This window comes from Prionailurus bengalensis, chromosome A3 (assembly GCF_016509475.1).
Source record: "Prionailurus bengalensis isolate Pbe53 chromosome A3, Fcat_Pben_1.1_paternal_pri, whole genome shotgun sequence".
Taxonomy (NCBI): domain Eukaryota; kingdom Metazoa; phylum Chordata; class Mammalia; order Carnivora; family Felidae; genus Prionailurus; species Prionailurus bengalensis.
The window spans coordinates 7,881,081-8,169,438 of record NC_057354.1 but is presented as its reverse complement, the minus strand read 5'-3'; the positions used below and the strand labels follow the sequence as shown (position 1 = coordinate 8,169,438).

Sequence of the window (288,358 nt, the reverse complement as noted above, 5' to 3'; positions counted from 1 at the left end):
AAGCGTCCGACTTCAGCCAGGTCACGATCTCGCGGTCCGTGAGTTCGAGCCCCGCGTCGGGCTCTGGGCTGATGGCTCGGAGCCTGGAGCCTGCTTCCGATTCTGTGTCTCCCTCTCTCTCTGCCCCTCCCCCGTTCATGCTCTGTCTCTCTCTGTCCCAAAAATAAATAAACTTTGAAAAAAAAAATTAAAAAAAAAAAAGATATTTTAAAAACTTACAACTATTTCTACAAACTTCTCTCCAGTTATCTGTAACCAAATAACACTCAAAGGATTTTATTTGTGACGAGGGGAGCTGTGAATCACAAAACAAATATGCGGAAACCTATTAACAGGCCAGTAATTTAGAATAAAAAGAAAGAAATTTTCTACTACTAAAAGAGAGCTCGAATTTACATGCAAATGTGCGGAGGAAGCAAATGTATGGTGGAATTTATTTTTAATAGATAACAGATCTAGGTAAGAGACAAGAGGTAAAACTTGATGGCCTCTCAAGACCACCGCTGGTTAGAACTGCAAAGAAATGGGCCAGTGTCCTTAAGGATGAACTATGTTAATAATAATCTTGCCACTTGAGAACATTAGTATGTAAATTATTCATTAGTGCAACTATCAGAATAAAATGAGAATTTCTAGGTTCATAAATCGTCCGTGCTTCTGTCTTTCTATAGCGTGAGAGATGCTGTATTTTGGAAGAATAGCAACTACTTTAACGAAATATAATTACAGATGGTAGAAAAATAAGGGTGCCGAGTGTTATTATAAATGTGCTCTTAGCAAACCAACTACGTTTAGCTATTTGGGCATTAATAGAGGGGTGGACCTATTGGCTATTTATTTGTGATTTTAAGAAGTTTCCCTGGTGCAGCAGTAATTAGCTGGTGGTTTTGATACTTGCTAATAAGAGAGGTTTTTTCCTTTCATTAACGGGATCTGCTGACCTTCCTTCCCCCAGAAGCTGAAGATCCAGCATTCATTCTGGGCAGTCAGATAATGTCACGTGAATGGGATCAAAAGATTTCTCATCTCTGTCCTTCCTCAGTTTGGCATCACCAACCCTTTATCCATTGACAACTTTAGAGTTTGCTGTCCGTTTAGGAAGAAGCACTTTGGCAGGCAGTATTTTTTTTTAAATATTTTTTTACGTTTATTTTATTTTTGAGAGGCAGAGAGAGAGCACAAGTGGAGGAGGGGCCGAGAGAGAGGGAGACACAGAATCCGAAGCAGGCTCCATCCAGGCTCTGGGCTGTCAGCACAGAGCCCGAAGTGGGGCTCGAACTCACGAACCGTGAGATCATGCGCTGAGCCGAAGTCGGACGCTCAACTGACTGAGCCGCCCAGGCGCCCCACTTTGACAGGCACTGCTGATGAGAGTTTGCAGCGGCTGGGGGATGGTGACCTGACCCGGGGGTAATTTTCACTGAAAATTTCTTGCTTCAAAGCAGGTTCACCTGTCATGGAAAGTTTAGCCCCAGAGCGTTTTCCAACCTGATTACCTCAAAGTAACAAATCAATCTGTTTTCGTCCTTGGAAAAGCAAAATAGCGTTTTGACAAAAGAAGCTTAAGTAATACATCGCTATGGATATATATAGATATAGGCTGTAATCTGTCCTGTGTGCTGTGTCATGTATGCACTTTGTGTGCATTAGATGATGTAAGTCCTTTGTCTGCTATCTGCGACTCATGCTCTTCTCTAACTCAAAACCCTTCCTAACTTCGTATCCCTTTTAGAATCAAACCCAAAGTCCCCACCCTGGCCTTTGAGACATAAGAGGTTTTCCCCCTTGGGGCGCCTGGGTGGCTCAGTCGATTAAGCATCTGACTCTTGATTTCGGCTCAGATCATGATCTTGCAGTTTATGAATTCAAGCCCCCCATAGGGTCAGTGCTGACAAGCTGACAGCATGGAGCCTACTTAGGATTCTCTCTCTCCCTCTCCCTCTGCCTCTCTCTCTCTCTCTCTCTCTCTCTCTCTCTCTCTCTCTCTCTCTCTCAAAATAAATACATTAGCTTAAAAAAAAAAAGAGGGTTTCTTTCCTCTTTGTCTGTCAAATCTTGTGTTCCACTCTAACTTTTACTTGCCTGACCCCAGCCACAGTGGTCTGTTTTCTTGTCCTTAAACTCAACAAACTTGTTCTTGTTTTAGAATTTGCACTCATTGGTGCCTCTGCCTGGAATAATGCTCTCCCTCCTGATCTTTCAATGGCTGCCTCCTTTGTTTTAAATCCAGCTCTTACCTGAAATATTTACCTCCTAGAGAGACAGGTGGTCCTAGAGAGATCTTTGCTTGTCTCTCTCAAGGAGCTGCCCTTGAACTCTGTCTCAGTGGTCCTCAAACCTGATTGTACGTCACGACATCACCCTGACAGCTCATTAGAGACTACCCTAAACCCAGAGTTTCTGATTCAATATGGTCTGGGGTGAAGCACAAGAATTAGCACTTCTCTTTTTTTTTTTATGTTTACTTTTGAGGCAGAGAGAGGGGGACAGAGGATCCAAAGTGGGCTCTGCACGGATAGCAGCGAGCCCGATGTGGGGCTCGAACTCACAAACCACGAGATCATGACCTGAGTCGAAGGTGGACGCTCAACTGACTAAGCCACCGAGAATTAGTGTTTCTAAGAAGTTCCCAGCTGCTTCTGATCTGGAGATCAGTCTATGAGAACTACTGTTCAACCATGTTATCTGATTTTAATTCTCTTCATGACGCCTATCACTATCTGATATTTTTTTCTTGTTCCTGTAAATATTTGTCTGTTGTTTGTCATCCCTACTTGAATGTAGGACCTGAGTTTATTACTATCTCTCCAGTACCTAACACACAGTGGGCACCCAATAAATGTTTGTTGACGCATTCATTCACAAAGCTATTTACGCATATCCATTTTATGCCAGGTTCTGAGTGAGAAGCTGCGGTACCAGGATATTTAATAAGGATGGTCCTCTCTCTGAAGGCTCCGTAAACCGTTGTGGCTTGCCATCACCACCCCCGGCCCCCAGCATTCACATGATTTTGAATATAATTTGATAATTGCCATAACAAACCCCTTGTTACCTGACAACACAGAGGAACCTGGTTAAAGGGTAGTTTTCCAGCATTTGGATGGAAGTGAATGAGTTTATAGAAACATGCCCTAGATTGGTGGTTTCATAACCTTTTTAAGTTGTCTGTGCCTCTAGATATAAACATGGCCTTCATAACTGGGAAATGCTGAAAAGTTACTTGATTGGCAGTCTCTCGACAGAACTCATTAAGAATTTGCTTTTTTAAAATGACTTTGGATGGGGTGCCTGGGTGGCTCAGTCGGTTCAGCGGCTGACTCTTGACTTCAGCTCAGGTCATGATCTCATGGTTTGTGGGCTCCAACCCTGTGTCGGGCTCCAGCCCTGTGTCGGGCTCCATGATGCTTGGGATTCTCTGTCCCTCTCTCTCTCTCTCTGCTCCTGTCCCCTGCTCATGCGCTGTCTCTCTCTCTCTGTCTCTGTCTCAAAATAAATAAATAAACATAAAAAAATAAATAAAATGACTTTGGATAGAAAATAGGGGAAATTTTTCTCTCATTTGCATTTATGAAGCCCTACAAAATCAGGCTTTTGAGTATTGTCAGCATTAGATCTAAGTTAATGAATAAAAAAAAAATAAAAAGAAACCTGATTGAAGTCAAGAAAGGAAAAAGAAAAGGATTTAGAATTTTGCCCTGTCACCCAGGGAAACAGAGATTTTTAGACACAATAAACTTAGAATATCTAGTTGGTTAAGCTTCATCAATTTCAAGGTCAATTTCAGGTCATGAAATTTCAAGGGAGGACTATAAATACCCGGTCAAATCCATATTACTCTTTCTTTCCCTTCACGATCAATTACAATTGAAACCTGGCTCCCTGTCTCCACCGGGTTGGACAGGTCTCTTTATGTTAGCGATTACCTGCTTTCGTCCAGCCTATAAAGAAGCATTTTATTTGCTGCTCAGGAAAGGAAGACCGATCATTTTGTAAACAAGCCAAAAGAAGTCTGACTCTCCAGTTCTCAAATTAAGACTCTGTTTACCGTTAATTTTCATAAAAATAAACAAGTCATAATGTTTTGAGTGCGTCAGAGGTAAATAAAACCGAACCAGATTACAAAATAAATTGGTGGAAAGATGCCTTCGTATTTCACAGCAATTAGCTGCATGATTGGTTATTGTTTTGCCTTGAGTTTTACACTGGAAAATCAAATTTGAAAATTAGGTTGGGAATAACGCAAGGCATTGGCTACATTTATTACCAATTACTTTTAGAAGGCTGTACTTATGCATAAAACTATTTGAATTTTAATGTCGTGAGGAAAATTCCTGACGTGGAAAGTTTCATTTAAAATTTTAACCTGAAGAAGAAATTCATTAGTCGTCTATTACCTGAAGACTTTGGGCTGTTGTAATGAGAAAGTGGCATTAAAAAATTATTTGTCGAGCAATTGCTTTTCTAGGCCTTCGGTGTTTACAAAGCGTAAAAGATGCATATGTTTTATGAAAGATGGTTCGTTGGAGATCAATTTAGGCACTCATATATTCATAGCCTCTGTGTTTTGAAAATTCTAATTGCCAACACCAAATTAAAGTCATCGATGTTTTAAAAAATGTTCCGACATTTTATTATTGCAGTGTTCTGCATATGGGGTTATAAATATTTATATACCTAGGTGGAATTATGTCTCTTAGTGGCTCCATCAGGTAGGTATATAGAAAGAAGAATGTTTTCAGAAAACAGAACAAAACAAAAAATCCCCACCACCGTCAACAGCAAAAAAACAGTACCTTTGAACTCTTTTTACTTTCTAGCATTTTCCCTTCCCAGCTCCGCGAAACCTCCAGAAGGGAAAAGTGGACGAAGCAAATTTCAAGAAAGCAGTAAAACAGAAGTCTTCGACTACCTTGGCTTTCCTCAGCAATAAATTGTGTATAGTGTCACAGAGACCTGATTTGAAAACCCAACTTTCAGAAACATCAAAACGGCTGTTACGCTTTCTGTGTAATTCCTAGGGCTCATATTTCCACTCCTGTAATGATTATCGCTTATGAATGTTGCCTGTTAATTATCTGACTTGAGTCCTTTAATTAAGTGCCTCAGAAGACTGCCAGATTTCCACTTCGGCTTGGGCCAAATCGATCTGTTTGGTGCAAATCTAGGTGATGTAGTTCTGGGGGTGAGGGTATGGGATTCATACACTGGAGAGCTGTTGTTCCGATTCATCCGGGGAAAGGCTCGTCGGGAGGCTTTCTCTCTCGCTGGGACTTGCACAGTAAGTCTCAACAGCAACAGTAATAGCGGTTGGTGCCATTTCTGTGGTGTTCACGTGTGCCGTGTGTCGTCCCACGTCATCTTTGCCTCATCCCGACGTGGCACTACGTTGATGCCCCCAGTTTGGGAATGAGAACATCCGGCTCCGAGAAGCTGTAAAGCTTGTTCCGGTTTCCATAGTTAATTAGTGGTTGTGCCAACATTTCAACACAGGTTTTCGTGTCAGAGCTCAGGCTTTGCACACCATGCAACCTGTGACCTTAAACCACGTCATACCGTCCATTGGTACGAACGAATCATTTACATGTCGGGTCCACTTGACCTGTTCTTGTCTTTGTAAAGGAGGGATTAAACTACCGTGGGATAACTTGGCCTCAACTCGATCATATCTTCATACCTCAGAGGAGCGACAGTACTCAGACGCATGGTAAGGAGTACACACATCACTACCGTATTTGCACTTCTGGCCCCTTTCCGTATATTACGTGTTCCCCGTGCGTGAAGCTGGGTGTGGTGCTGGGCTTGTTTTGGCCAGTGAAATATGAGTGGAAGCAGTAAGAGCCAGTCCACTCCGTATCCTCTTTCCTGACTGCAGTCACCGGGGGACACGTTTTGACAACACGTCCATGGGCTGAAGCAGCCTCTGTCACTGAGCCAGCTCATGGTCCCGCGCTGAGAAATAAACATTGATTGTGTTAATCGCTGTGATTCGGGAGCCGTTTGTTGTATCGGTAGAACTGACTCTAATCCGGCGAATGTAGAAACCATTCACATAATCCAGAACATAATAACTACATTGATGAAGAAAGGGCGTCGCTATTTAAACGAAAACGTGAAATCTAGAAGGTTGCTTGGGAACATTCGCAACATTGCGGTATATCCTTAAGGCTTCCACAGAGTCCTCAGTCTGTAACCATTCTATAGAGTGTTGCTCTATAGTATAGTATATAGTATAGGATAGAGTATTTATAAGAGCAATTCTCTTATAAATAACATTTTCTGACATGCCTGGATATAGTTGCCTTTTTATTTAAAATTCTCAGAGCAGTTATGCTTGGTCCCAGGAAATTGCTTGCTGGTCCTAAATTGATTGGGTCAAAGAAAATCCAATTTCCTGGCTGGCTGCATCAGCCCACTTCACCTAGAAAACCCTTTTGTGTCCAGAACTTCAGAACATGAAGAAACAGCTTCCAGGCACGGAGGGCTCATATTATTCCGTGCTTGAGTTAAGTGTTTGCGGCCAGTACTCCAGTTTGGTGGATCCAGTACCCATGTCAACCCAGTCCTCCGTAGAGGCAGGGAAAGCTAAGTAAGTACCCATATCCATAGCCTTTTCCTGCAGCTGTCTGTGGCCCTGTGATGCAGTCTGGCCCACAAGCCCTAGTCTGAAGTGTAGGTGCGTTCTGCAATAGCCGTTACTTTACTAATAAAAGTGACAGCTTACTGTGGCTGTTCTCCACTTCATCTTGCTGTGAATACAGATGTAATAGCTGGAACCACAGCAGCTGTGGTTGGACCCTGAGGGAAAAACCAAGAGGCCTTCCCCTGTGGAGCCGTTGGAATAATACCGGAATCTGTTCTACTTCCAGACTTTTGTTACCTGCCGCTGACAAACTTCAGATTAGGCTTTCTGTTACTCATAGCTGGATGCAATCGCCACTGAAATTGACATGAATTTCCTCACTGAAACCTCACAGAATGCAGAAATGGTAGTAGTAAGATGATACCCATTCTAGAGGTCACAAAGAATCCGGATAGGTAAGCCAATTTTCCTGTATATTGTCTTCCTAGTAAGTATCACATTCTATAGTTTGTAGTTGAAGCTTGATCAAGAGAAAGCCTTGTTCATCATTGTCTTGTCATAGTTCGCAAAAATTCATCACCATTATATCTGGTGATCTATCTGAAATATTCATAAAAATCTGTTAGATGAATTAATAAACATCATACAGAGTTAAGGAAGAATTCCAGTCTTAGAATACTCCCATGCCCTTAACCCCACCATGCCAATACGAATTCCAGGTTCCCTATCAGAAGCCCACTCTTAATTCCCTTTTTGCCAAAATGAGAGTTGTTATACAGATATATATCATGGGGTTATCCCTTTCAGGAAAAAATACCCCTTAGGAAAAATCTACTCTGCAAAGGCCCTCTCAAAATCACAAAAGCCATCACCAAACACTAAGATACTCTAATTAGCAAATTCCTCGTGGCATCATGCAAACACCCAAAGGAAAGAGAAGAGCCAGAGATGTTTGGAAAATTTTCTTAGGGGAAGAGGTTGGGGAGGAGGAGGAATCTCAGTCTGCTAATTAAAAGAATGAACTTGAGCTAAAGAGCCATGTGGGACTGTTGTCTTAGTAACATGATCCAAGTCAGAAAGCATTTCTCTGAGTTGCTATTCAGAAAAAAAAAATAAATAAATAAAAACCAAAAAAAAAAAAAAAACCAAAAACAAAAAACCCAAAAAACAACCCTCTTGGTCTGGGAAGCGTGGCTTGTGATGCAAGATGCCAAGTTTCCGGCCTAAACTTGGAAGATTTTGTAGCATTTATCCCACGTCAGTCACACTAATCCCCAGAGACAGGGAAGATTGCTTGTAATGTTATGCCAATAATAGCCAGTGGGGAGAGAAACACAAGGTGATTTCCAAGCATCATTTGTTAATGTTATTAAATGCCATTGAAAAGAAAATAACTGGAAAGATCCATTCCAACAGTTCTGTGTTCTCTCATTTCTGTTGAGGAGTTAAGAAAACTTCAGATTTAAGTAAATATGTCCTATTAAATCACTTCATTAGAATGCATTCAATATTATCAGTCATGCAATGTGTGCGTACACATGAGTGTGTACAGTTGGTTACTGCTGTGTAACAAGTCCCCTCCCTCCCATGCAGTGATTTAGTGAGCATTCATGATTGATTACGAGTCTGTGGGTCAGCTTGGTGGTTCTGCTGAGCGTGTGGGATTTGGCTGATCTCAGCCGAGCTTGATGCTGCGTCAGCTACAGAACAGGCGAGGGGCTCTGCTGACGATACGGGCACTTTCAGGTGTGCAGGGGTTTGTTGGCTGTCCGTTGATCCAAAACACCCTTGGCCACAGCAGTTGGGCTCTCTTCCATGGGATCTCTCATCTGTCAGGAGTCTGGTCCAGGCTTGTTCACCTGATGGAGGCAGGGCTCCTAGAAAGAGCAGAGGTGTCTAGGGCCTCTTGAGTTGGTGTTGAGCATTGTTCATCATACAGCTCCTAACCATTCTTCGCTCAGCCTTACAGTTTTGCTGGACCCGTGCCCGGCTTATTATTCCAAAGAGACTAATGGAACTGCTGTGCAAACATCTGGAGTTCTTGTTCTCCCTAGATGCCTCTTTTCTGGAACTCTGTCTGGTACCTTCCAGTACCCTCAGCTCCCTTAACTGCAGTCTCTATCTTCTTCAACCCTGTGAGATCACCGTGCCCTTCTCTGCATTGTCCCCCTTGGGCTTCTGCCTAGAGTGGGCCTGTAAGCATAGAGTTGTGACAATAGGGCTCGTGTTTTTGTGTTTAGGAATCAGTCCTTCCCTGGCTGTTGACAGCATCTGAAACAGTGGTTTCACATATTTTTCTCTGTTTTGTAGTTTATGGATAATTCCAGTGCCACGTACTCCATTACGACCAGAGTTAGATGCCATTTTGGGCCGGAATTCTCATCTAGTGAACTATCTACACTGAGTGTCTTCTTCTGAGATGTTTGTAACCAAACTCCTCTTTAGAATCTCCTCTGTGCAACTAGCCAGATTGTCATAGGAAAAGCATGATCATTTGAATATTTTATTAAGCATATTAAGTACCCAAAACACTATTACAAAAAGAAATCCGAGATCTAACTTCTAAAATGATCACTTCAGGGGCGCCTGGGTGGCTCAGTCGGTTAAGCGTCCGACTTTGGCTCAGGTCACGATCTCGCGGTTCGTGAGTTTGAGCCCCGCATTGGGCTCTGTGCTGACAGCTCAGAGCCTGGAACCTGCTTCTGATTCTGTGTCTCCCTCTCTCTCTGCCCCTCCCCCGTTCATGCTCTGTCTCTCTCTGTCTCAAAAATAAATAAACGTTAAAAAAAATTAAAAAAAAAATAAAATGATCATTTCATTCTGTCACCCTTTGAATCAGATTATTCTTACTGCTCTACTGGCAGAGATGATTGAGATGTGGTTCTTTTCAGGAAATATCCTGGATCAGAATCACATAATCACTCATTTTTGCATCATTGAGAAGTCATAGAAATGCATTGCATTTTTAAAAGTCAAAGTTCACAGTGGTAGAAGCAAATATGTAATTTCATTTTGTTATGGTATTGTTATTACTGTTTTTTTAATGCCTTTTTATTTTGAGAGAGAGAGAGCGAGAGAGAGAGCGCATGAGCCAGGAACGAGCAGAGAGAGAAGGAGAGAGAGAATCCCAAAAAGGCTTCATACTGTCAGCGCAGAGCTCGACGCAGGGCTCGATCACATGAATTCTGAGATCGTGACCTGAGCCAAAATCAAGAGTCGTAACTTACTGAGCCACCCAGGTACCCCTTGTTATTTTTCTTATTGTGTTCCAATTAGGAAAGGAGTTTACCTTAGAAAATTTTTTCCTTATGAATTTTCTTTTATTTGGATTAGAAATATTGTGAGTTTGACCTTTCTTTTGGTGCCTGGATGTCCTTGCCAATTTATTCCTTGTCATGGTGCCTGCTATGGGGATTATACCTCTGAGACATTCCATAATAGTGTGGTGATCATAGTTGTGTGCTCGTATGTCCTAGGTGAGTGCCACACACACACACACACAAAATGTACAAAAAATGTAAAAAAAAACTGCATCTGCTTTTCTTAATTTCATATTTGGATGAAGTCTTTAATAGAAGTCCTTATTCATAAAATTCTCCATGGAAGTCAGCATAAATATTTAGATAAACTTTTTTTTTTCTTAACTCACGGTGGATTTAAAAATAACGTTCATGACCCCAGGCTCAATTTTTATGAACGTTTTTCAATTCTTGGTCCAGTGGAACAGAAATATAAATCATTTACCACACCAGTGCACTAACAAAATGTTACATCACTAACTTGCCCAGAAACAGGCCCGTGCTCACTCATGGAACAGTACACGCGCGCGCGCGTGCGCGCACACACACACACACACACACACACACACTCTACCTGTACACTAAGACAGAAATCTCTAAGCCCAAACCTTGATCTGGTCATATTTCCCCTTTCTGAAGAAGACATCTTGGTCCTTATGGACAAACAAAGCAGGTGACACTTGTGACGGTGGTAGCAATTTCAGATTAATGGCCTACTCGTGTGTGAAGGCTTAAAGAAATGATAGCCGGTTACAAGTATTAATCATTTCTTGACAGCCTGCCCTAATAGCACCATTTTTATAGCTCTGTGGTAAATTCCGTTTTCAGACTGAAATCCTTCAGTTATATATCATCCATGTTTGTAACCGCTCTCCTAGTTTTTGATACAAAATCCGGAACCAGAAAGGTGCTCGGGAGAGAGGAGGTGGCTGGGTGATGCATTTTCAATGAATCGAGAGCTTTCCTGTCCGCTCTGATTTCGAGTTAAATGCAGACACGAGGATATTAAAAACATGACCAAAGAGCATTGCCTTTGAAGTCGGAGATAAGAAGCACATGCAAAATAAGAGATAAGCTCCCTTTCTCAATGATAACGCCTCCTCAATGCTGCGAAATAGAAATACAAATGGGATTTTTGCCCTGTGGCTCGCGTGATCTATAGATAGATTTCTTGATAGCACGTGTTTATTTTAAACACTGTAATAATGGGTTGAAAGCATGAGGGCTCATCGTCCATTAGTGGAAATTGCAAACACACGTTTGGAACCACGAATGGGAATTTCCAACCACAACACCCTTCATTAAAGCATAGTTAATACCTTCCTGTGCGACCCCTCTCAACAAGTTTCTGTCTTTCGTCTCTTCTTTCCACCTTGTCCCCTTCTCACTTGCTCTCAACGCAAGACCGCGCCCTTCTGCCCTGGTCCAAGTCAGGTTGTGCTGCTCTTCTGTTCCAGCCTGCTGTTCCTTCCCATCTTAGAGTGAAAGCCACAAGCCCTGAAGGTAAGGTTTGGCTAGCCACTACCGGGGAGCCGGAGCTAGCCCGCTGCCTATGTTTGCATAGCCAGTGAGCTGAAAAATGCTTTTTACGTTTTTTGAATGGTTGCAAAAAAATGAATAATATTTTGTGTCATCTGGAAATTATGTGAAACTTAAATTTTCGCATCTATATGTAAAGGTTTATTCGAACACATTTTAGTGTCTGTACGTAAAGGTTTATTTGAACACAGCCATGACCATTCACTGCTGCTTTTGTGCGGCTGTAGCAGAGGTTGAGTAGTTGTAACAGAGACTGTGTAGCCCACAAATCCAGAATTATTTACTAGGTGGCCTTTTGCAGAAAAATTTGTGCTGACCTCTGTCCTATATCTGCTTAGGGCCTTTGCGTTACTCCTTCTTTGGCTTCACATGGTTTTTGCCCTTCAAATATCTTCTTGGCTTTCTGGTTCCTTCACTTTGCGTCTGTACGCAAATGTTGCCTTCTCGCTAAGGCCTTACAGAGGCATCCTTTTTTTTAAGTTTATTTATTTATTTTTGAGAGAGAGAGAGAGAGAGCACGCACAAGCTTGGGAGAGGCAGAGAGAAAGAGAGGGAGACAGAGAGTGAGAGGGGGAGGGGCAGAGAGAGAGGGAGACACAGAATCTGAAGCAGGCTCCAGGCTCGGAGCTGTCAGCACAGAACCCAACACGGGGCTCGAACCCATGAACTGTGAGATCATGACCTGAGCCGAAGTCAGATGCTTAACCCCAGGCGCCCCACAGAGGCATCCTTTTTAAGAGGGCTACCCTCCCATCCCCTCTTGTGGTTAATTTGCTTCCAAAACATGTCTCGGTCTGACACTGTCAGATTTTTACCTCATTATTTTGTTTGCTGTGTGTCTGCACACTCTAGCATGTAAGTTCTGTGAAGTCAGAACATTTTTATGGCTTCCTGGACCATAGCAGAAGCTTGTATATATATATGTATATACATACATATACATATATATACATATATATACATATATATATATACACATATATATATGTCATTTTTGTGTCAATGCCTGGATATACATGAAACACACATGCACATATTGTGGTTGTGTCATTTATATATACAGAGAGATTGTTGGTAGATTCTTTCGTGACAGAGGACTTCAGTGTTGAGGATAATGTCTTTGGTGTTAAATTTGCCTTCACAACGATTCTCAGAGATTCTGCCTTTTGAGCAGTTTCCCCTTCCCCTTCTTCCAAGCTCAGAACTACTTCCCACATCGTTTCCATCTGAGGTTTGATCAATCCTGGTGTAGGCAGAGCTTTGGGGCAAAAGCACCTGCAAGTTCTCTAGATAGTGTTCCTTGCGCTGGCCCTCAACTAGGCTCTTCTTTCTCTGGGCTCATAATCCTGAGTGCGGTTCCTTAAAGTCTCTTCACCCCATGACAGCAATCATAAAAACCTACCTTGACTGGATGCTTTTTTGTACCAGGTTGTCTGCACGGTCACAGACTTATTCACTCCTGAGGGAGACAGTGGAGTGAAAGCAGCATCTTTGGGATCAATCCCAGGACGCACAGGACAGTGGAGACAGGAGAGCTGGAAGGCGAGGGCGGATATAAAGTGCGTACTGGAGGCTCGTTACCGCTGTGGGCACCTGGGGCTCCGTCATGCTGGACCCCCGTAGGAGAGCGTGTAGAACACAACCCGGGGCTGTCCTGGAGAGGCGAGGAAGCAGGGATGTTGCTTGATAGTCGATCCTGGGGAGTTTCTCCCAATCCTTCTGATGCTTCTGAGCTTCTGATGTGTCTCGTGCAGGCTAAGCACATCCCTCATCGGCCAAGAGAAGCAAATCAGCTGTAGGTGCGTGTTGCAAAAGCCTCCATGGGCCTGTGGAGTAGCCCAGGTGAGGGCAGGGCATAGATAGCACCTGTTCTGGTACTTTCCATCGTTATCTTCATCTTCCCAGTGACGATCTGAGGTCTGTCTACCGCCCCGTTTCTGTGAACAAAGGCCATGCTGCCAGATGCCCAGCTCTTTAGCCAGCATATCCCTCTGTCGGCACACGCACACAAAGGTCTCCTCCTGCCCCTCGGCCTCTCAGGATCCGTCCCAGATTGCTGGAATCCGTCCTTAGAACAAGTACCATATGGGGACTTTTCTTCCATTTCCTCCTCAAAATGTCCCTTTTCCTCCAAGAATCTGCATGGCTGCCATCTTCCTTTGCTCCAAGTCTTTATCCAGATGTTGCCTTCTCATTAATGCCTTCAGAACATCCTCTCTAAAAGCATGACCCTCTCGCCTCCACCCCTTTGCCCGGAACTCGGGCCAGACGGAGTTTGGACTGAGCATAGGCTTTGGGATTGGAGTCATCTGGGGTTTAGCAGTGCAGACGGCCCCACACCTTCCCCCTGCGCCCCCAGAAGCCCTTACATTGTTTCCTGGGGCCCTGCGTGTCCTTTCTCCCCAAACCCCCACATCTTCAAATCCATCTCTTGCCACAAATTGCGTGACTTCTAAGTGCTTTTCTTTTATTTCTTCTGTGTTATGTGCTCCCTCCTACCACAGGGCCTTTACACGCCCCCTTCCCTCTGTCTCACTACTCTTCCCCTTCTCCACCCTTCCTCAAGGAAATCTTCCCTGACACCTTTGTACCCTCCACTCCTGTTCTGGGTCAGGTTCCATTTTTACAGACTGCTCTTTTTCTTTATGACATTTTTCACTTTGATGCCAAGATTTCATTAATATGATTATCATATCTGTTCTTCTGAAACTGCAAGCTGTCCTCAGCACATTGTTCTCTTCATCGTTGCCACCTTGCCATCCTGGAAGGTGCCCAGCCTGGTGCCCACTTCTCAGTCACTGGTCGTTCAATGGTATCAATGCTGTCAGAACATCCACACACGTATCTTTCACTATAGCTGAGGTCCCCACAGATGTCCATATCCAACCTATGTAAGATTTGTAGACAACTTCTGTTTTGTTTTCCAGTAAGATGTTTTGTCCCTCAGCAGAGTGAAGCTATTTTGTTTGATCATGGCCTCGACCGCACCCATCAATAATTAAGTGAAGTATCTCACAGACTGGAAATCTTTGGATCTTTCTTTTTAATTCCTAGAGGGGGAGACACTTAATGAAACAGTCAAATAAAAGTCACTTATCCTTCAAAGCTGAATTTCAAAGTGACTTTGAACGAGCACCTACAAGATTGCCAAGACAAGTAATGTGTTTGAGGAGGTACAGGGATTGGATTCACCTCCCGGATTGTACATAATGCATTTAACTTCTTACAGAACAAAATAGAAATTGAAAAATAAATTCAACTTTCCTTGTAGGACAGGAGATACTGTCACAAGGTGAATATTTTTTCATCAGGGCTTTCTATGACCTTGCTAAAATAATAGCTGTATTAGTCAAGACAAGGTATGTTATGCTGTCATAACAAATACTCCTCATCCTAAGTCTCAGTGACTTACACGACGGAAGTATGTTACTCATGTTACAGCTGATTGCCAGTCAGGCAGCCTTCCTCCCTCTGGATCATGGGGTCTCCAAGGTTGCTGAGGCAGAGAAAGAGGACGATGGAGGGGTCACACTGGCTCTGACCTTTGTTGGCCTAGCGACTGTGTATATCACTTCTACATTTACCCCAACCCAACTCCAAGGATCCTGCCTTAGGTTTTAAGAGGATCATGCGTACTGCCGTGAGGACAAGATGGACGCAGGTGACTAGCTAGGAAGATACTGCAGTCGTTAAGGCAGAGATGATGGTGATAGAATATTTGATCTGTAATCAGTGCCCCAGACTTTTTGCCGTTGGATGATGACCCTTACCAGGGACACCATTCTCACTTTTTCCTGAGGAAATGCGAATTGCTCTTCTCCGTTGGCCCCATTCCCTGCCTCCTCCCCCAGCCTAGCTCCCAACATATAACTTAGACCATGTATTTATCCCTCCCTGAGAACCTGCCTTGACCATTCCCAGAACAGGTCTTGTTTTGTATCTGCAGAATGGACAGGAAGTACATATCCCACATTTAAATTCAATAGCAGAGATGCTCTCGGCTCTGGATCCGCATTATACGCGTGCACGATGGGTTATGTTACACTGAACGCGTAAGCCGACTGATTTGAAGAGCCGTGTGTTTACATATCATGTCTGAAGTCAAGCTGTTATCATCGTTATTATAGCTCAAAGTGACCCGGCATTCAATCGATCCCCCCGTATGTTTCTGGTAATAAAACTCCCTTGGAATCATGCACTGTTTCGGTTTCACCCGTGTACAGCTCCCGCTGCGGCTGCTGGGCACTGAGAATGAGCGATGTTTCTTGTTTATCTGCGTATGTTCGCTCCCAAAGCAGAAAGCATTGCCTCTCAGCTGCACACCCCGCTGAATGTCCAGCTTTTGTTGGCGTTGAGAGCCAAATCAATAGTTACAACAAGTGATTAAATACAGCATGGAGATGCCAGTCATGGGTCGATTCGTTAAAGAGGGAGCCCCAGAGAAGACAGCGTTAGAATAATACAAAGAAAACATTCATCTGAGAATAAAGACCAGGCTTCCAGTTCTTGTTGTGTGCCTCTGTATCTTACTCTCTCTGCTCCTCCATTTTCTCACCTGCGTTGTATGGAGGTTAATCTGGAAAATTTTAAAGCCCCTTTCATCTCTGAAATCCCGTTCTTATACACTGCTTACAAAACATAATGGGAGATTAACCAGCGCTGCTAATGCATCCTGAAGTAAATGGGTGGACGTACTTTTAATGAAATACTATGTAGCCACCGAAAGAAGTGTTTGAACAGGACAATTAATGGGGGCGCCTGGGTGGCTCCGTCGGTTAGGTGTCCGACTCCTGGTTTTGGCTCAGGTCGTGATCTCAGGGTTGTGGGATTGAGCCCCGTGTCAGGCTCTGTGCTGACAGCGCAGATCCCACTGGGATTTTCTCTCTCTTCCTCTCTCTCTGCCTCTCTCCCGCTCATGCACGTGTGCTCTCTCCCTCTCTCTCTCTCTCTCAAAAATAAGTAAATAAATAAATACTAAAATAAATAAATAAAAGAATAATGGCATATAGGATCATAACTAATAATGAGTTAAAATTGGTCATCATGTAGGAAAGAATTCTAAAAGCCATATACTCCCAACTTTTTAAATTTTTTATTTTTTAAAAGATGTTTATTTTTGAGAGAAAGAGAGAGAGAGAGAGAGAGGCAGAGTGTGAGCAGGGGAGGGGCAGAGAGAGAGAGAGGGAGACACAGAATCCGAAGCAGGCTCCAGGCTCCGAGCTGTCAGCACAGAGCCTGAAGTGGGGCTCTAACTTATGAACGTGAGAGCATGACCTGAGCTGAAGTCGGACACGTAACCGACTGAGCCACCCAGGCGCCCCCCTCCCCAACTTTTTTTTAAAAAAGAGAAAATGTATGTGGGCAGGAAAATAGGGATAAAAAATTTAACAGTGCTTCTTTCTGGATTATTAATTTATGGATTATTTGTGTTTTTTCCCTAACATTTTTTCTGTAGTTTTCAAAATTTCTAAAATCTGTCAGAAATTCTTTGATTTCTTCTCATTGCCTCTCAGATTCGAATCTTTGTCAAGTGTCCAAGCCTTCATCTCACCTACAGTTTGCAGCCTTACAGACCCAAGCCCCTCTTCGTCTTTTTATAGCAAATATTTGTAAAATATTTTTAATTACCATGAAATTAAATTCATGAATAATATGACCTAACTATGCACAGAAGATAAATATAATGCCGTAACTATAATCCAGAAGACATAAGCATGGGGCACCTGGGTGGCTCAGTCGGTTGAACGCCTGACTCTTGATTTTGGCTCAGGTCAGGATCTCACGGTTCATGGGATTGAGCCCCACGTCAGGCTCTCAACTATCAGCGTGGAGCCTGCTTGGGATCCTCTCTCTCTTCCTCTTTGCCCCTCCCCCTGCTCACATGTGTTCTCTCTCTCAAAAATAAGTACGTAAACATTTAGAAAAGGTAAAACGTAAATGCTTGAACTTTACACTGGATGTCACAGTGAAATCTGTAAACGCAGTGCCGCAGATGGGAATGCTGTGGATTTGGCAGCTCCCGGTACGGGCTGATCCAGGTGTATGGATAACAGTTCAAACACTGTGATCCACCCGGCTGTCGAGGATAGGATTTTGCAAAAGAGAAGCAAGTTGACAAAGATCTAACAAAACCAAGTGCAGACGTCCCTGGATTTACATATAGCTTCACATTTGTACAAGTCATTGAAGATTAGGATCCTACAAAAATACATTGTGCTCCTGTGTAAATGGAGTTTACGTTCTGTTCTCAGCTCGTTATGAACAGGTGCTTCATTGTGAATGGTGTTTGAAAGTTAGGCAGAAGGGGAGACAGTTCCTCCTTGGGCAGGACTGTCTTATGTCCTGCAAGACACTTGCGTCTCAAGCTGTCTTCTGTCTCCACTAAATGCTTCTAGAAACCCCATTACCGGAGAACCGAGAAATATCCCGTGTGCTTCTAGTTTTCTTTGGGGAAATGCCATTGCTTGTCGGAAGCCCGATTGTCACCCAGTTCTGCACGTACAGCTTCAGCTCTTGCGACCTTCACCAACCCCCTCAATCGATTCCTGTTCCTTGAGAACAGCGTGCCAGTGCATGCCTCTGCGTTTTTTTGCACACACTGGTTCATCTGTCTGGGGTGTCCCGCCTCCTGAGCTTCCTGCCAAAATGTCATCACACTTCCTCAAATCTGAGATGCCTTTGACATCTAAGACACACCATTATTTACGTGCCACCAGGAAAGAAAGAATGTTGCCGAGACATCGGTGGCCTGCTATTGAACGTAAGATGCATCCTGATTTTGAAACTAAAATGTGAAGAGAAATGTGCATTCAGAATCGATGAAATTGGGTCTTCACTGTTCCAAGTCCGTCTGCCTTAGGAAGGCGGTAAACCTAAGCAAATATTCATCCCGACTCAGAGCCGGCAACCTAGCTCAAGTATTGGCTGAAGCGATGCCCCCCCTTTCTTGATTCTTAAAACGGGGTGGGTTATTGATTAGGTTTGGGGAGAATTAAGCAAGGTAATTCATGTAAAGCACCAAGCTTGGTATCTGGCACATAGTAAGCCCTCAGGGATTGTTGTTATTCATCATCATTAATAACGGACGCTTATAGTGTCACTTTGCCATGACTTTGTCCTGGATTCTCTCAGTCGGAAGTACCCCCTTCCTTTTAGTGAGCCGTTCGAACATTCACAATGAAATTCTCACTTTCTTTGCTTCCTCGCTTGGGTGTGAACACTCCAAGAACAAGGCTGAGGACCAGCCACCCCAGAGACACTGCCTGCTGCGGAGGCTGACACACAGTAGGTGTTCAAAGGCCCTGAGAGGCCTGAGCAGCATTGATCAAGCAGGGAGAAAATACGGACTTCTGATTTTCCAGCTCCCCCGCCCTCTGCCACCTTCTTTTGAAACAAAGAACACTTTTCAAAAGGGATCTTCCAGCAGAAGCCTGGCTTGTAGAAACATAAAAGGGGAGTTGTTTTAGTTGAAGGTCTTTGGAGCCTCACATCCCCAGACAACATCCCCAAACCTTTCTAGCCATTAAGGGGTTCACCAGGGTCCCTAAGAGCATGTTCCAGGCGCATATGGAAAGTAACATTGACATACGCGTGAGCGCCCAATCTCCCTTCTCCCTTGCCCGCTTCCCCAAATAGTGGCTAACGTTTACTAGGGTTGACTCTGGGCCAGGCGCTGTACCATTTCTCCCCAGTGGGAATTCTAGTGACTACTCTCAAAGACCACCATCGCATACTCCTAATTCACGGAAGAAGAAACTTCAGATTAGCTCCTATGGCCGATGTGACAGAACTGGGCTACTGTTACCCGGTCTCTGGTTCTAGAGCCCCGTCTGAATCCACGATCTATCTTTGGCTCGTTAAATCAGTGTCGGAAGCAAGTCCATAATCGGCCAGCTTGTCTTTCAAGTTTGGGCGCCTTCTCCACAATAACCCTCCTGAGAAGGTTTATTTAATCTTTCACGTTCAGGGATTTTAAATACAACAGTATTTGGTCATTTTTTTTTTTTCAGCAGCTTCTAAGTCCTGCACAAAGCAGTGTATGAAAGAAAAGAGGATTTTTTCTCATCTATAATTTCTGGCCCAAATAGTGAGCCAGGTAGAGGAGAGAGAGGGAAAGGAGGTGAGACTTTATTAATGCGTTAAGCCCGGCTCTGTATTGGGATGGATTTCGGAAAAGAAGAGTCAAAAAACATTCTGATAAAGCAAGCATCGTTACAGTAGACATGTGTCTCCTCCCGATAAACAACCCAGCTCTGATTTCCCTCCGAGGAGCAGTACAACAGTGTAGTTTTACATTCAGTGGCTCAAAGTCAGAACACCAAATGCTAGATTTTTTTGGGGGCTTTGTGGATTCAGCCCCTTTATCCTCTTCTCTGCCCGGTGATTCATGGTCCAGAAAACAGAGCAAAGATGATGAAAATTGTAACCAACAGCTCACTAAACATGCAGGTCATTTTTCCTTCTTATTTTCTTTGAAAAGATGGCATTGCAAATTTGCCAACTCATTTTTTTTCTAAGGCAGCGAAAGCAGATCCATGTGTTAAGAAATATGTGAAGCTGCCAGAACCCTGCTAAGCAGCCCCCAACATCTGGGACTCAAACTGCCACAAATGTGGGGAGTAAGAAAGTTATTCTCCCGCTGTTCCTGGAAGATAAAGTAATGCTTATTAAGGCTTAGAGTGATGTCCAGAGATTTAATTTGACTGCTAGGATGACTGTCATCCTGTACAAGTCTTGCCTTGTGTTACTGAAGTTTCATGAAAGAGAGCCAGGCGCTGTCTAAAGTAGGGGGGATGTTTCTCCCTCTTTATGTACTCTCTCAATTAAACGTACTCTTATTTAAACACAGAGCCTTTGATCTACAAGAATTGTTTGCTTGCCCAGAACTCAACCAAACAAAAATTGTTGGTTGGTCCAACAATGGATATTCATGATGATGAGACTGTTGTCTTACAATACCTTGAAGTTTCTTTTACATCATCAAAGAAAGATCAGATTCTGCTAACTGTATTTGTAGTATTCTGCACTTGTACTTGAATTACTTCCTAAATGCTAACGGTCTCAGTCCAGGATGGCAAATGCTACCTTCAAGCATGCTTGTCTGCCCTACACTTGCCCCACTACCCATAACGGCCATCCTTAATTTATGATGGAACTCTTTCCTCCAGAATTCTGGACTAGCCTTAACCATCTAAATCGCTGCTAAGACCTGGGCAACACTGATGCTATGGAATAATATTTATCTGCCTTTAAGTTAACTGGTAAGATTTTGTAAGAAGAACATTCCATTAAGAGTAGATAGATAGGATTCTGTTGATCTTATTGTATTGTGTGGGTTGCATTTAGATATGCTGTTAATACGTCTTTTATGATATTAGGTATTTTCTTCAGCGTGTGTAAAGCTGAGCAAAGTTACGTAGGGTGCTGGTGGACTTAGGCAATATCAGTAATATCCATATATGTCAAAGTTTTTATTTATTTATTTTGAGAGAGAGAGAGAGATAGAGAAAGAGAGAGAGAGAGAGAGAGAGCACAAGCAGGGGAGGGGCAGAGGGAAAGAGAATCCCAAGCAGCATCCATGCTTGGAGCAGAGCCCGATGCAAGACTCAATCCCATGAACCGTGAGATCATGACCTGAACCAAAACTAAGAGTAGGACGCTAAATGGACTGAGCCACCCAGGCGCCTCAACAATCCATATATTTTAAAAGGTTAAAATGTGATAACGTTAACTTGGTGTATAGCAACATATATATAATATACGATGTGTAATGTACATCTATGTGTCTAGTATATATGTAAGTATGTTTTCATTTCTCTTGGGTAAGTATACAGGAGTAGGATTAGTAGGTCAAATGGTAGCTGTATATATAAATTCATATGAAATTTGCACTTTGCCAAAATATTGAACTAATTTTCCTCCCCACTGCCAATTTAGGAGACTTCTAGATGCTCCACGTCCTTGCTGATATTTCATAATGTCAGTTGTTTTGGTTTTAACTATTCTGGAGGGTGTGTGGTAGCATCTCTCTGTACTTATAATTTGTTTCTCTGCTGACTGTTGATAATGAGCAATTTTTCATGTGCTTGTTGGCCATTTACATCTCTCTCTTTTTAGAAGGCTGATGAAATTCTTTCTCATCTTTTCATTGGGTTGATTGTGTTTCTGTTAACGACTTGTAGGAATACGGCTGCATCCTGGATACAGGTCCATTGTTAGGTATAACCTTTGCAGATATCTTCTCCTACTCTGTGGCTTTCCTGTTCATATTCTTTACAGTGCCTTTTAATGAATGGATGTTTTTCATTTTGATAAAGCCTAATCTATGAGTTTTGTATCCTGTCATAGAAATTTTTGCCTACCCCAGGAGGCAAAGACATCATTCTATATTTTCTTCATAAGCCTTTATAGTTTTATTTATCATATGTAGGTATATGATCCATCATGATTGTTTGGTTTAATTTTTGTCTATGGTATGAGGTAAAAATTAAGGTTATCTAGATGTTCCAATCATCATCTATTGAAAATACTTTCTATTTCTTAATGAATTGCTTTGCAATCTTTGCAAAAGTCAGCTGATCATATGTATATGAACCTATTTCTGGAATTTCTATTCTGTTCCAATAATCGATTTGACTATTCTTATGCAAATACCACATTTACTCTGACTTTATAATAAGCCTTAAGATCAGATAGTGTCCATCTTCTCATTTGATTCTTCTTTTTCAAATTTACATTTCTAATTCTAGCAATGGAAAATTGGGAAATGAACTTTAGAATAATAACACCATTTACAAAACATCAAAGAACACGAAATACCAAAGGATAAATTTAATGGCAGATATGCAAGACTTGTATATAAAAACAATACTGAGAGAGGGGCCAGTCGGTTAAACCTCTGACTCTTGATTTCATCTCAGGACATGATCCTGGGGTTGTGGGATGGAGCTCTGAGTTGGGGGCTGCTTGGGATTCTCTCTCTCTCCTTCTCTCTACTGCTCCCCTGCTCATATTCTCTCTCTCTCAAAATAAATAATCATTAAAAATACTCCACAATGCTGAGATAAATTAAAAGTCAAAGAAATAAAGGATGGGTAGGCTATGTTCATGGATAGAAAGAGGAAATACAGATAAGATGAACATTCTCCAAAATTTACCTACAAATTGTGACCTCAATCAACATTCCAGCAGATTTATTTTTGTAGGATTTCACCATCCAATTAGGAACTTTATGTGGAAATACAATGAACCTGGAAAAGCCAAAATGATCGAATCTTCAAATTCTCCTAATCTGGTGGGGTCTCAGGCTGTTCTCCCCAACTGGATGGTGCTGTGGCTGGACTGTGTTGAGGCGGGACTACAGGCGGGGTTTCGTGGGTGGACGGGGCCTCTGTGGTCAGGCCCGATCACAGGCTCTAGCTCCACAGTTGGGCGGGGTCACAGGCTTGGCTTCACGGTCAGGTAAACCACTGCTGATGGTCTGCTATTGGGCAAGTTTGCTGGCTGAGCTCTCCGGTCAGGAGAGGTTCCAGGTATATCCCACAGGTGGGTGGGTTTGGAGACTTTTCTCCACGGTACGGCAGGGTCACAGTCCAGGCCCCCTCATTGGATGGGGCTGTAGACTATGAGCTATGACGGGACAGGGTCACTGCCTGGGCAAGGACTCAGGTTGTGTTCAGTAATTGAGTAGGGCCAGAGGCTGAGCTCTGAGGCTACCCTGCGTCAGTGTTTCGGGTCCCTGGCCAAGTGGGGCCAGAGGCTCTGCTCAGTTGTTAGACGGGGCTGCCGGCTTGTCTCCCTGCCTAAGTGGGCCTGCAAGAAGGGCTCTGCAGCTGCCTGGGTTCTCAGGTGAGGCTTCCTGGCCTGGCTGGACTGGAGGCTATCCTCCACAGTTGAGCCAAGCTGCAGATTTGCTTCCCTGCCTAGATGGGGCAATACAGCCCATTGGTACAGCCCTGGCCACCACAGCCCATTGACTGGGGTCCGGTCAGACAGACGTGCCCACCGAGCTCCCTGGCCAAGTGGGAGCCCCTGCTTTGCCCTGCAGATGTACAGAGGCGTTGGCTGGGATCTCTGCTCAGGCACCACTGCCGGCAGCAACGTGGTCCACCCAGATCTGAGTGTGAGCCCAGCCCCCTTCTCCAGCAGGGTCTGATCCCCAGCGGCTGAGCCTCGCAGATTCCTCCAGTGATTCCTGCACAGAGACCCCGGTGGGCGCCCCAGGAAATACCCCACCATGGGCTTTCCTTTCCCATGAGTGCAGCGCTGTGCCTGCCTTGGGGAGCGGTGATGGGATCGCCATGCAGCCGCTCCTCTTCCCCTGTGTTGTGTTCTCGGTCTCTGTGGGACCAGGTGCTTCCACATCATTCCCCGGTTCTGGGATTTTCACGATGATGTCTCCTCTACGGATAGCTGCTAGAAGCTCTTCTTGCGAAGGGGACTGAAGTCAGGAGCGTCCTGTGTCATCCTGCTATGACACTGCCTCCATCCACGCATGTCACGTCTTTCCCTAGAGTTAACGTTTTGATCATGGTGTCAAACAAAGCCACATGCATTATTTTGTTTTACTGACCCCAGTAATCCTGTGGAACAGCATCAGGAATTTGCATTTCCAGTTTACAAAGATTGAGTCTGAGACACAGAAAGTGACGTCAGCAAGACGACTTTGCCGATCAGAATTCACTGCTTTATTTATATGGCTTAACTTGTTTAAAAGATGAACACAGGTTATTACCAAAGCCCATAAATTTAGGCTTCATGTAATAAAGATCAATTTTAAGGATATCCACATTACAATAGGACTGAAAAAAGAAGTGTAGTTCAAAAATACTAGAATGTCGAAGACAAAATTATAATTATTTTCAGATTTATTCTTTCTCTTCCTAGCAATCCAAGTGAAAAAAAAAGGAACTTCCAATGAGTAAGTTCCAAAAGACAGACAGTAAAATAAATTTGCAGAACATCAATACCTATTTCATGTGCTAAAAATTGTCAGAAAATATGATACAGTATAAGATCCCATTCACTGTAACAACAATAACAATAACAACAACAAAAGGGCTAACACCTGGGAATAAACTTTTTAAAATGCAGGGCCTAAGGGTGCCTGGGTGGCTCAGTCAGTAGAATGGCTGACTCTTGATTTTGGCTCAGGTCATGATCTCACAGTTTGTGGGATCGAGCCCTGAGTCGGGCTCTGGGCCGACAGCCCAGAGCCTGCTTGAGATTCTCTGTCTTTCTCTCTCTCTCTCCCTCCCTCTCTCTCTCTCTCTCTGTCCCTCCCCCACTCACACTCTCTCGCTCTCTCTCAAAATAAATAAATAAACATTAAAAAATGCAGGGCCACGTTTAAAGAAAAAAGCAAAACTTTTCAGGCGGACAAAATAAAACAGGAATAAAGAAGGGCCTTGGCTGGGGAAGTAATGCAGATAGGAACAGAGAGAGCGCTTATCTGGAAGAGGTAACCCATCACCCCATTGCCTCGTACGCATCGGAACCTGAGCTCCAGTTGGCTTGATTGGTCAGTGGCAATTCACCAGGCAGAGTCCCGGGCAATGCACCGACACAGCACGAGCGAGTTTAATAGGCAGGATGTAAGGAAAGATCAGAAGTAGAGAGCACCAGAATGGGTGCTCCTCACAGAGTATGTGGACCTTTATCGTAAGTCTCTCTTCAAGGGATAACTTCCTTAACGGATCTAGACTTTATGGGGTAAGCAGGTTTTCCATGGAGACACAAGGAAAAAAATGAAAAGTTGTTCACTCCAGGCTGTAGGATAACAGTTTTTAAGATCTAGTTTTTTGTTCTCACAAATAGGAAATCCCAAGATCATGCTTGGCAGCTGTCTTGTTGTTGTCACTGTGGCTAAGGGGATGAGTTCATCTCATTGCTCTGTCAGTTTAAGTTTTTCCCCTAATTGCACTATTGGACCAAGCTTCAGTAGCAATGGCGCGAGCATGCCATCTCCGCACGAAGCCACCCCCGGAGGGAGGCAGCAGCTGAGGCACCCTTACCACTTATCTCGGCTTTGAACAGAAGCAAGTGATATTTTTAAACCCAGCATGAGAATGCGGCCACTTTAACTCAAACAATAGCCATCAGCAGCTGTAACAAATTTTGTTAGTCCAAGAAAGACAAAAGGTGATGTCTTCGTTTTTAATTCATCATTGACATTTGATTTCACAAAGTTCTGACTTTTGGTAAGCGGTCTCCTGAGATTTTGAGACCTAACTCTACTCCGTGATTCAGACGAGGGCAGGGCTCACCACACTTTCTGTAAAGAGCCAGAGAGGAAATATTTTGTGCATTGCTAGCCACGTGGCCTTCATTGCAACTTCTCAAATCTGCTGCAGCCATAGACAATGAAAAAATGAACGAGCACGTCGGTGTTCCAATAAAACTTTATTTATGGTCACTGGAATTTCGGTTTAATGTGATTCCATGTGTCAGGTTCCTCTTTAGACTCCCCCCGCTCAACACCCCCAGCCATTTAACGTGTAAAAACCACACTTAGCTCCCGAGCTGTATTAGGTTGCAACCCAGACTTGGCCCACAAGCCATTGTCTGCCAATCCGGTATTATGACATTCACTGATTACCCTTTTCACAAAAATTATTAAGGAGGCCGGATATGGATAGCATTGTGGTCAGAAGCCATGCACTGAAGTCAGATCAGGATTATTGCCTTGCTGTGACCCTTACTAGTTGTGTGGTTTGGGGGTCAGTTATTTAGCTGACCTGACATCAGTCTCACTTGGAAAATGGGGACGTTAACAGTACCGGCCAGCTTGGAGGATTGCTGTGACGATTCGGTAGGCATAATCCATGTAAGAAACAGCACAGCGCCTGGCTCATAGGGAATGTTCATTACGTACCAGCCCCTGGCTACATGTTGAAGTGGAGCTCGGGTGGGAAGGAGGCTTAGTGGAGCTCTTGGGAGATGGGTAAACTGGACTATGGTGTCCACTGGGCCACAGGGGCACCAGAGTAAACGGGTCTGCTGTGTTCAGAAGGTTTCGTTAGAGTGGAGTATCGTCCTGTACCCACTCTCCACACACCTAGTGTGACGACTTAGCTAGAGGGCAGTTGGCTCCAGGAAGACTTGGCAACGGAGGACTCCATGCCCGTGTGTGAGTTCTGTTTGTCTTATGTTGACAAGCATCGCCTGGGCCTTACACGCGGCGAAAGGGTATCCGGAGGAGTGTGCCAGATCACACTTGCTGACGGCAAGGACTCAGGGACGCCGTAAGATGTCGCAGACTCATCTGGCCGCGCACTTGCATCTCAGTGTCGTTACCCATAGCTCTTGACTCACATCCACGAAGCGAAGATGATCACCTGCTTGGGGCTGCAAAGCACGGGAGCGTCGTCCTTCACGCACACCCCGACGACCAGACATGTGCGTGGCCATACCGACACTCAGCTCAAAAGCGGGATCAAACTGTCACCTTTAGCCCAAGGGGATGGGGGCGAGTGGGGGCCTCTAAGGAGCTCCCTCCAGTGGGATTCGCCAAGGAATGCGTCTCAAGGAAGATGTGCAGTGGGCTTCTAAGCAGAGCCATTCGGCACAGTCTCTAAGCCTTAGAAACTCAAGCTCTTGAGGTCAGTCTCCACCTGCAGAATTGCCGCATTCCCACCGCAGATTTCTCCCTCGGGGTCCTAAAGCTCACTGGGGTCTCTCACCGCTCCGCATGATGGCCTTGGCTGTCCTTTCTTGGAAGTAGATGTCGTCCAAAATTTGTTTTGGTTAGCAATTAAAGGTCATGGCAATTTGTGTCCTTCGAGATGGTCTCAGCAGCCTTTTAGGTTTTTAAATTTTCACAAAAGATTTCGGTTTTACAGTGGGACTGCCACAGCTCTCTCACCACAGTGGGCATGGGCTCCTGTCTGTCGGTGGTGGGCACCTCCTACCTTGGCGTACCTGCTTCAATCTCAGTTCAACCGTCATGACCACAAGGAGATCAACTCCAGGGCTTGCCTTCCCTGTGACCACCATGGCCCCAGCCCACAGATAAACTGAGAGATCAGGAGGACTCTGCGTGAGGACTCAGTCCCCGCACTCTGAACACTCGCGCACTCCACAGGGCAGGCCGGGAGGTAGTGCCTCCCATTTGAGGCTTCGGGTCCACATAGCTGTCCTGAGTGCTACTAACCTTATTTTGTGGCTTTATCTCCAAAAGTTTGAGTTTGGGGGAGACTGGTCATTCAGCAAGTTGAATGTTTGTGAACTGATTTTCAGCATAGTGACCCACAGCCGTGGTCATAACACCTGTCGGCCACATACCCCTTCCTCTGTCATTCCGAGTGCTGCCCCTCCCCCCTCCTCTTAAACCTCTTGTCTCCATGCTGGTACCTTGGAGGTCTCTCTGTTCCGCTCCAGGAGTTACCGCATGGAAATACGGAAGAGTCCTCTTTCCAACTGCCGTACCCTTGCGATTAGCATCCAAGTAATACCCTTCAATGCACGATCTGTGCTTGCAACTTTTGTGAAATAGCCACAGTCCCTTGAAACACGCACAGCCTGAGGTGAATTTCAGATCGGCTTTTCTCATTCACCCAGTTCTTTTGAGACCTGGCTTTTCCCACTCGCAGAGTTTGTATTACATGTGTATAATGACCTTGACCAACATTTCCTGCTAGAGAAGTATCCCAAACCCCAAGGCATTCTCCACCTATGCCTGTTTGCAAATCGACTTATTTTTCTCCAGCCATTATAGGATGTTCAACAGGCTCCGGAACAAAGGAAACTGACTTATAAATATATACATAAGCATGAAGACAGATTAACTATGGGGGAGAGGAAACGTGTATGTGTTGCGTAAAAGGCAGAATGCAGGCACAGGGAAAAGGAAACCATTTTAAATCAGGCCTGGAAATATTTCACAGAAGTTGAATTTTGCGGCAATTGAAATTTCATTACACCAATAAGGGGGGCAAATTACCTAGCTCAAGGACCAGCAAATGTTTTCAGTAAAAGGCCAGCTTGTAACTATGTTGGAGCTTACAGGCTACATGATCTCTGACTCAACTATTCTGGTATTGTTGCCGGAAAGCAGCCACAGACAGTGTGTCCAGGAACAAGCCCGGTGGTGTTCCAATAGAACTTTATTTACAAAAGCGTGTTCCAGACCAAATTGTATGGCCGTACTTTGCTGATGTCTGATCTATTTGATTTCCTGTAAAGCAGAATATGCTTTATTTTATCCTACAATCTGAAAAATATATGCCTTTCAATGCTTACCTAGTCTTAGAATTTGATCAGTAGCCTGTATCATCTTTGTGTCTTTAAACATTTTATTAAGAAATAACTGACATACATCACTATATAAGTTTAAGGCATACAATAGGTCGGTTTGATGTACGTATATCGTGAAACGAATGTTACAATAGGTTAGGCTAACATCCATATTCTCATATAGATACTATAAAAAGAGAAGGAAAAATAAAACAAATTCTCCTTGTGATGAGAACTTTTAGGATTTACTGTCTTTTAACAACTCCCCTATATATCATACAGCAGTGTTAGCTATAGTCACGTATATGACAACCCTAGTAATTATCTATCTTATAACTGGAATTTTGTACTCTTGTGACCACCTTCCTCCAGGTACCCCTCTCCCCCATTCTCTGCCTGTGATTACCCACAAGTTTGATCTCTTTTCCTTCGAGTTTGATTTTTTCCCCCTAAATTCCACATGTAAAGTGAGCTTAGATAATACAGTATTTCACTCTCTCCGTCTGACCTATTTCATTTAACATAATGCCTTCAAGGTCTGTAATGTTGCTGCAGATGGTAGGATTTCCTCATATTTTATGGCTGAATAATATTCTATTGTGTATATGTATATACACATACATATATATACATACATATATATACACATATGTATACATATACATACACCACACTCTTCATTCATCCATCAGTGGAAACATGGGTTGTTTCTGTGTCTCAGCTGCTGTCAATAAATAATGCTGTGAACATGGGGGATAAAAGATCATCGTGAGTTAAAAGATCATCTTTTGAAGTAATTCAGCCAGTTGTGCTATTCTGAAATTGCCGAGTTTGCTTTGATATTCCTGGACATGCAATCCTTTTGTATTTCCAAGACCTACCAACATCTCTAAGAAAAATGCTTTAATTAAGACATCAATAATAAAATAGCTAGTAGATACTTATTTGGAAAAATGCAGCAGTGGTATTTATGAAACTTTGCTGAGACATCAAATATTGGAAAGATTAAAACCTTCACTGCAGCAGTGATAATGGTACTATTTATTTTGTGCTCATTATGTGACCGGTTCTGCTAAACTTTTTTACCTTAAGAGAGATCATCCCCATTATAAATTTGAGGGAACTGAGTCCACAAAGTTTGAATATCACACTTAACTCTTGTATGTAGTAATGTAGCTGATGAAAATCAATCACCTAAAGTTTGGGTGGGGGATTTCGTTTAAAAGGAGAAAGCCATGAAAGAAGTGAAGACATTTCATTTAAATCTGAGGATTGGAAACAAAGTCCCAGCTAATGACAAAAATGGACTTGACTAGAAGAATTCATGTGCAGGAAACAATAATAGTTGTGCTAGAGCCAATCTGTGCTGGAGTTTTATGGTTGCAAGCAGTAGAGAGCAAATATGGCAAATGTAAATGAAAGAGAAGGTATTAAAGTGGGGGGTGGGGTGGGGCATAGGGGTTGGAGGACTCACAGAATTAAGAGGGAACCAATATACCAGGTTTGGGGATGACCCAGAATCAAGGATACAGGGAGGTTAGCAACCATATTATATCTGGAACAACCTGGTTTCAGATGCCAGGATCATTTTGTTTTTGCCTTTTTCTCAGTTGTTTAAAAATTAAAATCCTGGGGAGGGGGTGCCCAAGGCAGGGGGGCGCGGGGAGGTTACTCACAAACAAGGCCCCATCCCATGCCAGGGAAAGAAAGTATTTTTCCCTTCCAAGTATCCCTAAGAAGAGGCAATCCTTAAGATTGTCCTATCGCCAAGACTACATACAAATGGGGAGAGAAGATCTCTAAAAGGAAATGGGAACAGAATGGGCAGGCAAAAAAATAAAGTGTTCCCTACTATGAATTCTACCTAAAAACAATCAATTTATAAATGAGTTCATGCTCAGTTCTTGGATTTATTCAGGTAAATGCCAGAGTTTATTGTCAAATGATAACCTGCTTATTCCATTTGGCCAAATCTGATCTTAGATAATTAGCTTTCATGTTTCCAAATTATTCCTAAAATGCAAATTGGATTCCTAATTTCCCTATCCCAAACAGTAGTGAGATATAATTATGTACTATTAAACACCTGCTAAATTAAAATGAGGTAGGTGGGGAAAACGAGGACTATGGAGTGGTTGGATAATGCTGTTGTGGGGACGTGAAATTGATTTTCATTGTATGAAAACCCCAGCCAGAGGTTCTGCCTATGCCTGTATTCCAGCAAAATTAGCAATTGGATGGATGTGACGTAGTAGCAGGTATTTTTATTCTGTCCCCTGTATATGCCTCTATCTCTCTCTTTTTAAAAATGCTTATTCACTTTTGAGGGGGTGGGGAGAGAGAGAGAGGGGAAACCGAGGATCCAAAGCAGGCTCTGTGCTGACAGCAGCATGCCCAAAGCGGGGCTCAAACTCATGAACCATGAGATCATGGCCTGAACCAAAGTCAGACGTTCAGCCGACTGAGTCACCCAAGCACTTCTGCACAGGCCTCTCTAATTGAACTCAGGAAGCTCATTGAATTTAGTGCCATGAAAGTGAGGTACTATTTGATGGTGAATCAAGCACTTCCTCTACTGCTCCTACTTCTAGGTAGAAATCTTCTATTCATTCAACATTTTATGAGTTCCTGCTGTAGTCAAGGGCCACTAACCTTTGGGTGTTACGGGAATGAAAAAAATCATGGTTTCAATACTCGAGAAGAGTGTAGTCTAGTTGGGGAAACAAATTGGCTAAGTGTTATGATGGAAGCACATGCAAAGTGTGTATTAAGTGATATATGGAAACAGAATAGGCTTATAACACAGCTTGGGATTCTGACACAGAGTTTCTGGAAGATAAAACATCATCTTCTGTCACCAAGAATATAGCACAGTGGTTTTCAAAATATGATCCCCTGATTGGCAGCATAACTTGTTATAAATCAGAAAGTCTGGGGAAAGGGACCAGCAGTCTGTGTTCTAATAAGCCCTCCAAGGAGGGCTGGGAAGATGGGGTAGGAGAACCCTAAGCTTGCCTGGTCCCACAGATGCAACTAGATAACGCCCACATCAGAGTAAATAACCCAGAAAACGACCTGAAGATTGGCAGAACAAACTCCACAACTAAACGTAGAGAAGAGGCCACATCAAGGAGAGTAGGGACGGTGGAGATAAGGTGGGCAGCTAAAAGGGCCCTGGACAACCACAGTGGGGAGGAAGGCAGGGGTACAGGGCAGGGCAAGAAACAGACTATCACTCTGGGGAGCCTGCGTGGGAAAGATGAATCTCTATAACATTGGCTTTGAAGGTGAAGAGGGCTGAATTTTGTGAGCTCTTACAACCAGTGGGACTTAAAGTAAAATTTTAAAAATCAGTAGCTTGGCTCTGGGAGAGGAGGCCAAGTCCCTACCCTTAAAGAGACAGCACCACAAACAGCCCATGGAGATCCAGCATAGAAGCAGAAGTTTGAAAAACACCTGGAGATATGAGAGGGAGAGTTATGTGCTCATCTCAGAGCTCACTGAGGGACCTCTCCAGGGACAAATGAGCTGACAGATGCTATTTGCCTCCCCTGCCCTTCAGCATGAGCACATGACCACCTGCAGGCATCAGAAGGACACCAGTGTTCACTACCTCACGTGCTCACACCGTGCCTTGCCCATTCCAGCTGGGCCTGCCTCAGTGCCAGCATTGTTGGTACCCTCTCCCAGAAGACCTGTGCAATCCTTGCCCACACTGTCTTCTGACTGCACCCTTTGCGGAACCACAGTCTTAGCAGTGGTGAGTCGTCACATCCTAGGGAGGATGTGTGCACCTTGTTAAAACTGCACCACCCACCTGTGTGTGCTTTGTGGCGTGGCCCCAGCTGATATGGTCTCTACAGTGGCTGTGTGTCCCCAGTGGAAGAGGAAGAGCACTATGGTGTTAGAAGTATGCACCCTGCCCAGTATTTTCAAGAACAAGAGACATAGTTGACTTTCTTAATACACAGAAACAGACACAGAAAGCTAGACAAAATGAGGAGACAGAGGAATATGTCCCAAATGAAAAACCTGGACAAAACCACAGCAAGAGACCTAAGTAAAGCAGATATAACTACTATGCCTGATAGAGAATTTAAAGTAAGGATCATAAAGATATTCACTGTACTTGAGAAAAGAGTAGAGGACATTAGTGAGACCTTAACAAAGAGATAAGAAAGAGCCACTTAAAGATGAAGAACACAGTAGGGGCACCTCACGGTTTGTGAGTTTGAGCCCCACATTGGGCTCTGTGCTGACAGCTCGGAGCCTGGAGCCTGCTTCAGATTCTGTGTCTCCCTCTCTCTCTGCCCCTCCCCCATTCATGTTTTCTCTCTCTCTCTCTCTCTCTCTCTCTCTCTCTCTCTCTGTCTCTCTCAAATATAAATAAACATTTAAACATTTTTTTTAAAAAAAGATGAAGAACACAATAAATGAAATGAAAAATACGTTGGGTGAAATAAATAGGCTAGGGGAAGCAGAAGAGTGAATCAGCGACCTAGAAGATAATAATGGAAAGTAATCAAGCTGAACATGTGAGAGGGAAAAAATTTTGCAACAGGAGAATAAACTTAGGGAACTCAGTGACTCTGTCAAGTGTAATAACATTCACATTATAGGGATCCCAGAAGAAGCAGAGAAAGGTAGAAAATTAATTTGATAAAATAATAGCTGAAACGTTACTTAATCTGGGGAAGGACACAGACATCCAAATCCAGGAGGTACAGAGATTCCCCAACAAAATCATCCCAAGGAGATCCACACCAAGACACGTGGTAATTCAAATGGCAAAAAGTAGTGATAAAGAATTTTAAAAGCAACAAGAGAAAAGAAGACAGTTGTATACAAGGGGAAACCCCATAAGGCTATCAGCAGATTTTCAGCAGAAACTTTGCAGGCCAAAAGGGAGTGGAATGATATATTCAAAATACTGAAAGGGAAAAATCTGCAGCCAAGAAAACTTCCCCCCTGAGGTCAGAAACAGGACAAGGATGTGCACTCTCACCGTTGTTATTTAACATAGTACTGGAAGTCCTAGCCACAGCAGTCAGACAATAGAAAGAAATAAAATGCATCCAAGTTGGTAAGGAAGAAGCGAAACGTTCACTCTCTGCAGATGACATGATTCTATATATGGAAAACCCTAAAGACTCCACCAAAAAACTACTAGAAGTGATAGATGAATTCTGTAAAGTCACAGGATACAAATTCAATGTACAGAAATCTATAGAATTTCTATACACTAATAATGAAACAGCGGAATGAGAAATTAAGAAACCCATCTCATTTTCAGGTGCACCAAAAATAATAAAATATGCTGAGATAAACTTACCCAAAGAGGCGAAAGACCTGTACTTTGAAAATTATAAAACACTGATGAAATTGAAGAAAACACAAAGAAATGGAAAGACATTCCATGCTTATGGATTGGAAAAACAAATATTGTTAAAATGTCTGTACTACCCAAAGCAATCTACAGATTTAATGCAATTTCTATCAACCGACAGCATTTTTCACAGAACTAGAACAGACAATGCTAAAATTGTGTGGAACCACCACAGACCCCAAATAGCCAAAGCGATCTTGAACAAGAAAAACAAAACTGGAGGTATCACAATTTCAGGCTTCAAGTTATATTACAAAGCTGTGGTAATCAAAACAGTATGGTACTGGACGAGTAGACACATAGATCAATAGAACAGAACAGAAAACCCAGAAATAAACCCACAATTAAATGGTCAGTTAATCTATGGTAAAGGAAATGAGCATATACAATGGGAAAAAGTCTCTTCAACAAATGGTGCTGCTGGGAAAAGTGGACAGCAACATGCAAAAGAATGAAACTGGACCACTTTCTTACACCACATACAAAAATAAATTCAAAGTGGATTAAGGACATGAATGTGAGGCCTGAACCATAAAAAATCACATAAATACATACTTTAAAATTTTTTCCAAGTGACAGGAATGCAAGACCAAAGTTTGCTAAATTCAACCTTCAACTGTTGAACGCCTTCTACATGACAAAACGGTAGGTTGAGAGCAGGAGACATGAATAAGGAAAAGAAAGAAGACGAGAAATAACATGCTTTTGTAATATTGCACACCAGCCACTGAACAGGGAGCTGGAGATTCGAAGAAAGAGTGAAAGGAAATAATGAAGGGAAGGAGAGGGGAAGACGAGGCAAGAGACACAAAGCCTTAGCCAACCGTGTCGTAGACACTCGACAAACATTTCCTCTTTCAGTTCTCATGACAACGCTCCCAAGAGGTTGCTATTAGACCCATTTTAATATAAGAAAACTAAGTTCAGAAATAGCAAGTAATTTCTCAAGGCTCTGAGACTAGTAAGCAGGAAAGGGTCAATGGCTGAACTTAACACTGTCTGCCTTCTGGTTCCTAGACCTTTCCTATGCTTGCTGAAGGCTTGTGTAGCCCAGGGACAGTCCTGTGGGCTCCTGCTTTCAAATCCTACCTCTTGCACTTTGGAACTGTGCAACCATCAGAAGATTACTTAGCCTATCTCTGTCTCAGTTTCCCCCTCTGTAAACCAGTCCCAAATGGCATGTAGATTGATGTAAGACGACTTGACAGAAATAAAGCTTTTAGAGCAGCGTCTGGGCTGTGGTTAAGTGCCAGTGCATTTGCTAGCATAACAAACACGATTTTAAAAATCACAAGACTGTTACAACAGGCCCCTATTATCATAAAAATCACTCAATAAAAGAAGAGATATAAATATAACCAAGTAGACCACAGTGTGGATATTTAACAAAAGTACTGCAGATGAAGTAACAACTGTATATATTGACATGAAAATTTCAAGTATTCCTCTTGTCCTGGAAATCCCACTTTTATGAATCTTTTCTACAAAAGTGAGAAAACTTCAGTGGAAATAACAGTACAATTGACGTGTGTTTCTTGCACCTTGCTTTGGAGGTGGCCACAATAAAAAGAAGAATCAGAAGAAGAAAAGGAGTGGAAGAGAGAGGTGGAAGGAGGAGACAAATTACTGGAGGAAAAACAAAATAACCTGAATACCTACCAGTTATGGGAAAGTTGAATAAAACGTGGTATGCCTGTAAATAGGTTATATAGTTGTTTAAAAAGCTAGATTTCTCCATATGTGCTTAAAGGGATATCCATGATATTACTAAACCAAAACCGAACAAACAAAAACCCAGTTGCCGTGTATGGTATGCAATATGATTCCACTTTGAAAATATACCAAAAAATAGGGTTCCTCAGTGGCTCAGTCTGTTGAGCATCTGACTCTTGATTTTGGCTCAGGTCATGATCCTAGGGTCGTGGGATCAAGCCCTGTGTAAGACTTTGCACTGAGTATGGAGCCTACTTTAGGTTCTCTCTCTCTCTCTCTCTCTCTCTCTCTCTCTCTCTCTCTCTCCCCCCCTCCCTCCCTCCCACTCATGCTCTCTTTCTCTTTAACATAATAATAATAAAAAAGAAATAAAAAGCCTACACAGTTTTGTATACATTTACATAGGCATAAAAAAAATGGTGAGGAAAGGGGCACCTGGGTGGCTCAATTGGTTAAACATCCAACTCTTGATCATGGCTTAGGTCATGATCTCACAGGTTTGTGGGTTTGAGCCCCATGTCGGTATGGATCCCGCTTGGGATTCTCTCTCTCCCTCTCTCCCTGCCCCTCTCCTGCTTGCACTCTCTCTCTCTCTCTCTCTCTCTCTCTCTCTCTCTCTTTCTTTCTCTCTCTCTCAAAATAAATAAACTTAAAAAATTTTTTTAATGTTTGTATTTATTTTTGTGACAGAGACAGAGTATGAGCAGGGGAGGGCAGAGAGAGAGAGGGAGGCACAGCATCTGAAGCAGGCTCCAGGCTCTGAGCTGTCAGCACAGAGCCCGACACGGGGCTTGAACTCACCCACTGCAAGATCATGACCTGAGCTGAAGTCGGACTCCTAACCGACTGAGCCACCCAGGTGCTCCTAAATAAATAAACTTTTAAAAAATGGCGAGGAAGATTCCCATACCAATTTTGTTCACATGATAGCTTCAGTGAGTAGATGGGAATTATTAGCTGTTTATTCATTTGTTTTTATTTTTGTTTCTTAAATAAATGAAAAATAGTGTTTGAGATGATACCCTGGTTTTGATATATTTAACTGTATGTCTCTCCCATCAGATTAGCAGGTTCTGGAGGGCAGAGGTCCCCACACATTCAGTTTTCTACCTTCAGGTGTAACATGGATGGAGGCCCATGGATAATGAGAAATCCTGTTTGTGTTGAGCTAAACTGTTGAGAAATCCCTGAGCAAAAAGTTGATAAGTTGCATGAGGGGAGAAGGGTTGCTTGGTAATTACCACAACCAACAAGTTTAGCTTCCTTTTCTACTTCAGAGTCTTTGATACCCAGTGTTTAAAGAGAAAATCAAAACAGTCTTGATACTTTATATTTTGTGTGTGAGTATCCTGGGGCAAGCTAATCCAACTTTTTGTGCTATGAGGTCTTCATTTGTAAAACGTGATGATTTGGGTCAGGTTTGCCAATCAGTCCTGTCCTTTATCTGGGGACGTTATGGAGATTGATGAGGTTAAGACATGAATGTGCTTGGATTCCTTAGAAGGAAGTACATGCAAATGACACAGGTTGCAGATAAGGTACTGTGATGACATAAATCAAGTGTCGTTATTCAACTGAAATCAGAGTTCAGGAACTTCCAACTGTGCATTTCCTTGAATCTTGCCACTACAAAAACATTTTGCAGTACATATGCTTTGGCAGAAATGTGTCTGTGGTCTGGATCGTGGGCACTTGATGGTTTGATCAGTAATCAACTAGAGTGAAGATGATGTGAGTAACTTATTACAGGGCAATGAAGCATGCTTAGAATTTATTGCCTTATGTCCTAGCAACAGTGAAAAATAGGCTAGCTCATTCTGTACCACCTTGAAATCATTTCAGAGGTAATAGATTGATTAGTCAGCTTCACTTAGCAAGCAAGCAGTGTTGATCATTCGTCATTTGGAGATAGACTTTTCCTTCTCTTTTTCTCATTGTCCTAAGAATGTGGGTGATTTAAGGAGAGACGAGCTTCTGGATTCATTTTCACCCCCACAGACTCTGTACTTTGTCCACAACTGGGATCCAAAGCAATCAGATTTCATTTGCCACAGATGGTGCTTTGGCCATGTTAGCAAAAAGCTGGCTCTACTATCTGTGTGCTAAATCAATATTCCAATCTTGTGTTCTGGCAAAGTTGACTTGACTTGCAGCAGAAATTCAGCAAAAAAATAAAAAATAAAAAATAAAAAATAAAAAATAACGCAAAGGAAAAAATAGAATTGAAGAGTTGGACATGGACTAGATTCACTGAAAACGACCTCGAGACTTACATTTTTTCTTCTTTCTTTCTTTCTTTCTTTCTTTCTTTCTTTCTTTCTTTCTTTCTCTCTTCCTCTTTCTTTCTTTCTTTCTTTCTTTCTTTCTTTCTTTCTTTCTTTCTTTCTTTCTTTCTTTCAAGAGAGCAAACACTTGGGCAGGGAAGAGGAGCAAAGGGAGAGAGAGAGGGAGAGAGAATCTTAAAGCAGGTTCCACACTCAGTGCAGAGCCTGATGTGGGTATTGATCTTGTGACTGTGAGATCATGACCTAAGCTGAAATCAAGAGTTAAATGTTTAACCAACTAAGCCACCCAGGTACCCCAAGACTTTTATTTCCCTTTGAATGTTGATCAAGAATGCAACATGAAAGGAATATAGACGATCTTGTTAGATCTCTTTATAAGAGTACATCTCTGTAAAAAGACTAAGTTGTTAATGGGTCCTCTTGAAAAATCCCTTGGCTCTAGATGAACACCATGATATCCTTGCTTAGAGTACTTAAAGTGAGAATTGTCTGGCCTATTCCTGGAATCCCAAAGCTGGGCCAGTGATAATCAGACAACCATTCTGTATATTTGTGAGTATACTGGAAGTCCCAAAAGACAAAATATGACCCAAACTATCCTCAATAATAATTTATTGACTGATGTATCAGAAAACTTCAGATTAATCTTCAGGCATGGATGCATCCAGGTGCTCAATCTTTGTCATTAGAGATCAACTGATAGCTCTTCTCTTTACTTTCTTCTATTTTAGCTTTAGTCAGGCTTTTGAGGCATTGCAGCAAAATGGCCTCCAGCAGTTCTAGATACACATCCTATTAGAATAGCAGCCTCAACATAGAGTTTTTAAAAATAATGATCGCATTAAAATCTTCAGATTGTGCCTTGTTGGTTTAGCTTGTGTACATTCCTGAGTCATCTGATTACTGCCGGAGCAGTGAGTGGATTCAATCTTCCATAAACTGTATGGACTAAATTGAGGAGGATTTCTTTCCATAGGACAAAAGATGGGCTGTTACTAAAGAACGGAGAATAGGTTATGGGAAGTAAAAATCAACCAACCAACCAACAAAAATGTCTGTCTGTTGGGAATGGAGATAGGAAAACCACTGATGTCAAAAATCATTCACATAGGGGCGCCTGGGTGGCGCAGTCAGTTAAGCGTCCGACTTCAGCCAGGTCACGATCTCGCGGTCCGGGAGTTCGAGCCCCGCGTCGGGCTCTGGGCTGATGGCTCGGAGCCTGGAGCCTGTTTCCGATTCTGTGTCTCCCTCTCTCTCTGCCCCTCCCCCATTCACGCTCTGTCTCTCTCTGTCCCAAAAATAAATAAACGTTGAAAAAAAAAATCATTCACATTCCCGCTGTTTTCTTCTGTGGAGTCTCTACGCCAATAACCAAACCATGACCACTGTATCAAGCCTCCGGAAAGAGTATTATCAAGCCACTTTCCCTTCCCTTCTCCTATTCAATGCCTTCCTTCAGAAGAGGTACCTAAAACTCCCCTCAGTATGCACCTTACATTGAAAAGTATTACAGGTTCCCTGCATTTTATTCTTGATGACAAAATTGAAAGGTACCAGGGACCTCAGCATTCTAAAGGAAAAAAAGAAGTTCCAGGGTTCACATAAAGCATTTTGAAACTAGAAAGGATTGTTTAAAGAGAGCCTGAATATAAGAGTGCTTACATTTTTAAACACCAAATTGGAACAAGGAGAAATGCCTGTATTAAACTTTAATGTTAGGGTAATGGGCTCTGTGAGGAGGTGTAAGGGCTGTAACAGCTTGTCGAGTAATGGGAGTGCATTCAGACTTTCAATCCTTCCTAAATGCCATAGGAACCATTTGACATTAGTCACGTCTAAACTAAAGACCAAGATCATTTAAGTTCAGGAGGAAAACTGTAGCTAGAAGTCATGCCTCCCCCCCCCCCCCCTTGACTCTATATCATACTCGTGAACCTCAGGAACCAAAGGGTTTATCCTGAGGCCGAAAGATTTGCGTCCGTGTCACAGAGCTGGAATTCTAAATCTTTCTCTCGGAAGATGAATACAAAAGTAGGAGAGGTTTGAGAGAGATGAAAAGACCAACTGAGTATCAAAGAAGAAGGTGACCCTAGAATTTAATACCATGGCTCATCTTCTAATTAAATGGGGATCCAGATATGTGCCTGTTGTCAATGAGGACATTTCAAAGAGAGGTGCTTCTCCTCCAAAGCAGGTGAGGTTTAAAAATCTATACTCTCCGTATTCTATGTTCTGCAGTTCATTTGGGGTCTTAAAGGGGGACCCTATATAAAAACGACCCCTCGGTGTTCCCATAGCACTTTCTCCACACTCCTATCATGGAAACTCATTCAGTCCCTCACTCATCTGCTCACCTGCTTGTTAAATAAATATTTGTTGAGTATTAGCTACCTTCTGGGCACTGTGGACTCTTCAGGGAACAAGACAGACAAAGCCAGTGCTGTCCTGGAGCTGACAGCCCGAGACTCAAAGATCAAGTAAACAAGCAAATACACAAAAGAATTATGAAACCACTTATCCGGTCTCTTCCATGTTATTTTAAAAAGGAGACGTTGGGGGGAGGTTCTATTTTAGATTTAAAGTGACATAATAAAATGCAATTTGTGGACCTTGGTTTGATCCAGGCTTTAACATATCAGTTGAAAAGATGACTTTGAAACAGCTGAAGAAATTTGAATGTGGCCTGGGTATTAGTTTTTTGAGATTCATACTGAAGTATCTAGGGTAAAATGTCCAATAGTTGCAAATATGCTTAAAAGTATAAAAGTAATAATGAAATAATCAAAAAGTAAATAAAGAAAATATGGCAAAATATTAAATCATGTTGATAGGTACATGGGACTCCATTGTAACATTCTCGTTACTTTTCTGTTTGCTTGAGCCTTTTCATCATAAACATACAAGTTCTGTTTATTATGTCATGTAAGTCAGAAACAGAGACTGAGATAAAGTAATAGTGTTGGCCATCTTGACATTGAGTGATCAAGAGATGTCTCCAGAAGGTGACTTTTAATATGAAATCTGAAGGAGGAGAATGAGTTGGGCCCATTTGGAGAGGGGAAGTGTTTTTTCACCAAGGATACAGCCTGTTCAGAGACCCATAGTGACATGATCTAGTATGGTGACCATCCTAAAAAATCTACTAACAGAACTGTTAAAATTAGCAAACAAGTTCAGTAAGGTTGCAGTGGACAGGATCAATACTCAAAAACCAATCATATTTTTATACATTAGCCATAAAAAATCCAAAGAGGAAATTAAGAAAAAATTCTACTTAGAACAGCAATAAAAAGAATAAAATATTTAGGAACTAATTTGACAAAATAAGGGTAAAACTTGTATTCTGAAAGCTACAGGATATTGTTGAAAGAAATTACAGAAGACCTAAATAAATGGAAATATATCTCTTATTCATGAATTGAAAGACAGAATATCATTAACATGACCATATTCCCCAAATTAATCTACAGATTCAGTGCATTCACAATAAAAATCTCATCTAGCGTCTTTGCAAAAATTGAAAAACTTATCCTAAAATTCATATGGAAATTCAAGGGATGCGGAACAACCAAAACAATCTTGAAAACAAAAAATAAAGTTGGAAGACTCGCACTTCCTGATTTTAAAACTTACTATACAGCTATTGCGTCTAGGATAGCATAGTACTGTCGTAGGGATAGTCACATAGGTCGTTGGAATAGAACTGAGAGTCCAGAAGTAAATCCTCACATTTATAGTCAACTGATTTTTGACTAGGGTGCCGAGACATTAAATGGAGAATAATCATCTTTTCAATATATGGTGGCCAGGACAACTGGATATCCACATGCCAAGAATGAAGTTGGACCCCTAAGCACATGAAAAGATGCTGATTATTAACAGCCATTTGAGAAATGCAAATCCAAATCACAACAAGATACCACTCCACTATACCCACTAAAATGGCAAGAATGAGAAGTACAGAGAATACTGGGTATTGGCAAAGATGTGGAGACACTGGAACCCTAACACACTGCTGGCGGAAATGTGAAATGGTGCAGTTACTTTGGGGAAGTCTGGCGGAAGTTCCTCAAAAGGTCAAACGTAGGATGACATATAAGCCAGCAATTCTGGCTGAAAATGAAATAAAGGGAGATGTCTATATGAAAACTAGTACACAGATGTTCTAGCAGCAATCAGTGTAACAGCTGAAAAGTGGAAACGTGTCAAATGTTCATCTACTGATGAGTGGGTAACATATGGTCTATGCATACAACGGAATACTATTCAGCTGTCAAAAGGAATAAAGTACTAATATATGCTACAATGTGGATGAACCTTAGGAATATCCTACTAAGTGAGAGAAGCCAGTCCTAAAAGGCCACACATTGTATGATTCCGTTTATATGAAATATCTGAAATAGGTAAACTTACAGTGGCAGCCATTAGATGAGTAGTTTTCTAAGGTCTAGGGAGATTGAGGGGAAATGGAGAGTGACTGCTAATGGGTATCAGTCATTTTGGTTTGTTTTCAGTGATGAAAATGTTCAATGGTAAAAACCATTTAGTTGCATACTTTAAGTGGCTATGTAGAGTCTAGTCCCTTCCTTTCTGCTTGCTCTCTGTAACTCAGTCTCTTCAACAGTAAAATAGGTTAATAATTGTAACTAACCCAGAGTTGTCGGGAAGATTAAATATAATAAGAAACTGTGAGAAAACAGTAAGAATTCAATGACCATTAGTCGTTACTACTCCTAATAGCATTCTTGGCAAGGTTCCTGTTACTGTCCATTTAATTTTATGAAATTAGATCCTGAAGATCTGCCATGTGCAAGACGTTATCCCATGTACCATAGGAGGAGGAAACATGAAAGACGGGCTCTACGTTCATGAATGTAGGTGGGGTGACAAGGAATTCACATGGTGGGGAATCAGGACCCTAACTTAAGTAAGGCCCCCTGCACTAAGTTTGAAGAAGGAAATGGGCCGAGATAGGGCCAGCTCCCTTGTAGGAGGTGAGTCTTGGGTGTGGACCTTTGATGATGAAGTTGGAGTTTTGGTACAGAATAAATAGGATTTCATATTAAGTTTAGGGGAATGAGAATTTCAAAGAAATGGATTAACTTACATATTGAACTTTTCTTTTTTTTTTAACATTTATTTATTTTTTGAGAGAGAGAGAGAGAGAGAGAACATGGATAAGGGGCAGAGAGAGAGGGAGACAGAGGATCTGAAGCAGGCTCTGTGCTGCCAGCACAGAGCCCGACTCGGGGTTCAAACTCAAGGACCACGAGATTACAACCTGAGCCAAAGTCAGATGCTTAGTCAACTGAGCTACCCAGGTACGCCCATATTGCACTTTTGTTAACTTCAACTCTGGTTTTAAATACAAACATAGTAGGACACCTTGGTAGTAGGTACTCAACAGAGTGTGGAATAAATGGCTGCATGAAGGAAGATAATAGCCTTGGACCATGATAGCTTTTCTTCTTCAGGGCTCTGTACTTTATTCAGCAACAACACTTTGCTAAATAAATCATTAAATTCAAGTATGTTAAAAAGCTGAATAAATAGTAAGATCAGTATTACATTATTGAATGCCAATGTTAGAAAAAATTGAGTAAAGAAGTTTATGTTTTCAAGATGGATTACATGAATATCAAACCAAAATATGGATATCACATCTAAATACAGGTCCTGATTTCATAATACAGCTTTGTGTATTGACTTTACTCATTTATTCTAAATCATTCCTGAAACAAAACCGGGCATAAGTCATTAAAAATATTTCATGCAGGAAAGTTTTGGGTAACTATGTGCTAAATACTCTGTTAAGATCTGGAGATTTTTAAAAAGATGAGACGTAATCTCTCCCTCAAATTTTTCATCATTTTAACACACTTTAATTTATGCAGTGGTTAATAGCTCTGTCAGTAACTCTGCAACCTTGGGCAAGTTGGTTAACATCTCTGTGCCTGTTCCTACGTGTGTGTGTGTATATACTAGCTTATTATGAAACCTTTTTCTAACACACACAAAAGTACGAAGAACAGTAAAATGGACCCCCAACCGTCTATCAACCAGATTCAGCAATTTTCAGTCCATGGCCAGACATGTTTTTCATCTAAATGTCTTTCTTTCCCCCATTACCCCTTAGCTATTGGATTATCTTGAAACCAATCCTGCATATCATATTCTTTTCCTCTATCAGTGTTCCCTACGTACCTGTACTGTTTTTTAAGTTTATTTAATTTATTTTGAGAGAGCACCCCCCCAACCCCATTGCAGGGCTTGAACGCACCAACCATGAGATCATGACCTGAGCCGAAATCAAGAGTCAGACGTTTAACCAACTGAGCCACCCAGGTGCCCCCCCCCCGCCTAAATTTTAATGTAACCATAACACCATCATCACACACACAAAATAGCCATCGCTCGTTAATTTTATAAGCTGTCCTTCACTGTTCAAGTTTTCCTGATTGTATCATACACATTTTTCCTTTAGATTATTTTTCCTTTTTTCAAATCAGGATCCAAGCAAAGCCCACACATTGCTTTTGACTGATACGTCTTTTGGTGTACAATTCACCTTCCTCTTCTTCCCTTCACTTGCCACTTATTTGTTGATGAAACCAGATTGTTCTCCGTAAAGTTGCCATGTAGATTTTGTTGATTGCACCCCTGTGGTATCATTTAAGAAGTCATTCTGTCATTTGGTATTTTTGTAAGTCAGGTCAAGTTCCTTCCCTGCCACCCCAGGAACAGGTCTTAGGTGAAAATGGTGCTATGTGCTTCCTCTTGCGTCCGGTCAGGTGTGCAATGTCCAGTGTTGTTTGCATGTTGTCACAACTGACTGGTGGGGTTAAGGGATGTTAGCCCAACCCACCCATTATAGAGTTCCTTACTGGCTTTTCACGTAACGGCTTCAGCAATCTTTGATTTATTATTTCAGTGGGCGTTGGAAGTGGTAAATTGTCTTGTCTTTTTTTTTTTAAGTTTATTTATTTTGGGAGAAACAGAGACAGTGCAAGTAGGGGGGAGCAGAGAGACAGGAGAGAGAGAGAATCCCAAGCAGGCTCCTCACTGCCAGCGCAGAACCCGATGCGGGACTTGAACCCATGAAGCCGGGAAATCACGACCTAAGCCAAAACCAAGAGTTGACGCTTAACCAACGGAGCTACCCAGGCGTCCTGGTATATTGTCTCGTCTTACCAGTCCTTTTGTATGTATCACCTGGCACCTTTGGTGCTGATCTTCCCCTGATCTAACGTACGGTTACGATGAGGTGCAGTTCACACAGATCTGGCAGGAACGATGCTTGATTTTTTTCCCCCCATGTTTACTAGAGTTACCCAAGGGTTCCAGTAAGGATTTCTTTTGTTTGGTTAGTTTTGATAATATCATTTAGTAGTATTATGCATGAATTTGTAACACATTTGTTTTTCCATCCAGACCAATCTTCCTTCATTCCTCCCTCCCTTCCTTCCTTCCTTCCTCCCTTCCTTCCTTCCTTCCTTCCTCTCTCCCTCCCTCCCTCTCTCTCTCTCTCTCTTTCTCTTTCTTTCTTTCTTTCTTTCTTTCTTTCTTTCTTTCTTTCTTTCTTTCTTTCTTTCTTTCTTTCTTCTTTCTTTCTTTCTTCCTCCTTTTCATTACTTGAGACTTAATTCTTTTTATCTTTGGCCAAGGGCGTGTCCTCAATTTGCTCCTGAGACCTCTTGATTCAATTTGTGAGATGCTCCTAACACCCGGTGTCCTTTGCCTGCCTCAGACCTGGAATCTGCCATTTCTCCAAAGGGCCATGGTTCTTGTGAAAAGAATATTGTTTCTAAAGAGCACAGTCTAGGTGCCGGGTTGCTTAGACCAGGCTGGTTTGCCTCTTCGCCTTTTTAGTGTTGTGAAGTAAGACATATACCTGGTTCTCAAGGACAAACTGTGAGTTAATACTGCTATTATCCATTAAAATCTATGGTTAGAAGATTTTTACTTCATTTCTTTGATTTTTTAAAGTTTGAATCTCTTTACTTTGGTGCTGAAAAGTCTTGGTTAATAATGATATTAACATAATTCCCTATTTGCTTTTTAATCATATTTATAAATGTGTGCCTGTATCAGAATAATAATACTGCTATTAGCATTTGCATATATGTGATTAATCATGCATATATTTATGTGTGTGTGTCTGTGTGTGTGAGAACAATAATACCACTCTTAGGAGTAAAATAGCTTTGTCCTTTTGACATATCCCACTAAGGATATGCCGGCAGATTACTAGGCTTTAAAATAATTTCTGTCCGTTTGGGTAAACTACCAATCAACATCGATTAGGTTGCTTTGTTTTATTTTGCTTTCATTTTAGGGTTTGCTTTGTTTTTGTTTTTGTTTTATTAATGAACTTGTTTTATTTTTGTTTTATACCCATGTAAAGTTTAAGTCAATAAATCAAGAAATATCCAGAGGATGTTAGCTTCTATCTCTGCCCCTATTTTCTCCTTTGCCCTATGGTAAGATTTCTGGTTTATCCTTCATTTTTTGTTTAGAATATAAGCAGATATGTCTATACATTTGTATCACGGTCATTTCTTAGATAAAACGTAGATGTTATATGTACTGTTCTATATCTTGCTTTCTTCACTTAAGAATATTTTCTGGAAACCACTCCACAGCAGCATATTAATGTTAAGACATTCCTTATTTTTTTTAACGGTTGCTTGGTACACCATTGTATGGATGTTCTATTGCTTGTGAAATCACTTCTCTGCAGATGGGCACTTGCAGTGTTTCTGATCCTCTGTTATTTCAAACAGGGCTGCTTAACGGCCTCGTAATTTGTGGGTCTTGGGGTTTTGTTTTGTTTGTTTGTTTTCTTTGTTTTATTTTGTTTGGGTTTTTGCTGGTACACCTGTAGGACTAGTTCCTGGAAAGGGGAGTGCTGGATCCAAGAGTAGACGTTTTCGCGATGGTTCTCTACATTGCGAATTCCACATGTGATTTTGTTTTCCTACCGGCAGTTGTATCAACATGCTTCTTTCCCCACAGCGACACCAGCAGATTATTGCTGTCAGCCTAATAGGTGAATAATAGTGACTCCTTCACTGCAAAGTATCGAATTGTCAGAGCTGACTCAGGTAACTCATAGATCTGACCTCACATCACACTTCACTGATAGTTCAAAAAATGAGGTAGGTAGAGGCAAAGACATAGCACGCTTCTCGGGAGGGACCCCAAACCATCAGCTGCATCTTACAGAACTCTCACTCACACTGGCACGTGTTTCAGTAACAATGCGTGCAGCACAAGTCAGTTGAGGAAACTGAGTGTGTGAGCCTTTTTTAGTTTGAACTCCTGGTCATGTGGAAACCAACTTCTATTCTATGAGACCAGCTTCCATTTTCCAGCTATCCGTGCTCCATATATTAATAAATTCTAGGGCTTTGTTTATGACAGGCGATCTAGACAAACCAAATAGATCCTAGTAAAAATGCCGGAATGTTGCAAAGGGAGTCTGTTTGAAGTTAATCTCAAGAAGAGTGGGAGGGGATCACAGGTCCATGGTGGTTGCCTTCCTTCCCATGATGCTGAGGATTTTACCTACTTTCTTCTTGTGAGCCAACATTGAACACCTTTTCTGATGTTGAAGGTCTATTTGCATTTTCTCCTCTGAACCATCTGTTCATATTCATTGCTTGTTTTTCTAACAGAAGTGTTGAACTTTTCTCTTTTTTTTAGAAGCTCTTTATGTCTTAGGGGTATTAATCCTTTCGTGTAAGTTGCAAGTGTCTTTTCCCTGTTTTGTAATTTACATTTTTACTCTGCTTATGGTGCCAACATTTATTTTTAAGTAGTTAAATTCATCAATCCTTTCCTTTATTGCATCTGGATTTTGAATTATAATTAGGAAAGCTTTCAACATAAGTTACAGAGGGATTCGTCAATTTTTAAAAATATTTATATTATTTCATTTTTTTCTTTGCCTCTAAATCTTTACTTACTTGGAGATTATTGTGTACAGTGTGAGGATCATACTCAATTTTATCTTTTCCCATATAGGAATCCAGTTATTCAAACATCACTTACTAAAATGTCCATTTTTGGGGCGCCTGGGTGGCTCAGTCGGTTAAGCATCCGACTTCAGCTCAGGTCATGATCTCGCGGTCCGGGAGTTCGAGCCCCGCATCGGGCTCTGGGCTGATGGCTCAGAGCCTGGCGCCTGCTTCCGATTCTGTGTCTCCCTCTCTCTCTGCCCCTCCCCCGTTCATGCTGTCTCTGCCTCAAAAATAAATAAACGTTAAAAAAATTTTTTTAAATAAAATAAAATGTCCATTTTTGCCCAGTTGGGCTGCAATTCTGAATGTATCGCATACTAAATATGCACGTACAATTGTGTCTCTCTCTAGGCTTCTTTTCCGTTCCATTATTCTCCGGGTCCATCCATGCATCAGTGTGAAACCATTTTAATTTTAGAGGCTTTATGTATGTGTCAGTATCTGCTCGAGCTAGCTGTTTTCCACTCCACCTTTAGTCGTTTTTAGGATTTTCTTGAGTTTTTCTTTTGCCTTTTTGTTCTGCCAAATAAACTTTATAATAAACGTGTCCAGCTACCCTACCCTTTTGCATTGTTATTGGGATAATGTCAAGTATATAAGTTAAGTTATAAAGAGTTGACATTTTTATGGTGTCATATCTCCATATGATGCTACATCTTTCCTTTTGCCCATGTTAATTTTGGGGTCCCTCAAAGTATTTATAGTTTTCTTTATAATTCTTGAGCTGTTCCTGTCAGGTGTACATCTAAGTATTTTATTCATGTGTGCACTTTTATTTCCCTTCTTTTCCACTGTATCCCTTCCACTCGATCCTCTTATATATGTAAAGACTATTGGTTTTAGCATGTTCATTTTATACCTCCTGCTTTATTAGATTATCTTATTGTTTGTATAATTTCCCACTAATGTGTTCAGGTTTCCCGGATGTATAAATATGTCATATGAAAATAGGAATGCTTTACTTCTTTTTTTTTTTCTAATTCTTACATCTCTGATTACATTTTCTTATTATGCCACAGTTCTTAGACTGTAAGATGAAGCAGGAAATTTATCTATCTCATAATTGTGTTGTATGCATTAAATGATAGGAAATGTGCAAAATGCTTAGAGCAGTGCCTGCGATGTAATAAAGCCACAATCAATATTATTGCTGTTGCACAATTAGTTTTTTTATTGTGTGTGTGTGTGTGTGTGTGTGTGTGTGTGTGTGTATTAACTTATGTGTTTGGCAAAACATTTTAGATTAAGCAATTCTGAATATCAGGCATTTGCACATCTACAATTTGGAGTTATGTGGGTTAAAAATCACTTTCTGAGGAGATTGGTGTTCATAAAACTTTGATCACATGTCACGTTCACAATTTTTGCATATCGAGTATCATATGATCCCTCTTCATATTTATGTGGTATTTTTCTTTAAATGGAAAAATATCTTTTTTCTTTAAATATGTATATAAATATATGGAATACATAAGTAAATATGTATTGTGTATAATGTCTTTTTAATGTCTCTATGTATATTATATATTTATAGTATATACAATTTTTATGTATTCTATATGATTTATATAGCATATTATATGATAATATGTTATGATTTTATATGCATTTATTTATACATACTATATATATATTTGTGTGTATGTATAAAATATGTCACTGCCTTAAGTGGAGAAACAGTCTTTTTCTGATACGTGTTCAAATAAAGGCATTGTCACTTAAAAAAAGTGTTTAACACCTCAGTTGATTTCATACCCAACAATTGGGGAAACAATGAGTTTATATTTTAGGCAGGAGTCCTTTTTACTGTCTCAGACAGTTGACAGGCTTATTTTTAAAGACCTCTTGAATAGTTTTTATAATCAGTCTCAATTACAACCTGAAGACAGACTCCGTGAAGGCGTGATCTTTGGCCTTATCCCCTGCTCCATAAGTATTTGTGGAATTAACTAATTAAGTAATTCAATGCTCTCTTCCTTCATGCCACGCTCTGGGGGTTAAATGGGAACTGTCACATCACGTTTTGCTCCTCTGGCTTATGGTTAGTGTGCATGCCATGTGAGAAATGGCAGAATTGAAGTCTCCGTGTCACTTCTAGAAAATTCACTTAAATAATTGCATTGGCTGGTCATAGATACCTCTGTTTTTAAGGGCTTACTCCTCATGATATTTGGTTTTGGTACGAGACCATGTCCTGATTCACATTTTTCCCTTGCTTCTGGAAGTTTCCCTGCAGATTATTTTTGAGTCATGAGGTTTAAAATTTTTGCAGAGGGTAGTGCTGATGCCATCACAATATAATTAGAAATTTAGAAATGTGGGGTAAAATCCAGCTAGGGTATATTTGGCTTTAGTTAGATCTGCAACTTATATAACCAGCAATAACTCAGTCCCAAATGCTAAATGTTGCCTATAATTAGAAAGGCCCACTTTTATAATTGATGGTTAAAATTATTATAACTGGTACTTAATGGGCTTACTTTAGGTATCCTTATAATCAAGAATGAGGAGGCAGCCTGTTTATGCCTTTCAAAGTGAGAGTCTCAAAAATTGTTCCTTTAAGAAAATAAGGTCACTTTGTGAAGCATGATTCTCTCATGTTCTACTTTGTTAAATGACATAGTTTGTAAGTTTTCAAATTGCCATCTGCATTCTATAATTAGAGCAGCATATTTTTCTTCCAAACATTTGACAAATTAAGGATCCCAAGGTCTCAAACATAACTTTTCACAGCATGTGCCTAATGCTGGAAGCTTCTGTATATATCAATTTAAGAGGAGGATAGGCCATTAGTAGGAAAAACAAGATTAAAAAAAAACTAGGCCTGGGGTAAAAATATGTGAGTTAAAATCATGGCTCAGCCATTCACTAGCTTGGGGAATTCTCTGACCTCCTCGGGGCCTCTGTTTCCCATTAGAAAATTGGGGACAATAGGAAAGGTAAGGAACGGGTCTGAAAGGGAGGAGGGTCCATCTCAACAAATATTTTTCTGTGTTTGTCGCATGTCAGGTCCTTCCTAAGTGTGGGTGAGACAGAGAAAGTTAGGATGAAGCCCAGCCTTCAGGGAGTTTGTAGTCTTTTCTGAAAGACAGGAAAATAGGGATAATTACATGATAGTATAGAGAGGGGAGGGAAAGAGTGTGGAAAGAAGCATGGGGGAGTGACCAAAGAGAACTAGAAAATTATTTCTTCATTTGTTTAGTCAACATATATTGATCGACTACTTCTTGTGTGCCAGAGACCGAAGACACTGGAGATTCACCGTTGCGTGGACTAGTGTGTGCCATCTCAACGCCCTTTCACTCATGAAAGGGGTATGGCGCTATGAGGAAGAGAGAAGTAGGCATAGGAAACAGCGAGTCAGACTGGGGTATAGGAGACCCATCACTGTTTTAGACGTGTTGGCTGGAGAAGGCCTCTGTAATAAGAAGATCCTTGAGCCAAGACCTACAGGAGGTAAGAGAGGGAACCAGGGCCAGGCAGACAGAAATGTGACTTACAAGCTCTGAGGTGAGATGCGCTTGGGGAGAGGCAGGAAATGAGAATGGAACAAAATATTTTAGGACCTTACAGGCCATGGTAAGGATTCCAGATTTGACTCTCTGTGTTTTGGGGACCTTGAGGTGGTTTAAGACAAACAGTGACGTGGTCTGACTTCCATATTTCACCAAGATTGTGTGAGGCAAGGGGGTGAACAGGGGGAGAAGGTGAGCACCTGAGCGGACAGCAGATGCCATGACTCCCAAAGCAGAGGATATTTTCCACCAGGATGTAATGCGGTGGCAAAGGAGAGGCGGTAAGAAGCCAGGAGAAAGCTAAGCCATCGCCTGCCCCGTGGAGACAGGTGCGGAAGAAAGTCTAACTCCTCTTCACTAGCCTAGAGAAAAACAGCGCTCTCAGAGGAGCGTAAGAGTTTAGTGGACACCATGAGATAGAGAGCGTCCATGACTAGGAGGCGGGTTGAGGAGTCTGGTAACCATGTAACTGGCTTGCCAAGGAGCACAAGGTTTGGAAGGGAGGGAAGTAGGAGGAGGCAGAGAAACATAGGACAGTATGTGGATGAAAGACATTTGCAGGAGGATAGCTGGCCAGAGGAACTTCCATTGTTCAGTTCTGACAATATGTAGCCGAGGCAGAACGGCTAACGGATACAAGTGGGAGTCCAGCTCCTATGTGGCCACATCCCTTTTTCATGTGGCTCCAAGGAGGGAAGTTGGCAAAGGCAACCTCTTGGTGAGTGCTTATTAAAAGCTACTTAACTATAATTTTTCCTACTATATAAGTCCTTGAATGTGACAGTCCTACTTCTAAAGATTTGTTATCTCAAATAGTTAAGAATATGTGCAAATACTTAACTGAAATATATATAAAGAGCATTCGTAATAATAAATTAATTTTTAGGGGCTTCTGGGTGGCTCAGTCAGTTAAGGGTCCATGGTTCATGGGTTTGAGCCCCGCATAGGGCTGTGTGCTGACAGCTCAGAGCCTGGAGTCTGCGTGGGATTCTGTGTCTCCCTCTCTCTCTATGCCCCTCCCCCACTTGTGCTCTGTCTTTCTCAAAAATAAATAAACATAAAATTTTTTTAATAATAAATTAAGTTTCAGAGTCGAAGTATCCAATAGTATAAACACACTGGTAGATATTGTATGTCTTCCCAGGAGAATATTCTATATACATTCACAAGCACATTGCACAAAGATATTTAATAACGTGGGAACTATTCGTGATACATTATTAAGTGAGCAAACCAAGTTAAAAACAACAGTTCCATATCATCCCACTTACTCCTGAGGGTCTCCATTGTCTGAAATTTTCTCATCTCAACCCTGTGGTTCAGGATAAATGAAAAATGATTGTAATGTAAAATTGTTGATTAATAAGCTACCTCAAAAAGTAGTCCTTGCTGAACTATCCCTTCCTGGTCAACACCATTGTTCATTGCAGTAGTGTCCTGGTTGATGGAAAGTTGACATGTGGGTGTATAAACATCTGAAAGTGATCGAGAAGGGACCAAATCCTTTTATCATTTATTGCAAGCAATGCAAGAGGGTTCTGCTCTTCACCAATTTCAGTCCCGAGAATGAGATTCTCCCTCCATTCGGCTTTTCATGATGTGGGTGGACACACTAACACAGGTTTCTCTTGGACCTAACTCTTGTGGAGGCTTCCCATTGTTCTAGTGTCACAGACACACAAGGAAGTAGGGATGGGTCTTTAGGTGAGGGCAGAACAAGATGCATATAAAGTCAATGGTAACAGACCTGCATTGCGATGAAGGGTCACCTCTTCTGGGTCCTGCTGGACCTCCCTCTTCTTATCCCCAGGGAAATGGTATAACATGAGAATTCAGAGCCAGACTCCGGGTCCGACTTCAAATTCTTACAGATCAAATGCGTTTGGGCTGTTAGTTATTCTCTTCAGTCACCTATAAAATAGGGTTAGGGGCATCTGGGTGGCTTAGTCTGTTAAGTGTCTGAGTTGGGCTCAGGTCATGATCTCGTGGTTCGTGAGCCCCACATCGGGCTCTGTGCTGACAGCTCAGAGCCTGGAGCCTGCTTCGGATCCTGTGTCTCCCTCTGTGTCTCTGTCCCTCCCTCGCTCGTGTGTGCTCTCTCTCCCTCTCTCTCAAATAAATAAACGTCAAAAACATAAAAAATAAATAAGGTGCAGTTAAAAATAGTTGTTTTATAGGCTGGATGTGAATCTTCAACGAGATGGCGTGTGTCAGGTGCTTAGAACAGGGCTAGGCACATATTAAGCTCCAATTTTATCTCAACCACCATCTCCATCACACCTCCACAAAGACTGTCATTGTCCTCATCACCATCATCGCCGTGCCCCCCCCCCATCATCAGTAGCAGTATCCTGTCAGTAATGGAATTGATAATGCCAGCTTTCAAAATGGACTCTTACAAATTATCGCGTAGTTTGACAGACTTTTTAAAAATTATAATTAAGCTTATCAGGTGTATCACAATCTCTGATGATCTAGCATCTGTTATATCATAATACCTTTATTGTTCAACATTTAGCATTTCAACAACCATCACTACTCTCCAGTTAAAATGATAATATTTTTATTTGACCTGCTGCAATTTCCTTTTCATCTTTTTAGATAAAACCCCTGAATTTGGGTGTTTAGTTTTCCAGAGAATTTGAGAATAGATCCATCAGGATGTATGGATTGAAAGTCACAAACTAGTCCATATCAAAAACTGTATCTTTGATTTCTGAATCGCTATGATTTGTATGTCTGTCCTCCAAAATGAAGGGAAATTGATGCTCATAAAACGTTATTTAGGCAGAAGTTGCCCACCCAATGAGTATTTAACCTTTTTTTCATACTAAAAGAGGCTACAATTTGATGATGAAAAAGCAAAATGTTCACCTAGAAGTCTACCTTTTCTGTCATCCTGTGAATATAGGGCTCACCATATGATGAGTTCAGGCAAGTGAGATGTCAGTGGAAGTTTCTTGGTGGAATTCCCTGGAAGTCTTTTACTTTTTTACTCAGGGGCACCTGGGTGGCTCAGTTGGTTGAGTCCGATTCTTGATTTTGGCTTCGGTCATGATCCCAGGGTCATCAGATCAAGTGCCACGTCGGGCTCTGCGCTGAGCAGAAGATTCTCTTTCTCTCCTTCTGCCCCTCTCCCCCCCCCCCGGTTCTCTCTCTCTCTCTCTCTCTCTCTCTCTCTCTCTCAAATGAAAAATAAACGAACAAAAATTCAACTCACATGTTCCTATTTGCCCTTTCTTATTTTTCTTGGCCAGAATCTGGTCTTAATGGCTGGAACAGCAACAGCCATATGGCTATCGTGAGGCAAACTTAAGAGTGAAGCCACACACTAAAAATATAGGGAATCTGAGACAATCAGAGTCACCATATCAGTCCTAGACTGTGATAGGTTATACTAACATATTTCCTTTTCATAATAAAAATCTTTTCCTCATTCTTATAACCAACAAATTAATAAATTTGTTCTAAACACATACTACTTGCCAAGAAGTGTGATAAACAGAGATGCAGTCTTTCAGATTGCTTATGAACTGGCAAGATATTTACAATCCAGTGTGCAGTTTCATTACATTAATATATATCAGCAGGCAAAGCCTGAATAGTGCAGTGAAGGTGTAAAGGACCTAGGCAGACTTCCCCTAGGTTAGCATGGCTATGTGTTACTGCACTTAACATTTGGTAAGAATCAAGCCTAAAATATGCTTCTTCAGGACATCATGCCTTTAAACGTTCCTCCTCCACCCCCCCCCCACAAAAATACGATTTTCAGATGATAAGGAAAACGTGCTTAGGTGATTGTCCCCAAACTACTCATTTCCGATGGAATAGATTACTATTAAATGTTATTTTGAACCATAAATGTCTAAGAAAAGCCCAAGTTCTCAAAATAAAGTCATCCATCCAGAAATCAACAACATAAATTTTGTTTTTCTGCATCTTTGTAGGCTTTTATGAGCCTACCATGATACCTTTCAATCCCTGTAATGTTTTATCTCCCATGGGGAGCCTGAGTCCTTGTGGGCATAGTTATCAAGGGAATGTTTGTGACTAAAAACAGTCCATCTCCAGGAATTCTCTGCAAAATTCACAAGGATGACCTTTAAAGATGAAAGTATTTCCTCAGTATTGTATTTCTTTAGTTTGAACATTGCAAAAAAAGTTAAGATAGAACATTGACCACAAGCCACTGACTTTCCCTAAATAAACATGGGTTTGGGAAAGACCTGACGATTGTTATTTTTTTGGTCACTCAGTCTTGTGTCAAGACATTCAATGGCTATAGACTTTTGCTTCTTTAATATCCTGATGAAGAAGCATGACAGTCATTCACTCACTCACTCATTCATTCATTCATTCATTCATTCAACAATATAACTAGATTCCAGGCACCCTTCCTTTTTTTTTTTTTTTAAATTTTTTTTTCAACGTTTATTTATTTTTCGGACAGAGAGAGACAGAGCATGAACGGGGGAGGGGCAGAGAGAGAGGGAGACACAGAATCGGAAACAGGCTCCAGGCTCCGAGCCATCAGCCCAGAGCCTGACACGGGGCTCGAACTCCTGGACCACGAGATCGTGACCTGGCTGAAGTCGGACGCTTAACCGACTGCGCCACCCAAGCGCCCCTCCAGGCACCCTTCTTGATGCAAAAGTTATAGCAGTTAATGAGATAGAATTCACATCCATTGAAAGGAGAAAAACTAAAATTTCTAAGTAAACAAACAAAAAATAATTTCAATTAGTTCTGTGACAGCAGAAGGAATAAAGGAATTGAGTAACTGGTAGGAACACATGTTAGTAAAGTGGTAAGAGAAAGTCTTTCCAGAGGAGTGCATTTGAGTACAGGTCTAAATGATGAGCAGTAGTGAGCTCTGGAAAGATCCATAGAGAAAGCACTCCTTGTAGTGGTAATAGCAGATGCAAATGCCCACAGGTTGGAATGGACTTGAATTTTTCAAGGAGCACAGTGAAATACGGATTGCTGAATTAGGCTACAAAGGTACCCAGGGATTGCAACACATGGGGTCTTATCAGCCACAGTGAGGACTTGGCGTGTGATTCCGTTCTGTTCGACAGGTTAGGGACAGAAAGACGTGGTTTGATTTCTGAATCATTCTGGCCGCTGTTTGGGAAATGAATTGAAACAGGACAAGAGAGGAAGCAGAGAAAACAGTTAGGGGAGTTTTGCCCTCATCTAGGAAAGAGACTTGCGGTTTGGACCGCAGAGAGTGGTGAGGATTGTTTGCTCACGTCTGAGATGTTGCCATCATGCTTCTAGAATGTTAAAACGAACAAAAACATTTTGCAAAGGTACCATTATTATTCTAATTTTCCTATGAGAAAATTAGAGAAGTTAAAAAAGTTGCACATAGTCAGTTAGTAAATGGCAGGCTCTACACTGAGTCAGTCCAGTTTCAAAGACTGTGCTCTTGAGTGCTATTGCATCATGACTTCAAGGAAGCAGTTGCTCTAGATTTTCGTGGGAGGGATGATGGGAGTGAAGGCCGTACTCTTAGGATGTGGAAGTGTCTGGCTCTCATCTAGGGGGATATTTTGCTCCACAGGCCTTTTGAGAACTGAGAAGGGTCTGAGATTTTGCCTTACTTGCAAGAAAACACTTTCCTACGTGCTACCAGAAGACACGAGGCTCCTGGGTCGGACGCAAAGGACTTCATTACGCACAGCAAGCAGCGTGAGCTTTGAGTCTGGCTTGGCTCCCTCCTTGCCCTCCAGGTCCCAGGGGAGAAGAGGAAAGGGAGGCTTTCTAGCAGAGGGGTCAAAGGGGCTTGCACGGCACGTGAGGAACATTGAGCCCAGGGAGCGCCCTGCTGGAGGGTAGACTGCCAGCCAGCCTGCCCGCTCTCTGGGGGAGATGTTACCATGTGCCTCGAAGTTGCTCACTGTTAATGGAGCCCTAAAAAGTGACCTGAGTAAAGAGCAGTCAGGGCTCTTGTAGTTGTCGTCATGGCTGTCATTTACTCTCAGCAGGAACGTATAGAAACGTTCACAGCCTATGGCGACTGCCTGGCTTCTCACCAGGCCCTCAGCTCATCGCGGTGGGAACAAAGCCATCTTTGTCAACAGCCCCCTCCCCAGGACTGACACGGGAAGTCGTCCCACGTTTAACCCTTACACTCTTGTACAAAGGGGGAGGGAGAGGCATAAGTAATCAGAGCACTGGTGTAGGAGTTTTGAATGCTTTTGGCTGCAAGTAAGGGAATATTCACTTGCCAGGATCTTGGAGGAGTGTTTCATTTTCTCACCAAGAATGAAGTCCTGGCAGCAAACGATTGGCTGGTGATGGTTTGGTGGCTCCACAACATCTGGGGTCCAGGTTAGCATCCCCGCATTTCCCTGAACCTTCCACTTACAGCCGGAAGACGGACCTGACTCTTCTGAGCACAATGACCTTCACCCAATTATTTCCCGAGCAAGGGCCAGTGGTGCAGAGCGCTTTTTTTCCAGTGCTGTCCTCTCGTCGGGGGGTGGGGGTGGGGTGGGGTGGGGGGGTGAAAACCCCCTTCCTCAGGATGCTCAGGGGATTCCTGCTTCTATCTCTTTGGCCACACCTGGGCCACACGTGACCGCCTGGGTCCCACCACCACCCCTGGACTGTGGTCTGCTCCTCTCTTTCTTGGCAGGCCGCTGCCGAAGATTTAAATACAATCGAGCTTTTGTGAGGAAAAATGGAAGTGTTGGCCTTCGGGTTGGCACACTTTCACCCCATTTACTTGCTGGCGTTTAGACAAGGGCACTGGGCAAGAAGGCCGGCCTGGAATCCCGCAATCACTCACGCAAGGAGTGGCTTTATAGGTGGTTTCCCAGGGGGCTAACAATGAAGAGGGCTTTTGTCATTCGCGCCAGCCCGGTCTGGGGATGGACACGGAGGCTGCCAATTAATTTGGCAGAGAAGTCCACTTCAGTGAACTTTAAATGAAGAGCACAAAAGAGGACAAGTGGGAATTATTTTGTAATTTGACTCAAGCCTCGTACGTTCGTGAGTCACTGAACAGAACGGGGAGAAGGTCTTCTTGGCCATATGCTGTCAACGGGCCGAACGCAGAAGGAAGTGGAGAGAAAGCTGTTTGTATGCCTGGAACCTGTCACAAAAATCCCAAACAAGCAAAATGAATGCTGTGTTTCTCAGTGGGTGATGCAGCCCGGGACACAGCCCAGTCTGCTTGCTCGCGGGGTTAGTCAGCATCCGTGTCCTCCTTTTAATAGTATTCACCATATCGACAATAATCTGCAGGTTTTTAAGTTCTGCATGTATTCCCACGGAAATCAGCCTTCTCTTTCGCTTCCCTGAGACCTCATTCAAAAAAAAAAAACACAAAAAAACGCCTGCGCTAAGCAAAACAGCAGACACAAAAGTGAATTTTTTTTTTTTAATCGTGCATTAATCAGAACACATCTTTGGAAATTTCTGCAGGCTTTTGTGTGCAAGGTACTGCACCCCTTGAAACGACAGTGGCAACATCAGGGAATTTATTGTGAGGAATTGGAATCGTGATCATGGAATATTTTTCATTGAGAATTATTTTACACTATTAGGTCTGTAATATATGGTTGAAAGGTTTTAAAAAATAACTCCTTGGATGTTTTGTTTTTGTTTTTTACTTGACAAGCACAGCACATTTATTACACCAGGAGTCATTACTGTAATTTATTAGCCATTTTAAGTGCACCTAGAATTACGAATGTGTTTTTATGTGGACAACTCTGTGTGCATGTGCGTGTGTGTGTGTGTGTGTGTGTGTGTGTGTAGGAGAACCTAAAATGGACATCAAAGATAGACAACTGGTTCAAATATTGGCCCCCAAAATAATAATATATTTTCAACTGTCTCATTATCATTGTAAATCTGGTGCTCTTCGTGGCTCAGAGTATGGCTTTAAAGTCAGACTCTGGGATTTCAATTCTCACCCTGTCATTTGACCTTGGGGAAGTTACTTAATTTCTCTGAGCCTCAGTTTCCTCATCTATCAATTGAGTTAGTGGAAAATCCAAGGGTAATATTAATAGCAATAATGATAAGGCAGGTGATGATACCAGCTAATAGTAATTAACTGAGGGGAACTGTTCTAAGCACTTCTCATGTTTACTCATTTATGGTTATTAATCCTAATAATTATAAAGGTCTATGAGAATAAGATGAAGTATGTGCCTGATGTAGTACTTTATATACTGCAAATATTTTTAAACTTGTATTAGCCAGAATAATATTAAGCGACTAACTGAACTAGGCACATGAGTCCAAATGGAACAGACCAATTATGCATCTAGACCCAGCCCAAGACCTCCATTCATTATTTATTGTTAGAGGCAACACCAAGGTGTTGTGGGCAAAGCATGTTAAATCATATCCTGTCCTCCCAGAATTCACAAAACACATTAACAGCAAAGGATCCCTTATGTAGATTCTTTTATTTAAAAAAAATTTTTTTTTAACGTTTATTTATTTTTGAGACAGAGAGAGACAGAGCATGAACGGGGGAGGGTCAGAGAGAGGGAGACACAGAATCTGAAACAGGATCCAGTCTCTTGAGCTGTCAGCACAGAGCCCAATGCGGGGCTTGAACTCATGGACCGCGAGATCATGACCTGAGCCGAAGTCGGCCGCTTAACTGACTGAGCCACCCAGGCACCCCTGTAGGTTCTTTTAAACTAGAGTCTAAAAGATTTCCACATGTTTGTGTGTAAATTTGCCTCTTTCTAGCTGGAAACTCGAGCGTCTAATTAAATATTTGCACAACAGACTATTTCAAGAACGTCTAGGGAGGACAGGCATACTACCTGCTGCCATGCCAGGCCGACTCATCACCCGGGTGGCGTTTTCCTTTCCGGGTCTGGCACACAGGGGCACTGAGCAACATCCAAGGACACCAGCACTCACCACAGGCAGGGTTTCTCTGATGGGCTTCCTGTGCCTCCTGTTCTCCGCAGAGTTGTTAAGCCCTCCCCGTGGGCTTTTTAATTATGAACACAAACGACTGGCTATCACCATTCATTCATTCATTCATTCACTCATCTGTTCTGTAAAGGGCACCCAGAAAGGTCTAGGAAGAAAGCCAGTCAGATCACAAACATTCTTAAATATTGAAAAGCTTCAGCCGTTTCTCCTGCACTGGAAGGAAAGCTTGTCCCCTTAGCTTGGGCGTGATCCCCACGTCACCGGCAGGCCTTGGTCTCATTTTGCATCATGTCCTAGACTCTCTAGACCCATCTGTCTTACTGGGTCTCATTGAAGAAGCCAAAGTTACCAAGCTTCAAGGCCTCTCCACGGCCCAGGATGCTCTGGTCTACCTTTTCCGTGACGGGCTCATCTCCAAGACTTCCACTCCGTGGAGGCTTTTCGTACTGACCCTGCTTAAAGGAACCCTCTCCCCCCGCCCCTCCCGCCCAGTGCCTACAACTGTGCCAAACACAACAGGTGCCAGTGGTCAATTACTTAAAATCACATGAGTTATGCTTCTACCGTGTGCAAATTATTCTCTTTTAAAGAAAATATGTTTGTGTATAATTAAACCTGAAGAGGACTCGTGAGATTATAGCTGATGTCTTGGAAGAAAGAGAGCAGGAGAGCGAAGGCTGATATCTAGAAAGGTGGGCTCCGGTTTCATGGCTACAGGAGCCAGGCAGGGAAACCGTGTGTGAAGTCAAGCTAATGTTTAAAATAGAAAGAGTGAGAGATGCAGTCCAACTCGAGAGCCAGGCCCCTTACCTAAAAAAATTCAAATTCAATTTAAAAAATAAATACAGGGGCGCCTGGGTGGCGTAGTTGGTTAAGCGTCCGACTTCAGCCAGGTCACGATCTCGCGGTCCGTGAGTTCGAGCCCCGCGTCAGGCTCTGGGCTGATGGCTCAGAGCCTGGAGCCTGTTTCCGATTCTCTGTCTCCCTGTCTCTCTGCCCCTCCCCCGTTCATGCTCTGTCTCTCTCTGTCCCAAAAATAAATAAACGTTGAAAAAAAATTAAAAAAAATAATAAATACAAAAGCGATAGCCTTTGCCACTGATTCGGCAGGCTGGTTTCTAATCCTTGATGCAGAAGAAGGGGCGGGTACTGACATCATTAGGTATGTGGTACTTGAGCTTTATAGAGCAGTCTGTTGGTGTAATATTTCAGGCTTGGCGGGCTATCCGGTCTCTTCTTTGGCTCTGCCTTGGTAGCTCAGAAACAGCCACAGCTGGCATATAAACAAATAGGTGTAGCTGTGTTCCAATAAAACTTTATTTACAAAACAAGCAGCAGGCTGGATGTAGCCAGCCACAGTTTGCCAACCTCTCTTACAGAGGAAAAGTAAGTCGCCTGCCTTTAAATAGCTGCTAAGTGGCAGCTAGGGTTTGGATTCTGTTGTCCTGACTCCTGAATGCTAGATTTCAAATACAGTAAAACCTTGGATTGGGAGCATAATTCGTTCAGGAAACAAGCTTGTAATCCAAAGCACTTGTATATCAAAGCAAATTTCAAGACCCGTTGGTTCACTTGTGATCATGTGATGTTCGTATCACGTACCACTCATATTGCAAAATATTGCTCATTTATCAAGTTAAAGTTTATTAAAAATGTTTGTTTGTAGAACAAGTTACTTGCAGCCCAAGGTTTTACTCTGCCATACTGACTCACTGCCTGTCCTTTCTGCTGTCCCATCCAGTAGGTCAGGGCCACCATAGTTTTTTAATCACTGTAATGAGTATTTATTGACTGCTTACTGCATACCAGGCACTGTCTAAGGGGTCTATGCAGCGATTTGATCCTTAAGGTGTTGAAGGAAGAAGCCGCTGTTCAGTATCTGAAATAAAAAGCTGAATTTCTCACTTCTAGGCAGGGAGAACTGTTCGGTTTAGTGTGGCTCTGAACAGACAGAGAAAGCTGAGCCTCTAACGGGCCGGGTGCCTGGGGAGTTCATGGATTGGTAGACTTTCAGAAGCAGAGTCGAGGAATTAGTTGCTTTAACTCTCCAGGTCTGCTTAGTTACCTGAGGCTGAGTTGTCATGGACAGTTGGGGATGGTTTTAAAACCACTTCTGCTGGGGCGCCTGGGTGGCTCAGTCAGTTAAGCGTCTGACTTCAGCTCAGGTCACGATCTTGTGGTCCGTGAGTTCGAGCCCCGCGTTGGGCTCTGGGCTGATGGCTCAGAGCCTGGAGCCTGCTTCCGATTCTGTGTCTCCCTCTCTTCTCTGCCCTTCCCCCGTTCATGCTCTATCTCTGTCTCAAAAATAAATAAAACGTTAAAAAAAAAATAAAACCACTTCTGCTGATTACCTGTTCCTAGTATGGACTAGGGTCAAAACACCATCAACATTTTTCTCTCTTGAATTTGGTTGCTAAGAACTTTTTTTTTCTAGATTTTATTTTTTATTCTTTTTAAAATGTATGTATTTTATTTATTTATTTTGAGAGAGAGAGAGAGAAACGGAGGGAGAGAAAGGATCCCAAGTCAGGCTCCACACCGTCATTTCAGAGCCCGATGTGGGGCTCAGATTCACAGAACCGTGAGATCATAACCTGAGCTGAAACCAAGAGTCAGACGCTTAACCTACTGAGCCTCAGAGACACCCCAGGATACTAAGAACTTTTTATGCTTACACCCGTCCTATGAGAGAGATACTCTTCTTACCCCCACTTGATGTATGAGGAAACAGGGGCACATTGTGACTGGCCCAGGATCTTAAGGCTGGTGAATGGAGAAGCCAGGATTTTAAATCTGGAAGTCTGGATTTATACTCTAGACTCTCAGCCGCAGATCCCTTCTGTTTCCCCTGTCTTGTGTTTGCTTTCATGTGGCTGGTGGGGTGGTCACTTACTGCACAAAACAAACTCCTACTTTGAATCTATACGTTGTATTCATTTTAGCTAACCATGTGTTCCCATTTAAGGTCCCTCTATTTGGTAATAACAAATGGCCACTTAAAAAAGAACAGCCACAAGGCCAAATTCCTTGATGTGAAATGCAGTGCCATTTGAGGTAATTGTTCTAGTACTTTTAGCTTCCCACTGAAAAGCCAGGCTTGCTTTTGCTGAAAGGTTAATAAGCAGAAATCTTGACTTCACAGTACATCAGGACAGATAAATGACTACCCAAAAGATAATGCAAAATTACAGCCTGCTTTAACCCTGCTGGGTTTGTTCTTGACTCTCAGACCAACCTTACGAAAGGTTAAATGCAAAATTATGGGAAAGACAAGTTTATCTCTCTGCAAATTCATGTGCCACCTTCTACAACTTACAAGACTCAACACTTCTTGGCCAATCTTTATAGCAGAACTCGGCGAATTATAACCAGAGGGCTGTAACTGTCTCCTACTTGACCACAGACTGACTCAGAGAACAGAAAACATGGACTTCATTCTGTTTTCACCAATAATTTAGGTGCAAATCCTGGGAAATGGGTTAAATGTATCTATATGTATTAGTTTTCTAGGGCTGCCCTAACGAACAATGGCTTTATTTCCAAATAAGGTCACATCCTGAGGTAGTGGGCGTTAGAACTTCCATATATCTTTTGTCGGGGGACACAATTCAACCCATAACACCAGGATTCCATGTTCTCATTGGTTTTGTGACAAGATAGGGGCACGAAGATAGTTTTCTTCATAGGGGCATGAAAGGGTGGATAAGGAGATTCGAGTCCTTTGAGGAAAAAATATTCAGTAATTATTAAACATATCACTGACAGATTAATCCAAAAGATGAGGACAGGGGCTCCTGGGTGGCTCGGTCGGTTGAGCGGCCGACTTCGGCTCAGGTCATGATCTCACAGCTCGAAGGCTCGTGAGTTCGAGCCCCACGTCAGGCTCTGTGCTGACAGCTCAGAGCCTGGAGGCTGCTTCGGATTCTGTGTCTCCCTCTCTCTCTGCCCTCCCCTGCTCATGTTCTGTCTCTCTTTCTCAAAAAAATAAATAAATAAATAAATAAATAAATAAAAATAAACATTAAAAAAAAAAAAGATGAGGACGTATTCATAGGACAACCTTTATGAGGTCTAGAATTCTTTTATTACCCAACCAACGTTCCTTTTTACAGGAGCTGAGCTCCCCAAGGTGTATTTTTGCCAGAATAACAAGTAACTTCAAAATAAGTGAGATATACACAAAAGGGTGATAATTTCTGACCTAGATGTGATTCAGCAGTGAGTTTCAGAAATGGCTTCCTTTGTGTATAGACTGGACACTTCTTAAGAGAAAACCAGTTTTTCCCAGAGATGCAAAAGGTTGTTTCTTCTGTTTGTTCTGGAAGAAAGGAAGTTTTCATCAGCTCAGACCATCCATATTTGGCTTTTTCACTGAACTTGCAGAAAAGAATGTCAATTCAGACAGTAAGTTTGTGGAGATGCAGAGTGTAGGCTCAGACCTCTCAAGAAGTAAGAGTTTGCATGAAACAGGAAAAAAAAGCTCCCATAATCTTGTTTTTGGTTTTGTTGCTTATTCACTCATTTGTCGAACAAATATAGAGCCCTCCTGGGTGTCAGGCAGAGACGTGGGAGATACATAGATAGGTAAGATGTGGTTCCTGCCCCCAGGAGCCCACAGGTGAGTGGAGAAAGCATGTAAAGAAACTGGATAATATGATAAGTTCCACTGAAGAGGCATTTCCAAAATGCTGTGGATACAACTGATGCCATTGAAGAAAATCAGGGAAGGTTTTCTTAAAGCAGAAACAGCAAAAGCAGAGAAGGTGATTGTGTAAAGGCCAATTATGTCTTCTGTGTGGCTGGAGTGTAGGATGTTTTGGGGGACTAGATCATAAATATTTGAACTCGGTCATCACAGAGTAATAATTTTCTTTGATTTTCTTAAATACTATTTTCTTCTTCCTGTAAATTAATCTCTGCTTGTTCTATAACACCTAACATGCAGGAAAGTATAATATGAAAATTCAAATCGCCTTTAATCTCTACGTCCAGAGACAGTGTTTTTGTGATTTATGGGTATCCTGAAGTCTTTTTTTCTTATCAAATAAATTCAGTGTAATGCATTTATTTTAATTTTGGTTTATTATAAGGCCAAGCTATGCATTCTTTTGTCTGTCTTTCTCTTTTTTCACTTAACATCATACCATGGACTTTATCTTGAAGGCATTTTTCCTAGATAGCGTTGTGATATATCTGTATGTTTAAAAACCTGGTACTCTGGTAACAAGCAGAGGGTCTAGAGTCTAGGATAACGTCAAGAAGCTTTAGAACTCCTAGCATTCCTCGCTGCCACAATTTTTCGTCTTGATGTATTTCAACTCATCATGTGATTCACGGGAAGAAAACAAATGGCGCCTTTTTTTTTGTGGAGGGGCATTCTAAGTGAAAAACGAAAACGAAAATGTCTTGAGAAAGAAAATGTAGATGAGGAAAAATGGCAGGTGTTAAGCAGAGCTCTTATTTTCTAAAAACAAGCATTTCTCTTTAGTTAAACTGGCAGTTTGCACATGCTGAATCTGTGATGCTTTAAGCCTAAGACTTCCATAAGCTGCATCATTACAAGTCACAGAAGCTTTGTTGATAATATTATAGCAAATAATCTGTCTGGAGGAGGAACCTCGGATCAAAATAACATCATAGTACATATCAAATTTTTAAAATTTATCCTTGAAATGATAATAATAATGCCATGAGGCTGGATCAAAAGAAACCCAATGGGCATGAACTAAAACAGCTGTACAGGAATGTAGGCTTGTACAGTGTCCTCCAGGCTTTGTCTAAGATGGTTTAATGCTTTTAACGTGAAAAAAACCAGTACTTTATTGCAGCTTCAACAATATTTAATAACACCCACAAAAACCACTAACCCAGAGAGTTCAGTTCAAAACATCAGAATGATATTTTATTTTGCCTTGTCTTAAATTAGAGGTTGTTGCCTCTTTTTAACTCATCATGTCACAGTGAACGAATAATATTCATCTATGATGGCATTTATATCTTCAAGGGAAAAAAACCCCCCACAAACCCTTGAGTATCTAGAGGGAAAAAATCAAGTTATCTATAAGGAAACAAAAGTCAAGCCAGCTCCAACCTTCCCTTCTGGGAAAGAGAGAATCCAGAGAGCACTGACCGTTACTGAAAGGTAGTTTTCGGGAAAAGGTAAAATTGCGACTTAACCTACAGATACCAAAATGAACATATGGTAGAGATTTTATCTTACACAGATGAAAGACCCAGGCTGATGTTGTGACGGGTTCAAAGGGAAAGTCCAAACAGCAGAAATTTATCTGGAGTAAAGGGATGTTGACATGAGCAGTAACCAAAGACGAAACGTTATCTGCAACTTACAGAGCTGTAACAAAGCTGGGTAACTCAGAGAGTGTGCCGTAGACCTGTGTAGTCTTTCACCGAAGCACTTTTTTTTTTAATTATTTTGAGAGAAAGAGAGCAATTGTACAAATGGGGAGGGGCAGAGAGAGAGAGGGAGATGCAGAATGTGAAGGTGGTTTCAGGCTCTGAGCTGTCTGCATGGGCCCGATGTGGGGCTCGAACCCAGGGACCGTGAGATCGTGACCTAAGCCAAAATCAAAAATCAGACGCTTAACCAACTGAGCCACCCCGGCGCCCCAAAGCATAATTTTTTTATGCCGTGTTGTATAAATACATCTCTCACTGCCCTGTGGTCTTCTGTTTCCCATTTTGCCAGTCTTCTGCAATAGTAAAACCCAGGATCCAATGAAACGATGTCTGCAAATTTAGGAGGAAAAGGAAAGATTTAAAGCAAACAAGGATCTACATCCAAACAATCACTATTCCTGTTTAAGGGCAATGGAGAGACGCTTTCCCACTGCACTGCAAACTCCGTTTACCCAGGCATCCACTACTCGTGTGAGACCCTGGTTCTTGAGGCTTGAAGCTTTTACAGTCACTAGAGCCCTCTTTAAAAAGAAAATGTGTATAAAATTATGAATTAAGGGGCACCTGGGTGGCTCTGTCGGTTAAGGGTCCGACTTCGTTTCAGGTCATGATCGCACGGTTCATGAGTTCGAGCCCTGCGTCGATCTCTGTGCTGACAGCTCAGAGCCTGGAGCTGCTTCAGATTCTGTGTCTCCCCCTCTCTCTGCCCCTCCCCTGCTCACACTCTGTCTCTGTCTCTCTCAAAAATAAATAAAGATAAAAAAATTTTTTTAATATATCATGAATTGAGAATAAGATACAGAGCAAATATTTACTTAGAATGAGAAAATATGACATAAATAATAAATCATTAAAAATCATAAATCACAAATGATTTGAAAGCTGATTTAATAAAAAAAAAGTCAAATGTCACATATATATGTCACCAAGTACAGCAAAATAGCACAGAATTTATTTTCTTGTTAACTGATTCACACCTTTGTCATACCTTTTTCCCTACATTTTTTGTGGACATAGCTTTTGATCATTCTATCATGTAACAATGATTTCATAATCTTATTTCTAGAGGGAAAATGGAAAGATGACTCGGGGTGTTTTCTCTACTGTGGTTGCTTATTTCTGTTTTGAGAGCAGTTTTGTGTGCTGTTTTGTCTAGATCCGTAAGAGTTTGTCAGGACAAGATGTATCAGATGAGCTCAGAGGTGATTTAATAGACCGCTACTCAATTTTCGTGTCTTATACACTATGAATTCAGGAATTCCGGAGCGCTGTGTCTCAGAATTCCCATCAAGAAGAATGAAAGTGTATGGTACATTTATTGTTACTGGTGCTAGAGTATCAAACGGATCCTCAACGATAGAGACGCTGGTGTCCGAATTTTTCATACACTGTCATCTGACTCTGAACCTTCCAAGCCTTGTTTCCCCTCCATGGCCCACGTGAGCTCAGGAGCATGTTTCCACTTTGATACTACTTCTGTCCTTGTACCTTTGTGTCATTAAAAGGGAGAGCTAACCCGGGAGACACTGAGAATCTCTTAGGAAGCAATTTCTACACCAGAACTGTGAGAAAAATGTTAACTGAACACACCAATGACTGAAGCACAGACATCTATCCCACGAACACCAAAATCAGTGTGTCCTAAATTCATCTCTCCGTTAGCCACATCCACTCCTTCTAATGCCACCCCATGAAAGGGATGTGTAACAAGCAGGGAGTGGGTGGGGAGGCAAGCATTCTAACTTGATTGTGCTTAAACACCTCACTCACACAAATACGGAAAAACACAAAAATACGTGTCTGTGTAAACACATCGCCAGTAACCCTTCTTCATTTCTCGCTGTATCCCCAGTGTCTTGACCATTACCTGGATTATAATAATAGGCGCTTAATAAATCCGTTTAATGATTACATAAAAGCTCAAGGAAGCAGTATGAAAGGAAGGATAGGTTTATGTGAGTTTTTTTGGTGCCCTGAAGGATGCTTCTACATATAGAAAAATACTATTCAAAAGGTTTTTTTTTTTTTAAGTAGTATTCAATTTATTGAAGTTATCATTATAAAAGAAAAACTATCAGGGTGCCTGGGTGGCTCAGTCGGTTAAGCGTCCAACTTCGGCTCAGGTCATGATCTCGCGGTCCGTGAGTTCGAGCCCCGCGTCGGGCTCTGTGCTGACAGCTCAGAGCCCGGAGCCTGTTTCAGATTCTGGGTCTCCCTCTCTCTCTCTGCCCCTCCCCCGCTTGCACTCTGTCTCTGTCTCTCTCAAAAATAGATAAACATTTTTTAAAAATTGTTTTATGTAAGAAAAACTATCTCTTTGCTAGGCTTTAAGTTTAGTGCACAAATATATTTTTCTATTTTTAAGTCTAGCAGGTATTAGTAATCACTTGCAGGATCTTTGACAAATATTTGGTTCCTTTTACAAGCTTAAATACCTCAAATAATTTAAACAGCTTTTATAAATTTAATATATTTGTTTTCTTTAAGTACCCCTCAAGAAACTGGATAGTTTCTTGAATAGTTACTAAGTCTTTTTAATTTATGAATGTTTAAACTTAGAAAAATTTGAAGTTTTAATTTTCTTCGTGTTTCAAATGCATACATGTAAAGTGTGTACAAATTCATTATTTTCAGAATATTAATATTATGATTTTTTTTTTACTTTCAAATTTTTTGTACTTAATTTTAAAATTTAAGAAATCTGGGGTGCCTGGGTGGCACAGCCAGTTGAGCGACCGACTCTTGATCTGGGCCCAGGTCATGATCTCAGTTCGTGAGTTTGAGCCCCGCATCAGGCTCTGTGCTCATGGTGTGGGGCCTGCTTGGGATTCTGTCTCTCCTGCTCTCTGCCCCTTCCCAACTTGTGTGCACATGCATGCTGTCTCTCTCTTCAAAAATAAGTAAACTTATTTTTATATAAGTTTAGTTTTATGTAAGTAAGTTTTATATACATAAAGTTTAAGAAATCTATTCACATGTAAGGGATAGTTGTCATTCTCATGAACTGGGCTGATCTGTGAGCAAAACTTCGTCCTGAGACTGTGGGACTGTCCACGGCTACCCTGCTGGGGCTCACCGAGCTCTGTTTTAGTTTCCTTTCGTGTTTTCATAACTCCAGGATGTGGCCGAGTAGCCTATTGTCCTGAGTTCAAGTTATACACAGTTACTGACTCATGTCTATTCACAGGCTCTGTGACTCATGCCCATTTGTCTCTTGATTTAATTTTGCTTTTGCTTTTTCCTCCCATTTTAAAGCCCATGAAATTGATCTTTGCTAACTGAGACTTAGGAATTTGATGGAATGTTAATGACATCGAAATAGGATTTCTACCCAGGGATAAAGACTTGTCCGTTGGATGAGCTAATTTTTTAAATATATATTCTCAAATTCATACCACCAATGGAGATGTTGATAATGATACCCAGTTGAATTTTGTATACCTCACCACGCCCTTTGTCTGATTTGCATTTAAACTCATGAGGTCATTCCACTGGCAGCAATGTAAAGTACCTTCCCTAAAAATGAAATCAAAGACATTTCCTGCTATTCACAAGAATGTGTCAAATAATTTCAGAGAAGGAAAATGAGACTATACAAAACCACCATTGATCAAAACAGGTGCAATTTATTTAAAGGATAGTAATAGCACAGATGTTAAAAATAACTCTTTTTCGTTTGTTTTTTTGCTTGCCTGTGCTATTATTTTTTAAAGTTTTTATTTAAATTCCAGTTGGTTATCATACAACACCGGGTGATGTATGGAATTGTTGAATCACTATATTGTACACCTGAAAAATAACTCTTTTTTTTTTTTCAACGTTTGTTTATTTTTGGGACAGAGAGAGACAGAGCATGAACGGGGGAGGGGCAGAGAGAGAGGGAGACACAGAATCGGAAACAGGCTCCAGGCTCTGAGCCATCAGCCCAGAGCCTGATGCAGGGCTCGAACTCACGGACCGCGAGATCGTGACCTGGCTGAAGTCGGACGCTTAACCAACTGCGCCACCCAGGCGCCCCTGAAAAATAGCTCTTGAATGAGAAGGCGCAGGAAAAAAAAATGAATGATAGATCTATGCATTGAAAAAATCTCAGATTATACAGATACTATGTAGTAGATACTAGAAGAAGTGACATAAAACACTGTGTTAGATTTTCCATCATAGATGTTTATATACTTAAAAAACCTAATACAAAGGTCAAAAATGATTATTCAAAGACCAAGCATGTTGTAAAATCCTGATCATCTTTATCATTGTAACCTTAAAAAAATTTTTTTTAAGTTTATTTATTTTGAAAGAGACACAGACAGCGCACGAGCAGGGGAGGGGCAGGGAGGGGGGGAGAGAGAAGGAATCCCAAGCGGACTCCACGCTGCCAGCACAAAGCCCGACGTGGGGCTCGACTTCATGAAGCTGTGAGATCACGACCTGAGCTGAAACCAAGAGTCGGACGCTTAATCGACTGAGCCACCCAGGTGCCCCTATCATTATAATCTTATAGCAGATATCTTATGAACAAAGGCTGGAAAGAGAGTGGGGTCTGGGGGAAATAAAAATTGCTTAATTTTTTATCTTCTGCAAAAGTTAGACTGTTAAAAATAGATTGAAATATATTCATAAAATTGTAAAATTAACTACCAGGGGGAATAAAAATAGGGTAGTGTTGACCGCTGACTCCCCAAAGAGATCATTAAAATAGCCTACAGATCAAACAAAGCCAAATGTATCATTTATTGCAGTAAGGGAGGCTGGAGCCTCAGTAGCATCTCTAGAGGGGAAAGCCAAAAGTGGATGTCTGCGAGATTTCTGTGGCCTGATTTAAGGTGGGTCTTTCAACGCAGGGGCTTGACTGGTATTGGCAAAGTTTGTGATACAGTTGAGGAATGATGGATGCGGAAAGGTGAACATCTCGAAGGAGTCTTTCAAATAGAAGCAAGAATGTGATGAATCCACTCTGAGCAACCCACTCTTTATTAGGAAGAAGAGACTATTGTTCCTTGTACTGAAGGGAAAAGGGGAATAGTCTATTGTTTGGGTAAATGGGTTCTCAGCAAGTTTCTCAAACAAACAATAAAGTTATTTGCAACTTCATTTTCCTGGGCAAGAATTTCCTGGCATAATGAAATCATATTAATGTAGACGGTAAATTGTGTTGATGTGGATAGTATCAGTTGTCAACAACTTTTTTTTTACATCAGCATTATTAAAAATTAAAAAAGAAAATACAGCTTGTATATAAAAAGGGGGGAAGGATGAAATGTAAAATCAGAAAGCAAAAATGAAGGGGGAGGAGGAAGATGAAACAGACCAAAAAATATTAAAAATGAAAGTGAATTAAACTATCCAATGAAAAGATGCATTCAATCATATACTAACTGAAGACTAAAAGACTCCTTTAAAATGATTCCTATAGATTAAAAATAAAGGATGGGCAGACCATCACAAAAACATTAAGAGGGTGTACTGTATTAATCTATGAAATAAGATCTAAGGCATGATTTATTGATGTAAAGGAAGCTCATTTCATTTTGGTGTTACACAACTCAGTGAAAAAAAACAGTCATGTATCTTTATGCACAAAAATAAAGGGGCATCAAAATATATAAATCAGGAACTGTTGAGGGGAGAATGTAGGAGGAAGCAGCATTAAGGAAGAGCGTGTGGTTTGTGGTTAGTGCGCTACGAGAGGCCAGGTACTGAGAGTGAGTCGGGTGGGACGTGGGAAGGGCTGTGGAGGTTGGAGGGAAAGGTAGAAGGGTACAAAGGGGTCAAGAGAATGGCCCCCCGAGTCGATGTGAGAAGGCAAAACGTAAAGGAAAGGGATGTCATTTTGAGCATCAGTGAGGGTTGTATCGTCCGAGGAGAGAGCGCACGGACAAGAATTCAGGATTCTTGACAAATCCACTGGTATTCAGACCTAGATGGAAAGTACTGACAGATATCAAGGGCCGGGGAAATGCAGATTTCAATCACGAGTGCAAGCAGAGTGGGGGACCGCACTTCTGGGAGGAGGCAGAATTAGGATCTTGAATGTGACTGGAATCTACGGTTGTGGCACATGTGACTTGGCACGCCATCTTTTCTTATTTTCTGTGGTCCACGACAAAGCAACTCTAAGGCGAAGTTTATGGGGACCAAAAATATTGCTGAGAAGAATCAGACAGTGCCCCCGGCATTAGGAACCTCCAGCATGCGGAATAGGCAATCGCTCAAATGGATCGCAGCGTAAGGATAGCTGTTTTTGTCTTAGCTGGAATGTCATGCTATCGGGATCCTCGCCTGCATTCAATGGGCTGATACTCACCTTCCTGCACTCCATGCCTCCCGGAAGCCAGGGAGCCTGGCAATTGAGAGTACACAGGTTCAGCAGAATCAAAACCACATTATTAACATTTTGTTACATATTTAGGGTTTTTTTTAAATATACTTACAGAATTTAAAAGAATTTGGTCTATTCAAGTTGAAAGTTATAGCCTCACAGGAAAAAAAGTAAAAGAGCCCATGAAGAATTGATTTAGGCTTATAACTAAATTTTACTATGCATTGAGATATTTCAGAAGATTTTAAGGCTCACAGTATTTACCTGTTTAAAATTCATAAAAATTATTTGTATTGGGGAAGAGTCTACATGTTGTGGTACGCAGGTGAAGTACTTAAGAAGGAAATCAAATATATTAAATTCATAAATACAGTTTAAAATGTTTAAAAGTGTTTAAGCTTGAAAATGAGCTAAACATCATTCAAAGACTCTTTAGAAGTGAAGGTTGAATTCTGCAAGACTGATAAACACAATACTAATTTTTTACAGTCAAAGTTAAAAGGAAAAACCAGATTTTTTAAAACTTATTTTGGAATAAAGATTTACAGAAAGGAAAAATGGTATAGACAGGTCTCTGGTACCCCTCACCCAGTTTCTCCTGTGTGTGTGTGTGTGTGTGTGTGTGTGTGTGTGTGTTTAGCAAATAGGTTTTTTAATTTGTGAACTTCATAAATTGAATATTAACAAAATTAAATAAAAAGCAAACATCTGAATAATTTTTTCCTATGAGTATACAGATGCAGGAGTGTCTGTGTGTATGTATATACACGTGCTCAGTCCCTTTCAGGCCACTGGAAAACTCCCACTAACAATAGCTCAGATTGGGACACACTGAGTTTGACCTGTGCTGGGGACATCCGGCTAGAGCGCCCCAGTAAATGCTAGAACATAGGGATTGAGTGTGTGTTGTGCTCTGTCCATGGTGTCTCCAGCCTGCCTGCCCCCACTCACTGGCACTGAGACCTTGGGCAAGTCTCTTAACCTCTGTGCCACAGCTCTCTCACTGGTGACTATGGGTCATGACAGCTGTCCCTGCCACGCTGCGTTGCTGGTGGATCCGGTGAGCTGATGATGCGCCGTGAGCTCCTGGATTGTTTGGAACCCAGTGTGTACTCAGCACGCGTGGGCTATTGTTCTTGTACGTACGGTTACAGAACTTGGGAGACAGGTCATAGTTCAGGCATGTATTTGGGGAGCATATGGCAACGGGATTGCGTCTAGAATGAGGAAGTAAGAGAGAAGTGCACCGAACCCCTAAGAACACCAGCATTTATGGCATAGCAAAAGGAGAGGGACCTGGGGGGGGGGGGGAACAAGCAGAAAACCAGAAGGGGCAGCCTTAGATGAGGGAAGAAAATTGATACAAAGCTATGATCACTAGGGTTGGGGACGTGCACGTAGCTGAAGGTCCAGAAGCTGTCCCACATCGGGAAACTGGAGCCGTAACAGGTGCGACACTGTAGACTGATGTGCAAAGAGGGCTACTGCCAGCGGTTTCACGTAGAAATAGATGAACCGGATTCCAACCTGCCGCAGCACAGCGATTCGCCATGAATTAAGCACTTCCCTATGAAAGCAAAACTTTAAAGCTTGTGGAAAAACACGTTGGAAAATATTTTATGACATTAGGATCCTGAGAGGTTTCTATAAAAAGACGCTCCCATGACCAGCTTAAAGAAATGATCGGTGAAGTTTGATTCCATTCTGTTCATGAGAAGACATCATAAAGAAAAAGAAAAGACCACCCCAGGCCAAAAGGTTTTTGTAACACTTAAAAGAAGTTGCTATCTAGAATATGTTATCTAGACTACACTAACAAGAATACAACACTCAACCCCATGATAACCAGAGAAAGGAACATTAAGATCTCACACTGATATCCAGAGAGAAGAGCATTCTAGCCAGAAGTGCAAAGGCCCTGAGGCAGAAACCTGGTTGGCTTGTCAAGAAGTAGTAAGAAGGCCAGTGTGCTGCATCCGCTTTGTCTATAAGCCAGGCAAAGGCAGATCAGGGTCCAGATCATTAATTTTCATGTCCTGTGATTTAATTTTGACTTAAGAGGCCAACAAAATGATTCATGAGGAAATAATTTAAAAAATTGATCATAAAGGGGACAGTACTGACTAGAGCGATCAAACTAATTTTGAGAAAGAGGGACAAAGTATAAGATGAGCTAAGTCTCAGATGTTTTAGGCAATTCAAGATTTAGTTTAATTAATTGAGGCCACATTAAGCATCTGCTCAGTGCCAGCCCCTCTGTTAGGAACTGAGGATTCAAAGAGAAGAAGGAAATCTCCAGCCAGAGAAGGAGCTTCATGCCTTAGCAACTAATAAAGAGAAATGATAAACAATATAACATGTGATGTTCATAATAAACATAATGTTTACTTGTTGACTTACCATGCTCCAGACATGAGCCTTAAACACATTTTTCCTAATCTCTACAGTAATCCTACACGGTTGATATGGTCTGTTCCCAATTTGCAGATGAGAACATAAAATACAAAAGAAATTAAGCAATTTGTTGAGAGCAGGGTTTCTCATCCATGGTGGCAATCATGGCTGGGTAATTCTTTGTGGGGAGGATATTTAGTTAGCTTCCCTGGCCTCCACCTACTGGATGCAGATTGTCCCCCTCACCCCACAGTTATGACAGTCCAAATGTCTCCAGACAAATATCTCCTGGGTGACAAAATTGCCCTGGTGGGGAAATACTAGTTCAGAGACAGTGTAAGTAGTGAGGTGGGAATTTGAACCAAATCTGTTGGACTCCAAAGTCCATAGTTGTTGGTTGTTTTTGCTTGTTTGTTTGGGCTTCTTTCTTTAGCGTCGAACACCTCTACAAACAAGCGTACCTTGAGTGCTCCACTGATGTTTAACTGTCTTCATTGAAGGCAATGCCGTGAGATGTATTTGCCTACAAATGGCTCGCACCCGAGAAGGTACAGCAATGGCAATGCAGACGTTATTTTAGGCTTCCGTCATTCGCTCAACATCTCAGGGCACATGTAGTATCAGATAGCCTGCAGGCACTGTTTTTTGCTTTAATTTCACTCCATTCATTCATTCATTCATTCATTCAATCATTCATCAGTGCCAGCATTGTCCCAGGCACTGGGGCTCATAGTGGACAAGTCAGAAAGGTTCCTACTCATGCCCAGTTTCGTAGAAGGTGGGGAACAGACAGGAGGCATGCCAACCTATCATTAGACAAGAGATCTAAATTTGTCACTTAGTATTTTGCACAAAATAACAGAGTTTTATGAAGGCAAGTGATTTGGTTAGAAGAAACATGCTAATTGGGATTCAGAGGTCATGAAGGGCTTCTCAGAGGAGGTGACACAAGCTGATACATAATAACAAGGAGTCAGTCATGCGAAAATCTGAGGCAGGAGTTTGCAAAGAAAGGAACAAGCAAATGCTAAGACACTGAGGTGGCAATGAGTTTGATGTTCCTCGGGAACAGGAGGAAGTTCTTTGTGGATGGGAAGGAGGTGTGCAGGGGCAAGGAGTAGCTGATGTCAAGCGGGTGGATGAGGACCCAGGGGCAGGTGTGACCTTGTAGGGCAAGGAGGAATGGGGCTTTCATTCTACGTGCAAACGGAACATGATCTTGCTAAAGTCACTTCATAAGGAAGGACAGATGCAACCCTTTGAGCTAAAATACTAAATGCAGAGTCCTTGCACGTTCCTGCCTCTATCATTCATGGTTATATGTTTGCAGTTATTTAAATAGACTGATGTAAGAGTTACAATTTGAAGCTTAACAGGGGAAATCAAAGAAATATTTAAAATATATTAGTTTCGTTTTCATTCTCCCTGCAGAGTTTCTGCAAAACAGACTCTTTATTGCACTTGCTCCTTAGAAGGTCTACTGAGTATTTGATTTCATAAAAAGAGCCCACAAGCAGCTATTGTTTTCAAGAATTTTGATATTGAGCGTCAATGACTGTCAGCGATTTTAGATTTTTTTAAAAAAAAGATATTATTATGGTGATGATCTTATTTCATATTTTAGACGTAACAATTTGATGCCTATTGCTCGTAATGGGATAAAACGGAAATAATTTAGATGTCCATCAGTAGAGAGAGGAGAAAGAAGATGTGCTCCTGTCAAATGATGGAGTGTGATTCAGCAGTTTAATGAACGACATGCATCAGCTGTGCAGGTCTCGGCTAAGTTGTAGTGAAATAAGTACTGGAAAAAAAAAAATACAACTTTCCCCCTGAGAGTTATTGAGATGTAATTGACATAGTATGCTGCGTGAGTTTAAGGTGTACAAGTGTTGATCTGAAACATTTATATATTGCAAAATGATGGCTACCATAGCCCAGAGCGTGGTGGCTCGAGACAGCAGGGGCATGAGACAACTTTGGGGATGAAGGATATGTCTGTTATCCTGACTGTGGGGATGACTTCCCTGGGGTACCCGCATGTCAGGACTTACTTCACATTTTACGTATCCACAGTTTGCTGTATGACAATTAAACCTCCGTAAAGCTTTAATAAACTCTGGTGGCCGGCCATCGACCTGAAAAGTTAAGCCAGAAGTAATTTTTCTTCCTTCCTAGTGCATAAAGTGGTAGTGCACTCTGAAATTAGCGGCATCTTAGATTTCGTAAACTACAGCAATAAACTTAGCCTTTGATCTGAGATTCCGCGGTGGAGCTTTATGCTACTTTCAGCTAAAAAAAACGAAACTGACGAAAGAGGAAATACCAGTGGGGGATAATGTTAGGAGGACTGTGAATTTGCCTGAGGCCACGTGAAGATATCTGGATGTTCGGATTCCTCGTGGTCCCCAGTAGCTTCCTTACGGGTCACTGTCACTGCGTGCCCTCAGGTTTTCTAGAACTGATCCAATCCTCGAGCAAGCCACCCTCTGCCTTTGCTGTCGACTCCCACACTTAGCCTGGCTCGTGGCTGCCTTGCATAAAATCTACATTTCCCCACTTCTCCATCTCTTTGTGAAGCCCAGGGCACGTGTCTAAGCTCTGGCCAGTGAGATAGAGGTAGAATTGCTGTGTGCAGCTAATTACAGTCACCAGCCAAAGAAAGGAGTCCCTAAAACTGCAAATGGGTCTCTCTCTCTCTCTCTCTCTCTCACACACACACACACACACACACACACACACACACACACAAATGTGACTGTTTTTTTTTTCTTTGCCTTATAATCCACTGACACAGAAACTATGTCTTCAAAATGAAAACATTCCAGATGCAATTTCATCGTATTTTATGAGTGAAGTGAAAATCTTGCCTCTTCGGATGCCACTGCTGTCGCCTGCTAATCCCCCCTGTTCCGATGCAAACTTCTGTGTCTTTGGACAAGTTGCTCAGGCTTTCTGTTTCAGGTCCCTCAGCTGTGAAAAGTGGACGATATGACAGGGCGTGGGGGTGCTGCGAGGATTAATTAGCATCGGCAAAGCACTTTCAACATAAGACGCTGCCCTCTTCACACATCCTATCCAGGGACTTCAACAGACTGTGGCAGTGAGGCTGGTGCCGTTTATCTCTGTTTTCCAGTTCAGGTTATGAGGCCGGAGAAATTAATGGCTTGCCCAAAGTCACTCAGTGAACTAGGGGAACAGCCCTGAGGAGACCTCTGGAATATTGACCTTCTAATCTTCTTGTACAAACCACTGCATGATACATGCTACATTTTGAAAAGGAGCTCTAGAAATGCCAAGGGCCTTCATCATGTACTTAACTTCTCTCGGTCTTTTTCTCATGTGTTGGCCTAGATCTTCCTGGGTTGGCTCTGCATTGACCTACAGAGAGGAACACTCTTCTCATCAGGAAAGAAACTCAAATATCTGGAAGAGCTTAATGATCACAAGACTTTTTTTTTTTTTTTTTTTTTTTTTTGTGGTCCAGTCAAGTTCACTAGAGGCTTATGTTTGCTTTTGTGGCCTTGGTTATAAAAGTCAAGATATGAGGTCCACCCGTGCAGAAAGAGTCATCCTACTTTTAAAAATTGCATTTCGATTTTTTTTAAGTTTATGTATTTATTTTGACAGAGAGCGAGAGAGAACGCGCGGGGGAGGGACAGAAAGAGAAGGCTAGAGAGTCCCAAGCAGGCTCTGCACCATCAGCACAGAGCTGATGCGGGTCGTAAACTCACCGACCTTGAGATCGTGACCTGAGCCAAAATCAAGAGTCAGACACTTAACCAGCTGAGCTACCCAGGTGCCCCTAGGATTTATTTTTATTTATTTTAAAGCACACAGGAGAAAGTTAATCTAATACTCCCAACAACAAATAATAACCACCGCTAGTATTTTACTGTAGATATATTCAACCTTGTTTAAAAAAAAAAACAACTAAGTTTTTAAAAAACCAGACCCTACCTCATAGATCATTTATAACATACTGAGAAACCCTCTTATCCTCTGTGGCTCATCGCCCAATACTCTCTTCTCATTCTCCAAATTCCAGTTCCCCTAACCACCTTCTGTTCTAAATGTGCCATATATTCTTCTGTCTGGGACACTGGCAGATGCTGTCCTTCTCCCCACCACCCTCTCTACCCTCCCTCAGGGGCGAGTGCCTTCTCCTTCCCTATTCCAGCTCCCTGACTTCTCCCTCCCCCGTCTTCCAAAGGGGTCACGTCCTGTTTCCTTATCCTTCCCCAAACAGCACCATGTAACTTTCTTCTGTGCATAATTTCACTCAAAATAATTTGAGTATTTAAAAAAAACTTTTTTTCATGTTTATTTTTGAGAGAGACAGAGGGTGACGGGAGAGAGGCAGAGAGAGAGGGAGACCCAGAATCCGAAATCAGGCTCCAGGCTCCGAGCTGTCCGCACAGAGCCCGACGTGGGGCTCGAACTCATGAACCTTGAGATCATGACCTGAGCCAAAGTCGGATGCACAACCACCTGAGCTACCTAGGCGCCCCGAGTATTTTCTTAAAGGCTTGTATTCCTGGTGCATTGTCACCTCCACAAGCTCAGTCTGGTTTTTTCTGTCTGCTTCATTGGCTCCTCAGTGCCTCGCCAGCCTGGCTCAGATAATATTTGTTGGATGAACGAATAAGAGGAGGATGTCTTTTATATCCATTTTAATGGTTTTGATATGGGTTTGTAACCTATTGCTAAATGTGACTCTTCCTATTGACTCAATTTCAGCAGAAGCCTCAAAAGCCCAGTGGGGGAAACTTATAGAAAACATTCTAAAGCAAGGTGCTGGACTATCTGTGCAGAAGTTGCAAAAAGAGAGTTCAAAACCATTTTGTCTGCAAGAGTTGATCACGTACCGCCAGCCTAAATAAGACGCCGTGGTTCAAGAGTTTGAAGAGGCTGGTTCTTTGGCAGAGAGCTGCTTTTCTCCTGCCCATGAGACAAGGAAGGGAGGGCTTTCCCCTTACTTTATAGCAAGGGAGCGATTTTCAAGAGAATCACTTAGAAGGCTAGAAGTGAGTCGTCTCAAGTACGGAGGACACAGGACTGGTGTTAGACCCATTCCTTAATATTCAAAAGGTGAAGGCCTGGAGTCAACTAGTTGCCTTGACTCACGACAGAGCTAAAAGCAGTGGGTGCCCCGGGAGTGGGCTCATCATTCACTGGCGGGGCCAACACCGAGTGAGTTTTTCCTCTGGCCAGGGAGGGCTTGTCTTAGAATAGATCCACCAACAGAACCACCTGGAAGGGCAAAAACCCTGGAGCATGAGACCCTGGGGTGGAGTAAAGAGCAGCCAGACTGAGAAGAAAGAGCTCTTAGTATCTCTGAGGAACTCACAAAAGCTCTGTGAGAGAAAGAGCAAATATTATATACCTGTTGCCCAGAGGTCATCTACTCCAAGGCAAAACTTGGAGCAAGGAAAACTTGCCCGTGGGGAGCCTGAGTCGGGGAGGCTCAGTCGGTGAAGCCTCTGACTCTTGATTTTGACTCAGGTCATGGTCTCTGGGTTCATGAGTTCCAGCCCCCAGTGGGGTACAGACAGTGCGGAGCCTGCTTGGTATTGGGATTCTTTCTCTCCCTCTCTCTCTCTCTCTCTCTGCCCACACACCCCACCCCCACCCCCCTCTCTCTCCCTCTGTCAAATTAAAAAAATAAACTTAAGAAAAGTACTTAAAAAAACCTCTCCTGTGTTCTAGCCTTTCCTTCTCCCCTTGAGCTCCAGTCTCCTGGAAGCCAGAAGCCCATAGTCATTATGGAGGAGAGGAGGCAGGTCAGAAAATCAGTGAAGAAGCCATTCCCAACCCCCAAGCTCCTAGTTCCCAACTGGGGTAAGGGACAAAACCTGATTTGAATGATATTCAGTGTGATATGGCTATTAGGCTGAAATGGACTCTTTATTACCTAGTAGTAGCCCAAAAAGCCAGAGACCTTCTGGAGATTTCATTCGGGTTGAGAAAAATAACTTTTCAATAAGCAAAGTTTAGTGGGGAATGATTGTACTCAATTGATTACAGTTCTTTCAGAAATTTGGTGATACGTATGTACCTGCTTCCATGTAAAATATATATTTAGATGCATACGTTTTATATTAACACGTCTCTATAAAGTTAAGATAAATATACATATTGTCATAAATACCACTGCTGTGAGTATTCCTGTGACTAAATCTTTGTGCCTTTGCATGCATTTCTGCATGCATAGAACTGGATAAGCAATTACAAAAGTTTAAAAGTTTTTGATAGATATCACGCTCCAAAACAGTTGTTATCAATCGGTATAAATTCACATTCTCGGGGCGACTGGGTGGCTCAGTCGGTTAAGCCTCCGACTTAGCTCAGGTCATGATCTCACGGCTTGTGGGTCCCGGCCCTGCATTGGGCTCTGTGCTGACAGCTCCAAGCCTGGAGCCTGCTTCGGATTCTGTGTCTCCCTCTCTCTCTCTCTGCCCCTCCCCTGCTTATGCTCTGTGTCTGTCTCTCTCTCTCTCTCTCTCAAAAATAAATAAACGTTAAAAAATTTAAAAACATTTACATTCTCAGCGGACGCTTCATTTCTCTTTCCTTAAAGATTTTTGGGTGCCAGGTCTTTAGAAGTAGATTTTTTCGATGGTCTCACCATTTCCGGTTCAGTCCCTCCTAATCTATTTTTTGTTCATCAGACAGAATAATATTTTAAAACTATAACTTTCCTGTATTCGGCTTTCTCCAGTGCCCTTGGCTCTAGCTGGGACGCGCTTCCCTGATGATTCCCGTAGCTTCTGCCCATCGTTCCTATCTTAGCTTGGATGTCACCTCCTCTGAGAAGTCTTCCTTGACTCTTTCTTACCGAAAGTAAGGCTGCTCTTTACTCCCCACGTAGTACAACACTCATGTTCTTTTTGCTATCAACTATAGCTATTTATAAGCTGTTTATCTGCTTATTTTTTTCTCTCTCTCTTACTGGGGTATAAGTTCCATGGGGATAGGGATTTTGTTTGTCTTTGTGGTGTGTGTGTGTGTGTGTGTGTGTGTGTGTGTGGCAATCTCTGCTCATAGCAGGTGCTCAGTCATTATTTGTTGGATGCAGGAAGGAAGCAATGAGGAACAGAAGCAGCTCTGTTCCCAGGTTTCCTTCTACCTGATTTCTGTGTCATCTTCCAAGTCGTCTTCCTTTAGGTGGGGAAGGACTGGTGGAGGGGGACCTGGCAGGACAGCAAACAACCTCTCTCCTTAGTGATACCCACTCATTTTTATTAGCACTGGCTTACCTTGCCAGAGGAAAGGCTGCCCGTTTCTGTGACTCTCCCACTGAGAGCAGCAGGCAATGGGGCCAAAGCTCAAGCTATTTTTGGTAAAGATATTGGACAAGTGCCATTTCAGCCTCTGCCTTGGTCCTTTGTGGTAGCTGCTGTAAGTACAACCTTTTTGGGCGAGGCGTGGGAACCCATCACCTACCTACCCTGGTAAAGTGCAGAAGCCTCTGAATTTCTGCACATAGTTTTCTGTCCCGAAGAGCTTTGTAATAATAATAATAATAATAGCAATAATAATAATAATCATTGGTTGAATGGAATACAGAGGGAATGGTATGAGTTGTTCATGTTTCAAGCTACATTGGGCTTCCACTGAGTATATTGGAGTAGGGAAATTTGGGATTAATTTCTGGCTCTGCAGTGCGATAGTTACAGTCTTCTATTTCAATTCGTGACACAGTTTTGTTTCATATCAACAAGATGCCCAAATAGGAGAGAAGTACTACCATGTGGAATTCATTTTGATCTCGCATTCATTTCATTTTAATGCAATGAACTCTTACTCTCCCACCTTAGACCCACACCGGGAGAAGGGGATAAAGTATACTCAAGATGAATATGATGATCACTGTTGGCAGAAGGGAGTGTGGATGCTGAGGAAACAGAAATAGATGCTACAAATAAGAAGTGTGAAGTGTTGGAAATTGAGTTAAAAATAGGGATTGCAATAATGATTTTTTTTCATATCAGCCTTATCCCCAATGAAACAATTGTGTGGGACTGTATGTCCATTTGGCAGTGTATAGTTGTGTGAGTTGTGCACTGTGCAACTCTGTAAGCACTACTTACATTGCGTATCTCTGAATTCCTCCTTTCCTCTACTGCCGTGGTTGTGTATTACACATTTTGGACAAATGCAAGTGGCTGTTCATCCTGTGAATAGTACAGTCTGTGTATTTTCCACGTTTCACAGTTTGACTTAACCAAAACCAAACGAATAAAACTGTATTCTGGGTTCATTCCTGCAATTAAAAAAAAAATCACTTGTCTCTTCACAGCTAGTTTGATATTTTCCTTTTTTTTTTTTTTAATTTTTGGGGGAGGGCAGAGAGAGAGGGAAAGAGAATTTTAAGATGAGAGCAGAGAATTATAAGCTGAGCCGAAATCAAGAGTCAGACACTTAACCGACTGAGCCCCCCAGGCGCCCCTAGTTTGATATTTTCTAGTTTGATTCTAGTTTCCTCACATCTAGCTTATTTATGGATGTCAATTATACTCAACATTAATTATCATGGGATGGATTTCTCAGTTTCAGGTTTTGTCAGTAATTATTTCTTTTATCTTGAGCCATTCACTTCTAGGTCCTTATGCCTCAATTCCTTCATTCTTTGTTTCTATGATACTGTTGATTTGGTCTACAAATGATGCGTTGGACAAATGCCTTCCACGAATACATTTATTTCATGGCAACCATGGACACTATTTTTTTTTAAGTTCTAAGCCTTCAAAAAGAACTCTCCAAATGATTTTTATCATTTCATCCTTCTTTGGCGAGAGATGCAAACTTAAAACATCATTTGTATCAAAGAGCAACATGATGACAGAGTTAATGATTTACCATATAGCACAGAGTTCCCCTCCCGGAATACTTACTTTTCGACTGTCCCAACTCGGTCTCAGTCCTCCTATGACACATTCTTGGGTGATTCTCTTCTTTACCTGACACTCACCAAACCAAAGTGACTAAAAGCTCGTGTTCCTGGTGAGAAAGGAAAGATTCATATAATCTTAGAGTTGAAAGGTCTTCAAATCTTATCAAGTCAAATAGTGCACTCAATAAATGAACCCTCTTCCCCGCAGCTCTGATCAGAGATCATCCAGCCTTGGTTTGGTCACCTCCAGGGAGCAACTGTCCATTTCTGATGCTGTCTTTTTACCTTTGTGGAGAGGGCAGACGATGAGAAAGACCTTCCTTGGAAAGGAGGGAGGCTTCCTCCCTCATGACATCTGCACTCCAGAAGGGCTATAGGACAGTGTTGACCTAAAGCGGGTGTCACACACCCCTCCCTTCGGTCCTTGTCCTGTGGGACCTGGGGCAAGTCTTCATCTGCCAGGGCTTTAGTTTCCATAAAATGTGCAGGATAATACGTATCTCGTTATTCCTTTAACAGGATTAGGACAATGCCTAGCGGGCTGGTGCCCAATAAATGTCAGTGGGTATGAACTCATCTCAAGCATGCTTCAGGAGGGTGGTGCAGTCAGGGGCAGTGAGTGTAGAATCTGCTCCCCTTTTAATCTTATTCTAGAGGCAGTATCCCTTAAGGGTTATGAGGGTGAGCTCTATTGCTAGACTGCTGGGGCGTAAATATGGGCCTGGCATTTACATAAGGCGGGGACCTACCTCATGAGGAACAGGGGAGTCGAAGCGAGGCAATCCGTGCTTGGGGTTTAGAGCCATGCCTGGCACTAAGAATTTATCAGGCACCTGTTCTGGGCTAGGCTTTGGGGGTACACATATGAATGAGGCCAGGTGTCAGCCCCTGGGTAACTTACATTCAGGCGGGAAAGCCAGGCTCACCCAAGGAAAATGTGGCAAATGATATCACCGAGGGCTGGGTCCAGGGAGCCAAGGAAACCCGAGGAAGCTCAAACGTAGCTTAAGCCAGGGCAATATCCCTCCCCTCCTTTGCCAAGGTCAAGGCAAACCATGGCAACACCGCCTCCCCAGACACCCGCACCAGGAGGTAGAAATCAGCCCTGCTCGGGAAGGGGATGGGGCTGAAGGCAGGGGCGGGGTCGGCGGCGGCCGTGAAAAAGTGAAATTTCCTCTCCTCCGAAAATCGGCCACCGGAGCGGGAAGAGGGGGCGCGTTGTCTCGGCGGGCCGTCAGCGAGGTGCGGGGGCCGGCTGGGGGGCGCCCGGGGTCCCGGAGGATGGGAGGGATCGGAAAGGGGGGCGGGGCGGGCCAGGTGGGCGGGAGAGGAGGGGAGGGGGTGCGAGCGCGTCCGAGTGTGTCCGCCTGCGGGTGTCCGCGGCCCGGCGCCCGGACCCGCGCGGCTCCGCCTCTTGGGGGGGGGGGGGGAACCACCCGTCCGCCGTCCTCCTCCTCGTCCCCCTCCTCCTCCCGCCGCTCCTCCCCTCATCGTCCCCCTCCTCCTCCCGCCGCTCCTCCCCCGGGGGGGGGCCCACCCCTCCGCCGTCCTCCTCCTCGTCCCCCTCCTCCTCCCGCCCCTCCTCCTCTCTCCCCTCCCCGGGGCCCGCGAAGAGGCAGGGCTGGAGCCCTGAGCAGCCGCCGCTCCTCCTCCTCCAGGCTGGCGGATGAGTCAGCTGACGCCGGCGCTCCAGCCTCGCCTCGCGGCGCTGCGCTCCCCGCGCTCCCCCGAAGTGGCTGCGAGCCGGCCGCCCACTTTCGGGGCTTGGGGGACCGAGTGATGCGCGCCTGCTGAGGCCACGCCGAGCCGCCGCCGCCGCAGCTCCGCCGAGTCAACTTTCCCCCCGCCCCCCCCCCCCCCACGCCGCCTCCCGACCCGGCCCTTGACCCGCCCCAGAGCCACCTCGGGTGCGCGCGCTTGGGTGAGGGGGTCGCCGGCTGCCCGGGATGGCTTCCAATTTTAATGACATAGTGAAGCAAGGGTACGTGAGGATCCGGAGCAGACGCCTGGGGGTAAGTATCGATCCCTTTTTTTCCTTTTTTTTCCCCTTCTTCCCTTTTCGCTGCTCGCGCGTTCAATTGTCTTCCTCGGTCGCCAGCATCCCTGGAGGCTGGAAGGAGGTCCCCCGGCCGCGCGGGCGAACTGCCCCCGTGGCTGTCTCAGCCCAGATGCGCCTCGCCGGCGGCTGCCCCTGGGAGGCCGGGTCTAGGCGTGTCACGGAGCTATCTTTATCTCTCGGGCGTCTCGGCTTTCCGACGGTGGCCGCGTGTGCGGCTTCAGTGGCCACTGGAGCCGGTCTCCTGGAAATAAATATTTCTCGGTAGCCAAGGGAGTTAGAGCGGAGAGGCCGGCCGGGGGTGCTGAGCCCGCCCGAGGCCCCCGGTGCCCCCCCCCCCCCACCTTGCCACTCGCCGCCAACTTAACTTTTCCGGGGGATGGGCGGCTGGCTCAGAAAAAAGGGCAGGCGCTCTCGGTGCCAACAGGGTCAGAGCCCCTCCGACCCCCGCCCGGCAGAGATTGCTGCCGAACGGAAGGTGTCCTCGGGCTCCGAATCCCGGACGACGACCCGCCTCTGACCCAGGTGTTGGCACAGGCGGCGTGGCCTGGCCGGCCTGGGGTGGATTTCCTCTGGTCCTCAGCCCGGGTGGTGGATTTCTGTTTCTGGAAAACACAGCGGGAGCCCAACGGGAAGATTCTTTAGGGTGGAACCCGATACCTGCCACGGAGGAAGTGCTCCCTAAACACGTAGCCCAGGAATGAATGAACCCGAGGGCACCTGTAGGGGACAGATGCTGGCATAGGGATGGCTCCCCCCTTAAAACTCTCTCTCTTTTGCCCCCTTTCCCTTGCTCGCCGTGGATAGGGCTTCAGAGACAACTCCTTCTGCTTCTCTTTGAGACTGAGTGTTGATGAAGGAAATTCTCCAGAGACGGGGGAGCACACTGGAATGGTTTTTTTACCCCCTGATTTCAGGCTGCCTCCTTTCTCTTTGCCTTGTGTGCAGTACTGTCGCTGTTTTTGTTTGTTGTGTGTGTTTGGGTGGCCGGGTTCGGGTGGGGGAGGGGCAGAAAGTTTACTTTAGTCATGTCTGAAATGATAATATCAGCAGTGATGTGCAATGACCACACTGGGAGTTACAGTGAGAGTCTGAATGTCTTTCTCTACAAATCTGTGTCATTGGCACCTTTCTCTTACTTGGTCTTTGTAGTTTTTTATGTGCCAGATAATTTTACTGAAAACTGAAAAGGAATTTCGCAGTGGTAATCAGCTAGGGAGGATGGTAGGAAACATCTGTAATTATTAAAAACTCTTGCCTGCTTGGTTTTGACCCTTTGCTTTCTTGCTTTCTTTCTTTTTTTGTCCCCCTGCCGGTTACCATGTTTTAGCAATTATGTCCCGTGTTATTGTGAGTATATACATCTATAATTATGAAGAAATGTAACCGAGCTAACCGGTCTCTGTCAGCCCTATGCAAGTTTCCTTGATCTTTTCTGCTATGCAAATATCATCAGCAGCAGGAGCAACTATTGTTAGGGTGCTTAACCTAGTGACTCCCCGGCAAAAGGCAAGAAATAGTAGGAGCTTTATATTTTTGATAACCTTATGGGCCAGCCGAGTTGTTGCCATTTTTAAGGGAGCATTAAGAAATGCAGTTCTAATTTTAGATTTACTCCATCATGTCAGTTGAGGAAATTGATAAGAGACATCCATTCTGTGTTAGGGAGCATTCCAAATGGTAGAAGACATGCATTATTAATGCGCAAAATGTGAATTATTCATAAGGATCGGAGTTTATGCCAAATTGTGACACGTGGTGATTTATTTGAAAGACTAGTTACCATAACTTTCTAGTTTATGGTAATTGAGATTATTTTCTATATTATTACAGCTGACATAATATGGTCCTATATGTGTGCCAATGTTTACAGACAGATATTTGAAGCAGAAGGAAAGGAAATAAAGTTGAGTTTGTATTCATTTTATATTTTGCAGTACATTGGGTGCCAGTGAGAAGTCTACTTTTCTAGGATTTATTCATTCTGTCTGTGTTAATACTCAAGTAGATTTTAGAATATCTATGCAATGATGGTTATTGCTCATGGAAAGGTCAAAGATACAAACAACAAAACCCGGTCTTCTTTATTAACACCGGTTTTATCACCAGTTAATTTTTTAAGTGATTTGATGATGTAATTTATTTATATGAACTAAAGAGGCTGATTCCACAGTTGCCAGAAAACACCGCGAACTCAACTTTTCATGGAGCCTGCAAGCAATGGGGGAGGGCGCTTCCGGGAAATGCATAGAGACCCTCTGTCTAGAGTGAGAAGTGTTCGTGGTATTAGTCCAGGCCGCATATAGCCTAGAATGGCACGTAGCATGTGTAAGTCTCAGCCAGTACTTGGGCATTAGGTCTGGTACAGAGTAGGCACTTATACGTGCATGTTGGACTAGAGGGTGATTCGTGACTTTGCAATTCAAAAGCTTCTTGAGGAACTAATATGACATAGTAGTTTCATTAATGGAATCCAGACAAATGTGTGTGGATTAGAACCATGTTTGGGAGGGTTTATAATTAAACAAGAAAACACCATTTCATGGTGAGCAGCTGTTCTGCTAAGGAATGCTCCCTCAGATTGGGAAAAGGAGGAAAGAGAGCCAATTTTGCTTCTATTACTCGTTAGTTCCATGGCCTTGACCTCTTTTACCCTCAGTTTTCTAATCTATGCAATGAACACAATTTCGTAATGTTGGGAACATCGACTAAGATGATACCTATGAAAATCTAATGAGAATATAGCATTGATTCTGATTAAAATATTTGTTTGATACAAACAAAGGTGAGTTAGGGTTGGAGGAAGGATGGGGGGTTGTAGATATCTTTCTGTCTAAAAGTGTCCCATGCCATAAATGGTTTTTCAGTTCTAGATGGTTTCATTGGGTGAGGTTTTTACAAATTCCATAGATTTAAGTGATTTTACAATGGGACAGGAGACATTTTAAGACCGTCTCCATTCAAATGGACCAAAGATAAGTGCTCACTTTTAGTTGAGATCTTCTGTAGTTGAAGTGATTAAGCAATCGTTGTACGTATAGACTTACTTTTTTCTGTAAACATCAAAAAGGTTAATGAAATTCAACTCCTTTAACTCGAAAGTCTCAGTATCTTCATATCTCATACCTTCATCTACATTGTTCATGGAGATCTCAAGCTGTGCTCGGGATACTGTGTTTGTTGAGGAATGTCTGTGGCACAATTTGGGGGGCTTTGGCAGTGCGGGGAGCGGGGGAGGAAACAGTTGTCTACACTTATCTGGCTAATCCACAAAAGGCACTAAAAATTTTATTCTTAGCAGGGTGGCGAATCAGGCGATTTGCACATCATTAACCTGACTAAGTGTGTGGCTTAGACGGTATCCTATGACTCTCTTTACTTGGTTTCTTCTTCTGCAACCGAGAGAATTTCTAATCAGTAATTGCCATGTAAGCCTCAGAGTTTAAATTCAGACCTGTTCACGTCATCTACATGCAGTCTCTCGATCACTCGCCTTTAAATACATTCTGGATGTTCTTGTACACCAGGAGCTTCTTCTCCTGTCTAGCCTGCATCCCTACCTAGATGTCTAAGAGTCTTCAAACTTAATACATCCAAACAAACCCTTGATTGTTTCATCCAGATTGGCTTCTCCCGGAGTCTGCAACTCAGCCACTAGAGGTCCCAAAATTTTAGTTGCCCTGGTAAAAATGAATCCAGTAGGCAAGCAAATGGCAAACAAGCAAACTTCGGGCACATTTCTGTCTCCTTTTATCTCCTTCTGACAACCAGTCCATCGGGAGATCCTGTGGGCTCTGTCTTTGAAATATATCTACATTCTGTGTCACATATTATCCACCCCTTCCACCCTGGTCCAAGTCCCCATCATCGCCTCCCTGTAATATTATAATAATCTCCTAATTTGTCTCCCTGCCTGCTCAGACCACCAGTCCCTTTCCCTGCAATTCATGGGAAGAGACTTACCTTGGGCTTGAAGTTCCTATGCTGACTAAGAACCCTTTCTCCTGCTGTTCCCTCTGCTTGGAATGCTGTTCCCCCAAGTATGGCTTCCCCCTTCCTGGATGGCTTCCTTATCTCCTTCAGTCTTTCTTCAAATGCCACTAGCTCACTGGGGCCTTTCAGATCCTTAATTTTATTTGTTGCCTCCTCCTTCCCACCCAAATCCTTCCATTGCTTCTCTCTAGGCTTATCATCCCCTCACGTACTGGTGTGTTGGTTTTATGTGTTGATTGCCTGTATCCCCCAAATAGCACAGGAGGCTCCATGAGGGCTGTGACTTCTCTATCTTTTAATTCGAGCTGAATCCCAGTGCTGGAATGGTGTGTAGCACTTTCTCAGCAGTCTTCTTGATGAAGATTTATTGAGCAAATGAATGAATGAATGCATTAGTGCAAACTGGCTTAAGAGCATACACTCTGCCATGAGACTGTTAAAATCCTATTCAGCGACTGATTATGTGACTTTTTGGTGAATTTCTTAACATGTGCGAGCCTCAGTCTTCTGCAAAAATAAGGATACTCATAATACCCACCTAAAAGATGATCCTCACAGAGGTCTTAACACAATGGTTTGACACAGTGGAAACCTAATTAATGTTTCTTTTTATTTGTTTATTTATTTATTTATTTATAATTTTTTTTGTTTTTTTTTTTGTTTGTTTTGTTTTGTTTTGTTTTTACTTTGGACAGAGACAGAGTGCGAGCATGAGCTGGGGAGGGGCAGAGAGAGAGGGAGACACAGAATCGGAAGCGGGCTCCAGGCTCCGAGCTGTCAGCACAGAGCCCGACGCGGGGCTCGAACTCACGGACGGCGAGATCATGACCTGAGCCGAAGTCGGCCGCTCAACCGACTGAGCCACCTAGGCGACCCCCTAATTAATGTTTCTTCCTCGTCTTTATCACGACCAGTGCTGTTAGGGACAATGATGGTTAGGTGGTTATTATGTTTCCTGTTTCTACTGCAGTAAGCTTTCATCCTCCAAGAACTTGCTGTTTAGTTTGGAAAACAAACTTAATACCCGTGCAACAATAAATGTACAAGCACAAATATTGGTTGGCAGTGAGGCTAGGTATAGAAAGAATATTTGCCTTTGTAAGATTTTTCACAAGCCTTAGATAAATGACAGAGGTAACCAGGGACAGAGAAACCCCTCTCCATGGAACTTCAGTTCGAATGAGCTCATCAGACGAGGGGGAATTTCTGTTAATTTGGGGATCTTTCTCTTGGACGGCCGAGAACGGATTTGAAAAATTGGTTAGTTAATGGCCAGATTTTAGGCAGAATATTTTCTTACTCTTTTATTTCCCTGTTTGACCAGATCCACTATGCCCAAGCAGCTCTAATATTTAGGGTTTGGGGATCCCTAGGTGATTCTTACAGAATCCACCGTTTTTATGGTACCTGGACAGAGTTATGGCCATAATATCAACATTCAGCCATTCAGTGAGATACATGGAGCACTGTTTTCCTTCCTCAGGAGAAAGAGGTTCAACTCTGCGGTAGTGAAATTCGTGGTCCTATACACTGGATACACACGCCTAAGTCAGGACCACTCAGTGTCCCCATGTGAATCCATTTCTACGGCTTCTGTGTCAGAAGTGCTTTTCAGCTGGTATTTTAGTCATCTTTATTTGATGGGCCGGGTGGATGTTATGATTAATTATGCATAAACCAACCTTTCATCCTCCTCCTTAAAACTGAATTAAGCAAAGAACGGCCAATTTAGTGACTTTGTATGTAGGCATAAACAGGATTCCTGATGTGATGATTCCCCCCTACATCTACCAATGTATTTTTTTTATCATATACATTCATTGACTAGAAATATTTATTTTTCAAGTAGCTTTGTAATTTTTATGGAAAATCCTTATCTTGGATATTTTAAGAATTTAGTTTTCATTTGGGGCTGTATTTGATTTCATTTTTTTTTTTTTAATCATTCATCACATATTTATTGAGTGCATGCTAGTGTTAAGATCAGGGTAAACCATCAAGAGGTCCAGTCTCCATCCTGAAGGCCTGACAGTCTATTTTTGGACTTACATTGGGTTTTTTTTTCATTTTTTTTTTTAACATTTTAATTTATTTTTGAGAGAGAGAGAGAGACAGAGCACAAGTGGGGGAGGGGCAGAGAGTGAGAGGGGGAGACAGAATCCGAAGCAGGCTCCAAGCTGTCAGCACAGAGCCTGAGGCGGGGCTCAAACCCACACCATGAGATCATGACCTGAGCTAAAGTTAGACGCTTAACCGACTGAGCCACCCAGGCACCCCTGGACTTGTATTGTTAACACGAGGTTAATACATTCACTGTACTTGAGGGTGAATTAGTCTGAGCAACAGGTCAAATACTGAAGTGCAGCGATCTGTGCAGAAATCTCCCCGTTCTGTTTTTGTGAAACGAGGGAGGTCAAATTTGATTTTCCTCTTATTTCAAGGAATTTGATTCGAGTTGGGTGGAAATAAAGCCTTTGGATATTCTAAGCCAGGAAGAGATTATGAGGCTTCCCTCCTGCAACCCGTGTTCCTCTGAAATTCAAAATGAAATTGTGAGTTTAGAAATGCCACGGATATGTGTGAATGTTGAAGTTAAAATAGCTTCTTTCTAGAATGTAGATGGCTGAATTTTGAGTAAGTATCGGGAAGCTGATCTTTGCTGAGTAGTTGGGGGACTGTCTTTATTTTACTAGTGTTCTAAGCCTCTCTTCATGCCCTGGTTGCCAGAGAACATAAATGTTAGCTTGTGTGTACTGTGTTCATGAGCAGAGTCCTTTAAGTAAGCTCTGGGATAGAGTGCAGGTGACCTTCCTGGGGTGGTGCTTCATAACTTTGATCAGATTCTTTGGAGGTCTGGACCACCCTGCCCACCAGGCCTCTCACCTCCCACAATTTCCACAAGATTAAGAACCACTGTCTCATTAAAAAAAATTTTTTTTTAATGTTTTTATTTATTTTTGAGACAGAGAGAGACAGAGCATGAGCAGGGGAGGGGCAGAGAGAGAGGGAGACACAAAATCCGAAGCAGGCGCCAGGCTCCGAGCTGTTGGCACAGAGCCTGACGCGGGGCTCAAACCCACGAACCGCAAAATCGTGACCTGAGCCGAAGTCGGACGGTCAACCGACTGAGCCCCCTAGGCGCCCCAACTGTCTCATTTTTTAAAGGAACGTTTTTTAAATTTTATTTATTTACTTTTACTTTTATTTTTATTTCTATTTTTATTTTAGATAGAGTGCGTGCGTATGGGAGAGGGGCAGAGGGAAGGAGAAAGAGAGAATCTTAAGCAGGCTCCACGCTCAATGTAAAGCCAGACTTGAGGCTCGATCCCACGACCCTAGAATCATGATCTGAGATGAAATCAAGAGTTGGATGCTCAACCAGCTGAGCCACCCAGGCTGTTGATCTTTTTATTTTATTTTATTTTATTTTATTTTATTTTATTTTATTTTATTTTATTTTATTTATCTTTGAAAGAGAGAGAGGGAGACAGAGTACAAGCAGGGAAGGGGCAGAGAGAGGGAGACACAGAATCTGAAGCAGGTTCCAGGCTCTGAGCTGTCAGCACAAAGTCCCATACGGGGCTTGAGGTCGTGACCCACAAGATCGTGACCTGAGTCGAAGTCGGACACTTGATGAACTGAGCCACCCAGGTGCCCCAAACTTTAGATAATAGTAGGTTCACATGCAGTTGTAAGAAATAATGCACCGGAATCTCTCCTACCCAGTTTCTCCCAGTGGCAACATCCTTGAAATGTATAGTATAGTATCACAACCAGGATACAGCCAAGAGATAGAACATTCCTTCACCACAGGGTCCTTTATGTTGCCCTTTTATAGCTTCTCCTCCTGTTTCCCTTCCCACAGCCCTAAAACCTTGATGACCACGAATCTGTTTTCCATTTTTATAATGTTACCATTTTGAGAATATTCTATAAGTAGAACCGTAGGTATGTAGCCTTTTGGGATTTGGGGGGGATTTCCTTTTATTTATTTATTTATTTATTTTTTATTCCACATACTTCTCTGGAATTGCCATGATTATTGTGGCTGTCATGGTTCATTCCTGTTTTTTATTTTTTAATGTTTATTTATTTTGAGAGAGAGAGTGAGCAGGGGAGGGGCAGAGAGAGAGGGCGACAGAGAATCCCAAGCAGGCTGCACGCTCAATGCAGAGCCCAACATGGGACTTGAACCCACGAATCAAGAGATCATGACCTGACTGAAACCAAGAGTAGGATGCTTAACTGACTGAGCCATCCGTGTGCCCCGCCCATTCCTTCTTTTATTGCTAAATAGTATCCCATGGAATGGATGGACCATAGTTTGCTTAGCCATTCATCTGCTGAAGGACATTTAATGTGGTTTCCAGGTTGGGGCTGTTATGAATAAAGCAGATATAAAAGTTTGTGTGCACATTTTTGCAGGAATATAGGTTTTCATACCTCTAGGTAAATGGCACTCTAGGGAGTGCTACTGTTGGGTGGTATTATAGGTATTTGCATGTCTAGTATTTCTATTCTTCCCAGTGTTTGTACTATTCTGTGTTCACACCAGCAGCGTATGATCTGGTTTCTCTGCATCCATACCAGCATTTGATGGCACCAGTTTTTGGTGTCCTCGCTGTTTTTTTTTTTTTTTAATTTTTTTTTCAACGTTTTTATTTATTTTTGGGACAGAGAGAGACAGAGCATGAACGGGGGAGGGGCAGAGAGAGAGGGAGACACAGAATCGGAAACAGGCTCCAGGCTCCGAGCCATCAGCCCAGAGCCTGACGCGGGGCTCGAACTCACGGACCACGAGATCGTGACCTGGCTGAAGTCGGACGCTCAACCGACTGCGCCACCCAGGCGCCCCGCTGTTTTTTATTTTAGACATTCTGATGTGTGTGTGGTGATGTCTCATTGTGGGTTTGATTTCCATTTCCCTAACGGGTAGCAATGTTGAGCATCTTTTCATGTCTTATTTGCCATGTGGACCTACATTTTGGTAAAATGCCTGTGTATGTCTCTTGCCCATTTTCTAATTGGGTTGCTTATTTTGTAACTGTTGGGTTTTGAGGGTTCTTTATATATTCGAGATAGCAGTCCTTTCAGACCTGTGGTTCTCAAATGTTTCCTCTCAGTAGGTAGCTTAGGTAGTTTGTCTTTCCCACCTTCTAAACAAGGTCTTTCATAGAGCAAAGAGTTTTTTTTTAATGTGTATTTATTCTTTGAGAGAGAGAGCGAGAACGTGTGCGCGTGTGGGGGAGGGGCAGAGAGAGAGGGAGACAGAGAATCCCAAGTGCGTTCTGCACTACCACCACAAAGCCCCATCGAATAGCTTGAACCCACGAGCCTTGAGATCATGACCTGAGCTGAAGTCTGACGCTCAACCGACTGAGCCGCCCAGGCGCCCCAGAACAAAAGTTTTTAATTGTGATGATGTCCAGTTTATTCCTTTTTTGCTTTTGTGGGTCAAGCTTTCGGTAGTAACACTTAGTCCAGACCAAGACTCCACGTATATTTTTGTAGATGCTTTATAGTATTACCTTTTACGTTTCAGCCCATGATCCAGTTTGAGTTAATTTTTGTAGAAGGTGTGCTTCTAGGTCTGGGTTCATTTTTTGCCTACATATGGCCAATTGCTGCAGCACCATTTGTTGAAAAGGCTGTCTTTTCTCCACTGAGCATATTTAGGTGTTTCTATTCTTAAGTCCCGTATTCTGTTCCACTGCTCCGTATGCCCGGATATGTGCAGCAGTATGACTCTATGTGTCTATATGTGTAGCTATACAATAAGTCTGGAAACAGAGAAGACGGATTCCTCCCACTTTATTTTTCTTTTTCAAAATTGTTTTAGGTATTCTAGTTCCATTGCATTTTGATATGAATTTTAAGATAATCTTGACTATAGTTTCCACACATCGTGCTGGAACACCTCTTTCCTCTCCTCTCCTCTCCTCTCCTCTCCTCTCCTCTCCTCTCCTCTCCTCTCCTCTTCTCCCCTCCCCTCCCCTCCCCTCCCTCCCCTCCCTCCCCTCCCCTGCCCTCCTCTTCTCTCCTCTCCTCCCTTCCCCTCCCCTCCTCCCCTCCTCCCCTCCTCCCCTCTTCTCCTTTTCTTTCTTTCTTTCTTTCTTTCTTTCTTTCTTTTTTTCTCTTTCTTTCCTTCTTTCTTTCTCTCTCTCTTTCTCTCTCTCTCTCTCTCTCTCTTTCTTTCTTCTGCTTCTTCCCCTCCCTCCCTCTCTGTCTCTCTTTCATAATTGAATTGATGCATTGTTTTCTCCATGGTGGAAATAGCATATATTTGGGACTGACACTTACGTTTGGATCTCAACTTGGCCACTTACTGAGTCTATGGCCTTGAGGAAATTGCATACTCTTTCTGAAATTTTGCTTCATCATGTACATAAATAAGGTTAATAATACACTTCTCATAAAAGGTAAGTGTATCAAACTCTTAACCCTATTCGTGACTTACAGCAGTAGGAACTTAATGACTGGCGATAATGTTGAGTTTTATTTTTTTATTGTTGAAAGATTGAGATGATATTTGTTGTTCATTGTCTTTCAGAACAATAAGCTGGTAAAAATTAATTCACTCATACCTCAGCAGAAGAATCATGGCTTTTGTAATGAAAAACAGAAGGCATTTTACTTTCCTCTTGCTGCTAATTTTATTATTTTTTGATTTTTAATTTTTAAAAGTTTATGTATTCTGAAAGAGACAGAGAGAGAGAGAGAGAGCACAAGCTGGGGAGGGGCAGAGAGAATCCCCGGCAGGTTCTGCATGGTCTGTGCAGAGCCTGACCTGGGGCTCGAACTCACCAACCATAAGATCACGACCTGAGCTGAAATCGAGAGTTGGGACACTTAACTGACTGAGCCACTTGGCGTTTCTAAAACGCCATCTTAGACAATACAGAGTTGAATATATTGACAAAATGGCAGACCTTTGAGTGAAAGCCTGACCACAGTATTCTTGCCTATTAACTCTCACCGTGGTCTCCGAATGTGGGAATTGTATATCTTGAGAGAAAGAAATTATTAGGGCACTAAACAACATTGAATCATAAAATGAGAATAAAAGCACTATTTCTTATTCAACTCATCTCAAAGAGCTGATAACCTGAAGGCCTTTTAATAGAGAAGGAGCCACCGTTGTGTGCAGAGGCTTCGAGTGGCAATCTTCTGTTTTATTGTATTCATTAACTTTATATTGCATGAAATTTTACATTTAACTTCTAGTGATAATTGGTTTTCCATTTGAGATAAAAGTGTGTGGCTTCCTCTTTAAATAAGCTTATTTAATCTACAAAGTGAAGTTATTTAATGGATAATGAACTCATATCCATGAAATGGCAAAAACAGTGAAGGTAGGTGGTGAGCTCTTAGGGACCGCACGAATCCAAATGGCGGCCTGTGCGTGACTCAGGATAGTTGTCCTTCTCTTCTGAAGTAGGTTTTGTAACCCTTCTTCGTAAAACGTGCAGTTGTCATATAGCTTGATTTTGTACAGATATCTTAAAAATCGGGTCCTTAGAAAAAATACCCTATGTACTCAATACCATCCTCTTAAGAAACTTATACCCGAGGGGCGCCTGGGTGGCTCAGTCAGTTAAACATCTGACTTCGGCTCAGGTCGTGATCTCGCGGTTCACAGGTTCAACCCCCACGTTGGGCTCTGTGCTGACAGCCCCGAGCCTGGAGCCTGCTGCGGATTCTGTGTCTCCCTCTCTCTCTCTGCCCCTCCCCTGCTCACACTCTGTCTCTATCTCTCAATGATAAATAAATGTTAAAAAATTTTTCAAAACACAAAACTTCTATCGGATATCACCATAATGTAGCATAGTATATATGTCACTTCTCACCCTAAATCTCCCCTCCCCAAATATATCTCAGATTTATGTGTAACAACGAATACTTTAGAGGTTAATAGAAAGAGAAGTAAGTCTGTCCTATGGGTAGACTGACTCAAATTAAATTGAAACACTAGTAGGAATTCTGAGTTTTCCCTTCATACAACTTTCACCGTTTAGGAAAGCAATTAAAGTCTAAAACTGCAGTTTATGATCTTAAAGCCACGTATTAATTCAATAAAAGAAATTTATTTTAAAACCTTGAAGAAATCACACCTCTTTGAGTCCCCTAGCAAAACTGAGGTTTCCTATGAACAGTCTCTTCAGGGTTCAAGGTGTCTGTCTGTAAATATGCAGATATTTTATTTTAAATTTTTTCATGTTTATTTATTTTTGAAGGAGAGAGCGACAGAGTGTGAGTGGGAGACGGAGAGGGGCAGAGAGAGAGGGAGACACAGAATCCGAAGCCGGCTCCAGCCTCCCAGCTGTCAGCACAGAGCCTGACGCGGGGCTCGAACTCACGAACCGTGAGATCATGAGCCGAAGCCTGACTGCCTAACTGGCTGAGCCACCCAGGCGCCCCCATATATGCAGATATTTTAGCTGATTTGCCCAAGAACCACCTTTTGAGCCTGGGTTGTATTCTACCAACACTGGCTCCAAACTGAGATGTTAGGAAACTAGTCTAGTTCTCAGAGTCCGCGAATTCAGATGTAAAATGTGGTGGGAGGTGAGGCTGGAAAGGAACGTGTTCTGGGGACTTTGCCCTGAGAGGTCTTCATCAGTTTGAATAGATCTCCATTAATGGCTCTCCTCTCTGATTTTCTCCTGCCTGGCTCTCTCTTGGTCTCCAGATCTTCACTTTAGAATTCCTGCCTCAGAACGACCTGCCGTGACCGCTACAGCTAAAAAGTCTTTTCCTCACATCCCTCTAGAACATTGTTCTAATTTGAGAGTATGCACAGGATATTTACATTTTCTTAACATTTGTGCCAGATATTTTTCTTCATAATTTTTTGGTAGATTATTTCTTCTCCCACTACAGTGTAAGTTTTATGAGGCCAAAGGCCTTAGCCTTCTTGTTCACTGTGTATCCCCAGCCCATAGTGAGAGTTCAGTGTTTTGCCGACCCGGGGGCACCTGGGTGGCTCAGTCAGTTAAGCGCCCAGCTCTTGATTTCAGCGCAGGTCATGATTTCACAGTCTGTGGGATCGAGCCCCATGTCGGGCTCTGTGCTGACACTGCAGAACCTGCTCGGGAGTCTCACTCTCTCTTGCCCCTCCCCTGCTTGTGTTGTCTGTCTCTCTCTCGCTCGCTCTCTCGCTCTCTCAAAATAAATACACATGAAAAAAATTTAAATATTTGCTGACCGAAAGAGTCCCTGATTTTGCTGCAGATCAGAATAATAGAATGGATATTCAGTTTATATCCCAAACTAATTTTGTTGCAGATTTTATGCCTCAATGGTAGAATGTTCTAGAATTTCTCATAATTGTTGTTGGTATGAAGTCTGCACCTTCAGTATCAGGGAATACAGCAGTTAATGTAGATTGACCCCCTTAAAATTAAATTTTATTTGATTTTTTTTTCTTGTAATAGATAATATGTATACTTGGTACAGATTTGAAGGTACAAAGTTTATACATTGAATAGTAAGTTTTCTTTTCATCCTTGTCCCCAGGAATCTAGTTCCCAGAAGCAACTACTGGGAATAGTTTATTCCAGAATAGTATGTGTCTGAATAGTTTTGTGTGTGCATGCGTGTGTGTGTGTGTGTGCACATGTGTGCAATATATAATTGCACACTCTTCTGTGACATAGTTTTATTATTCAGTAATATATCCTGCTTTTCAATAATTTAGACAAGATTCCAGTGTATAAATATATTTTGTATATTTGATTATTTATTCATGCTTCTTTCCTTCTTATTTTCTTATATTCTTATTTTCAAATATGTGCATGAAGTAAGTGTTTTTATGCCCACTTTACAGATCACAAGGCTGAGTGCCTGAGAGGTTCAGTTTTTGTTGAAGTCACCCAGCAGCTAAGTGACAGAACGTGAGTTTGAATCGAAGCTGCCTGTCGGTTGTAGAACATTCAAGTAATTCTTCTCCTTCTCTGGTACAAGAGGTGCCACAGATTACTCCTCCTCTCACCCAGTGGTGACCATACTGGGAAATCAATTCCTAGAAGTGGGACCTACTGTCCGAAGTGCATTTCCATGTACAGTTGTATCAAAGTTGCCCTGCCATCTATGAGAATACGCCTGTGTCCTCTCATCTTGCAAAAGTATGCTCTCTCGAGAGCTTTTTCAGAGTTGTGCTAATCGAACAAATGAAAGATGGACCCATTTGTATATAGATTTTCTCTCCTCTGAGGTTGAGTTCCTGGCAATTTTATGATTAGAATCTTTTCAGTTTTACAGTTTGTTTTTGTTTTTTGTTTTTTTAGAGTGACGTTCTACTTAAAACGTAGTTGCTACTAGGATTTAGAAAGCCGTAAGAGATGATTTACTTTATTAGAAGAGCACCTTCCTGGGTAATGCTATGTAAGAAGCCTTTCATTAATTTACTTATTTATTTTGAGAGAGAGAGAGAGACAGAGAGAGAGAGAGAGAGATGTAGACATGTGGGGGGAGGGGCAGAGAGAGAGAGGGTGAGAGAGAGACTCTCAAGCAGGCTCCATGCTGTCAGCGCAAAGCCTGACGCGGGGCTTGAACCCATGAACCCTGAGATCATTACCTGAGCCGAAATCAAGAGTCGGATGCTCAACTGACTGAGCCACCCAGGCGCCCCCGTGACTGTGTTTTTTATGTTTATTCCAAAAATAAAATTATAAAACTGAAAATTGGATCAACGTATATTGGTAAAAAGATGTTTACTGAATCAAATAAATATATATTGACTAATGCAGCCCAGCCAGTATTTTTATTAACTTGGCCAGTCTGGTCACATGCTTCAAACAGGTCTGGCTGGGAGGTGCCATCGATGAGATGCAATTTCTGAACATTCCATTTATGTGGTTCCTAGATACTAAGAACCAGGAGACCTTGTTTCGGGCTGTATCTTGAGCCTCTCTTTCCTTCTTTTCTTTTCTCTCTAAGCTCCAGCCACCAGCTCCTTTCTGTTCCTAGGGGACAAGCTCTTTGCCATGCATGTCCTGTGCTCTCACCACTTCCTTCTATCTGTCATGCCCTATGGTGGTTGGCTCTCACGCCAGTCATCGGCTCAAAAGTCACCTCCCCAGGGAACTGTTTGTTGACCATCTAGCTGCAAGTGGCCTCTGTCAGGTATTCTCTGTCTCGTCTCCATTTTCTCTCGCCCCACGATCATTCCTCACAACTGTAACGATTTTTGGAAATTATTCCTTGCTTTATCTCTCACTTTTTTCTACTGGCCTCTAGGCATCAGGAGGATAAGATGTTCAGTTTTGTTGATGGTGGAATTCTCAGTGGCTAAAATAGTGTCTGGGCACATAGTAGGAGCTGAGCAAACATTCAAGTATGAATGAAACCCTGCAAGGACATATTATGAAGCAGACGGTAACCCTAGAAGGTAATGTGTGTACGTTTTGTAGTTCCCACGAAACGCCCAGAGTTTCGTGCACTTCCCTTGTGTGATTTTTTTGTTGTAGCCCTTTTGCAGCATCCAAACTGCAGTCCGCGATGCAGGCAGACAGACATGTGCAGGAGAAAAACCGGGCGGGCATCAAAAGGGCTTTTTTCCCCCGTGTCCTGGTACTGCTGGCCATCTGCTGTGACCAGAGCGGGTCACTGAACTTCTCACACCTCAGCTCCCGTTGCAGCAAGATCGAGATATTACTGTCTGACCTTCCTGTCCCACCACCTGTCCACCTCCGGGCCGGAAGTACGCTGGTGCACGGGGAGGAGCGTGCCCAAGCACACAAAATATCCTGTTTTGTCCCAGACAGGTCTTCCCAGTGGCCCTGCCATCAACCTCTTGAGTGGAACATAGCAGAGAAAACTTGGATTGCACTGTGCTGCTGGGACTGGTGTCAGACCCCAAACAAAAACAGATGACTTTTTAAATTTATTGTTCACCTCGGATTTCCAGAAGACAGAGTTCAATTTCTGGCAAGAAAGAAATGAAACGGAGGGAGGGAGGGAGGGAGGGAGGGAGCAAGGAAGGAAGGAAAGAAGCAAGGAAGGAGAGAAGGAAAGAAGGAAGGAGGGAGGGAGAGGGAAGGAAGGAGGGAGGGAGGGAAGGAAGGAAGGAAGGAAGGAAAGGGAAGGAAAAGGGGGAAGGAAGGAAGGAAGGAAGGAAGGAAGGAAGGAAGGAAGGGGAAGGAAAAGGGGGAAGGAAGGAAGGAAAGGGAAGGAGGGAGGAAGGGAGAGGGAAGGAAGGAAGGAAAGAGAAGGAAAAGGGGGAGGGAAGGAAGGAGGGAGGGAGGGAGACAGGGAGGGAAGAAGGGAAAAAGGGAGGGAGGGAAGGAGCCCACTCTAACTACAACAAAAGATGGCTTCTGTGTGTATATGTATCAATTCTTTTTAACTAGTATTTTACATTACATGTGCATGGCAAAGAAATAAAACAATGCAAAAAAGAATAGAATGAAGAGGCAGTTTGTCTCCTACCCTAGACTTGTCTCACTTCCCAGGTATACTATTCTGGGGGGCAGATTCTTGTCTATTTGTGTGAAGATGTGTGTGCATAGGCACACATAGAAATACAGGTGGTTTTGTATGCTTCATTCTGCACGCATGGGTTCATGTTTAATGTTGTTGTATATACCCTGTCCCTTTTCTTTATGTCGAAGCACCTTTTAGAACTTTTTGTCGATGCCCATTGTTCATTTATTTGGCTGTATTACAAATTCTTTAATTAGTTAATACCATTATTGGACGCTTTAAGGCAATTTCTCATTCTTGGTTAAACAGTGAAGCAGTGAACATCCTTGTGCACACCTGTTTACATACATGATACTGTATATCTAAGGTAAACCCTAAAAAAAGGAGTTGCTCTTGCAAAGTGGTGCACATTCCGATTTTGATAAATAGAGCCCGTTTGCCTTCAAAGAGGTTGTATCAGGTGTGTTCCCACTGAGAGTGCTCAAGAGTACAGGACTTATTTCTGCCAGTCCTAACGTGTGTGTGTGCGTGCGTGTGTGTGTGTGTGTAACTCTTGAAAGATTTTCTCCTGCCTCCATTCCTCAGCTCAGCCCCCACTCCCCAGATCTATTCTGTTTACTGCAGATTGATCATCTAAAAATACCAAACCTAATCCTACCCTACCTGTATTTAAAATATTCTCAAATGCCTTCCCCTTACACATGAACATAAGGTACTCCAGATGCTCTGTGATCTAGACCCTGCCGTATCTCATGCCACCCACGTCGGTGTTCAGATCAGCGCGTCCCCCAGGTCAGTGTTCAAGAGAAACACGCCCTCCTGAGTTTCTCCACTGGCCAGGTTCTCTTGCCTTCATTACTGCCCATGCGCATGTGGTTTCATGGATGAGACAATTCTTCCTCTTACTTTTACTTTCCCTACTTTTTTTCTCATCCAGAAAGTCCCAGCTGGCGTGTCGTTGGTTTGGAGATGCTTCTCTTGACACTATGATGCCATCCCCTGGATCTCAGGGGTGGGAGGAGCCCCTCACCACCTGTATCCCTTTACATTTAAATTTATTATGATTAACTTAAAAATTAAAAAAAAAACCTCAATTCCTCAGTCACACTAGCCACATTTCAAGTGTTCGATAGCCACATTTCATTAGTGGCTACCGTATTGGGCAGCACAGATACAAAATGTTTCCATCATTGTAGAGAATTCTGTTGGGCAGTGCTGCCTTATTTTTCTTCATGACACTCATGGCTGTTTCAAAATATATGCTTTGAGAATATCGTTTTGATAATGTTACCCTCAAGAATCTGTGGGCTCCACAGGGCACGGCATGTTCCTCTCTGGCTTTTTGCTTTTTCCCATTATGGGAGTTCAGTAACTGTTGAATGCATGAATGAATGAATTGAAGAATTCCTCCAAGCTCTTAACTTTATGGTTGTGCTTCATTGATCAGTAGACCTCCTGGGTAGGGGCTGAGCCCTCCATGCTTTTACCCACGGCCCCTTCAACATTCCAGTTGGGAGCCTTAGTAGGACCCTAATTCTTACGCCATCGTAATCTGGGAGTATTGGACCTTTCCCATTGGGCTTGACCCTTCAGCACCCGTGGCCTCACTGTGGAAAGGTTGCCCAGGTTTAGATTTAACCTGTGCAGTGGGCATTGTGCTGGGCCTCCCAGATGTCCCCCTGCCCTGCGGGGACTGAAACATTCCATTTTCCAGCTGGGAGTGCTCAGAGCAGTGTAGACTGGCAACTTGCAGCTAAGCCCTCTGCTCCTGCAGTGGGGATATTCAGAGGTTATGGTAGAGGGCCAACAGTGGGGATATTCAGAGGTTATGGTAGAGGGCACATCACAGCTGACTTGCACCCTTGACTCCCTCTTAGCTGTTGCTCTTGGGAGCCCTTCTCATTGAACTTCCAGAATTCAAATCTCCTTAGAATCTGCTTCCCAATAAACCCAGCTTGCAACAATCCGATTTGTAATTGAAAAGCCACAGCTTTAGCTCAGCCTTCCAAAGAAGGTTCCGTGATCTCTTGCAAGAATGTATTTTTGCTTGATTTGTTGGCTCATGGATTCTCCCTGTATTTTACCTACTTGTCCTCAAAACTAAAATGGTTCATTGATTTAATTTCCATAAAAAGTTTGGCAGCTTATTTCCTTTATTAGGTTGTTAAAATGCTCCAGTCTCTTCAGTAGAATCATCTAGGGAATGAATTAAGAAAATACCTTAACCACTTTATTACATTGAATCTGGACTCCATAAATTATTAGTATCAACTTTTTTTTTCTTTTTTTTCTGGGAGGAAGCAGTTCCCTATAAACAGTAGGCAAGATTTATATGCATATTACTTTAGCTCTTCTTGCCCTGAAAGTCCCGATTATAGTTCCTTGTCCTGAGTACCTGTTTATGCCGTCATAAAAGGAGAGTTCTGGTTATAGCTTGTGGCCAGAGGGAAAAGGAATGCTTTTGTCTCTGTATTTGGTTCTACTTTATTCCTGAACAGGGTGTTTGGCCATCAAGTAGCCTGCTCACTTACAGGAGACAATTTGATTTTTTTTTTTTTCATAACTGTCAGTTTCATTGGGCAACTGTGAATTTCTGGGGAACATTTGTAAGATAGACGGAGTTACAGAAGATATGCTGACTGGCAGATGTTTCAAGATTGATTAAAGATTTAGAAAGAAGTACATTTCCCCGGGCTGCTGGGCTACCTTTTAATGAGATTGACAGTTTTACACATGGGGCTGAAAAAGTTCTTTATCATACAGAAATAAATTTCTAAAGTTAAATCCACTTGAGAGAGATGGGTGCAGGATAAAGTGTGTGAAGAAGATTGGACATTTTACGGGTGTTTAACTTTGAAGCTTATTTTTCAGAGATAGATGAAGTTGAATATTTCTAAGATGAAAAATCCTTTTGTTAGACTAATTGCTCTAATGTTAACTCAAAGAGTGGGTCAGCTTCCCGCAAGTTGGGGTCATGCATTCCAGGGAATTTGGAATCGTGGTTTTAGATGGGCATTAGGCATATGGAGCTGGAAATTAGCAATTTTTCATTTCATCTTCCAAAGGTTCAAACTGAAAAAGGCATTGGCATATTAGTTGGAAAAATGACTAACAAGGAGAATTTAAGGGTTATTAAAAAACGTTTCTTACCATTCTGACCTACAGAGGCATGCAAGTGAATACTTTATTAAATTTAAGGATAACATATAAAAAGAATAATATCTTCAAGTTTTGAAACCAGAGGATGGAGAAAAGGGACAGATTAAATGGACATTCAAAGTAAAAGAGAGTTTAAAAAAATTTTTTTTAACGTTTATTCATTCTCAAGAGACAGCGACAGAGCATGAGTGGTGGAGGGGCAGAGAGAGAGAGGGAGACACAGAATCTGAAGCAGGCTCCAGGCTGTCAGCACACAGCTGGACATGGGGCTCGAACCCACGAACTGTGAGATCTTGACCTGAGCCGAAGTCAGATGCCCAACCAACTGAGCCACCCAGGCGCCCCAAAGTAAAAAAGATTTCATATTGATTTGTCTGATCCCTATATTTAAAGATGGGGAAACTGAGGCCAAAGAGATTTAATGACTTTGCCAGAGCTCTGGCCCCTCAGGAATCAAGCTGTGAAGTCTACGACCTGGGGGGCTAAGATCATGAACCTCGGTGATGGGTGGCAGACAGATCTTTCTAGGCCACTGACTGACTTTAATTTTGGACAGGTTACTTAATCTCTCTTAATTTGTTTTCTCAGTTAAATGGTGTCAGTAATTACAGTTCCTGTCTCATACGGGTGTGTGAAAATTACATAAAATAATCAGTGAAGTGTATTTTGTGGCTTGTAGATTACTTTGAAAAGCAGATTCTGAAGTTGGAGAGCCTGGCTGATTGTTCCTGTGGATTTGTAAGCCAAACATTCTGTCAGGAACATCGTGGGTCCTTAATGAGTCAGAAGTGAACACCATGCCCCGGAAATGTGGAGAGACTGCTTTGTGGAAGCAACAAGGCTAAACTTTTGGTCCACTTCAAATGTCAAATTTAGTAGTCTTGCCTTTGAAGAACACGCTGGTATTTCACCCTTTGAATATCTATTTCCAAGCTCTTATGATTAGGATGTAAGATTGAGTAATTAAGGTGTTGGGAAAGGGCATCTTTCAAAGGGAGGAATGGACAGTTGAAAGGTAGTATAATCAGTTGTAAGGTGAAAAATCGCCAACTGAAAATTTGGAGCCTTCAAATTTTGCTCTATTCTACTTTGTTGTTATATCTCCTGGAAAATCGTCCTGATATATTGTGGCATATGAGAAAAAACAAATGGCAGGGAAAAGAGGCATTTCGGTGCATATGTGTGCACATAATATATTTCTGTCTGGGCACAGAACAATGAAGAAAGGAATGGTTTCCGGTAGTAACTTCTATAAAGTAAATGTGCTTTCCTCTAAGAAGTGGGGCCGGTGGAAGATAGGTGGGGTGGGTGGTCATTGCTTTTTACTTGTATGCTTTTCAATTTCTTTATCTATTTATCTGTTTGGTTATGTATTTTTATTTTAAAAAATTCTTTTTTAATGTTTGTTTATTTTTGAGGCAGAGAGAGAGAGAGACAGAGAGCAAGTGAGTATGAGAGGGGGAGGGACAGAGAGCGAGGGAGACACAGAATCCTTAGCAGGCTCCAAGATCTGAGCTGCCAGCACAGAGCCTGACACGGGGCTCGAACTCACAAACCATGAGCTCATGACCTGAGCTGAAGTCAGACCCTTAATCGACTGAGCCACCCAGGTGCTCCTGTTTATGTATTTTCATAATGCACGTTCATATCTTTTGTAGTATAACAAAAACACATATTAGGACCCTGATTGGCCAGAGCCAAAGAACATTGGTTGGGAGGTGAGATTTTTACTGAATTCATTTTATTTAAAAATACACTGAATATCCATTCTCTATATAAGGGCTTATACTTACATATGGTGTTGTCCTAAGAGACCTCATGTGGTAATGGCACTGAGCTTTCCGCTTTTGTAGCAGTTGGGACTTTGGACCGCAGTGGATCACGTTTGTCCCTATGTAAAGCCATTCATTTGTCACGTTCGCTGTGTGTTTTCCTTTGGAGGAGAGCTAGCTAGGCCGCAGTACTGCCTGCACCTTAGCAGAATTATTATGGCTTCGTCGGAAACATTAGAAGACATCTTCCGAGTTAGAATTAAATAATATTTTCCTTTAGTGATCATTGTTAATGTTGTTTTAATTAACAGCATTGATAGCTCAGGGTTTCAGCAACATCTCGCTCGCTGTCATAAATTAGAAGATTAAATTGTCTTTTTACTTATCATATTATCAGGGGAACAGTAGCAACTCCAGTTTGTCAAGAAAGAAAGATGGGATTTGGGTTCTTCTGCTGCAATATTTCAATATGGCAGCTTTGGGAGTAAGAGAAAATGGGAAAAGGAGGTTGGGTCAGATTTTCAAATCAAACTGATTTGGAATTACAGTTTGCCTTGATAGTTTGTTCACTTACTTCTAGGTTTCTGTGTTACTTTGCAAGTGTTGGGGTTTGCTCTTATGAAGCAAAATTACATTAACTATTTTAGAGCCATGGTCCCAATGATCTGTATAAATTGTGTAGTCAACATATTTTGTTTAAGACTGTCCCATAAAGCAGAGAGGGAAAGGATCGTGCCCCCTTGAGGTTTGAATACAGTCTCAACACCTTACATTGTCCTCAGTTTACAGGTGAAGGACTTGGGCTTACAGAGAATCATACTATAATCATCCTACTCCAGGTTATTCAGTCTAGAAACCAAAGGAGCAAGAATTTCAGACCCATGCCTTTCCCTGCTTAATCTCTGTTACACTAATGCGGTGTCTTTGTCCTGTCCTTGTCATTTTAGTATCTGTAATAGGACTAAGCTGACTACCTTGAAATACTACTGTAGGACTGCCTTTTGAAAATATTTTCTTGACCTATTTTATTTACCTGATTCTCTAAAAATAAGAAGAAACTTGGGGCACCTGGGTAGCTCAGTCGGTTGAGTGTCCGACTTTGGCTCAGGTCATGATCTCACAGTTCATGGGTTCGAGCCCTGCGTTGGCCTCTGTGCTGACAGCTCAGAGCCTGGAGCCTGCTTCGGATTCTGTGTCTCCCTCTCTCTCTCTGCCCCTCCCCCTCTCATGCTCTGTCTCTCTCTGCCTCTCAAAAATAAAGAAACGTAATTAAAAAAAATTAAATATAAGAAACTTGCAAAGTTGCTAGTGAGGAAAAGAACTAAAAACTGGATGTGAATAAAAGCCAAAGTTGTATGACAAAGTGAATGTCATACAACTGGCTTGAAAAACAATGGAGAGACAGTACAGCTGGGGTGTTTGAACATTCTTTGTGAGTTTATTTATTCCTTTAAGAAAATAGAACACTGGGATAGACTAGGTTCCATAAGCAGAATCTTGGGAAGAATTTTAGTGACCAAGATCATCTCATTCAATGTAGTTAACTAAATTTGAACACTGGACACAAAAAAAATAAGAAAGACCACATCATTGTCAATAAATGGTTTTTCCCTCTTTTTATCATTATTGTTTTCCTGGGTTTCCAATATTTTCCCTTGTAATAAAATAATATGAACCTAATACCCCAATATAAAATTATTATTTTAGTACATATACTTAGCATTTCCCCCCACCCATCTAAAATTTCACATCCTCGCAACTATTAGATATTTACATGTCATATCCTATGTATATTCTAAAATGGATTGTGTTAGAGTGTAAATATTTTTCCAAACAGTTACACAATCTTTAAGACTATAATTTTGAAGCCTATGATACTCCATTGAGTAGGTACATGATTACTCGCTAGTTAAAACAGTTAAATGGTCTCTAATTCAAATAACACTCAGGCTTATAATAACTTGGACCATGTTTCGGATTGTTCCCTTGCAGTGGAGGTGATTGGGAGGCTAAAAAGTTTGTATAATTTTATGACCCTTGATACACATTGAGAATTAGCTTCCCTAAGGGCCACATCAATTTACACCATCGTCAGCAATGTCTGGTGGGACAAAGACCAGTTTTTCAGACTAGAAATCTGCCAGCATGACACAGATGAAGCTGACATTCTGTTTGCTTTGCAGTTTCCATCCATTCACCGGTTATAGGGATAGGCTGAGAATCCCAAGGTAAGAAATAAAACAAAGTCACACCTACAGTCCTCAGTACATGGTTTGGCTCTTAACGTAAGACTATATACAGTGTTTTAGGGAAACCAAAGCAAAAATAAACTGTTGGGACTATATCAAAATGAAAAGCTTCTGCAAAGTGAAGGAAACCTACAACAAAAGTAAAAGACAGCCTACTGAATGGGAGAAGATTATTTGCAAATGACACGTCAATAAAGGGTTAGTATCCAAAATATATAAAGAGCTTGTAAAACTCAACACCCCAAAAACAAATAACCCAATTAAAAATGGGCAGAAGACATGAACAGACATTTCTCCAAAGAAGAGACGCAGATGGCCAACAGACAAATGAAAAGATGTCCATCATCCGTTCCTGTCACGGAAATGCAAATCAAAACTACAGTGAGATATCACCTCACACCCGAAATCAGAATGGCTAATATCAACAACGCAGGTATCCACAGGTGTTGGTGAGGATGTGACGACAAAGGAGCCCTCGTGCACTGTTGATGCAAATGCAAACTGGTGCAGCCACTATGAAAACAGTATGGGGGCTCCCCAAAAAGTTTAAAACAGAACTACCCTATGCCCTAGCAATTTCAGTACTGGGTATTTACCCAAAGAATACAAGAAACCCTAATTCAAATAGAGACATGGACCCGTATGTTTATAGCAGCATTATTTACAAGAGCCAAATTATGGAAGCAGCCCGGGTGTCCATTGATTGATGAATGGGTAAAGCAGAGGTGGCATATTCGTATGTGTGTATATACACATATATATGATGGACTATTATTGGAATATGATTGGAATGGAATATACACACAATGGAATATTCTTCTGCCATAAAAAGAATGAAATCTTGCCATTTGCGACAACACGGAGCTAGAGAGTGTAATGCTGAGCGAAGTAAGTCAGAGAAAGAAAAATAACATGTGATTTCATTCACATGTGGAATTTAAGAAACAGAACAAATGAACAAAGGGGGAAGAAAAGAGACAAACCAACAATCAGACCTTTAACGAGAGAGAGCACACTGATGGTTACCAGAGGGAAGAGGGATGGGGAAGAAGGACCCTTCTCGCGATGAGCGCTGAGTAGTGTAAGGAATTGTTGAATCACTGGATCGTACACCTGAAACTAATAGAACACTATGTTAACTAACTGGAGTTAAAATAAAAATTTAAAAAAATGGGGGGGATGTATACGTTGTTTCGTGACTTCCGAATTTAGACTTGAGGGAGGGGAGTGGAGGTGTGTTCCTCCACCAGGCAGGGGTGTTCGAGGGCCCGCAGGGAGGCCAGTGTACCCCAAGTGGTGCGAGCAGTGGGAGAGGAGAAGATGCCATCAGTGGGGGTAGGATTTCCTTGGCCGCAGGCAAGGACGTTGCATTTTGTTCTGAGCAAGAGGGAAGACATTGAACGGTCTGGGGAATGCCCTGGGGAATGGCGTGTACTTTGGATTACGTTTCAAAAGCATCACTCTGGCGGCCTGCAGACGCCACAGGCAAGGGCTGGGAGTTCATGTGGCAGCGATTCCTGTGCTCTGGGCAGCTGGGACCGTGGTTATAGCTGTGGACGTGGGCGTGGTGAGGAGTAGTCAGGTTCTGGATATGTTGTAAATATAAGAGCAGGAGGATTTCCGAACAGGCTCCAAATGCCCTGGGAAAGAAAGAAGAAAATTCAGGGGTGACTTCAATATTTTGACTTGGTCAACTGGAAGAATAAGATTATTATTAACTGAAATGTGGGGAAACGGGAGCTACAGCGGGTTTGGGAGCAAAGATTAAGAATTCAGCATCGAGCATGTTAATTTTGAGAGGACTATCAGGCCTCCAGGTGGGAATGCTCAGAACAATGCCTGCCACTTAGTAAATGTTCACTGTTACTATTGCCCTGACTGATGTTATTACTGAGAACTCTGTGTGTGTGTGTGTGTGTGTGTGTGTGTGTGTGTGTGTGTTTATACTCTGTGTCAGCAGTAAACAACAGTGGATGAGTTCCTGTCCCTGTCCTTGTTGTGCTGCTGGGAAGACACATAAATACTCAGAAATTATATATGAGATCACTGTGTGGGGCAGTGCTGCTTTGGGGGTATCACTGACCCTGCCTGGGTCCAAATCGTGATTTCTATGAAATTAGTAATTTGCAGCGTACTTAGTCTTTTTATATCGCTGCCTCATCTGTAAAGTAGAGATATCCACCTTCTTTTTATAATGCATCTAAGTGCCCAGTAAAAGTAGCTTGGTGTAAACGATGCTGTAAAATCACTCATTTGTTTTGAAAATCGTTCTTGAGGGTCTGCTGTGTGCCAGGAACTTGGATGGCATGGATGTGTATAGTGTGAGCAAGACACTATACCTTCAGGGAGATCCTAGGGCGCAGGGGTGGGGAACACATGGTAAATAAATGAGACCGGTAGGTGGAGCTAAGAATTACGTGAAAAATTAAATATATTCTGGAGCTACGCTGTCCAACAGGAAGATAGTGTGAGCTGTGTGTATGCAATTTAAAATTTTCTAGATGGCACATTTAAAAAAATGCAGCAGGTGAAATTTACTTTAATAATATATTTTATTTAGTCTGATATATCCAAAACTATCAGTTTAACATGTAAAAGCATAGGGGCGCCTGGGTGGCTCAGTTGGTTCAGCGTCTGACTTCGGCCCAGGTCATGATCTCGCGGTTTGTGAGTTCAAGCCCCGCATGGGACTCTGTGCTAACAGCTCAGAGCCTGGAGCCTGCTTCGGATTCTGTGTCTCGCTCTCTCTCTGCCCCTCCCCTGCTCACGTCTGTCTCTCTCTATCTCAAAAATAAATAAAACAATACATAAATAAATAAATAAACAAACATTAAAAAAATTTTTTAAAAAGCATAAAAAATTATTAATGAGACATTTTTACTTTCTTTTTTCTACTAAGTCTTCAAAATCTGAAATTTTAGTCATTACAGCATGTTTCACTTGGTCTAGCCATATCTCAAGTGCTCGAAAACTGCACATGGCTGATGGCTGCCATATTGGACAGTACAGAGCTACAGTGAGTGGGTGTCTGCTTTAGATTGAGTGGTCAGGGAAAGCTGAGCCCTTGTGACCAGAAGGACCCTGCCATGTTCAAAGATTTGAAATTGGGAAAAGCCCTCTGGGTAGAAGAAAGAAGTAGGCAAAGAGCCTCGGACCAAAATGGGCTTCCTGTGGTCACAGAACAAATCATTAAGGACAGTGGGGCCAGAGCCCAGAGGACAGAGGGACCAGTTGTATGAGACTGAGGATCTACATGGGGCCAAATCTTGTCGAATTTAGAGTCCACAGTGAGGAGTGGGTTGAGAAGCAGTGGAAGGATGTGTAGGAGGTGAAATGATTGAGCTGTCACTAGCCGCTGTGAGGAGAGAGGAATGTGAGAGACAGGAATGGGAGGAGCCAGCCCCCTCGGAGATACCTCCAGTCCAGCTTTGGAACGTCAAGGATGGCTTGGAGGAAGGCTGTCCTAGAGAGGGCTTCTCCAGGCGCAGTCGGGTTGAGATGGGATTGTAAGACACAGAGCGTGTCTTAGCCTCCCAGGCTTCAAACGTTTTTGACCACGTAATTCATTCAATTAGAAAAAAAATAACTCCTGATATCTTTATACTTAGTTATTCATGGGCTCTACGATCAATCCATACATTACATTGTTATATTTTAGTAAAGCCTGTTTTCTGACTTATTCCAGACGCCCGCACACAAGCACAAACAAGTTTTACTACTGTTTCCCTTCACGTCGCTGCACCCCGATTTGGAAGTGAGTCTTGTGGGCAGAGGGAATTCAGGCGAAGGCCTGAAGCTGTAACCAAGCGTGACCCACGTTGAGAATAGCAGCAGTTCAACTCTGGGTGGGGGGGAGAGTGTTGAGAGGGAGGTGGGTGGGCAAGGGGGCGATGGTGAGGAAGTGTTCAAGGTTGTTTCTGCAAAGCACTGCAAGACCTAGAGCATGCAGGGCATATACGCTCTTGGAAAGGTTTTGACGTATTTCCGTGTATGAAGGGAGGCCACTGGCGGGCTGGAAGCTGGGGAGGTAAGTTCTTTACATTCACGTTCCTATGTTATTCGTCTGTCACACACGCGGAGCCAGAGCAAATGGAAAGGTTTAAGGCAAGGTGATGACAAGATTATTTCTTACGGACTAGAATATTCTCCTCTGCCTCTTCTCCACTTCTCTCAATTCTACAGGTGGGAAACTAACTCTTGCTGGTAAAGAGTATAGTTTTGATCACAGAGAGATTTCATTCCAGGACAGCCTGCGTGCGGGCTCACCCTGACCCCTGCCTCCGCAGCTCCAGGAGAAAAACCCTGCCTAAGGGCCGATCCAGTAAAAACCATCCACTTATCCTGGAGACCTAGAGATGTCCACCGGAAGCTTTCGGCGAGAGTTCCGGACACTTTTAAAAATACCAGTTTACATTTCCTTTTCTTTGCAGTCTTTGTTTACACGCTGTGGCCCCAAAATGATGCCGCTCTGAGAGACAAAGCCGTTACACTTTTTCTTTGCTGTGGGTTCTCTTTTCTCCCCTCCTTGATTAGGCAGAGTGACTGTGGAAGCAGCTGTTTCCCTGTCCACACGTCCTCAGTAATTAACCGTTACTCTTTATACTTAATCCTAAGATATATGTACTTGAAATATCATAACATTTAGAGCAGTCTATTCTACATTTTATAGTTGCATGCTTTTTAGCTTCTTACTCAAATTAAAAGAGAGAATAAACCTTTTCATGTTAAACTTCTGGTCATGGTTAAGTGCGGTGTTTTGTTGCTAATCTCTCTAAACCACGGCCAGAGATGGATACTCAGAAAATCACTTTGTAATAACGACTAATTGGGAAAATGGACAATATTGTTAGAATGCTGAGAGAAACATCATGCAGGCTTTCTAAATGGATTCGGCAGGGGATCCCGTGGCCTAGTTTGAGAGGGAACATTTCTCCTTCCTGATCTGCCAGAATCCAGTTAGCCCATCCTTTTCCCGCCTCGCCTGAGTTCACTTACATTGCCCCAGGTTGGGCTGGATTGGAAGGCCGCCTGGCTTTGTGTGCTCACTGGGCCGCAATGACTCTCCCTGTGTCGCTATTGGGAGCACACCCTGTCTGCAAATGCATCCACTTGATTTCACTTCTGGGCTTCTGGAGTTGAAAGGGCAGCCCATTAGAATGGGAATGAGCCAGAGGGCTCAGCAAGACCGGCTTGATCGACACTGCCTGCCCGTCGTGCTGCACATGACAATACAAAATAGCATTTGTGTGTGAGGACAGTCAGGGCCACCAGACTCCCAACAGTTACAACAACAACAACGACAGTAATAGCTACCGTTTATTGGATATTCTCTGTGATGTACGCAGGGCAGAAGCTAAACATTTGCGTGTACTTCTTTATGAAGCTTTACCATGACTTCGTGAGCTATGCAGCATAACTTTTTAAAAAGATTTCTTAATGTTTATTTATTATTTTGAGAGAGAGAGAGAGTGCACGAGCACGAGCAGGGGAGGGGCAGAGAGAGGGAGACACAGAATCTGGAACAGGCTCCCGGGTCTGAGCTGTCAGCGCAGAGCCCGACTCAGGGCTTGAACCCGTGGACCGTGAGATCATGACCTGAGCCAAAGTCGGACGCTTAACCAACTGAGCCACCCAGGTGCCCCATATGCAGCATAATTTTTGAGGATGAGTGTGCTCATCCTGGGTCTGAATGCTGTGTTGACCACTTCCTTGTTATGTGACCCTGTGGGAATGGCCTAACCCCTGGAAGGACGTGGTTCCCCATCTTTAAAAGGAGGATAACAATAGTAAGGGCACTCTAGAACTGCTGTATTGAGCAGGATACTATAGTGCCTGGTACATAGTAGGTGCTCAGTAGAAGTTAGTTGTTTGCTAATAAGAACGTTTAGTCTTAGGGAGTTCACGTGAAGCAGCCTATTTAACTTGCTCATGCTCACGCAACCAATAATTTCCTCTGGTTTTACCAAAAGATGAAGCCAAAGAAAGTGGGGTAGAAAAGGTGCCAGGTAGCTGATAACTTAAAAAAAAAAAGTTTTTCCGGTACTCTAGTGGGTTATCCATAGTCCCCTGGGGGCATTCAACAGCCTTTGCCTTGGTCTTGATCAACTGTTGACCACACTAGGTGAAGGGTCGTAGCTGGAGTTTTTATTAGTTATGATGCCAAGAGGCAGAAAATCCAATTCGACGGGAGGGATTGACTCACGAGATTCAAAGGCCAGGGTGCATCTAGCTGGGGGCATGGCTTGTCAGGAGGAGATGATGTTGATGAGGAGTGATTCTTCATGAGGTTGCAGGACAGCTGTGGCACTTCCAAAGCTCATATCCTTTCAGATTCTGATCCCGTGGGACAGAGAGGATCTTTTCCCCCTCCTAACAGTTGAAGAAACATCCTGAGCATGGCACTCAGTGGCCACAATTACTCATAAATCTGTCACTGAACCAATCATGTGGTTCAGGTGATGGGGTACAAGACTTGCCTATGGCTAATCAGGTTCCTCCCTTGAACCTGAGCACAGTCGGCCTTAACAGCAACCAACAGAGCAGAGGTGGTTCAAGGGGGAATTGAGTGCTGCTTACCAGAGGGAGCGGATAGATGCCAAGTGACATAAATATAGAAATCCACCAGGGGCACCTGGGTGGCTCAGTCGGTTGGGCATCCGACGTCAGCTCAGGTCATGATCACGTGGCATCGGGCTCTGTGCTGGCAGCTCAGCGCCTGGAGCCTGCTTTGGATTCTGTGTCTTCCTGTCTCTCTGCCCCTCCCGCTCGCGCGCTCTCTCTCTCCCTCTCTCTCTCAAAAATAAACATTCAACATTTTTTAAAAAATATAGAAATCTACTAGACAAATGAAATCAATAGTGAGGACACTCTCTATGAACCTTCAGAGAAGCCTGTTGCCTTACTTTTCTTCCTCTGTTCCCGTCACCTTTTCTTTCTGCAAATTATTGCTTATTCAGAAAATGAAGGAAAAAGGAAAGGTTTATCATTCTCCAGGGAGACCAGCCAACTGTACTGCAGCATTGTATATTTTCTGTGGGTCCCCTGAATATTGTGGCACATCAGTTATCCTTAGACCATCGTGACATTTAGTGGTAATTAGCAGAAATGCTAAGGGAGTGACTCACCTGGACAGTTACACTTTGTCAGAAATATGAATTCTGAATTTCACCATTACTTAGGTCAATTTGGGAAGCTGATTCTGCCATTTATACCCTGTTTACTTAACAGCGGTAACAGCAGCCAGTGGTTTAATTATAGGCTCACCAATTCTCTACCTTTGGACAGCGAGGGTATAAAAGTGGTTGGTGAGAAAGAAAGTGTGGCTTTTTTCTTTTTTTTTTTTTTTTTTTTTTTTGAGAGAGAGCACACATGAGCAGGAGGGGGCAGAGAGAGTGGGAAAGACAGAATCCTAAGTCGGTTCTATGCCCAGTGCAGAGCCTGATGCAGGGCTCGATCTCATGACCTGAGCCAAAATCGAGTCAGGATGCTTAGCTGGCTGAGCCACCCAGGCACCCCAAAAGTGTGGCATTTCTAAAAGCAATCTTTCATATTGAAATCGTGCACTTTGCTTTACCATTCCAAAATACACATTAAAAAAAATTTTTTTTAATGTTTATTTTTGAGAGACAGAGACAGAGAGAGACAGAGCACAAGCAGGGGAGGGGCAGAGAGAGGAGACACAGAATCCGAAGCAGGCTCCAGGCTCCGAGCTGTCCGCACAGAGCCCGACACGGGGCTTAAACTCATGAGCCGTGAGATCATGACCTGAGCCGAAGTCGGACACTTCACCAACTGAGCCACCCAGGTGCCCCAAAATACACACTTTTTTAAAAAAGAAATTTGCTATGAAAGACCAGTTCTATTTTAGTGATGATTACAAGATTTTGGCCTTGGTCTCTGTGTATTTACTGCCACATGGTCCTGAGGAAGACAGTCACAAGAGCACATGGCAGCTGGGAGTGGAAGGACAGGAATGGAAGGTATAAAGGAACGGGCAGCAGTGTTAAGCCTGTTCCAGAACTTTTCCACTGACTGTTTCATATCAGGCCCCCAATGTAGGTTTGTTTGGTAGACATCTGCGGGACATCTAATTGGTGTCTCTTTCCTCCTTATCCATTTACCAACAGACAGATCCCTGGCTTATTTGGGGTCGTGGTATGCCCGGCTAAAATTGCTACATTTCTCAGGGTGGGTGCAGTCACTCAGTAGGGCTTCTGGTAAAACCTTTTCGTAACGGGCAGAACCCTTTGGCAATTCGTCTTGCCCTTTGCTCAGAGCATCACGGGGGAGCATTGCCTGAGGTCGAGCAGCCATCCTGGGACACGGGCTAACAAGCCACAGTGAGTGGTTTTCTGTTACTCACTTCCTACTAAGTAAAATAATACCGTTGGTGGTTTATTGAGCTTTAATTCAGAGTGTGCTGTCTGCCAAGCAGAGTGCCAAATGCTTTAAATTCATTATTTCATTTAATTCTTTTTTTTTTTTTAATGCTTACTTCTTTTTGAGAGAGAAAGAGAGATCAGTGTGGGGGAGGGGCAGAGAGAGAGAGGGAGACACAGAATCGGAAGCGGGCTCCAGGCTCTGAGCTGTCAGCACAGAGCCCAATGCAGGTCTTGAACTCACCGACCACAAGATCATGACCTGAGATGAAGTCGAACGCTTAACCGACTGAGCCACCCGGGTGCCCCGCAAAGCTTCTCTCTTCAGCAAAACTTGGCTTTTTATATGGTGGGCCTGTGGTTGCACTGGTAGGCAAAATTGAATGAAATACAAGCTAGATAAATAAGTAAAAACTCTACCCCCTAGGAAATGTTCATAACTCTACTTAATTTCAGAAGAGTACGGAAATCAGGATTCCATGTGAGCCGGTAAAGAGCAGGGAAGCTGTTTCAATTCCTTTGTCCCAGATTTAAAACTGCTCATCATCTGGGCTCCAGCCTTGTCAGCTCTTCCAATTTTTGAGGCAAAACTGGAATTTCAATTTTATGTGGAACTTGATTATAAAATCTTAGTTCTTCTTCTTTTCCTGTTTTTGTTACCGCTCTGCGGGCAAAGAAGTTCTCCACACCCATGTGCTGGCTGCCGTTTCGTCACTCCCCATCGCTGGCTCATTCCTCTTCTTCCTTCGGCAAAGTGTGGGAGGTTGAAGGTCATTCAGAAGTGAGTCACAAAAGGGCCAGAGAATAGGACTTTCAAAGGAAGATAAAAGACACTGAGATTATTCAAGTCAGAGGAGTGGGCTGATTAATATGTAGGAATTTGAAACAGTTGATATGACTAATTATCCTTTATTTTCTAGAGGATAGCACAAAAAGGAAAATGGATCCATTGTGGAGGAGAATAATTATGAATGAACGTGAGAAAGATTTCCTGGATGCTGGGCGTTCCTGCATTTTAGATAAAACAGGAGAAAAGGCTTATTTGGTGAAGGTTTTTAAAAAATAAGACAGGTTATCAGAGGGATTGGTTTGTATGGTTTGAATGGCTTTGGAGTCATCTTCCATCTGGAATTCTGAGGCTGTGACTCCCTTTTCTGAAGGGGTTCCCTAGCCGCACCCAGCGTTTTCATACTCACTGTTCCTTGCAGGGTGCAATCCAAGGGAAGGGCTGCAGAGTCTTGAGTGATCTTGGATTCTGATTACTCGAGAGGGTCTCTGCCCCCCACATGCCATAACTTCTCCGGCCAATGGACACCCGCTTTGAACACAGGGCTCCTTTTGGAAATACAGAAAAGAAGTTTCCCCTGGAGACGTCACGTCTTCCAGCTTGATGGATGCCACCCTGACACTTTGGTCCTCTTTCGTTATTCTGACTTAACTCCGCGAAGCCCTCCTCAATCCACCACTGCGTTGAGCAGGAGCATTGGCCTTTTCCACTCGTCAAAAGATGTCAAGAGTTTTTAGGAGTCCAGGGTCGGTCTTTGGTTTTCAAAGAGCAGAGGCATTCCAAGGATTCCAGAAATGGCGGTAGATCCCTTACTAGCTTTGGTTCAGGTGTGCTTGAAACATTTGAAGCTGAACGGGATCTTCAGTATTCTCTTTCCTTTTGCTGAAGAACCTCAAGTTATTTTAAAATATACGGAGGGTTGCCTAGTAACTACAATTTCACTAGCTGTGCGAGAGAAGTTTGCTCTTTTTTTTTTTTTTTTTTTTTGCACCGACAGACTTGGCAAGAGTAGCAGGAGACAGGGTTTATTGAGCAATTAAGGAAGATAAGGTGTCTCTTTGGGGCTTAGAGGTCACGCGAAACTGATGTTAGAGGGAGCATGGGACACCGGGTTCCTGTCTGTGGTAATTAGGAGCAAGTCCAGGGAAATCTTTTTCTATATCTTTGTTTATGCTGAGTAGTTTGAGTGAAGTGTATCACAGGGAGTGGAATTACGAAAATGTTCTGTTTCTTCCTTTTTCTCTCCATCTGTCCTTCTCTATTCCTTCCCCTCCCCTCCCCTACTCTCCCTCCCCTGCCCTCCCTCTTCCCTTGCCCTCTCCTTCCTTCCTTCCTTCCTTCCTTCCTTCCTTCCTTCCTTCCTTCTTCCTTCCTTCCTTCCTTCCTTCCTTCCTTCCTTCCGTCCTTCCTTCCTTCCTTCCTTCCTTCCTTCCTTCCTCCTTCCTTCCTTCTGTCCTTCCCTCCTCCTTCTGTCCTTCCTTTTTTTTCAAAAAGTGTATTAATCTGTTTGAGCTGCCATAATAGAATACCATAAATGGAGGGGGGGGGGCGAAACAATAGAAATTTATTTTCTCACAGTTCTAGAAGCTGGAAGTCCAAGATCAAGGTACCAAAGAGGTTGTTATTTGGGGAGAGATTTCTTTCTTGCTTGTAGACAGCTGTCCTTACATGGCTCTTCCTCTGTGTGCGTGGGGAAAGAGAGCTCTCTGGTGTCTCTTCTTTGTCTTATAAAAGCCATTAGTTCTTTAAAAAAAATTTTTTTTAATGTTTATTCATTTTTAGAGGGAGAGAGAGAGAGAGAGAGAGAGAACAAGTGGGGGAGGGGCGGAGAGAGAGGGAGACACAGAATCCAAAGCGGGCTCCAGTCTCCGAGCTGTCAGCACAGAGCCCAACGCGAGGCTTGAATTCACAAACTGCGAGATCGTGACCTGAGCCTCAGTCAGACGCTTAACTGACTGAGCCACCCAGGTGCCCCAAAGACATCAGTTCTATAGGATTAGGGGCCCACCCTTGTGACCTCATTGAACCTTTATCACCACCTTAAAGTCCTTATTTCCAAATACAGTCACGTTGGGGGTTGAGGCTTCAACATGTGAATGGGGGCAGGGAGGCGGACACAATTCAGTTCGTAACAAAGAGCATTTGTTCACCTGACTTCAGGCTCTGAGATCTGGGTGAGTTATGACTGATTTCATAACTGACTTGACTTCTTGTCTTAATTCTGCTTCTTTTAACCTGGTGGGAGATAACAGAATGATCAAGATGAAGCGTAGTTGGTGCCATCACCTGTCTTTACAGCACTCGGTGCAGGTTTGTAACTGACTTGCCGGGGAGCGGAAACACCGGACTTTGCAGAGTCGAATGGGGATCACGGGGGTTTTATGAACCTACAGTCGTCTCTGCACCTTCCCGTATTCCGGGCCAGGGTGTGTGTTCCCTCTCTCCCTCTCTTTTAACCCTCTTGACCTATAAGGAAGAAGCCTGAGGGAAAATGCAGTTTAACTGAAGGGAACCACTGTAGTGTGGGATGCAGGAAACCTAGACCAGAATCATCCAAAAAATGTTAATTAGGTGCCATCCCTGAGCCAGGAACATGTACTCCACACAGCATGATGAAGGAGATGAGCAAGGAACGGGCCCCTAGAACATGCCTTTCCACTGTATTAAATCTCGGTCTTCTAGCAGTGGAAGGGCACTGAACTCTGAAAGAAGTGTTCTTTTAGGGAAGGGAAAATGGATTGACAGTTTTCCAGAGGGCCGGGGTGATTCACAATGGTTTTAGGTTTGCTGTGGGCACGGTTTGTTTTAGGGAAAGCCAGCTAGCATCTGCCCTTTCAGAGACGGTGACCTTATTCTTCCACCAAGTGTTCCTTGGAGCCTCTGCATCGGATGGATTGTTAGCCGGACTTTTCTGTCTTTTCTTCTGAATTTTTTTCTTGTGTTCCCTTGAAGCCCCATGCTCTGCTACCCCATCCTTCCCTTTTCCATGTCTGACTGACTCTTCCTCGATTTCTACCCATTGATGCCCCCTTGCTCTCCTTCAGGAACATACGCTGCTGTAATATTTTGTTATTAACTTTACATGAATAATGCAAAGCACATTCTCATCATAGGAAGTTAAAACATTACAAATAAATGCCAAGGCTAGTGTCCCTTGGCAATATCATCCCTGCCTTTAATTTCTTACCAGGGGTAACCATTGTTATTAATTTGCATAATGTAATTACAGATGGTTTCTAGGCATATGCATAAATGTATATGTAGCCCTAGAAGTAGAGTTATTTGGTATGTGTGTTCTTTTATGTAAATGATATCTTGTATGCCATGTTCTGCACGATGTTTTATTTACTTACCTAAAGAGAAACATATGTGCATAACCAGAGATTCAATAGGATGACTACTCCATCATAGTTTGTATGGTGGTATAAATTAAGAACAGTATCTCTGTCCATTAACAGGGACCAGCCACAGGATGTTAGTTATGCATACTATGGAATTGTATATAGTTTAAAAAAGAAGGAAGGAGTTATAGAATGAAATGTATACATATGTGTTTATGCATTATTTATTTATTTTAGGATTGTATTTATATATATAACATATATATGTGTATATGTATGTATATACATATATAATGACATGGGAAGATCTTCTTTATACACTATGCATCATATCTATGTTTTCCTCAAATTATTTATGACACAGTACTAAAATTTTTGGCACGTGTTTTTCTTAGATTGGGAGCAATGAGAGGGTAGGAGGTGAAATTTTCATTTCTGTCTTTCTAATCTACCTTGGCTCAGAGCGAGCTTTCATTAAGGGCTGTTGAACAACTGAAAATATATTGCCTGGTTAAATAAATGTGTTATACAGGGACAAATACATAGATACATTTTTCAGAATTGGAAGGAATTTTGTTAAGTTACCATAATTCTGGTTCAGTGTTCAAAATAGTTCTATATGGATTTGATTTCCAGAAGTGGAAATTAATTCTAAAGTTATTTGTCTGCAATTGTACATTTTTAAAAAAAAAAGTGTGTATTATTTTCCTATTGCTGTTGTAACAAATTATTGCAAACTTAGTGACTTAAAAGACCACAAATTGTTGGGGCACCTGGGTGGCTCAGTCGGTTAAGCATCCTGACTCTTGATTTCAGCTCAGGCTATGATCTCACAGTCCTGAGATGGAGCCTCATGTTGGGGCTTCATGCTGGTCATGGAGACTGCTTGGGATTCTCTCTGTCTCTCTGTCTCTTTGTCTCTCTGTCTCTCTCTCCCTCTGCCCCTAACCCCTCAAATTAATTAATTAATACTTAAATTAATTCATTCTACAGACACACACAGATTTATTATCCTACAATTCCAGAGGTTAGAAGTTTGAATTGAGCCTTTTGGGGCTAACTTCAAGAGGTCAGGAGAGCTGCATTTCTTCTGGATGCTTTTAAGAAAAGGGTTTCCTGCGTTTTCCAGATTCTAGAGGCCGCTTGTGCTCCTTGCCTCGTGGCCCCTTTTTTCATCTTCAGAGCACCTCTCTCCAACCTCTGTTTCCATTGGCACGACGTCTCCTTTTTCTGACTCTGCCCTCCTGCCTGTCTCTTATAAGGAAATGTGTTATTGTGTTGTGCCCACCCCGAGAATCCAGGATAAGTTCCCCATAGTAAAATCCTTATCTTAATCACATCTACAGAGTATCTTCTGCCGTGTAAGGCAACATCTTCACAGGTTCTGGGCGTTAGGACGTGGTCATCTTTGAGGGATACTTTTTTATCTACCGTACTATGCCTTGTCGCTGTTGATTACTAAAATCTTACTTTGAGATCCTCTAAGGGGGACTGTCCTAACCAACGTCAGTCACTTCAGGTGCAAATTTGTAGAGTTTTGAGCTTGTGTGCTCTCTACTTTTAATCCACTTCAGGAAGTTAACTCATGTTACAAGTAGACAAATCATTCCTTATATCGGTTGCCACTGAAAAGAGTCACGGTTCCACCAAAGGGAGCATGCCACGGTGGGTTCCGTGCCTCCTGAGGAGATGCTAGCTACCCAGAAATGCATGCTAGTAATACCGAGAGGTCAGATTGCTGGCGATGAGCCAGCCGTGTCAGGTGATGGCATAAATGTCTAGAGTACGCTTTTATGCAATCCCGTGGTGCTGCAGTAATTGGGTAGTGCAATAGCCCACAGCCATCCTTGACACAACCCTTCTGTTTCCAGCTCTAGTTACTTCTGACCCTTAAAGTGGACAGGGAAACAAAAAAGAAAGGTGTGTATGATAGTAAAACGTTCACTTGCAATGTGTCATGCCCCCTTAGGCTAAAGATAGCGTCTCGAAATCCATCTCCCACATTCTCCTTTCCCTGCGTGTAATTCCTTAAGTGGGCAGAAGTGTGTCTGGTTATATAACCCTGTTATAGTGGAGAGAGAAGCTCTATTTAAATACGCATGTGGAGAACCCATTGTCAGCTACAGATACATATTTAATTACTGTAAGAAAAAAACTCACAAATTTGAGTATGAGGTGGGGGTTGATTTTATTCAAATTAGGGTTCTAATTCAGTCTAAAAAGAACTGAGCAGTGTTGTTTAAATGATTGCCTCATAGGAGAGACAGTATGCGTATATGTATATATAGCCCTGCTTTATTTAAAGAGGCTTTTAGAGCAGATGGGAAGACATAAGTGAGAGAAGAAAGTAATTTAAATTTAACCCTTTAGAAATACTGTAACTTTAGGGACATTCTCTTGTCTTCTTTGGGTCTGGTAGAGTGTGCTGTGGTGCTTGAGCTCTGTCTTCTCCGTCTAGGGTCTTGTGCGAAGAGCTTTAGTCTCACAAAACTCAGGTCCCTCCAAGTGATAGAGAAGGGAACCCAACTGAGATGGTTTGACCCCAGGTCTGTGCTCTACACTGACCCAAGATCTAGCCTAGCAGCGAGTGAGGAAACATGTAACACAGGTATTCATTCATTCGATTACTAAGTAGGCACTTACTCCTGACGATGATCAGTTTCTACTCACAGAGCACTTCTGACAACTAATGCGTGTGTGGTTTCCCCACACCGGCCAGTTCTCCAACCCTCTGGACACCAGCTGGTTTCCTAGAATTCAGTTCAGTTCTGACACTAACTACCCAGAGTTTGTGCAGACCATCCAGGTTAAGAGCTCACGCACAAGACTGCCTCCCACTTTAGATGCCAATCGTACTAGTGGGTCCCCAACGTTACCCACAATTTTGTCTAATTTGACCTCAAATTGGGGGTTCCCATGAACCCCTCCTCGGGTTTGATCATTTGCTAACACGGCTCATGGAACTCAGGGAAGCACTTTATTCTGTTATTGGTTTATTATGAAGAATATAAATGAACACCGGATGAAAAGGTACATAGGGCAAGGTCCTGATGGGTCCTGAGTCCAGGAGGCTCTGTGCCCGTGGGTTTGAGGTGTGCAACCCTTCTGGGACATGGGTGCATCCACAAGCTGGAGCTTCCTGGAATCCCATTGTTTCGGGGGTTTGTGGGGGTCTCCATACACAGGCATTATTGGTTAACATTGGTCAACATTGGTCATTGGTGACTGTCTCAATCCCCAGCCTCTCTCCCCACCCTGGACATGAGGGGACGGGGCTGAAATTCCAACTCTAATCACAGAGCGATTAGCGTGGTTTCCAGAGAAACCAACCTGATTTCTCCCAACCTAAGGAGTCATCTCATTAGGCTAAACTAAGGTGTGGTTGAAAGGGACATAATATAAATAACAAAAGATGCTCCTTACCTCTTTCACTCAGGAAGGGTTTTAAGAAGTATGTATTAGGAAATAGGGATGAAGACCCAATATTTATTTCTTTTTGTGTCACAGTATCACAATACAAAAGATACAAATTTTTGCTGGACTGGGAAACACAGAAGTTAGATTTAGTTCCTGCCCTCAAAGAATTTACAGAGTAGGGGGACCCACTTCTGAACCAGCAATTAAGTCTTTAACATCTTTGCATTAAATTCTGCAACACTGAATTTAAAACAGGTTTTTCACAGAAGCAGTTCTGTTTTTACAAACTGTTCCCATGCTCAAAATTCCTCATGTTATCAAGTTTCTTGAAAGCCATGCGTTCACGTTTAAATACAAGATATATCAGGATTCATATTTTGTATTTTATAATATTTTTCCAATTGTTCTGTTTGAGAATTTGAAAATATACGTTGCACAATTCCTAAAGAATTAGCAGGGCTGACATGATTCCAATGTGACTTCCCATGCATTGCGCAATGTTAAACCACTGAGTTTGAGAGATTTGAGTGGTAACCCCTTCTGTGTCTCCAGTCATGGTTTCGTTAGCATTTGGTTAACCCACTTGGGTTAACTCGGCCTCTGTTTCTTCACCTGAATAATGGGCATAGCTATGGATTCTTAGAAGGATCAAGTGCTATCTTGTAGAAGTTCTGTGAAACAAAGTAATGCCATAACAGGTTTAAATTCTGAAATAAATGAGAAGCATCATGATTTTGGCAACATGTGATACCAAAGCAGCCTAACTTCCACGCATGCTGGAGTCATTCACACACCTTGACTTTGAATGAGTCTTTGAAGTAAATCCTGGCTTTGACATTCACAAGCTGTGTGGCTTTGGGTGGTGATTTATTTAACAGCTGTGAGCTTTGGTTTCCCTCTTGGTGCAAGGGGTATGGGACTAGCCTTTTCCCTTATAGGATTGATTATAGCAAAGGTGCTGGTTGGGATGGTAACATGATGACGTTGACGGTAATGACTCACTGTCGTTGTTTTTTGGCGGGTACCATGCTGCGCACTCTACACGCATCACCTTCTAGTGTTCTCTGTGACCCCCTATGGCAGGGACAATTATAATCTCATTTGTTTTAATGGAAGGGAAGGAAAACGAGGTGTATTGGCGTTAATTAACAAGTCCAAGTGCACCTAGGTAGGAATTCGCACACCTCGGACTTCAGTGTTGACTTGATGGACTTGTTACATGTACTGTGTCTCATCCTCTGTGTTTATTGCCCTCTGGTGACTTGAACGGCATTCTCTTGTATGAAGATTAAAAGAGATGTAGTATGTATTAAATGTTCAGCATTTGTCCCAGAGCAAATGCTAGTACATAAATACTGTTTAATTAGCATTACACTTATTTTGCTCTTATCTAACAATTATAATCTTTATCCCGTTACTGTTACTCCCTTTAACATTAAGAACCATCGGGAAATGACTAAATTATTTATTCTCCACTACAGAGACACGAAAGTGAGCAGTGCCCATACCAGAAATGATGAGGGATGACAAGATTGCTATAGTATCTACTAAAAGGCAGAAACGCATTCTTCATTTAGGTCTAAGTTTGAAGTGGAATTAGGACTTGCAGTCAGTTTTTTTCAAACAACTAGCTTGTATTTTTTCTTTTTTAATGTTTCATTTATTCTTAGAGCGTGAGCGGGGGAAGGGCAGAGCGAGAGAGGGACACAGAATCCGAAGCAGGCTCCGGTCTCCGAGCTGTCAGCACAGAGCCCGACGCGGGGCTCGAACTCACGGGCCGCGAGATCACGACCTGAGCCGAAGTCAGATACTTAACCAACTGAGAGGCCCCTCGGCGCCCCAACCAGCTTGTATTTTGAACACATATCATGAAGTCTGTAACACCGTCCTCTGGAGGTTCAGTTAGGAAAGAGAAATGGGTTGTTGAAACATGATGCTGTACCAGTTCATTTGAGAGTGAATGATGCATCCAGTAACTATTTGTGAATTTGGCGGTATGCTGTGAAATAACCAATTTGTCCGATTTTATCTTTGAATTAATACTTGTTTTGGCTTCAGGGAGATGTGACGCATTGGAAATTGCATATTATCTGTGGCAAATCTGACTTGTAGGCTTTTAGTTAACACCCGACTTCAAATTGTTAAGAGAGAGAATTCTCTCTCTTGGGTTTTTTCTTTTGACACGTTTGCCTTTGAGAATCACATGTGTCCTCGCGTTCGTGGTGCGCTACGAAATGCCTCCTGATGCTCCTTGACCTACAGCTTCTGCTGAACATCACACTCCTGTAGCAGTGCTCAAGCCATTGGGTCCTTCCTCTTCCGGGCCGTTGGACCAAGACATCTCAGTCAAACTCCTGGCCTCGCTCCCCAGATACGCCCCTCGTGTGTCCTTCTCAGTCAGCTGTACCTCCATGCTTCCAGTTGCTTGGACCGTGGACTTTAAGTCACCCCTGACTCCTGCCTTCCTCCCACATTTCATTAGTCCCTCCTTAGCAAATTCTATTAGCTCTATGTTCAAACTATATCTAGGATTTAGTTCTTAGCACCCTCACTGTTACCGTGTAGGTCAGAACTCCATATGTTATCACCTGGGTGAGGACAGCAGCTTCCTACCTTGCTTTCTTGCTTCTGTCCTTGCTTGCTTCCTTAGTTGAGATGACATTTGAGACTGAAAGTCAGAGCATGCCACGACTCTGCTCAGAATTCCACCAGCCCCAGATCTTACGAAGAACAAAATCCAGAGTCCATCTCTGGCCTCTGAAGTTGCACATAATCGTGGCTTTGGCTCCTTCTCTGGTTTCCTCTACCACTGGTCCATTCGCTGCACGAGCAGCGTTACTTTTCCTTAACTATGGCAGGCGGGCACACTGCCTCGGGACCTTTGCACTGCCTGCCCACTTGGAATGTTCTTTCTCTGTATATGCCTCCGCCTGCTCCCTTACATCGTCTGGCCCCCTGGTTGAGTGACTCCTGGCAGCGAGCCCTGTGAGCACCCTCTGAAGTAGCATGTGTCTTCTCCCATTGGCCTCATGCTCCATTTCCTGGTCCACGTGTTTTTCCACACTGGTTCTCCAATTTTCCAACGCCAGTGGGGTATTCAATCCCATTCAATTCTGATGCTGACTCCTGGAGCTAGCACAGACCCCACAGGCTAAGCAAGGGCTCTACCCAACAAGACCAACCGACCGCACGTACCAACTGCAGATGGGATGCTAGGGCTACCCACACTTCTGCCTGCTGACTCCGAATTTGGGGCTCCCCTAGCCCCCTCTACACAGCTAGTAATTTGCTAGAACAGCTCAGAGAACTCAGAGAAGCACTTTGCTTGCATTTACCAGATTATTGTAAAAGATGTAACTCCAGAACAGCCAAATTGAAGAGATACCGAGAACAAGGAATGTGTGGAAATTCCATGTGCTCTCTGAGCCCGCCACCCTCCCAGCACCTTGATGTGTTGACCAATCCCAAAGCTTCCCAAACCCTGTCCCTCAGGGGCGTCTAGGGAACGTTCGTTATGTACGCATGGTTGATTAAACCGTTGGCCATTGGTGATTGAACCCACCCCCGCCCCCAGAGGTGGAGAGAGAGGGTTCCAAGCACAGCCTTCCAAGCACAGCGTTCCATGTGGTTGCTTCCTCTGACCCATCAAGAGTCACCTCATTAGCATAAATTTAGGAGCTGCTTATGGATAATAGAAGAGGCTCCTAAAACTCGGGAATTTCCAAGGCTTCTGAAAGCTCTGTGCCAAGAACTGGGGACAAAAATGAAATCTCTGTTTCTTGTGCCACACCCGCCAGCCTGCTTTATCTTGCACTTGGGTGTTGATGGTCTACGTCTGCTGGAATGAAACTCCGCAGCAGCAGGTGACTTTTCCCAGTTTTGTTTCTGGTCTTAGTCGTCACCCAGAACAGTGCCTGATGCACCACACACTCAGTCATTACTCAGTAAACACTTCGAATGAGTTACTTAATTGAATTAAATTGAATGTTAATTAACAGTCAGTAGTTAATGGAGGAAGATCACAGATCAAGGCAGAGATGAGTAAACTCGTGCTCCATGAGAGTCAGAACCATGAGCGGGAAGACAAGAGGTTTTCTGAAGAGCTTTCTAGGTTGAGTGTCAGTCCTTTGCGACACTCTTTTATTTCTTTAACTTAGCGAGTTCTCTGAGTTCCTCCTGTCTCCTGAAAATAATCCCTCTTTTCTTAGGCAAGGTTGAATGGGCTTTCCATTTGTTGTAAGCCGAAGTACCTTGGTTAGTGCAACCCTAATAAGCCTCGAAAAGCAAAAGAAACGTGCCCGGCCCGTGATCGGTGCTCAGTAAATGTTTTCTAACGAAGGAAAATACCCATGCCTGCCCCCTGCACTGCTTAGATCAAACCAAGTTCAATGTCTTCCCATTGTAAGGAGGGCTGAGGGCAGGAACATAAGTTGTGGGAAGGGAGGAGAAAAGGTTGTATAAGGAAGTCTGGGACTAGAGGAGAGGCAGGGCATGAATGCTGAAGCAAGAAGTGAGGGAGTAGCTGTGCTGTAGGTAAAGATGGGGTTTTGTCCGTTTGTCCTCACATATTGGTCTGGTCCGCTTACCAACATTAAGCAGATATTTGCCGATAAATGTCCTCATTTGGATGCAGTGGAAATTAACAGGGCTTGCCCTTGAAACCCCTATAGCTCCCAGAAACCCCAGACTTTTCTTCTCTGACCACATGCTCTCCTCGAATGACCTGATTTTAGGTATATCTATTCTGGTGACAGATATTGAAACAGATCGTTGTGTGTTTCCCTCCTTTCGTAACTGCTAGGGAGCAGCGAGGACCGTGCTGGTTGCATTTTCTTCATGATTCACTGGGGAAAACTGAGATGCAGACGAGCTGGGGAATTTATATGCCCAAGACCACACGGTGGAAGGAGGGTGAGAGTTTCAAACTCAGCTTTCGGCGATTCTGAAAGCAAATTCACATCATCTCTTGGGGTTTTGCTATGTCTCCTCTGCTGCCTTCCTTTATCTTTCTTCATAACTTAATTTTTATTAAGATACTTAGATGCTCTCGCTTGTAGCTGACATTCATCTCTATCAGATTAAAAACCAGACCTTCACAAGAACACGAAAAAGGTTGGGTTTTTGTAGCTTTGCACTTGTGGTTCCCGGTTGTAGTTTGCTTTCAGCCAGCGGACAGCTCTCTGGAGAAGAACATTATTCGAGGATGTTCATGAGCGGGAGATGGTCACCGTCTGGTGAGAGAGTGGGGCCACACTGTTGTGTTAAATATTCCAAGTGGCACTGCTCTGAACTCCCGGGGTTATTTATAGTGGGTCTAATTATGAATGTCCTTGCCCTGAAAGGAAGCGTTTTCTCCAAGGGTGGGGGACTGGCTAACAAACTCCTGAGCTCCGACAGTGGAAGGGAGATGCCTGTTCCTCTCAGTTGGCTGGAAAAATCTTGAGTCTTCTGGTTGACTGTGGGGCACAAAGGAGTATTACCTGGACGTAGGGAGTTTCACTGAATGGACCCAAATTACTGTTTTTGGACTCAAGCATTAAAATTCTTATTTCAGGGGCGCCTGGGTGCCTCAGTCGGTTGAGCGTCCGACTTCGGCTCACGTCATGATCTCACAGTTTGTGAGTCCGAGCCCCACGTCGGGCTCTGTGCTGACAGCTCAGAGCCTGGAGCCTGCTTCCGATTCTGTGTCTCCCTCTCTCTCTGATCCTCCCCTGCTCACACACTGTCTCTCTCTCTCTCTCTCTCTCTCCCTCTCAAATAAATAAAGGTTAAACATTTTTTTAAAAAATTCTTATTTCATTCTTGTGCACCCTTTGAACACATTTATGCAGGGAGCAGTGACGATCAGAGAAAATATTCATTGAAGTGCCCCAACGAGTAGGTAACCCATATTTTGGTCAGTTTTTATTAGTTTATTTCTTCAGGGCTTGCAATAATTGTGGGACACGTTCCTGAGTGTGAGGTGGGGGTGGAATAAAGAAATATCTAGATGCAGCTCTGGTTTTGAGGTATCAGTACCTGTTACGTAACCTTTTGGGAGTTTCTTCGTTACTAAGGTGGAGACACTGATCAGAGTACCCTCGCTGACAGAGTTAAATAGGCTCCGTTTCTGCAGAAACCCAGAGCCGAGGCTCTCATTAAATATTGGCCATTATTACACATTTGAAATTAAACCACTTGAAACTCATGCTGCCTATTTTTACAGCTTAAAATTTATCATTATAATAATTTGGGCAACCCTTTCGTCTTTAGTGAGATCATAGAGGGGTTTGTTAGAAGTTGCGCTCAGGTCTCCTCATGCTCCCCATTTGGCGGGTCGGTTTGTTTCGAAGATTTGCCTGCAGATGTGGGGCTAAACACTAAGAAATTAATTGCTTTTTAAGAAATTCTACATGTGTGCGCCACGGTGTGGGATTTGGGGGCGCTGGTTCCCGGCTACAGGCTACGTCGTTTCCTTTCTGTTCTAGCCACTTGTTCTGAGTTTTACTGGAAACCTGGCTGCCTCTCCTGATTCAAGCCTCCCCTTCTCTCATTGATCTCTGCCCGAGAAGTCTGCACAAAAGCCACCAGGAGTCTTTTGACCACGGCTCTTCATTCCTCCCTTCTGGGCGTGATGAGGTCAGGTTTCAGAATGGCCGGCTCGACAGCTTTCTCCTTCTTCTGTTGATGGTACTGGATAAAGCCATGCTGTTTCAAGGGCATTTTTGCTTCCGTCTGAGGGATGTCCTTTCTCTGCACGGTGAGGGGCGAGGCCCCAGAGCTGGGACCCCGACAGTCTGGCACCAGGATTCACGGAGTTCTGACTGGTGAATATTCAGGGAAGAAATGGATTTGTTCCCTTTGATCCAGAGCCGGCTGCCAAGGGTGCTGCTGGAAAGTGAAAGAAAATGTGGGGCTTGACAACCTGGGTATTATTAAGCACGTTAGAAATAATGGTTGTCTCCTTAGGAATGAACTTTCTTGCTGTCGACTCCTAGTTATAAACCAAGTGAGTATTTGGCAGAAACCACGCACAGTTGGTTAAAAAAAAAAAAAACAAAAAAACACACAACTTGAAAACACAAGAAAAGATGTCCAGTTGTCGCATGCCTCCTCAAGCCATGTAATTAAATTAGACTGTGTTATTTCAGAAATACCTGGAGCGGTTCCATCTTCCAATAATAGGTATCTTCTCGCACACACGCTCGGTCTGAACTCCGAGAAGACAGGACAGCCGCCTGGTGCAGAGAGCGGCCTTTCTTTCTTTCTAAACACCAGTGTGAAAGACCGGTACAGTTCCTTATTCGGAGGGAGAGACGTTTTAAAGTCAGTTGCTTACCGCAAACGGGTAATGTCTGTGAAATGATGAGATTTTATTAAGGCACAGTTTGCCTGATCTTTTATCCTGCTGCAGAGCCATTCAAAATCCTTGTGGTTTCTGTGCAGGTCTGATAAGGATGCTGACATAATTGTTCTGGGAGCAGAAAGGGCAGTCTAGAGGCTTTCTCCCATTAATCTTTCTCTGCAAAATGGACAGTTTGAGCAACGTGCCTAAAAACGCGCATTTGGTCTCTGGACGATATAGATGTATTCTACTTTGGCAGCTGTAATTCAAAGTCCAGTGGCAAACTTGAGGAGCAGTGTTTCTGAATTTGCCTTCTCTCTGGGAATGACGGCTTTCAAAGTTTTTATTTTATTTTAATAGGTGTTTTATGGTTTGGCAAGTGAAGATACATTTTAAGTGTATATTCCTATGCTTAGAAGTTCATGAAAACTTCTGGGGCACCTGGGTGGCTCAGTCAGTTAAGCGTGTGACTTTAGCTCAGGTCAGGATCTCCCGGTTCATGGGTTCAAGCCCCACGTCGGGCTCTGTGCTGACAGCTCGGAGCCTGGAGCCTGCTTCGGATTCTGTGTCTCCCTCTCTCTCTGCCCCTCCCCCATTCACACTCTGTTTCTCTCTCTCAAAAGTGAATAAACATTAAAAAACTTTTTAAGAATTTCGTGAAACTTCTTTCCATTTACAAACACCTGGTTGTCCCAAGAAGCTGTCAGGTCCCTTCCTTTTATAGAACCATGCGTTACGATGGCACCTGCAGCCTCTGCTGTGTATACTCCTCTGTATGGTCCAGAAAGAAATCTCGTACCCATTACCAGTCACCCCAATTTTCCCTTCTCCTCAGTCCCCTTGCAACCATGAATCTGCTTTCTGTGTCTATGGATTTGCTTCTCTGGGACATTTCATGGAAGTGGAATCATACAGTATGTGATCTTTTGCGTCGGGATTCTTCTAACTTACTATAATGTTTTCAACTTTCATTCACGTTGTAGAAACTTTATTCCTTTTGACGGCCGAATAATATTCCACCATATGGCTAGACCACCTTTTGTTTATTTATCAGTCAACGGACATTCATGTCATTTCTACCTTTGGGCTATTTGTGAACATTTGCGTGCAATCTCTCGTGTAGACATATGTTTTAATTTCTTCTGGGCATTGACTTTGCTTTTTCACCTAGCATTCTGTCTTGATTCAGGGTGAATCAGACAGATTCAGGGTGGCCACGGTCTTCTTCGCAATTGTGTGGTCGTCCGTAACATCCTTGTTTGGCTTACCGGTGCCCTGATGATGGGTATTCTAGTTGTTTCCAATCCTTTGCTATCACGAATAATGCTACTTGAACACTCTTGCACACCCAGTGTTTCACACATATAACAGTTTAAAGGTAAGCTCAATTTCTACAAGTGGAATTGCTGGGTCAAAGGATATGTACCTTTTGGGGGAATATCTTGCCAAATTACCTTCATGGAAGTTGACCTCATTGCATTTCCATCTGTTAGGAAGACCCTGAGGAAACATTTCCATCTGGATCTGGTATAGAGGATGGTTGTGACTTTCCTCAGTGATTGGTTTGTTTTCATTTTATGGAGAATTGACTCATAGCTCATCAAGTCTGTACTACGTTACCACCGTTATTAAGTATATGGAATGGGGCTATGGGTTTTTATGTTAGTGTTTCATGTTTGCTCATCTCATGATATTGCAACAGCATTACTTTGGATCTTAGAACTCTCATTCAGATGGGTCGTGAGTCAACTTCAGTCCTATCTTTGGACCTCAGAGCTTTAGAAAACTGAAACTTGCCACAGAAGCTACGTGATAGGCCAGCGAAGCTTTAAATTTTGGGTGAGTTTGAGTCCTGTCCGCTACAGACAGGACACCTAAGGATAGACCAATAAAACAAGAGAGAGAAGTTGCCAACTCTGCTTCATTTCTTAATGATCCAGAGTGGGAATGCCTTTCCGCGGTCTTGTAATATTCAACAGCTTCCTACACAGCTTCTCTTTGGTCTAGAATACAAGGGAGATGAGAGTTGAGCCCTTGCCTCTACATGTCACTGTTGGAGACAAAGTCTTGGGGAAATTGGTTCCAATTAGCTTTTAGTGCCGAAGCTCTCATTTTCTTCCTGTTCTTTGTAAAGGCAAAGGCATTTCTACCAAACTTTGTAGAGACAAGTTTCCAAGAAAGCAAAAAGGAGGAATTTATAGGAAAGCTACTGGCTCTACTGACAGTCATATTTATTTGTTAGGCATTCGTTTATTTCTTTATTCCGTTGGGGAACTGTTTTCTTGTGTGCTCACCGTGATTCAGGAATTTGAGTGATGCATAAAGTAGGCACTGCCCTTCACAGAACTTACAGTCTAGAAGAGAGAATTAAAAAAAAATTACCTTTCAGGGGTTGCCTGGGGGGCTCAGTTGATTGAGTGTCTGACTCTTGATTTCGGCTCAGGTCATGATCCCAGTGTGGTGTGGGATAGAGCCCCTGTGTCAGGGCATCAGGTGTCACACCCAGCTTGGGATTCTCTCTCTCTCTCTCTCTCTCTCTCTCTCTCTCTCTCTCTCTCTCTTTCTCTCTCCTTCTCTCTCCTTCTCTCCCCCATCTCTGCCCCTCTCCCCTATTCCTGCTCTCTTTCTCTCTAAAATAAAAAAAAATAACTGTTCAGTATCATGGCAAGTCAAGGTGCTTTGGGCCTAGCCTCTGACAATTCATTTATTCAGCAAATACTTACTGAGTCCCTTCAATGTGGCAAGCACTGTGCTGGAACTGAGGAGAAACCAATGAAGAACGTAGACAAATTTACTTTCTGCTAGTGGAGGTTGCCTTCTTTTTTTTTATCTAAAAACTTTGTTTTTAATACTTATTTATTTTTGAGAGAGACAGAGTGCGAGCAGGGGAGGGGCAGAGAGAGGGAGACATAGAATCCGAAGCAGGCTTCGGGCTCTGAGCCTTCAGCACAGAGCCCAATGTGGGGCTCGACCTTGGTAACTGAGCTGAAGTCCGATGGTTAACTGACTGAGCCACCCAGGTGCCTCCCACTCCCTTTTTAAAAAAAATTTTTAATGCTTGGAGGTCGCATTCTAATAAGAGTGCCTGTCACTTATTAAAGGTTCATTATGTGCCAGGCATTGTCCCGAGATGCTTTAAATGTCATCTTAAAAGCCCAGTGAGGGAGGTACTATTATAGTTACTGCATGAAGTTCAGAGAGGTTGATCACTTGCCCCAGGCCACACAGTATGTACATTTTGGGATCAACATCGGAGCCTAGGCAAGTTGGTTTTGGAGGCTGCGCTCCTGACTTCTGTCATACATGCTTCTGTGTGTGGTCTGTGTGGATATTGGCCTGGGTGTGACGAAGGTTTCCTAGAGGAGGCGACGTGACCTAGGGCAGATAAGCCAGTTTGAAGGGTGTGAAATGGGAACCTTGTTCCCCATGGAGGCGTGACACCAGGTGTGAGGAAGAAGGGGGGACGGTTCCAGCAAAGAAGGGAGCCTGGTGGTGGGGATATACCTCTCCTGGCAGAAAACGTCGACGTCATGTGCTCCCTTGAGACTTCGGTGCCGGGACCGTTGCTGTCCACAGCCTCAGTTGTGTTTCTTTTCCTGCTGATTAATCCTGACTGTGCCACTTTTTTCTCTTGTTTTCCTTGTCGTGGTTGCCGGTGACTTTTCTCGCCAGGCTCACATTTAGGCAAGATGCCAGCAGACTTGGGGGACTGAAGTCTGGGTGACATTTTCTCAATTTCCAGAACTAATTGCCGCCACCTGACTTAGAAAATACTTGGAAGTTTTTGAATGTCTCGCCCTGGGACTACGGGCACGTCTCAGCTTGTTGGGATCTGTGTCTACCTGGCTCCAAAGTATCCTATCACACGAACAGCAGGAATGTTTGGTCATTGTGATGCTTGGTTTCCAACGTGACAAATACTTGTTTTCACTGCATTTTAAAATTCTTTGGGTATGTATGTTGCCTTATCAAACAGACCTGATTTTGATCAATTCATCCTCTTAAATCTGGGATACAGGCTTCAGTTTTGAGAATGCTTTTCTTTAGCTGATGTCATCTTTTTCTCAACTTGGACACTGTTGACATGTTGGGTGAGATAATTATTTGTCATAGGGACCTATCCTATGCACTGGAGGATGTTTAACAGCCTCTGCCCACAAGATACTGGTAACACCTCCCCAGGTGTGACAAGTAAGTATGCCCCAGGCGTTGTCAAGTGTCCCCTGGAGGGCAATCTCTTGTCCCCGGTTGAGAACCACTGATCTAACTGTACCGGACTCTTGATTATCATCTACAGTCTTCTGTCATTTAGATATAGATATAGATATAGATATAGATATAGATATAGATAGATATTTTACACTTTATTTATTTATTTTGAGAGGGAGAGAGACAGAGAGAGAGAGAGAGAGAGAGAGAGAGAGAGAGAGAATATGAGCAGTGGGTGGGGATAGGAGCAGAGAGAGAGAATCCCAAGCAGGCTCCATGCTGTCAGCACAGAGCCCTATGTGGGGCTCGAACCCACGGAAATGGTGAGATCATGACCTGAGCCTAAACCGAGAGTCAGATACTTAGCTGATTGAGCCACTCATGTGCCCCCAGATATAGATACTTTTTAAAATCTGGGTGATATATAGTAAAAGGCCATTTCACAGAATTGTAATAATCAGAGATTTAAACATCGTTTTCTAACCTGTTACAATTAAATTAATATGAATGGTGGTAATAAAATAATAAAACACAAAATTAGGAAAAGAACATATAAAGAACAAAATAATAATAATGTTTATTGAATTTACACAAACCTGTGCAGTAAGTGCTAGTATCACTGTTTAACAGACGGAAACCCTTAAGCTCAAAAGGGTATTTGCTCAAAGTCAAGCTGATGGTATTTTTATTCACCGTGATTTATACCAGGCTTTCTATTTTTACAGCTTCAGTTTTACCTCTCTTCATATTAAGTTTGTGATATAACAAACAATATTTTTATTTTTGATCGTTATTATTTGATTTATTGCTTAAGATAAATTGTTATTTTTTCTAAAGAAAGGTCAAAATTAAAAGATGAAAAGTGTGTGTGTGTGTGTGTGTGTGTGTGTGTGTGTGTGTGTGTATACGTATATATATATAATTTTTTTTTTCCTGAGAGAGAAGGAGAGTGTTCGTTTGCAAGCTTGGGGGGAAGGCAGAGAGAGAGAGAGAGAGAGAGAGAGAGAGAGAGAGAGAGAGAGAGAGAATCTTAAGCAGGCTCCACACTCAGTGCAGAGCCTGACAAGGGGGGTCAGTCCTACAACCACGGAATCAACACCCGAGCTGAAATCAAGAGTTGGATGCTCAACTGACTGAGCCACCCAAGCCCCCCAAAAGATGTAAATTATATTTTTAATTGAGTTTTATAATTTTAGAGACAGTAAGTCCCTCCGATGCTGTTTTCAAGCAGCATTGTGTTTGGACAGCAACTGCATTACATATAACGACTTCTTTGATAATCATCTCAGTTTTTGCTATTCTGATAACGACGTAGTTAAGTGTTACATTATTGTCAAGAGTAACTTCATTCCCTGAAGAATGACTCCACAAAGAAAATGGCCGGTATGGTGGGACTACCAGTTATAAAAAATGGACGGTTCGGAATTTTTGTTTTGTTCAGATGTTGGGGATTTGAGGTCAGAGTGTAGATCATGGTCTGGGAGGCGGACAGACCTGATTTCAAGTGTTGACTCCATAATAAATGGAAGTCTTAGTATGACACATAATATATTAATATTCATATTAAGTCTCTGAGACTTAGAGTTTTCACCCATATAAAGGGAACGTTAGTAGGTCCTAACTCACACAGTGTGAGTGGCACACGATAAAGTTCTTGTAAAATATTAGGTGCCCTACATGAAGCCAGCACTCATCGAACTTGAGGGGGATAATGTGTCACAGATGATGTGTTGGCAAGTGTTTAATACCACTCATGCGTAAACCAAACCAAAACCAAAACAAACAAACAAACAAAAAAAACCCCCCAAAAAACCAACACCAAAACTCAAAAACAAAAACCCAATCAAACCAACCAACTTTGCAGATGCTGTCAGTTTCACATCTTTTCACATCAAGAATAGTTTTGAAACTCTGTTTTTTTGTTGTAAATTGCCCATGAAAATCTATAACCAATTTCTCCCTGGCCACCGAGATTTCCTTCTCTTGAATTCTAGGCTCAGAATTTTTTACCACATGACTATCACTCCTCACCATTCTGCCCTTTTCTGGCAACATCTGTTCCTTGTGGGTTTTTTTGTTGTTTTTTTTTTAAGAGTGCCTTCTCAACCATGGAATTCATTTCCCTTCCTTTCTTTTAGCGTGACACTCTAATTTTCTGTACTCAGCCCTCTCACAGAATGACGTCTACTCACTGTTGTCCCAATAATGTGGAGGAGTGAGTGTTGCCGAAATGTTTCCTTCTGAAAATCATTACAGTAACTTCACTTCATAATAGGCATTTTTTTCGTGAAAACCCCTACTTTTTTTTTTTTTCCATAGTGGATAGATCTTTTTCCAGTTTGGTTAGAGCCTGTTTCTAATTATAGGAATGTATTTGCTTTAGTCTATAAGGGAAATAGAACCGTCTTGGGGTTCTGTGGTTTTAGGACAAAACCCTTGATGTTTGAGAACACTGATGTGACAGATAACCACTAGAGTCTTTCTCCATGGCATACAAGGTAACATTTTGTGGAATGCACAGTTTTAGGAAAAAATATGATTTTGTCATTGTTTCTTTTAAAAGACTGCCTCTCGATATCGTTTTCATGTTTGTATGCTAAATAACTTGGGCTTTTTTTTTTTTTTAACGGTCTCTTGCATATAGATGTTAAGGCTTGTCTGGAAATGTCAGGTCCATTATGAAATTCTGGAAATCTCTTTGAGTTCTGAGTGTGGCTTTTCCCCATTTATTTATTCACTCAGTCATTCAAAATAAAGAAATGAGAACCCAATGCTCCTCTAGGCCCTGAGGATTCAAAGTAATTAATATAAAATATGATTTTTTTTCTTACATTCCAGGGAGGAAGGCAGACCGTAAATATGCAGACAGATCAATGAGGGGGATTATTTCAGATACTGATTTGAAGTGAGCGTGCGCGGGGGAGGGGGCGGGGGGGGCGTGCTGTAGATTTGGGTGGTGGGAAGGTGGCTCTGAGGAGGTGACGTTCTGGTCGATTATGTGTGCACCGATGGCCTCAGTTGTTCCCCTGACCTTTACTCTGAACCTTTATTGTCCCGTCTGTCCTCTTTGACCACATGAGATGAAATATTAGCAAACTCGACATGAGCAGAGGCTTATTTAAAGCATTTTATACAGAGGCTGTGAAAAGCATTTACCTTCTGCTCTGGGACAGGCGAACACACATGCCTTTTCCTCTTCTCCTGCTAAGTACCACTAAAACCCCTGGACATTACGTGTCAATCAAACCTGAGGACCTGAAAGATGGAGAAAGCCAGACAGGCTGGGACCTCAGGACGCGGGAGCAGCACCGCGGTGAGTTTCCTGGGTTTTCTTCTTGCCAGACTTGGAGCTGGCATAGCTCGCCAGTAACCCAGAAATGCCCGTAGGTACAGGCGAAGCAAAAATGCCCCGACGCAAAACCTTTCTTTTCTGGCCAAAGGATCAGAAAATGAGGCAGCCTAGCAATGCAAAAAACCTTTAGAAAATAGCTACTCTATGTTAGGCAGACACCACGGAATAGACTGTGGCCACTTGCCAGTCCGTGTCAGCAAAGGCTAAGTAAGGATCCTAGACTTAAGCCCTTGTGACACTGAGTAGAGGAGTACAGACTTTTCTTATACCCTCTTAAGTGCGGTACTTGAGAACTGTGAATTAAGCTGACAAAAGACTTATGGGAGAAAAGACATACCAATGTCATTGCTATTTTTACATGCATGGGGACTTCACAGAAAAAGTAAAGATCCAAAGAAGTGGTTAGTCTGGAGTCTTATATGCCATTTTAACAGAGAGTAACAATTTGGGGAGAGGTGACTAGGAAACGTAGAATAGATTAGGGCTGTGTAGTAAGGTTTGACTCATCTCAGACCCATCTCAGTGCCGTCTGGTCTTCCTGGGACAAGATGCAGAAACACCTTTAAAATACAGGTTTATGTCACCTTTAAAGGGAAATTTACGCCCTGCTCTTAGGCAGAAAGAGGTAGGGCAGACAGCTTTTCCTGTCTCTATTGTTTTCCACTTGCCTTCCGCTCAAAATAATCCTATGCCAAAGTGGCGTATTTTAAAGTCATATATTGCGATCCCCTTCAGCTGTAACATGGGGCTCTATGAGGTGGTGTCTGTGAAGGCCAAGTCGGGAGCCAGGACTTCTTCCCCATCCGTCGGTAATTAGTACCCCCCGCCCCCGCATTGTGGTGTCAGTGGAGGCCCGTGAGAGAGTCAGGACTTTGACTGTCGTCCAGTAGTAATGGGACCACTCCCGGTGCAGTGTCCGTGAAGATCATGTGAGGACACAGAACTCTCACTGACCCAAGTGTAATGAAGGGCCCCCTCAGGCATCAACAACCCCAAATAGGGAAGCTGGGTTTCTACAGCAGTAACAAGGAAGCAAAGCACATTCTACCTCCCACCCCTTCCCGTATCAGAGTGGGGTTGGAGGAAGCCAGCTAAAATAGAAGGTTTAATTAAGATCCAGAAACTTAAAACACCCAAAACGTCCACATTGCCACAACAACACGTACGTGGTGTACCAAGAATGAAGAAGACTTCAAAGCGCAGTTGTCGACACTGAGATGACGGGCATGCTAGGTTTATGTGGCAACGATATTTAAAGAACCGTAATGAAAATTCTCCAATGAGTAATTACAAACATGCTTGAAACACACACACAAAATAATAGAATGTGTCAGTAAAGAGCTTCCCCAAAAGAAATAAGATAGAGAGGAGAACCAAGTAGAAATTTTAGAACAGAAGATGCAGTGGGGCGCCTGGGTGGCGCAGTTGGTTAAGCGTCCGACTTCAGCCGGGTCACGATCTCGCGGTCCGGGAGTTCGAGCCCCGCGTCAGGCTCTGGGCGGATGGCTTGGAGCCTGGAGCCTGTTTCCGATTCTGTGTCTCCCTCTCTCTCTGCCCCGCCCCTGTTCATGCTCTGTCTCTCTCTGTCCCAAAAATAAATAAATGTTGAAAAAAAAAATTAAAAAAAAAAAAAAAGAAGATGCAGTAATTAAAGTATCTGCTGGATGGGCTCAACAGCACTATGGAGGGGAGAGAGGAAAGATAGAACAATAGGAAGTCCCCAGTTTGAACAACTGTGAAAAAAAAATTCACAGTTTCAGGAACCCGTGGAAATACTACAAAAGATCTAACAGTCGTGGCATCTGAGCCCAGGAGAGGAGAAAGAAGGTAGGACCAAAAAAGTACTCAAAAGAAATCATGGCTGACAGGAAATATGGCACAAGGACGTTCACTTGTCAAATGCTGGAGAAAGAGCCATCAACTCAGAAACTTAGACCTACGAAGTATCCTTCAAGAATGAAGGGGAAACAAAACCTTCTCAGATGAAGGGAGACTAAGAGAATTTGTCACCAGCATATCTACTCTAAAATAATTAAAGGAAGATTTCTAAACAGAGAGGAAAGGATAAGAGAAGGAATGGTGGAACATTGGGAAAGAAGAAGGAACTCGGTACGCAAACATGTGGGTGAATATGGTAGGCTTTCCTTCCCTTCTTAAGTTTCCTAAATCATATTTTATGATTGAAGCCAAAATTATAACACTGTTCTGGTGTAGTTCTCGATGTACATAGAGTTGTTTTTTTTTTTTTTAGATAATTATAAGCCAGAGAAGTCAACGTGAGTAAAGGGTGATAAGGTTTATCCCAAAGAAATGACGACTTCCCTTCCCTCAGAACTCTGTGTGTGAGTGTTTATAGAAGCTTTCTTAGAAAGACCCGGAGGCTAAAAAAGACCCAGCTATTCCTCAAAAGAGGAAGCCATTGACTAAATGGCTCAACCAGCTGTGGTACGTCAACGCTGTGGAATATTACCACCTAGATGAATCTTCAGAGAAGCATGCGGAGTAAAAGAAGCCCAACCCAAAAGGATACACGCTGAATAACTGAATTTGTAGAACATTCTTGCGATGCCAACACGATAGAGATGGTGAGCGGATTAGATGAGGCTTAAGGAGGAGGTCGTACAGGAAGGAAGTAGGTGTGGCCATCAAAGAGCAACATGAAGATCCTCGTCTTGAAGGAAATGTTCTGTGCCTGGACTGTATCAGTGTCAACATCCTGGCTGTGATACAGTACTAAACGTTCTCAAGATGTTACCTTTGGGGGAAACTGATCAGAAACATAGAGGATTTCTCTGTAGTATCTGCTGCCACGGAATGTGACTCTACTGTTATCTCCAGATAAAGACATGGATTAAAAATGAGAAGCTTTTACATTTTTCTGCCCTTTCTCTTGGACTTTTTGCTTGCTCCGGGAGAATAAGCCCCAGCCTACCATTTGGAGAATCCAAGAACCACATGGTACGGAGCTGAGTCACCCCTCGCAAAGTCAAGAAAATCCGAGACTTGACTGCTCGTGTGTGAATGAGACCATCCATGATGAACAGACAAAGCCAGGTCAGATCGGCCATTGTATCCATAAGGAATGATTCATGGTTATCGTTTGAAGCTGCTAAGCTCTGTTGTGAGTCTTTTGCAGTAATAGTTAAGTGACAGAGACACTTCACCGAAGACCTGAAGGTTGAAAGGAGGCAGCCAGGTGAACAGCAAGGGGAAGAAAGTTGTGGCAGGTTCTCCCGTCCTTTAAATGAAGAACCAAAATGTGTGTTGTCCTTGTTTGCATGCAGACCTAGATATAGTGAGCCACTGACTGCTCTAGAGGGCTCCCCAAGCAATGGAAACACTTTAAATGCACTAGTTCGGGATGCCACCTGGGTAGCTCAGTTGGCTGAGGGTCAGACTGAGCCAAGCTCAGGTCATGGTCTTGCGGTTTGTGAGTTCAAGCCCTGCATCCGGCTTGTGCTATTAGCGCGGGAGCCTGCTTCTTCAGGTCCCCTGTCCCTCTCCCCCACTAATGCTCTCTCTTTCAAAAATAAATGCACTGATTTATTCAGTTCTGAGAGCAGCCCTATGGGAAAGATGGTATTTTTCATTTCAAAATAGAATAAAATCTTATCTATAAAGGCTCATATCTGCAATGTATACATAACTTCCTATTCGTTATGTTTGATAATGTAATGTTTATATAAACCTAGATGTTGAACAGGCATAACAGACTCACTGCATCGTCAAATTCCACATCGTCTCTACCAACCCTGGTGGCCTTGCAGGCTTGTTGAGCTCGGTCGGGGGAGCTCCGTACTCCCACTTGCTCAAACTAAAAATCTTGGAATCGTCCTCGACTCTTGCCTTCCTGTCCCCACACCCAGTGCCGCCCGTGAATCTCGCTGTTTCTGCTCTCCCAATAGATCCAGACCTGATTCTGACCACTTCTCCTGCCTTCCTCCCTTCCGTCCTGGCCCCGGTCCCCACCCCCTTCTGCAGGGCTTACTGGGTGACAGCCCCGCAGTGGTTTCCCTACGTCAGGTCATATCCCTTCCCGTCCCACTTCTCATCATTCAGGGGACAAAGCCAGAGTCTTTCCCAGAAGATCACGGGGCCTGTACAGTCCGACCTACTCTCACCGCCACCGTCCCGGAATTGTCCGGACTTCCACTGGCTCCCTTGTTCTTCCTTCTGCCTGCGGGTGTCTCTGCTCAACACCCACTTGTTTCTTTGGCCTGGAGAAATGGGCAAAACGTGTCTGCTCAGTTTACTCCCTCTTCTCCTCCAGCCCCTTCTAGGTGTTCGTTCAGGTGACAGTTTCTCTGAGAATTCCCCTGATTATCCCCCTGAAGATGCTCACCACTGGCCATTTCTGTCCACTTTTCCGGGTGTGTAATTCCTTATGACACGTGATCGGTGTCCTGTAAGACGCATGTGTACATGTGCATGTATCCCGTTGTCTTATCCATGATGTGTAAGCCCGGTGAAGGCAGTGGTTCCTTTCCCGTTTGTTTACAGCTGCAACCCCCAGTCAGTGCCTGGCAGGGGTAGGGGCCCAGTAAATATTTGTCCAATGAATTAATGATTGATTTCAGCACCCAGTGATGCCCATACAGCAGCTCAGATTTTCTGTCATTTTTAAAAGATTTTTTAAAAAATATTTTATTTAATTTTTTTGAGAGCGCAGGAGAGAGAGAGAGCACGGGGAAGGGCAGGGAGAGAGGGGGCTACAGGATCCGAAGCAGTCTCTCTGGCTCTGCGCGACAGCACAGACTTGGGGCTCGAACCCACAAACCGCGGGATCGTTGATCTGAGCTGAAGTCGGACGCTTAGCCGACTGAGCCACCCAGGCGCCCACAGCATTTCTTTGGAATGGTTTGGCTTTTTTCCCTAAAAGGTTAGTTAAAAATAAAAGTAAATATACGGTTGCCGTATTTGTGTTTATTTCCATTATCTTACCTTCTGCTTTTTATTTTATCCGTATTACTCCCCTTTTCTGTGTTGTCTTACTTTCTCTTTTCATTACGGCTTTTAAGACCGGTTTGGGAAACTTATCCTTCAGTTTTCTTTTAGTGGTTCCGATAAGTATTAGCATGCATTGATAAAAAAATAAATAAATAAATAAATAAAAGCCACATAAATGATTTGAAGTGCTTATGGCTTCTTCAGACAGTTCTTTTGTTCATCTTCCTCTTCCTCTCCCTCACTCCTCGTCTCCCTCCCACCTGGTAGATCTGGAGAACACAGAAGAATTGGAGGGGGAAGCCAAGGGGCACGTAACTCAGTGTCGGTTCCCCCGACACCGGCTGGCTTGGTACTGACAACCGGAGGGGTTCCTTGGTGACGAGAACATTTGTGGCGGATATTGATTCCATGAGGATTTATTTAAGTCACATATTTCTTGTTCGGTGCTTACTAAAATATGCATATCTGCATATTGACAAGTGAAGGTTGTATAAAGGAAGAAAGCCTCAAAATAAGGCCAATGCGGTAGGGAGGCTCTGGGTCTTGCAGGTGCTGGAATGTCTTAAGACTTTCTTTGGTTTTTACCCACAGGCAACAGGCAGCCACAGAATGCTTTAAGCAGTGGATCGATGTGGTCAGATGAGGGTTTTAAAGATCACCCCAGAAGCAGTGTAGGAAATGGAATGAAGTGCAGCCAAAATGGAAGCAGGGAATCTCAGAACTCGGATGATGGTGACTTAGGTTAGGGTGGCGGTCCCCAGCAGAGCACTGAGGACATTCCAGGCTTTGCTAGAAGGAAAGTACACAGGGCTCGGGTTGCTGGATTGTGTTCAAAGATGGCTTTCCAAAACAGGTAATATCACGACGGTCATACAGATGAGGAGTGAACATGTGACAAATTCTGCTTTAACTCATTAGTTAAATGAAGGAATAATGCAGAATATTATGAGTAGTTTAAAGGGTAACCTGAAGAACCCACACATTTCTATATCTGGCAGCGTGAGATCAGGGTTGTTGGCAGTGGGGGAGGGAAGTTGGTTGAACCTATTCTGAACGGGACAGATGCTTCTTCCTGGACTAGAATTATGTTGCGTTTCTATGAGTTATCTACAATTTAGATGTAGAATAGTGCCCACAGAATCAGAGGCAGATAACCCTAGTGGTGTGTATGCTATAGAATGCACAGTTTTCCATTAAAACAGACATTTTTCCCAATAAGTGTGTGTGTGTGTGTGTGTGTGTGTGTGTGTGTGTGTGTGTGTGTGAGAGAGAGAGAGAGAGAGAGAGAGAGAGAGAGAGAATGAGAAATAGTGGGGAAGGGTCAAGTATAGCCCACAATCTTCTTGCTTGAGCCCCTGGGCCCTATCTGTTGAGTGAATATATATATATACTGGAGTAGAAACAGATTAAAAAGCAGGAATAACCTACTTTTTAAACTTAATAATTTACTAAGAGCATTTTCTATGGTATACGTACTGTTACAGTATCATTTTTAATGATAGCAATTTCCAGTTTACAGATATGCCGTAATGAATTAAATCAGTCCCCTGGAACATTCAGAGTGTTTCAGTTTTTATGTGGAAGAACCTTTTTCCCCTATGTTGGCATATTTCCTTAATTATTCCCTTAGGGGGAAAGTTCCTGGAAGTAATGTTTCCAGGTCAAAGGGTAGGCATAATTCTTCCTCTAGAAAGATTGTGCTAATTTACCTCACCATCAGCAAAGGATTGACATAGCTAATTTATTGCCTGTGGGTGCTTTTTAAGTATTTTTAATCCTCTTTGTACAAATTTTATTTTATGATTAATTATCCTGTTCTTGCTGGTACTTCTCTTTGCCATGAATTTAAAATGTACCTTGCTACCCACCGTGAAGTCTTCTCCCAATTAGCATTTCTTTCCTTACAAGCAAAGGTGTATGTAAATGATAGGCACGGAATCAGGTTGTTTACTCATTAAAATGTTTTTCCCTTTATAAAATACATAATTCCGAACCAGCTCATTATTTTTAGTAAGCTATCTTGTAGGTAGCAGCCTACAAGTTATGAAAGATGCGAAAGAACTCCTTTTATACACTTCGTCTGTCACCTTCTGAAATCCCATAATGATAGGGTCCTTTGTAGGACTGGAAAGTTGCAACCTCCTGGGTCTCGGAGACCATCCAGGTCAAAGTTCTCGGGGTGGAAGAATTTTGCAGACGCTGGCAGGCAGGACAGAAGGGGAATTGTCTGCTTGGCTGATTCCCACCCCATTTGGTCTTATTTAAAGGCTCTTCCTCTCGACCTCCAGACTGCATTATCTGGTACCACTTCCTGTGACTGTCGAGCTGTCCTTGGATAGTGGCATTTCCTTGACCTTGAAGTCAAAGGGGAGCCCAAGACTGTAGGAGGGCAGCCGGTTACTCTGGCCATGTGTCATCGGCCAAAGTGGAGGGCCGGGGGCTTCTGGAGAAGTGACTGGTTAGCCCCAGGTCGGTGACTGCACATGCCAGCAGGAAGCCACTTAGCCAACATGTTCATTTACTGCAGCCATAACTAACTGAGAACAAGAGGCTGGAGGTTAGCAAGGCAGGGAAGGCCGAGAAAAACTGAGATACTTCTAATGTAGTTAGAAATACTTTGCACATTTGGATTTCTGGACTTCAGTCAAGGATGCCGAATACTTAGACACTGAAGGAGAGAGCGTGTGGAATTCTTTTAAAAGCAAACACTTCTTACAAACTGCTAGGATACCTTCGCATCCTAGACTAGGATGTTAAAATTCCAGCTGCAAACACAGTCCATGAAAAATTATCACTGGAGATGAGCCCTTGGTGCCGGGGACCTTAACACCACAAATGCAGATGTCACTGTGAAATAGCTAAGCTATAAAGTCATCATCCAGATGAAAGAACATACGGTTACAACTCAATTTCTCTTTTTAGATTGTGAGAAGCTTGAAAGTAAATTTCTTACAGACGGCTCGGCCCTCGGCATAAGTTTGTGCCTCTCTAGAAGCCCAACTTCTCTGGGAGACGCCCGGGGGAGCGGTTAGGCGTTCGTTCTCCAGAGCCGGGCAGGCCAAGGTTGAAATCCTGACTCTTTTCTGGTATAGCTTCCTAAGGGCTGTCGGGGACAGTTAATTGAAAGAACACACAAAAAGGGGTCGGCACACTGCAACGCATGGGGGGGAAGTTTAGCTGGTTTGAGGTGTTAATATTGACATCCTGGATGAGCAGAGTATTGGATTTGTTTTGGAGAGTAGGGAAAAATTGGGTTAGTATGTGAGAAGTGAGGCTAATTTAGCATTGTATGGCTGGGGGTAGATTTTTTTTTTTTTTTCCTGGCTGCTTGGAGTTTATTTTCCACTTGGTGCAAACCATGTAGTTACGGGTATCAGGAAGGCTGGCATGTGGCTTGGAGAGTAAAGAGTGGGGCTTGAGAAGAGTCGACAGGATTATAGAAAGGGGGTGTTGACAAGATGGAAAACCGACCTTTTCTTCCCAAAGCGTTCCTTGACATCACAGGAAAAGATAATTGGCAAAAGCTAACTATATGCCAAGGCTAGAGATGGGACACTGTGTCTGTGCACGTGAGAGCTCTCTTCAGGACAGCATCCGAATTCATTGTAGAGTAGCGAATCTTGGACAGCGGACAGGACACGAAGTGTGGTGGAGGGCGTAGAAAAAGCATCAGGTCGACGTTGTAACATAATTCTATGGAAGTAAAATTTGGGCCGATGGGGAGATGTGGGTTATATAGAGATTCTCGCCTGGGGTATATTCCCTCCTCTCTTTCACTCAACAGGGACATGTCAAGCAGATTTTAATGTTCATCAAAAAGTAACATGAGCTTAAACAGTTGAGAAATATGGAGGTTGGCAAACTGCAGCCTGGCCTGCTTCCTGACTTTTTAAAGAAAGTTTTATTGGAAGACATCCACACCATTCACTTATACGTATCCTATGGCTACTTTGATGCTATAATTACAGAGTTCGGTAGCTCCAACAAATACCTGTGATCATCAAAGACTAAAATATTTACTGTCCCCGGCCCTTTACAGAAAAAGTTTGTTAACGCTTGGAATAGACCATAGAGACCTAAATGGTCACATCTTAGGTCTTCTGCTGCTTCTTGAGTATACACGGAGGCAGTATATAATTTCCATTTCACAGAACTGTTGTGACCAAAATTTGCTTTCTCTTACCTTTATAACTGTCCATGCATCCTCCAGAAGTTTAATTTGTGACGCTGTTGTTCAACTCATTGTGTTGGACTGCCAATAGAATTAGGAACTCGGGGCGCCTGGGTGGCTCAGTCGGTTAGGCCCCCAACTTCGGCTCAGGTCATGATCTCGCGATCCGTGAGTTCGAGCCCCGCGTCGGGCTCTGGGCTGACGGCTCAGAGCCTGGAGCCTGTTTCCGATTCTGTGTCTCCCTCTCTCTCTGCCCCTCCCCCGTTCATGCTGTCTCTCCCTGTCTCAAAAATAAATAAACGTTAAAAAAAAATTAAAAAAAAAAAAGAATTAGGAACTCAAATTCTTAATTGTTTCAGCTGCTTTTTGGCACTGGAGATCTCGGTGAATTTGCCAGACTGTTCTTTGTTAGGGGAAGAAACTGGTAAAAGGGTCAGAGATTTGAAACCAGGGCTTAGCAATTATTAAAGATATCCAGTTTTAAAGAAAGGAAAGACAATGGGGAAAAAATAGAACAAATCATATATGGGCTGGTGACAATTAAGGCTGAAAATTAGGTGTCCTAAAACCACCACCAACAGCTAGCAAGTGCACACTAAGGAAATTGTCACATAACTGCTAAATCTCGTGTCTATCCACCCAGGTTGTCAGAACTGTGTGATGTACTTATCTTTTTAGGTTCAGCAGTGGCTTGTGCGGATTAACTGGTCCAAATCCGGGACTTGGAAGATATTCACAAAGCCTCATATTTTTCAAGAGTGCAATCATAGATCAGCGTACATTCATCTGTAGGAGTGAATCTGACTTTGCTCCCCAGGGGACATTTGGAAGTTTCTGGAGATAATTTTGGTTGCCAACTGGATGGGGGGAGTTTGACAGAGGCCAGAGATGCTGCTAAACAGCCACATCCTAAGTGTGCAGGATTCCCCACCCCCAGCCCACTATAAAAAGTCACCTTGCCGGGGCGCTTGGGTGGCTCAGTCGGTTAAGCGTCCGACACTTGGTCTTGGCTCAGGTCACCATCTCACGGTTTTGTGGGTTCGAGTCCTGCGTCAGACTCCACACTGGCAGTGCAGAGCCTGCTTGGGATCCTCTGTCTCCCTCTCTCTCTCTCTGCCCCTCCCCCACTCTCGCTGTCTCTCTCTCTCTCTCTCTCTCTCTCAAAATAAATAAATAAACTTAAAAAAATATCACCTTGCCTAAAATGTCACTAGTGCTGAGATTATGAATCCTTGATGCACAGGAGGCAAGATACTTCACCATGGGACTTATCCTGTCATCCGGTTTTCTAACAGTGTGTTTATCGTTAGGCTTATCTGCTCTTTATGGGTAGTGAGAACTACACGTAGCTATTGTTGTTGGGATAAAAGTTTCCTCTTTTAAATAAAAAAAAATTTAGTTAAAAACCAGTTGAAAGAAAAATGTTAAGTAAAAAAAGTACCACAGATGGTAAGTAGATGTGTTATATAAAATATGAAGGAGATGGTTGAATGAATTAATTTTACGGAAAAACGAAACCTGCGTGGGGTTGTTCTCAAATTGTCATCTTTTTCACAATGTCTGTGTGTTACTCCAACTAGTCACACGTTACCACGTGCGGTGAGGCCTATTCCATTCCCTTTAAACAATGCTGAGATATTTAGGGTAAGGTTTTAAAATTTTTTTTAAGTTTATTACTTTATTTTGAGGAAGACAGAGTGAGAGCGAGAGCGAGAGAGCACAAGCAAGGAAGGGGCAGAGAAAGAGGGAGAGAGAGGACAGTGCGTTGTCCCACCCCGTGAACCGTGAGACTGTGACCTGAGCCAAAGTTGGACGCTTAACCGACTGAGCCACCCAGGCACCCCATTCAGGGTAAGTTTTCAGTCCTCAGGTACCAGGGGCTTTTCCAGGGCTCTTAGGACTGAGAGTGTTTGGCGGTGAAGTTGAGAGTTCACCAAAGCTTAACAGAATTGTTTCTGCTTCTGTGTCTCTCTTCTCCTCCAGACAGCATCTTACTCCGCTGTCTGAGGCCACTTCAAGGGCCTCAGCGCCACTTGTGGGAAAGTACACATCTCCGAGGCCCTCATCGCGGAGCATTTGTTGGAGAGCTCTTGGTTGGCAGTCCCAAGTGGGAAGCATTGTGTTGCCTGAGCCTTTATGAATATTTATGGCCTTGGTTTGCAAATTACAAATAAAATACCTGGGGAACATGTTAAAGAGCAAATTTGTCTAGCCCCACCCCAGGAGGTTCTGAGTCAGTAGACCTTGGCTAATGTCTAGGAATCTACATAAGTAACAATTATCTTGAGTGATGCTGGACCAGCTCTGAGAATCACTGGTGTGTGATGGAGAGCGGATTAGCAAATGGCCTTGATTGCACGATTATTCTCAACTTTTGCATTAGTTTTGTACCATGTGCTTGCATGTCGCAAACATCCCGACCTTCCTTTTCATAAACCAACTTCAGATTTTCCTTCTCTCCCGATGAACCATGATGCAATCTATTCCAATGGCAATGCCCCAACCAATAGTTGCGTGTGAATTTAGAGAATAGTATTTTTGCAGTTATTCGTGACGTTGTCCTTACTTCTTAATAAAACAGAAGAAAAACAAAAAATGAAAAAACAGAAATCCCCTGAGGGATTTCGGCATGCTGAAATTGAGGAGTCTTTAGCTTCCGTTCAACAACCTCTGGACATAAGCCAGGAAACTACTGGTACAATTGTGAAGAAGATGATCAAGTATGAAAGAATCTTAGAAGTGGAGTCATTCAAGAGTGAGTCTGAAAGTTGAGGCATAATTAGGAAATGTATTTACGTATCTTTCTTGGTGAAAACAGTTTTGATACAGTGGCCGTATTTCTTGCATACCTAAGGCATGCTCAATTTCTAAAACATCTTCAGAGGTACGTACAAAAGAAAGGGGTTGCCAATAGGAGAATAACAGCCTATTTTCCACACCCTATATTTGGACAGAGTGACATTTATCCCCACTGTAGTTACAGTCTTCTGGTGGTGGCCAAATTTTAAGGGAGACACTTGTCTCATCCATTCTTCAGACATGAGTGAGATGTTGGTAAGACTTCTGTGTGTCAACCACACTACTGGAAATGTTAATTTTCATGGTGGAGGTCTTTACCCTGAAAAGGATTTTGTCTTTGAACTCTTACCAATCAATGGCTCTTACAACTTGGCTTCTTAAAGTTCCTTAGTCCATTGATTAAACTGTGGTCAGATAGCAACAGAAAGAAAACTGGCAAATGTAGATAAATGCTATTAGATTAGGTTGTCATTTTAAGATTTTGCTTAAATATCTCTACATTTTTCCATTGAAAAAATTTTAAGTGTTTCATTTTGAGATAATTATAGATTTGCGTCCAGTTGTAAGAAATACTACGCAAAGATCCTGTACCTTTTCCCCAATTTTACTGATTGATAACATCTTCAAAGCTATCATGCAACATCATAGCCAAGATATTGACATTAACACAGTCAAGATGCAGGACAATACCATTGCTGCAGGGATCCCTTATGTTCCCCTTTTGTCGACAAAGCTACTTCCCGTCCCCAACCCCTGACAATCATGGATCTGTTTTCCATTTCTGTCATTTTGTCATTAAAAAAATGCTATAAATGCGGTCCGACAGTACGTAACCTTTTGGATTTCACTCCCCTCCCCCCCCCACCTGCTCAGCATCATTATCTGAAGACTCATTCAAATTGTTGCAACATTGCTAGTTAAATTGTTTTTATAGCTAAGAAGTGCTCCATGATATGGATGTACCACATTAGCACGTTGAAGAATATATGGGTGCTTCCAGTTTTGTGCTGATACAGATCAAGCTACTATGAACATTTATGTTCAAATTGTGTGTGTGTGTGTGTGTGCACGCGGGGGTGGGAGGGTGGGGGAGTGGGGGGGTGGGGGGGGCAGGGCGGGGATGTTTGCATTTCCCTGGGATGGATTCTTAAGAAAGCAACGGTGGGTCATGTTGCTTGTTTAGTTTTTAAAGAAACTGCCCAGCTGTGTTTCCAAGTTCCTGTATCATTCTACATTCTCACCCGGAAAGTATGAGACACCTAATTTCTCCATATCCTTTTCAGCATTTGGTTGGTGGTATTATCGTTTTTTTTAATTTCAGCCAATCTGAGAGATGTGTAGTGATATTTCACGGTGGTTTTAATTTACATTTACCTGATGACTAATGATATTGAACATTTTTTCATGTGCTTCTTCATCATCTGTGCTTCCTTATTGGTGAAATGTATGTTTATAAACATTTTTTTTTAACTTCTGTTTTGTAATTGGATTGTTTGATTCTTTACTATTGAATTTTAAGAGTTCTTTATATATCTAGATACTAATCCTTTGTCAGATATGCAGTTTGCAAATATTTCCTCCCATTCTGTAACTTGTCTTTTCATCCTCTTAACAGTTTTTCACAGAGCAAAAATTTTAAGTTTTGAGGAAGCACAAATTGGCAAGCTTTTCTTTTATGGATTGTGCTTTTGGTATGCAGTCTAAGAATTCTTTGTCCAGATGATGATCCCAAACACTTTTTTCCCCTAAAGTTTTATAGTTTTGTTTTATATTTAAGTCCATTTGAGTTTATTTTTGTTTAAGGTGATTGTTTTAGGTTAAGGTGTTTGTGTGTGTGTGTGTGTGTGTGTGTGTGTGTGTATTTTTTTTTTTATTCCTATGGATGTTCAATTATTCCAGTGCCATTTGTTTGAAAGTGTACCTTTCTCCACTAAATTGCTTTTCCACTTCTGTCTCCATGTTTTTACATCTCTTGATAAGTTCAGTGACTGTGCAAGATGAAAGCCAATAACTGATTTTAATTGCACTATTTTACTGATACCTCTGGATATTTAGGAAATAACAGTTCTCTTTCATTTAATTTGCAATATTAATTTTTATTAAACACAACAAAAACAAGCCAAAAAACCCCACTTCTATGCACTTTCTCATGTCATTGGAAATTCCTTCTGAAATTTGTTTCAAGTGAAATATCTATGTTATCCTTATAGACAGATAACATACACATTATTGGTGGCACATAGTATATTATATATATTATGTGTATTATTCATATTGTGACATTTTAAATATAATGACTATGTTATCTTAAAGATGCATACCTCGATATTATATCTTATATGATATTAAGTACTCCATACTTATTATATGTAATAGAAGTACTATAATTAACCTTGCCTTTCGTTATTGTTGAGGAGTTAGTGGTTTCTATTTATTGTTGTTATAAATAATAATGCTAGGATTATATTATACATTCAGCAGGCTGAGGCACACATCTTACCCTCTGTTCAGAGCAAAACTTCAAAGTGGAGTGGATTTCATTTTCTTTTTACCATACCAAACAAAATGATTAATGAATGTTTAGTTCACCCAGTGAGCAGAGAGAAATGGAATCTTCAGCATTGAGGATAAATAGTAGCAAACCTGAATTCTTCATCCATCTGCCAGTTACTAATAAAATAGTAGAAGGCATTTTCAATGGAGTATGGTTTGAATGACCAAATGTTTTATGTGGACTTTTTTTCTTCTTACTAGCTCCAAGGTTCTTAAACTTCATAGTGCATAAAATTCATTTATGGGTTGACTATACAAAACCACCTAAATATGGTACATACTTAGAAGATGATTTAAGGATCAGGGAGATAACTGTGATTGGTTACCCACCTGTCTGCACTTGAATGCAGAATCCCTCCTTCAGTGTTGGCCTGCATTTGGGCTCTTTTGTTAGGATAGATTCTTACTCTCTTCAGGTTCTTTATATCTGTTGTCAAATTGCCTTTAGAGGTCACCAGCAGAGTAGAAGAGTGCCACTGAGATCTCTTCCATCAGTGAATATTACGATGAATATGAATCCTTATTAATTTTTAGGTTAAAACATCTCATTTTATTTTGCTTTTGGAGAACATTGTTGTTCGTATACTCATTAGCTCTTTGCACTTTCCTCTCTGTGGCATGACTAATATTTTGGTGTCTCGTTTAGTATATACTGGTTATTTTAATCAGGGAAGCTTTGGTTGCTAGAATCAGAACTCCATTCCGCCTCTGTCAATTAAGAGTGCTGTTGACGGTGGGGAAGATGATTTCTAAGAAAATCAAGGGAAGGGCTAGATCACAAAGTCAGCAGCAGAAAGATGACAGAGAACTAAAATGTGTCTTCTGCCTGGAGTAGAAATCACCTAGTTCTCTGGACCAGGTTCCACTGCCTACCTGTTAGGCACATGATCCAACATGGTCACCAACCTCAGTTTGTAACCTACGAGTATTGACCTCTTAACTCAGACTGCTCTTCAGTCTGAGTAATCTTTGAGCCTCTGGGTTGGATTTTCTGAGGGAGAATCTGGTTGGTGTTAATCAGTCATATATTAGTTAGTCCAGTGTCCGGCCCACTCCTGACCATCAGTTGTGAGGATTGTCATATGACATATAAGGGCTTTCTGTTGGACTGTCAGTGAAACCTTCAGCATATATTGGGCCTATGAGTTCCATATTTAATTGCATTTGAAATGAGAGCATGTGCCATGAATACCTATGCTATTTGCGCTGCTTTGAGATTTTTATCTCTGGGACTTTTCCTGAAATGTTTCTACTGATGCTGTTATTGAAATGTTAAGAAATTTGCTTTCAAATACTCATTTTCATTTGATTCCAGTAAATGAATGACATAATACACCTGTTGTGGAAACAATTTCGGGTTTAAAATTTTTATTTTCCCAAAGTAGCATCACACTTACGGCTTATGAATACTTTACAGGTGAAAACATCAAAGAGAAAACATTTAAATGCAAATGTAAGTGATATCTGAGTCACTGATGCTGAACTCTGTCTTTGTATTTCCTTCCAGATATATCAGCGATGCTGGCTAGTATTCAAGAAAGCTTCAAGCAAAGGTCCAAAAAGACTGGAGAAATTTTCTGATGAACGTGCTGCATATTTTAGGTGTTACCATAAGGTAAAACTTGATTGTTGTAACTTTCTAGAAATCTGTTCAGAAGTAGGTAAACTTGAGTTCATTGAATCTGAAAACTTGTCGAGATTATTTAACAAAGGTGCAAATAAGGCTTTTCCCAAGGACAAAACATCTTTAAGTTACTATCTACTTGTTAATTGTTTAAAGTAATTGACTAATGTAAAGTCACTCTTCTGGTTTCCTACTATTTGTTGTTGTTTTCCAATCTCTACTGTAGAATTTACCAAGTTCTTTTGTAAATGCTCGATTTGCATAGTAAACTCAACTCCCAATGTTGAAGCCCCTTTAGGGTAAAGACAAGGTCTCTGTGCTTTTAGCACATCTAGTGCCCTGATGCAGATTAGATCCTCATTCAGTGATGTGGAGGGAGGAGAGGAACCTGGAAAATGGGTTGGTGAAGGAAGAGGAAGTTCTACTCATTAGTTTTTTAAGCTTGATGACTAAATTTAATTCAGACTTGCACTTTATCTTTTGTTCGTTCTTACTTTTTTTAAGTTTATTTATTTATTTTGAGAGAGAGAGTGAGCAGGGGAAGGGCAGAGAGAGAGGGAGAGAATCCCAAGCAGGCTCCACACTGTCAGTGCAGAGCCCGATGCAGGACTCGAATCCACAAACTATGAGATCACAACCTGAGCCGAAACCAAGAGTTGGATGCTCAACCAACTGAGCCACCCGAGAACCCCCAGATCTGCAGTTTAAATAGTGGTAGTGAGGTCTCCTCACTTAAAATAGTAATTGTGTATTAAAATACATACTTCAGAAGTAGCAAGTGAAGGAAAATACAAGGCATACTTGGATTTATGAATTAGGCCTGTCTTTCCCTCCACAGGGCAATGTTCTTCATGGCCCTTGTTCATGGGCAGCCTCTGTATTTTCTCTTTTCATGAAAATATGTAAAATAAAATGCATGGTTAACTTCTTTTTCCCCAAGGGGCTGGTTATTTCCATGTTAGGAAAATACTATTCTTGTCTACAGAGGAATTATGTTCATTGTTATAATAGAGCATTTTAATTGTTATAGTTTTCTATCTTGAGATTCTTTTCCTTTTTTGGTGAGCTTTTATCAGGAGTGAGTCTACTTGCCATTTCAAATTTTATGTGCAACCAGTAGATTCATTAGCACAGAAATTTGGTTAGGTGAAGGAGAGTGGATAATCTTCCCTTTTTTATGCAAATTCTCCACAGGTGATGACTTTACAAGATCTTATTAAGGGCCTATGTTGACACCTTGGTTTATCCAATAATGAAAAGCCATAGGGCAAGCTGTATTCCTTCTCAATTTCGAGAAATAAAGCATATGCTTTATAGGCACATCTGTACGTACATAAGGAAAGAAAAAGCACACAGCAAGACTTTGGGATAAGTAGGGAAAGGAGTCAACAGTAGCATTTTCCATGTGTTCCATTTCCTCACCATCTCATTACAGAGTTCCGTATTCCAAGGTCAACTTCATTCCCAGCCTACATTCTCTATAAGGGAGAACAGAAGGAGACCTCTTTATGAACCTGGAATTTCCCCCACCATTTATGTTCCATATGCCAGATATTTCCACTATTTCGGATAATGGTTTTTGACCCTAGGCAAGAGTTGTTGAGTTGCAAATCTATTAGTTAGGAGCAGAGATCCTTGAAGCCATTGATAGCATACCTTTGAATGCTGGCAAATAATCTTGAGCCAGTCTCACAATTTCTGGAACGCCAGAAGCTACTGGTGTGCAGACATTTTGGAACAGATGTATTAGGTCCCAGTTATTCCCCATGTATCCATTGTCTACCTAAAAACAAGATGGCGAACAATGATACAGAAATGGATTGCTTCATTTTCACTTGAGAGGCCTTGCCTTAAAGGAAACTCAGAAGGCCCAAGGCGGGGTTTGGTTTAGCTATAGGACAAAAGCAGAGTCTTTTCCATTTTTTCCCTTCCTTAACTGGCACTGATGCCTTCTCTCCACCTTTCAGATCATCAGATGGCACCTGGTGACCAGATGCCCTACCATGGTTGACTGTTGTCTTTATCATTCTTCATTATAATTAACAAGATTATCTAAAGGCCTCATCTCCTAGCTGGCCAGAAGTTGTGGTTATGCCTCAGCCTTCTCTTGAGAACCTCAGCCTGTCTGTAACTTTACAGTTCACCATCTGCCAGCGTATGATAGAATGTTTATGTTGCCCCAAAATTCATGTGTTGAAGCCTAGCCCCCATGTGATGATGTTTGGAGATGGGGCCTTTGGGAGGTGGTTAGCTCATGAGGGTAGAGCCCTCATGATTTGAATTAGTGCTCTTATAAAAGTGACCCCAAGGAGTTGCCTCCTTCCTTCTTCTATGTGAGGACACAGCCATCCGTGAACCAGGAAGTGGGGTCTCGCCAGACACTGAATCTGCCGATGCCTCTCCATTGGGCTTCCCAGCCTCCAGAGCTGTGAGAAACAAGTTTCTGTTGTTCACAAGCCACTCCATCTGTAGGAATTTGTTACAGCAGCCCAGAAGGACTAAGACACCATCCGACTCTTGTGCTGTCTAGTTATTGTGTGTGACCGCTAATGTTGATCAGTCCTTTCTTGTTTTGGTAGAGTTCCAGATACAGCCAGAAATACCTGATTCCTCACCATCCCCTATGCTTAGTGTAGAAAAATAAAGAAATAGGCTATGCTTTGCTTACAGACCTTCCCATGCCTAAGAGAAGAAAGAGGACGAGTGAGGAATACTTTATAGGAACTCCCCAAATCCAGTTGGTCAGCAAGTGGTGTTGGCTCTGTGTTCAACATGCATAGACTCCAGACATTCTCACAACCATGTTGCTACCACTGTGGTCTAAGCCATGGGGCTCCCTAATGCCCGGTCCTCTAGAGTCTATTCAAAATACCACATCACGGTACTCCAGGCAAAACCCTCAGCCAAGTCTTCATTTTTGTTTTTGTTTAAAAAAATTTTTTTTAAGGTTTATTTATTTTTGAGGGAAGGAGAAAGAGATCATGGGTGCGGGAGGGGCAGGAAGAGAGAGAGACACAGAATCTGAAGCAGGCTCTGTACCAAGAGTGCAAAGTCTGACGTGGGGCTCTAACTCGTGAACCATGAGATCATGACCTGAACCGAAGTTGGATGCTCAACCCACTGAGCCACCCAGGTGCCCCTCCGGGCAAGTCTAAACCGTCGCAAGATTTGACGCCCTGCCCCCCATTTCGCTTCATCTGCTCAGTTCCCCCATCCCCCTCTGTTCTGCTACGAGCACCCTGGGCTCTTTGCTTTCCTGAGTGCGTGCCACCCACTCCACCTTTGAACTTGCTCTTTCCTTTTCCTGGAATGCTCTCCCTGCAAATATCCACATTGCTCATTTCCTTACATTGTTCAGGTCATTGCTCAAATTCTTCCCCTAAGGGAGGCTGTTCCTTGATCTCTTATTTAAAATAGAATCCTGGGGCACCTGGGTGGCTCAGTCGGTTAAGTGTCTAACTCTTGATCTCAGCTCAGGTTGTGATCTCACGGGGCGTGAGTTCAAGCCCCACATCGGGCTCCTCACTGATAGCGTGGAGCCTGCTTGGGATTTTGTCTCTCCCTCTCCCTCCCCTGCTCTCTCTTGCTCTGTCTCTCTCTCAAAATAAATGAATAAACTCTTTAAAAAAATAATAAAATGGAATCCTTTGACACACCCTACCCATCTCTCTTTATTTTTCTCTTCCATACTTACCACTACATGTATATTTATTTGGTTATTTCTTACCGTCTTCTTTATACTGCCACCATAAATTAAGGTCCACAAGGGCAGGTTTTGTGTTTATTTGTTTGGTGGCTGGGGGGGAGGCATGGTTCACTATTAGTTATCATTGCCTAATACATAGTAGACTTTTTTTTTAAACTATTGGTTGAGAGGCAATGCACATTATGAAATTTATTTTTTCAACATTTATTTATTTTTGGGACAGAGAGGGACAGGGCATGAACGGGGGAGGGGCAGAGAGAGAGGGAGACACAGAATCGGAAACAGGCTCCAGGCTCTGAGCCATCAGCCCAGAGCCTGACGCGGGGCTCGAACTCACGGACCGCGAGATCGTGACCTGGCTGAAGTCGGACGCTTAACCGACTGCGCCACCCAGGCGCCCCTATAAAATTTATTTTTAAGTTTATTTATTTTTGACGGAGAGAGAGTGCAAGCATGAGCTGGAGAGGTGCAGAGAGAGAGAGGGAGACACAGAGTCTGAAGCAGGGAAGGGTCAGAGAGAGAGAGAGGGAGACACAGAATCCAAAGCAGGGAAGGGGCAGAGAGAGAGAGAGGGAGACATAGAATCCGAAGCAGGGGAGGGGCAGAGAGAGAGGGAGACACAGAATCCGAAGCAGGTTCCAGGCTCCGAGCTGTCCGCACAGAGCCCGCCGCGGGGCTCGAACTCACGAACCGTGAGATCCTGACCTGGGCCGAAGTCGGACGCTTAACCGACTGAGCCACCCAGGCGCCCCAGCAATGCACATTATAAACAGATGAGATAGAGTACCTACAAATGTCTTCGTGTCATACTTTTATTTAGTTTACCAAAAGAAATCGGTGCCTGAGACACCTTGAAGCCAGGAAAGGGAATCTTGAGTTGGAGGATACGGAGTGGGTTAGTGACGGAGGCAGAAAAAGCCAGGGTTGGGAAGTTTTAGGAGGACAGACTCAGATGTAAAACCAAAGTGGCTGGAAAGATCCTCCCTAAATGTGAACCCAGTACGGGAAGATTGAGGACCAACTTGCCCTATTTTAGACTTCTACCCGCTGGCTTTGGAATTTAATACGCAAATCTTTGGGGACGGTGGTAAGCCACGTTCTCTTTCATCTGTAATAATCATTAACCAAAGTTCAAAGCATTAGAATGGAAGAATGATCTACATTAAGCCTCCAAGACCTTGATGAGTTCCTGTGGCCATTCATACTCCTTACTCTCTCAGATCTGAGACATTTAATATTAATCTCTTGGGGGCATATAAAAAGACAGAATAACTCTGCGATACGCATTTTTTATCCAAATGCTGTGTAACGCATGGATCTTGATAATAAAATACTGAGGTTGTGAGGAGCGCCCCGTGACCAGAGTTTAGAATTTACTGGAATATAAAGAAAACAATTTCTGAAGGAAATGAGGAGCTGTCCATGATGCTATTTGGTCAGTACAGAGATGGTGGAGCCACAGCCCTCCTGTAGGAAATCCGTAGCATTTACGAAAGCACAGTGCCTCTCTCGTTTCATTCGTAGAGACATTATTAAGGGGAAAAAAATGCCACTTTCTGCGTATCTGATCCTTACTAAAAGTCTTAAAATAGGAAATTGCATAATTTTATTTTTTATTTTTTTTATTTTTTTTTTTTTTAATTTTTTTTTTTTAACATTTTATTTATTTTTGAGACAGAGAGAGACAGAGCATGAACGGGGGAGGGGCAGAGAGAGATGGAGACACAGAATCAGAAGCAGGCTCCAGGCTCTGAGCCATCAGCCCAGAGCCCGACGCGGGGCTCGAACTCACGGACCGCAAGATCGTGACCTGAGCCGAAGTCGGACGCTCAACCGACTGAGCCACCCAGGCGCCCCAGGAAATTGCATAATTTTAAAAGTTGGTGCCTTCCTCACTGAAAATGTAGCTAAAGATGATCTCATGAAAAAATTTGGAAAATAAATACATGAATAATGCGCATACAGGGCAATTCATTTTTCATTTCTTTTCCTCTTGCGTGAAGTTCCCCTCTAGCACCACAGCTGTCAGAGATGGCTGTGAAATTGATTAACTGTAATTGCAACAATATTAATACTCCAGTGACTTTAAATATAGTTCCCGACCTTCTTGTTAGAGGCAAGTTCCCTGTTTTCATTCAGGAAATCAGAGCTGCTCACCCCAACCAGAAGGGGTTGAGCGTTTCTATGAATAGTTTTACTTTTTCAAGATGAATAACAATTGGGAGGCAATCTAAGTGGAAGGAAGACCCATCTATTGTTTTTGAGACCAAGGCAAACGTAGACTGGGGAGTATGCCAGCCCCACATTTGGGAAACTTGCTTTCTAATCTCGGCTTTGCCACTGTGTGTGTATGGTAGGTTGCTTAACGTCTGTGTAGAGGTGACCTCTGCTAAAAGATAAACTGGGGCATGTTGAATGTTGTAAGAGTTTGAGAAAAAATCAGTTCAGATTGTTCAGCACCAAACTGGAAGGGGCGGGAGACCCCCACTAATGGGAGTTGGGGACGGACTTCTGTAGTGACAAGGGGGAAGCAGAGTAAGGCAGTTATTGATTGGCTGTAGCTTAAAGCCTAGTTGGCTATGACTGGTTGTCCTTAGTGTTTGACTTCATTACCTTGAGGCATTTACGGGCTCAAGATTTGGTTTGCTTCTCTCTTCTCTCAGGGCATTACAGCCACATCAGCCTAATGGCCTCCTTGTTTAATTAATTTAACACCTCCGAGGCAGGTCACGTCATGGCTTCCTCATCATCGCACGTTGCTAAGCCTGCAGGATTCAATTCACTTTGGGCCAGAAGACAGTTCCTACAGATTCTCGATAGAGTGTTTCCCGGAACGTGTGCCGGTGACTCTGGCAGAGGAGACTTCCAGGAGGACCAGGGTTCTGTGGTCAAAGAAGTTGGGGAACTGCAACATTTCCATCCATTCTTGAGATTCATAATCCATGGTAGCTTATCAGAAGACCTGAGGAAGCCAAAGGTTAGGACACCTGAGTAGCTTTGAGTCAGCATTTCCCAAACCAGGGAGCAACCTTTTTTTTTTTAAATCACGTGTTCCATGGAACAAATAAATATAATTCCAAGGAACACAGTTTTGGATATGCTGCTTATGTGCGTTACCTTGTTTATTAAAGGTCCGTTTAGCCTGTTATTCCAACAGTGAGCAACTGGGAGTGGCCATTCACACTTCACCAAAATCATAGGGTTAACTTAGGTATCAAAGGAGTAAGTGTTTATGAATGTGTCCGTAAAATGGGAGACCCTCTCAATGCAAAGGGTAATCACCATTATTTTTTTTTGCCAGAGTTATTTGTTCTCTCATTCTGTCCTTCCTTAGTGAGTAGGTCACTTTCTGTCTCCCAAACCCATTGCCAGACCTTGTTGTTGGTTTTTGTGAAAATAGGATTCTAGGCTCCTCACGGTAAGCTAGCATCCCCAAAAGTATTTCTCTGGAATTTCTACCAGCTTATCCCTCGTGTGTGTGTATGGTGTGTATCAGAACTTTTTCTGTACTAATGACTCATTCTTGTTTACCCAGCTTCTCATTCTTCTAAAACGTTCTCTTGTGATGTAGCTGTCTGTAATATACCTTTTCAAAATCTTCACATAGCCCCTTTTTTCAATACAGTGCTTTGGAGTCATTCCCTCTTTGTGCAGGAAACCACCCACCAGACTCTGTTCTGGAAACTTCCTTCACTTATGCCAGTGAGAATATGCCTGTTGACATCTCCACAGGTTAAATTATAGCTTATTACTTGGATGCTTTTCCCCGTTGGTAAATGCTTCCATGCCCACATTTCGTAGGCAGAAGTAGGATGGGTGGAAGGGGGTAACTGTAGTACCCGAACCACATTTCCCTTTTTCAAATACTCAAGGAGGTAAAAGTATGCACCAGTGTGCCAAAGGCTCCTGAAATGCGTTCGCAACTGAATTAGCTATCTTTCCTACCCAGGGTTGGTCCTTTTCTGGAGTTCCGTGTCTCAGGGTAAGGCACTGATACCTATTCTGTTGTTCAAGGCAGAAGCCAAAGGATTGTCCTGGATTCATCCTCTTCCTTATCCCCTCTCCTGTCTCCTGTCCAGTCCATCACCACATTTGCTCATGCTCCTTCCCCTACACAGATACCCTTCCTTCCCTGTCCACGTGGCAGACGTGAATGATCCCTCAGAGTCTCTTCTGTGTCTTTACCTCCCTGTAATTCCTCCCGATGCACCCCAAGTTAGCCTGTCTTCTGGGCCCCTTCTGCCTGGATGCACTGGTCGTGCTGCGAGCAGTGGGTGGATGCTGGTGGCGGAGTCTGTCTGGTTGCTGCGGACCCTTCATCACATGCCTTCTTCATTGGTGGTGGCCGATGGGTTTCAGCTGAACACAAGGCTACCCAAGGAAAAGACCCCTATGTAGTGAGGTGTGGCTGTATGACTAAATCCTGGCCAGAAGGGGTGTAACAGGGAAGAATGCCTTGGCCTTCATCTCCTCCTCTTTCCTGCTGATTAGAAAATGGATGTTGGCCATCTTGGCCCACAATACGGAAAAGCCCATGGGTTGAGGATGACGAAGCAGCAGGACATGTCCCATAAAAGTGTGGAGGGAGATGTCTGGGTCTGGTCTGTGCTCCCCGACACCATATGTCCTAGTCTGGTTCAGGCAACAGGGACAGAATGTCATAGACAGGTGGCTCATTCAATAGGAATTCACTTCTCACGGTTCTGGAGGTTGTAAGTCCAAGATCAGGAGCCAGCATGGCCAGATTCTGGTGAAGGCCCTCGTCCAGGTTTTAGACTGTTGACTTCTTGGTGTGCCTGCATGTGGTGGAGGGGGTGAGGGAGCTCTCTGGAGTCTCTTTTATAAGAGCAGTGATTCCCTTCACGAGGCCTCCACCTTCGTGACAGACGCACTTCTAATATCACATTGGGCATTGGGTTTCAACATACGAATTTTGTTGTTGTTTTTAATTTTTTAAAAATATTTACTTAGTTTTGAGAGAGAGAGGGAGAGTGGGGGAGGGGCAGAGAGCCAGGGAGACACAGAATCTGAGGCAGGCTCCAGGCTCTGAGAGTCGGCACAGAGACCAACACGGGGCTCGAACTCATGAACCACGAGATTATGACCTGAGCCGAAGTCAGATGCTTAACCGACTGAGCCACCCAGGCACCCCATCAACATACGAATTTTGGAAGGACACAAATATCCAGCCTACTGCACCACAGGTCAGCCCTAGACTCTATTTCTCTCATGTGAGAGGAGTAACTTTTATCGTGTTCAAACCTCATGATCTTGGATTTTCTCTCATGTGCAGCAGAGAGCTGATAGAGTTTACCCTAAGTGATAGGGACAATTGAATATATGTTCCTTATTTTCCAGCGCACTCTAGGTAGGGAACTCTGTTACAACCAAGAGTGTCTTGCTGTGATCACTTGCTATGTTGGACTGTGATTTCCTTGTAGGTGGGAACTGCACTTTCTTCAGCTCTCTGTGTCCTCGGGGCCCAGCATAATGTCTGGCACAGTGGCTGCTTTGGATCCCAAGGACGCTTAGGGTGCCTAGGAAATGATTTGTGGCCTACTTACACCAGTACTGCATAGTGGAAGCGTTAGGAGACCCTTTGGTATATTGAGAATAAAAGGAGCTGTGTGAATCATGCCACATTCTCACTCACTGGAGTTTACTGCATGGTTTTGTCTTCTGGAGGAGACTGTCTAATTATAAAGACAGCCCTGTCACAGTTGTACAGATATTTAAAGTTTGAAAAAGCCGTACAAAATATACACAAGGTTCAAACAATCAAATGATATCGAAGGGCTTATGATGAAAATTAACTTTTGCTTACTTCACCTCTCGCCTCCTATTGTGGGCTGAATTGTGTCTCCCAAAAAAAGATATGTTCAAGTCCTAACCCTCGGTACCTGTGAGTATGGCCTCGGGAAGTAGGGTCTTTGTAGATGGAATCAATTTAGGATGAGGGTACTGGGTTTGGGTGGACCCTGATTCAGTGGCTGGTGTTCTGGTAAGAAAAGACACAACACCCAGGGGAAAGCTGGGCGAGGATTGGGGCAGAGATTGGAAATGCTACAGACACAGGGCTGAATGAAGGGACGCCGGAGATTGTGGGTCCCTGCCAGAAGCTAGGGGAGAGGCCTGGAACAGATTCGCCCTCAGTCCTCAATAGGAAGCAACTCAACTGACACACTGATTTTGGACTTAGGCCTGTAGAGAGAAGACGTTATTGTTGCTCAAGGCACCCAGTTTCTTTTTTTCTTTTTTTTTTTCAATATATGAAATTTATTGTCAAATTGGTTTCCATACAACACCCAGTGCTCATCCCAAAAGGTGCCCTCCTCAATACCCCTCACCCACCCTCCCCTCCCTCCCACCCCCCATCAACCCTCAGTTTGTTCTCAGTTTTTAAGAGTCTCTTATGCTTTGGCTGTCTCCCACTCTAACCTCTTTTTCACCCCCTCCCCTCCCCCATGGTCTTCTGTTAAGTTTCTCAGGATCCACATAAGAGTGAAAACGTATGGTATCTGTCTTTCTCTGTATGGCTTATTTCACTTAGCATCACACTCCAGTTCCATCCACGTTGCTACAAAAGGCCATATTTCATTCTTTCTCATTGCCACGTAGTACTCCATTGTGTATATAAACCACGATTTCTTTATCCATTCATCAGTTGATGGACATTTAGGCTCTTTCCATAATTTGGCTGTTCTTGAGAGTGCTGCTATAAACAATGGGGTACAAGTGCCCCTATGCATCAGTACTCCTATATCCCTTGGGTAAATTCCTAGCAGTGCTATTGCTGGGTCATAGGGTAGATATATTTTTGATTTTTTGAGGAACCTCCACACTGTTTTCCAGAGCGGCTGCACCAGTTTGCATTCCCACCAACAGTGCAAGAGGGTTCCCGTTTCTCCACATCCTCTCCAGCATCTATGGTCTCCTGATTTGTTCATTTTGGCCACTCTGACTGGCGTGAGGTGATATCTGAGTGTGGTTTTGATTTGTATTTCCCTGATAAGGAGCGACGTTGAGCATCTTTTCATAAGGCACCCAGTTTCTGATACTTTGTTAGTGCCGCCCTAGGAAAGTAACACACCTCCCCAGACCTACCTCCATAACTTGCTTTCATTTTCCATTTAGTTGTTTCTGTAACTCTAAATTATATGTTTATACCCGTCTTATCAACCTCCAACGTGATGAACAGATTCCCCACTTTAGGAAGTTAACGACATGGCTCACTGTGATACAGTCTCTCACCAACTCTTTCCTTTTCCTTATGAATTCTGATGACTACATTATTTTAAAGGCCTGTTCTACCGATTGTAAGTAACATTCAATAACTACTGAAATGTCTCTGCCTTTCCCCATTAATGTTAGAAGGGATTTCTTAGCACACAGTGTCCAAGATGAAGGCACTGTTGCCTCTCTATCCTTGTCTCTGCTGCAACTTGTGGGATTTTCTTTGCTTTCATATCGTCCAGTTCCAGATTACTGTTGCACTACAGAAATGTGAGCCCGCTGTTGTTAGGTATTCCACACTTTCAAGAGAAATGGGAAATGCACGTTTTTTGTTTTTGTGTGTGTGTGTGTGTGTGAGAACTTCTAATGTTTAAGTGTATTTGTAAAATGCAATACAGATCAAATCAAACATTTCTCTGGGTTGCCCTGGCTTGTAGGCTCCCTCCGCAACTTTTTGTAGTGTCTGAGTTACCCCCTTTTTTTTTTTAATTTTCTTTAACATTTATTTATTATTGAAAGACAGAGAGAGACAGAGCACGAGCAGGGGAGGGGCCAGGAGACAGGGAGACACAGAATCCGAAGCAGGCTCCAGGCCCTGAGCTGTCAGCACAGAGCCTGACGCGGGGTTCAAACTCACAAACCGCGAGATCATGACCTGAGCCGAAGTCGGACGCTCAACTGACCGAGCCCCCCCGGGGGCCCCCTCCCTGAGTTACCTCTTGAACAACAGTAGAAAGAGAAAGTGATGATCTTGCACGAATCCAATGTGACACTGTACTTAGTAGGTCTGTTATTTTTGCATGTATACACAACAAATAAAACTGCTATGACACTTTATTTGTAATGAAACGAACATCTTTTTTTTTTTTTAAAGTTTATTTATGTATTTTGAGAGAGAGCAGGGGAGAGGGCAGAGAGAGAGGGAGACAGAGAATCCTAAACAGGTCTCTTACTGCCAGCATGGAGCCAGACACGGGGCTTACACTCATGAGCCATGAGATCATGACCTGAGCTGAGATCAAGACTTGCATCCTTCACCAGCGGACTTACCCAGGGGCCCCTAACATCTTGTTTTCTTTCAGTTATTTATTTTAGCTTATGTACATACATGTGTCATGGCTGAAAAAATGTCACCAACGCTTCACCTGCAGTGAGATTTTCATCTGAGCCACACATACTCATCCTGAAATATCATTTTCATCAAAAGCACTCACTGAAATTGTCAAAGGTGGATTTATTCCGTGTGCCTGTTCTGCACCACGCCTGACCCGACACGGAAGGTGGTATCAGTCTGTATTGTAACACCTACCGTGGCATTGGGTCATGTGCCATCTGTGAGATGTAAGTATAAGCTGGTTTCAAAACTATGCCTCTAAGGGTAATTTTTTTTCTGAGGCTCCCCATCACCCTTCGAACTGTATCAAAACTCACGGCCATTACCACAAACTAAGGCCTCGAGTGATTCTGCTCTAGCACACATCTCAGACCACCCCGTGCCACACTGACCTCCTTTCACCTTGTTCACCCACCTCAGGACCTTTGCACCTGCCGTTCCTTTGGTCTGCCCAGCCTTGCACCGTGGTTTCTTCTCTTCCTTTAGATGTTAACGCATTGCCTCAAAAAGGCCTAACGTGAACCCTCCGTGCAAGTCTGAATGACATTTCTTATTAAATTCCTAACACTTGCCACTGTTGAAAGTTACGTTACACATTTATTTCTTCGTTGGTTTACTGCTAGTTAACAATAAACCCCAGGAGGACAGCGATCCTGTATTGTGTGTTCGACTCTGTGCCCTCAGCATCTTTATCAACATAAGGAATACAATACACACTCATTAAATGTTGGTTGAATTTGTGGTGGCAGGGAGCCAGGAATTTGTGGTGGTTGGCACCATGGATTTGGGGACAGAAAGGCCATCTACTACATTTCAATTCTACAAAGTGGGATTCATGTTAATAAGACTGGCCTCACAAGGTTGTGTGAAGACGTAAAAAAATAATGTAAGGCAGGCCCTTTATACTTTGCTCTACCCTCTCTAAACCCTTTGGGATAAATTATAAATAAAAAATAGGTGTGCTTTTGGACAATACCATTTAAGCTAGAGGTTTTCCTTTGGTATTTATAGTAGTTGATATTTACTGAGGGTGTACTTTGTCCCAATAGGCAGTGAACATACTCAGAGATGTTAGTTCAATTCTACAGGAGTTTCATGAGACAGATACTTTTATTATTCCTATTTTACAGATGAAGGAACTCAGGATGAGTGAAGTTGAGGAACATGACCAAGATTATGCAGTTGGGAGGTGACAGAATTAGAGCTGGAGCCTAGGCAGTCTGGCTCTGACACCCACATTCTTAATAACCATGCTTCACTGCCTCCCTGACATAGACTCTTTACTTCATATGTTGCCTTATTTAGATGGCCCAGCATTTAAGTAGATAAAAGAAAGAGCTGTTTTCAGTGAAGCCAGAGTGGAGGCTGGCGTGGGGAAGAGAGATCCAGACAGTCATTCTTTTTTTGTTGTTTGTTTTATTTTTAATTTATTTTGAGAGAGAGAGAGCGCGTACAAGCGGGAAGGGGCAGAGAGAGAGGGAGACAGAATCCCAAGCAGGCTCCACACTGTCCACTCAGAGCCCGACGTGGGGCTCGATCCCACAAACTGTGCGATCACGACCTGAGCCGAAGTCAAGAGTCAGATGCTTAACCGACTGAGGCGTCCCCAGACATTCATTTTTACCCCCCTCTTCCTCACATTCCCAGAGACTTATAGAGATGTTCCTTGGAGCACATTTGAAAACTCTTTGTTTACATTTTTCAAAGTTACACTTTATTTGGAGGTAATTATAGACTTCTATGCCTTTGTAAGAAATAACACAGAGAAAAATGTGTCCCCTTTATCCAGTTGTCCCTGGTGGTAACATTTTGCAAATCTGTAATACACTATCCCAGCCAGGATACTGAAATTAATACAATGCACTGCTTTCACTCATATTTGCCTGGTTTTACTTGTACTCAGTGTGTGTGCCTGTGTTTATTTCTATGCAATTTGATCACCTGTGGGTTTCTGTACCCACCCACCTTAGTTAAGATACAGAACGATTCCATCACCAAAGGGTCCCTTGTGTTTCCTTTTATAATTACATCTTCCAGTCCCATAATGTGTTTTTTATAATGTTTTCTTTTTAAAAAAATTTTTTAATGTTTTATTTGTCTTTGAGAGAGAGAGACAGAGTACGAGTGGGGGAGGGGCAGAGAGAGTGGGAGACACAGAATCCGAAGCAGGCTCCAGGCTCCGAGCTGTGGGCACAGAGCCCGTCACGGGGCTCAAACTCACAGACCGCGAGATCATGACCTGAGCTGAAGTCGGACGCTTAACCCACTGAGCCACCCAGGCGCCCCTATAATGTTTTCTTTTCAAGAATCCTGCAAAATATGACCTTTTGAGTTGGGCTTTCTTCACTCACCATAGTTTCCTTGAGATTGATCCAAGTTGTATTAGTAACCCCTTCCTTTCTATCGCTAAGCAATATTCCTTCGGAAGGATTACCACTGGTTGTTTGCACTCGCCCACTGAAGAGCATCTAGGTTCTTTTTCGTTTGTGGTTATTACAAATAAAGGTTTCATTTCTGTAGGCTCAATTCCCAAGAGTGCCACCGCTAGATCATATGGGGTTGCGTCTTTAGTTGTGTAAGAAACTTCCAAACTGGGTTACAGAACGGCTGTGCGATTTCACATTCTCCCCAGCGGTGTGTGAGTGTCCCAGTGACTCTCCACCTTCATCAGCATTTGGTGTTGTCACTATTTTTATATTTTTCTTTTTGGTAGTGGTATCGCAAGAGGCTTTAATTTGTGTTCTCTAATGGCTAATGATGTTGAACATATTTTTATACACTTAATTTGCCATCTGTGTTTTTTTCTGTGAAGAATCTCTTTACATGTTTTGCCAATGTTTAAGCTTTGAAAGTTTATATATATATATATATTCTATATATTTAATATATATTAATATTATATTACAATAACATAATAATATAACATGTTATCTTTTTATATATTATAATTATAATTATATATTTATATATAATACATATAATTATATATTATAATTATAATTACAATATAATATATATAATGTATAATAATAGAATTATATATAATAGAATTATAATATATCATATTAATATATATTATATATTTAATATTTAATTTATATATATAAAATTATATGTGTGTGTATGTGTATATATATATATATATATATAGTCTAGATATGAGTTCTTTGCCATGTATGTGGTTGCAAATAATTTTGCTCATTCCACAGCTTATGTTTTCATACTCTTAACAGGGTCTTTTGCAGAAAAAAGTTTTAATTTGGGTGATGTCCAGTATTTGAGTTTTTACTTTTATGGAATATGCTCTTGGTGCCAAGTGTAAGAACTCTTTGTATAGCTTTGCATGTTGAACATTTGCTCTGTGTGTTTGTTTGTTTGTTTGTTTTGTCCCAAACATTTTACAGTTTTATGTTACATATTTAAGGCCATGATTCATTTTGAGTTTAGGTTTTATACGGTGTCAGAGGTAGATTGAGTTTCATTCTTTTTACCTATGGATCTCCAATCACTCCAGTACCATTTGTTGGGGGGAAAAAAGTTATTCTTTTTCCATTGAATTGCTTTTCACATTTCTCAAAAATCATTTGGACATATTAGCATGGGTCTGTTCCTGGGTTCTGTGTTCTTTGCCATTAAGCCATGTATCTGTCTCTCTGCTAATATCACACTCTCTTGATTACTGTAGATGCGTAATAATCTTTCATGTTGGGTACAATGACTGATGCCACTTACTCTCTTTTCTAAGATTATTTTAGCTATTCTCTTGCCTTTTCATAAAATTTTAAATAGAGCTGGTCTATGTGTGTGGAAAACCCATGCTAGGCTTTTGAGAAGAATTATGTTAAACCTATAGATCAAATTGTGGGAGAACTGACGTCTTTTCTATGTCAAGTCTTTCAATTCATGAACATGGTATGTCACTCCATTTGTTTGAATCTTTTAGAGTTTCTTCTATCGGCATTTGTAATGTTCAGTCTTCATATCCTGTACATGTTTTGTTAAGTTTATACCTGATGATTTCATTCAGTTTGCATCTTGATTTAAAGTCCCTTTGATTTCAATGCTTAACTTATGTAAACCAGTCATTTTTAGGGGTGCCTGGGTGGCTCTGTCAGTTAAGCGTCTTACTCTTGATTCTGGCTCAGGTCAGGATCTCGCACTTCCTGAAATCGAGCCCCGCATCAGGCTCTGTGCTAACAGTGCGGAGTCTGCTTGGGATTCTCTCTCTCTCTCTCCCCCTCTGTCTTTGCCCCTACCCCCCTCTCAAAATAAATAAATAAAGTTATATAAAAAAAAAAAGCAGTCATTTTTGGCCTATAATCCAGGCCCAAATCCTCGATTTTGGATTTTATAATCCTGTAAAACAATCATGTAGTTTAAATGACTTTTTTCTTATCCCACAGTTATTTGACTTATCTTTTGAAATGATTAGTTGACATTGCATTTTGGAAAGAGTCCCCAGGTGTTGAGGGTTTATGAAAATTTAACCTGCTTATGTTATCACCATCTATTGTTTGACTTAGTTAATATGGTTAAGAAACACACATATACACATATCAACATAAGAACAATACAAATAGAAATTAGCTAAACAGTTCACTGACTATAAATGTTTTTTTCCCTTCCTGCGTACACATTTTTACACGAATTTCTTAAAAGCTGTATCTTTAGGACTTGATCTGTGTGATTTCACGTTTGTGCATAGGTGGAAACACTTGACTATAATTCAAGTGCACACAAAAGCTTTCTGTAAATGATGTCCAAATAAAAAGGTGGGTTTTCTGAAGTTGGTGAAAAATTAGTCAATGTTTTTTGGATGTGGATGAAATCACAGAATGTTGTTGGCCAAATGAGTCACTGGTGAAGGAGATGTGTTGGCAAAGGATAGAGATCCACTTCCTTCGTTTACAAATTTTTGGCAAATTTCTCCCTCTGGTTTTTCTCTTCATTTTTTTCTTTTCTTTTCTTTTCTTTTCTTTTCTTTTCTTTTCTTTTCTTTTTTTTTTTCTTTTCTTTCCTCCTTTCCTTTCCTTTCCTTTCTTTGTCTTTCTTTCTTTCTTTCTTTGCCTTTCTTTCTTTCTTTCTTTCTTTCTGAGAGAGAGCATGAGCAAGAGGGGAGAGAGAAAGAGAGAGAGAGAGAGAGAGAGAGAGAGAGAGAGAGAGAGAGAAAATCCCAACCAGTCTCCACCTGACATGCGGCTTCATCCCGTGACCCTGTGATCATGACCCGAGCCAAAATCAGGAGTCAGATGCTCAATCAACTGACCCACCCAGAAGCCCCTCTTCATTGTTAAACTTTAAGTTATAAACATCACACATGTTCCTAGGAACAAATTTAAACAATTCTGAAGTGCATGGAATACGATAAAATAAAATAACCATATCTTGGACCCTAGTCCCAGACCTCAGAAAAAAAAATACCAATAGATTATGTACTTTTCAGACTCTTTCCTCTATGTGTACAAACAGAAACATATTCTCACGTGTGTCCAGATATTTTGAAATAAGCAAAAATGGAGTAATTCATTATATGCTCTACATATTGTATTTAAGGCGACTGTAAACACAGATTTCCCCAAGACACTCACTCTTAGTGAGCCTCACATCCTTGCAAAAGTTTTAGCCGAACTTCTGTTCCTGTTCAAAATGTTCTGGTTTATGAGGTAAAATTAAATGGTCACATGAATTACACTACTCTCCTTTCCCTCATGTTTTGATTGTTATTCCAAGTCGGTAGTTAGTGGTTACACGTCATTAATTTAAAAGCTCTAGAGTATGCTTTAATATTGATAGTGTTATTAGCGTCTAGTATATATTGAACTGATAATTGACCCTAACCTGTTTGAAAATACCCACATTGACAGACAAAAGAGCTTCCGATTGTTTTGCTAGTACAGAACTCCATTACGGTGGAAAAACATCTGTGTCTGTTTTTATGAGCTCCTGCTCATCTTTTTGGAAGAGAGGTCTTAGAAGTGAGGTCTCAGATAACATCTTGCACCTTTAAAATGTTTGGGGCTCTTCTGCCAGCGGGTCTCCAGATGGATTACACAGAATCGCACACCACTGGCAGAGTGTAGGCAAAGCTCCCTTGTCTCCAAATTCCATTCTCTCGATAGATTGCAGATGCTTACGTTTCGGGTGAAGTACCTTTTAGGCTGAGTGTGGCCGTTTATTTTTAAGGAAGCCCCAACAAATGGATCGGTTCAGTTATTTCGCATATACAAATAAAGATCCCTTCCTCAGGGCGACAGTCCAAATTTACAACTCAGACAGACGCTAGTCCAGTTTATTTTAAGTGACCAAGGGCATGTAGGTATTTTTGGAAAGAATGAAACCTTCTGTATGGGGACTGGGATATAACTGTCTAGACTGGTTCTTTCTTAGGAAATCTTTAAAAAAAAATTTTTTTTAAGTTTATTTATTTATGTTGAGAGGGAGAGACAGAGAGAGGAAGGGGCAGAGAGAGGGAGAGAGAAACAGAACCCCAAGCAGGCTCCGCACTGTCAGCTCAGAGCCTGACGCTGGGCTCGAACTCATGAACCGTGAGATCATGACTTGAGCTGAAATCAAGAGGACGCTTGACCAACTGAGCCACCCGGGCACCCTTTGTAAGAGATCTTTTAGGAAACGTTTGTTAAACAGTCCTGTTCAAGGTCCTGGGGGAAGTGAGCAGAGATGTTTCGGGTGGTGACTTTTGATTAGAACTGAACATGTCCCTTCTTTTTTGCCGGCCCTGGCATTGTAACTTCAAACCATTGGTGCCTTTTTAAGAAAGACCATATAAAAAAAGGTAAAAGGTTTGCAACACGTCATGAGAAATGTTTTGGAAATGTTTAACAGGAAGTGTTCACTAGGGTGTTTTTGAGTACTCTGAAAATTTGCAACAGATAACAGTAATGTAATAAGCACAACAATAATAATAGTTCTTTTATTAATACTTGAGACAACATTGTGGATCCAGAAATGGATCGTGTTCATGTTGCTTTTATTTTTGAAGACAATCCACAGAAGTTAAAGGGGCTTTTGCCTCTTCATTTTCAGGAAGATAATGGCCTTGCTTTTTTTTTTTTTTTTTTTTGAGAATGAAGCAATTTGAAGCTTCTGCAGAGTTTTGCCATTTGCATATGCAAAGTGAATCACTGACTTAATTCATTCAGTCCCACAAGGGGAAAAATAATCAGGATACAGCCTACCAAAGCAAGGCGGAAAATTGTCTTTTAGGTAGTGGTCTTGTTTTTACTCTGTAAACAGAAATAAATCATCATCTGTAAATTACCTTCAGCAAAGAAGGAGAAAAATGGGAAATCGAATCCTTGTTTTCCTAAATGGCTTTTGACTTTGTAGCACGTCAGAAATATACTTAATATTCCCATATAATGCTAATTGCGTAATTTTGACAGGAATGTACCAGTTCCTTAAGGGAATGTATGTGCTTTAAAAAACCCAGTTGTATTAATCGTCCTTTGGGACACCAGAAGATATTTCAACAGTTTCTCCATCTAGTACAAAATAATCCGTTTGGAAAATTGAATTGTGCAATTTGTAATTGTTTTCTAAGTTGTTAATGCAAAACTGTATCAGTAGCAAATTAAACTTTTAAAGTGTGCCCACTTGGTTAATTGCTGGCTGCAAAACATTTATTTCAATGAATACTATCGTTTATGATGAATAGCACGTCTGGGGCATGGCTTTAAACGGCGAAGTTAATTTGGCGGTCTTTTTTATGGGAAATTCCTCATTGGATGGCCTACTTGAAGATTTACCAGAAATTTACAAGGGTTGACTACTTCCTTGCTTTGATGGAGTCCTAGTACTTTGTGTTTTTGGTATTCAGAAAACTAGAAATCAGGACCTGCATAGTGGCCAAGAAGCCCACAAATCTCTCCTTGTCTTCTCATCACTCCTGTTCTGAAGTTGTGGTCACTTACTGCCAGGTTTGTCTGTTGGGCTCCCCAGACCTCGTCTTCACGCTCATTCTTCCCGTGGTTAAGGCCGCTATGTATGGGCAAGCCAGCTACACACAGCTCACCTCCACGAGGTGCCGTTCTCATCGATTCCACCTGAATGGCTCTCTGCCCCTACTTAAATGGGGAAGAGACAGACACGAGGGAAAATATACAGGGGAAATACAGAGTATGTTGGTGTGACTGATAAATGCCAAGGAAGAAACCAAAGCTGGGAAAAGGAATAGGAAATGTGGAATAAGAGTCTGCAATTCCAAAAGAGAAATCAGAAACGGTGTTATTAAGAAGATGCTATGGAAGTAGCTGGAGATACGGGGCAGGAGTGAGCCATGGAGGAGTCTAAAGAAAAGCAATTGCCAAGTGTTCCTGCCTGAAGGGACTTGACGAGTCCATATAAATGAAATGGTCTTCAGTTGGGCTTTCAGGATAAGGACAACAATAAATCATGTCCTGCCTCTATTTCGGCAGAGCTGTGTCCTTTCAGTCTGACGACTTTGGCATTACAATAGACTGTTTTTGCCTTGAGATGTGTGGGAGCACTCTGAAAGCACCGAAGAACTATCCACTAGATGAGCTGGACCTGTGTGGACACTTCAGTGTGCACCTCTGTCTCTCTCCCAACTGGGGAAAGAAGTCCGTTTCTCGTAGAGGAGCTCCGAATGTGTGGGAGGAAGACACGTGGTCAGAATATATCTTGAAAAGGGGAATCAGAGCTAGTTCGGACTGATTTTCAGGCCATGCCATCCAACAGAATCACAAGCTGGAGCCAGAAAGCACACCCCCAACAAGGGAGCCTTCTGTCACTTCCTGCGTTGGCCCAGGAAAGGTGAGTTGGACCGCCTTCACCATCTGCCTGGAGTCTCTGACGAAGGAAGGTTGCCTCATTGTGGGCGGAAGATTGGAAGTCCCAGATAAGATGGGAGGCAGATGCCACTGAAAGTCTTGAGAAGCAAAGAAGCACCAATACCTCTTCTCAACAGGCTTCGGAAGCGTAACCTAGGTGGACCCCCGTATTCACGTGTACGTGGTCTTCTTCAGATCCGTGCCCCGGTTAGAACGTGCACTTGTTCGAACAGTTAGCTGGCTGTCCCCACCGAAATGCCTGGGAAGAGCCTGATGGCGGTATCATGTCACAAACAGCATGGTAGGGAGTTGGCATGCCAGTCAGCTAAATGGACACAGTCAATTCTAGATGGGCGCAGTTGCTCCCCTGGTTAAACGCAGTAGTTACACAATTTTGAAATCATAAATGAGTAGTATAGCGATTCTCGTAGTATTTGTGATCTGTGTTTCCAGATTATTTTGCTTTTTTAAGTTTGTTTATTTTTGAGAGAGGAGGGGAGACACAGAGAGAGAATCTTGCAGACGTGGGGTTAGGTGAAAGAATCTAGACCCAGAAAAATACAGACGGTGTTATTCCATTTATATAAAATTTTTTAGAAGACAGAACTAACCCACCATGATAGAGATCAGAGTAGTGGTCGTATTTGGAGGCAGCATTGGCCCAGGAAGTCGTGATTGTGACTAAAATGGTTTTTATGAGTCAGTATGTAACCGTGCATAATAGTTACACAGGTGTGTGTCTCGTAAAGACACGTACATGTGCGTGTGTGTGTGAGCGGGTGTGATCCATGGGACCTGCTGTGTATATTCCTTCTCTGGGTGTCTCCAGCCAAATTTCACAGGGCAGGAACCCAGGTTAAAAACCACGGTGCCACATGTACCCACATAAAAGCAAATGGCTTTTGAAAAGCTGAGTTTTCTTCAATATTTTATTTATTGCTTAACTTTTTAAGATTTTATTTATTTATTTTGAAAGACAGCGACAGAGAGCGGGCAGGGGAGGGGCAGAAGAGGAGGGAGAGAATTCCAAGCAGGCTCCACACTGTCAACACAGAGCCGAATGTGGGGTTCGATCTCACCATGCGTGAGATCGTGACCTGGGCTGAAACCAGGAGTCAAGACGCTTAACCAGCTGAGCCACCCAGGTGCCCCTTCTTCAACATTTTAAGTCCAAGTAGCAAAGATGAGTTTAGACTGTCGTCTTTTAATTTAACAAATACCTTATTATTACTTAGGAATTAAGACTTTAAAGATATGACTTACAATTTGCAGAAACATCTTTTAATATATTTGTCTCCAAAACTGTTTGCATTTTTAGTTTTATCTGCCTGTTCATTTATTCGTTCGCTTATTCTTGTATTTTTTAAGGAGCACATGTTATGGAGCGTAGTACTAGGTATAACAGGTGTATGTGGAAGCAACAAGTTCTAGCTCTGAGTGTGGCTTTACTTTTCCATTCTGTCTGTGAAACCATAATTAAGTTACTTCTCTGATACTCACTATTCCTTCTTGTATGGGTTTTATTTATTATTTGTTTAAATCTTTATTTATTTTTGAAAGAGAGTGCGTAAGCAGGGGAGGGGCAGAGAGAGAGGGAGACACAGAATCCCAAGCACACTCCAGGCTCTGAGCTGTCAGCACAGAGCCTGACGAAGGGCTCAGATTCATGGACCATGAGATCATGACCTGAGCCAAAGTCAGATGTTCGACTGACTGAGCCACCCAGGCTCCCCTTGTATGGGTTTTGATAATAGTACCAAACGTGTTATGTTATCCTGAGTATTTAGTATTACATTGTAGCCATTCAGCATTCTGTGATTGACTGAAGTGAGTAGGCTTTGTGAGAAGTAGATATATAACTTGAGAAGTGGATTTATAATAAATTTATAATTTATTTTTACTCTAAGGGAGGTGGGATTTGTTCCCTCATTTAATTAGACTGGCTCTACTTCTGTATAATGGGACACCATGTTGTAAGATTCTTTTGAAAAACTGTAAAGAGCAAATGATTCAGTTACTAAGTAAAACTGATAACTGATGTCCTAGTCGATCATTATGTATTTGACTAGGAAATCTGGTCTCCTTTGTGCAAAAAACAATACTATTATACAGCGAGATTTGAGAGAAAATCTGTCTGAAAATTCTTGGCCAGAAGAAAATCAAACAGAGGGTGTATTAACCAACTTCTGCTGTGGTAACGGTTCCAAAATCTTAGTACTCTATGCAGACATATCTTTATCTCCTGCCTTTGTTACGTGAGGGGTCTGGGTTGCCTGTGGATGTATGGAGAACAGCTGGATTAATTTCACTCAGTTGAGAGCCATCTGGCTGTACTCAGAGATCCAGGAAGGTGGGGAACATTATTCTCATAGTGGAAGCTTGAAGCTCAAGGAGGACAAAACTGACCTAATTATGCACACTTTTGAAGCATCTTCTTGGATGTGGCACATCAGGTTACAGTCTGTTGGCCGAAGCCAATTGCACGGCCGCAACCAAACTCATTGGTAAAGAATCAGAAGGGCTGGGAGAGAATGGATGATGGTGAACAAATAAATGATAGAAAATGAAGACAACTCTGAGGGGCAGAATTTACCTTTGGTCTTATTTTAAATTCCTCCAAATCCTAGAGACAGAATCATTTTGCCAAATCTTATCATTACCTAATCTTTTCCAGCCTCCATGCTTAGAAGCATACGTTATGCATCAGAGAGCTTCCTATTTAGTGTTCATTATCTTTTACCAGCAGAATTTTTGAGGAGCCACTATCTTCTGTGAATTTTTAATTAGTCTGTGATAATTTCCATCAGAAAGAAATAGCCCCAGGATGTGCAAAACCTAACCAGGGCTTTTGAAAGTAAACATACAATTTCTAGAGGAAAATCAAGCATTGCAAAGGTCCTACTATTGACATCTTACATCCCCACCTACAATTCATAAAGCTTCCAATTTCCCTTCGGCTTGTTTCTTTCTTTCTTTAAATAATGGACATCCTAACGTGTGAGAGGTGATATCTCGTTGTGGTTTTGATGTGCATTTCCTTTTTTTTTTTTTTTAATTTTTTTTTTCAACGTTTATTTATTTTTGGGACAGAGAGAGACAGAGCATGAACGGGGGAGGGACAGAGAGAGAGGGAGACACAGAATTGGAAACAGGCTCCAGGCTCTGAGCCATCCGCCCAGAGCCTGACGCGGGGCTCGAACTCATGGACCGTGAGATCGTGACCTGGCTGAAGTCGGACGCTTAACCGACTGCGCCACCCAGGCGCCCCATGATGTGCATTTCCTTAAAGATTAGTGATGTTTAGCAATTTTCCATACACCCGTTGGCAATTTCTAGGTCTTCGGAAAAATGTCTGAGAAAGTCATTTGCTCGTTTTTTAATTGGGTTGCTTTTTAGTTATTGAGTTGTAGGGGTTCCTTAACAGATTTTGGAGATTAAGCCCTTATCAGATATATGGTTTGTAGATATTTTCACCCATTCTTCAGGTTGCCTTTTCACTCTGTTGTTTTCCTTGCTGTGCCAGTTTGTTTGTTTGTTTTTTAATTTTTTTTTCAACGTTTATTTATTTTTGGGACAGAGAGAGACAGAGCATGAACGGGGGAGGGGCAGAGAGAGAGGGAGACACAGAATCGGAAACAGGCTCCAGGCTCCGAGCCATCAGCCCAGAGCCTGACGCGGGGCTCGAACTCACAGACCGCGAGATCGTGACCTGGCTGAAGTTGGACGCTTAACCGACTGCGCCACCCAGGCACCCCTTTAAAAAAATTTTTTTTTATTATTTTTTTTCAACGCAGAGTTTGTTTGTTTGTTTGTTTGTTTGTTTGATGTTTTTTGTCTGTTTTTCAGTGTTATTGCCTGTGCTTTAGGTGCCATATCCAATAAATCTTTGCCAAAACCAATGTTTTGAAATTTTTTTCTGCCATGTTTTCTTAGACTTAAGGACATACACTTAAGTCTTTAATCAATTTTGAGTTGATTTTTGTGTAAGATGAGGGTCCGGCTGCATACTTTTGCATGTGGATATCCAGGTTCCTAACTGAATTTGTTGAAGAAACTCTCTTTTACCCATTGTGTATTCTGGGCATTTGTGCAGCCGTTTATTTCTGAGCTCTTTATTTTATCCCATTGGTCTGTCTGTCTTTAGGCCAGTCCCACCCTGTTTTGGTTACTGCTGCTTTGTAATATGTTTAGAAGTCAGAGAGTGTGAAACCTCCAGTTTCATTCTTTCTCGAGATCATTTTGACTACTTTCGATTTTTGATATTCAGGGTGCTTTGTGGTTCCATATGACTTTTAGGGTGGCCTTTTTATATTTGCAAATAGTGCAGTGGGATTTTGAAACAGATTACACTGAGTCTGTGGATAACTTGAAGTAGGACATTTTAACAATATTAATTCTTTCAATGCATGAGCAGGGGATGTCTTCCCATGTATTTGTACCTTATTTAATTATTTTCAGCAGTGTTTTGTAGTTTTCAGTGCATAAATCTTTTTCTTCCTTGGTTAAATTTAGTCCCAAGTATTTTATTCTTTTTATAAATTTTTTTAATGTTTATTTATTTTTGAGACAATGCAAGGGACAGAGTGCAATCAGCAGAGGGGCAGACAGAGGGAGACACAGAATCCAAAGCGGGCTCCAGGCTCTGAGCTGTCAGGCCAGAGCCTGACGTGGGGCTCAAACTCACAGACCGTGAGATCATGACCTGAGCCGAAGTTGGACGCTCAACCGACTGAGCCACCCAGGTGCCCCAGTATTTTATTCTTTTTAATGTTGTTTTAAATAGGATTGTTCAGGGGCACCTGGGTGGCTCAGTCAGTTAAGCGGCCAACTTCAGCTCAGGTCATGATCTCGTGGTCCGTGAGTTCGAGCCCCACGTCGGGCTCTGTGCTGACAGCTCAGAACCTGGAGCCTGTTTTGGATTCTGTGTCTCCCTCTCTCTCTGAGCCTCCCCCCATTCATGCTCTGTCTCTCTCTGTCTCAAAAATAAATAAACGTTAAATAGATAGATAGATAGATAGATAGATAGATAGGATTGTTCACTGTCAGTACCTAGAAACACAATTGATTTTTGTGTGTTTATTTTCTATCCTGCAACTTTACTGAACTCGTTTATTCTAACAGGTGTGTGTGTGTGTGTGCGCGCGTGCACCTGTGCACACGTGCCTATATGTGCAAGAGAGAGATCTTTAAGGTTTTCCACATGTAAGATTATGTCATACAGTAAAAAAGGAAAACAATAATACAAAAAGATAAGCAATATGAGCCTACCCAGACCCTTAATCCTTCTCACTACATATACATATAAGAATATATATGTGTGCAAGCATGCATGTATAAACGTTATCTTTTATGGAAGTGGGAACCAACTACTGTATACATAGTATATAAAACTGACTGTAGTTTTATTAAATCTATACATAGATTTATGTGTCTATGTACAGACTTAATAGAACCATTTGTGTTTCAAATACAGTGTTTAAACATTTTATATTTTAAATTGTAGTTCTTCAGTTGAAGCACAGTGTGCCATATGGATTTAGCTTGTGACACTCTAACAGTGCGTGTGGCTCTCAAAGTAATTTATAAATCCCAATAATCAATTAAGCCCTTGCTTTGGTGAGATATGCAGGGAGTAATTCCAGGTAACTGAGTACTGAGATAATGTTCTGATCCCAAACACCCAATTCTCTTGTTCATGCATTGTTTTCCTCTGACTGGATAATTTCAAAGGACTTGTCTTCAGGTTTTCTGATTCTTTCTTCAGCTTGATCACACCTGTTGTGAACCCCGAGTTGAATTTTCACCTCAATTATTGTCTTCTTCGGCCCGAGACTTCTGTTTGGTTCTTCCCCTGTGCAAAACCAGTCCGTAAAGTCTGAGAGAGGTGGCTGTATTTTCAAATGTGTGGATCCCAGCACAAGCTTACAAGGGACAATGAAGAAACAGGAAACATGGCTCGATCAAAGTAACTAAATCTTTAGAAACTGACCCTAAAGAAATGGAAGTATATGAACTACCTGAGAAAGAATTAGAAATAACCGTCATAAAGATGCTCCGTGTGCTCAGAAAGCACATTTTGGCCAGATTAAAGGGGGGAAAATGCAAAACCATGGAGATACTGATCTCCTTAGGTCCACTGGTTTTCATGGCAGCACAGCCTTATGGGGAAAGTGGGTGGGGAGATGCCTGGGGGCTGTGAGGGGGACTGCTGAAAAGGCTCATTCTTGAGTGCAGATATCAAGGGCAGGAGGTCAAATGTTAAAACCTATAAGCAAACATAGTCCTTGCCAAATAAGTTCATTCCTGCCTCAGAGCCTTTGCACTTAACATTACCTGTGCCTTGAATGGCTGGGCCCAGTGATTTATAGGATTCACTTTTTCACATCTTAGGAGCCTCTGCTCAACTGCTCCCTTCTCTGAAAGGGCATCCTTCCCCCTTAGGTAAAAGAGCAAAATTCTCCTGAGCCCACGCCAGATCCTTTTTCACAGCTTTGTCCTCATAGCACCTTCTTTATCCCTGCCTGGAAAAATGGTTCTTTATTTTCTCCCTTTAAATATGAACAAACAGGGGCGGCTGGGTGGCGCAGTCGGTTAAGCGTCCGACTTCAGCCAGGTCACGATCTCGCAGTCCGTGGGTTCGAGCCCCGCGTCGGGCTCTGGGCTGATGGCTCGGAGCCTGGAGCCTGTTTCCGATTCTGTGTCTCCCTGTCTCTCTGCCCCTCCCCCATTCATGCTCTGTCTCTCTCTGTCCCAAAAAATAAATAAAAAAACGTTAAATATGAACAAACAATGAGTTAAAAGTTTTGATGAATGAATGGATTCAAGGAAGATTCTTGACGAGGGAATGCCAGCTGTACTATAATTGTATTACAGTAGCTCCCTCCTTGATGCTGTTACACCTTGAAGAAGTTGTTACATTTTATTTGTGAATCTGTATAAAGAGCTGGTGTAATTCATGTAGACCTTAGGGTGTGTCTTTTCTCTTGCACAGTGCAGGAAAAATAAAATCTCTGACCACAGAGGCTCAAGAGGGAGTTTTCCTAAAAAGTTTTGAACTTGGTAGGAAATCACTTTTGATTGATCTGAGACATAAGGTGAAGACAAGATATTCAGACTAGAGGTGGAATGAAGGTATTGCACACACATGGTCTTGAGTGCTCATTCTCTTTGAGGTCATATTGAGAATCCAATGCAGTCACTTATTTATTTATTTAGAAAGAGAGAGAGCATGAGCAGGGAGGAGCAGAGAGAGAGAGAGACAATCCCAAGCAGGCTCCACACTGTCAGTGCAGAGCTCCTCGTGGGATTCGATCCCATGAGCCACCCAGAGGTGCCCCAGTGCAGTCACTTTTGATGGTGAGTGACACTTATTAGCCCTTATTTAAAACAGCATTCATATCGGGGCACCTGGGTGGTTCAGTTGGTAAGTGTCTGACTTCATCTCAGGTCATGATCTCACAGTTAGTGAGTTCAAGCCCTGCATCATGCTCTAGGCTGACAGCTCAGAGCCTGGAGCCTGCTCTGGATTCTGTGCCTTCCTCCCACTCTCTCTGCCCCTCCCCTTCATGTGCTCACTTTCTCTCTCTCCCCCCCCCCTCTCTCTCTCTCAATAATAAATGAACATTTAAAAAAGAAAATATTAAAAAAATAAGATAACATTCTTATCAAAAAATAACCTGAGACCTTATCAAAATCTATGCTTGCTTCCAGAGATTCATTAGGGGCAAATTATTTCTTTTTAAAAGGAATATTAAAAAATACATCCTGCTTTGATTTTTCTCATTTACAAAATGGAGTGATGGTGGAAATAAATATGTCTTATACAAGTTTTAAAGTGACTTACAAATATATCTGCAAATGTCCTCGTGATTTTCATGGTAGCATGTATTTTGAGAAGGGCTCTGTTATGGATTTGTGTAAATTGCGATTCTTTCAAAAGAACTGTGTATGTGGGGGTGCTGGGGGTGGGTAAGTGTGCAGGCATGTGCTCATTGAGAGGTGGTTCTGAATTGGGGGCAGAGACTTTTGCGTTGGAACCCGATAGTCCTTTGACACATGAAAAACATCACCCTGCCTACTCTGTGAGCACTCAGTCACCACCCCCGAGCTGGAGGTGTTGGGTTGCTTATTATTTAAACCAATTTCCCAAATGGGTAATTGTGTTCTGACTCATGCAATTCTCCCTACATTTCCTGACTCTTTCAGGTGACTTTCCTTCCTCTTTACCTTTAATGGATGTGTAATGAAATGACATATTTCAAAGTCATTGCTGTGCCTCAGGTTAGGGCGGACTAGGCTTATATAATGTTTCAGTAGAGGGTCATCATAAAGCCTGGGCACCTAAGCCCTACTCCTACACCCCCTCCTGTCCTCCCCACCTTACACACCAGTGAAAAGAAAGAAGTCCTCGCATATGAGATGACTTTCTGAGCTAAAGATTGTCTGTGCTGAAAGTATTTAGAGTTAGTCCTTAGTATTTCAGATGGGTGAAGAGCACAGACAGGCTTTGGGGTCAGTTTGCCCCCATTTAAAATGTGGTTCTGCCATGTTTTAGCTGGGAACTTGAGCACATGACTTTGACCTTTCTCATCCACAGCTTCTTCGGCTGGAAAATACTGATAATAATATCTATGTCCTCGGGCGTTCATGAAGATGAAATGAAACATATTATGTGAGGATAGTGTAAGCCCAGTGTGTGGCATGTGGTGCAGACTCAATAAATGTTGACTCTCAGATGATTGTTTGTCATCGATTCATTCTGTCAGTAAGTCATTGATAGGTGACTCACGTCTAGCTAGGTGCTGGAGAGATAGATGGATTAATTACAACAACAGGTAATAGAGGGAAGCTTCATGCAGCACACACGGGAACAGAGAGAAGGCGACCATTAATTCACCCTGAAGTCGGGGCACATTTCCAAGAGGAAGTGGGCCTTTCAGGAAAAGTGAAATTTCCCTGGAGAAAGAGACATTCACCTCGGAGACGCACCATGCAAGCAAATCTGCAGGTGTGTTTGGTGTTTTGTTCATCAAATCCACACATATTCATTGAGTATATGGGTATGTATTGAGTATACATTCATTGAGGATGGTGACAGACTCTGTATTAGGTTCGGGGGACACAGTGGTGAGCAAAAAACTTTCACCCTAGAGGCAAGATGAGTGCCAAACCACAGCCCATATGGCCATAAAAGTTCTCCGAGGGCAAAGATGTCATTGAATGATAGACCCTGGAGGCTCTGATTAGAAGAGGGATAAGGGGCGTCCAGTAGGGCCCTGCAGGTGACCAAGATTTAAACTAAGACCCATAAGGTGGGTTCAAGTGAAGTAAGGAGAGAGTGGGGAAGGCTCTGTGCCAGGAGAATCATGGTGCTTTCTGGAGCCTGAACTAAAAGCCAGTATGGCTGGGACTTAAGGGGAAGGTATCAGGGAGGAGGCTGGTCAGATAGCTCCAGGGAAGACCACAGAGGGGCTTGAGGGTCACTCCAAGGACTTGGCTGCTTGTCCCAAGTGCAGTGGAAAGTCACTGAAGTGTTCTGTTTTGTGCACGAAAATGCTGGAATCAGGCTTGTGTTTGAAAAGATAATCTGGATGCTGTGTTAACAGTGAATAAATGGGGTTACCATGGACGTGGAGAGACCAATAAGTAGGTGTGGCAAGACGATAGTGTTTGTACTGGGGCACTGGCACAAAAATACACAAACAAAAACCAGGGGGCCTGGATGGCTCCGTCAGTTAAGAGGCCGACTCTTGATTTCAACTCGGGTCATGCTGTCACAGTTCGTGAGCTTGAGCCCTGCACCAGGCTCTGTGCTGACAGTGTGGAGCCTGCTTGGATTCTCTCTCCCTCTCTCTCTGCCCCTCTCTGCCTCTGTCTCTCTCTCAAAATAAATACAAAGTTAAAAAAAAATTTAAAACAAAAAGTAAATAGATGCATCTGGTAGACTCCGAGGGACGTGGAATAGCTGGAGAATAAAGTTGGTAATGTTGAGTTACTAAAACTACCTGCTAAGGTAGAGAGTACTTTGGCCGGCTTTGAGGGAACACTGATGTGTTAGTCCGTATGGGCTGCCATGAAAAAAGAATACCATAGACTGGTAGCTTATAAACCACAGAAATTTAATTCTCACAATTCTGGAGTCTGGGAAGTCGAAGGTCAAGGCACTGGCAGATTCGGGGGCTGGTGAGAACGTGCTGTCTGGTTCACAGAAGGCATCTTCTTTCTGTGTCCTTACGTGGTGAAAGGGATGAGGGGGCTCTCTGGGGTCTCTTTTATGAGGGCACTAATCCTGTTCAGTAGGGCTCCACCCTCAAGACCTATCAGCCTCCAAAGGCCCTACTTCTTAATACCATCACCTTGAGGGGTAGGATTTCAACATGTACATTTGGGAGGCCACAGATATTGGGTCTATAGCAACTATGATGATATTTTATGCTAAGAAATTTGCATTTATACTATAAAGAGAGCCAATGGAGGTTAAGAAGTAGGGGAATGAAATGATCAGGTTACTTTATGTGTGGAGGATATTGACTTTTTACCTCCCCTACTTCTTGAGCTAGGCACTCCTTGAATTTAGAATAATAGATAAGAGATGGTTATCTAGGCAGAGATTGATGGGAGATATATTCTTTTAGATAACACGAAAGAGATATCCTAAGGGGAAGTTAGACTTGTCAGAAACAGTTATTTATCTTGTAAAGACCCTGAAGCCACCTAAGCCTTCTCTCCTGCAGGAGCCAGTCATCACAGCCCCAACGCAGCAGATCTTCTGGATGGAACTGGAGGAGAGGCAGCCATTTTGGAAACACAATAAGCCAATACCCTTAGTGCGGGGGAGGGGAGGGAGAGGGTAGTGGTTTATAAGTGTTAATTTTATGAAAGTTTATAAAAGGGACCAAGACTGTAGGAGAGAAGAAGGAAAGAGAGACTGTCTGATGGAGAAAAACCTTCTCTACTGATAGGAAAAAGGTGATACCACGAAGAATCTAAACAGAGGCCCTATACGCATTGAGAAGCTAGGAGTAAGTCAGAGAGAGTAGGGAAGTGTGGTACAAAACCACTGTCTGTCTTGGAATATATGACTTGAAGCCCGAGTAGAGGGGCATTTGGGGGACTTCTGACACTCCATTTCTGATTATCAAAGAGTGAGGTGACTGAGTTATGAATTGGGTCACCACTCCCTCCCTCCCTTGCGGTCAGTATGTGTAAGTTGCCTTCAGGGGAAGTACCTCGAGGGGTTGGAGTATTGGAAAGGCCTTCCCAGTGATGGGATACAGACCTGAGAACTGTTGATTAGGTAGACTCTTTGGGGAGATAATTCTCCCTCTGTGAAGTTTTGAGTCCGTGCCACTTAATATTCAGGAAATTGAAAAAGGAAGGTCATTCGTTAATTTTTCTTGCTGCATATTGAGGATAACACACCGAAATAATCCGCAGCTTTCCAAAACGCACCTTTCTGTCGAGGGGTGTTCATCTGTGGCGTGCCTTCCACTGAACGTGCCTCTCCCGAGTGTGGTGGTGTGGACCGGGCACGTTCACACAGGGAGTGTGATCAGACTTGCAGTTGTCCGTTTTTCAGGTGACAGAGCTCAACAATGTGAAGAACGTAGCCCGGTTGCCAAAGAGCACCAAGAAGCACGCCATAGGAATCTATTTCAATGACGACACCTCCAAGACCTTTGCTTGTGAATCAGGTTCGTCCGAGGCGGGGAGGGCTTTTGCCTGTAGCTTTTAAGTGGGTGCTGGGCATGCATGGTGACGTTTCTGGACATTCCCACAGATCTGGAGGCCGATGAATGGTGCAAACTGCTCCAGATGGAGTGTGTGGGCGCACGGATCAATGACATCAGCCTCGGAGAGCCTGACTTACTGGCTACTGGGGTTGAGAGAGAACAGAGTGGTATGTAGAGAAAATTCTCTCCTTCGCTCTATTTGACATTGTTTTTATCCCCATCCAGTACACTGTAAGACATCTTCGTTATGTCAGATGTTTGAAGTTATGAGAAAAGTATACAGGAAGAAGGAAAAAGAACCTTTTATTGCACCTAAATCCTGTGTTCATATTTCAGTGTATTTCTTTTCCTAATATGTTTTCGATGCATAAATATGAATGTATCTGCATTAATAACATCAGCTAGAAATCGGGGGGTGGGGGGACCTGCTATGCACCAGTTTCTGTGGCAGATGCATTAGGTCATTTAATTTTCCCAGCAGCTCCGTGACGGGGGCACTGTTCCGTCCCCCTGTTTCACAGATGAGGAAACTGAAGCTTTTGTTCCAACTCCAACAGCTGGTGTTTGATACAAGACCACACTCCTGAGCCTGTATTCATAATATGCTGATTTTAAGGCATAGTGTTTTGTTTTGTTCTTTTTGGTCTTGCATTTTTCACTGAAAGTATTTCATTGAAAGTTTTCCAATCTTTTTAATAGAATCCGGACATCACGAATGTTTCATCATCTTTAAACCCTCCTAATTCTGTGATTTTTTTTTCCCCCCACTAAAACACTTGAGCCAACTCCTTGAGCTCAACACTCAACCTGGGAATAAATCATTTGAGGTAATAATGACCAGAATACCCATGATCATTTCAGCAAAACTCACTGTTGGTTTACAGTATGAGCCTGAAGGTGAGGAATGATTTCTTTGTTTCCAGGTGACCGAGCCTTGTGACAGGGCGGATTGGATCCCATAATCCTGTTCTGTTGTAGCCTGAGGATGCACCTGTATGGACCTGAGCGGATGCCTCACAGATATTTGCCTGTGAAGCCAGACCTAAAGAGGAAGATAGGACAGGATTTGATTTCCTTTTTTAATCTAGAGTGCTCCGCTCAGCACTTTTTTTCCACAAATTTATATTTGTGAAGCTCTATCCTGATAACGCTACAGAGTCCAAGGATGGGCTGTGCCTAGGAATTCCCTTTACTATACCACAACCAGGCCTCAGTTTCCTCTTCTGTCAAATAGGAATAAGAGTACCCCTGGTACATAACTACTAGGGATTACTACAAAACTCAGCTACCTCTTTGAAGGCACCTTACGATATTAATTTGCATGACTTCAAGTAATTGTAACTAAAGCAGTCACTCTTACACTTGCTGTTATTCTCGAGTGAAGTAAAGTTATAGAACTTCAAGTGAACAAATTGGTAATGGTCTCTCTTACCTTTTTACTTAAGGATGAACTCTTTCTGACTTGCTCCAGAACTCCCCAGGGAGACATTTTACTCCATTAGAATATACTTTTAAAACAATAGTTGCTAGAAAGCAGCAAATAATTGGTGATTGGGAGTTGGAAATAACAGAAAATTTGAAAAATAGACCCATGAAAGCAGTCATGACACTCCTATTTACTAAACTCAATTAAAATCTATAAGAATTCTAGTGACTTCCCTATTATAAAATGATTAATTAAAAATACCACTGATAACGACTAGTGCCGCACTATCTTGTCACATTTAGGCAATCTACCTTAATGATGGATGGGTGAAAATGTTCACTCCAGTAATATTTGTGTTCATATTCCACTCAAAGATTTTTGACTCTGTAACTTCCTAAATTAATGAATTTTATAGAAGTAGAACAGAAATGCCATGACTGAATCTGTGGGGATGAAAATGTGGTTGCAGTCATAAACCAAGTCGTTTATGTAGAGTCATCTTGGTTAAATTTTAACAGTCATCCAAATAAGCAAATGGAAATTTGGAGAGTTCTTGCTAAAACGAGTTCAAATATATCTCTTGGATTTTTCACAGACTATTGGGTCAGTTAAGTGCACGGTATTAGCATGGAGTTTTATTTAAATGATTTGGGATATAGTTTTACTCATTTGGTTATGAAAATTATATGTTGATCAGTGTAACTTTAATATCATTAAATCATGCGACAGTTACTTGCACCTGCATCTTTTGTGAACACCAAAGTGTGGGTGGAATTAATGTGTACTTGGCAGGAAAAAAAACGTTTTTAATGGTTCCATTGCTCTCGTCTTCTACTGGCAGACACGTTTTTTTATTATGCAAATTAAAAAATTCTAAACATGGTCTTTGTTCATGCAAATAGTGTTTAGTGTATGTTGACCGCCAGACTGTGTCATTATCATGTTATTTAATATGGTCTTAATTTAAAAAAAATCGTTTTCTGGCGCTGTGAATTCATGAGAAAGGTTTATCTTCCTGAATATTCAACCTGCACCTAGAATGTGAGCTAGCATTATTTTGAAATGCCTCTTTGTTCCTACGTTGTCTTTGATGTTTCATTCCCGGGATTTTAGACTAACCTTTTGTTTTTCTCCCAGAGAGATTCAATGTGTATTTGATGCCATCCCCTAACTTAGATGTACATGGCGAATGTGCCTTGCAGATTACATATGAGCACATCTGTCTTTGGGACGTCCAGAATCCCAGAGTCAAACTCATCTCTTGGCCGCTAAGTGCCCTGCGGCGGTACGGGCGAGATGCTGCTTGGTTCACTTTTGAGGCAGGGAGGTGAGTTTCATGACTGTTCTACTTATTTTTTCCTTTTCCCAGGTTGGCCTATGAGATCCACCCTGAAGTGCGCTTCTACAAATGCGTAGAGCCCCAGCCCTGTAATGCCAGGTGTATTGTAAAGTACTCAGATATTCCATATGGCTTTATTTCCCATGGAGAGTTCTCAGCAATGTGATATAAACTTTCATTGCGCAGTTTGATTCCATACCACAAACTGACGTAGAATTAGGTGAAAATGCCAGAAAGGTACCATCTACCGGGTCATGCTGAACACAGGCCAGCTTCTTGGGTTTTGGGAAACATCCATAGTGTTAATCTGTTTATGTTTTCCCCTTGGCTGACTATGGTAGATTATCAATATGAGGCACCATTCATCTCTGAAGGTGCCATTGATTGGGTTCCATCCATGGTGTGATGAACCTCACTGGCGCTAGGAGGTTGATTCTAGAACTGGCTTATTGCAGTCCATACCCAATAAGCACTTCTAGGGCTTTCCCTTTTTCCTTTTAGAAGTCAGTTTTGGAAAGAGAAGGTAGTGCCAATGGTGCCAAAAAATTTGGGTCGATCATTAACCAGAAAGAGATTTTAGTCTAATCAGGATCTCATTCTTCTCCCCACCCCCTCACCATTCTTGCTCCTCAGAATTTAGGCTCTTCTTTTGAGACATTGCAGATAAATTTTATATCTTGGAATTTTAAATGACTAAATTTCAAGATACAAGTCCTTCTGTAAAATTCACATTAAAGTTGAAGGCAATCAGCTTGTGGTTTTAAAAATTTTTGTTTGTTTGTTTGTAAAAGTGGATGGTTCTTCCCAATAGGAATACAATACTTGATACAAGACTAAAAACAGAAGTTGCAAACACGTAAGACCCTAACTTGTGTGAACATATGACAGCAATGCTCCGTTCAACTTAATCTGCTCATTCTGTTTTAAGCAAATCCCAATTATTTAAAATTTGCTTTTTAAGTACCTGGAAATTGAAATGCTATAAATGAGTCTCTGAATCTCCCAGAGATGGCAAAGGTCTTCACATTAGAAAATAAAACTGTAATCTTCAGAGCGATGTTCTTTTGTCAGAATTACTTATTTATTATCCTTATGGGAAAATCTCTGTAGAAGAATCAGAATTTGTTGGGGAAAGTGGCTATATTTTCCTGTTTGGGTCTCCAGAATTATTTATGTATTAACCATAACCAGTGAAATCTATGTATGATAAATGTTTCACAATAGAAGTAGGCTTTTCTATTGATTGTATGCCTCGTATCATCTCCCACTTGTATTTCATATCAATGGACAGTAGAATTCTGCATTGATCAGGGTGTCTTGGGCCTATTTCAGGTAGCACTTATTCAAGCATGAAAATTTTTCAGTTCCTTGAATTTATGGGAATTGTAATAGGAAGAGTATGGCTTTCTGTCATAATCTCTGAAAGCTAAAACCTTAGTAAACTTTTATAGTATCTCATGATGAATATTAAACTTTTTTTGAAATTATCTCAGTCTTTCAAGTTTTCATATTACTCATATATTGCAAACGTTCAACTTATTCATATTAATCTAGTAGAATTGCTAAGGATCTAGGACATTATTTTAAAGACTGATATTTCTCCTAAGTGTAATAGGAAATCATAGAGATTTTTTAAGCAGGTGTGTGTGTGTGTGTGTGTGTGTGTGTGTGTGTGTGTGTACGTGAGAGAGAAAGAGAGAGAGAGAGAGAGAGAGAGAGAGAGAATGGTGTTTATATTTTGTAGGCAGTGAGATAGAGGTGGCAAGTGGATATATGGGGAGATACCAAAGTAGCTCAGATAAAAGAAATGGCGGATGGAAATTACAGATATATTGGAGACGTAAATTTCAGAAATATTCCAATGGCCTTTGACCCAAAAGCATAAAAGTGCTAACTTGTGAAACGAAAGCATTTGGTTCTATGACTTTAGTCTCTTTATGGTCTGACCTTCAGGGTATCTCGTCGAAGCCATTAGATGATGAGAACACCTACAACCCATACCACACCATGCTGTGCCTCAAGGATTGCAGGGACTCAGAACACTCAGCTGCTTTTGAATCGTGTTCTTATTCAGTGGTCGTGCTTTGTGGGGCTGATGCTAACTTGCAGTGAGTCACAGAAGGGAGAGTATTGGGAATGTGTTCTTAGGGTCTTGCTCATTTGTCAAACAGCACGGGGTGGTGGAAGAAGCAGTCAGAGGGACACCCTGGGCTCTCATCTCTATTCTTTATTAGCTGTTGACCTTGGACAGAGGGGTTCGCTTCCCTTGTATGTTTGTCCAAGTCATAACTTCCTTGCAGGACTGTTGTGGGGAACAGCAGTAACGCACGCGTATGACCTAGAATAGCGCCGCTTCTCCTCGGCAGTGTCTTTGATGTTTTATTGTGATGACTTTTGGAGCAGGGCTTGGGTTTGCAGGATACAGACAGTGTTAAACACAAGGTAATGTTCCTAGTTTATATTTTGCCTGAAACTCAAATAAAGATGAATTTTTATGGTTACCATCAAGATGCTCAGGATAATAAGATCATTTGTGTTCCCCCAAGCATGAAGGTTTCATATCTGCCTTGCTTTATTAGTGAAGATAATTTTTTCCTTGGCTATTTTTGGATGTGTTCAAAACAAAGCAGTTTCCTGTTAACTAATATGATTTTCTCCCTGTCTCCTATCGATAAATGAAGAGGAGTTAAGTGTCTCCAGGCAGATAGTTTTCACGTATCCGACATGCATCTGCAAAGATGTTGCAGTATTGCCTTCCAGAACACAAAGAATCTCCCCAAAGACTTTGGGCAAAGTTCTGCTCACTTTCAGCTTCTGTTAGAGTTGGGATGGGGTGTTACTTCTGCTCAAAGGCCCCCCCTTTGCCCCACCAAGACTGACACCAGGGCATGTGTAACAGACTGAACTAGAAATTGGAGGGAATGAAATGAAATTACAGCTGTGCCACATACTGGCCGTGGGCCTTGAGTGAATGACCTAACTCTCTGAGCTCCATTGGCTGCCCGTAAAATGGGTACAATATATGACATACGTCACAAGATTGCCATGAAGATTAAATAAGGTGTATGTGTGACTGCCTGGCATAATGCTTGGCACATAGTAGGCAGTTGTATCAACCAAACTGAAACAACAGGGAAGAAATTCATTGGCTCACATAACCACAAGTCCAGGAGGTAGGGATGGCTTCAGGCTTGACTTGATTCAGAGTGTACATGACCCTAGGTTTCATCTCTCAGTCCTGTCGCTTCTAGGGTGGCTTTGCTCTGGCTTCACATGGTGGCTTCTAGATGCTTTGGGATCCTCTCACACCATCAGTCAAATAGAAGAGAGAGAAATTCCTACCATATATTGACCATTACATTCACTGTGTGTCAGGTACTATACTGAGAACTTTATTACACAAGGCACACAAGGTAATAACCACCAATAGAATGGGTGGTTCTCCCAAAGCAGGAAGGGTGTACTCATGCCATCCAAAGGGGAATGGGTATAAGGTTTAAAAAGAAAAAAAGAACCCTAACAAAATGTGTCCAACATAGCATTTAATAGCTGCTCAAAGCAAATAGGGTAAAGCAGTTATTTGACTGTAATTAGCAATATCACGCATCATGGTGCTGAGATGCAGAACCGTGGTTCTCAACGAAGGGTGCGTTTGTTCCCAGGGGGCATTTGGCAATGTCTGGAGACATTTTTGATTGTCACAGTTGGTCAGGGATACCGTTGGCATCTAATGGGTAGAGAGGCCAGAGGTGCTACTAAACATACACAGAACAATCTCCCACAGCAAATAGGTATCTGGTCCAGTTATCCAGTTGAAAAATTCTATTCCATCCGGCATACTGGCCACAAAGAGTAATCACTAATATTTATGGAGCAAGTTACTACATGAAGGTCACTATACGAAGCATTTTACATGCAGTGTCTCATTCATATGGTCATGCCATTCACTTATCGTACAAAGTAGGGAATATTACCATTCTCATCTTCAAGGGAGGCTTGGGCACCTGGGTGACTGGTCCGAAGGCATTAGACTAGTAATTGGTAGATTTATTCACACTCAGGTCTTCTTACTTCCAAACCTTGTAGATGTCTAGAAAGTCTATCGTATTTCATCAGGTTAGTCTATCACCTTCATCAGTTATCATATTCCATACTTCCACAGAGCTAGGGAAGAGACGGTGTTCTTACATCACCAGAGGAAAACCATTTGGATATGCATTAATGTATGAATTCTCCTAATTGCTGGAACCTTCCTTTTTTTTTTTTTTTTTTTAGTCTGGAGGACAGGCACATATAGCCAGGGTTGTTCATCTCTCCTGGGCAGCAGTGTGATGATCGTAGGTCGTCAGGATCTTCTGGACGCTGTTTCTCCTCCTTTCCACCCAACATAAGCAAATCCGATCATACTTCTGTTTTGTTTTCTTCTTTCCTTGAAGAAATCCAGAGTTGAAATACAAGCTCTTTAATAAAACGCAATTGCACCGTGGATTGCCACTTCTTGCCCCTGGAGACCAAAAAGAACAGTTAGTTTATCTGGTGGGCCGAGAGACATATTGCTTATTTTGTTTGAGGTTTTTCTAGTCTTTTGTGTGTTTCTTTCCACCTCGAAGCTCTGAAACTTCAGCCAAGCACATCAGGCTGGCAGGGGCTCTGATTTTTTTATGGGATGATCCAACGGACAGGAGGATCTCACTGCGTCAACACCTCCCTTGGAACCGTTCTTGAAACGTTATTGTTTAAGGAAAGGTGGCCGGTGTCCAGTAGGCTCCCGTTAGTTTTACAGCTGACTGCTGAGTTAGCATGCTTCAGCGTCAGGCTCCGCCTCACCTCCTGACTGATTTAGATTAATACCCTGGGTTTGGCACCTGCAGGAGTGAAAGCAGCTCAGGTGACATTTCGCAGCACGTCCTGAATAATTACCACACGAGAGCACTCCTCTTTACCAGCCAGAGAGAGTCTCTGTTGTGCTTTTGACACCATTTTAGGAGAAACTTTCAGGTATGCCAAGAATATGTGAAAATCGACATTGCACGTACAAATTCTTTTTCTTAAATGGAGTGCACAAATTTGTGAAAGGTGTTTGGTTTGTTGTTGTTTTTTTGTTTTTGTTTTTGTTTTTTTGGGTTAAAGGCCTCTGCGCAGTCTTGGAAAAGCAATTGTTCATTTCTAGTGTGTATCACTCTGAAAACAAGTACTTCGTGAAATGGCTTTGCATCGGAGAAGAAAATTGTTTTTCCCTCTAGCAGATGAGTTTACAGGTCAAAGGACCCCTATTCTAATATAAATCTTTGAATATTCTCTATTTCTCTTCTCGATTCTAAGCTACTTAGTAATTTCTCATTTCTGAGTATTTTATAGAGCATACACTCATTCTTACTAAAGAGTTTAAAACAAATTAACAGATAAAATGTACTCCGTTCTTCCTCTACTTGAATCCACAGGGGCTGGATCTCACACTCAAACGAAATCAAGGGTCAGATGCTTAAGTGACGGAGCCACCCAGGCGCCCCTGTGGCCATCTTTTGAAGGAAAAATTTTTGTGTGTATTTTTAAATTTTACTTACTTATCTTTCAAGTTTTCTTGAGATCTGATTGACATACAACACTGTTTAAGTTTAAAGCGTACGATGTATATATTGCGAAGTGATAACAACCTTAAGGTTTGTTAACACCTTCATCGCCTCACACAATGTGTGTGTGGTGAGAACATTTTAGGTCTATTCTCTGAGCAACCTTCAAGGACACAGTATTGTTCACTGTGGTCGCCACGCTGGACGTTAGCTCCCCAGAACTCCTTCATTTTCTAACTGGAAGTTTGCACCCTTTGGCCATCAGCTCCTCATTTTCCCCATCCCCACCCCTAGCTGCTGGTGTCCACTCATCTGTTTCTGTGAGTTCAGCTTGGTTGTATTACACACACAAGTGAGATCATATGGAATTGGCCTTTTTCCATCTGACTTACTTCCCTTACCATAATGCTCTCAAAGTCCATCCATGTTGTTACAAACAGCAGGATTTCCTTCTTTTTTATGGCTAAGATCACAGTGTGTGTGTGTGTGTGTGTGTGTGTGTGTGTGTGTACATGGCACATTCTCTTTATGCATTTCATCCGTTGGTAGACACTTGGCCATTTCCACATCTTGGCCATTGTAACCAATACTACAGTGAACATGAGGTTTACATATCTCTTTGGGATAGTGACTTCATTTCCTTTGGATAGATCCCCAGAACTAGAATAGCTGGATGATATGGTAGTTTCTATTTTTAATTTTTTGAAGAACCTCCATACTGTTTTCCACAAGGCTGTACCAATTTATATTCCTACCAACAGTGCACAAGGGTCTCTAGACTTTCCCACGCATTCTCATGGACACTTGTTATCGCTTGTCTTTTTCCTCGTAGACATTCTAACAGGTGTGAGATGGTATCTTATTCTGGTTTTGGTTTCCCTGATGGTTAGTGACACTGGGCACTTTTTCACGTACCTGTTGGTCATCTGTACAGTGCAGCCATCACCTGCGGGTGATGATCCACTGGTGTATGTGACCACTTTACATGTGATGGTACCTCACTTTCTAGAAGGGTCTAGTAAATAAAAATGAGCCATTTCCTTCTTTCATCCAATGTTTGTTGAGTTCCCCCTAGGAGTCCCATGTGGTTCCGAGCACCGTGGACGTAGCAGTGAATAAAGCATATGGACAGGAGGTTCTCACGTGTTCTATCATGAAGTTCGCTCTGTAGAGAAGAGGGGATATAGACAATAATGACATTTGATTGTGTAAGTTCACGGCAAACAATAAAATCATTCAATAGCAAGTGCCCAAAGAGGGGGTGCAATTTTAAGCAGGGTGAGCAGGACTGGCTTTGCTGACTGAGTCAGTGATGCCGACAGAAGACCCAGGAGGAATCATGGAGGCGGCGGGGGGGTGGGGGGGGAGCATTCCAGCCAGAAGGACATTGGGAAAAGGTGCCAAGGGGGGTGTACATGGAGCGTGCAGAGAAGATCCAGAAGGCTGACGTGGCAGGAGCAGAATAAGGGAGGGGGCCGCAATGTATGCAAAGGAAGAAGCAGAACAGTGTCAGGCCGTGTGGGGCTTGGAGCCCCTGTAAAGAATTTGGCTTTTCATCTTAGTTGGGCAGCCATTGTGGGTGGGGAGAGACCACTGCAAGGTTCGAAGGAACAGTCCCCAAGACCTTCCTCACTTCTGACCCCAGTTACAAGTTCGGGGGCTCCCACAACCACCAAACGTTTCAGAATTTGCTAGAATGACCTGGAGTTCACTGACATCTATGAAGTTGGTCAAAGCTTGTACCACTGAAGGATACAGAGTAGCTACCATCGGATAAGGGAGGAGCTGTGGGAAGTGCCCCGCATAGAGATTCTGTGTCTTCTCCCTGTGGAGTCAGAACACTGTACTTTTCTCATACCGATATGTGACAGTCCCCACGGAGTGTTGTCAACCGGGGACGCTTCCCAGCCACAGCGTTTAGAGTCTTGATTGAGGCTCCACTCCATGCTTGCTTGGTTGATTCATCGATTGCCCACCTGGCTCATCTCAGCCTCCAGGTCAGCTGATAGCACGTGACCCAAAGCCTCACCCTAAACCCCCTTGTTACTATTTGTCTCACCCAAGAACCCAGGCAAACAAAAACCACCTCCCATGTTGGCAAAGGCCAGACCAGATTGTTTGGACAAGATTAGACTTTTCCCTACACAGGAAGGGATTAGCCAAGAGGTGACAGGGTCTGACTTTTTTTTTTTTCTTTAACTCAGGCTAAAAGCAGTTGGGAGGGGGCATCGTAGTGCTCACGGTGAGGACGAGGGTGGCTCCCGGCACGCTGGTGACAAGGAACGTGGACTTAGATGTTTGGATACTGACGTGTTTTGAAGCTAGTGCCCAAAGCTGACTGACTGGACGTGGGTGGGGAGACAGAGAGGAATCAGGATCCTCCGGGAGCCGTTGGAACGGCACAGGCACGCCTGGGGGGCCAGTGTGGGGTGGGGGTGATCCGACTTCAGTCTGGGGCATGCGAACTTCAAGGTTTGTTCAGAAGGTTCCCTCTGTTGCTCACCTGGCTTTTCATTCTCTTGGGGGTCAGTAAAGCCACACTTCGCGTTTGGGTTCAGAAACTGTGAAATAGCCCTCCCTTTCATCCTGCTGCTTATAGAGCACTACAGCGGGAAGAACGGGGGGCAGTGCTCCCTAAGATCTAGGTCAGGGCATAGCATGGGGAAAAACGGGGGAAAAGTGTTTCTTTGACTTTACATGTTCATAGAACATGAGGAACAGACGTATTAATAAACAACCCACTGTCTTTTACACTGGCCACATTTTATGACTTTGGATTGTTTGGGTTTTGTTTTGTTTTCATAAACTCAAGTCTAAAAAGTGATCATGGCAGGGGTGCCTGTGTGGCTCCGTCAGTTAAGAGTCTGACTCTCGGTTTCGGCTCAGGCCATGATCTCAGGGGTCGTGAGATCGAGCCCCACATCGAGCTGGGCTTTGTGCCGATCGATGGGCGCCTGCTTGGGATTCTCTCTCTCCCTCTCTCCCTGCCCCTCCCCTGCTCATGTTTCCCCTTCTCTCTCTCTTTCTCAAAATTAAATAAATAAACATTTTTAAAAAACACCTTTTTTAAAAAGTTAAAAAGTGATGATGGCAGCATCTGTACACATTTAAGGGAACCGTTAGGAAGCCTGGTGACATGGATGGTGGAGCCACAGGAGAAGGGACAGCGTGTGGCTGAGCACCCTCTGAACTGGAACCTTCTCTTCCTCTCGTCCACCGGGCTGACGGGCTTTTTTTTTTTTTTTTTTTTAGTTTTTTTTTTAACGTTTATTTATTTTTGAGACAGAGAGAGACAGAGCATGAACGGGGGAGGGTCAGAGACAGGGAGACACAGAATCTGAAACAGGCTCCAGGCTCTGAGCTGTCAGCACAGAGCCCGACGAGGGGCTCGAACTCACAGACCGCGAGATCATGACCTGAGCCGAAGTCGGACGCTCAACTGACCGAGCCACCCAGGCGCCCCTTGACGGGCTTTATTTAAGGTGCTGCTAACACTCAGACACAGTATACCTCCTGCAGCCGGAGAAACAAATCCCCCCGGTCATTTGCATTACAATCTTTGTTTAATGAAAGCTGCTGCTTTTCTTAAAGGGAGAATCACATTCCCGAATTCATATCTCCCTTCTCAGAGAAGAGGTTTGTATTATTCTGTCTTCACAGCCCGTGAGCCTCAAACACAGACTTTCTTCCCCAGCCACATGCCTCCCGCCGCCGTGCAGCTGTTTTTCACTTTCCCACTGCTCCGGGCTGTGATTACACAGTTTCCATCCAGGCAGAGATGTGGTTGTGCCTCTTTCCTGAAGTTTTCCCCGAGGACCGCCTCTCCTTGGCTTTGACATTTTAAAGGGTTAAAATAACAACAAATCCTCATTAGATGCTTACCTTGACTTGAGATCCTTTCCTAAAGATAAAACACAGTTTCCCCACTCTCAAAGGTTTGTCCGTGGAAACTTCGAGAGGTCAGGAAACTTGACCATGATTCCAGCATATGAGGCTTTCTGTCCCACACCAACTAGAGCAGGGCCCCGGGAAACACAGCCACGTTTCCCCAGATGTGGGATGGTTTTAGTGATAGAGGCATAACATGAAATGAATGTAATCCCACAGTGACATTTTCTTCTCTCTTTTTTAGATTTTTCTTTTAAGTTTTATTTGTTTTGAGAGAGAGAGAGAGAGAGTGCATCATCAGGAGAGGGGCTGAGAGAGAGGGAGAGAGAGAATCCCAAGCAGGCTCTGCACTGTCAGCCCAGAGCTGGACGCAGGGCTCGAACTCACGAAACAGGAGATCATGACCCGAGCCAAAACCAAGAGTCGGATGCTTAACTGACTGAGCCACGCAGGCGCCCCAAGTCATTTTCCTCTTAATTACGTTTTTGATCCTCCTGATTAAATTACAGAGAAACATTTCAGTGAGGTGCTGGCACATCTTAAACACATCTTCTAACACTTTCTACTTTACCTGTGTCACTAACACGTGAGCAAACGTCCCGCTTAGGTCTTTGACAAGAGGATCTGGTCAGAGTTTAATAACATTTTGTTTTCACTGTATTTACTTTCACATCTGCCTTCAACTTGTAGTCGAGCATACTGGCTTCTGCTGTTGATTTGGCGATTCGTTTACGATACATTTGTTTAAGGGAAAGGAAAACTGAGCTGATTAAACAAGTATTAAATAAGGCAGCACAAAGATTTGACAAACCAATGCGAGTCGTAGGAGATTGGCTGACGTTCTCAAGAGCCGTCCTGGGCTCGGAAGCCTCAGTGGTACTGTGGTACATCACGTGGTGTCGTACATTGATTTCTGTTTCTCACCCCAGTGGTCTCAGCGAAGGACAGCAAAACCACCACATTAGCAGGCAGCCTAGATTAGCTGATCTCCAGCCAACACACACACACACGTAAACACACCTACACACGGCACCAGCAGTCAACTGCTACCTTGTCTCAAGCTGAGATCCACTAGGCGATGATGCCCATGACTGGAACGGGCAAGACCCCACAGACCGCAGGTGCAGGACGTCCTCTGTGCTTCATCGTGAACACTGTCTGCGGTGAATCCACAGCTCCCCTGAACACGGAAGCCGCCTCGCGTGCACAGCCTCTCCACCGCTGAACCATGGCTTAGGTGCTCCCTAAACCCCTTATTTTTGGTTTATTTCAGTGGTTTTCAGCTGGGGGCGTTTTGCCCCCTTGGGGACATTTATCAGTGTCTGGAGACGTTTTTGGTTGCCACAGCTAGGGGATTCTACTGTCATGCAGTGGGTAGAGACCAGAGATGCTGCTAAACACCTTACAACACACAGGATGGTCCCCACAACAAAGAACGATCTGGCCGTACGATGTTGCTCATGTCGAATGCGCCAGTGTAGAGAGCCCCTGTTCTGTATTATGAGTTCCTAACAGACCCTTCCCTGGGTTTTTCTTCAAGATGGGGCTGCCAGAACCCATGTGGTTAAGCCTCTTTTTGACTTCGTGTTGTGTTTCTCTGTGCGTATTTTCTTTTTTTTTTTTTTTTTTTCCGTATTTTCTTAACCATAGTGTCCCTGGCGGCTACAGCCACAGGTAGGACAGGAGTCCCACGGTTCACCTCACTTCTGCAATGTTTTGCTCCTAATTTTGTATCTCTCCTGGAAAATGCCTCTGATCTGTTCCCCTCCGGTGTTTGCCTTCCTGATTTTCTTTGTTACTATGTAACATCGACACCCACCCCTTTCCCCAGCTCTGCTTTCCTTTATCAGTGCACCTCTGACCAGTACCGTTCCCCAGCTCACCGCACCACCACGTTAGTCTTGAACCTGTTCACTTACATAGATCTTGTTTAGCCGAATACATTATAAACTTCTCAGGGAAAAAGCCCGTTTCTTTACCATTACATCCATTGCCGGAGCCCTTATGATTTGCCTTCTGTTTTCTGACAAGTACCTTACTCTTTCATATAGAATATGTAATTGCAAATGTGAAATATAACATTGATTTAATAACTGCTTTGCAGGAGTAGAGAGAAGAGTACCATAAACATTCGTGTGGAGTATGAGATGCATCCTGCTTGTAACAATGTTCAAATATTCTAAACACACAGGGACACACACACATGCACATGCGCAGAACACATGTTGCAAGTGAGGGAATGCGGAACCCACTGGCACTCCCATCTCACAAGTTTGCTGATTTATACTGGCCACTGTGGGATCATTTATTCTGGTTTTCTTAAATTCAGTCCCATTAGTATTTTTCCAATGTGGTATGTCTGTGTGACATGTCACTGGCACAGAGAGGGACAGTTTCCGATGTTGGGCATCTGGGCCTGTGGGAATGGTTACAGTCGGGTGGTGACTTCGCAGAGCGAAGCCTGTCATCTCTGGGAGCTCGTGCCCATTCCCGGAGCTCCTGGAACATAGGCTGCCCCCTCTGGCCCCCCGGCCCCTAGTGTGTCACTTGCCTTTGACCAAATCAGGACATTCTCTGTGCAGTTGTCAGACTGTTGTTCCTCCCTTCTCTTCTAGAAACCTCAGTTTCTTCCTCAAGGAAGCCGGAGTCCAGTTCTTAATTAGACCTTTGCCTAGCACCGCCTCCTATGTCACAGTCCATTCTGTAGTTATTTACGGAGCGCCAGATACAGGCCACGCCCTGTTGTAGGCACTGGCGGAAGATGTGTGAACAAATCAGGAACAGATCTGGTCTACCTGGAGCTTACCTTCCAGCAGAAGAGTGGAGGTGCGCATTGAGTGAAAGACCTCCTTTGTGCACTTTACGTATCATGCCTAACACCTTCAGTACGCTTCCGTGATGGCTGTTATCCTCCTGTTTATTTCACGAGCAGAAATGCAGGCTTAGGCTGAGTAGTGCGCCGCGGCTCACAAAGCTGGCAGGGGGCAAGCACGGCCAGGCAATCTGGAGCCCACATTCTCTGCTTATTGCACTCTGCCTTGATACATACTTGCTTTGGGCACCAGTGAGTGAATTTCCCAGGTGCTTTCTGAGCTCCCGACTTTCTTCTAGATTCTTGACCAACTGCATAATTCATGGCCTGGAGTGACAGATTCATCATTTAGGCAAAGTAATTCTTGGGAAATTCACAACTGTTGTATCTCTGTATGGCCACGGTGTTCTTATGTCTGAATCCTTATCTTCACAAAGAACTCGGGAAAGGCCCAACTTTTAAACTGTTTTACCTTCTCTGGGTTTTCATCCACTGTTTCTGATAGTGTAAGGCCATAAGAAAGACTGTTGGGGCTTTTGGGACTACTTTGAAAGCCGGACAAAATGTCCAAGGTAAAGGCCAGTGGGTAAAGTGAAAAAAAAGGAATCCAGATTGATTTTGGAAATGAAAGAATCCTTAAAGCCATCGACTATAAGGAAAGAACAGAACCTGGAGTCATGGAAGCCTTCTTCCACCGCTGAGCTGGATGGCAGAGTTTCTTTTCTTGTATTTAAATTTTTTTTAACGTTTTTATTTTTGAGAGACAGAGTGCGAGTCGGGGAGGGGCAGAGAGAGAGGGAGACACAGAATCCTAAGCGGGCTCCAGGTTCCGAGCTATCAGCACAGAGCCCAACATTGGGCTCGAACTCATGAAGCATGAGATCATGACCTGAGCCAAAGTTGGAAGCTGAACCCTCTGAGCCGCCCAGGCGCCCCTGGATGGTGGAGCTCCTGATGAACTTAACGATGCACGGACAGTAATGAGAACCCGGTTGCACAGCTGTCTTTGAGAGGCAATGTACTGGGATTACACTTATGCTTTTTTTTTTTTGGAAAAAAAAATTCAGCTCCGAGTTAGCCTAGAATGAATGGTGTCCTGCCCAATATTAACAACAGTGAATTGGAAATTCTGATTCTAGCCAACTTTGCTTAGCAAACGTGAACAAGAGTCCCGACCTCATGTGAAATAAATGGCTCTGGTTTCATGGCGTTTTCTAGGCCCTTGGTGCCTCGGACTTCGTGGAACTGGATTTTCAGGAGCCCTCTGTTTTTGTTTCCACAGGATGTGTGAAACTGGGGAAGGGCTGTTTATCTTTCAAACGCGAGATGGGGAGGCCATCTACCAGAAAGTCCACTCTGCTGCCTTGGCGATAGCTGAACAGCACGAGCGCTTGCTACAGAGCGTGAAAAATTCAATGGTATGTATACTCCTGTGGAGTGCAATCCTAGAATATTTATGCTGAAAAACATGGCCAGCACTGTCTGAGCAGGTGGCTTACTCCTGTACTCACCCGTGTATTACTTGGATTAAATGCCATCCTTGCAAAGCCTGAAGAGCCAGCTGGTAACATAGTAACCGTGCATCCCTGCGTGTCTGCTTTGTGCCTCAGTTAGTATTACATGTGTGTGTCCTAATCAGTTTGGGCTCCTACGGCAAATACCATAGGACCGGCTGGCTTCTCAACAACAGAAATTAATTTATTTCTCACTGATAGCTTGATCAAGGTGCCAGCCTACCTGTGTCCAGTGGCACTGACTTCCTGATCCATAGGCGATGGTCTTTTCTGTGTCTCACTGATGGAAGGAGCGAGGGATCTCTCTGGGGTCTCTTTTATAATCCCAATTGTGAGGCCTCACCCCTCATGCCCTGATCGCCTCCCAAAGGCCCTACCTCCTAACACCATCACCTGGGGGGTTAAGATTCCAATATATGAATTTGGGGAGGGGATATAATCATTAGTCTGTTGCAGTGAGTATGTGCATCAGAATCAATTTGGATGCATATGGACATCTACAGACACATCTGTGTAGATTATCTGGCTGTAGGTATAAATTTATAGCAGTACCAGATGGTGTAATTTCAACAGGGGCCAGAGAGAAGAGGGCTTAAGGAAAACGGGGGGTGAAACGTCAAAAGCCCCAAACCAGAAGACCGTTGACGTGCGACTGTGGGCTCCATGTAGGACATCTCTTGTTTTTTTCCGGAGAAGTCTAGGATTTGAGTCTGTATGTAATATCTTGTTGTTTGTAACTGTTGGAAATTGATTCCAGTTGAAACCAACAACGAAACGGTAATTCTTTGTGGGCCACGGGAAACCTGTCCGGAGACTCCATTCTTCCCAGAGCCATGCATCAACCATGTCTGGTTGATTAGCCTTCATAGACGTTGATATATTAAGATACCACAAACACGAATACACGTAGAGTGTGTGTGGAAACACCTGCTCTGTTCAGTGCATCGTGTCAGGAACTGTGACTCGTACAGAGAATTACGATTCATGAATTTCTTCTTCTCAAAGAAAATCTTAATGCACAAGAGTTAAATAATACACGTCATACATCGTGGCTGCAAACACATGCCTAGAGCTTCGCATCTGGAAGGAAATCTGCAAAACCAAAAGGAACTGGGTTAGTGTGGTAGGATTAGGGTAGTTTCAAAATTTATGATTGAAACATGTGAGGTGGTTGGATTTAAAGAGGGGGAAAGCGTACCAGTAAGATGATCTTTCCCAAAGCAGCCTCAGATCATTCCCAAATGACTTGTTCATGCAGTGGTCTGGGATTTTAGAGCAGAGATCAGCAAAACTTTCGGTAAGGGGACAGCTGGTAATACTTGGGGCTTTGTGAACCAAGATGGTCTCTGTTGCAACTACTTAATTCTGTCATTGTAGTTTAGAAGCAGCCATAAGTAAAAACATTCTCAAGGGGCGTAGGTCTCTCGCAAAGAAACTTTATTAATGGACACTGAAATTCACATTTCATGTAATTTTCACAAATCATGAAATACTCTTCTCTTGATTTTTTTCCCTATTTCAAAATATTCTTTTAAAAAAATTTTTTTAACGTTTATTTATTTTTGAGACAGAGCATGAATGGGGGAGGGACAGAGAGAGAGGGAGACACAGAATCGGAAGCAGGCTCCAGGCTCCGAGCCATCAGCCCAGAGCCCAACGCGGGGCTCGAACTCACGGACCGCGGGATCGTGACCTGAGCTGAAGTCGGATGCTCAACCGACTGAGCCACCCAGACGCCCCTCAAAATACTCTTTTTGAACTAATGCAGTCTCGGTATCCATTTCCCCATATGCTTACCAATTCTGGATATTGCAATAAAGATAGGTAAATGAAAGGATGGATGAATGGATGGATAGTTGTAAAGTAGTATTTGGGACGCCTTGGTGACACAGTCGGTTGAGCGTCTGACTTCAGCCCAGGTCAGGATCTCGCAGTTCATGAGTTCGAGCCCCACGTCGGGCTCTGTGCTGCCAGCTCGCAGCCTGGAGCCTCTTCAGATTCTGTGTCTCCCTCCCTCTCTGCCCCTCCCCAGCTCATGCACTGTCTTTCCCTCTCTCTCAAAAATAAATAAAAACATTAAAAAAAAATAAAGTAGAATTCAAGTCACTTGGAACTTTATAGGGCAACATGTCATTGCTTTAAAGTTGTATAGCTATCCCATTAGATGCCTTTAAACATCTGAAGAAGTTTTTCCAAGATTACCGTATTGGTAAAGCCATCAATTAGCATAAATTGTTTTGTGCTTGAAAGGCAGGTTCTTCATGCATATGTTTTTCCATTTACAACCTCCTCATTACTTCCACTAAAAATTAATCAGGAATATGAGTAATCCGTTCAGATCACCCCTTTGCAAATTTAACTGGCAAATAATGTTGTTTGCTCTTAATTTGCTGCCTGCTTAAAGAGTTCCATAAAATGAGTGTGATTTTTAAGCAACAGCATCCTGTTTTCGATGGAAATGAGTAAGCTTCACAATGGGATCTGACTCTCAAGGAAGTTAAACGGGGATTAAGAAATGCTTAGAATCTGTGTACTTAAATCAATCCCTGATTTGGGCAGAAAAGAGATGTCACAGGACAACGAAGCAAATAAAGACAACGCTGCCTGCCCACCCTCCCCGGGTTCCGTTTCTGCCCTTCCTGGTAACTGGTGATGGATCCACATAGATCTGGATCCACATATCGTCAACGAGGAATTGCACGCATACCACTACTGGCTGGCCGGCTTCTCTGAGATAGTCAAGGTCATAGATGGAGAAGGGGGTGATGCTAACTGCTGGGCTTAGTCTCATTACTAGTTCGCCCAAACCCACCGTTGGCTGCTTCTGGTGTAAGACTCCCAAGACTGCCTCCACAGGCAGGTGCTTTACCACGGGACCTGTGCCGGTTTCAGGTTGTAGCCTTAGGTGAATTGGTTTGGACCAGACTTGGGACCTGAATCCCAGCAGGTCACCAAGAGGAAGCTTGTGGGCCCAATAACAGCAATGACAGCAGCAATCATAGCAGTAGGGGTAGGCTGAATAATGGCTCCAAAGATGTCACATCCTAATCCCTGGAACCTGTGGATGTGATTGTACGTGGCAAAAGGGACTTTGCAGATGTGATCAAGTTAAGGCTCTTGAGATGGGGAGATTATCCGAGATCATCCAGGTAGACCCGGTGTCATCCCAAGGGTCCTCGTGGGAGGGAAACGGGAGGAAATAGAGTCGGAAGGTGATGTGATGGTGGGAGCATAGGGAGAGAGAGATTTGGTTTGTGTGCTGATAGCTTTGAAGACGGAAGAGAGACATAGGTGACCCAAAGGATGTGGGTGCCCCTGGAGGCTGCAAAGACAAAGAGACAGATTCCGCCCCGGAACCTCCAGAAGGACCCAGATTGGCCAACACCTGGAGTTTAGCTTGGTGAACTGACTTTGGACATTTGGTTTCCAGAGCTGTAAGAAGACAGATTTATGTTGTTTTAAGCCACTGAATCATGGTAACTTGTTACAACAGCCATAGGAAACTAGTAAGGGATGATATCAATAATAATAAAAATATATCCTGGCTCTGTAACAAGCAGTATTTTAAGGACTTCCTAACCCTACGACCGCTGCTGTATGGAAGGCCAAGGCCACCAGCTTGGAAGCTGGAATTTGGAACCAGTATCCTGGTATAGCCCCCACTCTTCTCCGCATCTCCCAACGAAGCCCCCAGACCTATTTTCTTTGTCCTGCATGAGATTAACTTACCGCTATTCTCAAAATCCCAATTTCGTGGCCAGCCTTTAAAAAAACGGAGAGGTTTCAAATAAAACTCAGCTTTCTGTGGTATCTTGAAGAGTGAGGAGGCCTGACAGCACCCATGTTACGTCCCCACGCAGCAGTAACAATCAGATGCGCCCAGTACTCTCCACCATCCCTGGGCAGATTGGGCGTCTTCACTTCCCCACGGTCCCTACCTCTCCTGTGGTTCCTCTCAGCAAGCGGTCCTTCTCTGAGCACCGGCTGCCCGCGCTGTGGCCAATCAATGTCTTGCCTGGATTACTCCGTGTGTTCGTTTTCAACTGCTGAGCGGCAGAGTACCACCAACAATGCACTGTAACACAACACACATTTATTATCTCATAGTTGCTGTGGGTCAGGAGTGTTGGCGTGGCTTAGCTGGGCCCCCAGCTTCAGTTTCTCACAAGGCTGAGATGCTTCAGGCTCATTAGAATGGGGAAGGATCCACTCACAAGCTCACGTGGTTATTGGGGGGATTTAGTTTTGTGTGGCGGTAGGATAGAGGGCCTCAGTCTGTTGCTGGCGGTGGCTTGGGGGCCACCCTCAGCTCTTTACTGCACGGGCCTCCCCAACACAGCCTGTCTTCACCAAAGCCAGCAAGAGGGAGAGTCTCCTTGCAAGCCGGAGGCCACAATCCTAGGCATCATAACCATGCAAGTGACATCCTATCAGCTGTCAAGTCCTTCCCATAGTCAGGGGAGGGGCCCACACGGAGTGTGAACACTGCGGGGGTAGACCATGGAGGCCACCATCACGGCGTCTGTCCCCACACCACACAGCCTTCTGGGATAATATTTATTTAGTGCTTTGATTTCACCCTTTGAAATGCTTTCCCACCGTAGGGTGTTGGGCTAATAATGCCGGGCATTTACTGGCCATCTGCTATCTGCCTTTGGTGTCTCTGGTCGTAGCGGCCAGCACCATTCACCAAGCCTCCGGCGATATGCCAGGTACTTCACTTGCATTTTTCCCTCATCGCCACCTTGACTGGAAGGTAAACTCATTCATTCATTCATTCCTATTCATTTGTTCATTCAAGAATGTTTACTGAGGGCCTGACGCGCTCTGTTCTGTGCTCCAGGATGTAGTGTGAATAGATGTGAGGCTCATCCTCCCCAGGGCTCGCAGCACGAGAGTATTATCTGTGACCCTTGCCCTGGAAGGAATCACAGTCCTTCTCAGAGAGATGAGACCCCTCGCGGAGTGGCTCAGGCACCTGCCTGCTGTCACTGAGCTCATTTCTATGGGAGCCAGGGATCCAAGACCCTTTTGTCTGGTTCCTGACCCGCTGCCTCTGGCCACAGCGCCTCACTCCCTTGGAGAGTTGGAAAGCTTTTCTGTCCCTTGAATGTCCCCACCAAGAGCTGTCTTAGTGCTTTCAAATTACCCTGAATATCAGAGTGCCTTTCAGAAACATTGATCAACTTAGGGTGTGCCTTTTGGAAATCGCTGTTACTGTTACAAGAAATCCCGGTTTTTTGGGTAGTTTTGGCCCCAAATGGCAATATCCTATCTCCAAATTCCTCGCTCCAGTTCTCGCACTTTAAACGCAGTGTGTTGCTGTTCTGCAGGGAGAACCACAAGGGAGTGCTGGCGGGGGGGTGGCTGGAGTATCAGGGGAACGACCCCCTGTGGAATGAGACTCAGCAGCAAGAACTTGTCTGCTCGCCAGCTGCCCGCTGCCCCTGCGGGAGTAGTTGCCGGGGACTCTGCCGGGACAGCTCGGGACTCCCTCGAGCAGCTTGCTATTTTTGCCACCTTGGAGATCAGTGTCTGTGACAAAGTCTAATTTTGGAACAAGGAGTGGCGGTGTGTGGGATGTTCCTCATTCCTCGCTGGGGCCTGTCATTTTTAGAATTTCGTTCAAGGCAAATCGAGTGACAAGGTGGAGAAAGACTAAGTTAGCAGGCTGTCCCCGGGGGGCTGTAGGTGGGACTCCACTGGGGGTGACATCCTGGCCCCCGGTCGTAGTGACATCGTCGAGGCCCCAGGGTGCAATTTCTCCCCCGTGTTCTAGAGCCCTGGACTGGACCCAGGTTTGAGAGTTATTCTGAACTATTCCCTGCCACCTCTTTTTTTGATTGCCTAATTGATAGATTGACTTCCAAACTTGGTTCTGCAAATGAAGTGTAATGAATTTGGAGAATGCAAGTGACCCTCTTCCACAAGTCTGGAAACCAAAGTAATTCGTAGTCTAACTTAAAAAGCCATAGGGGCATCTGGGTGGCTCAGTTGGCTAAGCATCTGACTTCAGCTCAGGTCATGATCTCACCGTTTGTGTGTTCGAGGCCCGTGTCAGGCTCTGTGCTGACCGCTCGGAGCCTGGAGCCTGCTTTGGATTCTGTGTCTCCCTCTCTCTCTGCCCCTCCCCTGCTCGTACTCTCTCTCTCAAAAAAAAAATGAACATTAGAAGAAATTTTAAAAAGCCATAAACTATTTCTTTTTTTTTTTTTTCAACAGAGAGAGCATCAGGTAAATTATAGAATCAATTTCATTACTATTCGGACACTGAAATAAACTCTTCTCTGCTGCGGTTTCATTTGTATAAACACCCTTCCCCCAGCTCAACCTGCCCTCTGTCCCCATCCCTACCCCTCAGAAAAATCAGGTTTTATTTCTTTTCCTCTTTGTGGGCTCTGGTTAATTTGGTTAACTTGTGGATTTGTTTATGTATTCATTCTTTTATTTATTGTTTCTTGGATTATTGTGTATTGCTTAAAGCCATCATCAGCTTTTTTACCCTCCTAAATGTAAACCTTTGTTACATCCTGGCCTAAAAGTTATGATTCAAAAGCTTTTATGGAAACACCTATCTATTTCTTGCAAAGAAAGCATTGTAGTAAGTCTTATGGAGAACATAAGTGTTAAAAGGAAAACGTTTTGCGTCTTTTTTTTATTTAAAATTTTTTAACGTTTTTATTATTTATTTTTTTGAAGGGGAGAGAGAGAGAGAGAGACAGAGCATGAGCAGGGGAGGGGCAGAGAGAGAGGGACACACAGAATTCGAAGCAGGCTCCAGGCTCCGAGCTGTCATCACAGAGCCCGACGCGGGGCTCGAACTCGCGAACTGTGAGATCATGACCTGAGCCGAAGTCAGACGCTCAACCGACTGAGCCACCCGGGCGCCCCTAAAGCCTTTTGCATCTTAAAGGAGCTTAAAGTTTAGATAAGGAGTTATGATTTCTACCCCTTGATGCATGCAGCATTGAGCTCTGCGAGCTCAGTTTGCTACAATGTCGTTGGAGGACAATTTGTCCTTATTTATCAAAATTAAACTCGCATGTCTCTTTATGCAGCAATGGTACTTCCAGGAATTTAGTCTAAAGATAGGACAGATGTATGGGTGGGGAGAGGATTTCCTTAGGAAGGAGGCATAAAAAGTTACCAGAAGCAAAGGGAGCAGTGATTTTGTTTTATGCATGTGGCTGAGAATTCAGATGACTCTGAATAAATTGATGCATGTCACTTTCATTCCCCATGAAAATAACCATTTGAGTGCATCTGGTGTTCAGCAAAATGCTTCACTGGGAAATGTGGCCCCAAGTGGTCGATTTCACTAACAGTCTGCTTTATCAGGCTGTGGGTGACAATGGAGGCATTGTTTTAGCGAGTTCTGTTCACCAAGTAGGTGTCTCTGCGGTGTTTTTCCTTAGCAGGAAAGGAGTCTTGCTCTCCTCCTCACTTTCTCTTGTTTTCTCTGTCTCTCTGTCTCTCCTTCTCTTTCTAACCTTCACTAGGTAAGTCCCCGCTTTCCCTGACACTTCAGTAATCTTCTGTGATGTCTCGGTAGCATTTGGATGATAGGAACGCCCATCACTTTCCCCGCAGATGCCAGAACTGGGGAGAGGAGTCAGAGGAAGGAAAGACAGCCCTTTGGGTCGTTTCTGCCAAACATCTGTCAGAGCTGGGATCAGGATCAGGCAGCCATGGGAATGGGTTTCATTAGGAAGCCGAGGAAGACCACGTGTTTGGCAGATTGCTACTTTTCACTTGAGAGAAGGCCCCTGGGACGGTGGGGGTCTGAGGGCCTGGTGGCATCACTGTAGATTCTGTGGCTCAAGATGGCAGGGGCCCTCCCCTCTCCTGGCAGCCTAGGCTTTCAGCCAGCTGCCATCTCCCTAAGCTTTGGAAATAGAATTCAGGTGCCTTCTACCTTTAAGTACAGGATTTGAGCCCATCCTTTAAGGCTTTAAGGCCTTCATAATATCCTCGGTGCTTTCTAGAGGAACGCACAGGATTGTAATATGAACTTTAGCTCTGGAGTAATAAAGAGGCCAGGCCTTAAATGCCAGCTCAGTGTCTCTGTGCAAGTGACCCTTAGCATTTGTCCCTTGCTCTGTGAAGGGGGCTTTTAGTAGTACACACCTTGCCAGGTAGGCTGGGGCAGGTGACATCTTGGCAAAGTGCCTGGCACCTACTTAATAGAAATCAGCCTGAGCTGTTCTTATCATTGACTTGTAGTGAGAAAGCATAAAATGGCAAAGGGAGTGTTAGACTGTAGAGGTTTCTCATTCACCTAGCGATGCAGTCATTGAACCACATCTGACTGTATACCTCCTGTATGCCAGGAATCATCCCAGGCATTAGGCCTGTGAGCACATACAAGGAATCTTCTCCACCACTGCCCCCCAACCCTCTGACCTCCCCACCTGCGGAAAGGAGAGCTTTGCTTATGAGAGAGTCTATTCCCTTTGGTCAAGGAAGGAGCGCCATTGTGGAGGCAGACGGTGGGCCACGTGACCAAAGCGGACCTTAGCTCTCTGGCCATTTACTCTAAAATCCTGGGGAGCGGAGGAACTGAGTTTCATTCATTTTTAAGTTTCCAGCCCCTAGCATTAGTGCATGACTTACAGGTGATGCCCAGAGCATATAAACGGATGCAACGAATGAATGAACTAAAGAACATCCAGTACAGAATCCACCAAAAGGAGTAAGGGGAGAGGCAGGACTGTGAGCCGGGCAGCGTGTTAGCGGCAAACCCAGCAAAGGGGCTTAGTCTAATAGAGGGATAATTCGAGTTGGAATGGGTGGCCCCATCTGGCTCCGTGCTGAGGGTCTGCATGCTGTATTTCATTTAATTTTCACAGCTAGCCTAGGAGATAGGGATTGGTTTTTGGATCCCATTTGATTTATTTTTACAGAAACCCATGTATGTAGAATTTAACTAACTGCAAAAATATGATGATAGGGATGGTTAAGCACTCCAGTAGTTTCTCTCTTGGTGATTTATTTGTGTCTATTCCTCCTCTGCCCTCCTTAGGATCTCCTAAATCTTGTTAGAAGCTTGTACTCCTCTCTCCATGTATTTGTCTGTATCCATATAATCCCATATGGAAATCCCTATCTACAGACACATGTGGATTGATGCGCACAGGTACATGTAGAAGGCGGGTGTTTGAGAGTCGTTTCTATTATAAAATGGTGGTGATGGGGCGCCCGGGTGGCTCAGTCGGTTAAGCGGCCGACTTCGGCTCAGGTCATGATCTCGCGGTCCGTGAGTTCGAGCCCCGCGTCAGGCTCTGTGCGGACAGCTCAGAGCCTGGAGCCTATTTCAGATTCTGTGTCTCCCTCTCCCTGACCCTCCCCCGTTCGTGCTTTGTCTCTCTCTGTCTCAAAAATAAATAAACGTTAAAAAAAAAAATTAACAAAAATAAATAAATAAAATGGTGGTGCTGTTACAGATTTCTTAAAATGCCCCCTTGTTTTTCCCATTTAATGGTAAATCCCTGATAGAAATACCAAACTTATTATTACTATTCTCAAGTTAGCTAACACACAATGTAGTCTTAGCTTCAGGAGTAGAACCCAGTGATTCGTCACTTCCGTACTTACCGACACCCGGTGCTCATCCCAAGTGCCCTCCTTAATGTCCATCACCCATTTAGCCCATCCCCCACTTCCCCACCCTCCCCCCATCAACCCTCAGTTTGTTCTCTGTATTTACGAGTCTCTTATGGCTTGCCTCCCTCTCTGTTTTTATCTTATGTCTCCTTCCCTTCCCTTGTGTTCATCTGTTTTATTTCTTAAATTCCCTATATGAGTGAAATCATGTGATATCTGTCTTTCTCTGACTGACTTCTTTTGCTTTAACATAATACCCTCCAGTTCCATCCACGTTGTTGCAAATAGCAAGATTTCATTCTTTTTCATCGCCGAGTGGTGTTTCATTGTATCTATATATCTATATCTATATCTATATCTATATCTATATCTATATCATCTATATCTATCTATCTATACATATATATATCTTCTTTATCCTTCATCAGTCTATGGACATTTGGGCTCTTCCCATAATTTGGCTATTGTTGATAGTGCTGCTATAAAACATTGGGGTGCAGGTACCCCTTTGAGTCAGCAATCTTGTATCCTTTGGACAAATTCCTAGTGGGGCAATTGCTGGATCATCAGGTAGTTCTATTTTTAATTTTTTGAGGAACCTCCACACTGTTTTCCAGAGCGGCCACACCAGTTTGCATTCCCACCAACAGTGCAAGAGGGTTCCCATTTCTTCACATCCTCGCCAATATCTATCCTTTCCCGACTTGTTAAATTTGGCCATTCTGGGGGCGCCTGGGTGGCACAGTCGGTTAAGCGTCCAACTTCAGCCAGGTCACGATCTCGCGGTCCGGGAGTTCAAGCCCCGCGTCGGGCTCTGGGCTGATGGCTCGGAGCCTGGAGCCTGTTTCCGATTCTGTGTCTCCCTCTCTCTCTGCCCCTCCCCCGTTCATGCTCTGTGTCTCTCTGTCCCAAAAATAAATAAACATTGAAAAAAAAATTTATAAAAAAAAAAATTTGGCCATTGTGGCCGTTTGTGAGGTGGTATCTCATTGTGCTTTCGATTTGAGAAATACCATACATAAAAGTCACAGAGCACAGGTCTGATTCAAGGGTGAGCCATCTGTGTGGTCCATGTGCAAAATCTGGCTTATGCCTGTTTTTGTAAGTAAAGTTTTACTGGAACACAGCTCTGCCCATCCATTGCTGTGTTGTTATGGCTGCTTTCACAAAGAAACAGAAGAATTGATTCACTGGCATGATGGAGACTGTCTGGCCTGCAAAGCCACTTGTTATATGGCCCTTGACAGAAGAGTTTGCCAGCCTTGCTCTTGCTCATTCCTTTTAATGGAGTGCTTGATGTTTCAGGGTCTCGATGTAATACTACCTTATTAAGCCTGTCTCTGGGAACATCAGATTTTGGGGGCCACTGATAATACCACATCACGCATCCTTATATACATGCTCTTATATATGATAACTTTAACTGAGTGTCTGAGCTATAACGTATTTAGCTGAATTTTCTAAACCCAGGAGCAGGATTGCTAAAGTAAAGGTTGTTAAGTATTTTAAAACTTAAATAGGTATCGCTATACTGCCTTCCAAAATACTGGAGTATTTTGGATTTCGTTGGTAGCATTATTAGGTCAGTTTCATAGAGGGAGAAACTGAGACTTGGTAGCTCAGAATTAGTAAGTGAGGAGTCAGGACAGGAGTGGAAGGTTCAGGATGTATTCTGTGGCCACTGAAAGGGAGGACCAATCGTGGGGACTTTTCTGCAGGCAGAAAGCACAGGACTGACTTCTAGGGCCCTAGTGTGTTTGTGGGCTGGGTGCAGGGGAGAGGGGAAGAGATTGGGGAAGGGAGACTGGGGGCACTGGTTCTCCACCTTCAGAGTGCATCACAGTCACCTGGAAGGCTCAGTGAGCCACAGGTCACGGGGCTCTACCTCCCGTGTTTCCGCAGGTCTGCAGAATGTCTGGTAAGTTCTCAAGCGAGTTGCTCACTGCTCTCAAAGTGGCTCTCAACGCCTCCAGTGGCTCTGAGGAGCTGGCTCCTTGATCCCTGGGACAAGAGCCAGAGACAGCACAGCATGGGGCCGCATGCCCTGACGTCCTGCACACATACAAAGATGCATAGGAAGACATACGCCCATCGGTTGAGGAGACTGCTCTGGTGGGTGTCTAATTGTTGGACACTAACCCATACAAGATCTATTTGCTGGGACTTTACAGTGTATTTGATAAACCTCAGAAATCTGTCAGACTTGGCAAACAGACTGCACGCTCCACGAACACGTGCTCGTTCTGATGCCTTTTTTCTTTTTTTAAGTATTGTCAAAGACCACTGGTCTCTTTGAAGGGAGACATTTGGTCTGGATTTTTAAGAAAAAAACCTAACATTTTAAGATTCAGTTGAACACAGATTTACTATTCATGAGATAGACGAAGTGCTTCTCTCTGGCTAGAGATTTGAAATTATGTTTTAGCTTCTTTGACAACCCTTCTCTAGTCTCCTTGTAACTGCTCCTGGCTTTCATTTTCTCCTATGTCTCATTTGGAGAAGACCCAAAGGAGTGAGGGCTGGGGACGGGGAGGGCCTGTAAAGCTACTGGGTAGGGAGGTGCCCAGGTGGCTTGGTCCCTTAAGAGTCCCGACTCTTGGTGTCTGCTCAGGTCATGACCTCACAGTTTGTGGGTTCGCGCTTCATGTCAGGATGGGGATTCTCTCTCTCCCTCCCTCTCTGCCCCTTTCCTGCTTGTGCTCTCGCTCTCTTCCTCTCTCCCTCTCAAAATAAATAAACATTAAAAAAGGAAGCTCCAGTGTAGGAAGTAGAGAGATGTTTGCTCTGTGCAAGCCTGTTCGTAGAGGAGTGGGGTCCTTACACGTAGTCCTCAGTGCCCCATTCCCAGCCGCAGAGTTCTTGAAACTAGTGAATGGGATGGTGTGCAGTTGAGGGAGGAAGCTGTGATTTATTTTGAGATGCGTTAGTATCAAAAGGAGATTTTCGGATTGAGGATTTGATTTGCACATGATGTAAAATTGCAAATCTTGCATGAGGTACCTGGAGTGTAAAATAAGTCTCTCTCCTGTGCATTATCACCCCAGACCCTGTAAACTGTATCCCCAGTTTACGTTCTCAAAAGCACTTTGCCGGATTCTTTTGTATCCTTCCAGAACGCGTATCGCTCATTAGATATAAAACATGTCTATTTAGTAATACATTCATTCATTCTACAAATATGAGTATCTACTTTGTGGCAGGCCCTATTCTAGGAAGCAGGAGTAAAGTAGAGAACAAGAATCAGTCCTCAGTCTTCAAAGAATTTGCTACATTGTTGTGGGGGGATAGACAATCAACAATAGGCATATAAATCCATAACGAGAGTCGGTGAATGCTGTGAGGAACACTGCAGTGTACAGCAGGAGAGAGTGATGGGGGTTTGTTGCTCTGATGGGTTGATACTCTGGCAGAGAACTGAGGGAAGTCAGGTGTAAGCCTTGAACATTTCTGAGGGCCAACTGTTCCAGGCAGAGGGGACTTTAAGTGCAAAGGTCCTGAGGCCATTTCATGCTTTGCATGTTCAAGGTCAAGGAGGCTGTGATTCTGAAGCAAATAAAGTGAGGAGGAGAAGAGTAGGAGGTGTGGTCTAGAAGTAACTAGAAGCAAGGCACTATGTGACCTTGTAGCTATGATAAAGACTTTGGATTTTTCTTGCGATGGTTTGGGAAGTCATTGGAAGGTTTGGAGAAAGGTGAGATATGCTGACTTCACTTTTGAAAGGACCTCCCTGGCTGCTATTTGGAAAAGATTTGTGGTAGATGGGATAAGGGTACCAGCAGGAGGACACGTTAGGGAGCTATTTCAGCCATCTTGGTGTTCAGGTGAGTGCCATGATGTGGACCAACATGGCGGGCTGAACGTGGTGAAAAGTAGGGATTCTCAACACAGTTTGAAGATTGTAAAAACAAGATTTGCTGATGGATGAGCAATCCTATAGGACAGAGTGAAGAAGGTAGTCTCACAGGTTTTTTCACCTTCTTCTTTAACCAAAGCAACAGGTAGAATGAACCATTTATGTAGAAGGGGAAGAGATTGGAGGGAGCGAACAGTCAAAAGCGGTAGTTGAGGTTTGTACGCGTTCAATGAGGGATGCCTACCAAGCATGTAGGTAGAGGTGGGATGTTCAACACACAAGCCTGAGGTTTAAGGGACAGATTGGAGTTACAGGTATCCATTTGAAAAGCATCAGGGTGCGGATAGATGATACTTAAACCCACCCCAGTGATGAGCTGTCCCTGTGTGCGTGTGTAGATGAGTAATTGTGGCCCCTTGTTCTTAGGATTGTTTCAAAATAGCTTCACAAAGATCTGTCTACCTTTTTCTTTTTAATGGCTACAGATTTGTCTGTTGTGTAGATGCACAGTAATGTGAAGATAAGACTGCCTTTTATTTTTTATTCTAAGAGTAAAAACGAAATTACCAACTCATCTACTTTTCTGATGTTGTACAATTTGAAAGTAATTTTTGAGTCATTCTAAGATCCAGTTTGACATGTAAATTTAAATTAAATTTTAAAATTCATTTAAATAGTGGCTATCAGAAAAGGTGTTGATTAAAGTGGGTCCCAGAATAAAAATTGTGGTTAGCAGGCAAAAAAGAAACGTCATGAAGGAGAGCGGTCAGAATTTAATTCCACGGTCTCATCTGGTAACTTAAAAAATGGTCAGGGAGGGGGCTTCTGGGTGGCTCAGTCGGTTGAGTATCTTGATTTTAGCTGAGATCATGATCTCACGGTCGTGAGATCGAGCCCCGAGTTGGGCTCTGTGCTGAGTGTGGAGCCTGCTCGGGTTTCTCTCTCTCCCTCTCTCTGCCCCTCCCCTGCTCGCTGTCTCTCTCAAAATAAATAAACGTTTTTAAAAACGGGTAGGGAAATGAACAAATAAAGAATGGCACACGCAAAGGATGGGCTGTGACATAGACATTAAATGGCGTGTGCAAGATAGTAGTGTGTAGGAACATTAAGGTATGTTCACAATATATTAAATGTGAAAGAGGATGACTTCACAACATATAAACAATCACGCTATTTGTGTTAAATACACATTATGTATGCACGTTAAAAAAAAAGACTAGAAGGAAATTATTAATGTGTTGAAAGTTCTCTTTATTTCTTTGCCTTTGTTTTTTCTAGGAAATGTATAAAGGGCTTATTTCAAATCTACCTTATATTCTTTTGTGTAGTTCCTGAACATAATAAAAATATATCAGTACTAGGGGAGAAAGAATACAATTTTATTACAAGTTTAAAGTGACTTGTAAATACAGGTTATCACAAGACCATAAACATCACGAAAATGTGGACCTCCCTCCCACCCCCTTTTAGGCGCTAACAAGCAAAATCCTACCGAATCTAAAGGGAGAGCTGGCCAGGAGAGTGTATGCTCCCCAAGGTGGGGGAGGGGCAGACTTTGGTTTTAGGGGGGCTCTAGAGCTCTGGATTTTCTCCTTTTCCTACAGTTATTCAGTGCCTATGCTAAGAGCTCATTCATACTTACATTCACTGAATTCATTGTATACCAACTGGGACCAGGTGATTAAATATGTTCTCTAAGCATATTTTTTTTTATTTAATTGGGTGGCCTTTTACTGTTGTTTCCCGAAAACTTCTTAAAGCTTCTGTCCTCAAGCCAGGAACAATCCAATATCAAATGTTTAGGTTTAAAAAGAAGATGTGACTGTTCCTCCTAGGACCTTTTTTAGAAACTCTTGCTAAAGACAGTATTTTGATTGACACAGGGTTAATGACAGTATTGCTAAATTTAGGGAACCCCACCGTTAAGTCCTGTATGTTCTTAAAATTACCTGTAAGGTAGAAGCTGTTTTTCTCTCTTCTTTACTCATGAGATATTAAGAAATAAAGGAGGTTAAATAACTCGCCTATAGTCATGCAGTTATTAGTGGCAGATTCCAGACTTTAACCCTGGTTTTGGCCAGGTTTGGGTTCTTAACCGCGGTAGAAAAACAATTTTTATTGGTTTATTTCTTTTTCCCTGAATGATTGGTGCAAAGGACGCAGAGCAATGGTTCTCAAAGTGAGGTCCCTGGACCAGTACGATCAGAACCTTCTGGAAACTTGGTAGAAATGCAAATTCCTGGTCGGGGGGGGGGCCCAGGAATCTGCCTTGGAACGAACCCTCCAGATGATTTTTTGGCTTGCTAAGGTGGGAGAACTGTTGCCCCAGGGCCAGGAAAGCCTAGGTAGAGTATATTTTCAAATATTCTTCTCAGAGGAGACCAAGTAGGCAGAACAAGAAGGCGTCGTAGTTCGCGAAGGCGGAGAATGTCAATGAACACGGAGGGTAGCGTGAACAGGGCTGAGCACTGAGCGGGATAAAAGAGACACTGAGGTTCAGTTTTACTTTTTCTCTCTCGAGTTGTCCCTCTGACTCCACTTTGCCCACACTTTGTGCTTAAAATACCCATAGAAAGTAAGCCGGTTTGTGTATACTTGAACCGAGGGTGTTATCAGAACCGTGTGAGCTCTGGGAGTCTGTCAGGCCGAGCAGACGGTCTGGCGCAGAGGTAGCTCTGACTCACAGCTGAATCTCATTGTCAAAACTGGTGTTCCGGTTCCGTCCCTTCGGGGACCAGGTTCGGTAGGTGGAAAGTGGCGAAATGATTTGCATCTGCAGCGTTGCTAGTGGAAAACTGCTCCAGTTACTGTCAGAAGCAACCCGGTGCAGGTGGAAGAGCCCGGGGAGGTTGGGAGGAGTCCTCGAAGCGCCAGCCTGCCGTTGTGATGACGCAGGCCTGTTTGCGAACGGCTCCAGACAGATGTCACGGACGCGGCATCTGGTGCTTATGGTCCACCCCGGAGCACGTAGATACGTCCTGTCATGCTGTTCCATTTCGAGCCACACGGTGCTCTGCTGTAAAACGGACTCCAGAGAAGGGCGATATGGCGGAGCGTCTCGGCTGGCACCCACCGCTGCTCTGTGCTGTGGTTCTCACCCTCGGAAAAGAGGTGCACAGAGCCACAGGTCTTGGGCCAAACCACATGAAGAATACGGAAACCAAAACTGGGGTTGATGGCGTGGAGGACAGGGTTTTTTTTGAGGGGGGGTGTTTGTTTTTCTCACTGAGAAGCTATAAATAGCGACCATTAGAATTGTTTCTCTCCCTAGAGGGTTGATATGATTTGCCCATCATTATGAGGGAAGGGCCTTGGCCATCAGCATTTCCCTCCCTGTGAGCGTCGCAGGGGGGATTTTAAAAGGACCTGTCTGGGTTGTTGACCATGATATGATGGGGGACGGTGCTTGGGCTGTTTGTCACTCAAGTTTAAATGTCGCTTCCCCTGGGACTGATTGGCCAGAAGTAGCCACCCACTAACTTATGATATCATGCCTTTTTTTTAGAGCGAGAGAGAGAGCGAGCACAAGCAGAGGAGAGGGGCAGAGAGAGAGGGAGAGAATCACAAGCAGGCTCCACGCTGAGATCAGAGCCTGACACGGGGCTCGATCCCACAACCTGAGGGATCACGACCTGAGCTGAAATTAAGAGTCAGACGCTCAACCAACTGAGCTACCCAGGTGCCCCAATCATGCATTTTTTTTTTAATAATCTGCATAGCACATACTACTATCTGATTTTATTGTTGTGATGACAGCTTACAGAGATACAATTCACATACCATACAATACCCCCTTTCAACTACACAATTTCATGGTCCCAATATATTCATGGAGTTGTATCCGTCACCACAATCAACTCCGGAATATTTTCATCACCCCCAAAGGAAACCCGCCACCTCTAGCCATCCCCTGCACAGCTGTAGGCAACCACTAATTTATTTTCTCTTTCTCTCTGGACTTGCCTGTTCTGGACATTTCACGTAAATGAACTCATACAATATATGGCCTTTTGCAACTGGCTTTATTCCCCCGGTTTCCTGTTTTCAGGTTCATCCATGTGGTAGCAGGTACCAGGACCTCGTTCTTTCTCGTGGCAGTCTGATGGTGTTTTTTGTGTTTCATTTCTTCGTCTCATTAAAAGCAAAGTTCTATGAGAAAGGACACCCTGAGGCTCAAACAAGAGGAGGATGTGTCCCATATCACAGGGTCCCTGCGGAGCCCAGCCTGAACTGGAGCACCCTCTCTGACTCCACGGCCCTTCTCTGTTCCCGGCAACACAGTGCTTTTGTGCCTTCGAAAGCCGATCGGTTACCACTGTTGATTGGCTGAGTGTTTCCGGCCACTGGACAGCATCAGCACTGTTAGGCTGGGGCAGGAGAGACCCCTGTGCATCCCTGCTGTTGAGGGAGAAAGTTCGAGTTGTTGAAGTATAAGAGGGCATTTGCTTGACTTTCCCGAAGCCTGACTTTCTTCCCTGGTGGGATCTTGAGCTAACACTGCTAATAGAATGAATAAATGTGTAGAGCTGAACTCCCCTGCTGCTGGACTATCCTGGCCAATTGTGCATCTGCACATAGGCAGGTCTTTCCCCGAGGCCTTGCTTCTGCTCGTCACTTGAATAGCAAAGTGGCAGGAAGCAGAGTCTTATTACCACGTCCCCCACAGCCAGTGAAAGCCGTGTTAATTTAACCTGGACCTGGGGCTTCAGCAGGCAGCCTTGGGCTAACAGTGCTTCTCATATCCTGGGTTGATTCGGATTGCTTTCGGAGAACCAGTCCCTGCTTCCTGGGCAAAAGCGGGGTTCGTGCGTCCATCCATCCATCCGTCCGTCCACCCACTCGTTCATCCACTCATTCATCCATTCTGTATTTGTGAAGCTGCTGGAGGCCTCCGTGAGATGCTGGGGGTACGGAGCTAAAATACTTACCACCTTCCAGGAGTTTACAGTCTACAGTAGAGGTGGGTAGTCGAGCAGCTATCAACAAAACAATGAAATGCTGGAAATCAGAGCAGATCATGAGATGTCTGGAGGGAGCACTTGATGCCGTTAAGGGAGAAGAGATGTCAGGAAAATGTTGAGGGTCCCTGAGCTGACTCCTGAAGGCAAGGTAGGCACGAACCAGGTGAGAGAAGTGAGGAGATGAGGCACACACACACCACATGCAGCCCGTTTGTCCTCGGGCCCTCCTTTCACGCTTGGGGTCGGACTCGCTCACGTGCGGGCAAACATTTAATAACACGTGCACGCGTGGGTGCACAGAATTGGGAAGTGACACACAGAAGCGTACTATTTTAGCGTGTCTCCCAAGTGGATGTAACAGTCTCAGATAACCTCAGATCACAGATGACAGTAAAGTAATCAGGAAGTGGTGGGTTTTCAGTCACACCTGTGTTACGACTCGAATAACGTGTATACACTTGTAGATGTGATTTATATCTAATTTATTTCACTGTAAGGTTATGTAATGTAATTCTTACTGATGGCTGTATTTAACGGCCAGCTCTCAAAATGCCTGAAAATGCACGAGTTGGCTTTTGCAAGCTGGTTCGAGTCAGCCCTACCGCATCACGGATTGGACCCATTCTTTCCATCTGCAAGTGTTTACCCAGCATCCACTGTTAACCTTGTTTACCAGGCGCTGTTCTGAGAGCTGAGAGTACATCAGTGAACAAAACAAATGACAAAATTCTCTCCTGGTTCTAAAATTCTGGTTTTTAACCGTTATTTTTTTTTTTTTAAAGTTTATTTATTTTGAGAGAGAGAGCGCGGGGGAGGAGCAGAGAGAGAAGGAGAGAGAGAATCCCAAGCAGGCTCCACACTGTCTGCGCAGAGTCCGTTGTGGGGCTCAGTCCCACAACCGTGAGATCCTGACCTGAGCCAGAATCAAGAGTAGGATGCTTAACTGGCTGAGTCCCCCAGGCGCCCCTAGCCACTGATCTTCTAACGAGTCTTGGGTGTATACACACCCTGCCTTCTTCAAGCTGTACGAATGACTGCCTTGCACTGACCACATGCATTGTTCCCTGTGCATGGGGCGTATCTGCTATCGTGGCAGACATCCAGGCCTCTCAAGAGCCTAACATTTAGAAGCAGCAGCTAAGGATGCCTAGTGTGACTTCAGACATCCTTCAGCCCTTCTGTGGACTGAGGTAGTCTGGGAGATGTACTAAGAATGCAGTGAATCTCAGTGACCCGGGGGAGATTACTGGGGATTAGATTGTGTGGGTGGTAGCTCCCCGAGGAATTCCTCTCTGACTGCTTCCTGTGGGCACTCCCGCTGCTCAGAATTTTTTTTTTAATTTTTATTTATTTTAGAGAGAGAGAGAGAGAGACAGAGCACGAGTGGGGGAGGGGCAGAGAGAGAGGGACACACAGAATCTGAAACAGGCTCCAGGCTCCGAGCTGTCAGCACAGAGCCCGACGCGGGGCTCGAACCCACAGACCACGAGATCATGACCTGAGCCAAAGTCGGATGCTTAACCGACTGAGCCACCCAGACGCCCCTAAAATTTTTTTGTTTATTTTTGAGAGAGAGGGAGACAGAGTGTGAGCAGGGGAGGGACAGAGAGAGAGGGACACACAGAATCGGAAGCAGGCTCCAGGCTCTGAGCTGTCAGCACCGAGCCTGACGCAGGGCTCGAAATCACGAACCATGAGATCATGACCTCAGCCGAAGTCAGACGCTTAACCAACTGAGCCACCCAGGCACCCCTACCTGCTGCTCAGATTTTTATGCCCCTTTCTTTCCTTTCTCAGACGTCCTCTGTCTTAGCCCTTATTGTAATGTCTTGGACAAAAATTCCTTGAGATTATAGACTGTGCCTTAAAATCAACAAGTATTTGTTGACAAGCTGAATAAATGTACTTTCCATTTATTGATCAGGCGGCCAAACCTCGTAAGCTCTGGAAAAATCAGACAGACGTTTATGAGCACATGTAAAGGCTGTTCCCCATTTTGGCAGCCGTGGTTTTAAGAGGCAGTTGGAATTTAACTAACCTTGAACTTGAATGAAGAACAAATAGGTGCCTGTCAGAAGGTCCTGAGAGATGGAGATTCAGGTCCTGGGAAGCAGGTACTGGCTGCTACCTTGCTGTGTGAGCCCGGGTCTTAGTGTTTTGGCTTGTGAACACAGACTGGGCTAGATATTCCTGTGCTTTGATATTCCTCGACTGTATTAAATTTTCCTAATAGTTGCAGGATGCAAAATGGATGATTTGGATAATTTTTTTAATAAAGAGTTCAAGGATACCTATTTAATGGAAAAGCGGGAACAAGACCGTCAGATACGGTATCCGGTTCTACTTAAAGCACCATTTCTGTATCCACGGTGAGCTCAGATGCATTTGATAAACTGGAGAATGATTCATTCTAATATCAAAGTGTATTGGTACAAAAAACACTTTTTTTCTAGGCAAGGAAAGCCCAGAACAGCAGGAGTGGTATTGTAACCTTTAACGGGAAAGGGGGAGAGCCCTCAATAAACTACTGCACAGACACAGCCTCGTCCAGCTACGATGTAAGAAGATAAGAAATGAGCAGAGGTGGGGGGCCCCTGGGCGGCTCAGTCGGTTAAGCATCCGACTCTTGATTTCGGCTCAGGTCATGATCTCGCGGTACCTGGGTTTGAGTCCTGCATCAGGCTCTGCACTGTCAGTGTGGAGCCTGCTTGGGATTCTCTCTCTCTCCCCCTTCCCTCTCACTCCCTCCCCCCCCTCCCCTGCTCATGCACTCTTGCTCTCTCTCTCTCTCTCTGAAAGTAAATAAACATAAAAGAAAAGAAAAGAAAAGAAAAGAAAAGAAAGAAAGAAAGAAAGAAAGAAAGAAAGAAAGAAAGAAAAAAGAAACGAGCAGAGGCACCGAAGGCTCCAGGCAGAGAGGTGCGTCCCCACCTTGCCATATGTCTTGTTCACGTGGCCACACGTCCAGCCACGTCCACCTTTTGGGTAGAGCCTGCGTTCCATCTCTGTAGCCCAGCCTTCTGAATACAACATTTCTAACCAAATGTTTTTCCTTGTTTCTTTAATAACCCTTACGTGGCCTCCAGCCTCCAAGCTGCCTCTCGGAGTAGCGAGGACTCTGGTTCGAAAACGGCAGGACGTTTTGAGGGATCTTCGCATAAACCGATTTTCCTAGCAGTTTTGCAGATGGGGAGGTTTTTCCAGAAACATCCATGTTACGCTATAGAGGAAATAGCTATACTTTAAATTTTTATGCCTCGGGGTAATTTTTTTTTTTCTTCTTACTGTGAAACTACTATGATTTTTGTAAAAGGAAAACATCAAACTGTATAAAAGTTTGAAAAAAAAAAGGAAACGAATACAATCATTCTCTCCAGACACTTGAAACGACCCAATTTTAACTCCTCCAAAAATGTAGTGCTGTACATATCCACCTGCCGTACATATGAGCATCCATTCATGCCCCCTGCACTGGGTGTTGAGATCAAGGCTCAGCATACCTTGCAGCAGTAAGGAATGAGGGCAGGAACTTTCCTGATAGACATATCACCAAATGACTTCTCCCCTTAAAGAACTGCATTGTTAAATAAGACATTTTTTTTTCATCTTTTTTCTCCGGAGACCATTGAAAATGCCCCTTTCATAAACCATGGTAATCTTTCAGAGGGTTGAGGAAGAAATAGAAAGCCAGGCTTTGTAATGTTCTCCATGAAACATGATGTTGGTGTCATTGCATTCTTGTTCCTAGATAAGCTTTCTAAAAATATAGTCAAATCATGCTGCCTGCGGAAGTATATTCACAGTACTGTAGTCAATAATTTGAAGCGACAGAATTTTCCCAAATGTTTCCTTCATATTACATTTTTTATAATATCAACTGTGATCTCTTTTTATTAGGAAAAATCCAGTAATCAGTACCTTGGGTCTTTTCCTCCCTTTATTTATGTATTTTTTTTTCATTCCATGTAAATGAGGTTGAATGTCACCAGCAGTCACTTATCAATAGGTTTCTGCTTGCTTTTGGCTCTTGCTCGTAAGCTTTGAGACGTCCACGTGTACAGAAATAGAGAAACCACCACACTAGAACTTTTCTCTCAGCTTTTTTCTCGGCTCTTTGCCCTTTTGGTCTAACAGGATATGTGTAGGAAAAAACGTACCCATGAAACCTGGTGCGGTCAGAGTCTACCAGGGGACACATTTTGGTAATTGTCCTATTGTGATAGGACTGAGAATTCAATCCATGGCATGTAAATGCAGCACGTATAAATTAAATTACCTTCAGAATAAGTGGTGATAATCTCTTCTCAAGTTCAGTCTCATTGACTACAATGAGTTTTGGTCTCCAGAGTATGAAGCCTCCTCTTGCTTTCGCTTCACTGAATGGACGGACAGATGTTAGGGCTGGATGTCCCATGCTGATGAGGTGTGCAGAGTGGAGGGTTTTCTTTAAAACAAAAAAAAAATAATAATAATAATCCCTAGGGGCTGCCTGAGTGGTTCGAGCAGTTAAGCGTCTGACTCTTGATTTCGGCTCAGGTCATGATCTCACAGTTCGCGAGGGCAAGCCCCACGCTGGGCTGTGCGCTGAGAGTGCGGAGCCTGCTCGGGATGCTTTCGCTCTTCCTCTCTCTCTGCCCCTCCCTGTCTGTGTGTCTCTCTCTCAAACTAAATAGATAAGCTTAAAAAATTTTTTTGAACTCTTTAAATGGACCTTGTAATTCATAATGATAATACTACCCTCCATGTTTTCCTGTACCTGGTTTGTGCTAGGCAGGTGCCGAGCAGGTCCAGTAGGCAGGCATTTAATGTAACTGCCTCTCATATGAGCAGTTAAAATGACATGCCGCTAGAAAACAGTGGTCTGCAACTCACCGGTTCCTTCATGACACGATGTACAAATGTTCCCCTTTGAGTTGATCTCCCTTCCTCTGGTTCCCAGTTGCCTAGTACACCGTCGTGTCTCAGCTCAATTAACCAGGTCTTCAGTGGTGGAGGCTCCAGCTGCCTCCGGTTCTGCATGCTTGCAGATCATGTCCTGCCGCGTACCCTTGTGCAAATCTGTGTGTTTCTGGACACACTTATGAGACTGAGGTGGGTTATTTGATAGCCAGGCAACTCCAGGAAATCAAACATTCGAATAGTCACTTCTTCTATTAATGTGTAATAAAACTATGCGTGATTGCATTGAGACCTGGGCTGAGATGAGAGGGTGGCTGAGGACTGCCTCGCATCCCACTCCTGCTCTTCCAGCTTGTTGTCCCCGTGCACCTGTCCTCCCCCTCCACTCCTGCCCATCCCTCTGGGCCACCTTCTCTCTGAAACTTCCCTTGTAAGGTCAGTTCCCCCAGTGTGTCAGACAGGCCACCGATGACTCCCCCGGACCTGGACCAAGAGCCCCGGCTTCCCCTTTTCCTCCCTTGGTATCTGGAACAAGGTATCAGGTGCCTGGAAGCAGACAGCGTTTCGTTCTGATGCTGGGGACAGAATACCGAATTCAAATCAGCTTGAACTGAGAAGAGATAATTGGTTCCTATCACTGGGAAGTCCAGGGTTAGTTTCCAGGTTCACGTGGGGTCCGAGGTCACCCCCTTTTCCTGGCTGTCTTCCTCTGAATCAGCTCATTGGCTGGCACACTCTCTCTTCGTTATTCCAAGACAGGCTTCTTTCTGTCCTGTCTCCTGTCCTCAGCAACCTCCCAAGGAAGCCATTCATTCAACGCAACACGCATTATGGTGAACCTACCATCTGCCAGGAAACATTCTAGACCTGGGGGAGAAAGCTGTGAACAAAACAGGCAAAAACGCTTGGCTTCACCTCTATTGATGCTCTCTTTGCAAAAGTGCTGATAAATGTTCCCAGGGGTTGTGTCTTCTTGTCTTGGCTTGGGTCACCAGACCACCCCAAGAATCAATGGTGAGGTCTCCGCCGTGTAACTAGATGGATTGAGCTGAGGTGGAGGGAGGTTCCCCAGAGGAAAAGGGACACACCGTTGCCAGCAGGGTGAAGAAGCGATGCTGTTCAGTAGGCAAAAACAGTAGCTGTGGCCCCCACCGGGAAGCCCTCGCTGATTTGCCCGCCAGCTGTCCATGGTCCTGACCGCTAGCCCTCCGGCTCTCTGCCAGGTGGTTTCCAGCCCCGGGGTCGCTGACGCTCCGTTTTCTTCTCTTCGCTGCAGCTCCAGATGAAGATGAGCCAGCGGGCTGCCTCGCTGAGCACCATGGCGCCTCTGCCCCGCAGCGCCTACTGGCAGCACATCACGCGTCAGCACAGCGCGGGGCAGCTCTGCCGCCTGCAAGGTAAGCGCGGGGCCGGGGGCAGGCGGTGCATCTGGCCTCTGCGCAGGGGGCTCGGCCTGGCCGGCTGCCCGCTTCCTGCCCGAGCCGGGGCCCCCGTCGAGGCCTCACTGCTGGGCGCGTACTCTGTCACCACGCAGAGTCTTGGGCCCTCGACCCCAGAGGTCCGTGTGGGCAAGAGGGCTGGCGTCCACGCTGCGAGAGGTGGTCTAGGGTGCTGAGCGCGAACGGCATCAGCATCCCTCAGGAGCTTGGTAGCGTGCAGATTTGCAGGCTGCTCCCGGGACCTGCAGAATCGGGAGCTGTGAGGTCAGGGCCCAGCCGTCTGTGTGTCATCAAGCCCTCCAGGCGACTCTCATGAGAGCCCGAGCTTTGCAACCATGTGCTGCTGGAAAGGGACGAACCGGGGTCCAGGTCCTGGGTTCCAGTTCTGCCGGCACTCTCAGCACATGTCAACACATCCTGTCTTCCGGAAAGTGGTCTTAGAAGCAGGATACAGAATAATCCAGGGAGGGGACAACGGGAGCAATTAGGGGGGAAAAAATCAGACATTTCTTACCTTTTCAAATGTAGTTTTTATGTTTTATAGTATATAAGAATACCTGGTGCATATGGAGCTTTTTAGGTTTATTTTATTTACTTTGAGAGAGAGAGAGAGAGAGAGAGAGAGAGAACCAGTAGGGGAGGGGGAGAAAGAAGAGGAGGCAGAGGATCCAAAGAGACTCTGTGCTGACAGCAGAGAGCCCGACACGGGGTCGAACCCATGAACCATGGGATCATGACCTAAGCCGAAGTCAGACGCTTAACGACTGAGCCACCCAGGTGCCCCTGAATACTTCTAAAAAGTAAATAGGTCTATGTGGAGGGGTCCCTGCTGAAGAACTTCCCACGATGAGCTGGAAGATCCCAGAACATTGAAGGGCGTGTGCTCGACGGCACCTAGTTCGTGTGCAGAAATGGGCTGAATAAATGAATGTAAGGACGAATGAATGACCACAGAAAACAGTGGCCTCGGCCGTAAATGGCGCGGTCTGTTTCGTCATCACTCAGCCTTCCTTTTCGCCCTTCTCAGTGGCCATATCCCGAGTGCCGATGTGAGTGACTGCCCCGTCACTGTGCTTACTTTCCAGAACATACCCACAGAGAGAGGGTTGGGTTAGATCAGGTTGTCAGAAAGACCATTGTTCCCGTATCATGTTCAGAGATTTCTGCAATATTGGAATTACGTCATGAGCATTTTTCTCCTATCACACCTCTTATACTATCGCTCAATTTTATGCCATCTCTTCTACTTAAATAAATTTATTTTTGTAAAGAAAACTGTATTTTACTGCCTTCATACTATTATAGCAACTGGCTATATGTATTTTTAAAATACGATAGATAAATAGCAATTATTGAAAGTTTGAAAGAAGTATGCATAACGTACATGTACACAGAGCTATTGAATTGCTTTGGAACTTGACTTTCCCTACCCTTGCCAGGAGGATCTTTACCCAAAAAAGGATGTCTTTTTAGATTCTATGTGCCTGGATGTAAAATAGAGTCGAGAACCAAAGTGATGTAGGCTTCATAAGGAGGAAATTGGGAGGTGATCTTAGTTCTTGCGATACAGCGTGGTAATTTGAGAAGTCACTTTGCATCAAAGTTGAAGTATCTCGGGGTTTCCCTAGATGAGCGTGTTTGCAAAGATGCGCTGAGAGTGAGGACGTCCTGAACACTTGGGATGTGTTGGAAGTTTTAGTATTTATTAGTGAACATCCCAGAGCTTAAGAATCCTCGGAACATAGAACATACTCACCTTTCTATCTTTAACTAATCTAACTATCCTTGACCAAAACGAATAGTCATTCATCAGAAAGGATAAAGCCCAAGGGTCTTATCAGGACCCTGGTTGTGTAATAATACTTTAAAACATCTTTTTAGGTTAAAAGAGGATGTTGTAGATACTGTTACCCACTGTTAGTATGCTCTTAGAGTATACACGAGTATTCCGACAATGTCTGCATCTGGTTACTATGAAGAAAATGGCTTTATTTACAGGATACAGACACATTTTTTTTCAACGGCAACAAAATTTGCAAATTTACTTGCGTGCAAAAAGCCCGTATTATGGTTGGAGGGCCATGCTCTGCTCATGGGTCTGGGATGATTGTCAAAGACAAGTAATCCACTAGTTCCAAAATAATAGATAATAGTGATAATGTTACCTCTGGAAGCAGAGCAGAACAATACAAGGCATCACAGCAAAGAAAGAAGTTTGCATTCTTTGAGAAGCTCCCGTTATTTTGTATCAAAACCAGCATGCCGCAAATCCAGCAACACGTCGCAATTAAACTTGGGTTTATTCCCTTTATTATTAGGTTTATTATTAATTATCCCCATCCTCCATCACTCAAAAGTAATGAGGTATTACTGTAAAATTAGGTTCAAATTTCTTGGTATAGATTTTTCAAGGGAACCCAGGAATCGTAGTTAACAAAACAGCAATTTGAAGATAGTGATGGCATGGTTTCTAATGAAATTGATGCCAGTCATGAGAATGAATACCGCGGATTTTCTGCACACACAGTGGATTATCCAGCTTTGTATTGATAACCTACAGGGTTTTGAAGACGATAGTTAAAACTTCCGTTGTCCGCTTTTTGTTACATAGTATGATCTTCCCTGAACACACACATTTCCGTTTGAGTTCTTGCAGTTTTCCTGTGTGGCGTACTTGGTGAAATATCCTGCTATCTTATACTATCTGTGTGGGTGAAAGTGGCATTGCAATGCTTCAGAATTATTTGGGGCTTTTTGGCTTTGTGTTTTTGTAACAGTTACTCGAGCAGCCTGTTTGCTTTCACATACTTCCATTACACGTGTTTTGTTTTGATACTTCGTTTGTACCAATGTTCGCTGAGAGATTTCTTCGCCTGCGGGTTCTGTGTCAATGTGTCTATTTTGTCTTTGAGTCACCACTACTCTCTGAGATACAGTACCAACATATGGTCTCTGTGTAGTGTGGGACTCAGTTTACCAGTAATGTGTTACCTTAAATTGTTTTTTCTCTCAGACTGCCTAAAATTGATCTTGCTTCTCCAAGGTGGTCAGTTACGTGAAAAATAGGATGAGTTCATCTATCGTTTCACCTCTTCCTCCCATCTTCCTCCTTCCCTTTCTCCCACCCCTGGATTAAAGCTGAAACTGGGGAAAAAAAAATCATGACACCATTACCCTGTTGCCTGAGGTTACATGGCACATCATTTCTTCTTGTTTTGATGGTTCTTATGAGCTGTGATTCCTCTGGCCGGCTCATTTGCCTGGACATATGTCAGGATGACTTTTCCTGTGGTCTGGAGGTCAGTCTTGGAAAGCACCTAGACCCTTATGGGAGAATTTGCCCCTCAGGTTGGAGAAATTGCGATTTCCTCTCCGAATTTAGTCCTACAGAGCCACCTGCTGGTTGGTTTTGGAATTGTTCTCTTATCCTTGCTGTCTTAGGTGGGGAAGAGGTGCTGACTTTGACCCATGCTGGGCGTATGAAGCCATATTTAATCCACTGTCACTGCTTCTCCTGCCCCATTTCTAATTTTCACATAGAAATTCCCTTCTAGGGTTGAGCATGTCCAAAATCAACATGTAAAAGAGGTTTATCATGAACACTGGAAGAAATTTAAGAAAGAGAAGCGTTCAGCAAGTTGAACGCTGGGTGCGCAGGATTCTTTCAGGAGCGCGTCGCATAACAGAACCACAGAGTGGTGTTTTCCCAATTGTGGTCTGCGGAGTGCTCACCCGGGTGGAGATGGCCCTTTCCCAAACTAGTGCTGTGGTCCAGTAAGTTTGGGGAAAATGCTACATGTTCAGGGACATTCTCCTTTTTTAGAGATTAAGAATGCCAGTCACTGTTTTCAAGATTTTGAGATGTCCTGCCACGAAGAGTCTGTTTAATCTTGTTGAAACCAGGGCTCGGCAAACTTATTTGAACGTGAAACCTCTTCTCTCCTTTTTTATGTAAGCGAACATTAACATACCACCAGTCAAGTGCTAGATTTGTTCCTCACAAGGCAGACGCGACATACTGAATGAGTATTTTTTTATAAAGATACCCTTTCTTGAAGGCCTGCTGTATTGAAGGCTTTGCACTGAGTTCTTATCATACACGATCTCAGTCCTTAAAACAGCCATGCGAGAGTGTATTATTCTCGTCTGCAACTAAGCAACTAAGAATTTGAAGGGTTAGTAGTGGGGTCCAAGGTCACCCAACTGGTAAGTGAGGTCTTTGTTTCTCTATTCATTCACCCACTCACTCTCTCGTTCAGTCGGTGAGTGTTCTTGGAGCATCGGCTCTATGCCAAGCACTGTGCTAGGGGACGGGGACACACAGGCTGCTAGACAGGCATGCTTCTGCCCTCCTAAAGCCGAAAGCCTAACGGAGTCACGGGCAATAATTACACAAATGTATTTAATATCAGATTTGGTCACATTGAAAAGAAATGTTATCTGTCATGGAGAGCGGTGAAGCAGGGTTACTGGTCTGGGAACGATCAGAAGACAAGAGGGGCTTCTTTAGGTAGGGCATCTGTCACAGGGGCCTGTAGCATTACCTCGAGACCTGCAGTCTGAGGAAAAGCAGCCATTCTGCAGTCCCGGGAAAAGATTCTCCATAGGGAGTTCAGCAAGTGCAAAGGTCCTGAGACAGAAATGAGCCGGGGCAGAGACCAAAATGGAAGCGGCGTGGCTGGTGCCTAAGGGGCGGTAGGAGACAGCAGGTGAATCAGCTTCCGTGGGTGCCCTTCACCTCAAAGTTACCCTCCTGGGAATCTTTAGCCTCACTCCAGAGGGGCTCCGTGACTAAATATCTCCTGAATCCCTTTGCTGCAATTGCCTTGAACGATAGCATCACTTGTTTAAAACCAAGAAAAAAATAGGCATGCAACTCACTTATCAGATTTGACTTTCGGTTATTTCAGGAAGTCACAGATTGGCACCAAATGTTTGCGTCACACCCTACCGGGCATCTGGCATGTTGCCTCATCTGGTTCTCCCGGCAGCAGTTTGATTTGGCAAGAGCCAAACGGAGGACAGTGTTCACCATTTCAGTCACCACGGAACCCGAGACCCTTAGAGGCCAAGTACTTGCTTAAGATCGCGTGGCTAGTGGAGGGAGGGACTGGCATTAAAGCTCCTTTCTTTTTTCGTATATTCTTACCGGGAGAAGAAATCCTGCCGCCATGACCGTTTCCAAGGCACATACCATACGATGGAAACAGGTCGTCCAGAGGATTGATTCCAGCCCGTGCGATTTACCTATTTAAGGATGTAGGTTCCCAGAGCAAGTGGCAAGTCAGCATTGTTTTTTTCCATCTTAATTCTAACGTAGTCACATACGTGGTATGTGCATCGGTTAAGAAAAGGTAGATTAATATCTGAACACGTGTCAAAAGGCAACAAATAAATGAAGGTCTCGAACTCTCATGTCTCTCTGGGCCAGGGAGGACGTGCAAACAGCGGGACAGGGCACAGGTGGGTGTGGGTTGGTCCCTGGTGAATCACAGGGACCCTGGGGCAGAAGATGGGCCCGGTGTGTTTTCCAGTTTTCCAGGAGAACAGAGAAATCGGCACCTTTGCAGAACTTTTGAGGTTATTTGAATAGTGACGGTCAATTCCCAATGTGTTATGACCTGTGCAGGCCAGAGAACATGGGCCCAGATGGGGTCTGCAGGCCGGTACCAGCTCATGATCTTTGTGTGAACTGCAAAAATGTGGGACAGGTGACTCCACCACCTGCCTTTCAAACCAGCGTTCAATTAGCCAGCGCGATAGAACCTGCAGGGGTTTCACTACAATCTGACCCCAGGTGAACACTCTGAGTCCTTTTATTCAAACCTTTAGAGCCTAAGGAGCCACAGATTAAGGTTCGGGAAGGCTTTGTACTTGATTTGGGTTTTGCATTGATACTGTCTGTGCACTGTCTGCTTCCCTTGGGAATTTTTATCAAACTGTGACAAAGACGTACCAGGATGTTCACCTGTCACACTCAAACTCACTGAGTAATCTCTGCACCCGACATGGGGCTTGAACTCATGACCCCGAGATCAAGAGTCCGATATTCCACCGACTGAGCCAGCGAGGTGAGCCTGTAGCGTCCAAACTCATCAGCAGTTTCTCTATGTGACAGCGTGCGCACACGTGTGTACTGGAAAGAAAATAGAATCTGTGTTCAAAATGGTCAGGAGGTTGGAAGAAACGATCTCTTGGGACTTGGGATGTTCTAATATTCAAGCTGCTCTGATAATAACCACTGCTGTTGTGTACCAGTGACTGTATGACTATAGATTTCCTTGCGGTCCTGATTTGAGGCTTGCAAATATCTGAGTCCATGACTTATGTCCGAAAGGTTCTGACTAGGTCCGACGGAGGTCGGGGCCATTGTGACAATGCTCTGGAGGGCACACTCAGCCATGTGCCACATAAACCTTTTTGCTTGGCACAGTATTTGAAAACAGCATTGTTTTAGGGGCCCCGGGATGGCTCAGTCAGTGAAGCGTGTGACTTCAGCTCAGGTCAGGATCTCGCGGTTGGTGAGTTCGAGCCCCGCGTCGGGCTCTGTGCTGACAGCTCGGAGCCTGGAGCCTGCTTCAGGTTCTGCGTCTCCCTCTCCAGCGGGGCATGGGTGCTCCATGTAGCCGCAGTCCTGTTGCTGTGTGGCCCGGGCTGGACCCGGGCTCTGCTCCTGCTCAGAGCTGCTCCATACCAGCAGCGTGAATTTCGCAGCTTGTGGTAAAACCTCTAGCCAGCAGATGGCAGTGAAACCTCTCGTTTGTATAAAATCAAGCGCCCCGTCCAAGGGGACTGGCAGACGGGTGGCCTGCCGGCCAAACCACCAGGTCTGCTGTCTGTTGTCGTTAACGAAGTTTTGCGGGACATCCGTGCCCATTTGTCACGTATTCACCGGGTCGCTTTTGTTGAGTAGCCGCAGTGAGACCATACGGTCTGCAAAATCTGAAATATCTAGTATCTGGCCCTTTATAGAGAAAGTTGGCCAGCCCCTGCCGTAGGTCACAAAGGCTGCTGACAGTGGCCCTTGGAGCTGCCTTCCTGACTTCTTCACTTTTCTTGGTTTGGAACCTACACCTGAAATAATAAAGCCTGTGTGGATTTTAGGGAGTCCTCCTGATAAAAAAATTTCCTAAGTATCAATATAATATTGCCTTATTTCTGATCAGGTTTCCAAAGAGTGCCTACACAAAAGATTTCCTAGTCCTATGATTCTTCTCATTTCCTTTAAATACCCCGAATATAGGGGTTGATGAAAAATTTTAAAGATTAAGGAGGAATGTCACCGCAGGCGGTCTGATCACAGCTCAGTGCAAAGACCACATGCAAATGATATGGTAATCATGAAGTCTCTCCTGACTCTTATTTGCATATCACTGTGCGTGGCCTCTGGAGAAAAAAGTCCTGTGTTGCATATCACTTGCTTCTGTCATATAGAAACTTGTCGCTAGCTAATTTGATCGGGGGCTTTCTTGAAATGTAACTGCCGTTTTTAAATTCTTTTTTTTTTTTTTTTTTGGAAAAGATGTTGCCAGCCCTCTGAAGCTTCATCGAACAGAGACTTTTCCTGCCTACCGATCTGAGCACTGACACGAGCTGCCCAGAGTGGTTGTGGGACGCACCTGGGATGTGTCAGCCACCGCAGATCCTCGAGGCGGCAGGATGACAGCGAGGGAAACCACGAAGGAAAGAATCTGAAAGTCCCCGGCTGATCGTGTGGTCATTGGGAAACGGCAATGCAATATTTGTCCTTTTCTTTCTTTCTTTTTTCTTTTTTTAAAAAATCGTAGCGTGATTGAAACATGCTCTATAGATTTCGACTTCTCTTGCCCCCTTTTACAGCTGGACAGAAAGGAGTCAATGCCGCAAAATGATTTTCTATCGTAGGTACTGTGTCCCTTCCACTTCCTCTGAATCTGTCCTTTTGTGGATTCTTGTGATTTCCCTTCTGAGTGTTTCAGTTGTATGACAGTCGGTACTGACAATAAAATGGCTCTTCATTATTTGTTATTTGCTGATACCGTATTTCCTCACTTATTAAGGCTACGGCTCCGGTTAACTACTGGAAGTTATTTTTTATTATATTACCGACACGTGAAATCAGCGCTTTGACCTGACTCTTACCTGTGAGGTTAAGAAATCTCTTCAAAGGGCCCTTTAGCATTCTCTACGGCGTTATAATGTTGCTCTCGCGTGATCTTCCTCCAGTCACCCACCTCCGTTTTTCAAAAGCCTTTGTTTTATTTGGAGTACCTTCATAAAACATTTTAAAATAAAAGAACATTCTTCACCCCCTATGTTCTTTGGATTCTGGCTACTTGGTTTTCTCTTATGTTTCCAGTGTTTATGAAGGTATGTGAATCTCTTCCTTACGAGCCATGAGCGTGGCCTGGCATTGCATTTGACGTCTGTGCAACCGTTTACACGTTTGCCCACTCATTCACGAAGCTGGTCTGCACTGAGCACCTTCCAGTTCCAGATGCTGTGCTAGATAGAATCCAGGGGTGCGGGGATAAAGAGATATGCGGGCCCTGTCACCAAGGACTTCGAGTGCATAGGAGTATGACAAGGAAATAAAGTTGCAGTTGTAACACAGAGTGACATCTGCTAAATGGGTCCCCAGTGGGCCATGTGCCTCTGAAGAGACGGTCATTCTAGTCCCCAGGCTTTCCCCCTGGGAGCTTCCAGGTGGGAATTAAATCCCGGGAGCTCCCGAGGCTGGAATGGCTATGACTGCATGGGAAGCGGGGTTCTGTGTATCTGGGTCACCACTCTGTCGTCAGTAGTGTTCCCTGATGGAGTGTAGGGCATCGATTAAGTTTGATACACAATGACTGTTCTTTTAGTGTAAGTATATCCAAAACGTTGCATGAGATGTCATTACACTAAAAATGGCTCATTGCATATCTCAGACTGAAATTTGTTGGGATGGTCCGAATTTTTCTGTGCTAAATCTGGCAATCCTGTTTCCCAGGCAGGAGAACGGTGCCTTGCACACAGCTCATGCTTGAGAAATATGTGATGATTGACTGGGTGGTTGAATAAACTGCTATCCTGGGGATAGGATTCTTTCTACGAGGGGAGGCAAGTTATTATCGATTGTGTACTTTCTCAGTGCCAGGTACTGAGGTAGGCCCTGCTAGAATTATTATTTTCCCTGGAAAATCCTATCCTGTATTTTCTAGGGAAAGATGTGAATTTTACTCAACACCAAGCAAGGGCCAGAAAAAGATTCACCTTCATTTGTGCTTCCTCCGAAATGTGCATAATTTCCCAAAATGGGAGATTGACCAGTGAAACCCCAAAGGCCCTGCTAACATGCAAGTTTGCCGAGCTAGATTCCCAGTTGGATCTGAGTTAGTTGGGATCTCCAAGGACACTGCCGGTTAGGATGTGTTTGTCTCAGAGGTGGGGAAACACTGGGAGGGGGAGGAGGGTTAAATTCAGCCGAGGATTACTTAGTGGGTTAGGGACACGTACGTGACTTCGTGCTTTGTTGGGGTGCGTGTGTGTTCTGTGTTGTGTGTGGCTGCCTTTCCCATTGCGTCAGCTCATCTGCCTTCTCCCAGGTAGATTCCTATTCATCTTTTTAAAATTTGGTTCGCCACACACATTTGAGCGTTCCCTCACCGTTTGTTGTCCTTACTCTAGCTGGCTTTTGTTTTATTTTCCTTTTCTCCCAAAACTGTCTCGTAAGAAGTTCTCCCTGGTTCCCAAGGTCTCGGCTGCCAACATGGGGGCTTAAGTGGAAGAAGGAGATAAAAGGAACGGAGTTAAATAATTATAATTTTAATGAAGTCAGAGTTCCTGGAGCACGTCTAAAGCTAATGAGTGTGTACAGAAATGTTGCTGAACGTAGTCAACTAAAAATCAGAACCTCCTTTAGGACTTAATTTGTTTTTCTTTTTTTAGAGAAAGAGTGCAAGTGGAGAGAGGGGCAGAGGGAGAGAGAGAATCTTAAATAGGCTCCACACGCAGCGTGGAGCCCCCCAAGTGGGACTCGATCCCACGACCCTGGGACCATGATGTGAGCCAAAATCGAGAGACGAACATTCAACTGACTGAGCCAGCCAGGAGCCCCTAGGACTTTTGGAAAATGAAACATATTGACAAAAAGAAAAAAGAGAGAGAGAGTTCTGTTAGGTTATCCTAATGCTTATTTATTGTCAAGCACTATTATTCTAAGTGCTTTACTTGTATTCTCTTATTTAATCTCCACAACAGGTCCATGAGGTAAGTATAATTTTTGTCCCCATTTTATAGATGGAGAAACTGAGTCTTAAGGAGCCTGAGTCATCTAAATAATATGCCCAAGATCTCTTAGCTTTGCTAGGAGGTGAAGAGGCATGTTAAAATTTTCAAGTTTATTTGCAAAACAGAACAAAAAATCTTTTCAAGTTAATTTGAGCAAAATTTGTTGGAATTGGGTGGCACCAAGCCAAAGGTGATTAGAGGTGCTCCAGACACAGGACCTGGCAAGAGGTTTTTATAGACAAGATGTGGAAGCAAAGCAAGGAAATTATCTGATTGACTCTAGCGTAAGTGGTTGTTTTATTTGAGAAAGCTGCTTGTGATTGGCTGTTCTTAAACATTTCATTTCCTCGGAGTCCCATGCATTGACTCTGGCTTACATTTGGTTTGCTTATGTTTTGGTTTGCTTACGGAGGCTACCAGGGCCCTAGTGCCCTCCTTGTTTAATTACTTTAATAGCCACTAAATGCTCGACTCGAATTGGAACCCAGATATTCTGATTCCTGAGCCAGCTGTATCAATCCCTAACACATGCTGCACACTTTTCTTTAAAGGGCCAGAAGATAATTTTTTTTTTTTAGTGTTTGTTTATTTTTGCGAGAGACAGAACCAGGGAGGGGCAGAGAGAGAGACAGAGGGAGACACAGAATCCGAAACAGAATCCAAACAGAATCCAAAACTTAACGGCTGTTAGGCGTTAAGTTTTGGGGGAGCCAAAATTTATACTCAGATTTTCAACTGAGTGGGGGTCAGTCTCCCTCCTGTTTTGTGCAAGGGTCAACTGTACTAACAGTCTCTTCTTCCCTGTAGTCCCAGGAAAAATACACCCATTTTCAGATTTCCAGCCAACTCAATCCTTTCCATTCGTGTTAAGGTCTTGAGTTCTTTTGTTTAAACATCGGAGGTAAGACTGCCCATCTTCTGACGAAAGTCAACAGTTGGCTGAGTTCAGAGTGAGCTCATTGGCTCAATCTGTGATGATTTGACTCAGCCAAGGCAGGACCCGCGCTAAGCATTTGCCTACAGCTGTGCTGAATAGGATGATGCCACGTGCATTCTACCCACTGAACTTGTAGTTATCAAATGTTGGCGGAAGATGATCATTCTGTAGATCTGGGGTGGAGTCCACGATTGTGCATTTTCAATCAGCACCTCTAGGTAATTCCGATGCAGGCGGTATAAAATTCCATTTTAAGGATGGAATTCTTTAAAATTTAAATTCTTTAAAATTCCCCCGTCCCCACCCCCGCGGAGATAGAAACGGAGAGTTCCCATCAGGTGAGATTTGGCACCTGGCGGCCATGAGCAAGGTGTTCTTAACCAAGACACCCCCAGGAAGTCAGGAGGAGGAGTCGGGACGCCGGGAGATGCAGGGATTCGGGCACACAGGTAGGAGGGCGATTCTGCATGTGGGTTGCACACAGGAAGGGGACATGTGTCGTGATTGTGGCTTGGAAGTGAGCTCCTGCGTGGCCGCTTCGGTGCCTCTGCGATAGTCTCTTTGTTACCATGACGACTAGGAAGGGACTCAGTTTGACCTTCTTTGTTTCTCTAAGATGCCTGAAGTCCCAGGGCCTCCTGTGCTGCTCTTTTTTTAACAGGAAACCGCCAGCCAGGAGCTACTTGTGAAAGCAGAGCACAGTCTGCAGAAGTCAGGCAGGGCGAGGACGGAGCCAGAGTCCAGCTGGTGTTGTTAATGAATCAGCACCGAGCCACCAGCCGTCTGGCCTCCCGCCGCCCCGCCTGCCCCAGCGTCCTCTCATCCTTACTGTTGAGCAACCGTCTCTTCCTTGGCCTTTGGTACCGTTGCATTTCCCTCCGCTGAAGGGCAGGAGTTTCTTGGGGGGGATTTAAGATGTTGGAGGTGGGCAAAGACTGGTATTTTTTGCTCTGAGTTTTGCCAGACCACGAGGGCGCCTCTGTATGGCTCTAGGTTGCTTACATGTTGTGTTCGTTTGCTTGTTTACCCTGGAAACCCCAACAGGCGAAGAATCGGCTTTGATTGTTTGTTTTTTTCGGTAGGTAGTTAACCTCTGTAGGCACCACCAACGCAGCACACGCAGGAGCCCTCTCTAGAAAGGGTCTGCATCTGGCCAGAGTCGACCTCCTTCCTGCTTTTGTAAATAAAGCTTTATTGGCACAGAGCCGTGCCCATTTCTTTATATATTAGCCGTGGCTGCTTTTGCGTGACACCCAGAGAGCTGAGTGGTTGTGGCAGGGCCATACGCCCTCTGCGGGAAAGGCTTGTCGGGTCCTGCGCTGTATGACTTGTGCCCTCAACCAGCCGATGGCTTAGGTTCCCCACTACTGCACGTGTCTCCCATCTTCCGTGTTACCTGTGAAATCAATGTTCTCCGTGAACGGGACGCTCAGCAGGACCTGGGCCCTCTCGCCGCAGAGGTCGTTGTTTCTGCCGTCTGTCCCTTTGGCCCAGAAAAATCTTACCTTCCTCCACTCTTGCAAAACTGACCCTTCAGACTTCAACTTAAACACCAGCCTGTCGAAGTTCCTTCCTGAGACCCCCAGACCGGACAAAGTCACCAGTCATAAGCTTTTAGGAAGCCCCATTCTAAACATTAATGGGTGCTGTGCATGAACATTTCCATGTGGTTAGTAAATTGTCTGCCTTTTCCATGCTTCTCAAGTTCCCTGAGAGAAAATGTTCCGTCTCTCGGGCTTAGCTTTGTACCCTCAGCACCAAACAAAATTCCTAGTGAATTTCGTGCGTGCTCAATAAATACTCACTTTGTAAATAAAGAAATGGAAAGTGAGACCACAGCAGGTGCATCGTTAAATCATGGTGTATGTGATCTGGGTTCTACCTCGGATGAGTAACCTCTTTCCTACAGAGAGGTCGGCCCTAACATTTGAACTTGCTTCAAATGCAGAAAGCAGGCAATATTTTTCTAAGAAACGCAGACAACCAAAGAAGTGCATTGTATTATTTCTCATGTTGATTTCCTATATGACCTAGAAGGGAAAGGAAACATAGGGCAACCCATAGTGGCTTTTGCCTTCAGTCCTACCTTATCCATCATTAAACCTAAGCTACCTCACTTATAGGGAGGTAAGCCCTAACGTTTCTGGAACTCCTGTGCGCTGAACATAATCCTTACATTGTGCCTGTGAGGTGGCTAGCCTCCACCTCGTTTTATGACGTAGGGCCTAAAGCGCTGAGACTTGGAGCGACTGGTCTCCAGAACAGTCTAGCTCTAGCGCCCGCATTCTTCTGCTTGCGTTTCCCACTCTGTGTGCTAAGGTGCCGTGGGGTGCCACAGGGAACTCACAGAGGTGCTGTGGGATAGACCAAGTTTCTGCAGGAGAAGGTGATACTCCGCATGTATTGGACCCACGGGAATGACTCCTGGCCAGGGGCTGTTCAATTTCAACATCAGATCACACCAAATTCACTTCTGTGACGCCATTATTGTGAAGCTGGGTTTTGGGTAGCTGCTCTGATAAAAAAGCAGAAGCACTTCGTGAAAATCCACGTGGACAAGGACGTGAGGGTGGGGGTGGGAATCCAGTCTTATTCCCGAGGGCCTGGCAGACACACACATCCCCTTAGCAAGGAATTGTGAGTAGTTAAGAATAAAATACAAATATTTTTTTTCTTTCGATTTCGGTGTATTTTTTTAAATGGCTACTAAGTTGTCAGGACCTAAATACTGAAATTCTTCGGATGAACCTAGCAACTTGATAAATGGAACCGCTGAGTATTTCTTTTGGTCTAAGAGCGCTAGGAAGAAATTCCTGAGATCTTAAGAGCACTGTGGACAGAGAAAATGAGAGACCCTCTGTCCCATATTCTGTCTCTGCCTTGGCCACAGCCCCAGATGTAGGCTCTAGGGTGTAAGCCCCCAGGTCTGTATTTAGTACCCACAGCAGGACGGTTTTACGGGTACAACCCACGCAGTCACACAGGGATCCATGCTCCGAAGGGCCCTGTACTCGGTTTATTGCTTTACTGTAGCCATCTTGATATCCTTGTCCTTTTTTTAAATCTTTGAACGTGTGTGTGTAAGTGAAGTCCGGTGGGACAGTGGAGCATGTCTATCGGCAGGGAAGGTAGCGGAGGTGTGAGTGTCCACTCGCTGGCCCTCGATGCCTTGTGTGTGAGTAGCACTCATGATGCCCCATGAACACACAATTCCAGAGGCCCCCCGATGTGTGGGAGTTCAGTGAGACCCAAAGCAAGTTCAAGATAAGTGTGTTACATCCATCACCGAGTAAGCAGGGCCCTTTCCCTGTGAACCAGGGAGCCTTTCCCTCTGAACCTGAACTTGCTTCAGACGCGGAAAGAAAACAATGTTATTCTAAGAAACGTGGACAACCAAAGAAGGTACGTCGTATTTCTCACTCCTGCTGCTTTCCTATGTGACCTAGAAGGAAAAGGAAAGATAGGGCAACCTGTAGTGGCTTTTGCCTTCAGTCCTTCCTTATCCATCATTAAACCTAAGCTACGGTATTGTTGCTAGAAGGTACGTGCATAAGATGTGATCATAAAATGAAATAAAGTCACCGTGTTCACTTTGTGCGGTGTTTCCCCTGTTCGGGGCAAGAACAAAGTAGATGAGCCCGTTGGAGCCACAAAATGGGAGCCGTGCGATTTTGGTGATTCAGCATGTGAATTAAATGTTCTTATATTAACGTTTAAGATGGAGACGACGCAATAGGAAGGGGACCAGTAAAACCCCTGCTACTCACTCGGAATGTTAATTTTTCCTACGATCACATTAATAGCAAGTGACAAACACAGTGACAGGTCGAGAGCGAGGAAGGAAGAAAGGGAAACACTTTACATTTCAGTTCCTTAAGTGGCAGGTCTTTCCTGCTTTTTGAACAAGTGCATTTTTGTTTTGCACTTGGTCTCACAAATGCTGTGGCCGGTCCTGTGCCGAAGATGCCCCTGGAAGAAAGGGCAGGGTGAGCAGGACAGAGGATTATGCTTCAGGTGTCTTTTCTGCCTCTTGCCTGCTTCCACGCGGGGCTCCCGCCCAGAACTGTTGCTCGCCTCTCAAACCCTCCAGTCCAGTCATTCAATAATTGACCTCTATTGAAGACACTGGGCGCAGTTCCTATTTTGAGCAAATGTCACGGTGACTGCACCGTGCTAAATACTGTAGAATTATTTTCCTCATCACTGAATTCCTTTTAAAGTTGTACCTTCCTAACAAAGAAAGAAAGAGACGCATTTGGTTATCAAAGGAAGCCAGCCCCCAAATTTACTTTCCTTCAGCTGTCATGCAAATTGTGAGCCAGAGGCCTAGCAGGATGGCTTTGAAGATAGAGATCACAGTGAGGTCCTAGAGAGGCTTCAATAGGGTTTCTGATGATCCTGTGATTGACTCAGAGAAGGAAGAAAAGAGCAGAGAACAATGGGAAGAAGTCCGCTCTTGAAGTCATAAAAGCCCAGTGTCTAATTCTGGTCCTCTCCTTGCCTGGAGGAAATGTCAGTTAATAGCGAAGGGGTCAGACAGGGCTAGACCAGGATTTCCTCAAGTGCATTCCAGGGGGTGCCAGTTCAGGTGGTGGGGGGGGTAGGCGGAGGGGTGGGCGGGGACGGGGGAGTTTTGTCCTTAAGTGAATCGTTGGTAAATGGAGAGTCAAACCAGTGTCTTTGTGAACTTCTTGGAGCCCAGCAGAGTAAACATGATGTAATAGTCTAGAGGAGGCCACAAGATGCAGAATTTTTGTTGTAACTGGACTCACACCAGTTTGGCTGGCATCAGTAGCCTTCAGTGACTAAAGGTAGGTGAAGGCAGGTCTCCTGGCTGTCACACGTGGCCATTGGATAGTTGCTTACAATGCAGTTGCATCAAATTTTCAGGCACCTGCTAACAGTACCTCGCCATCGGGGGCAGAAACAGTGATGTGGCCCGAGTGATGAGCTCCTGATACGTTCAGATGCTCTGATGGCTTTGCGTAGTACAGATTTTCCTGAGACACACGGGGCAGCATCCTAGCAGCAAGACTGAGCTAAGGTTCTAGTGGGAGATGGGAGAGTCTCCCAGCTAGTAACTGGAAAGAGGACCAGTGGGGAATCCTAAACCTGCAAGGCCGCCATTTTGCCAGGTGGAGGTGCTTTGGGTCTGCGGGAGTCTTACTCCCTAATCCTGAAAGGGATCAGAATGTCTACAGCATTTCTGGCTATTCTGTTTCTAGCCGTATTCTTGGACACCGCCTTGTTCAGCAAGAAGAACCACTTTTAACATCCATTATGCTAATTAGCAAAACTTCTGGTGTTGACCAGTCAAAAAGACAGTAGACACCACTGTTGGAGTGAGGGAGTTGATGAGTATTTGTGTGTGTGTGTGTGTGTGTTTTGTTTTTATTTTTTGCAGATCCCAACTCACAAATTCTGGAAGGCAGGTTTCCACTTAGGGCGTTGCAAGTATTAAATGTGTAGATCAAACCAAGCATCCTCCCATATCACACTCTTCATGGTCTCTACTATTTTCAAGTCTATTGTAGATACTACAATAGTTTCTGAAATGTAGGAGAGCTCTTTTCCCTGGAGCATCTTTTGGGATTGGGGTTCTAAGGATCCCACTTTAGGAACTGATGGGTGGGATCAAAGAATTTCCATCTGGGAGCCTCTCCGTTACTGCGTGGTTGTGCCACTCCATGCAACTCACTTAACCTCTCTGCGGATTCTTGGGTTCTCGTCTCAATGAAATGGGATACTAATAAGTATATTTTTTAAGTGCCCTGTAGCCTGCTCTAAAAGAGAGTAAGAACTGGAGAAGTTTTGGAGATGGCTGAAATACAGACTCTTGACCCAATATCCCCATCTACAACATAACAGCAGCGATTCTCTTGTGCATTTGGCCAAGACCACATGAAGTCGTAGGCATGAAAGTTCTTTGACAACCGTAAAAATACTTCAGCTTTGGAGTTCTTCCCATATCAAGCGCCTCTCCTCCATGATGGCATGAAATGGGAGACTATGTTTAAAATGAAAGATGCTTCCGGTCTTATTTTGTGAGATTACCATAGTGTCCATGTTATAGAAGAGAGACAAAGGGAATTAATACTTAATGAGAAATTGCTATTTTCCAGAGATTCTTAATAAATTATCTCATTTGACTTTCACCTACACACGAGTGGGTATTATTTTAGGAAGAGGAAGCTGAAACAGAGAACAGGGGGAATAATTACTCAAATTCTCACAGCCAGTAAGTAGGAATGGCCTTGAATTGAGCTGGTCAGAATTCTAAAACGGGCATTGTTTCTACTACACTGAGTAATGACATTGCTGTCATTGGCCTTGGTGTTCCTTGCTGTGCAACGGGACAATGTTGGCTGCATTTCCATAGTGTGCCAGTGAGAATAACAGGTGGGCTTTCTCACTATATCATTGGACATTCTGTCAGTGATAAGAGACAGCATGAATTTGGGGGGCTTTTTTACTAAGATAATTAGTAACAGCCACATTTAAACTGACGGTCTAATTCAAATGCCTCCAGGGGCCACGCAAGTAACGTCAATAAGGTTGGGCCAGCTTTGGCAGTAGTGGAGGCCAGGAACCCCAGTTCATGGGGCAGCCAAGTGTCGCCATGCAGAAACGTGAAGCCAAGAGTTGCTAAACTGCCAGGGTTTTTGGTTTTGTGTGTTCGGTTAGCGAAAAGCTGGAACTCTGGCTTTGTGAAATTTCCGGTTTTTAAATATTAGAAACGAATATAAATCACTAGTGCTGAATCTGTGCTGGCTAATGCTTCATACGTCCAAGGGTAGAAGGAAAAATAAATGTCTGTGAGCTAAAATCTATAGTAGGCCTTCCATTTAAACCCCTAAATTAAATTGGGTTTGCACTGATATTAACTATGGTTATTAGCTATTGCTGATATAATGTTACAAGTGGGGAAAGAGACCAAGTGGTGAAATGCATCAGGAGGCGGCACCGTGATTCTCGGGGTAAGACAAGGGGATTTTTCTTCTTTTAATCTTGTTCTTCTAATTGTATAATATCTTCGTTCTTTTCCCCCTCCTGAGCCACGGTGCGCCTTTAAAGCCCCGATCCCTTAATTTGTCTTCTTTAGCAATGGCAGCATGGGAAATTTTGTCAGAGACATGATGGTTCAGTAAATGCCTTTGTCTAGGTGTTATTTATCAACTAGCAGGTGGGGTGAAACCAGAGTTTTCTAGAAAGACTGGAAATGCTGAGACCTTGGTCTTTGCTTGAAGGTCCCTTAAATTTGTTGAAAAAAGATTTTTGTTTGTGGTTATTCATCAGCCTTCTTATGGAAAATCAAACTGATATGATATTGCTTTGGTGCTGCAGTGTTTGTTATTTGATATGTAACATCTAACATCTGTCAAAACATCTAAGATCTATTTCTTCGAGTGGCAGCAGCAGATTGGATCCAACATTTAAGAATGACGAATAGTCATTGCAGCTAAGAGACTGAGAGTGCTTAGAGGGAAGAGAAAATAAAGGCTCTCCTCTGCCCGGGAGGTCCTGCCCCCCCAGGGTTAAACAGTGGGCCATGGAACCCGTCTGCTTCATTTTCACTCGCAACACTTCTGACACAAAAAGTGTGTATATATATTTTCCATCCCAGCAACCACTTCTGACACCAACTGGGCATCTTACAACTCCATTCGGAAGCTAAGTCCCTAGAGTCAGTACAGACCCCTCGGGTGGAAGGTTCAGTCCCACACGAGTGCCCCGTGTCCGGTTGCTGCCTACACTTCTGACCAACTGGCTATGCATTGGAGATTCCCAAGACCCCTGACCCGCTAGGTCAACTCCCACAACTCGGGAAGGCCCTTTGCCTACTGTTACCAGTTTATTATAAAGGCAGCAACTCAGAAGCGGCCAAATGGAAGAGATACGTAGGGCAGAGTGTGAGGGAGGAACGCAGGGCACATCACCCTCCCAGGAGCACAAGGTATTCACGAATCCCTTTCCAAATCCTGTCACGGAGGGGCGTCTATGTAGGTTTCACTGCCTAACTATTGTTGATTAAGTTATTGGCCATTGGTGATTGAACTCCATTTCCACTCTCTCCCCTCCCAGAGGTCAGGGGTGGGAAAGTTCCAATCTTCTACTCATCTCTTGGTCTTTCTGGCAACCAATCCCCACCTAACCTCTCCCACTCAGGGATTCCGAGTGTTTAGATAAAGACCGAATAGGTATTCTTATGTCACAGTTGACCGGAGATCGATTCCCCCCTTCTACCCACTTATTAGCTACATAAACTTGGACAAGTAACGTTGCCCGTGCGTGCCTCCGTTTCCTCATCTCTAAAATTCCTAAAACAATTTCTAATTCGGAGTATGGTTGTGATTGCTGAGTGAGGTTCTGAGGCCCTGGTATATGTTCTGATGGTGATGGGTATCTATTTTGATGGCTGGCCAATAAAGGTGTATGGTGCTTGGCTTCCTTGATGGTTAATTTGCGTATTCCTAGGTCATTTGAATGTGAGGAAATTCCAAATCAAGTACAACACTGGCATTTCACTAACCGTCACCATAGTCTTAAGCAATCAGCATTTATGGCATTTCAATTAACATGATATCCACTCTTTATTTGTAAAGTTTGATCAATTTTGACAAATGTACACTGCCCTGTAACCACCACCACAATCAAGATCTAGAACATTGCATCACCCCAAATTTCCCTCCAGCTCCTTTGCTATCCGTTCCCCCTGTGGTCCTGTGAAATGATTTATCTGCTTTCTCCCACATAGTTTTATCTCTAAGATATAAATGGAATCCTACATCTAGTATTCTTAACCTGTGGGTAAAATAAATGCAGTGTGTTACAACCAGTATTTAGAAAACTGAGCTAGAAAATAGCAGAATGAAACCTGCTTAGTAATGGTAAGTATAGGATGTCACATTTTTGGGGTGCGTGTGTGTGTGTGTGTGTGTGTGTGTGTGTGTGTGTGTGTGTGTCTTCTGGCATAACATAAGCTACCTTTCTCACAGCATGCCAGAATCAACAAAGTTACAGCAAAAGAAAAAGCACAATCCTAATCTAATAGCCTTAAAATGATCTCTGATACGTGGGAATGAATAACTTCCATTTCACCTGTCACCTGAGCCAGTTTGGGGCCAGAAGACTAGGGATCGGACAGACAGCTGATGTGTTACCGGCTGTTCACCATTGGCCCAGGCGCAGTGCTCACACCTTATCTCATTTAATCCCCCCTGTAAGCCTGAAATTCCAGAAGCCTTTTACAGGTGAGGACGGTGAGGCTAAGTTCAAGTCCTCACGACCAGCGGCTAAAACTCAAAATGTGGGAGGTTAAGATTAACCACCGGGCATGTGGTTAGACAGCTGAGAGGACTAAAGAAGGAAAAGAATAGGAGTAAAGATATAACTTAAAATAAATCCCAATTTCTGGCTGCTACTAGATTATCAAACTGCTACCAGACAAATCCCAAGTAGGAGTTGCCAAGCCCAGTGCGGGTGCATGAGTCAGAGAAGGCAGAAGCTCATGAGCGCCCTGCCTACAGTTAACGTGTGAAGGTGTCCAAAATTGGGTGGCTGAGGCCATGGACTCTGGCCTCACACCCAGATTCTAGTCCCTGCTGTGCCACTGATGGGGTCCTTGACCCCTAATAGGACCGTTAGTGTCTCGGTCTAGACTCCTACTTCACAAGATTTTGTGCCGATTCAGGTAAAGTAGGGTTTCCCAACTTCGGCGCTATGGATATTTGGGGCTGCATCGTTCTTCGTCGTGGGGGGCAGTTCTGTGCACTGTCAGATGCGTATGTCGCATCATCCCTGACCGCTGCTTCCTAGATTCCAGTAGCAGCCACCACCACCAAAAATACGCCCGGTTGTTGCCAGATGTCCCCAGGGGAGGGGGAGGGGCAAATTTGCCCCCGTTTTGGAAGCACGAGAAGAAAGCAAACCAGATCAGAACAGCTTGAATGCGTTGCTGAGCCACGTTCCTAGTTCAACTCACAAACACAGGCTGCGTGCTTTAATGGCCGGGAATGGCGCTCGGGAGCGAGGGTTCAAGTGTATCTTGCCGTCCGCTGGAAGAGGCCCCGATGAGCTGAGCTTCGGGTAGCCGGGTCAGGAGAGCACCCCGAGGCATCTTCTGCCTGCTGGGCTGTGCGTCCAGTAGTGTTCTTGTTGAGGGAATAGCACTGGAGGTAAAAATTAGCAAGTTGGTAAGATTTAGCCAGGCCTATTTTTACTGGCCTAGAAAGACAAGGCCAGTGTCTTGTACTAGCAAATAAGTGATCTGTAAAAATAAATACAGCCTGGGGAAGCGGTTGCTGCAGAAACGCTAGCAAATAGGCGGCATGACATCACGTCATTTTCTTACTTTGCCCAGGTGCTGACAGAGGGCAGCTGGCCCAGATTTTCTCCTCCCGGTGAAAACCTGCAAACTCCCTCCCCGTTTTCTGTTAGACTCAAACTTTCCTGAACCGAGCTGTGTTTCCAAAGATTTGATCATTCAGGGGCGCCCGGGTGGGCGGCTCAGTTGGTTACGCGTCCGACTTTGGCTCAGGTCCTCATCTCATGGTTCGTGAGTTCGAGCCCCGCGTGGGGCTCTGTGCTGACAGCTTGGAGCCTGGAACCTGCTTCAGATTCTGTGTCTCCCTCTCTCTCTGCCCCTCCCCTGCTCGCTCTCTCTCTCTCTCTCTCTCAAAATATAAAAAACATAAAACAATTAAAAAGATTTGATCATTCATTAGGACTGAAGAGTTTTGTTTTATAGGGAGTATGGCTGTTGAAGCCAACACTGCTGACTGCCTACTCAGTCCCCACCTTTCTCCCTTATACTTAACGCTTTTCCTACGAACCTGGTTTTGTTTGGGGGAAGCAATGATCCCACTCGAAAGTAAAGTAAAACCTTGGTGTGCAAGCATAATTCGTTCCAGAAACACGGTGGTAATCCAAAGCACTTGTATATCGAAACAAATTTCCCCATAAGAAATAATGGAAACTCAGATGACTTGTTCCATGACCCGAAACTACACATATAAAAAGGATTAATACTGTAATATAATACAAAATAATAAAGAAAACACAAAATATAAAGAAAAGCAAGCAAATTAACCTGTGCTTCCTTTTGAAAGCCTTTGTGGCTGGTGTCAGGGAGGCGAGAGGAGGGCTATTGTGACTTTCACAATCACTAACCAAATCACTGCTATCTATTGGCTCAATGGAGTCTTTTTCTCTTCATGCAACTTTAACGAGGAGCCTGTCCAGTGACCTAGAATGACGCAAGCGTTCCTAAGCTCACTCTTGTCTGGAAGAGCAAAGCACTGTCCACAGGTGCTTGGAAGTGACAAAAAATACAACAGTGCCAGCTGTGGGCACCTTCCAATGTCCTGAAAATTTACTGATTTCTGCCAAACACCGTGGCCTGGGACCAAGTATCCAAGCATGGGAGGTGATCACCCACAATCCCGGAGACCGAGAGAGAGAGAGAGAGAGAGAGAGAGAGAGACCCAGAGAGAACCGTTGGCTCAGTTGTGATCAGGTGACGTTCGGTATCCTATACCGCTTGTGTTTCCAGACATCACTCGTTTATCAAGTTAAAATTTATTAGAAATGTTTACTCATCTTGCAGAACCCTCACAGGACAAGTTACTCACCATCCAAGGTTCTACTGTACTTACTTTTCCAGATTCTCTGGGATGCCATGAAACCCAGTTCAGGCCCGCAGAAGGTTTTCTTCTCCAGCAAAACAAAGCTTCTGGAGGTGAAGGCTTTTATCCCTGAGCCTTGGCCCTTTCCTCTTAATCTTGCTTGGAAAAAAGATGGGATGCTTTCCCCCTCCATGAGGAGCAAAGACCCGTGGTAAGGACACCAGAGAGGAAAGTCAAAGAAGCATGGGTTCTCTACGCACCCCGCCCCCCCTCGCACAAGTAGCTCTGAAATCCTGGACGGCCCTCGTCTGGAGTTATTTCATATGAAAATTTTCGATTTGGGCAAGCCACTATAGATGGGTCTCTAGTATCTGAAACCAAGCATAATCCTAACTGAGCTGTTGGGTATTTATCTCTGTAGTGTTTGGCCGGTGTTGTAAGGATCCCAGCCTCGCAGGCATGTGGACTGAGGTTAGCATTCCTGTGTGTGGTTTTTCCAGTCGATGGCGTCTTCACATGACACCGTCCTGGCCGCCTTCTCTGTCAGGCACAGCGGGTATGGGGCCTGGGCTGCCTGGGACCCACAGTACCTTTAAAGGCCCATAAAAACCTTTTACTTTCTCTTAAAATCAGAGGGGAAAAAATCCAACTTGAGTTATATTGGTCTTTTTTAAAAACTCAGTTGTATAATATAATTTTTAATAGTATTTTATGGAAGAAGGGGCCATGAAGGCAGAAGTATTTATGGCCCATGAAGGTCATCATATGTCTTCACTTCAAGAAAGAACTGGTCTCCTTTACTGTTCATTTTCTGTTCCCATTCTTCCTTCTGTGGCTACAAGAACATGCCTCCATCAACAGAGGAAGCCAGAGGCACTGGAAAACCTTCTGTGTTAACAGAACTGTGCCCAGCATGACTTTTTTTTGTCAAGTTTGTTCTCCTGGCATCAGTTTTCTAAAATGCATTGATTGATTCACGTGTTTATTCCACAGTGACTTGAAGGCCCACGATGCAGCAGGCACTGTGGGCAGGGTACTGATTATTTTATTTTTTATTTGTGAGAGAGAGAGAAAGAAGAAAGAGAAGAGAGAGAGAGAGAGAGAGACAGACAGACCTGGGATCCAAAGCAGGCTCTGCACTGACAGCACAGAGCCCAACGAGGGGCTTGAACCCACGATCCTCGAGATTATGACCTGAGCCAAAGTTGGAGGCTCAACCAACTGAGCCATTCAGGCGCCCCAGGATGGAGATCTTTTGAGACTTGTGCGGATTGATATGCAGAAAACTCAGTATCTGGCACTCAGTCCTGCTTCTAATTTCCTTCTATGTGACTGTGAGCTCCAAGCCCATCGCTCTGTCCACGTTCCTTCTCTCTCAGTGTACTTAACATCAGAATTCGAAAGTGGCATCTTTTCAAGATGGGATCCGCCTAGTTTTGCAGAAGAGCAATGCTTTTGCCTTGAATTTAGTGAAGGCCCAGGGCTCCTTCCACAACCATTACTGAGATGTCTCAGCATTGCTTCTCTAATAATGTTGTTCTGTAGAAATGTTTGCAAAACTCATTCTCGAAGCAAAACAATCAGCAGTGTAAGATCCGGTAATTCAAAGGCCTATTTAACTACCTTTCATTGGAAGAAGCTGTCAGAGTTTCAGACCCGGTTTATTTTTTTTTGTTGTGTTTTTTTTTTCTTTTCTTTTTTTGCCTTCTTAGAACTCCCTTACAGATCCATCTGTGAAAAAAGCAATTGGTTATTAGAAAACTGCGTTGTTCTCCATTATAAGATTACACTGTGCCACATCAGAGAGCCTCGAAGATTCTCTAGTAGGTTATAAAAGTGCCAAATATAATTTGTATGCAAATATCTTATGCAAAAGATTACTTTTATTTATTTTTCCGATGGCATGCAGGAAACCACACCAAGTGAATTTGAGACAAACACATGACAGATCCTGCTGTGATAAGAAAACCTCCTAATGCAAAGTTGCCTGTAGAGAAGAAGAGGAAATTTCCTTTGTATCCACTCATTCAGATTCTCTATAAGAAATAGCAGGACTTCTTGTCTCCAGGAAACAGAGACTCAAGATCACCTTTCCTCTGCTATCTAAATGTGCCCGTTTTCAACCTGCCTGTCCCCTGCCTGGTTCAGGAATTCCAAGGAGGCACCAGAGAGAAGTGTTGGCCAATGGATTCCATTGGGGGACAGGAGTAGTCCCGCTGAAGCCTTGTTGATGTGGAGTGAGTTAACTCGGTCATTGCCAATTCTCCCCCACTCTCCTGTTGTGTGGGAAGGCAGTGGCCGGGGATATATCCATATGGGGCCATCCTAGTGGCTAGATAGTCCTTTCCTTATTCGACCCGCGAGGATGACGCCCGCGATGTGCCTAGCAGAGCACAGGGCAATTGCTTTAAGAAATCTGATAGTCTGAAGTTCCAAACATATTCAACACATGATTTAACTCTGTAAAATAATTTGAGGAATGTCGGAATCCCCCAGAGATGTCCCCTGTTGCGTCTTCCATTTAATCTTTTCTCAACAGAAGGTTTTGCTTAAAGCTGAGCGTACCCAGGGGAGCAGGGAGTAATAATTTCTTGAGTGACCGTAGTCGCTTCGTCAAAGAAGCCCAGAGTAACACCTACACATACACTCCTTCGTTTATCTGTTCATTCCCTAAATGTGACTAGTACCCTTGATATGTGCCAGGCATCATGCTAGGCTCTAGGGAATAAGAAGAACCACGCTTTGAAGTGATTTTTCTCAAGTCGCTTGGTACCATGCGAGAGAGCTTGAGGGGATAGAGATACAAGTTCAGCCCGGTGGTGGAGTGCTGATGGTAGGAGGGTCCTGAGTATTTTGGAAGTCCAGGAGAGGGGGACCTAATCCTAACTGGAATGGTCATGGAGGGCTTCCTGGAGGAGGTGATGCCTGAAGAATGAAGAAGAGTGCTGAAGCCCAAACAAGCGTTGCCCCCTGGGCGGGTAGGTGTAGTGGAAGGAGGACAGGGGGACACTCTAGAGGATTTGGGGAGCCTCGGAGGAGGATGAGGTGGTGGAAGAGAAGCATGATGTTGGAGAAAGGTGGTAATTAAGACCATTTGGTAGATTCAGCTGACTGGCCATGGGGTGAGAGAGCCCGGCATGGTAGCAACATTTGGTGTCTGGTCCCCGACTGTCCCCTCTCTGGAGTGGCATGCAGGAAACCCGCCCATCTCATTGCCTTGCGCAGAAGCCCTTTCTCCCCCATGTCAAGGAACTATGGAAAAGGCCTCTGTGAATTCTTGCTAGAGCGCAGATTCTGTGATGGCACAAAAGAGCCAAAGCCGTGCGATGCGTGGCTCCTTACAGCCATTCACTCATCTACCCATCCAGCAAGTGTTTATTGAGGACATGCTATGTGCTTTAGACATTGGAGCTGCCACTGTGAATAAAATAGAGCAAATTCTCGGCCCTCGTGGTGCTTCTAGTCGAGGAAAGTAAAGAATAGGTAATATCTGCGCCATGGCAGCTGTTGATAGGTGCTACCAAGAAAACCAAGCAGGGACGGCGTGGGGAGTTCTGGGCCACCTGTTGGAATTCTAAGTAGGGTGGTCACAGAGCGTCACCATGAGATGGTGTTGAGCGAAGACCTGAAGTGGGTCAACCTCAGAGTCTAGAGGAAGGGCATTCTAAGAAGGGCACAGTGAGGGCAGAAGTCAAGGAAGAAGGGTGGCAGGAGAGAAGGGAGCTGGTGGGGGGCGGGGCGTGGAGAGCAGGTGCGGGTGCAGGGACCGTCCAGGTGCGAGGAACCGCACTGGGAAGCCGGAAGGGCTGTGAGTCCAGCTAGCATTTTGTTTGTCCTTGACCAGGTCGAACTGCCGGGCAGGTGGCAGCCGGGGAAGGTGTCCATGTCTGGCCCCGAACTGCGGAAGGATTTGTACTCCCCCGTAAACACACGTGTGCCAATCCTCTGGTCCCCAACACCCATGTCCCTCCCAGAGGCGCCTTCTCCCCCTTGTCCTCACTGCTGCGCCCCTTCCGTCACTGCAGGAAAAGGTGAAATCTGCCTTTTACTGGTGTGTTTGGATGAACTGTCGGAGCGTCCGCTGTTCCGTCCAAGTTTGAAATATAAGGCCCACGTTGTAGAACTCATCCGCCGTGCCTGCCTTTCCATAAATCAGTGGGCTGACAAGAATTGTCTGATGATGGGCCCAAGGATGCCACCTTCATTGTTGGTGAGGACCGCGACGTGCGATTGCCTTCACTTCTGCACCCATGGCCGCCATCCCCAATCAATCACCGCATTCTTTCCTGCCACACTGAGCAGAAAGGCCAAGGTCCTTAACGATGGCTTTCATAAAGTCCACACAGTCCTTCACTCCGACGTCCCCCCCAACCCCCGGACTCTTTTTCTTCCTCCCCTCCCCCCTGACCTGGGTCACTCTCTGTCTCCCACCTTGGCCCCTGGTCTTCTGAGCCCCCCGCCGCATCTCACTGAGGGCCCTTGCCCTGTCTGTCCCCTGCTTGACCGCCTTCCACCGGCGACTCCCGTCTCTGATGCCCTTACATCTGTCAGGATCTTTGGTCGAGTGAATCCTTCTCAAGGTCCTAACCTGACAGCTCTCTTTAAAAATGCCTGCTGCCCGCCTCTGACTGTACCTCAGATCCCCAGTGCTCTGCTCGGTAGGTCTTTTTTTCACCTTCCCTCTTATTCTATGACTTGTCATTTATGTTGTGTCGCCTCCTCAGAAAGTAAGTCATGTGAGGACAAAGATGTTGGTTTTGTTCACTGATCTGTTTTAAGCACCCAGGAGAGTATCTGACACATAGTAGGTGCTCTGCAGAGATTTGTTGAATGACTGTTAGGTTCCTGGGGGAGAAAGACAGAAAACAGCGCACATAAAAACCCCCTGTTTCTGTGATAAGTAGTGGGTTTATATATGTGCATATATTTACATGGATAGACGTGCACATGTGTGACTAGTGAAGGTGTGCGTGTGTATGTAATGAGTACATGTGCACGCATGCATGCACACACACAGAAACACACACACACACACACACACAGCTCAGAGGGCGTAAGCAGACCACACAGCCTACATGTTAATATCTAGGTTGAGGAGTTTAGGGTAAACTTAAACTCATTTTTATGAATGTCAGTTTATATTATCTAATTCCTGAAGGGAATAAATAACACTTTATACTCTGGAAAACATAAAATTTATAAAATATAGATTCTTGGGTTTTTTCCCTAGGGTGTTTATTCTGACTTTGATTTTATCAGATACGATGGTTGAAACTAAAAGCATTTGGTTTCCTTGAGACCGTCAACTGCTTTTTGTTGGGCGGCCCCGTGTTGCAATCTTGGAGGGCGGGTGTACAGGGCCCGGGACGGCCTCCAGCGGAGGATGTGTCTGTCTGCGAGGGGCAGAAGCCCTTTTCAGCAGCAACAGCAGAGCGCTCAACAGTGGAGACCCCGGAGCACCAGACTAAATAATTACTGCTTTGCTCCTAACTCCCTATTACCATTCAGCTTCCCTGGAATTATTAAACTCTCGTGTTTGTGGTGTTGTTTATACAAGCTTCCTTTTTCTTATTTAAGCATTCAAACAAGTACCTTTTGGAAAATACAGAAACGAGTAAGAGTAAAAATAAAACACACTGTCGTCTTACCTACCGGTCTGTCCACTGTCAGCATTTTGTGGTTTTCCTTTGCCAATTCTGTGCATACGTGTGCAGTCCGCGATTATTTCAAAAATCATAATTATACCTTATGAACCATGGCTTTTCTCATTCAAAATGATAATATGAGGGTTTTTTTAAAAAATAAGTTTATTTATTTCGAGAGAGAGCTAGAGAGCGAGCAGGGAGGGACAGAGAGCAGAGAGGGAGACAGAGAATCCCAAGCAGGCTCCAGGCTCCGAGCTGTCAGCACAGAGCCCCATGCAGGGCTTGAACTCCCCAACCGTGAGATCATGACCTGAGCTGAAAGCAAGAGTCGGATGGTTAACTGCCTGAGCCACCCAGGTGCCCCGATCATAGGAGCTTTTGGATCACTCAAGAAATTTAAAACACATGCTTCTTATTAGTTTCATATTTCAGTTTATGAAGTTTCCATGAATGAGTTATGGCTCTACACTTGAACATTCCAGTTGTTTCCAAAATGTCTGCAGCCGTCAATGGTGTTGCGGTGAGCACCCGTGACTGTTCATCTTTAGCTGCGAATCCTAGAAACGGTACCACTGAGTCAAGGTGCACATTCCTCTGGTCGTTTTCAAAGGCGGTTGAATTTACGCCTTTTCCTTTTTTTTTTTTTCTATGTCTTTCTCCTTGCTACAAATAAATACTACTATTAATCAAAAAAAAAATTTTTTTTGGCGGAAGCAATTAGTGATGGCACACCCCCTCGGAGGGAGGAGGGTAGAGTGGAAGGCACCGGGCCACGTCCCTCCTAGAATTTGCTCTCCTGTTACCCTTGGACCAGGGAGCTTTCCTTTGCATATTAAGGAATTGCTTTGTTCTTCTGTAGGGGACGAACTTGACCTTGGACTCACTTGCCTCCTGTGTTCCCTTGGGAGCCTGATAAAGAGGGCAGGCCGGCTGTGTCAGCAGGAGACACTGGTCAGGGTCAAAATGACCACCGCCGAGTAGAGCGGTTAGTGCACGGGCCTGTGAACAGCCACAAGTGAGCTACAATGACGTGACGAGAAGCACAGCGTTGAATTCCCCTTTGGGGGATGACTCTTGTCCCTGGGTACCTTCCTCACATGGACCCTCTCCTCCCGCCGAAGAGACATCCCTGGTGTCCCGCTTGCTGGCTTTCCCGGACCGCCTGCGGGCTGGGTGTGCTCGTCGGGAATCTTGTGTGTCTGTTACAGACAAATACGGACCGGAATCCCAAGCCCGGGATCTGTCACTCGACCGCACACAAAGCCTCAAAACCTGGTTTCCTTGTTCGGAAGACAGGAAGGGTAATCGTGCGCATCTCCTGGGTATTATTAAGATGGAATGAGACCACACGCACCGAAAGAGGCTCTGACCGCAAATTAAGAAGTCAATAAATAATGGTAGCAATAACTGTAGCCATCGTACAAAAGTGAACATTCGTACTATGTTGTTTTTTTTTTTTTTTTACATTTATTTTTGAGAGAAAGAGGGCGGGCGGGGAAGGGGCAAAGAGAGAGAGGGGAAACGGAGGATGCAAACCAGGCTCTGAGCTGTCAGCAGAGAGCCCGACGCGGGGCTCGAACTCACAAACCGTGGGATCACGACCCGGGCCAAAGTCAGACGCTTACCCAACTGAGCCCCCCGGGCGCCCCCATCAATATTATGAACGTGCTGTTCCAGTCAGGGCTGGCTTCCTGGATGCACGACCCCCACTCAGAAGGACGCCACGCTTGGCTTAATGCTCTGCTGTCATTATCCTGAAATCCCTGGGAATTCCCGAACAGGGGTTTGATTTGGCTGGTGGATTTTGGTCTGGGCGCCACCAAGTAGGTAGCCGGTTCTCATTCCAGTATAAGGGGTGCCTTGTAAATGAGGCCTATTTTACCTCAAAAGAGACCTGTGTTACCGAGAGCCTAGATTTGCAGCTTTAAGAGCTCAAGCAGAAGCCGAAGGGGAAGAAACGGCAACGCTTCACATCCACGCAAACCCTCAGATTTCTTCTCTACAAGTCAATGGGGGAGGAAACCCGCACATCCAGTCTATTGGTTAGAAACTTGAGGGACGTAGAATTTCAACTTTCTGCAATCACTGGGCTGGTGAGCACTATGCTAGACCGCTCGGGGTGGGCTTTCAGGGCCCTCGGGCTCTGGCAGGTCCCCCCGTGACGCCTCTTCTCAGTGGGTCCTCTCTGCTCCCACCAGAGGAAGGGAGGAAGGGAGGAAGGGAGTCTTTTGGTGCAAAGCCTTTCCTGCGGGCTGGAGGGTCCATTAAGCAAACGGTAAGCCCTCTGCGTCTGGGGCTCCGGAGACTTTATACAAACAAACCCCCTGCACTCACATGGAATAGCAAAGCGTGGTCTCTGCTTTGTTTCTGGGGCGCTCTGAACGGTGCATAATAATGCGACTGCTCCAGGCGCTCCAAGCACGGGTCTCCCTGTGATGTCTTCTGTCCTCATTAACTTTCACAAGGGCAGATTGGCACTGAGCGCTAATGATGCGTTTCCGTGGGCCCTGTTTGGCGTCTTGACTGTTGGCAGACTTTGGCTTATGGGAAAATGATTACTCCGGTTTTTCAGAGCAGGGAGAGTTTGGTCCTAAGAGCGTGGGTATCGTCTGCCCAATGGGGCCATTCTGGGCCCGCGTTTCTGCCATTTTGGGGAAGGGATCTTCCAGGCTAGCCGCTGGTTCTAGACCTCTTTGGTCTCCAACCTCCAACCTGACCTCGTCCAGATCGTTTCTCATGTTTTCAGGCAAAAGTCGCTTCCTCCACTCCCAAGACGGATTCTGGGGCCCTTGCCGTGGCCCCCCGAACTCCTCAGTTAGTGACCCCATGCGTTCTTTTTGGACTCCTCATCCTCTGACGTCCCCATTAGACCTGGACCTTCATAAGGTCAGGGACCAGGTCTGCCTTGATTCATCCTGAATCTTCTGCATTTCCAACAATGTCTGACGAACAGCCAGCAAACATTTCTAGAGCTCTCTCTTTGGAAAAATCCAGCCATGCACATGAAACTTTGAGATACAGTCTACAGGATCTCACTCCCTGAGGTTCTCCATGCAGATAGATGTCCGTGCATCTTAGGACATAACCCCCCCTCTGCGCTCTAGCATTTCAAATACCACAATCTCCACTGCAAAAAATCTGTCAAGAGTAGTTCAGACACCACCTGGGTATCTCCAGGGATGGTGGGCTCACTACATCCTTGAACATCCCATCAAGGAAACAACGTATTAGAAAGTAGGTGGGTGGGCGTTTGAGTGGATAGATTCACTCACTGACTAGATTTTATTGGGGGCCTTCTCTATGTCAGGTCATTTTCTAGGGAAACAAGGGTAGACAAAACCAAGCTCCTGTTCTCCAAGAGCTGTATTCTAAGGGAGAAGGCAGACAGCATTAAAAGGACTAGTTACGTGTCAGGTATGATTATTGCTATGGGGACAGTGAAGCAGGGCAGGGATGGCAGGGATGGGAAAGAAAGGCTATTTTATTTTTTATTTTTTTAAAATTTTTTTCTTTTCAACGTTTATTTATTTTTGGGACAGAGAGAGACAGAGCATGAACGGGGGAGGGGCAGAGAGAGAGGGAGACACAGAATCGGAAACAGGCTCCAGGCTCCGAGCCATCAGCCCAGAGCCCGACGCGGGGCTCGAACTCACGGACCGCGAGATCGTGACCTGGCTGAAGTCGGACGCTTCACCGACTGCGCCACCCAGGCGCCCCAAGAAAGGCTATTTTAAATAGACTAGGCAAAAAAGATCTTCCTGACACCCGAATAAAGTGAAAAAGAGAGCCATGAGAAATTGAGGCAACGGGCTTTTCGGGTAGAAGGAACAGTGGGAGCAAAGGCCCTGGGGCAGGAAGGCCAGGGCGGCTGCCTTCGGCCCTGAAGGTTACCATAAGGATGTAACTTTTCCCATGTTTGATGGGAAGCCTTTGGGGGGCTTAACAAGGGGAGCGAAGTGGTCCCATTTTAAAAAGATCCCCGTTTTATGGAGAGGAGACTCCCGGGCAGAAGGATGGTGATGTGGAGATCAGTGAGGACGTAAGTGTGGTCCTCCAGCTGGGGCGTTGCTTGAGCACACTGTCCTTCAGCCAGCCCCGCTCACAGCTCCGCCCCTCTCAGATGGAAAGATGTATTTGCCCCCAAGGGAGATGCAGATACCCCTGCTCTTGGTGCTCTGCTTTCTGTTGGCATGACACAGGAGTGAGTCTGGTGCTGGGTCGGGGTAGGTTTCCACGCACCCCCTTCCCTGGCCAGACTGGGTCGTAGACACAGATCTGGGTCCCTGAACTTCAAGAAGGCTAGATATGACACTTCTAAATTTCCTTCCAGTTAAATTTCTCTCTGGCTCCCCGTCCAGCTGGATTCATGGGCGAATATACCTCTGCTACGGCCGAGGCTCACGACTCACCTGGGTTGTACAAAGGTCCTGGGGTCTTTTGCTGAATCACCAAGAAGAGGCTGCTGTTTATCTTGAGATGCCTTCTGCTTCACTTCTCGCTGTCCTCTGAGGGCCAGCAGTTCTACTGATTCTCTGCTACATCTGGGAAGTAGAAAATTTTGACAAGGCTGGAAGTCCCTGCTTGAGACAGATGACAGGGAGGTGGCACTCATTAAAAAGGGGATGCGTTCCAGTCAAAGAAATTAATCTCTAACTGTGACCTTTTTCACTTTTATGCAATCAACATTCTGCTAATGTCCTCTTTAGAAAGACAGCATATATATAAGTAAATACATTTGTCTTCATTAAACATTGAGCTCATGGTTCTCTCGTGCATACAGCGACGATTAAGACATCGATCTATACTCCAGCCACACACACATTAGCAAAGGAGGCAGTCATAAGAAGCAAAGCTCTAATGCACAGTCAGTGGGCAAAAACGTGTGGGCAGCAGCTGTGATTTGAGTGAGGGCATATCTCTACCTGCCGGAATCATCGCGAACCAGGAGACTATCAGTGTGAGCTTGGACTTGGGTTGTTAGGTTCACTGCGTAGGTTGTATAGAAATAGGAGTTGTCTTTTTCCTGTCTTCCTCACTGCGAAATAATGACAACAGTGATTCATTTATTGGCCAGTATTTACTGAAGGCCTGCTAAGTGTTGGGCCCTTCCTGCCCTCATGGAGCTAACGCTCTTGTGTGCAAGCCAGATGGTAAGCAAATAAGCCAATAGAAATATCACGGGGTACTAGGTTCTGCGAAAAAAACCCTGCAGCAAATGGATAGAGAGTGAGGGTGGGGGTAGGGTGTGGTGGGGGGGCGGGGGGGGGTCTCTGGGTGTTGGGGGAGGGGAATCCTAGGAAACCTTGAGGCACATTCCAGGCAGCAACAGCGCGGAAGTCTGAAGCAGGCGCATGCTTCGAATTGTGACGAGCGATTCCCATTGAGAATATATATATATGTATATATATATATATATATATATATTTTTTTTAATTTTTAACGTTTATTTATTTTGGAGACAGAGAGAGACAGAGCATGAACGGGAGAGGGTCAGAGAGAGAGGGAGACACAGAATCTGAAACAGGCTCCAGGCTCCAAGCTGTCAGCACAGAGCCCGACGCGGGGCTCGAACTCACGGACCACAAGATCATGACTTGAGCCGAAGTCAGTCGCTTAACCGACTGAGCCACCCAGGCGCCCCCCCATTGAGAATATATTTAATAAACAAGTGAGTAAATTAAAAGTGTTGCGGCAGAGTCTTGTGACGTCTTCCGTGTGCTGTCCCTGACACTCACCTGTGCTTTGGGAAGCGCACCGTGGAGCTGAAGCTGTGTCACACCGGCGAGGTGCTGGGAGCTGGTGCAGCCACCCGGACGAGACCCTGGGGTGCTGCAGCTTAGGGGACAGAACTACACGTTAGGAGGGACCGGGGTCCCCGATGCAGCGGGATTCCATACCAGTCGTGAGGTGCTTCTGCTCGGCCGTTACTGGACAGAGAAGCAGCCGATTCCGATCTCATTGCAGCCAAAGTGTGGTTTTGAACTTGGCTACAGCCCTCGCCTGGCGTCCTTCACAGTTATACCTTCAGCTCTGCCCACACGTATCATGTGACTGCCCTTGGCCCTGGAGAAATGGGAGCCCCCGGCCTTGGAGTTTAGTGCTTTCAGCCCAGTGGGGAAGAACAGATTTTATTTTAGTAAGAATAAAAGTTTTTAATGTTTCTTTAGTTTTGAGACAAAGAGACAGAGCATGAGCGGGGGAGGGGCAGAGAGCGAGGGAGACACAGAATCCGAAGCAGGCTCCAGCCAGGCTCCGAGCTGTCCGCACACAGAGCCCAACGCGGGGCTCGAACTCCTGAGCAGTGAGATCACGACCTGAGCCGAAGTCAGACGCTCAGCTGACTGGGTCTCCCAGGCGTCCTGGGAAGAACAGATTTTAAATAAGGAATTACTTAATTGAGAATGTACCACAGGCGAGGCCTGACCTAGGCTGGAGAAAGTAATGTCAGAAGGAGAATCCAACGATGGATGGATGGATCGACTCCAACATGTTCTTGCAGTGACTGGCAGCCTGTTGTCCGTTTATGTAAATAAAATTTTATTGGCACACAGCCATGCCGACTCGTTCCCATATTATCTGGGGCTAATTTGTGCTACAACAGCAGAGTTGAGGAGTTGTGAAAGAAACCGTACGGCTCACAAGACCAAAAATACTTCCTGTCTGGTTCTTTAAGGAGAAAGATTTTCCAGCCTCTGTTCTAAGTGCAAAAGGAGATAAGGGCGTGGGTGGGCCAGGTGGGGGAGAGAATTTTGAGTTGAGCGAAAACCTAGCTGCTTACGGCAAACCAGGGATTGGAAAGTCAAGGCTCACAAAGGCCAGACAAGTAACAGAAATAAGTGTATTGCATGGGTAAGATCCCAGAGAAATATGCTTTCCACCATTGTTTTTTGAATATATGCTCTGCTTGGGCTATTTATTTATTTCCCCCCTTTAGTAGAGACATTGCTACAGAAACATTTCTTAAACCTAAGGAAAAACTCACAACAACTCTAAAAGCGGCAACTAAAATTCAGATCTCGTATGAATGGGACAATAGGGTGGGGTGGGGATTGTGGAAAAACAGGACCATGCCTGTTCCTTGTGAACCCAGCTCTGGCAGCTATTAAGATTCTTGTTAGAAACCCTGGAAATCCAAATTTTCGTGAGAACTCTCTTAGTGTTGCCACAATGGATTTTGTTTTGTTTTCACAACCCAACTTAGCTGCAGGCAGGATAGTCTCTGTGGCCCCCAGTTAGAGACCTCGGTATAGGCGTTTAAAAGACCCAGGGTCTCCTACCTTAGTCGAGGACAGAGTTCGAACAGCCCAGGAGCCATGGGCAGATTTTTTTTGTCAAGTTGTATGTCTCACGGTCACAAGGTGCACTGGGGAGCCCAAGGAGGGGGAATCCATTGTGACCATCCAAGGTAGCCTCTGCACTCTTTGGGATGATGGGTAACGCGGCAGGCATTAAATAATGGGGAAAATCTGAGTAATAGAAGCGAGGAGAGCTGTAAGACCTGGAAAAGCACGGGCGGGGAAGGTAAGAGTTGTGGAAGAACAAAGAAGGATTTGTAAGACATTTGGTCTCCTGAGAATAAGTCATATATAAGGGACTCTAAGAGGTCGGCAAGCAATTTGAAATCTGTGCTCCTTCCATTATCTGCAGTCCCTTCTTTCTGTCAGTCGCTGACCTCTGAGGTCAGGTTTGGGTTTAAATTCGGTCTCCTGGTCGTTTCCCAACTCGCTCGTGGCGATTTAGAAATTCCCCAGCAGGTGGCGATGTTCTCATTTGAAAAAAGGAAAAGGGACCAACGAATGAGCAACTCTTTGTTTAATGGTGTCCGCTGGGTTCTCTGATTCCTGCCTAAGCCAGGGTTTATAGCTAATAAAGTAAAAATAGCTTACCCACTTTTCCTTTTTTATTTATCTTACAGCACTTTCCTTAGATCCCGCCACACCAAGACCATAATATTTATTCTGTAGCGTTTGCTATGCAAACTGTATGCGAGGGGCACATCTGTATTATTCCAGGCATCCTCTCTAGAAGCGTAACGGCAGGCGTGAAAGAACAGAATAAAAGTACGTGTGCATAGATGGTTGGAGAGCTGTCTCAAGGATAGGGGTAAAAAAAAAATAAGGGGTGGCCTCCCTTCCAGCTTTCTGAGACTTGTTGATTTCGACACAAGGTCTGCTTCCAAAAGACCTGTTCCAAGCGAGAGGATATGGAACCATTTTTAAGAGTTTATTTTTCAGCCTGTCCATTTGGAGGATCTCAGCACAAAAGCACCCAATCAGAAATGAATGGCTGTTTCTGCACGAGGTGTGAATACCAGAGCTGTGAGGGCACGAGGTGGGAAATGACAGAGAGAGAGAGAGCTCCCAGCAGGCAGCCTTTAAAATGTTCACTTATTTCTCTGACCCAATAGATGGTGGCCCCATGTAGATTTCCTCAGCCCCCAAAGGACCGTGTTGAATCAGGACACTTCATCAGGAGTTCACTGTCAGCTCTGGCTGCAAGAAAGTTACATGGGTCCATGTCGAGAGGACAGTAGGAGCCGGTTCGCAAGCCAGTGAAAGAGGAAATACCTGTGAAGAGTTCGTCTGAGGCCGGCAGGCAGGAAGGGCTCAGCAAGTGTTAGTAATTCATGTCTCCTTGGAGGTCAAGAAGGTGTGTTAATAGATTTAATCTATTCTACTGAGATCTCCCCCTCCCCCAATTCTGGCGCCTTCTTCCTCTCTGCTGTGCAGTTCTGTTTCTCATACCTGTATGTTCTCAGTCTGCCTCTCTTGCTCTAAGGGGAATAAACGTGTGTGTGTGTGTGTGTGTGTGTGTGTGTGTGTGTGGCACATTTCTCTCCCTTCTCTGTTGGCCCCCTGCTGGCCATCCTCTCCCCACCTCTCCTCTCCTCTCCGCCTCTCATTGATGGGAAGGTGATTGCTCATGTGCATTTGTTGCCTGCAGACCTCTTGGATTTCCCACCAGGAAAAACAGGGGTAAAGACTGACCCTTTTCGGGGCACCTGGGTGGCTCGGTTGGTTAAGCATCTGACCTTGCGCAGGCCACGATCTCAGTTTGTGGGTTCGAGCCTTGCGTCGGGCCCTGTACTGACAGTACAGAGCCTGGAGCCTGCTTCAGATTCTGTGTCTCCGTATCTGCCTCTCCCTTGCTGAATCTCTCTCTCAAAAATAAACATTAAGAAAAAAAGACCTGTCCTTTTCTACATTAAAGAACATCTCTTCGAGGTGGACTGCAGCCTGGCTGGGCTGAGATGGGTAGAAGAATAGGGAGAGAGAGCAAGAGATGCAGAATAGAAAGCTTTCGACATCAGGCTCCACAGAGGCAGCACTCATGGCCTGCCTGCTACTGGCCTCCCCAAGAGGCCCTGCTGGGCATCACAGGTGGAGCCCAGGTGCCCAGGCCATCCTCCTCCTGGCCACATCCTCCTCCTGGCCACATCCTCCTCCTGGCCACATCCTGCCCAGTGTGGCCAGGAGACTGGATCATTTTGCAATGGACTTTGTGTGCAAGACTCCATCCGTGTGGTCTGCAGGTAGCTGGCTAAAATTAATTTTTACACTACAGGTTTTTTATTAGTGGGCGCAACTTCTGGAAGTTTCAGCCAAACTTCCCAGAGAGACACCAAGCCTGAAAAACAGGGATAGATTTCCCATGACAAAGGAGCAATCAGCCACCTCGCCCTGCATGCTCCTTCTCACTGGGCACCACAGGCTTACCCCAAGCTCTGAGAACCTCATTGACCTGCTTGGTAAGGATCTGGCATCTAGAACCTTTCCCAGAGTCTGTGCTGAAAGGGCCCTTTGGGGCTGACATTTTGAGCTGCCCATTCCGGACCGTGATGCTTCTCAGGGCTTTGATTTCAGGGCACAGGTTCACCTGTGTGGGGTGAGTCAGGGAGGTCTTGCCATCTTGGAAGGCAGGATGGATCAGTTGCTGTTTCCAAATCCCTTCCAGCTCTAAGTTTTGTGAAGGGTAGCAGTCCGGTCCAATGGGATCAGACCAGCTTCATTTGTTCAGCAAACATTAGACAGCGTCCCAACACTGTTCTGGGCATGGGGGCTCTAAGATGAGTTTGAAAAATGTCTTGCTGCCGTGGAAGATTCTTTAGAGTGGAGTAGATACAGGCTCTACGTGAGACCAACACAGGATGGCAGGTGGCAATAAGGCTAGAAGGGAAGATTAAAGGAGTGACAAGGGGTCGTCAGGGAAGGCTGTGTGATAGAAATATTTGGTGGGGAGCTGAAAGAGGGAGAAAAGTAGTTATCTGGGGGAAAGAATGTTCCAGAGAGTGAGAACAGCACATGCCAAGGCCCTGAGGTAGAAGTGGGAGGAATGTATTGGAAGAAAAGCATGGAATCCAGTATAGCTTTGGTGAAGTGAGCAAGAAGAAAGTAGTAGAAAAGGAGGTTGGTGAGATAAGAGCAGGCATCACGAAGGTTATAAAGAGCTTTACAGACCCTGTCTTTTGAGTTTCATTCTGAGTGTAAGACGATGTTTCTGGAGGGTTTTGAGCAGAGGTGTTATCTAATATGACTCCAACATTTTAAGAGGCTCATGTGTTTTCCTCATTTTTCTAAAGGGGAATGTGGTGTGTGTATGTATGTATGTGTATAAGGTTGTATGTAAATAAATGTATGTTTGTACACACCTGTATACAAAGTTATGTATGTTACACATATAATTTGAAAATAACTGTAGTCTATGTCTATAAACCCCTTTGTCTAAATCTCTCCTGTGCACGAATCATTTACCTTTGAAGTGAGAAAGCCGTTGTCAAGCCCCTCTGAGGTTCTGACACACTCCATATCCTCCCTGGGGACATCTGAGCAGAGAGTGATGACCCATGCCCTCCCTTTTCTTAAGAAGTAGCTAGAAGCGGGGATGTTTGAGAAAGGTTGGGAAAGGCTGGCTAAGGAACATGAAACATAGGCAAGGGAAAATGATTTATAAGATGTCCTTGATCATTGTATGGCTTTGTAAGAATGCACTGGGAAAAACTGGTGTTCTCATTACACAGAATGCTTGTCTCTCCACAAATGTAAAATGACTCGAGAGAGAGCCTTCTGGTGTTAATGAAGTACTGTGTGTATTTTTAGAAGAATGCAGGAGAATAAAAGAAATAATTCACAATGAGACCACAGGATGTTTCAGATAGGATGTGTGCATTTGTGTGTGTGCATGTGTGTGTAATGTTTTTTAAATGGAGATTTCTTCAAAAATGACTTTTGTTGAAAATACATATTCTGATTCTCCTACAACTAAAGTAATCTGGTTTTGTATCTGAGTGAAAGTCTGTGGAGCGTATTTTGTCTAAATCAAGGATCTGCCTGGTATCTTTGACCAAAGTTCTAAAGCTTGGCTGCAAACCCGGGTTCTCTCATTTTCTTCTGCTCTTAATGGGCCGTCTCCTGAAAGTCGACTGCAGTTTACTAGTGAGGGTGGAGTTATCTGAGGTGTGGGGGGAAATTTTAGGAGTCTTTCTTTGAAGTCTTTCAATTAGTGGATGAACTTGGGGTTCTCTACTCAAATTCATCTGGATTCAAATGTTTTATAAATCTGATTTGCATGGCATTACATTCCACATTTCTTCCTAATGAGATCTGAACAAGCAATGACCACGACATTGGTCAAACAGAGTCTCTATGGGGATAATATGCAGAAACCCATCCTTTGGCTAACTAGGGGAAGAAACCAAGGCAATCTAAAAGTTGAGAAGAGCTCCCTCATGAATCTTTACAGAGATTCTTGCCCAGCTGCCTGATCTAATCTCATCGTTCATATAGCAGCCATTCGTGGTGTTCCAAAATGGCTTCCATGATTAAGTCCTTAAAAAAACCCTTGTGGTTATCACCACAGGCCCTCTTCAGCCTCACCTGGAGCTCCTCTCCTCTGTGAAGTCTGTGTTGCAGCCACACAAATGTCCCCCCTTCCTCCCTCATTTCCTCAAACAGCCACCAGTGCTATGCTCATTCTCACATCTGAGTTCCTCACAACCTGTGTCTCCTACCCTTCTCCTCATAATCCCTCTGCCATGGATCCAAACTCCACTTCAACCCTCCTCTCCAGAGATGCTTTTCCTGAGTACCCGCCCCCAGATGCAGGATGCCATAGGCGATCAGGACCCTGGACAGAACTTATCCCTCACAGAACTTCTCACAGCTAGAATCTAATACAGTAAAAAATTGGATTGCAAGTAACTTGTTCTGTGAGTGTTCTGCAAGATGAGCAAACATTTCTAATAAATTTTAACTTGATAAACAAGTGAGGTCTGGCAATACGAGTAGTACATGATGCCAAATGTCACATGATCACAACTGAGACAATGTTTCTCTCTCTCTCTCTTGCTGTGAGATTGTGGGTCATTAACTCCCATGCTTGGATGCTCAGTCTCAGGTCATGGTGTTTGGCAGAAATCAGTGATTTTTCAGGACATTGGAAGGTGTTGTTGTATTTTTTGTCACTTCTGGCACCTGTGGACTGGCACTGGTTGTATTTTTTGTCACTTCTAAGCACCTGTGGACAGTCCCTTGCTTTTCCAGACAAGAGTGAGCCTAGGAATGCTTTGTTTCATTCTAGGTCATTGGATAGGCTCCTTGTTAAAGTTGCATGAAGAAAAAACCCAACAAGTTTCAACTGAGCCAATAGATACAGTGATTCCGTTAGTGATAGTGAAAGTCGTCCTACACAATAACCCTCCTCTCTCTCGTCTCCCTCACACCAGCCACGAAGGTTTTCAAAGGTAAGTGCAGGTTAATTTGTTTATTTTTCTTTATATTTTGTGTTGCCTTTATTATTTTGTATTATATTACAGTATTGTAATCATTTTTATATGACAATTTTGGGGTTGTGGAATGAATCATCTGAGTTTCCATTATTTCTTATGGGGAAATTTGCTTTGATATACAAGTGCTTTGGATTCCAGTGTGTTTTTGGAATGAATTATGCTTGCAAACCAAGGTTTTACTGTAAGTTATTGAGAGTCATTACTTGTTGAAGGTCTGTTCCTCCACTGGAATATTTTGCTTTGAAACTGCTTTATTGTGGTATAATTTATATATTGTAAATTTGCCCATTTTAGTAAACCTATAGAGTTGTGCTGCCATCGCCATACTCCATTTTTAGAACATTTCCTTTACTCTCAAAAGATCTCTTGAGCCATTTGCAGGGCAACCCCATTCCCACTCCTGACTCCAGGGAACCGTCAATCTACTTTGTGTCTTTCTGGATTTGCTTATTCTGGGCATTGCGCACAGAGAGGATCACACAGTAGGTGGTGGTTTGTGCCTGGCTCCTGTCCAGGCACAAACCTTGAGGTGCTTCCACATTGCGGCATGCACCAGCAGTGTTCCCTCCACCAGAATTTAATCTTTTCGAGGGCAGGGACCTGGCATGTTTGTCCAGTTTAGGAATACGGATCACGTAGCACACCTATCACATGCCACATGCCCAAGACATGTCTATGAAGGAGTGATACTCATCACTCTGTGAGTGATAGATTCCTGTTGGGAGACAGACAAAAACATGTACATGGACAAATATTAAGATAACTGCAAGTTTTGGTGGACTTCACAAAATATTAAGTGGATGTTGAATAAGTGAATGGTGATAAAAAGGTGTCAGAAGGTCTCTAAAATTATCATGTTTGTTTTCACTGATGAGTGTCACTATCCTTAGTTGCCTTGGGTGCCGAGGCTGTGGGGAGAGGAGATCCCACATGGAGTCGGGCACAACGAGTCTGAGCCAGAGAGAATGCAGGTTCAAGGTTGACTGGGGGAGACAGGCAGGGGTTGAAATAATGGGTACAGTCTGTTAGGTATGCAAAATGGCTTGAGCATGTGACAGAAATTCTCAGCTCAGCTCTGCCAGTAACTGACTCTGTGCCTTTGGCAAAACCACTTGACATAGCAATAATTACAATAGATAATATGCATAGAATGATTTTCTACATGTTTTAACCAAGAATTTTACATAAATTATTTATTTGATCTCCACACTAATCCTATGATGTGATTATATACATTATTATTATCAAATAATAGCATAACAGCAATAATAATTGTTACAACATTATGATTGTTATTATAATGATGGTATGATTACAATCGTTATAATTATTATCATATGCCATTAGACTGCTCTAAGCATTCTATTGATATCCTCACTTAATTTGCACAGCAACACTAGGAGGTAAGAACTAGTATGTCTACTAGATTGTAAGTTCCATAAACGTTCCATGAACGTTCCTTTAAAGTTCCATGAAAGTTCCATGAAGTTCCACACACTATTCCTCAGTGATGCAGTAACACATCAGGAAATGCACAGGTACCTTCTGTGACACAGCGCTTAACGAATATTTGTTGATTGGAATTGAATCCATGACTCCCCTTTACGTGGATGAAAATGAGACGCCAAATGGTACCTAATATTCGACCCAAGGTCATGCAGCCAGTAGATCAACTCAGGTCAGGAATGCTGAGTGTCTGAATCCAAAGGCCATACAGTTAACCTTTTTATTCTGCTAGTTGAGTTCTTGTTTCCTTCCTCTGGAGAATGGTACCTTTATCAGTGATGACCTCTGATGTCCTTTCTGGCTCTCAATCTCTACATCAAAACCATGTCACATCCCTGCATACACGAATTTATATGCCTACGTTTTGGGGGTGAAAAAGGGAGAGAAAATTTAGGAGAGAAGGAAAGGTATTTGTGAGGAAACGTTCCCAGTAGTCTGGGTCCTTCCCAAAGTGTGCAAAGGTGTGGGAGGTAAAAGAGAAACAGCTATACCATCTGTCTAACTGACAAACTGGAACAGCATGTGAGTGGGTCACCCAACCTGTTGCATGGGAACAAGGAAGGCAGGTATGTGGCCGTCCTGGTAAGCTCTGTGGATGAGGAAGCGTTCTAGCTAATGTTCTCAAGGTTGGCATTTCTCGTCATTCCTGTGGGGTTTTTTTTCTTAATTTAAAAACACTGCTCTTAAAAATCCTATGAATAAAATATGTCTATCACAAATGGTGCCATAAGACAACACCTCCAGGTGGCCTGCCACTCAGAATCAAAGATGCAGTAACACATCAGTAAATGCACAGGCAACATCTGACAAGAATGAGATTTTGTCTTCAACTCTGGGCTCTACACATTGACACTTCGGCAGCCCTAAATTGTGATCCAAAGGTTGACCACAAATAGAGCCTCGAAAGTGAATGGCATCCCCATGAAGCTTAGCATCATAAGATACCTTGAACGAGTTCTGGTATAGAACGCCAGGAATTCAGTAAGGTGAGTGAGACCACCCTGTCAAGATCGTATGTTATTATGTCACCCTGTTTTATTGTCTCTATAGCAACTATTCTTACCTGATATGATCTTGCTTATCCATTTGGTTATTGAGCTGTCTAGCTCCTACCGCGAGATGATTAAAGTTACCTTCGTGGCCAGAACAATTCTCATAATGGATACTCAATTATCATCAGTTGTAATAATGAATGAGTCATATAAGTGAAATATACTTCCATAGTCTGCCTCCCCTAACCTTCCACTAGCCTCCCTCTGTCTCAGCTAGATAACCAATATTTATGGCAAAGAGTGTATCCATTCAAATATTTCTCTATCAATATAAACAAATAAGAATATTCACTTTTTTATTGAGGAGGGCACCTTTTGGGATGAGCACTGGGTGTTGTATTGAAACCAATTTGACAATAAATTTCATGTATTGAAAAAAAAAGGATATTCACTTTTTCATAACTATTATATTATTAATGTTATTAAAAATCTTTTAAAACTAATCATGGAAATTCCTCCCGGTCAATAGATAGTGATAACTTATTAATTTTAATCTTTGTAATAATGTATAATATGAATAAACCACAAGTCATTCAACCATTCCACTACTAATCTGTGTATTCAGATTATTTTCACTTTTCCCATTATAAATAACGTTGCCAGAAATACCCTTGAACGTATATCCTCATGTGATTCTACTTCATTCCTACAGGTTAGAGCCCCCAGAGTGAATTTGTATTAGTTTTCTTTTGCTGCAGACAAGTTACCACAACTATAGCCACTTGAGGCAATATACATTTATTATCTCACACTTTCTGTGGCTCACCTGGGTCCTTTGCTCAGGTATCGTAAGACTGCAGTGAAGGTGTTTTCTGGGATATGGTCTTATCTGGAGACTCAACTGGGGAAAGATCCACCTTCAAGCTCACTCAAAATGTTGGCAGAATTCATTTTCTCACAGCCACAGAACTGAGGTCCCATTTTATGGTTGGCTATTGGTCTAGGGCCCCTCTCAGCTCCTAGAGGTGCCCACAGTTCCTGTCATGTGGCCCTCTCCACACAGAGTTCACGACATGGCTACTTGCTCCTTCAAGGTGAGCAGGTGAATTTCTCTCACTCTAGTGTGTTAAGAGGGAGTGCTACATAACATAACCTAATCATTGGTGTGATATCCCATCACATTTTCTGTACTTTATTGATTAGAAGCATGCCATGGGATCTGCCTGCCATCAAGAGGCAGAAATTATATAAGGACATGACCCACTGGGGGTCACTTAGGGTATGTCCACCACAGGCTTGCTAGGTTAAATCATAAGTATAATTCAATATTACAAGATGTGGTCAAGTTATACAGCCCAAGGGCTATAGATTTCCTCTTTCTCCTGACAGTGTATGAGACTATCTGTTCCCCAATGTCCTTGGTTACTATTTTTCTAATTTATCTGTCTCATTCATTTAGAGATAGTTAAGAGTTTTAATTGTTGGGTTTCACTTTATATAGAATCATGTGTTTGCTTAAGAGCCACAGGTAAATGGATTATGGCACAGACTAGTGCTTGAAAAGGTATAGGGTGTCTGGGTGGCTCAGTTGGCTAAGCATGCGACATCAGCTCAGGTCATGATCTCACGGTTCGTGAGTTCAAGCCCCATGTCTGGCTCTGTGTTGACAGCTCAGAGCCTGGAGCCTGCTTCAGATTCTGTGTCTCCCTCTCTCTGCCCCTCCCTGCTCATGCTCTCTCTCTCTATCAAAACTAAGCATTAAAAATTTTTTTCTTAAAAGAAAGTCAAGTGACAGACTTGGTTTGATTTAAGCTCTACAACTGATTTGCTCTGAGACCTTGGAAGAGTTTTTCGGCATCTCTAAACCTCTGTTTTTTTTCCTCTATAAAAGGGGATAACGATAACACCCATCTTATTCAGTATTTGTGATTATTTAATGGAGTAATAAATGTAAGTTCCTTAACCTGATGCCTGATAAATGGCTCTGAATGTACCGAATGGTTATGACGTGGGTCCAGCGTTACCATCGGCAATAGTAACTTCAGCATCGTCACAACCATTAGGGATCATCTTCTTGATCAATATTATGTGTCATCGTTTTGCTTCTCTCGGGCCTCAAATATCTCATGATAGTGTCTGTGTGCTGACAGGTACCATTATCTATGTTATCACATCTTTCTTAAGTGCAAACTACCACTGAAGACTTCTGTGGCTTTCATGACTGGTTTTGAACTATTTTTGTACTTGGTGATATTGAGAAGCCCTTCTTTCCATCAAAGGGTCTTGAACTTCTGAGCACAAATTAAGAACTCTTTCTCTATTTCCATTTTTTAAACTTAGTTCCCCCCCTCTATCCCAATAATCCATTAGAGTCCCAGAAGGGATTATCCTGTGAGTTTGTAGAACCTTCATACTTATTAACATTTGGAATAAATGACTAGACTAAATCTGAGGAGAAGTAGGACTAATGTAGTTGGGGAAGTAAATATATATTTCTTTATATATGGACCCAGCTATCTATCATCTACCTATCTATCTGAGAGATTAAAAGGACCATGAGTTCAGTGTAGAATTTGGATCTCTGGCCTTTTGAAATGTTGCTTCTTGCTTCTTTTCTAACCATATTGGTAGAAAGTATTATCTACACAGAGCCGTGGCAGGGCCACGTGTAGGGAGAGAAGACTGGTTTGTAATTTAAAACATTGGCTGAAGATTCAGATGAACTCAAATTTGAATCCTAGGTTCACTATGAGCTCTATTACATTTGGCACTATACATTTTTGAGCAAAAGACCATAATTCATTGGAAGACTCAACAAATATTCAGCGAATAAAATAAGTCCATGACTAAGGAACTTAACTGTCACTGGCAGAGACAATAAAGAAATGACAAGTACTCTTGTGACACAGTGACAGTGACAAGGGGAGGAAAGACAGGTAGAATGGAAGTATTTTAGAAAGGATAGTTGGAGGAGGCTTGAGGAGGTAAATATCAGAGGCAGAACCAGCTTGTAAGGTTGTTACGAGGATTGGCTAAGCATACCGAGTCTTCAGAATAGAACCTACATCTTTTTTCTCCATTCATCAGTTGGTCATATGTGGAATTTCAGAAACAAAACAGATGAACATAGGGGAGGGGGCAAAAGAGAGAAAGGGAAGCCAATCATGAGGGACTCTTAACTATAGAGAACAAACTGAAGGTTGCTGGAGGGGAGGTTGGTGGAGGGGTTGGCTAAATGGGGGATGGGCATTAAGGAGGGCACTTGTTGGGATGAGCACTGGGTGTTATACATTAAGTGATGAATCACTAAATCCTACACCTGAAACCAAGTTTACCATACATATTAACCAGAATTTAAATAAAAAGTTGAAATATTAAAAAAAAAAACCTGACAGATATGCTTGAAATAATCTCTCCTAGTTTTTCTATCCGTTTTCATAATTAATGACACAAGTCTGTTCACTGTCTTTCCACAAACACCCAAATGTTGGAGCTGGAAGAAGCAGGCTTACAGACATTGAGATATGAACATGTGAGCCAGAGTTGTAGAGGTCAAGGATGGGAGGCTAGATTTCCATAACTGGGCAGTGTGATTCCAGGCGAATCACAGCATCTTCCCACTCTCACTGGACCAAAGGGAAAAGGTGTGTGAACATGCATTGGCAGACGGGAAAGTTGTTATAGCCCTAAGTCTCTACTTTTGAAGTATTCCTTCCTTTACCGTCAATGTCTTGAGACTCTGAGATTCTGTTCTCAGGGCCAAGCACCTCCCCGGCGATTCCCTCTGCTATGCCCCATCCTTTATTTTCGCAAATGATCTTAACCACATGCAATGCAAATTTCATTTAGACCAGGTTTGGGGTGGAACAAGCCTGTTATTCTCGCCGTTTGCTTCTCAAATGGATTATTTCATTTACTTGTTTGCGCAGTGAAACAAAATCAATCCAAAGTCGTTTGTTTGTTTGTTGGTTGGTTTCCCCCCAGGACACGTGACGGTCCAATCCCAGCAGAAGAGTACTTAAATTGCATGACCCATTGCTTAAAAGGGGACAGAGCATTTAATTACAGTTTAATTATCTTTGTAGATGTGGAGTTCAGTGGGGATGGGGTTGGTCGGGGGACAGCTGCAGCGTCTGGGTTTCCTGCTGCCTTTTTTGAGAGTGAACTTGTTTGTAACACAATCAGATTCGCCAGTTATAGCTTCCCAGGCCCTATCAACTGAGAATTTCATTGCTTTTAAATTGCAAGGCTTTTGTTATCAGTACAACTGTGAACCAGACAGCCAAAATCAAAGCAAAAAAGAAACGTTACTGGATGAGGAAGATTGAGTCATAGCTTTGGTCCAGCCCAAGTTACAGAGAATGCAACTTTCTGAAGATTATTTGCAACCCCGCTTCCTTATCCGTGATGGCATGGGGTGCTTTTTATTTGAAACTTCCAGATTATTATCCTTGACTCAAGTTTAATTGTGGCCTCTCTGCATTTTTGCCGCAGAGGTGTCTGAAACTGCTAATACGATCTTCTTCCCCTCACACAAAGAAAGGGAGCAAAAACTGTTTTCCTCCAAAGGAGATACGAGAATATAAGCATTGTGTAGATGACTTCAGAGTCTGTCTGCATCTGGCTAATAGGATAACAAAAACAGTTATCAGAAAGAAGAGCCAAAGAATAAAATGTCATTTCACCGAACCTGGGCTTCATTTCTATTTGTAATTTCAGCTTGGTGTGCATTAAGGCACAATGGAGCCATCAGGAGAGAATAAACTTCGCCGTAAGAAAGTTTCCGCGGCTGTTTGTCAGCTGTCACCGGACGAGAAGGTGCGGCAGCAAGAGCTGAGTTTGTCACTCCAGCTTCTGCTACGAGGGGACCATAAATCGGAGGCAGGGACAAAAAGCGATGAAATCTAAATGAGTCTTCAAGATTCAGCAAAGACTTTTTAGGACCAGAGGGCCCAGGAAGAGATTTCAGCAAAGGCTACGATAGCATAACTGCTGGCAAAATTGTTTCTTTTTCTGGCTTCAGCTTCCAGAATTGTTTCTTTTTCTGGCCACTTCCACAGTGGCCATTGTGTTCCCAAGTAAGCTGCCTGGTGTCCACCTTCCCAGTTACATTCTGTACTTTGCACAGATATTTAATGCTCAAGTGACAGGTTTTTTTTTTTAACGTTTATTTATTTTTGAGAGAGAGAGAGAGACAGAGCACAAGCAGGGGAGGGGCAGAGAGAGAGAGAGAGACAGAGAGAGACAGAATCCGAAGCAGGTTCCGGTCTCTGAGCTGTCAGCCACAGAGCCTGATGCGGGGCTCACACTCACGAACCATGAGATCATGACCTGAACTGAAGTTGGATGCTCAGCCAACTGAGCCACCCGGGTGCCCCTCAAGTGACGGTTTTTATGTGGCATTCGTGTGCTCGTATGTGGAATAAGATGTTAATTTCCCATTATTTTATTTGCAGCAACCTATCTTCACTTATTCATCTCGATACAGATTTAGGGGTGTCCACTAAAAAAGAAAGGGCTAGACTCCATCAAAGTGGTTTCCATCAATGAGACAAAATTCTGGAGTCTGTTATCTCCCCTCTTGCTCCTTGTATCTTCCCTACAAATGCAGTTGCAAAGAAAAAAGAAATGTGGCCTGGAGAGGCAGGTGACCTTTTTTTGACGGAGTGCTATCTGTCAGGCAAGGGAATAGACTTTTATCCGATGTCTACCTTGAAATGCTTCATTTTCACCATTGTCCTGAGAGCGGAGATGATCTCCCTGTTGTAACAGATGAAGACGTGGGGGGTGAGAGACTAAGGAGCTTGTCCAGCTCAAACCTGCGGCCAGAAGGATTCATTTCCTCATGATACTATAGCAAATCACTGCTAATGAGGTGACTTAAAACAACACAGGTTTGTTATCTTAAGTCTGGGAAGTCAGACATTCGAAAATCAAGGTGTCAACAGGGCTTTGTTCCTTCTGGAGGCCCTAGGGGAGAATCTGTTTCCTTGCCTTTTCTAGTTTCTAGAGGCCACCTGCTTTCCTTGGCTCAAAGCCACTTCCTCCATCTGCAAAGCCAGCAGCCCAGAATCTTCAAATCTTTCTATCTCTGCTTCTGTTGCTCAGCACGGTCTCTGACCCTCCGTTGGACCCAACTGGATAATCCAGGATAGTCTCCCCTTCTCAGGATCATTAACTTAATCACACCTGCAAAGTCCCTTTTGTCACATAAGGTAAAAAATTCACAGGTTCTGGGGATTGGGACCTGGACACTTCTAGGGGGTCACTGTTTAGCTTACTATAATAGCCGGGCTATAGCAATTAGGGTTAGGAGAAGAAACCAGCCCTGTTCTTGCGGATATATTTGGACAGAAGGGCCTGTGGTCCACAAACTCTATGGAAATTTCTAGAACTGTGTATGTACAAGATTCTCCTTGGTTCAGGTGGATGATTCTAACCGCTGCAGAGCCCATCTGCCTCCCTCTTGGAGTGAGTGATTACTGCTCAATGTCCTTTTAGCCTTTCCCACCCTCACACAACCCCCTGCATTCCCTTCATACCAGGAATCGGATCTCTTACGCATTAAAAAAACAAAAGTAATTCTGGAAAAGAGGTGATACATTCCCCTCCAGTTTTACATGCATTTCAAAGTTTATCATCAACTCCATGAGTTGGGAATTAGCATGACTGGTAAAGACCCATATTCCTGTATGTTTGTGTGTTGGGTGGGTGTGGTAGGCAGAATTTCGGCCCCCAGGATCTCTCTAGTTTCACACTTGTGAACACGTCATGTAACATGGTCAAAGGGACTTCGCAGATAGAGTTAAGATTGCTAATCAGTGGACCTTAACAACAGGAAGATTCCTTGGATTATCAGAGGGAGCCCTGTATAATCAGACGGGTCTTTAAAGTAGAAGCAGAAACAGAGATTGGAAGCAACACAAGGACTGCATACACTTGGCTTGGCAGATGGAGGAGGCTATGAGTCCAGGAATGTGGACAGAATCTTCTAGAAGCCGGCCACCAGTCCGCCAGGAAACAGGGGCCTCAGTCATACAAACGCATGGGACTGAGTTCTGCCAGCAATTCTGAATAATTCTGGAGGTGGATTGTCCCCCAGAACCGCCAGATAAGATCCCCAGCTGGCCGAACCTTGACTTCACCCGTGTGGAAGCCTGAGCAGGGAAGCCAGTTGAGGCTGCCCAGACTTCTCTGACTTGCAAAACTGCGGAATGATAATGTGCGTTGTTTTAGGCCTCTGAGTTTGTGGTCATTTGTTAACAGTAGAAATCCCAAATTGATAGGGGATTATGGAGGGTGGATATTTGAAGGGAATAAGCACTTGCTTTTACTCATGACTCTGAGTAACTATAATATTTACGCATTTTCCTTGTCTTCCCAACTGAATGTCTCGTTCCCACGGCAGACTGGTCACTTACATCTTCAGTGAAGCCAGTGGGGCCTGGAAAGTGTGCTGTAAAAGGGACAGTGCCGGTGTCTCTCTTGGTTGGCCTGAGCTGCTAGTTTTCTTATCCTGTTTTCCTTTTTTATTTTTTAAATTTATTTTAATGAATTTATTTAGTTGGAAAGAGAATGCACACAAATGGGGGAGGGACAGAGAGGGAGAGAGAGGGGGAGAGAATCTTAAGCAGGTTCCATGCTCAGCATGGAGCCTGACGTGGATCTCCATCCCACGAAATTGTGATCATGACCTAAGCCGAAATCAAGAGTCGGATGCCCAGCTGACTGAGCCGCCCAGGTGTCCCCCTCCTCTCCCTTTTAAAGGACACTGAAAAGAAATTATTTTCCAAATAGGAGCGTAGACATGTTCATGCACATTCTTGTAAATATAGAAAGAGGAAATGGAGATAATGGAAACAAAAAAGAGAGCAGGTTGGATAGCCCCATGGAAAGGAAGGGTGGAAGAATATGGAACCCAACTGACCTAGTTCTAACCCCATTCCCCCACTTGCTAGCGATACAACATTAGGCAAACAACCTCGTTGCCTATGTCTTTGTTTCTTTCTCTGTAGAATGTTTTCCATCTTGTTTTAAGCTCGTTTGTGTAAAGTGCCTGTTAAGGACTGAATTGTTTCCCTCCCCCCCACCAGACAGCCCCCAAAATTCATGGGTGGAAGCCCTGAACTCCAATGTTAATGAGGTCATAAGGTGGGGCCCACATCCAGTAGGACTGGTGTCCTTACGAGAAGAGGAAGAGACACCAGGAGTGCATGCCCTCAGAGCAAAGGCCATGTGAACAGATAGCATCCGAGCCAAGGAGAGAGGCCTCATCTGAAACAATATTAGCACCCTGACCCTGGACTTCCAGCTTCCTGAACTGTGAGAAAATAGATTTCTGCTGTTTAAGTCGCCTGTCTGTGATATTTTGTTACGACAGCCCTCGCCAACTAATGCAGCCCCTAATGAGCACATTTTTATGGTTTAGCTCATTTAATCTTCCCAGCATCCTCGAAGGGGTTTCTCTTACTGCCACTTTAGAGACAGGTTGGCCGAGGCTTAGAGAGGGGAGACAATACAGTGCGATGCACAGTTGGGAAGCAAGTGTGGGTCGCTGGAGCCCAGAAACCATGTACATAACTGTTATACGTCCCTTCTCCTGTATGGAGTGGCTGTGGACTGAGATACCTCCAGGGCTAGGCTGCTAACTTAGTGTGTGAAGTCAGCTGGTGGCAAACTGGGCTGTACCTCTAACTAGGGGAAGCCACCCCCAGAATCTAGCTGATTATTGCTTTTTGGGAGTGTGGGAACCAATTTGTCCTATCTTTTAATTTTTCAAGAGAAGCTGAAAATTTGGATTTTTGTGTGGGGTTTTCTAACAGTAAGAGCTACCTATTATAATGGACGTACAGTAAAGGTATCTATTACTTATCATGGTGCAGGTCAAACCAACGTGACTTCAAGATGGAAGCCAGTTTGTAACATCTGGAACACTGTGGTTCTTGTTCCAGGGTCCAGGGTGGGGGGCCTGGGCACCAGCAGAGTTCATAACATATCCCCCAATCACAGAACTAGTCTGTTCAGCCGATCCATGAGTTTGTGAAACATCAGTCAACCTGGTTTCCTTTAAAGGATTACGCTGGCAGAGTCCTTTGCAGAGCCTGGCTCATGGCAGATATCCAATCAATGAAGAATAGAAACATTCACTGAACAGGACCACAGGTAGAGAGGACAGAAGACACAGTAATAAAACTATGCTGAGTTCAGTAGCTCCATCAGAAGTTATATTTTGAGTAAATTGCTGACCAAACACATCTTGATTTTTGCATCTGTTAGTCTTCTAAAATCTTTTTAAAGCTTTATTATTATATATATATATTTTTAATTTTAGACACAGAGCACAAATGGGAGGAAGGGCAGAGAGAGAGAGAGAGAGAGAGAAAGAGAATCCCAAGTAGGCTTCATGCCCATCACCGAGCCCAATGCAGGCTCAATCCTACAACCCTGAGATTATGACCTGAGCCGAAATCGAGAGTCAGATGTTCAACCACCTGAACCGCCCAGGTGCCCCTAAAATGTTTTTTTCATGAGTTCGCTGAGTGTTTAGCCCATCATTAGCTCATTCTAGTGGTGTGTAAGTAGTGATATGAAAAAAGTATACCCAGAGGCTGGTGATATGGGCATGAACAAGGAAAGTTGATATCCACTCATGGAGCTGATGGTCTAGCAAGGAAAAGAAACACGCCTAGTTTCCTGATCACCATGCCTCTTACACCTAGGTTCCATTTGTAGTATGTAGATTAATTGAAGTTTTATGGATATGGGGAGGAGTTCCCATCTCAATCATAATATCCTTTTGGATTTCCATGTATTTCTGACAAAGTGCCCTGAATTGAACAGAGAAAAGGTGCTTCTTGTGGCTGTATCCACAAGTGAATAGCCATTTTCTATGACTAATTTACATAAGTTATGTTTATTTTCCCATTATATCCTCAAAAACACTCTGTGTGATAGAGATTTGTGCCCTCCATCTGCAGGAAAGTAATAAAAACTGAAGCTAAATATCTTGTTTAAAGTTACTCCCCTAGCAATGGCTTTATTAATCAAGAAGTTTTAGAAGCAAATAGGGGGGGAAAAAACCTTTGGATTGAGAAAATAAAAGGAATATGTTACCGTGTGAAACTGAGAAGCTTAGGAATAGACCCAGGGGTCATGCTTTCGGATCTCCATCTTTCTATATTTCTTGGTTCTTCTGGGTTAGCTTGATTCAGCATGCACATTTCATCAGAAAGTCCATCCTTTCCAGCTTCTCTGCATATGTAGCATAGAGGAAGGCCATATATTTTATAATAGTCCCACAGAAAGTCACAGGACTGAGTTTTGCTGGAGTGGAATTTCTGAACCAAGGCCAGAGAAATTCAACTTGCTGCTGTGGCAAATGGTATCTTCCAGAAATGTCGAAAACAATCATCTGTTTGGGTAGGCTCTTTTCAAGAACCTTGCTACTACCCGTTGAAATGTAGTCTCTCCCTTTTCTAGAAATGGGGTGAGGCTTTGTGATTGCCTCAGTGAAGACAATGGTGGAGGTGACACCCAAGGCTAGCACAGGACATCCAAGGCTAGATCGGAAAAAGGAGCATGCTTTCACCCTGATTTCTGTCTCTTAAGGATACTCATCTTTGCAAGACTACTATGTGATGAGGGAGCCCAAGCCACATGCAGGGTCTACATGCAGGAATTCTGGGCAACAAAGTTAACGTCCCAGTTGATAGCAAGCATCAAGTACCAGGCTTACATGAGTAAGACTTCAGACAATTCCAGTTCCTTCCTTGCAGCTGACATTGAGTGGAGCAGAGACGAACTGTCCTCACTGGACCCTGCCCAAATTGCATATTTGTGGGCAAAAAGGGATGCTTGTTAGTGCCTTAAGCCACTAAATTTGGGGGAGATTTGTTATACAACCATGGTAACAGGAACAATGATCATATCTGAGTTGTATGACTACAACTGGAGTTGGAAAAGTGAAGGGGGGCAATGAACCATCTTACGGGGCAGAAAGTAAAGGGGGGTGGTTTATAACATAAAAACTGGGTGAAACAGCCAGAAGGGGGATGATGAGAGTTAACAGACACAACAACAGATACCCTTTACAGTGGTAAAGGAAGTCTCTCAATACTGTCTTCAAAATGCATGCTCTTTTACTTCCTGAAAACGTTCTTCCCATCTCATGAGCTCCCCACAGCCTAGCTGGGACAGAACGTAAAGATATAAATTACAAGGTAACACAAAAGCTGATTGTCCTTTCCAGTAGAGCAGATACTTCAAGACTGGCTGCATTAGATAGCATGCATTCTGTTTCCAGATCACAGCCCATGATGGTTATAGTCTAGCAGGACTGAGGTGACCCCGAGATAGAATTCCTTGCACTAGTGTCCTTATGGGGACTGATAGATCTAAGTCATTTTTGATGTTTTCATTGCTTATTATGTAAGTTTTCATATGCAAAAAAAAAAGGGAATCTGGGTCTAGAAGGCAAATGGAAAATGCTACTTGAATTAGTTTTAACTTATTTTCATATTGTATTTCTTCCCTGGTATTTGTCTCTAAGCATCATTGGTAGAGTAAGCACGAATGCTGCTCACATGAATTTTGCTGGATCATGGGGAAGAAGTGGCTACCACAGCATGCTGACACAGTAATAGTTCGTTATGAGCCTCCAAATGGGAATGTGCTTCCGAGCTGTCTTCTGATGGCTGCACGGTGACAGAATAATTTATAAATATAATCAATCATTCCATATTCCACTTGCTGATGGCAATGCCCATTAACACATGTTAGGGACATCAACTTCTTCCCAAGTGCTAAGTGGTTATCCACGGTCTTACCAGTGTTCAAGTGGGGAAAATCTATCTAGGGGATGTTTTTACAGGCTAACTGGAGTAATTGGTTTCCTGCTTCTAACCATTCCATGCAAATGTGCTGATTCATCTTACAAAGTTATCTTTGTACAAAATCAACTGTAATATGTCATCTGCTTATGATACCAAACAAACAAAAATTAGACTAAACGTTGGATGACACGTCTTTGAGGCCCTTATACAGCCTTTTGTATCTTGGCCCCATCTTACTACTCACCTTGTCTTTCTTCTGTCTACTGTGAGGTTTTTCAGGCTCCTCATTGCTCCATGAACACAGGCGATGTCACTTTGCCATGTGAATTCCTCTTTCAGAGGTACCTTCTCTCCATCATCCATATCTTCCATGCCTCGTCCATTTCCTGGACATGCTTCAAGGCATTTGTATTACTTCCTCTATATTCCAACAATAGCATGCTTATAAATTTATCTACATACGTATATATATTTGTATTTTAATTATTTTGTCCATATTTAAAGCACCCACTAAACTGAGAACTCTTTGACAATTGGATCATGTATAATTCTTCTTTGTGTATCCGATGCCCCATTCAGTGCATCCATTATAATAGATGATGAATGGGTGGACAGATGGGTCATTGACCAAGTGAATCATAATCAAGTTTGACAGTATGGCACGGTCTTGAGTACTCCAGCTTTATAGTAAGCCTTGAAGTCAAGTAACAGAAGTTCTCTCACTTTGTTACTTTTTAAGATTTCTTTGGATAGCCTAAGGTTTTTGCATTTCCACCTAAGTTTTAGACTCAGTTCAATGTCTACGAAAAAACAAAAAACAAAACCCACAACAAAGCCCCAAACTCTACAAAACCCCAAAACCAATAGAATTATGATTGGGGTTGTTGTAATACTGTTGAGTGATTCTACCCATAAATAGCAGTCTATATAGCCATTTACCTAGTTCTTTGATTTCTCTCAGTCGTCTTTTGTCATTTTTAATGTAGCCGTGTTACATTATTTTACTCCCCTCCTTGATTTCAGTTCCTTTTGATGTTATAATTCATCTAATGCTCTCCTTCTTTACTTCTCGTTCTCTCTTCCTACCTTTCTCTCTTTCTCCCCTCCTCTCCATCTTCCATCCAGCAAATATATTTAAGTTGTAAAGCTCAGTGAGCACATCACATGACTTCATGTTAGTGGGGTTTTCCCAGGATCTCCTCCTAGTATATCCCAGGCAATATATTATTTCACAGAAGGGGAATGGTTTTCTGACCCTTCTCTGCTTTACTCCATGCTCTCTCCCAGTAATTTTTGGAGATTCTGGGTATTCGGATGACAACCATTTTCATTTCCAATTTGGAAGCTGCCTGCTGTTCTACAGGCTATTTCTATGCTGATCTTGGTGGATGGTTGGTGCTTGTCATTAGGATACATCCTTACATGAAGTCCTGTTATCACATTTTTAGGATCTGTTTCCAAGAAACTAAAACAGGGGCCCCCAAATAAACTTAAAGCTTTCTATTTTTTTTTAACTATTATATGGAATAATTGAACCGATAGGGATCTGTTTAATACTAACAAATGAAAACGGGATTTTTTCAAAACTGGTAGTAAGCAGGGATTCTAAAGTTATTCCTTGGTTAAAAATATCTATTTACATTTTTCTGGCATTAGGATTTTTCACTTTGAGCTGCATTCATTAATGATTTTAGGTTTGATTGTATCTCATACTTGGGTCATTCCAAAACATTAGGTTTAAACATGAAATTATAGTTCGTGATGATTAAAAATTGTCAAATATCCATAATTTCATATGCTCAATGAATAGATGAGCTTT

At 43.6% G+C, this 288,358-nt stretch overlaps 1 protein-coding gene and 1 long non-coding RNA gene across 2 annotated transcripts; one reads left to right on the top strand and one right to left on the bottom strand.

Moving 5' to 3' along the window:
- Positions 1-74,395: 74,395 nt before the first annotated feature.
- On the bottom strand, positions 74,396-86,022 carry LOC122467251. The gene is made up of 4 exons (XR_006292869.1): positions 85,266-86,022; positions 84,518-84,623; positions 83,714-83,886; positions 74,396-74,793 (listed from the first exon to the last, which is right to left on the bottom strand). It is a non-coding gene; the product is annotated as an uncharacterized LOC122467251 (long non-coding RNA).
- Positions 86,023-86,121: 99 nt separating this feature from the next.
- Positions 86,122-238,976, top strand: DOK5 (docking protein 5). Its single transcript, XM_043553638.1, has 8 exons — positions 86,122-86,528; positions 156,954-157,061; positions 189,512-189,626; positions 189,713-189,832; positions 192,229-192,418; positions 205,983-206,118; positions 230,807-230,927; positions 238,492-238,976. The coding sequence occupies exons 1-8, from the start codon at positions 86,463-86,465 to the stop codon at positions 238,554-238,556; spliced, it is 921 nt and encodes a 306-aa protein (XP_043409573.1). The 5' UTR covers positions 86,122-86,462; the 3' UTR covers positions 238,557-238,976.
- The last annotated feature ends 49,382 nt before the right edge of the window (positions 238,977-288,358 follow it).

Coding starts and splice junctions, on each gene's coding strand:
- DOK5 (XM_043553638.1), top strand. CDS start 86,463: ATGGCTTCCAATTTTAATGACATAGTGAAGCAAGGGTACGTGAGGATC. Junction 189,627..189,712: donor GACCTTTGCTTGTGAATCAG/GTTCGTCCGAGG, acceptor ACATTCCCACAG/ATCTGGAGGCCGATGAATGG. Junction 192,419..205,982: donor TTCACTTTTGAGGCAGGGAG/GTGAGTTTCATG, acceptor TTGTTTCCACAG/GATGTGTGAAACTGGGGAAG.